Source organism: Podarcis vaucheri (assembly GCF_965113315.1).
Source record: "Podarcis vaucheri genome assembly, chromosome: 5".
Classification (NCBI taxonomy): Eukaryota; Metazoa; Chordata; class Lepidosauria; order Squamata; family Lacertidae; genus Podarcis; species Podarcis vaucheri.
Genome location: NC_138763.1, coordinates 71,091,621 through 71,379,978, shown reverse-complemented (window position 1 = coordinate 71,379,978; position 288,358 = coordinate 71,091,621). Strand labels below are relative to the sequence as shown.

The 288,358-nt window shown below is 44.0% G+C and overlaps 3 protein-coding genes and 2 long non-coding RNA genes across 7 annotated transcripts; 3 read left to right on the top strand and 2 right to left on the bottom strand.

Annotated features, from left to right (window-relative positions):
* Positions 1-8,510: 8,510 nt before the first annotated feature.
* On the top strand, positions 8,511-11,202 carry DDIT4 (DNA damage inducible transcript 4). Its single transcript, XM_082223528.1, has 3 exons — positions 8,511-8,666; positions 8,817-9,070; positions 9,741-11,202. Exons 2-3 carry the CDS (start codon positions 8,893-8,895, stop codon positions 10,232-10,234), a joined length of 672 nt encoding a protein of 223 aa, XP_082079654.1. The 5' UTR covers positions 8,511-8,666; positions 8,817-8,892; the 3' UTR covers positions 10,235-11,202.
* Positions 11,203-47,785: 36,583 nt separating this feature from the next.
* Positions 47,786-86,048, top strand: LOC309532198. Its single transcript, XR_014219641.1, has 4 exons — positions 47,786-47,981; positions 50,857-51,025; positions 82,062-82,181; positions 85,922-86,048. It is a non-coding gene; the product is annotated as an uncharacterized lncRNA (long non-coding RNA).
* On the bottom strand, positions 84,013-110,083 carry DNAJB12 (DnaJ heat shock protein family (Hsp40) member B12). 3 transcript variants are annotated; one of them, XM_082222126.1, is made up of 10 exons: positions 109,896-110,083; positions 104,133-104,307; positions 100,819-100,964; positions 98,730-98,915; positions 95,108-95,227; positions 94,291-94,370; positions 93,048-93,157; positions 89,043-89,215; positions 88,272-88,423; positions 84,013-86,271 (listed from the first exon to the last, which is right to left on the bottom strand). In XM_082222126.1, exons 1-9 carry the CDS (start codon positions 110,026-110,028, stop codon positions 88,302-88,304), a joined length of 1,245 nt encoding a protein of 414 aa, XP_082078252.1. In that variant the 5' UTR covers positions 110,029-110,083; the 3' UTR covers positions 84,013-86,271; positions 88,272-88,301. The 3 variants fall into 3 exon arrangements, with proteins under 3 accessions (XP_082078252.1, XP_082078254.1, XP_082078253.1); XM_082222128.1 differs by lacking the exon at positions 95,108-95,227 and having other exon boundaries at positions 109,896-110,081; XM_082222127.1 differs by lacking the exons at positions 95,108-95,227; positions 109,896-110,083 and adding an exon at positions 109,682-109,844.
* Positions 110,084-140,681: 30,598 nt separating this feature from the next.
* MICU1 (mitochondrial calcium uptake 1) lies at positions 140,682-285,910 on the bottom strand. Its single transcript, XM_082222101.1, has 12 exons — positions 285,791-285,910; positions 254,992-255,153; positions 238,672-238,858; positions 233,336-233,498; positions 227,060-227,103; positions 211,284-211,398; positions 194,918-195,000; positions 192,257-192,454; positions 174,841-174,978; positions 165,077-165,185; positions 148,355-148,444; positions 140,682-141,909 (listed from the first exon to the last, which is right to left on the bottom strand). The coding sequence occupies exons 2-12, from the start codon at positions 255,150-255,152 to the stop codon at positions 141,749-141,751; spliced, it is 1,449 nt and encodes a 482-aa protein (XP_082078227.1). The 5' UTR covers position 255,153; positions 285,791-285,910; the 3' UTR covers positions 140,682-141,748.
* On the top strand, positions 211,405-212,714 carry LOC309532199. The gene is made up of 2 exons (XR_014219642.1): positions 211,405-211,758; positions 211,930-212,714. It is a non-coding gene; the product is annotated as an uncharacterized lncRNA (long non-coding RNA).
* Positions 285,911-288,358: the final 2,448 nt, after the last annotated feature.

The following is a 288,358-nucleotide window of genomic DNA, read 5'->3' as shown; positions in this document are numbered from 1 at the left end:
CTCCATACTCACAGCCATGCAAGGGCATGTGCTTTTTCAAGAGGGGGGATTTGAAATGCTTTCCTTTCTAAGATTGCATTTTACCATCATTTTTTCTTCTTCTAAAAGCAATGGGTGGGGTTAACCTAATGAATCCCTCTCCTCCTCCTGTTTGCCCCCTGAACCCCACAAAATTAACTATGGCAGAACCCCCACAACAGCACACAGGGTTGAGGGGGGATTGTTCTGTCTGGCAAGCTAAGAAGTTTGTAGAGGTGGAACATTCAACACAGCATGACTTTGAATTCCAGCCAAGGGATGCGCTCATTTTTACTCATCTGCTGAAGTTAATGAATAGGACTTAAGTTAGCTTTATTCATTTCAACAGGTAAAACTTATTTGAGTACCACACACTATTTTGCAAGCTTCCACATATCAAGACAATAATGATTTTTAAACAAGGACTACGTGTATTTTAACACATGCAATGTAAATAGCTGTAATGTATTGCCAACATCACACACACACACACACACACACACCTTTCTCTGCAGTGTATATGTTTTTTTGGAGTGACTTTACAATCTATGAGTCACTATATATGGGGTTTGTAATGCATATCCTGCAGGTCCCATGAGACAGTCCGCAAAGCAGTTTTGTGTGTCCCACACACAGAACATTGTGAGAATGTATAAAACCTTTAATTTAGTTTCTTAGAAAAACAGATTTTGAGTCCTCATTATTGGAGGGATAATTTTGAAGTCATAGTAGTAAAAAAGCACTACAGGAGCGGTGAGCGGAAGGGCTTATAAAATTTTGTCGGATTCATTATTTTTCAAGTCTCATCATCATTGAAGGCTGGGCTGGGATGCTGCAAGGAGTCTTTTTCCTCAGTAGAAGCCACCATTTTAACATCCATCAGTCTAGTTTGTGACAGTGAAAGGCTAAGGAAGTGAATTCCCTGCTACTGAAAATACATTCTACTGAACAAATGAATCTGTGGGTTGTACTATTTTGTGTGTCCATGTTATCAGCAAAGATGCTACACATTGTCCACGCAGCCTTGGTTATACACCCTTACCGGTCAGTTTCACAACCCAGGGTGCCACGATATTCCCACACAAGGTCACATGACCACATAGAGAGAACCACATGGCTCTAAGTGTGGTCCGAGGGCTGCTACCTTTTGTTTTATGGCAGCTAATAAAAATACCTGTAAATTTCCATTGGAAGAGGCTTTCAATCATTTCCTTCAGAGTTGTCCAGGAAAGAAAGGCTGATTCACGAATCCACCTCCTCTCTCATTTGCTGTCCTAGGAACCCACCCTTCTCCATTGACATCAAGCCTCTGTAGCAATGCCAGTGTCTGCTCGCAGAGAGAAAAAACCGGGGGAATATCTTATTAGAAGGCAATTGCTTGCATACACAACCAGGATGTCGTGTTCAAACGAGAGAGGAAACAGTGTTGGGCAGATGAAGGGGATAATCTTCTATATTCAATGGTGCACTTTGTTGGTTTACAGTGCCTGATAAACATTGGCTTTATGAAGATAAAAGGAATCTGATCATTAAGTCATTGCCTACTTAATCCCTCCATCTTTCTGCTTTTAAATAATATTTTTTTTACATCAGTTTTTGGTTGAAGAGCTCCAGCACTAAACCCTATCATGCTGCAAAGGATTCTGGGACATTTTATGGAGGAACATGTTCAAGGCTAAACAGACACAACACAGGAGATCTGTAATCAAATTTCCTGACTTTCAACAACAACTGTTCTAAAGCAGACACGGGGCTCCAGTTTTGTTCAGGGGCAGTGGCACGGGGAGAAGCAGATGTTTAGCTCTTCCTTCCTGCCATTCTTCAGCTCAGAATTGCCCTGCAGAACTGTGGGAAAATACAGCCATGATACAGCTACCTATATGATGCACCCCTGGCCAAAATGCTTTGGACTACAACTCCCATCATCCCAAGACAGCCTGGCCGGTGGTCAGGGATGGAGGGAATGGTTAGGCCAACAACATCTAGAATGCACCACTGTGGGGAAGGATGAGCGAAGGCGAATGTCCTGACACAAGGCCAAGCAAGCTGGGATCTGAAGTTGCACACCCTCTGGAAAGCCACAGGTTCTCCACTTCTGACATATACAGCCACTGACATGGCAATGGTGGGGAGATCCTCCACTTCTGTACAGCTCTAGCCTGCTGAATTTTGCTGGAGGGTTTTAAGCACCTACCAGAGCTTTGTGTGCATGTTTATAAAGCTTAATACGGATTAAAGTGCTCTGTCATCCTACAAGTCCACTTCTGAAACTCAACCTTTTGATCTCTAGAAAGTGGCTGGGAAATGCACCAAAAAGTGGATCCGGGTGAATGGTGGATGAACGCTCCATCGCTCATGGTCATACAAACGACATTCTCATTGCCCTATTGTGGCGCCTATATCACTTGCACCTCTATTCTATGGCTTGATTTGGGTTAGACCACCAGACTTTTGACTTTGATTTAGCCGCAGTCACTTAATTTTTTCTTAATTTAAATTTAAATGGCATAGCAGTCCGGAAACTGGAATGGATGGGAGGTGGGGGTGGAGGAAAATTCTGGTCCCGCTAGCATAAAGCCATGCAAGGACTACCGCTAGCACAGTAGGGCGTCCTCTCTCCCCACCCTATGCACCACTAAATTGGCTGGGGAAGCAGGATCAAGAGAAGCTGCAGGACGTGTGTGTATGTGTGTCTGTGTGTGATTATTCCACTGGGCATGCAGAAATGCTAGTACTGATGCAACTTGAATTCTTCTGTGACTGCAATCCACAAACCACAGAATCTGGATTATCTTGGAATAGACGTGTGTGTGTGTGTGTGTGTGTGTGTGTGTGTGTGTGTGAAGGGGCGGGGCTTATCCACAAGAAGAAAACCCCCGCTCTTTAGCTCTGAATTGGAACAAACAAATTTGTGGAAAACAAAAATTGACTTTTGCTCTGAGTGCTAAAAAATGGGTTTTCATGGTGTGGGGGGGACTCTGGGGCAAAACAAACAAACAAAACCACTGGACACAGAGCTTTCAAGTACAGTGGTACCTCGGGTTAAGTACTTAATTCGTTCCGGAGGTCTGTTCTTAACCTGAAACTGTTCTTAACCTGAAGCACCACTTTAGCTAATGGGGCCTCCTGCTGCTGCTGCGCCGCCGGAGCCAGATTTCTGTTCTTATCCTGAAGCAAAGTTCTTAACCTGAAGCACTATTTCTGGGTTAGTGGAGTCTGTAACCTGAAGCGTATGTAACCCGAAGTACCACTGTACAGTCCAGTGCCTGGAAAGAGCGAGGCAAAAGGTAAGCATGAATAAATCCAGAGAGAGTTTTATAGGTTTGGGCTGTGTTTTATGGCTGCTTTCGTTACGTATACTGTACCTGAGCAATGTGTGATTGAGCAATCTAGAAAACTTTCTAAATAAATACATAAGGGCAAAACGAGATGCTGCTAGGAAAATAATTGAATGATGAGCAATTTGGGGTATCTTGCGAGGCAACAATGGGACCTGGCTGGTTTAAATCACGGGGGCCATTCTGGAGAAGGATGGAAGAAAACAGTAACTTGTTGAAATAAGGAACACACACTGCTTCTTTTTGTATTTTTTAAAAATAAAAATCTTAAATTACAGGTGGAAATCAGTTTGAATGTTGGAAAAGCAACATGTGAGCATTTAAATAAATGTGTCTGCCTTTGATGGGAGATCTAGTCCAGTGTTTCCCAAACGTTTTTGGGCAACGGCACACCTGTTTACCGGAAAAAAAAATCTCGCGGCACACCACCATTAAAGCCCCGCCCCGTGACGTCAGCGCGCAGCGTCACGCCGGGAGGGACACACAAAAGTGAACGTTTTTTCCCTTCCCCTTGCCGGGGTGGGAGGAGGCAGCAGAGCGAGGGACTGAGGGACGGCGGCAGCTGAGGCGGCGGCGGCTGTTGTGGTGGTGGTGGCGATAGCGGGCGGAGGAGGAGCCGTCACCGGGAGTTGCTGCTGCTGCTGTTGCTGCTGCTGCCCGGACATGCCGGCCTCCTCCTCCTCCGCTGTCTCGCGCTCCTCCCTTTTGCGCGCGCTGCCCCGCCGCTCGGCACCACCACCGCGGAGCCGCCCCCGGCTCGACGCGGATCCTCGCCGCCGCCGCCTCTCGCCCGCCTCCCTCCCACGGCACACCAGCCGGTGTCTCACGGCACACTAGTGTGCCGCGGAACACCGGTTGGGAAACACTGATCTAGTCACTTTGGGATAGGATGGACACGTCAAGGGCGGCAGAATGACTCAGGATGTGAGCTGGGAATTCCCCAGGTTCAAATCTCACCTCATCCCTGAACTCAGTAGATGCCCTTAGGCCAGCTGGGATCTTGAAGTCTGCCCCTCCTCCATTCTTCCCATTGGCATTATGAACGTAATAACACTGGCATGCCTACAGGGTTCTTTTAAGAACGATTGAGATAATGATATAGATTGAGTGCTCTGAGCAGTCTTCAAGCACTCTATAAAATGCTGAGTAGCATTATTACTATCAGGTTGAGAGACATTTTAATTAGGATTCTCTAGATTTCTTCTTCATCTCAGTCTCACTGTTTATGTGCATGTGGGGAACATAAGCAGAAATGCACAGGCTATGGCAGCCTGGTGCCTTGCAAATGCTCTGGACTATAACTACTATCACCCCAAAGCAGTATGACCAATGGTCAGGAATGATGGGAGTTGTAGTAACAATAAATAAATAAATAAATAAAATCTAGAGAGCACCAAGATGGGGGGAGACAAAACTAAGGCAAATCTCCTGACACATGGATTTGGATTGCCCCACTTTCCTAAAACTTGCCAGGGCATGGTGGATTTTTGTCTGGACATGTACCACAACACAGCCACTGATGTGCGTGAGTAGGATGGAAATAAACCTAAGTCAACTTCACACACATTTTAAATGGATTGCGGGGACCAGTTCTCAGGGGCGTCTTACCCATAGAAGCTAGTGGAGCCAGGGTGTCAAGTTCTGGGGGGGCGCCAGGGAACAGGCAGAGGCCTCTTCTGTATTCCTCCCTGCTCTATTGTTTTTCAATTTATGCAGCGCTGTGAACTGAAACCCAGGATAGGGCACACAGGTAGATTTTAAAAAGGGGGGTAAGGTAAAGGACCGCTGGATGGTTAAGTCCAGTCAAAGGCGACTATGGTGTATGGTACTCATCTTGCTTTTCAGGCTGAGGGAGCCGGCGTTTGTCCACAGACGGCTTTCTGGATCATGCGGCCAGCATGACTAAACCACTTCTGGTGCACGGAGGACTGTGACGAGTGCCAGAGCGCATGGAAACGCCATTTACCTTCCCGCCACAGCTGCACCTATTTATCTACTTGCACTGGTATGCTTTTGAACTGCTAAGCTGGGACAGAGCAACAGGAGCTCACTCCATTGTGCAGATTCGAACCACCAACCTTCCGATCGGCAAGCCCAAGAGGCTCAGTGGTTTAGACCACAGAACCACCCGCGTCCCATGGGGCACAGAACTCCCATACGTGCTCAAACTTCCTCTCCGTTTTGGCAAGCTTAATTTCACCCCCCGGTTATTTTCATTTAAAAATGTATCTGCTCTAACTGAATATTTTTATTTTGCCTATTTGAAAGCATTTATGATATAAAAGCAAATAAAAACAGGAGCCAAACTTATGGGCCAGAGAAAGCATAGCAAGGGTGGGGGAAGGGGGAGAAAATGAAAATATATGCAACTTGGCTAGCCATCTGCTAAGGCCTGCTGCCACCATCAGCAGATGGGAGAAAAAGTTTGGTGCGCCGGACAGAGAAGTTACCGTTTCCCAAGTTACCATTTCCCAGGACTGCCAGCTGTTTTAGTTTTAGTTTTGGTTTTGCTTGACTTAAGAAGAAAAGTTTTGGGGAAATTCGAACGCTGGCTCATTGCTCTTTCAACCTAATCAATAGCTTATTGCGACCCCAGGTCGATGGGCTTAGTATGTTCAGAATTCATTTATTCCCCCCCCCCACTCTAATTAATTTGTGAAGCTTGCGTTGGACTGGACCCATCTTTATCTAAACCGGGGTCAGCAAACTTTTTCAGCAGGGGGCCGGTCGGTCCACTGTCCCTCAGACCTTGTGGTGGGCTGGACTATATTTTGGAAAAATAATAATGAACGAATTCTTATGCCCCACAAATAACCCAGAGATGGATTTTAAATAAAAGCACACATTCTACTCATGTAAAAACACGCTGATTCCCGGACCATCCACGGGCCAGATTTATAAGTTGATTGGGCCGGATCCGGCCCCCGAGCTTTAGTTTGCCTACCCATGATCTAAACTCAGTGCCCTCTCTTCTAGAAACCTCGGGTGAGTCAGTCCGGCCTTAAGCCCTCTTAAAGGTCCTGCAGTTTATTATATGGAGTTTCCTTCTTTCTGATGAAACGATATGCTTTTTTGCAGCAGCTCCGGGTGCTTCCTCTCCCCTCCCTCCCCCCTCGCTCATGATGCAATTCCCGCAGCAATTTACACGGCTGGGAACCCGGGAGGCGCTAGGACCCAGCCGAGTTTACCGTGTGAGTTCTGGCTGCGGCTGGACTGCTCGGCTCCAGTTACGGAGCTCCCCGACGTGCCGAGCTCGCCGTCCGACCGGCCTCCTCCTCCTCTACCCGAGGAATTGCAACAAAACCCGCCCTTATCAGCTCCGCGGCGGTCAGTCGATAGCGCGGCCCTGCGCGCACCAGCGCCCAGACATGAGCTGACGTCAATGCAGGAGCAATAATAATAATAAAACCCGTGTTATTTTTTGGCGATCCAAAGTGCTGGCAGGGTGTCCAACACTTAACGTGTGAACCCGAGTCCGACATGGGCCCGACCCGCTTTTACATCACTCCTCTTGTTGTGCATTGCAAGGAAAAGCCCGATGAAAATGCGCATAATACCAAGTACTTTTGCGGGGAGTGGGGGTGTCCTGATCTTTGCAGCAACAAAACACGCTCACATCCCTCTACAGGCCGCTTTGTGGAAGATTCACTTCTTCGGCTGCTTGTCAAAATAATGTAACCTGACTGCTAATGCAACTGTTACTTTTCGTGGCCATATACCTACACGGTTAAAGTCTTTGGGAGAGCACCCTGTAAATAGGAAACGGATCCTTTAAGCTTTGGAAGTATCCCGAGGTATATTATAATTAAAGTTGGCAGACAGATGCCAAACCGTTTCTACGTGCGCATCATGTAGATACTGTATTCCCTTGAAATCCAAGATATTTCTCTGACCTAGGATCGGGGTGTGTGAGAGATACCGGTGTCCGTCCTTTTAACTACAGATCTATTGTGTGTCTGGGGAAAACAACATGCAAAAGGAGCCACAGCTTCATGAGAGAGAAAGAGCAGGCCGTGCGTAACACTGGGATTGAGAACAAAGCAGGTAGCTCAATCCGTAGAACTCAAGAGACTCTTAATCTCAGGGTCTCGGGTTCGAGTTCCACGTTGGGGGGGGGGAGAGATTCCAACATTGTAGGGGGGGGGGTTGAAATGGATGATCCTTGGGTTCCCTTGCAGTTCTTTGATTCTATGAAAACTACCTCGCCACTGACTCTAAGGCTGCGGTCCTAACCCACACTTACCTGGGTGTAAGCCGCACTTGAATACAATGGGACGGGCTTTTCAGTAGGCTTGCGCCGATCCTTTCCTCGTCCCCCCCCCCCCCGGTGCGCGACAGGCCCTACTGGTTTGCAGCGGAGCCTGCTCGCTACGTGATATGGGCGCCCAGAGAGGGATCCATCGCTTGCCTTCCCACTCTTAGAATCCCATGCACGTTGAAGGGCGTTTACTCAGAAGCAACCCCCTCCCTCCCCAGTTTGGAAGCTGCCTTATACCGAGACACACTATTGCTCCATCGAGCTTAGTGCTGCCTACACTGACTGGCAGCCGTAAGCCTTTCCCATCCCTAGCGGGAGTTATTTACATGGCTTTCTCTTTCTGTCACACACAACTGGGGGCTTGATTTCCAGGTAAACGCGTTCGCTAAGATGCATGCATGCACCTCGGGCTTACTTGGGAGCGATGCCCCGTTGAACTCTGCAGGCTTTGCACTCGGGTGCAATTGCAAACGCGCAATTTTGCAATCGGGCATCGAGGGGTGCGAAGTTTAGGGGTGGGTGCCACACACATTGTTATGCGCCCCTTTCCCCCCCCCTTCCCCCCACTTCCAACACCAGCCTATTGTTCTGGAGCCTGCGCCACCCCCTCGCCGCAGCCACAAGCCTCCCCCCGCCCCCATCCCCGTGCAGCCGCAGAACAAGAACAGCGCGGAGGAGGAGGAGAAGGTGGAGGGGGCGTGTCCCAGGCTGCTGTAACCGGGCAGGAGAGAACGTTGCGAACGTGCGCTCCCTCTCCATTGGAGCGGCCCAGCTCCCGCTCCCGGCCAATGAGCTGCGGCGGAGCAGGAGAGCCGAAGCGGCGAAGGCGGCGGAGGGAATGGGGCGGGGCTTCCAAGCGCGCACACCCCCTGACCCGACTATTTAAAGGCGGAGCGACGGGGGGGTGGAACCGCAGTGCCAACGAAAGGGCAGAGGAGGGAGGTTGGGTGGCAGTGGGGTCGCTCGGGCAGCTGCGCGCCTCTTACGGGTCCTACGGCTCAGCGCTGCTGCTTCTGCTTCCACTAGCTTCCTCGACGGGCGCCCTGAAGCCGGTAAGTACATGGGTTTTCCATTAGATGCGGGTTTTGCAAGGGTCCCGTTGTCTATTCTGCTGCCCTTTATCTTTTGGAGCTGGTCTTAAGACGTAGGGATCCGATCCACTCCAATCCTCACCTGCGTCCTCCTCTTCCCCTTTGCTGCAGAGCCGTCGATCCCAGTAGCGGATACCCGTCTAACGACCCCCGGTGTGGAAAAGCGGCCGTGGGAAGAAGGGCAGCGATGCCAGTCTCGTGGGACAGCTTCTCCTCCCCGCTGCCTCCCATCCCGGAGCAGAGGGAGAACCCGCCCGCCTTCGCCTGGGAGAAGGAGAGCGCCTACCAAGGGGCCGCCGGCCGCAGCGCCCGGCTGGAGAGCTCCGACTGCGAGTCCCTGGATAGCAGCTTGAGCTCCGAAGCGGGTAAGCGGGGTTTCTCCATCTCACCGGGGGTGTCTGTCTTAATGTCTGCAAAACGGGCTCCTAGGCCTTCATATGCCGGTCTGGGCTGGGAGAATTGGGGCCGGGGAGCTGCTTGTAATGGGTACCACGTCTAAGCAGATTGGGGGGAGGTGACTAGGGATGCTAATGTAGGGGGAGTTTTGGGGACCTGCATACATAGACGGGGCGGGGGTGGAGTTCTATCATGTTTACTTAATTCCGTTTAAAAACTCCCCTCCCCACCCCTTTAAAGCAGAAAAGGAGCTCTTCAGTGATTCCCATTTAAGTGCATGCAGAATTGGCCTACTTTAATGAAGCCTTGGAGAAGGATGGGGGGTGGGGGGAGATGGTGAGCATTATGGGCAACTACAGGTCAAAATAGGAATTTAAAGTGCTATGTATGTTTAATGGGCAAACCAGCAAGCAGCCACTGCCTTTGTTGCCTGCCTTCTCTAGCAGAGGGGTTGCTGAGAAGCGGCTGACTTAAGCTTATAATGTGATCTTTTTGTTGCCCAGAATGGCTTCTACCAATTAAAAACAACGAAATGCACAAAGCTGTTTTGATTTCTTGGCGGGGGGATGGCAATAAAGGTATCGAGGCAGCATTAGCAGCAGAGTAGTCACGGGGCTGTTGTCTCTCCTTCATTTGCAGATGCCCAGGAATATCTGGATGAAGTGTCCTTGCCAGACTTTGACTTGTTAAATGATCCGGAGGATGAGCTCCTGTGTGCCAATCTCATGAAGCTAATCCAAGTCAGTCTGAATAAAGCGAAGATCAACTCCAACCGCTCCTCCAGGCTCCTCATGCCAAGCCAGCTGATCGCCCAAGTTGGCAAGGAGCTCCTCCACTTGGCCTATAGGGAGCCCTGTGGCTTGAGGGGGGCCCTCATCGACTTGTGCGTGGAACAAGGGAAGGGTTGCCATAGTGTGGGGCAGATTGCTGTGGACCCCGGCCTGGTGCCTACCTTCCAGCTGACTCTCGTTCTAAGACTGGATTCCCGCCTCTGGCCTAAAATCCAGGGACTCTTTAGCTCCGGCTCTGCTTTTTCTCCAGGCTTCAGCCAATCGCTGAAGCTCAGCACTGGCTTCAGGGTCATTAAAAAGAAACTGTATAGCTCTGAGCAGTTGCTCATAGAAGAGTGCTGAGAAGTGTCTCCTGGTTGGAACTAAAACTGAGCATTTACTCTCTTAAAGATAATGGCCAGCACCGGTCCAAAGTGGGGAGGAGGCGTGTTTAAAGGGCTGTGGAACACAAGCCGTTTCCAAGACGCGGCTGTCCTCTTGATCCACTGTAGGTTAGATTTAGATGGAAGATTGACTTAACAAGTGATACTAGGCAGGTAGTCCAAGGAGGAGGAGGAGGAAGGCAAGGTTTGAAAATTAAAAACAACAACAACAGCACTCTGCTTTTTAGTAACTGACAAAAAAAGCCCCCTGGAAACAATGTGCTAGCTTTAAAAAAAAAAACCTTGTCTGACACGTGGGACAACTTTAGCAGTATTTTTTCCCCTGACAGCTGATGACATAACAGCAGGGCTGCCACTACGGATAGATGAAGGTTGCCTGCTTTTTTGTGTGATAAACTTTTCTTTTTTAGAAATCGGAAAGAAAAAAACTTAGATAGTAATCAATGGATATCTGGTGAGTGGTGAGGTGCATGGACAATTGTTTATATGTGTTTTAAGGTCTAAAGGGACCCAAGAATGTGTTGCATTGCTTTGAACAGAAGGGCATGAAGAAGCTCCACTACTGACACACTAGGGCAGCTAAATATAAGGACTTCTGAATGAATGGGGGCGTTAAATCCACCATGCATCATTTATGCAGCTCTGTTCATGTTTATTTTTTCCTGAATGAGACCAGTGTGGGAGGCACAGGGCACACTAGGTGGAGTGTGCTCTGTCATGGTTGGGTATCCTGGTGATGTGTGTTTGAGGGAGGTGTGAAGTGATGCTGGGCTGGGATTGGGTGGGGGGGGGCAGGAACCCTCGCAGTCGGTCTGTAGTGCTTCCATTGGTTACAGTTCACATGGAATACACTTGATGTTCAAGTTTTTGAAGACTCCTATGCAACTGTTGGTTTTTTTACTTTTCTAATAAAAACATTTCTAATAATCTGCTTCTCTCCTTCCTTTTCCTTGCCAGTGTTTTAACTGGGGCTGCAAAAAGGTGATGGGAGTTGGATGATTGACTTCTGAAATTGGAGGATTGATTTCTGAAATGGGCTTTGGGACACTGGAGGTTTCCTAGAAATCAGATTTGGCCTGCGGCCTCTATTTTCAAATACGGCTGAGTGAGGGAAAAACAATGCACTCGGTTGTTCCCACTGTGCCTCTCTCCACCCAAATCCCAATTTTCAAACATCTTCTGGACATACCTCCTTCCTTCAGATTGTACTGTCTTAAGAACCTGGAAGCTGGGAGCGAGCTGGAGAGAAAAGCCCCTTGCCTTGATGTAAGATTGGAATGGACACCTTGGTCAGACGTTCTGTGGTTGCCTCTTCAAATTTGCTAAGCCTAGAGTACAATTGACCTGTAGCCAAAAATGCCTGTTCATGACCAGGTTGTCAAATGGGGTTTAAACCAACTAGCCTATAGGCCTCAGAAGGATATGGGCATGTCTACCAGTACAATGGAGATCATTCCATCAAGGGCAGAAGGTCTTGTGTGTTGTACCTATCTGAATTACTTTACTTCCCTCCCCACAACTACTCCCAAAGCCACCACAGAAGGGGCCTTGCATCAGATGCTCTACTGGGGCCTGCTCCATTGTTAGCCATTCTCCTTGCAAGGGCTGGTGAATAGAACTCTTTTAAGTATCGTTATCAGTCCTTAGGGGCACTCCCTCTGCTGAAAACCAAGGGATTGGCTTTAAGTCTGCTGCAGGAAGGCAGCTACTGGTATTCCTCCAGTGGTGAATATGCATGAGAATTCTTCCCTAATGGGTGAAATCAGTGGTACAATAGAGGGTGTGTTTGCTCTAAGAAGGTTACTTGGGGAAACTAATCAAAAACCTCAACAAAAGTAACCAGTCCCGTGTGTAAGTCAGCCGTAGATTTTTTGTTTAAGTGGCAAGTTAAAGGCTAATACTGAGTAAAAGGTAAAAAAGAAATATTGAGCCATTGAGTGTGGCATAAGCTGCTGTAATGTAATCTTGTCAAGTTTCATGAGTTGTACTTTTGGCAGATAACACCTAGTACATACAGAATTTGGGGAAGTGTACTAAAGTCAGACCTGGAGTCCCCGCAACATAAGAGTAAAAAGGGAAAAAGCTGAGTGTGTAATCAGCTGAAGGGCCATCAATTTTGGTGGGAATGTTAGGCATAGGCAAACATAAGATCCCTGCTAGATGAGGCTAAAAGCCCACAATGTCCAATATCCTGTTTCAAGAATGGCCCGTCGGACAAAAAAGTCCACAGCAGAACATGAGCGCAATACCCCTCTTCCCACCAGCTGGTATTTTAAGACTTGGCTGAGTAATCCTTTACCTGTCTTTAAGTAGAATCTGGGACTGAAGGGGGGGAACCACAAAAGGCAATTATACCAACATGGTATGGGAAAGAGAGACACCCGCTGCATCCATGGAAACATTGCTACAGCCCACCAGGTAGGAACTGTGCTGCCAATAATGGCCCCATGCTACCCAAACATACGGCAGCCTCACTACCTCCAGCTCTACAGGCAGCAATGGCCATAACCGTCAGCAGACAAGTGTCTTCCCGATCATGTGTGTTGTGAAGATGACAGTGGCACACACTAACTCTCTGTTTTTGCTAAGGAACGCGATAGTTATATTTGATAGGTATAAATATACAGAATATGTGATGTGCAGAGCTGAATTCTACAAGGGGCCTCTCGACAAAAGTTTGTAGAATCGCCTAACAAGCCTAGCAGTGCATTCCGTGTCACAGTGCTGACCACGAATGTTTGACTTCAGCTCGATGTCAGCACATTGCGGAATGGGCAACAGGCTTCCGTTTCTCCATTATGCATTGCAGAAGCAGCATATGGTTGCTGCTAGACAAGCATATTTTCCCCAGGATGAGTCTATCTGCTCATGGACGATGTGAGGCCCTGACAGCTATCGTTTTACATATTTATGAGAGTGTAAGACCCCGTCATGACATAACCAGAAAAGGCACCTTGCTATTAGTGAAAGCACATGCACAAACTCATTCCTTCTAGTGAGTGGGGGAAGAATAGCTTAAGACTTACCGGTACTTTGGTGTTACTTATTCCAGGTAAGTGCATCGGATTGCATGGGGCTCAGTTACATTTTAAAGGAAGGATGAGAGCAATCTACAACCCAGGTATAATCCACATTCTTTCCTAGGGATGTCCCTGAAATACGACCAACTTCAACTGTGGTGGACCTGTGCCACCATCCTAAGCCATCTTTCTCTTAACTTAGACCATTGCCACTTTATTCAAGGAAAACTGCTGGAGATGGATAGAACAGAAACAAATGTTTAAAGAATCCCTCAAAAGCATTCTAGTACAGTCAAATGTTTAAAAACAACAATTGCTGTTTGGGACAGTGCATTTTGGAATGTTTGGGCAAATCAGGATTTAGGTGTTCCATTAAAACTGACTTAGTTTGAGATTCTTAAGCAGAACCTTGAGTGAAATTGTTTTAGAGCTTGCTGCAATCCAGCAGAGGATCCTTGCTGTTGATCCACTGCCTCGGGAGTATTGCATTTTCCATAGGAACCTAGGAAGCTGCCTTATGCCGAGACAGGCCATTGGCCCACGTAGCTAAGTGTTGCCTGTACTGACTGGACTGGGAACCTTCTTGTGCTGACCTGGAGATACTGGTGATTCAACCAGGGGGCTGTATGCAGGTCCTATGCCTGAGAGCTATGGCCTTTCATTGGTGCTGGAAAGTAGGGAAATATTGAACCATAGCCTTATAGAGTATTGGTCTATGCACCTTTAAGCAGGACATACCTGCCCCTGTCCAGACTTCCCTCTACCTTCATGACACATTCAGCACATGTATTTACCAGCCATTAAAAAGCTTGATTTCAATCACCTGTCTTGCTTACATCTCTTCCGGTGCTTAGATGCATTAAGTGACATTTATTCATTTAAAATTCAATTTGTAGCTTTATTTTTTGAGGAAAACAGATAAAAAGCACCCACTTAGAAACAGCTCTCTAGAGATTTGTGAGCAGTGGGGGGAAGAGATAGGTTTGTCACAACACAAATCCCAAGAGTTGATGCAGAAAACTGGCCAAACCGGTACCCCTAAGTTCAATCCTTGACAGAGAATTGTACATTGGTATTCAAGGTGATGTGTGTCCTACCACAGCAGCTGGGCCATTTGAACAAAGTCTGCCTGCATACTTCCTTGAAGCAAATCTCCGGGATGTGATTTTGGGTGCATCCACTGGAAAATGCCTATAATGACATAATTGTAGGCAGAATAATCCCTCTTCCCACATTATGATGCTAAACCTCAATGTTGATCCTGCAAAGTGTGTGTGTGGGGGGGGGGAGTCTTCTGTGGTCAAACTGTGAATTTGCTGACCAGTACTTCTGCACCCAACTCTGGGATGCGACACAAATCGTCCAAGAAGAAGTTCAGCCAAAAGACTTGAAGCACATAAAAAACAACACCTGGGTACAATGTACAAGCTTCATTCAGAGGCTCACAGAAAGGAGCTGAATGTAAAGCAAAGAATCCAAGGAGAGGCCAGTCCCGTCTCCTGAACCTTGTGCTTCGATTGTGAAGAATAAGGTTCAGGAATGGGTAATTCTCTAAATGTGCAATTATATCATAGATTTGTAGAGTTGGAAGGGACCCTGAGGATCATCTAGTCCAACCCCCTGAAATGCAGAACTATGAAGCTCTCCTATACAGGGATTGAACCTGCAACCCTGACCCTATCAGCACCACGCTCTAACCAACTGAGCTGTTTCATCAAAAACATCATTAAGCTGTTTGCAAATTAAAACTCAATAAGGTCAGCCAAGTAAGGGGCTGATAAGACAGCTCTCCTGTCTTCACATTTTAGCATGCAAGGACATGGAAGCATGTTGCACAATCAGCTGTTGTGCACATATAACCATGGGATTCCTCCGTCTATGGAAAAGGAAGTCCATTCCTTTTCCAAGTGGTTAAGAGTGACAGACTCGTAATCTGATGAACCGGGTTTGCTTCCCCGCTCCTCCACATGCAGCTGCTGGGTGACCTTGGGCCAGTCACACTTCTCTGAAGTCTCTCAGCCCCACTCACCTTACAGCGTGTTTGTTGTGGGGGAGGAAGGGAGAGGAGAATGTTAGCCGCTTTGAGACTCCTTAGAGTAGTGATAAAGCGGGATATCAAATCCAAACTCTTCTTCTTCTTCTTTTTCTTCATATTCACTGCCATTCCTTTTGCACACAGAAACCCGCCCAGAATCGAAGCAATTCCGTGCAAAAGAGCCTGCAAAAAACTGTTTCTGTATTTGGAAGGTGTTGCAAACGCAGAGCTGGGCACAATGTGTAGACAGCCAACTAATGTTCCTGTTGGACTATGAGCATCTTCATGCAGGGGTTGGTGCCTGGATCAAACCCCACCCATGGCAAAATGTGTGAATGTGGCCCATATTAGGCGGTAACAGTATCCCTGTGTAGGGGCAACTGCACACCAGCATCAAGGAAACATGCCCAACCTTAGTCCAATTCAGTACCCTATTGTGAGCTGGTACCTCTGGCACTGTGGGTTAAACAACAAAGCCTAGGGCTTGCAGATCAGAAGGTTGGTGGTTCAAATCCCTGAGACAGGGTGAGCTCCCGTTGCTCAGTCCCTGCTCCTGCCCACCTAGCAGTTTGAAAGCATGTTAAAGTGCAAGTAGATAAATAGGTACCGCTCCGGCGGGAAGGTAAATGGCATTTCCGTGCGTTGCTCTGGTTCGCCAGAAGCGGCTTAGTCATGCTGGCCACATGACCCAGAAGCTGTACGCCAGCTCCCTCGGCCAATAAAGCGAGATGAGCGCCACAACCCCAGATTCGTCCGCGACTGGACCTAATGGTCAGGGGTCCCTTTACCTTTACCTCTGAATCAAGCTTGCAGATTGCACTCAGGGAATTTAGCTTTCCATGCAGTTGACTGGCACACATATTACCACCAGTCATTTCTAAACGAATTAATTCCTCGCTGGGCTGCAGTTCAGTGTGAGGTGTGACAAATAAAAGAACCCAAATTACTTCAGTGGACAATCACAGCTGTTCAGGAGGACACCAAAATCCCATACGTAGATGAAAACAAAGCTCTTTCTCCCTTGCTATCCTGCTCTTCTTCTGGAGTCTCTGAAATGTCAAGAAACACATTCCGGTGTGTTTCTGAGAAAGAAAGAATCTGCTCTGCAGAATTCCGAGAACGCTGGCTTTGGAATGGGACTGGTAGGAGGAGAGCAGATGAGATGGCGATTGGCTGCAGAAGGCAAGTCAGGCTAACTGAGCACAAGGCAAGCATCACACGATCCTCACAGGCTGGTGGGAGTCTGCTGCACAATGTAATTCAAAACCCACAGTTATTGCTCTGGAGAAGAAAGTAGGTACAGGTAGTACCAGCCAAACATCCTTCGTCCCTCTGCCAGATACCAGCTGTTCCTTTTGGGCCAGCCAGATCAGAAGAACTCAACTCTGTAGGGTAACTCTTGAAATAAATCCATGGTGGTGTTTTCCAAGTTTTGTAACGTCAACGTAAACCCTTTCCAAAACAAAATTGAGGAATTCTCATGTCAGGGGTAGCGACTGTGCACCCTCCAGTTGTTGTACTACAACTTCCATAAGCTCCAAGCTGGTATGACTAATGGGGAGTTGTAGCTGGCAACATCAGGAGGGTGCCACAGTCGCTCTACCTGTCTTGTCTAGTTGTCATGGAATCCATGCATGTTGCAAAGGATTCTGGGGACCATTCTAAAGACACACTAAGTTCACACAGCCAGGCCTCTTAGGCTTCACCAGCATTCTCAGCCTAGAAGAAACCCAGTATGTCCTTGTAGCTGTAGGTTGCTGGGGATAGCAATGATACACACCCTCTGTCAATTTCAGTTCAACAACATTCCTAATTCTCCAGAACATGGTTCTGAAACCATGGCACAGAAATGCCTATATAAATAAATACAATAAATAAATACAAAATAGACAAGGATTGAGAGCATGTTGTCCTGATCTTCCTCATTTCCTTTGGTTTTCTCTTAGACTTGGAATGAGTGTCATGGGCATGGCTGAATGCCGAAATTGTCTTCTATGGGTGTTCCTGCTTTTGGAGGCAAGACAGGTGCTGCAAAGGCAAAGGACCTTCTTAGTGGTGGCTCCCTGTCTGTGGAATTCTCTCACCAGACAGATTCACCTATCATGTATTTCTTGTGCCAGGTAAACAAATTTTGTTGTTGTTTAGTTGTTTAGTCATGTCCGTCTCTTCGTGACCCCATGGACCAGAGCACTCCAGGCACTCCTATCTTCTACTGCCTCCCGCAGTTTGGTCAAACTCATGCTGGTAGCTTCGCGAACACTGTCCAACCATCTCGTCCTCTGTCGTCCCCTTCTCCTTGTGCCCTCCATCTTTCCCAGTCTTTTCTAGGGAGTCTTCTCTTCTCATGAGGTAGCCAAAGTATTGAAGCCTCAGCTTCAGGATCTGTCCTTCCAGTGAGCACTCAGGGCTGATTTCCTTCAGAATGGATAGGTTTGATCTTCTTGCAGTCCATGGGACTCTCAAACAAATATCCTATACCAACTTACCTGGAAGTATCATTCCTTCAATGGGGCTTACTTCTAAATAGATGTGCATAGGATTACACAGTTTCCTATGCATTTTTTTCAATCTGTTTCATGCTATTGATCCTTTCAGTCTGTACTGCTGCCTTGGCCATTGTTTTATAACTTTATTTTGATTGTTTTAACTATCTGTTTAATTCCATTGTAGGCCGTCCTGGAAGTTTGTGTTGGACAGAAGGGTGCTATATTAAAATAGGGGAAGATGAACCAAACAATGGATTGGCATGAGGAAGTTTCCTTATTTTGGAGTGGTCCATGATGCTAGCAACATAGTGGCCGATAATACGAAATATGAACAAATGTTTTGACTAATGAGTCAAGGTCCATAATAACCAGATCATGCGGAGGATTACTAATAGTGACATGTTGAAATTAGCTTGTTCAACTGAAAATACAGGTTTAGATACAAGGGGAGATGAGATGTAAAAAAACAAAACAAAAACCTCTTTAAAATTCGACAGGTAGGGGACTTAGCTTGGGAAGGGGTGCAGCCTGGGGTGAAGGGGTGTATAATCTGGGGAAGAGTCTCAAGATTAAAAGACAGAGGCCAGATCTAAAATTCCCTATCCCTACTATATAAATTTACCTGGGAGTAAGTCTCACTGAATTCAGAGGGACTTACTTCTGAGCAGACATGCACTAGATTCCAGTGTATGACACTGTCACTGACTATTAAGACTACCAAATGACACGGGTTGTGGGGGGGAGGGCTGCCCCCTATGTCAAAGGACAGCAGTTTGATGGGTAGAAATCATAGCATGGGGATAAACAAATTATTTACCTGCTCTGGATCCTGCCATTTTAAAATCCCCCAATGCCCTGTAGCCCTGTTAGGTTGGGTGCTGTGGGGCATTGTGGGAAATTTTAAATGGCGGCAGGGTGACTAGCGTAGGAAGAGACTCATGTTGCTGAGGCTCCTTCACTCCGAGAGCTGGCTTGCCACCACAGATTCCCTGGCTGGATACACACCAAACATTTAAAGCACACCCCTCCTGGGTCCTGGGAACCGTAGTTTACCCTTCACAAAGCTGTAATTCCCAGCTCTCTTTAAGAAATCTTAGTTCCCAGGGTCCTGGGGTGTGTGGTGTATTGCAGCCGCCACTTTCTTTCGCATGTTGTTTTACGTCCTGCCATTAACTTTACCTCAAATATATACAGAAAAGAGGGCCTGTAAACCTTTGTGAGAATCTTGCTTCTCTTCCCACACCCCAATATGTCTCCCCTTCCTCTGTGAAATGCTAAATGACACCCTTTGCTGAGGCTCTTGGTTTAAAGAGCCTGAATGTTGCTGCTTTTTTCCAGCCTCTCATTATGAAGAGCGTTTGAGAAAGCCACCCCCAAGGAACAGCGATGGCATTCTCACTCCTCTTGAGTCACGGCTTTAATTATACAGATGGGGCAAGTGTTCACTAGGCTCCTATTGATCACAGAAATAACTTGCCTTTTCCTTCTCCACCCGCCTCCCGCAACAAGGCTGGAGCAGTGGAGCAATCCTAATTGCTCACCGGAGAGGCGTTGCTAGAATGACACCAGCCATCACCTGAGGTGCTGTAATTACAGCTTGCAAACAGGAGTTGGAGACCGGTGAGCTGTCATCCTGGTCTTTGGTGACTGCCTTTTTTGGTTTCTCTGGCTGTAAAAGTGAGCCACTAACAGCTCTCTATTGCCCGGCCTGCTGCAGAGAAAAAGACACACAAAAAAAGACACAAAAAAGACCAAAAAAGATAGACGAAACACAATGTTCTGTGTTTTAGTGAGGCGGCACTCAGACTTTGGAACTCCTTGCCGCATTACCTTAGGCAGGTGCCTTGGCTGTATTCTTTCCAGCAGCTGATAAACATTTTTGTCTAGGCAAGCCTATCCAGATCCACATATGTTGACACATGTTTTAATCTGGTTTTAATTATTATGATTAGAATGTTTTAAATAGTTGTTTCAACTGGTGTTTTTTTGCTGGTAATTTTATTGTTTTGTTCTTTTTGTAGCCCGCTTTTCGTTGTTGTTGTTGTTTTTAAATACACTCAAGCATTTTGAGAAATAATAATAATAAAAACCCTGGTGCCACAAATCTTTCCCTAGTCCACAACCCTTTCATCTGGGCACTTCTTAATCATTTCTTATAATATGGAACACATACACTTTTACGAGTAACGCCGCCTGAGTCTTGTATCCAGACAGCCTTCTCTGAATAGTGTGTGACTTACGTAAGTATCAATTTGTTCACGCTCATTGGAATCACAGTTCTAGGGCAGGAGTAGCCAACGTGGTGCCCTCCATATGTGGACTACGACTCTCATAATCCCTGAGCATTGGCCATATTGGCTGAGGCTGATGGCAGCTGAGGGCACCACGTTGGCTACTGCAACTCTAGGGACAGATAGAGCTTGCAGGCTCAAAGACCTCCAATAGCGTCCCTAATCTTACATAGAGATGGGGATGTACTTGACATTGAGGGCTTTTAGAATCATGTTTACTTCATCTCTTGCAGACCTGCACCCTGGTATTGAAACAGAAGCAGAAGGCTGGGTTTTTTTGGGTTTTTTGAATAGCCAGGTTCAATCCCTGGAATCTCCATCGAAAGCCATGTTCAGAGCCAGTGTGGCATAATGGTTAGAGTATCGGACTGGGACCTGGGAGAGCAGGGTTCAAATCCCCACTCAGCCATGAAGCTTCTTGGGTGATCTTGGGCCAGTCACCATCTCTTAGCCTAACGCTACCTCAGAGGGTTGGCGTAAAGATTTAAACGGGGAGGAGGAGAACCATGCACATCACCTTAGGCTCCTTGGAAGATAAAGGTGGTCTAGAAATGTAAGAAAGGAAGAAATGAAACATTGAGGAACCTAGCTGCCCTCCAGATGTTGTTGGATTCCAACTCCCCTCAGCCAACATGGCTGATGGGCAGGGATGATGGGAAATGCAGTTTGGCAACATCTGGAGCAACACGTGTTCCCGACCCCTGATTTAAAGGCTCAGGTAGAAAGGGATGGGAAAGATATATTTTTGAAACTCCGAGTGCCACTCCCCAGTCAGAGTAGACAATACTAAACTAGATGTGCTCAGTCTGTCTTGGTTGGCCTCCAAATACCCCACAGCCCTAGTTTATCCTTTGCAGAGCTGCAATCGCCAGGACCCTTAACAAACTACAGTTCCCAGGATTCTTTGGGAGGGAGGTTGAAGCCGTGTTCTCCAAATGCATGGTGCATGAGCAGCCATGGTGTGTGAGAACCTCTGTCATATCATGTGCAGCCACCTGTGAACAAGACTCTGCCTGCTTTGCATGCTCATCGACATCCTGTGCTGTGCTAAATCTGGTGCAGAATGTGGCTTCCTGAGACACTCAGTGTTCTCTCCTTTAACAAAAATAATCATCTCAAAATAGTACATTACTAGCCCTCACGGTTGTGGGGGAAGAGTTTGAAAACGTGTGCCTGGCACATCGATAGACCTTGGAAAAAGAAAAGCCGGGGCAATGAAAAGTAATAATAGAGATGTTCATTCTATTGCATGCATAAGTGAAGAAACATTATTAAATAAAAAATCCTGCTGAAGGATTCTCACCAGGGAGGTGTTTTAGAGTGGACGGGTCTTCTGAGCTCAGGTTCCAGGCAAGAGTTGGCAACCTGTGGCCCCCAGCCTCATTTCAAGTGGCCCTCTGCAAGCATTCAGTACAGACCTCTGGCAAATGTGATTGGTGCTGCACCTGGCACAGCAATGAACAGAGCAGGGGGGAAGAGGAGGAGGGAAGAGAGTAAATTGGTGGCAGAAAAAGACAACGGAGGGAAGGAAGCAAAGAGCGAGAGAGAGCCCCTTTTGACTCTGGGGCTGCTGAATTAGGCCGCTCATCAACATGAGGCCCCCAGCTGATCACCCCAGAGGGACTATGGCCCTTGACACAAGTCTACCCCTTCTGTAGGTTGAAGGGAAGCAAATGGTAAGCTGATGCTCATGCCTAAATACCCACACACAGAAGCTTCCAGTTTTGACCAGTGTGGATCTTGTGTTTCCATCTTGTGCTCTGCTGTCCATGTTCCCTGGCAGAAGGTAGGCACCATTCAGTTTTGTCAGGTAGGAGATTGATAGGGTCATTTTGACCCCCCTGTGGTAGAGACCACCACCTCCCAATTGGGTCTCTCAGAGCACATGGTCACAACCACGTTGCTAGTAGACAAAGCCATGAAAAACGGAAAGGCTACATTCTGCACCGTCACTCACGCCTAGTAAGCTGGCAGAGTTCAAACGCTTTGCTGCAGCTGGGAAAAGTCAACCATCTCAGTTTAAGGCAGCCTTACCAGCTCGGTGCTTTGGGAACACAAAATCCAGCCAGATTACCTGTGCGTGGGCTGAGCTCAGAATCGCATTGGGAAAGTTTCATGAACACCATAAATTCACTCAGTTTCTACATGGCACATTTCAAATGTTTGTTATATAGCCCAGTTCAGGTGTTCAAAAACACTTCACCGGTTGCAGTTCCAGGGTAGGTTTTTAGAGGGAAGGGGAGGAACCGCTTGGCTAAGAAATCTTTGCAGGCTCTTCCTCCTCTCAATAGCCCCACATCACCATTTCCTTGTGATGGCTGCTGGTGTTTTGTTTGTCCTGTCCCTGAAGGCCAAAGCAACACCAGTGCCCAGGAGGAAAGGGCAAGATCTGGGCAGAGGCTGCACCTCTTCCTCCTTGCCCCTGTTAGCACTCACCTACCTGGAGAGGACAGGTGAACAGGGAAGGAAGTAGCCCAGTCACAAGCCTCTGGAGTTTTGCCCTGTGTTACCTGCTGGGCTGTGGGCCTCAGCAGATACCTGATCCTGCCAAAATGGCCCTGTATGTATGTATTTCTGTATGCATATACCGCCTGATCAGCAAAAGACCTCTAAGCAGCATAAAACAATACAATGGATAAGAAAATACTAATAAAGGCAAACTTTGCAAAACAAATAAAAATAATCAAAATAGAGTTACTGAGCAGTTTTGAAATAAATATACATCAGAAATGTATATTTATAATGTGTAAATTATAAATAATAATGTAAAATGTATATTTATAAATATACATTATATGGTCTGAAGCTCAACATCAAAAAAACGAAGATCATGGCCATTGGGCTCGTCACCTCCTGGCAAATAGAAGGGGAAGAAATGGAGGCAGTGAGAGATTTTACTTTCTTGGGCTCCATGATCACTGCAGATGGTGACAGCAGTCACGGAATTAAAAGACGCCTGCTTCTTGGGAGAAAAGCAATGACAAACCTAGACACCATCTTAAAAAGCAGAGACATCACCTTGCCAACAAAGGTCCGTATAGTTAAAGCTATGGTTTTCCCAGTAGTGGTGTATGGAAGTGAGAGCTGGACCATAAAGAAGGCTGCTCGCCAAAGAATTGATGCTTTTGAATTATGGTGCTGGAGGAGACTCTTGAGAGTCCCATGGACTGCAAGAAGATCAAACCTATCCATTCTGAAGGAAATCAGCCCTGAGTGCTCACTGGAAGGACAGTTCCTGAAGCTGAGGTTCCAATACTTTGGCTACCTCATGAGAAGAGAAGACTCCCTGCAAAAGACCCTGATGTTGGGAAAGATGGAGGGCACAAGGAGAAGGGGACGACAGAGGACGAGATGGTTGGACAGTGTTCTCGAAGCTACCAGCATGAGTTTGACCAAACTGCGGGAGGCAGTGGAAGACAGGAGAGCCTGGCGTGCTCTGGTCCATGGGGTCACGTAGAGTCGGACACGACTAAACTACTAAACAACATACATTATAAAAATTAGATATCTAGACAGGCTTGCTCCAACTGGAACATTTTTAGCACGCACCAAAAACCACACAGCGAAGGTTCCTCTATCTATCTATCTATCTATCTATCTATCTATCTATCTATCTATCTATCTATCATCTATCTATCATCTATCTATCTATCATCTATCTATCTGTCAACTATCTATCTATCTATTCAGTAATCTTATCACCTGACATGCCCTGTCAGGTAGGGAAGAAAGTCTCAGCAATCAGGTTGGATTCTTCTCACTGCTTGCCAGGGCAGCACAGACTATTGGCTCACCGAGTGGTGAGATGCAGCATGTGATAATTTACCACTTAAGAAATGTCTCTGTGTATTCACCCTGCATATTCATGTCACTGAGACTGTGTGGGTGCCTGAGGAGCTAAGGAAATGGTGACTTAGCTAAAGGCCACCCACTGCGTTTGCAGCTCAGGCAAGATTCGAAGCACAGCGCTTGCCAGCTTACAGTTCACACTCGGGTTACTTATGTTGCTACAGCTCTTGTTTCTTGATAAACACAGGAGGTCCCTGGTTAAAATCTTGCTATTTTTGCTATTGGGTGCTGCTTGTTGTTTAAGTACGTAATTATTATAATTGCTATTGTTTTGCAAAGTCATTAGGAAATTGTTATGCTATTGTTGTGCTATGTTTTTAGAAAAGTGTTTGTGTAGTGTTTGTTTGAGTATGATATTTTTGTGTGGGAAAGTAGCACACAAATAAAATGAATGAACGAATGAATGCAAATCTCTCCAGTTCTTATATTTACCCAGCTCCCCAGCTGCAATATAGGAACATAATTTTGGCCTCTTTGAGGTAGTTATGAGAAGCCCTTCTTTAAAATGTTGTATAAATACAACGATTCAATGTTGAATTACTCTGCACCAGTCATTCTCCATTAATCAAGTTACCTGGATGTAAAAATCAATTGTATGGTATACAGAAATAAACACACATCCCCAGGCACTGTCTCCTCTGAATCTTTTCTGCAAATTCCATTAAAGCTGGAGGCAGAGGTTACTCTGCTGAGAAAAGCCATTAGTAGTTCACCAGCATCAGATTGTTGCTTGGAAATCCAGAAGTTTATTGCTGCAAGATAAACCCCAGGCAGTTTTTAAACAAACCAATATTGCTTGTTTAAAAGGTCAGAGGGCGATGTGTGCGCTCGCTCAGGAAAATTATTTTTGTTATCAATGGATAGCCTGTTAGTTCTCAAGGTGAACCACACCATCCATAGCCCTGACCATCTTGGAAGATTGACAGGTGTGTTCATGACTATAATTATTTGTGTCAAAAGCTCTCAAAAATAATAATAATAATAATAATGCCTGAACCAAGGAAACATAAATTCCACTCCTCCAAAGCCAGGTTTTGCAGCCTGAATATAAGTTTGCATTGAGAGCTTTCCTGCTTCCTCCCACCTCATTCTCACCTTTCCCTCTCAACCACCTAACTTGTTTAACTGGCAGAAATGGTGCAGGGATGAAGGAGGCAAAGAAGTTCTCTCTGTGTGTGTGTGTGTGTGTGTGTGTGTGTGTGTGCGCGCGCGCTTTCCCCTTCCTTCTTTGGTGCCTAACATGAGGGGTGTTGGGAAATGTAGTTCACCCTGTGTTCCTAAAAGACACTTCTCCCTTACTCTGTTGGGTTGCCATTGGGGAAGCAAGGAAGGTTCCTGGCTCAGGATGAGTGAGGTAGACAAGTGGGTGGGAGAAGGAATAACTCATTCTTTTTTTGGTTTGGATTAAAATCCAAACTGGGGAATGACTTTTGAGGTGATTGTTAAGAGCTGACGAGATTTGGATTTCTGAGCTGGAAAATACTAAGCGTGGCACCATCTCTAATGTTCATGTCTTCTTTCTGTATAGAAGCATGGCACATTATCCTTGATGGTTTTGCCAGCACAGATTCCCTTAAATAACGACTTCCTCTGATCTCCAGTGAAACTGACCAAATCAAGGGCAGACAGTATTAATTTGGCTAGTGCCCATTTCCTTCATTGTCTCAGCTTCTTTGCTGTCTCATGAAAGCATCGTGAGGGCAGGCAACAAAGAAAATGGTTGTGGTGGAATATATCTTCCACAGTTTATTTCGAAATATACCTGTGGAATTTCCTCTGCATTAGTGCATCAGATCAACACCCAGGGTAGGTGAAGGAGGGAGTGTCTTCTTCTACATTAGCTGTGGTGACATGCAGTTTAACACGAGAACAGTGGTACTGTGTGATCACTTGAGTGGAGGAAGAGTCCCAAGCGATAAATTGTTTCAGCCAAATTTTGACTGGATCGAGGCCTTAAACTGGTTTAACAGTCTATCCCTGTCTTCAGGGAATCCCTGGAGGAGTTGTCCTAGGCATCTCTAAGAATATCTAACAGAGGATTCACAACATGCCTGGTTAAACTGCGGAAGTCACTGTCACAAGAGGCAGTGACAGCCACCATTTTGAATGGGCTTCAAAAGAGGATTAGACAAATTCATGTAGGATAAGGCAATCAATGGCTACTAGCCATGATGGCTGTGTTTTGCAGTAATTATCCAGGGGTCAGCAAACTTTTTCAGCAGGGGGCTGGTCCATTGTCCCTCAGAACTTGTGCGGGGCTGGACTATTTTTTTTGGGGGGGGAAATGAACGAATTCCTATGCCCCACAAATAACACAGAGATGCATTTTAAATAAAAGGACACATACTACCGGACTGTCCGCAGGCCGGATTTAGAAGGCAATTGGGCCGGATCTGACCCCCCAGGCCTTAGTTTGCCTACCCATGAATTATTTGGTTGCTAGATACCACAGGAAGGAGAGTCTCTTGTGCTCAAGCCCTGCTTGTGGGTTTCCCACAGGCCTCTCTGGCTGGCCGCTGTGAGAACAGGACTCTGGACTAGATGGGCCATTGGCCTGATCCTGCAGGCTCATCTTACGTTCTTAAAGTGCAGTTTTGCAGCATTTATTTTTTTTATTTTTGTGTGAAAGTGATGGCAGTTAAACTGAAATAAAGCTGATATACTGTAGATAAACCTATAGTGACCCGGGCATAGCCTATCAGCATGCTCTTCCTCATCAGGGCATCATTTAAAAATGCTTCACCTCCAATTTTCTGAATTGTTGTGCTGATAGCTCCTAGCTCCTTTGTTTTACCAAACCCACTGGAACATTAGGGCATATCACTTTAGGGTCCCGAAAGCTATACAGCTTTATCGCCTTTAATTGTTTGAAGGAAGATTGCCTGGGGGCCTTGATACCTTGTCAACAGTGTTGCTTACCCAGCTTGTCTTCTGTCAACTATCCTTTTCACAGGCAGATAAAAGACCTTGTATCTGGCTCTTGATAAGGGTTGGTTCAGCCTTTCCCCCTCCCCCCTCTTCTTAAGCACCCCTCTCCTCATGTTGAAGTTTCCCTCCTTAGTCAAACAGTCTCAGAAGCCGAGGTCTATGCACTGCTGAGTTTTAAAAATTGTGCTGACATCTTTTCTAATGTACCGTGTTGAAATGAGACCCCCAGATAAGACTGAGGCACAAAGATCAAATCTTAGTCCAAAAGCAAAAAAGAAAAAAATAAATAAAAATCTCTAGGTCAGAAGGCCATTTCAAACACAACTTTTTGTTTCATACTCAGAGATAACTTCTATGTAGAGGAAAAACAGATATGCCACCACAAAATGCTGAAACAAGCAAGCCTCTTACTTTACTTTCAAAACCCTTACTTTTTTAGTATTCATTGAATATAAACTTGTGTAAGAGAGTTTTGCTAGGATAAAAACCCAGGAAGTTATAGCATATACCAACTTCCCAATCCAGGAGTTTGTATTTTTTTTAAAAAAAATGTATATGTGTCACAATGCAGCAATGACAGCTTGCACTTCACTTTCTGCATGGAGTGCTTATTTATGTATGCATAGACATTATTTGTTTTTGCTATCGTTGTTTAATGTACATTTGATGGGCAGTTGCGCATGCAAACAGATTCCACTGAGAAGCACTTGGTATATTGGTTCCATCAGAGCCTTGCCAGCATATTCACAGATGCAAGTCAAGTCAATGTCTCTGGGCACTGAAGTCATCAAATAATTGTTCAGGCTTATGTGAACTAAACCACAGACAGAATATTCAGGTCAGTCACTTGAACCTGAAATTGGTTCACACACTCACAGGGAACTGTATGAGAAATCAAATTATGTGCACCCAGGTAAGAACCAGAGCTAAGATTGTCTCCAGCGTAGAAGAATAAACTGTTTAAAAAATTTGGAGAATAAGGCGAATGGCTTGCTTATTGCAGCATTTAGAAACGTGGAATTTTATTTAGTTAAATGATGCTTAGAACAGACATGCAGTGTAGGTGTTATTGACTAAAAACCTGGCATGTGGCCCCTTTAACAGAAGCAGCTAGCTCAGAGGGCTGCCTACTCTGTGTAGGTTTCGAGGCCTCATCAAGAATAAAGTTTTTTAGCCACTAACTCAGCTGATAGATACCCCAAAAGCTGAAGACAGTGCATCAACCCAAAGCATTTAAGTCAAAAAGCACTGTTGTCAATGGGTACTCATAGGATTACCTCAAACCATGTAGTTATACTTTCCCAATGAGTGTCTACAAATGGGCATTTCTACAACAGTTCTAAGCTATGCTAGCAATTGCAACAAAACTTTAAATGAATTAATTGGGAATTTTTTAAAAAATCATGGATTTCAGCAGGAGACTTGAGCACATACTTTGAGTCAGTGGGCCTTATAAACATGACTAACTTTTTTTTGTTGGCATGTAGACTTTTTTCCATATGAAAATTTGTCTACTAACAAATTCTCTGGAAAGAAAATGGTGGGGAAATGGTTAGGAAGCTGCCTCATACCCAGTCAGATCACGGGTCTATCTAGCTCACTATGATCTACATGGACTGGCAGCAATTCCCCGCAGGATTTCAGGCAGAGTTTTCTTTGAGCCCTATTAGGAAATGCTGGGGATTGAACATGTGACCTTCTGCATACAAAGCAGATGCTAAGCTATGGACCTTCTTCGCCAATTGAATGAATTGGTGCAAGTCTCCAAGGTCCAGCACACAGAGCACAATAAGCTGCTATGACAATCCTCGGCCTTCATGCTCCACGACAGCCAGTTGAAATAATAGAATCATAGAATTATAAAGCTGGGAGGGAGCACGGGGCTTCATCTAGTCCAATCCAGTTCCCCTGCAATGCAGGAAATCTTTTGCCCAACATGGGGCTCAAACCCACAACCCTGAGATTAAGAGTCTCACGCTCTACCAACTGAATCTGCAGACCTCTGCAAAGCCACATTTCCACCTCTTAATTTCTAAGAATATCCTATACATGAGGTATATCTGACCAGCCAAACCGGTTTTCAGACATTCCTTGTTTCGGCAAAATGAACCATCATTTTGAATTTCTCTCATTAATCTCCTTGGACAACTGCTAGCCCGGACCTAATTTTTGTTTGGAATGGGATTGGTTGATTTGAATGAAATTCACTTCCTCATAGGGAAGGTTAGTCTCCCACACACATCTGGGCAGATCTAGTTTGGCGTGTATTTATGCAAGCGTTGTGGTCCAGAGACTGCCCTGGAAGTGATTCCACAAGCTTTCAGAACACTGGACACTTACAAGTGAGACAGGGAAAGCCAGAATTAACCTAGCTGCCGCCTCCTCACTCTTCACATGGGAAGGTGAGAGTAAGAGCCTATCATATCTGAAGTAGCGTCTCCACACCCATCGTTCTACCCAGCGGCGTAGCGTGAGTTGTCAGCACCCGGGGCAACGCAAGTAATTTGCGCCCCCTAACCCGGGGCAAGGCAAGTAATTTGCGCCCCCCCGCTGCCGCCCAAACGACGCCGCTTGCCCGGAGGAGGAGGGGGGCAGAGAGGCGAGGAAAATGCAACGGCCCAGCAGCTGCAGCAGCACCGGCGGAGGCGGGGCTGTGAGGAGGGGCTGCCTGGCACGTCCTCCGCGGCGAGCGCTGAGAGCCGCTGCCTGCCGGGCGCCTTCAGCCCGGACGCGCGCACAGCTCGTCGGTTCCGCAAGACATGCGGCTCCGCTACAGCCTGCGCCCGAGGCTCTTCGGCGACTCCGGAGGCAGCGAGCGCGCCCCCCCCAATGTTGCGCCCGGTGCGGCCGGCCCCCCTGGCACCCCCCACGCTACGCCACTGGTTCTACCCGGACACTGAGGTCCAGCGCTGAGGGCCTTTTGGTGGTTCCCTCACTGCGAGAAGCCAAGTTACAGGGAACCAGGCAGAGGGCCTTCTCGGTAGTGGCACCCGCCCTGTGGAACGCCCTCCCACCAGATGTCAAAGAGAACAGCTACCAGACTTTTAGAAGACATCTGAAGGCAGCCCTGTTTGGGAAGCTTTTAATGTTTGATGCATTACTGTATTTTAATATTTTGTTGGAAGCCACCCAGAGTGGCTGGGGAAGCCCAGCCAGATGGGCGGGGTATAAATTATTATTATTATTATTATTATTATTATTATTATTATTATTATTATTATTATTTGGGGGTGGGCAACCTCTGTTCTAGGACCACATGTCTCTCTCAGTCTCATTTCATGCTGGTAACAAGGTAGAAAGTGATTGGCAGAGAGGGGAAAGGGAGCCATCTCTGGTTGTGGCTCCATCCATTGCCATCTTCTGCCCTGCTCACCGCTATTATGTGCCCACCTGACAGAGTTCCCTCAAGGGAATGTGACCCTTGATAACAATAACAAAACGTTCCTCACTTTTTGCTTTTGCTTCCGAGTTATCTTGCCAGTTCACCACAGTGTAAAGCATGTCCCCAATCTTTGTGGACGGCAAGTATTTTGAATAAAAAAAGAGCCAAAGTCTTATTACACCAAAACAAGGTTTTGCAAGAAAACACAACACACTCTTGGGCATGTAACCTATGTGTGTGCACGTATAATCTCCGAATAAAAACATTCTTAATAACTAATGCCCTTCTAAGGCGATAAACAGGAATTAGGGTCAATATCTTAAAGGTCTCAGGATCAAGATGTCAAAAAAGGCATTGTACAGTGGTACCTTGCAAGACGAATGCCTCGCAAGACGAAAAATGCGCAAGACGAAAGTTTTCCGTTTTTTGAGTCGTTCCGCAAGACGAATTTCCCTATGGGCTTGCTTCGCAAGACGAAACGGCTTGCGAGTTCTTGCGAGTTTGTTTCCTTTTTCTTAAAGCCGCTAAGCCGCTAATAGCCGCTAAGCCGCTAATAGGGTTGCTTCGCAAGACGAAAAAACCGCAAGACGAAGAGACTCGCGGAACGGATTAATTTCGTCTTGCGAGGCACCACTGTATCAGCTTTTGGCAGATACTGCTGAGCAGTGCGTGTCTATTCCAAGGAAAGTGATGAGTCAAGATCCTGACAACCTTGAGTCACATAGGATGTTCTCCTTGCGAAGGGAAGGCCACGACAATGCGTTGTCGGAAACAAGGAGCCCGATATTCGTTTGAAGTCCTTATGAACAATAGGTATTTACATATGGCTGAAACAACTGCATATGGCTGCCCAGGAAAGGGAAATCACATTGGGAAGAATCAGTTAACGTAATTAGGCAGTGTTGCCCTAATTATAGATGCAGAAGGTTCTCACAGGAAGCCTCAGACTACGGGGAAGCCAGAATTGCCACCACAGATATTCCAGACCAGAGTTTGTAAGGCAGAGCCTATGTAAGTTTTACAATCCAGAATCTGTTTTGAACAGCATATGGTGTATGTTGTGGTATGCATTAACAATCCCTCTTTTAAAAAAATAATATTCCTTGCCTGATCCTGGCAAGGAATATTGCTTACTTTTTGAGGAGGGGAGACAAATACTTTGCTAGTCTTCTGGAGGCTTGACACAAGCTAAGCAGTTGGGAGATTACAGAAATATTGCAGCAGAGTGCTTAGGGCAGCAATATATTAGGGTCAGCAAAATATATACTGACAATTTTTAAAGTGTGACATGCGGAGGCTGAGAGGAGCAACTATTTTCAGCCAGGATTGCTTAACAGGGAAAAGCTCTTGGAGGCAATGCTAGTTATGGGACTAAATACCTGCCATGATTCCTGGTTCCCATGATTTCATGTAAGACGTCTCAAAAGCCTTGTGGTGTCAGGCCATTCTCCAGGCAATCTCAGTGAGAGAAGACGATCATCAATCTCCCATCCAGGACACCTGAAAAGAAATAAACGTAAATTTGTTAAATTGAATTTTATGCATTGCCTATAAGGCCATTTTACTTATCTGATGCACCTCCATCATATGCCACATACCTGCCAGACGGTCACTGTCAACCCCACACATCCTAGAGATTCCTTGCCTCTTTTTCCTCAATGCTTTGTTAATCCTTTTGACTTTTCCCTTCTGGTTTTTATGTACAAGTATTATGTCTGCGTCCTGTTTTGTTCTTAATTTATTGTATTTGGAATGCCTTTCTGCACAGTAGGAAAGAAATTATAATGAAAGCTTGTTGAAAATTGAAAGAGAGAGAGAGAGAGAGGAACAAAATGGCGACCCCACTTTCCCCATACAGAATCAAACTGGAAAGAGGGCAGACAGTGCCCTTTATCATACCTACAGGCAGCAGACCAGCTAAGGGAATGCAGGGCAGGCTAGTTTAGGAGATGTGGCAGGAAGCCACCTCCAAGCACCCGCTGCCTGAAGCAGCCACTTCACTCTGCTTAATGGTAGGGCCGGCCCTGCATTTCAGCCTGCTTTTTTGCCTCTTCCGTGGGAGGCATATCGCCCCATGGAGTGTGGAAATGTTCCCCGGAAGCTTCATGTTTAGCTGGAGAGATGTGAATTTGCTGCTTGCAGCTGCTGGCCTGGAACATGCATCATATGCAATCTCTTACAACAATAGCTTCTGAAAAAGCAATGCTGAGGCTTTGTGCGAAGCTTTGGGAAACAAACATTCCCACTAGAAGCAAGCCCAGTTTTAATCCAGCCTTCTCACCACCTTCCCCCATCCCGTTTATTTTCCATATTGCCAAAGCCGCAGGTGGTCAGGTTCAGCCCACGAGCAGAAAAATTGCCAGTGAGTGGGTAGAGGCCGGGGAGAGGCAAAAGAATAAACAACTCACAAACACTGTCCCATCAGCAACCCCACCCCCAACCAACAAAAAAAGGAAGAAGAATCCATGGAGAAGAGAAGTGCCACAGTGATGCTTCAGCCACAATATTACATGAGATTTGACAAGTGTCTTCATCTTAATGCTTCGCCTGTCTTATTCATTGTTGTGTGGGGCAGAACACAGTATGAGACTTGCAGCTACTAAACTGGCATGGTGGCAGGATTTAATTTGATAGCGGGATCATGGGACTTAACCCTGGAATCTGCTTTCAGTGCCAAAGCTTTGGAGTATGTAATAATCAAGTACCGTATTTTTCGCTCCATAGGACGCACTTTTTCCCCTTCAAAAATGAAGGGGAAATGTGTGTGCGTCCTATGGAGCGAAGACGCCATAGCCCCGCTTACCCTCTCCCAGCTGGAGAGGTGATGCTCGACTATGGCAGCAGCCTCTCCGCTGCACCTTTCCGCTGCTCCCCGACCTGCTCTTTGGGGCTGGTGGTGGGCTTCCCCTGAAGCCTGGAGAGTGAGAGGGGTTGGTGCACACCGACCCCTCTCGCTCTCACGGCTTCCAAGGTAGCCACCTGAAGGCGATTGAACGCACCTTAAATGGCACCTTGTTTTAGAGTGGGAAAACAAGAGGGGGAAAATTCTCCCCCTCTCTGCGTAGTGCCTCCTGCCGCTTTGCTGAAGGGGCGCTGGGCAGAGAGGGGGAGAATATTTTTTCTTGTTCTCCCCCCTCTAAAACAAGGCGCGTCCTATTGTCCGGTGCGTCCTATGGTGCGAAAAATATGGTATATGTGTAGTGCAAGCAGGGCCGGGGAACTTGCAGCTCCCCAGATGTTGTTAGATTCCAACTCCCATCATTCTTGGCCATTGGCTCTGCTGGCTGGGGATGATGGGAGCTGGAGTCCCACAGCATTGGCATACCCTCTAAAATAAAAAAGGTAAAGGGATCCCTGACCATTAGATCCAGTCGTGACTGACTCTGGGGTTGTGGTGCTCATCTCGCTTTATTGGCCGAGGGAGCCGGCATACAGCTTCCGGGTCATGTGGCCAGCATGACTAAGCCGCTTCTGGCGAACCAGAGCAGCACATGGAAACGCCATTTACTTTCCTGCCGGAGCGGTACCTATTTATCTACTTGCACTTTGATGTGCTTTTGAACTGCTAGGTTGGCAGGAACCCTCTAAAATCCCTCTAGCCAAAATCGGGACACTCGGTTTTTTTTGGTTCTGAGTTCTTGCAGGAGCCAGCTGATTCATGCAAAAGTTCAAGACCATAAAATAAGTGTCTTTTGGTGACTCGCACCAGAGTGCTGGACCAAAAAAATGGGAAATTCCTGGATTCAATCAGAAGCTGGGATGGCTTCTGTAATTCCAGGATGTCCTACTTAAATCGAGACGGGTGAGCAATATGCATCTGTAAAGCTACAGTATCCTCATACCACCCACAGGCCCCTCCTGTGCTATATATTTAAATCATATAACTTTAAACAGTCAAGGCTTCCCCCAAAGTATCCTGGGAACCGTAGTTTGTTAAGGGTGCTGAAGACTGTTGGGAGACCTCTCTTCCCTTCACAGAGCTACAAATCTCAAAGCAGCTTAGCAATGAAAACTTCTTCCCAGGGAAATCTGGGAAATGTAGCATTCTGAAGAGAATAGGAGATCTCCTAACAAACTCTCAGCACACTTAACAAACTGAAGTTCCCAGGATTCTTTGGGGGAAGCCATGACTGTTTACCACTTTAAATGCAGAGTGCTGATGTGGCTCCAGAACAGCTTGCAAAAACCAGGAGTTAAGACAGTCCCTGCCTGCGGGCTTACAGTCGAAAAGGCGTGACACACATACGCCTCTCAGGAGCTGAAAAACAATATCAGGCATTAGTTCTTAAATTACAGTTCTTAGGAGAACCGGCCAGGAATGAAGCAGTTCAGATAGCCTGGAAGAGTGTAGGCAGGCACTGTGAATGTGCAGAGTGTCTTTCCTACACTACGAACTAATCCTAACTTTCTCCCGTGATATAGTAGAAAGACTTTCGGACCACAGAGTAGTATATCTAGGGAAACTTCCAGCCTAGCAACTTTGTTTTTAGTAATTAAACTCTGGGTTGGGGAAAGAAGAACAGAGAAGAACAGAGAAGCTTAATCTGAAAATAAAATTGCCTGAGTGCATCTTCCTAATAGTAATAACATAAAAAGGCTGGATTATTATTATTATTATTATTATTATTATTATTTATTGAATTTATATACTGCCCTATACCCGGAGCTCACTAGCCAACCAAATGCCTATTCAATGCCCACAAGCAGTACATGAGGGCAAGAATGAGCCCTGTTCGGAAACAGCATGCCTGAATACTGTACCATGGTACAGTATTCAGGCATGCTGTTTCCGATCCAAAACAGGCATCAGGACTGGTAGCCATTGGAAGTAAAATGGAAGGTTTACATTGGAAGTAAAATGTTTGGGAGCCCCTGATTTGGAGTAGTGCGCTTCTGATGCATGAAAGTCATTTTACAATGAAAGATTTGCTAGCAGGACCACATTCTCAGTGCACCCTCAGCTGCAGATTCCCAGAGCAGATTGGCCTGGCTGCTGAACTTTGGCTGGTTCTGTTTGCACGCATTTCAGTTGTTCATTTTAGCTACAGGCTCCTGATGTTTTCACACATGTGCCTTTTACTCTCAGGCCTGGTACACCATTGTTTTTCATTGTCTTAAGGCAATTTTTTTGAATGAATTGCCGAAAGTCAGATTTTTGCTGAAATTGTGACCCCGGGGCTTAGGGATTTTTTCAAAAAAGTCATGGTGATATCCCTCAGCCCTACACTCTGAGGCCAATAATACATACCTACCTTACAGGGCAGCTGTAAGGATACTTGTGATAACGGGTGTAAAGTACTTTGAACCCTTAAAAAGAAAAAAAGAAAAAACTACAAGTTATCATTCTGTTTGACATGAGCTAAAAGCTCTAGGTCCCTTGTTTGTTTTCCTGCAGGCAGGGCATTTTTGACAGGGGGGAGGGTCCTGAAAAAAACTGACCCCCTACCGGCAGCCTGAAGTGGTATTGCCCATTTGACCACTACCAGGACTTTACCACCATATTCTCTTGATGGGTAGACTAGATTGCTGGGAATATACATGGGAGCACTTTGGGTAGAATTCCAGAAAGAAAGGAAGACAGTCAGACTCCTACTTGTCCTTACCTGTTTGTACCTAAGCCCTAAATTTGGGGGAGCAGGGAGCTGTTTCCAAAAAAAGGAAGCTTTTCTGTGGCTTTTCTAGGAGCCACCAGCAGTTCTTTGTATCGACTAAGTTTTATTTAGCCAGCTCAGCAGTTGGAGAGGAGCCAGAAGCCGCACAAGGTTGTTTTCACGCTGCTGAGGAGCTGGGAGAGTTCAGCAGAGGCATTTGATTGGCCTGGTGGCAAGAACAGGCACTTGGCAAGGCTGACATCAGATTCTGGCCGAACACACAACGCAAGCGACGGGTGCCAAGATCTCCTTGGCTCGGCTTCTGCGAGGAAGGATTGCACACAGAGCCAAACGTGTTTACTACTTCAGGCCCGTAACATGAGACACGGCCCTGGCGAGGGTTGCGATTGCAGAGGAGGGAGCGGCCTGGAGACGGGCATTTTCTGGAGCGATCCGAGGAATTTAAGAGAGACGGGGATCTTGATCTCTCCAAAGTATCTGAGAAAGGGCCCTGCTGGTATGGAGTCCAGCTCCTCGTGTGGTTTTGAGCAGATGCCAAATTATTGTTCCTGAGCAAAGGGCTGGAGCGAGTACCAAGCTCTCTGCAGGGAAATGCTGGATCCTTTCCCCAAAGTCTGCTTTTGAGGAACTGACATTTACCCTGGCTTGGGTTTCCCGCAATGAGGACTGCACCCTTTAATGCAGTACATCACAGACTCTCTGCTTAAGGGATGATAGAAGACCCATCGCACGGGAGGCTTTTCTTTGTATTACTGGCCCCTTCTGCAATATACATGCGTTATAAGGAAAAAAACTGCTCCCTTTCCCTTATGGGGGATACATGCAAAACAGTATCATATCACTGTTTAGTCATGGGTTCTCCCAAAGGATCCTGGGAACTGCAGCTTGTTAAGGGTGCTGTTAGGAGACCCCTATTCCCCTGACAGAGCTACGATTCCCAGGGAACTGTGGGAACTGTAGCTCTGTGAGGGAGATAAGGGTCCCCTCACAACTGTCAGTTGCCTTAACAAAGCCATTACTCTTTAAAACGGTACAACGCGAGCTCCGTGCAATTGACTGTTCTGGCTTTCCCTCAGGGTTTTCTTTTTTAAAGTAGATTTTCCAAGTGCACAAACTCCCCATTGAAAGAGTGAAGCCCGGCACCTCTCATTTCAAAGATAAGATGGCAGCATGCTCCATCTTCCTGAGGTGTGGCACGTGCTGCTTTAACTGGTAGGCCGGTGAATTGCTCCATAAAAGCGACATATTGAGAGCCATTAACGTTATTGTTGGAACAATTGCAAGGCCTAGTAGATGAAGGAGATCTGGAATTAATTTTAAGTATTACAGTAAGGGCAGGAACAGAAGCAGTTGCGAGAAGACGGATTACTCCAGACATTCAGTAAAGTGGAAAAGGCTGTGAGAACCCTGGACCTCAGCAGAGTTGGTGACACTGACAAGTTCAATAAGCATTAGAAACCTAAGAGGTGCCATCAATAACATTGAAGCAGAGTGGACTCCCTTTGGAAACTTCTGGAATGCATATGTTAGAAAGAGGAACCTTTGAATAATTTTCTTATAGTTGTGCGAATTGCCGCGGATGGTTTGAAAAACATTTGACAAAAAGTGTACGAACCGTATAGCTAAAAATGTGTATGCGTACTGATTCTTATTTTATTTTTTTATAACAACAAATGATTGGTCGACTAAATCTGTGCCAGAATGCTATGCTAAGAAAGTCATAGGCGTAGCCGAGGTGGGGGCAGCTGCCCTCCCCCGCAGATCAAGTAAAATAATAGAAATACTTAACTAACAGACCAATCACGTCGGTTCTGCCCCCCCCCCCATTTCTGGCTACGCCCATGAAGATAATGTACTAGGGAGTAAGCCATATAAAACTTGGCGGGACTTTTCCCCTGAGCAAATATGTGTCCCTAGTTGACTATTCAATAGCAGTAAATTTTAATTGTGGTGGTTGTGATGGAAAGTTGCAATTGGGGGAGGAGGGTTATCCCCTTTTGGTTCTAGTAACTGTAATAGAGTTCAGAGACCTGTGGCTTTCGAAATGTTAGAATCACAGAATTGTAGAGTTATAAGTGACCCTGAGGATCATCTAGTCCGGGGGTTCTCAACCTGTAGGTCCCCAGATCATAGAATCATAGAGCTGGAAGAGACCACAAGGACCATCGAGTCCAACCCCCTGCCAAGCAGGAAACACCATCAGATGTTGTTGGATTACAACTCCCATCATTCCCTGAGCCTTGCTCACTAGAGGTGATGGGAGTTGTAGTTCAACAACATCTGGGGACCCACAGGTTGAGAAAGGCTGATCTAGTCCAACTCCCTGCAATGCAGGAATATACAGCTGTCCTATACAGGGATTGAACCTGCAACTTCTAACCAACTGAGCTACCCACTTGAGTTGTTCTCCAACTCCCATCACTCCCAGACAGTGTGGCCAGTGGTCAGGGATGATGGTAGTCGTAGTTCTGCAAGGGTAGCCCCAACTTAACTGTATATATACTTGATTATTACATGCTCCAAAAGCCTGGCACTGAAAGCGGATTCCAAGATTTAACCTTGGCAATCGTTTGGAGGGCTGCAGGTTCCCTACCCCCGCTGTAAATAAAACATTTATGAAAAATAAAACATTAAGGCAGACTTTCCTTCTAACAATGTGTGTGTGTGTGTGTGTGTGTGGTTTCTAAGATATTAAGTTATCTCGCAATATTGTCCAAAGCGAGCCGACAGTAAATCACACTGTGCAAGTTGAAGTTAACTCTTTATCCGCAAGAACACAATCTGCACACACTTGGGGGAGTGTTAAGTCTAATGAGCACAGAAGCTCATCCCTGGTACGTCTGACCCCATGGATCAGTCCCTGCCTCCCCACAGCCATCTAAGTTCCATCCTCTCCAGGGTTCCCCCCAAGCAATTGGAGACTGTGCCTACGTTAAGCCAACCCTCCCCTCTGCCCTTTTCATGCCTCTTCTGGTTCTTGGAGACCAGAATCTCCCAGCTCACCAAGCCTGTTGCCTCGTCAACTTCCAACATCTCTTCCTCCCAGTCTTCTCCCTCCTCTCTGACCACTCATTGTCATCCGACCACCACACCCCAGCTGGTTCTTCCCACCATTCCTCTGCATCCAACCAGCCCCTGACAAACATCTCCTTAAGGGCACTTGCCTAGATGGAGGTATTGGTGCTGTGCAAATTATATTCAATATACTCAATTAATTGGCAAATGAATCAATTTAACAGGGATTTGATTAAGCAGCTAAGTAATATTTCTGGGGCACATAGCACATCATCCACACTGACTGACAGCGTTTCTCTGGGATTGCAGACTAGGGTCCCTCCCAGCCCGAGCTGGAGGTGCCAGGAATTGAACTTGAGACCTTTTGCATGCAAGGCAGCTTGTTCTGCCCCAGAGCCACAGCCCTCCCCCCTGATATGAAGGGCCGTGGCTGTTACCACTCAATTCAGTCAGCTAAATGAAACCCAAAACCCCAAACTGCTGGCTTTGCACAGTCTCTCTTCCTCAAACCAGAGACACCCAGGCCTCTCTCCTGCCAACATTCATTGCTCTCTGTGTTGCCCCACCTTTCATGTCATGCTCTTGCCTCATTTTCACACATGGTAGTGATTACCTTTCTTCTGCTGCTTCACACACACACACACACAGCGCTGCAGGATTGCTCACCCCGCCATTCAGCAGTTTCTGTGCACGGATATATTTTCTTATTAAGTCAGAAAAGGGATGTGTGTGTGCCATCTCAAAGTTATCAGAGGAAATATGAAATCTCTGGAACCTGAGAATTTGTTATTAAACTATTAACAGCACGTTATATGGTACACTTTGTGAGAGAGTACCAACGGAGCAAATCTTGTCAAAATGTGAGCACACAAAACTCATCTATGTCCTTCTACAGGCCAAAGATGCCTTTGAGCATCAGCTGAACTCCTCGAAGCTGTCAAGATACATACAAACTCCACTGGCCCACCATGCTGTAATGTTTAAGGGAATCCATGTTTTATGCATTCCAGTTCCCTGGCCTCTAGAGTAGATACTGCCGGGTTCCACACAAAGCTCAGCAGCTCTAGAGACTAAGCCCTGAGGCAGTTGGCCAGAGAGAGAGAGAGAGATCTGGTGGCCTCTCCTCAGGCCTAGTCTGTGCTGAGTTTGTTTCTAAATCAGGGGCACCCCAATCCAGTGAGCCTCATTCAGGAGGTCTGTACAAATGCAATTAAAAATCATACCGCATCTAGCACAGCATGTGACAACTGCTGCAATAGACAGAAAAATCATTAAGTGATCCCCCAAGACCCTCAGTAATTTTCATGTGATGTGGTGGTGGTTGGGGTTTGGGAACCCCTGTTCTAAATAAAATGATTTGGTCATCACCATTCCTGTAAATAATACATCCGCTTTAACTTTTTTATATGTTTTTCCTGTATGTCTTTACGTATTTTGGATGTCAACCACTTTGATATTTTTTATGAAATAGAGGTTATAGTTTTTAATAAATGAATTTATGCATTTGTTTATTTATATACAGCTTAATGGCTTCTTAGCTGTTTCCAAGTATTAAAACTATATCAAACAAATATAAATCCATTTAATTAAAATTCAGAATAAAACAGTTGATGGTGCCAAGTTTAATTGCTTTTTCCAGTCACTACATGGTTGATATTCAACTTGTTTGTTTGTTTGTTTTTATGTGTATACCGCCCTTCACCTGAAGATCTTGGGGCGGTTCACAGAATAAAGATACAAAATGAAAACACAAAATACATAATAAGAACAAGAACTAAAACAAAAACCCAGGTGCAATGAGCATGGCTAAGAGAAGTCCATTAATTTCAATGGATCTGCCCTGAGGAAACTTTAGTAGAGCTGGACCCCATGATTCCAATTCCAGGAACCAATCAAAAGAGGACGTCAGTCAGCTCCTGTCAAGAACAGTGACATAGCTTAAGACTTAGACAGCACTTTATGAATGGCTTCTTCAGCACTCAGCATGTTGGGCAGCAGTCCAGGGCAGGTCAACTTGACCCGGGTTGGCACAGCTTTTCTAAAATACATTTGAAAGTACCCATAGGGATTTTCACATAACAGGCTGCAGGTCCCAGGATAGCCTGTTTCCATCACATGACAGCAGTGGCAGCATTTAGATTATCAGGTTTACCAGGCAACCAAACAATGGTAAATCACTCCATTGTGCTTCCTGTAACACCATCTGCTTATTGGTGATGGGTGGCATATGTGCCTGAGGACATCTATGCATGGGTTAAAAATAGGGCTGTCAACCAACTAAATAATTAGTATGTTAGCTGCCTTCTAATGGATGGGTGGATGGATCAATTGTTTGTGGTTATTACTATTCCTTTATGAATTAATCACCTTATAAAAGGTAAAAGGTAAAGGACACCTGGACGCTTAAGTCCAGTCAAAGGCGACTTTGGGGTTGTTGCACTCATCTCACTTTCAGGCCGAGGGAGCCAGCATTTGTTCACAGACAGCTTTCCGGGTCATGTGGCCATCATGACTAAACCGCTTCAGGTACAACAGAATGCCGTGACGGAAACTGGAGCGCACGGAAATGGCATTTACCATCCTGCCACAGCGGTAGCTATTTATCTACTCGCACTAGTGTGCTTTCAAACTGCTAGGTTGGCAGGAGTTGGGACAGAGCAATGGGAGCTCACTCCATCGTGGGGATTCGAACTGCCGACCTTCCGATCTTCAAGCCCAAGAGGCTCAGTGGTTTAGACTTACATCAAAGTAACTTACATCAAAGTAAAGATGTAAGTTACTTTGTAAAGAAAGTAAAGGAAGCCAAGTAGGAGTACCATACTTTTTTATCTGAACCCAACCATCCAAGCAGGACCAGAGCCACTGCAAACCAGCCCTGCTCATTCCCATCACAGACACTTGCACCAACAGGATACCATGGTTGATGGGAGCAAAAGCCGCTGAGAGATCAAGAAACAGCTGGCTCACATTCCCTCTGCCTTTCTCCTGACCAAGGGACAGGGTGGTCAAGGTGGTTTCAGTGCTAAAACCAGGACCCTGGACTGGGCCTAGGAAACAGTGCCTTGGTGGAGGGAAACAAACAAACAACGGAATGATAGAGTTCAATGGCAAAATAGTAAACATGGTGTCAAATCTGATAATGTTCAAAGTTCAGTTTTCTTTTTACCCATGTGCCTTGATGATATGCCTTCATTTGTGTACTTCTTTAAAAGGTTCAAAACATGGTGGAGGAAGACAATCTAATAACCTAGACGTGATTTCTTTTGTGAGAGTCAGCAGAGAAACGGTTAAGAACGCTGACATTTAATAGTCATCACATCTGATCCCACAGTTGACTGTGCAGGGGGAAGTTCGTACCTCTCTTGGCTTTTATTTTTATAGCCTCTCTGGAGACTCTCAAAGACAAGAAGTCCACAGTCACACTTTTGAAGGTTATCTGAGCCGAAAAAAGTGGCAGGTTTTTCCTTCCTTTGCTCTTTCCCTCAAATGAAAAAGCCTTGTAAGCCAGCAAAAACAACAAAACTTTTGAGGGAAAATGTGTGCTGCGATCCCAAATCACACCCACCGATTAATGCAAAGTCCGCTCAAAGGGCCAATTTGCCAGCGTCAATAATTTGTTCAGGGAATTTGAGCATTGAAATGCAAGGCAGGAGAAACTCAGCCTCGCCCTTTCCCCTCATTTTGAGAACTGATCAAAAAGAGGAAAAGGGACAAAAAATAATAATGTCACTTTCCTGGTCAGGGCCTGCCCAAGACATTATGCTGCCTGTAGGGGCAGGAAATGATTCTCCCCACCTTGCAAGGTCAAGGTGGCTTTGTGGTTGTAAAATGTTGCATTTGTTGCATAATTTTATTGTTGTAACCTGCCCTGTGACCTTGTGGCAAAGCTGCGTCACATCCACACTATACATTCTCCCAAAGAACCCTGGGAATTATAGTTTGTTAAGGGTGTTGGGGACTGAAGCTCTGTGAGGGGTAAATTATGGCTCCCAAGATTCTTTGCAGGAAGCCAGGGCTGTTAAAGTTGTGTGTGTGTGTGCTTTAAGTGTACAGTGTGGACTTCACTCAACAATTAAATAAAAGTGCATAGTACCCAAGTTGGTTAAGTCATTTTTGCACGTGTGGCAGAAAAGATCCTACAAACCTCCCTTTCCCTTTGGAAGTAGAAATATAATGATGTGTCTCTTCCCTTACTGCATATTTATGAGCAAAAACTCATTTTCTCTTTATTTGAACAGAGCTGAAAAGAGGAATGGATTTGAGACAAACGTTTGGCTTTTCCTTGATGCAACGTATCCTAAAATGTTGGATCAGCGGGGGGGAAAGTGTGTGTGGCCTGTCTTTTTGAGAGACATGCCTGACTGTCATGGAGACTGTGGGTGTGGTTCTCTCCGTAGCTCAGTGGCAACCGGTTGGAACCTTTGTTTTCTTCCCTATGGAATACGTCACAGTTGTTTTGCTGAGCTGTTTTTTCACAAATAAGTACAGCTATTGAAATTTCATTGACTCCTGGTATTAGGATAGACCCATTGCAAAGTTTGCCCACATACTGAGCACCCTTCACAAACCCACAGAATACCACAGAGGCAAGGTGCCACCTTGACTTTGAGGCAATGAGCAGCCATGAACCAGAAATCATTAAACCAAAGATTTTGGATTTAAGCCAACTTGCTTTCCAATCCTTTGTTATTTTTAAGATAGGTCGTTAGAAATTGAATGCTCAGAGTTAAATATTCTCCCTGAGTTAAGGAACACTGGGTTGCATCCAGCTAAGTTATATGCAGAGCAGATCCACTGAAATGTATAGACCCGAGTTCATGCCCATTCATTTCAGTGGGTCTACTTTGAGTAGGACTAATATTGGGCACAGCCCATCAATGGAGAGAGGGGTGATTATGCTACGTTCACTCTGATATATCTTAAGAGCAATAAATTAACACCAGTGTCAACTTTCCTCCCAAGGCAAATAACAACCACAAAGACACCAGATTAGAACTGTAGCAGGGACTAATGTTAAATTCTTCCGGACTGTGGTCCCAATCTGGAGCCTCCTCCAGCAACTGTTATTTAGTAAACGAAAAGCAAGCACACAAGGATCAGTCACATGATTGACATCACCATTTGACACCTCAAAAACCCCTTAGGCAGTTTGGATGAAAATCTACTACCTGTTCATGTTCAAGGTGCTGGTATTAACAACCCTTTTCAGCTGTGGGCTGGTCCACTGTCCCTCAGACCTTGTGGTGGGCTGGACTATATTTTGAAAAAAAAATATGAATGAATTCCTATGCCCCACAAATAACCCAGAGATGAAGTTTAAATAAAAGGACACATTCTACTCATGTAAAAACACGCTGGTTCCTGGACCGTCCGTGGGCTGGATTGAGAAGGCGATTGGGCAGCATCCGGCCCCCGGCCCTTAGGTTGCCTACCCCTGTATTAACATATAAAGCTCTATACAGCTCTGGGCCAGGCTATCTGAGAGACCATTCAATGAATTGCTGCAGAGAGGGTTTTTTGCTGCAAATCCTAGATATCTTAGAAGCCCACTCCGCAATAACTCAGAGCAGGGCTTTTAGTGTGGCTGCCCCTGTTCTGTGAAACAGCATTCCTTTTGAGATATGGCAGCCACCCACTGCCTGCAGTTTGTGGAAACAATGGAAGAGATTTTTGTTCCAACAGGCTTTTCCAGCCAGATAAATGGGCCATCGCTGAGTGCCTATTTTGTATGGTTTTAACATGTATTTGCTGTTTTAGAGTTTTTAATTATCTTTAGAGTAAATCACTTTAGGATGGTTGTTTAGAAGGCAACTGATAAACAGATGGAGAATATTTAGCTCAGTCGGTAGAGCATGGGACTCTTAATCTCAGAGTCGTGGGTCCGAGCCCCACGTTGGGCAAAAGATTCCTGCATTGCAGGGGGTTGGGCTAGATGACCCTGGGGGTCCCTTCCAACTCTAGAATTTTATGACTCTGTGATTATGATGTTAACAATAATAATGAGAGTTTAGTACAATCAAGGAAGTCACAGCAGCCGTTTAGCAGTTGTAGGTCAAGATGAACCAGGATTGCTAGGCAGGGTATTTAAGGCATCCATTGACTCATAACTCAGCTAGATCGGATGAGCTGTCAGCGGTGAGCAGAGCAACCCAGGAAAGGCCTCCTGTCTCTCATGGCACCAACAGTTGAAGTCATGTGGCGCTGGCATGCATGCTGCAATGCAAAGCAATTCCGTGCAACACAGGCCACCGCTTTTGCCGCAGCAGTTACATCATGAAGGCATGCTCAGTAAGCACTGACATGGGCAGTATCTGATTTTCAGAAGTGAAACGTCTTGACTCATCCCGCTTATTAAGAAAGTTCACGAGGAGAGGAGGGGTAAGTTCCTTATAAAGGCATTCACCCCATGCGCACCGAGGTTAGCTGTGGCTCATGTTAACGTTATCTTAGATCATGAGTAGGCAACCTAAGGCCCATGGGCCAGATGCGGCCCAATCGCCTTCTAAATCTGGCCTGCGGACGGTCCGGGAATCAATGTGTTTTTTCATGAGTAGAACGTTTCTTTAAAATTCTGTGAGGCCTGCCTGGTATTTTTACATGAGTAGAATGTGTGCTTTTACAGTGGTGCCCCACAAGATGAATGCCTCACAAGACGGAAAACTCGCTAGACGAAAGAGTTTTCCGTTTTGGAGGTGCTTCGCAAAACGACTCTCCTATGGGCTTGCTTCGCAAGACGAAAATGTCTTGCGAGTTCCTGCCGGTTTTTTCCCCTCCCCCCCTTTTTCTAAGCCGCTTATCAGCTGATCCGATAAGCTGATAAGCCGCTAAAAGCTGCCAAAAGCCGCTAATAGCGCTAATCCGCTAATCCGTCAATGGGCTTGCTTCGCAAGACGAAAAAACTGCTAGACGAAGAGAATCACAGAACGGATTCTTTTCGTCTTGCAAGGCACCACTGTATTTAAAATGCATCTCTGGGTTATTTGTGGGGCATAGGAATTCGTTCATTTTTTCTTCTTCAAAGTATAGTCCGGCCCCCCACAAGGTCTGAGGGACAGTGGACCGTCCCCCACCTGAATAAGTTTGCTGACCCCTGTCCTAGATGCTATGGATGAAAGGGGATCTTCCACGGGTAGTAACCGTAGCAGTGAAAGGCTGATAGGGCTAGGTTAGCTGCAATGCATCTTGGGAACCTCAAGATGATAAACAAGACCATCACTTTCCATAACGTTGTAGGGGACAGTATGGGATCCTTTTAAAGCAATGCCTTCAGCACCAGACTTTTTTACTGTTGTTACATTTTACTGAAAATTTTCAGTGAGAAAATAAAGTAAAAGAAAGAAAAAAACAAAACAAAAATAAAAGGGGAAAAATATTTGAAATTGCAATATGGAATATACGTATATAAGTAACACAGTTATTCCAAATAATGAAAAATTACTAACAAGATATTATAATTTCTATAAGTGCATTATAACCAGCATTAAGGCTGTTTTTCTCTGTGTGTTTACAGAGACAAGTAAAGACATGGAGTTTTAACCTACAAGGCTCGGAATGGCTTAAGCCCTGCAAACTTTAAAAATGACCATCTCCACATCTTCACATAATGTAAATGCAGTTTGCAGTTTATTGTGGCTAAACAGCCAGCATAGTAAAACCAAAATGTCAGCATAATTTTCACGTAAACATTAAAATGGTCAAAATGGAATTTAACAATCAATATACTAATTAAATAGATTTAAAATATGTATCCAGGGAAATATAAACTCCATTAAAAGTTTTTTTTTTTAAGTAGAAGAATTTGACTCTGAGTTGTGTCAATTTATGACTTTGTGGAGCTGTATAATCTTTTGTTTTCTTTGACTTATGGCTATCACATAATGCATATCTGCCTCTATGAGAGAGGAGTGTCTTGGGCTCAATTTTCTCATTGAGTGAAAGCACACAGTACAGCTGTTTTGGGCTTGAAACCCACTCTGGATACCCCCCCACTCCCTAAAAAAAATATGTTTAGGGGTACTCTCATTTTCCTACTCATATTGAAATATTGCCCGTCAATGAGGCAAAACTTAGATTCATAAAATGTTTAGGGGTATGTGTACCCCTGCATCCCCCCCAGACACCTGATATTTAGAGCCCATGGCTTCCTACCAAGGAATTCTGGGAATTGTAGTTCATTCCTCACAGAGCACTATTAACAATCTACAGCTCCCAGGATTCTCTGGGGAAAGCCATGTGCTTTAAATGTGCACTGAATGTGCTTTACAGTATGGATGTGACAAGTACTTGCTTTCTCACCTTGGTCAGTATTTTGTGGGATAAATTCAAGTACATACAGTGGTACCTCAGGTTACATATGCTTCAGGTTACATATGCTTCAGGTTACAGACTCCGCTAACCCAGAGATAGTACCTTGGGTTAAGAACTTTGCTTCAGGATGAGAACAGAAATTGCACGGCCCCATTAGCTAAAGTGGTGCTTCAGGTTAAGGACAGTTTCAGGTTAAGAACGGACCACTGGAACGAATTAAGTACATAACCAGAGGTACCACTGTACAGCAATTATAGATTTACGCAATTAAATTGGATGAAAGCGTTCTGTCACCCTAGTGCTTTGGAAAGTGATGGGAAAAGGTATTGAAAGGTGTTTATTGACAATTCATCCTGATTTCCTTACACAGAGTCTGACTACGTTCTGCTCTTTTATTGAGCATTCATTCTTTTATATTTGTGGGACAGTTATAGGACAAGGAACACTTATCCTGATTTGCTTGTGTGGGAGATTGCAGTCAAACATAACTATCCACAACTGCTAGTTAATGCATGAAGGGGTTAAGGACTACAGAGTAGTATTGCTAGATTGTCTCAGTTAAGTCACGCCCCCTCTTCTCCAGAGAGGAAGTGAAGCTCCCTTCCTCTTCCTTTCTTTCTCTTTCTGCAACATTTAACCAATGAAGGAGGACATGTGTAAGGTTGCTTCCAAGCTTACAACAAGAGTTTGGAACTATATTCTGTATTTTGTTATCTGACATATTTCCCCGGTATTATCCTTGCTGCTGCATGGAACAATGCATGACTGACACCTTAAATCTGTAAGTAAATCATTTTAACCTTACCTCATAGTGTGTGGCCAGCTGATTCCTAGAGGGGTAGAAAGAAGTCAGCTGTTGTGTGCTGCTGAACAGGATAAAAAAGGTTTAACAACCTTTATTCCTAACCCTATGCAGGCAACTCCCCATTTACAGGGGGGTTACGTTCTGAGGTGCTGCGTATTTATGTGAAATCACGTATATTTGAAACACCATTGGAAAAGCCTGCAAATACCCTCTAAACCTCCAGGAACCCTCAAATACCCCTTAAAAAACCAGCAGCACTTACTAGAGGAGTTGGAGAGCTGAAAATAATATCAATATATTTCACATCTGACAACCAATGCATCCCTTTGGTTTCAGATAGTATATGGGTAGATGAGTCTAAAAAGCCCGGAACACACATTTTCATGCCCCTCTAGCAGCTATGGTAGCTCATTTACCAGAGGTGTATACTCAATTCTGACCAAACTACAATACAGTGGTACCTCAGGTTACAGATGCTTCAGGTTAGAGACGCTTCAGGTTACAGACTCCACTAACCCAGAAATAGTACCTCAGGTTAAGAACTTTGCTTCAGGATGAGAACAGAAATCGGGCGGCAGCAGCGGCGGGAGGCCCCATTAACTAAAGTGGTGCTTCAGGTTAAGAACAGTTTCAGGTTAAGAACGGACCTCCAGAACGAATTAAGTTCTTTACCCGAGGTACCACTGTATACATAAGGAGGTTTAGTTTGGTCAGAATTGAATATACACTTCTAAAGTTAACACTAAATTAATTGCTTCCGTTGCTGGACTACAACTCCCATCATCCCTGACCACTGGTCATGCTGGCTAGGAATGATGGGAGTTGTAGTCCAACAACATCTGGGGACCCACAGGTTGAGAAACACTGTGCTAGAGGGCTGAGAAAATTTGCATCCCAGACTTTTAAGGATTCAGGTAGTTTTGAGCCAAGAACATTCAGCAAGTGAGGAATGCAGCGAGTACCTGGACTGCAGCTGGATGCACCAGTTTGCAGCTATCAAATTGCTCAAGCGTCCCTTTGCTACAGCAAAAAAAATATGCTGGACTAGACAGGCTAGTAGTGTGACTCAATGTAAGACAGTGTCATAAAGTCGTATAGTGCCGGGAAAGAAAAAGTGTGAGCGGATGATTACACAACACCAATTGAAACATTAAAAAAGGGGAAGAACTATAGCTCAGAGCCAGCATTTTCTAGGCTACATGCAAATGACGGTTTGCCTTATGTGAGGTCAGATTCCTTGTCCATCTAGCAAAGCACCATGTAGCCACGCCCCCACAGCCACACACCCTGATAGCCACGCCCCTTCTGCAAACTTCTAAGTTAAACCATAATCCTGTCATCATGCAATAATTATTATTAGGGATGTGTTGCAACAATTAGTACAGATTTCCATGTGTTCCCTTTCAGCGAGAGCTATTTTCTGTGCATATTTTATTTTGAAATCATTTTGGTTGTGTTTCCCTTTAAGTTCCATTGCACGTAACGAAACTTGCACGCTATTCTCTCGAAATGGAAGCCCCTTGTATTTTTAGTTCCTAAATGCTAAACTTTGGAGCATGTGGAACAGCTCCTCTGTGTTCTTCCCATGTACTTTCTCCAGAGTGACCCTAGGAACCAATTCTCCGTGACAGACACGCCTCCATTGACTGTCATTGGCTCCAATCAGCACAAAGGGGGATAAAATTGGTGTTTTTATACTGTTAAAAAACCCTGTGATCCTCAGATAAATGGTGGTATAATAGAAATAGTAGTAGTAGTAGTAGTAGTAGTAGTAGTAGTAATAATAATAATAATAATAATAATAATAATAATAATAATAATAACTCAGTTGGCAGCACGTGAGACTCTTAATCTCAGAGTTAAGGGTTCAAGCCCCACGTTGGGCAAAAGATTCCTGCATTGCATGGGGTTGGACTAGATGACCCTTGTGGTCCCTTCCGACCCTACAATTATATGATTCTAATGCTTATTGTAAGTGTCTAAAAAGCTCCCCTTTCATGACAATTGGGCAGTTCTAGGACAATGGAGACAGGGCCACTGCTGGGTACTGAAGAAATAATAATGGGTCTTTAACCCTCTACAACTTCAGACCACTTACACACCTTTGTTAAGGGATGAATCTGGGATCTTCTGAATGTGAAGCATGTGCTTGGAAAAGAACATTCTAGGCTTGTTGTTGTTTAGTCGTGTCCGACTCTTCGTGACCCCATGGACCAGAGCACGCCAGGCACTCCTGTCTTCCACTGCCTCCCGCAGTTTGGTCAAACTCATGCTGGTAGCTTCGAGAACACTGTCCAACCATCTCGTCCTCTGTCGTCCCCTTCTCCTTGTGCCCTCCATTTCCCCCAACATCAGGGTCTTTTCCTGGGAGTCTTCTCTTCTCATGAGGTGGCCAAAGTATTGGAGCCTCAGCTTCAGGAACTGTCCTTCCAGTGAGCACTCAGGGCTGATTTCCTTAAGAATGGATAAGGTTTGATCTTCTTGCAGTCCATGGGACTCTCAAGAGTCTCCTCCAGCACCATAATTCAAAAGCATCAATTCTTCAGCAATCAGCCTTCTTTATGGTCCAGCTCTCACTTAAGGCAGATTCCTATATTAACATTTTCCCCAAGGTAGTGTTTGTTTGCCTGTAGGCAAATTACCTGTGACATTCCAGGCAAGGTGCAGCCTTTTCCCCAACCTGCTTCCTCTCAGATGTTTTGGGCTACAACCTCCATCAGCTCCAGCCAGGATGGGCAACAGGCAGGGATGATGAGAACTGCAATCAATAATATCTGCCTCTTAAGGAAGGCTGTTTGTAGGACCACACACTGAGGCCTCATCTGCACTCTCTGTTTTTTCCTTGCACCAGTGTCCACTCATGAGGCGGACTGTAGAAGCACACTTGAATGGTTAAATCTTCTGGGGTGGCACCACCATGGGTGCCCACCCACCTCGGCGATGGCGTCTTCCAGTGAGGTCTCATGAGATCTCACAAGCTCTTGCGAGATTTTGTCAGAAGCTGCTGCTTCATGACCCTGGTAAGTGAGACTTGGGCAAAGCGGGCAGCAGGGGACAGCACGTTCCTGTTTTGCTTCAGGCGGCAAAATGGGGTGGGCCACCTGAGGCCTGCACCTATATTTAAAGAGGTATCACACAACTTTAAACAAGTCATGGTTTCTTCCAAAGAATCCTGGGAACTGTAGTTTGTGCAGAGTTATCTGGGAATTGTAGCTCTGTGAGGGGAATAGGGGTCTCCCTACAACTCTCAGCACCCTTAACAAACTACAGTTCCCAGGATTCTTTGGTGAGAAGCTATGACTTTTTAAAGTGTAATAAACAAAAATCTGCCCTTATTCCCTTATGGGGACACAAGAGCCCTTAAAGAGTCCTTTGTAGGTTCTTCATCGGTCGGAGAAAATAACAGAGGCCAACCAGAGAATATTGAGAAGCAAAGCAGCTCGTAAGCTTGATCTTTATTGAACTGTTGCAACAGGGTGCTCCCCTCACACGCAGGAAAGGAGGAGGACCCAGAACAAAGGTGTGCCCGCCCTTATATAGACATTTTAAATTGCCCGCCCTGGATTCCAAGACCACCCCCAGAAACATCATACCTACATCACAGAAGAGGCGGTCCATAGCAGAAAGCTGAGTGCTTTGTTTATCTCCTGTCTGGCAGGTTACCTATTAATGGCTACTTGATTGGATACCCTGGGGAACCTGGCCAGTCTTTTGTAATGATAAATACTTAGTTCCTGAGCCAGGTCACAGGCTCACCCTATTCATACACAGGCATACCCTTAAGACAGGATTTGTGAATGAAAAGACAATGGGGAGGCTTTTCCATTTTCCTTCGACCTTGCAGAGAAATATTTGAGGTCAATTTGGGAGTCAAAATGGTTTCAGGGTGGTTTTCCTGTGCTGTTTCAGACATGTGGTTTATATATTTATGTACGTGTTTGCCTGGTACATTTATGAACATTTATTATATATATAAGACCTTAATTTTTTTATTTCAGAAGTAATATGATCCTGCTTTAAAAGTTGGCTCTGGGATCCAACAGGAAGTATATGTAGAAAAGAGAGTGAAAGAGCGATGTTTTCCTGCTTTAGTTGTGTTGTTAGTTTTTATTGTCTTATATTGTATTTATTTTGCTTTGTGGCCCATCTAGAGGCAGCTATATGGATTCAGTTAATAAATAGCTAAGAGTTTAAGTCTTGTATGCAGGATCCAGGCACGTAGCTGCCAATTCCTATCATGTGTGAAATGGGTGTTGGTCAAGGGGTGTGTGTGGAGTGCCTTCTGTCTACGTGGAACAGCCTGGGATTTCCTTCTTTTTTTTACTGGACATTGGCTAATAGCATCTGAAGCAATTGTAAAAAGTGAATAATGAGGAGTCAGGGTTCTCTAAACACTCCCCAGGTGGCTCCATGAGTCACAAGAAGCCTGTGAATTGGCTTGTAACTGGCAGGAGCTTATGAAGCAACAGAGGCAAGAGGTGCAGTAAGAACTTTTTTTTTTTAACCCTCCTCTGAACAGAATGGTTAGTGTGACATTCATCACGTATTTTTACCCCAGGCCATTAAGGCTGACTCTCCTGCACTGTCTGGAACTTGCACCAACTGAAACCTTCCAATTCCAGTACATTGGTTATGATGTCCTTTTCAAAAAACAGACGCTTTACTTAATGCTCTTATATTTCTGATTTTTGTTCAACGTAGCTTATATGGTCTGCTAGGTAGAGCATTTAAAATAGGAGGGATTATTTATATAAAGGTCATTCTATGGGCGGACAATTTTGCTGCTAGATTCAGGGGACCCTCTTATCCTGGACAAGGGGGAAATAAATCAATAACATAGCTGTTTCTGACCTTACTTGGGTGTCTTGAGAACTGAGCTCTTTTCCCTTTTTTTTTTTTAAAAAGGTATTTATTTCCCAGCTTTCTTCCCTAGGAGCAATGGTACAACGGTAGGGATCATTCAGTCTCTAATGTAAAGGGTTGATTTTGTTCTCACTCAGTTACCTATGGGTGGTGATGGTGTCGCTTAGCAACCAGGCTGAGTAGCATGATCTGCACTGAGGTGACACATGCTCTGATTGGCCTGTAGTTCTGAGGGAGTTTTCCTGTGGTATGTTTTTGCTGAATGTCTTCCTGCTATGTACAAGGCCTGAACTAAGGAAGACTAATTTCTCCTTAAATTGTATATGGTTTTGTTCAGTTTCCTCAGTAAAGCATTATCAAGACTTTTATCTCTTGACTCCAGCTGTGTTGTTCATGGGACTTCACTTAACAAGGGGTTTTCAAGTGGCTTCCCAACTCCAGGATTTCAGATAGGGTTCTCTCCTGGTCTTACCTAGAGATGCAGGGAATTGAAACTGGGATCTTGCAGAAAGAAAATTATCTTAAAATGCAACATAGATGGTATTTAACACCTGAAAGAATAGCAAAAATGAATAAAAATTGTAGCGATGTCTACTAGCGATGCAACATGGGAAAAGGTACTATGATACATATATGGTGGAATTGTTTAAACATCAAACAATTTTGGGAAATAATATATAATGAAATGAAAAAATGTTTATATACTCATTTAGGAAAACACCAGAAGGTTTTCTATTGGGAATAGTACCAGGTAGCCTAAAGGAAGAAGATAAGACCTTATATTTATACGCAACAGTAGCAGCAAGGCTATTGATTGCGAAAAACTGGAAAAGTGGTATAATACCGACAAAAACAGAGTGGCTTGCCAAATTATTGGAGTATTACAATACATCCAAAACAATGGAAGAAATTGGAAGGATTTCAAAAGAAAAGATAGATAGGGACGGGAAGGTGTTTAAAAGATACTTGCAAAATCATATCGAAAAATCAGAACTCCTATTAGAATAAACAAGTTCTGTTTCAAATACTGAAATATCAAATAGGATGGATAACAATGTGTAATAGAAAAAGAAGTATGAAATTAGGCTAAAGGTGTGTGAAAGAAAGTACAGTGGTACCTCGCAAGACGAACGCCTCGCAAGACGGAAAACCCACTAGACGAAAGGGTTTTCCGTTTTGGAGGCGCTTCGCAAGACGACAGCCCATAGGGAAATATCTGGGACAGCGGAGAAGCGCAGCGCATCTTCCCCACTGTCCTCGGACCTCCTCCGAAGCCGGGCGGTGGGGCGGGAACACCTGCCCCAGCCGCCCCGCTTCGGAATGCTGCTCCGAAGCGGGGCGGGGGGGGGCGGGAACACCTGCCCCAGCCGCCCCGCTTCGGAACGCTGCTCCGAAGCCGGGCGGGGGGGCGGGAATTCCTCCGCTGTCCCGGGGTGATTTTAAAATGCCGCCCGCCAGCATTTTAAGATCGCCCGGACAGCGGAGAAGTCCTCCGCTGTCCCGGGGTTTTTTAAAATGCTGGGGGTGGGAAGAAAAGCCCTTGCCCCCCCCCCAGCCTTCAGAAGAGGTCCGGGGACAGACTGTCCCCGGACCTGGTCTGAAGGCGGTTTCCCTAGGAATGCATTAATTGATTTTCAATGCATTCCTATGGGAAACCGTGCATCGCAAGACGAAAAACTCGCAAGACGAAGAGACTTGCGGAATGAATTAATTTCGTCTTGCGAGGCACCACTGTAATAGAAGTGGAAAGAAATTGTAATTGAGTAGATTGGAAGTCAAACACAAAGGTAGGGTGAGGGGTGGTGGATGGTGATGTGGAAAGCAATTATTTGTGGGATTGAATGTAAGTATGTTTGAACACTTTTAAGGATTGTATGAAATGTATGTTTGTATGTTTGTATATGTGTATTAATGATGAACTATTTTAACAATAAAAACTTATTTATTTTTTTTTTTTAAAGTTTCCGGGTCATGTGGCCAGCACTTCTGGCAAACCAGAGCAGCGCACGGAAATGCCCTTTCCCAATAGTACTAGCATACAAATCCCTAAATGGCTTGGGACCCAAATACCTAAAGGAGCATCTTCCCTAGTATCAACCATCTTGGACCTTATGACTGCCAGGGGAGACCCTTTGGGTGCTTGTAGTGTTGGGTGCTGCCCAGTTAGTGTTAACCCACGTCAGGACTTTCTTGGTGATAATTCCCTGTTTGCGGAATACCCTCCCTGGTGTAGTGCAATTTGTTCCTTCTCTGTCGCTTCCCTTATTATTAACATTCAGGAAGAATTTTTTTAAAAACCATTCCTGTTCATCCAGTCGTTTGATGGCTGAAAGATATTGTTCCTGGCAACCTTGAAATTATTAGCTGTGTGGGTGTGTGACTGTTTTGAAATGTTTTTAGATGTTCTTAGCGTTTTGTTTTTTTATTTTAAAACATATCTTTATTTTATTTTTAAATGTACAGTATTGTTTTATTAGTTCGTTGTCTGCCCTGGGCTCTTTTAGGAGGAAAGGTGAGATAGGAATTTAACAAATAAATAAATAAATACATTTATAATATTTGGACTAATCCAACGGATGCGTCTCAAGGCTCCTACAGGTGACCTGTTCATCGTCCTGATCTTCTTGCCCAAAGCCTACATGGAGGTTATATGAAGTCCATTCTTTATTGTGCATTGTGATTAATTTGTGGAAGTTATACGACAATCAGCACCCGTCATAATTTATTTGTGTGGAGGCTATACATCGTCCTGCCAATCAGTTGTTTATCTCACACTTTTTAGTGCATTTCCTTGTCACTTTTCTGTTTTTCAGAAAGGGAGTCTGTTGCACCAGAGCACTTAAGTCCACTTTAATCCTTCAAACCTCATTTTCTAGTACGCAAATTCCGTATCCCACCCACAAAATGATGGAGGAGGCAGTAGTCATAGATACTCTGTGTCATTGTTTCAGCAATGTTTCGTGTTAGGTGCTAGCTCTTCTGGGGCGTTTTGGCTCTGGGGGCTGTGTGGTTTCACGAAAAAGTAAGATATCCTGCTGAGTCAGCCTTGCTTGAGTCTTCCAGCCTGTTCATGTCATCTGATGATTCAAAGTTAATTGCTGGTGTAACCCTGGAGGTGTAGCAGAGATGGGAGGGCTCAGCCCAGTCGCCTGATGTAGAGTTCCTCTTCATCTTGGAGAAGAGTGACTAGTGGGGTGCCACAGGGTTCTGTCTTGGGCCCGGTCTTATTCAACATCTTTATCAACGACTTGGATGATGGACTCAAGGGCATCCTGATCAAATTTGCAGATGACACCAAACTGGGAGGGGTGGCTAACACCCCAGAGGACAGGATCACACTTCAAAATGACCTTGACAGATTAGAGAACTGGGCAAAAATAAACAAGATGAATTTTAACAGGGAGAAATGTAAAGTATTGCACTTGGGCAAAAAAAATGAAAGGCACAAATACAAGATGGGTGACACCTGGCTTGAGAGCAGTACATGTGAAAAGGATCTAGGAGTCTTGGTTGACCACAAACTTGACATGAGCCAACAGTGTGACGCGGCAGCTAAAAAAGCCAATGCAATTCTGGGCTGCATCAATAGGAGTATAGCATCTAGATCAAGGGAAGTAATAGTGCCACTGTATTCTGCTCTGGTCAGACCACACCTGGAGTACTGTGTCCAGTTCTGGGCACCACAATTCAAGAAGGACACTGACAAACTGGAACGTGTCCAGAGGAGGGCAACCAAAATGGTCAAAGGCCTGGAAACGATGCCTTATGAGGAACGGCTAAGGGAGCTGGGCATGTTTAGCCTGGAGAAGAGGAGGTTAAGGGGTGATATGATAGCCATGTTCAAATATATAAAAGGATGTCACATAGAGGAGGGAGAAAGGTTGTTTTCTGCTGCTCCAGAGAAGCGGACACGGAGCAATGGAGCCAAACTACAAGAAAGAAGATTCCACCTAAACATTAGGAAGAACTTCCTGACAGTAAGAGCTGTTCGACGGTGGAATTTGCTGCCAAGGAGTGTGGTGGAGTCTCCTACTTTGGAGGTCTTTAAGCAGAGGCTTGACAACCATATGTCAGGAGTGCTCTGATGGTGTTTCCTGCTTGGCAGGGGGTTGGACTCGATGGCCCTTGTGGTCTCTTCCAACTCTATGATTCTATGATTCTATGATTCTATGATTCTAGTTCCACTGAAACACTCCTCTTCTGCCTGCAATATGGCAATCAGTGACATCACATCCTGGCCACACTGTCGCTTCCTGCTGAGAAGAGGCTCAGATCACAGCTTGCCTGAAGCCTTCCAAGCTCTTTGGCATCTCAGTTCCGTTCGGTGTAAATTGCACCCGTCCTATTCCTTCTGAGTTCAGCTTCTTGTCAGTTACAGACTGTCAAGACTAAGGGGCATACCCTTCAAAGTGAAAATAGGGACATTTCTCATTCCTGCCCCCCATCCCCAAGTGATGCTCCTCAACCCACTGTTTTTGTCGTAGAGTATTTCCTATCAGAAAGAGGACAAGTGTCACCACCCCTTCATCAGTGGGACTCAGCACACATGTTATTCACTGTCGTGAGAAAACCCCTTAATTCTTGTGTTATTTCATTTTATTCTTTGGGAGGTTTTCTTCTTGTAAACAGCAATAAATGAATTTTAGAAAGGGGCAATCAAGACTCCTTGTGCCCTGCTGCACTCCCCCTTTCCCCCCCCCCAGGGTGGCCCTGCCCTCTGCCTACCCCCCTGAGCCAGAATGTCATGTGGGGCTGGGCCTTGTTGGTGGCAGTCTCTCTTCTGCCTTCTTGCCTGCTTTCTCTGCTTTGAGCTGCCCAAGGGAGAAGGCCAGCAGCAGTGGCCTCGGAGAGAGCAATGGGATGTTCCCATTGCTGCTGCCCCTTAGGACAAACGCGGCCTCATCCTCCTCTCCGGGCTTGGTGGCAGTGGCGCTGGCGGGGAAAAAAGGGTTTTCCACTTACCCTGCCCTTTCTAGGCATGGGTTCAAGGACTTTTCCCTTTGCCTGGCACCGTCCCTCAGAAAACCTGCTCTTTTGCTGTAAATCAGAACAAACAGCAAACCCAGTTGCCATTTGTTTGCGGGTTTCCCTGCGGGAGGGGGGGCAGGAATTGGAGGTGTAGCTAAGCCCATAGTACAGTGGTACCTTGGTTTAAGAACAGCTTAGTTTATGAACAACTTAGATTAAGAACGCTGCAAACCCGGAAGTAGGTGTTTTGGTTTGTGAACTTTGCCTTGGAAGCAGAACATGTTCCGCTTCCAGTTGAGTGTGTTCCCTTTGTAAATTGAGTCCCACGCTGTTATGGGGAAGCACGTCTTGGTTTAAGAACGCTTTGGTTTAAGAACGGATTAAGTTCATAAACCAAGGTACCACTGTATCAGTGAACGTTGTGCACTGCCTTGAGGGTGAAGAGTCAGGCTGATATATCCCACCGGGTGCTGTCTTGGATCCTAAAATCTTTAACTAAAGGTAGTTTTGGAACACTGACTCCTTTGACAAACGCTAAATGCATATTGTCATTTTGATTTTTCTAAAAAAGAACAAGAAGGCTCCGAGCCGCGGGGCTTGTGTGTGTTTGCCTTGGATCGAAATGTAGCTCGGCCAGCCGAGAGTCATGCCACACTGCATCAGCCTATTTTGAGTCAAGGCATTGGCCACTTAGAATAAAACAAACAAACCCCTGCAAGGAAATTAGTCACCCGAAGTCTCAACAGGTGAGGAATGAATGAGTCCTATTCACGTGAGCCCTTCCCTTGCCATTCGCCAGGAAGGGTGTTTGTGATACCAGTCAGGCAACAATCCTGATTGTGATGACAGGCAAGCAACACATTTGGATTCATTTCCAGTTACTGCACCTGAAGAAACTGACCGTGTTTGTCCCTAGCATTTGTGCGGTGAGGCTCAGTGCTTTGAATATACAAAGTCTTGAGGGTCAGCCTTAAGTTAAAAGATCTCAGAGAGTGAGGCGAAAATAGACAATGGCGATAGGCTTGCCATACGTCATAAAAATCCAGACATATAAATTGTTTGTTTCACAGCAATTTTGCAAAAATAAAGCTCAACAAACTTTTCTGTCCGGATTTTGAAATATGACTGGAGATCTATGGCCACCTTTCTAGTCTAGGGTGACCTGTCATGCCCATCTCAGTGAGTCTACTTTGAGTATGACTAATGCCAAATACAACCTAGCTACTGTAATTGAAATTGAAATTCAGTACATCTAGGCAACATCAAAGCCTCTGCTATTCCTTTTTATGGTTCCTTTTCTTTAAAGCAGACTTGAACTGACCAGCCAAGACACTTTAATGATTATTTGTATTGTTTTTGGGGGGTGTTTTGCATTTTATTGCTGTAGAGGGCCCTAATATGGCAGGACAGAAATACTTTTAAAGGCATGAATGAAGGAATGAAGGACCCCTTCAAAACAGAGGACTCTCCTTTATAAAGTATATCTGCTTCACAGCACTCAGAATCCTGAATGCAGTGGGGTATTTCAGAGCAATCTGGCAATGCTAAAACGATGCCTGCGTGTAAGTGAGTTTCTTCTTGGGACTTTTCCACGTTTTTCAAGCCGCATGAGAGTGGCTCAGTTGTACCTGAGTGTTGCAATTTACAGAAACTTTTAAATGAGTGCAGGGTTTGCAAGTCCCCCACCCAAAAGTTGTTAAACATCGGTGTGCTTGTTGAGGCTCATTTAGCAAATTTGTGGGACTGAGGTAGGTTAACAATTGGGCAACTGTGGCTGCGCTTTTAATGATGGCTTGAAATGCAGACATGATTCATCTCAGTGCTGCGAAAAAAGTCATCTGCCCAGTTAAAAGCCCCGGAGCGAACTAGGCCCTTTATCTCTCATCAGTTGGCAACCCTAGAATTACAAAGGATAAGCAGGACAACTCACCACCACCAAACCTTCACTTGCAGGTGAAGTTGGCAGCAAAGTGCATAGGCACCAACTCCTGGGGAGGTACCATCACCCCCCCCAAAAAAAAAATATTTGAGAGGGCCAAGGGCCCCCAAAATTGATGGGCATTGCTGCTGCATCTTGTGATCAATTATGTGGGGCGGGGCTTACCTGTCCCCCCGCCCCTGCTCCAATATTTTATTCAAGTTGGCACCCTGGCAAAGTGTATGGGTGTGTGTTGCTGACAAGGCTTGCAACGTTCGCTTGCTTTGCTGGATATTTGTGCCTACTGGTTTACTCTCAAACCAGTGGACGATTGCGCCTGCACAGATCCACAGGTGATTTCAGCAGTGCAGGGGAAGAGCTTCAGCTCAGTGGTAGAACACACAGGCTTTCCATGCAGACAACATTGGGTTCATTCCCTGGCTTCTTGAGGGAAAGCTAGGCAACGTCCCTGCCTCAAACCCCAGAGAATGGCTACTGATTGGTAGACATGTAGGGCACTTCCAGATGACCTGTTCATTGAGCAGTCATCCTGATTGGATTATCTTACATCAAAGCAAGGGCTATCTCACACTTTCCAGGGCAATTCCCCATCACTTTCCTTGCCACAGATGGGTTTGTTCTGGATAACGGCCCAATCAGCTATAGTTGTGCAACCTGTATTTGCTGGCCTGTGATTGATTCCTGCCTGAAAATAGCAACAGTCTGGAAGCAACTACTTGTGTTCCTATGGATGGGCTTTATGTGGACTCCAAATCAATGCTGGCTTGCAAAAAGTAAGTAAAAATTAATTCTACTGTAACTGTATTCAAATCACCTGAAATAAGGGAGGGAGTGCCATTTCTACTGGCTTGTTTTCCTTTTCAGTGTAAAGAAGTAGAAAGGGTCCTTAAAAAACCATGGGAGTGGCTCTGAAGTTCCAAAAAGTTGTTCCCCCAACTTGGGGGTGAGGTGTATTGCAATTCCAGCATGCAAAAGTCAAAGTATTCCATTCATTGGGGATTGTGAGGCAGAATATACAAACTCAGGGCTATTTGCAGTTGCTCATCTTTCCAGCAGCAAGTGTATGTGAATGAATGTTACCAATTTTTTTCCAATGAATCCGGGGATACTATTCAACTTCCTACTAAATAGATGGATTTTGTCAGGGGACTGATTTGTAAATCCAGGGACTGTCCCCAGGAAACGGGGACCTCTGGTAACATTATTGTGAACGCTGGCTCTTGTGAGATGGAGGTTATTTCAGAGAGATTTTCTCAATATCCAGGAGGATGACTGGGGACCCTCGAGGGGTGAACCAAGGACATCATGTTGCTGCTTCTGCTGCTCTCCTTTACCCCAGTAGTCCAGGACCTCTTCAGCCAATGAGGCTCCCTGCCCCCTAGGAGCCAATGTTCCTGCTCCCACTTCTATAGTAGCTGGCATCAAAAGGGAGAACGTCTGTCCTCCATCCCCAGTTCCCATAACTTCTGTCTCGCTGTTTCTTCATTCTTCATCTCCATCTGAGCCTGCCAATCCATACCCAGTTCCCCATGGGTCATGGGACTCATGCTAGATTCCACCATAGCAATGCCATAACAGCACAGTCCTTGGGGAAATCAGTGGGACTAATAAGAAATTTTGTGTGTGTGTGTGTGTGTGTGTGTGTGTGTGTAGGTGTGTAGGCAGGCAGGCAGGCAAGGAGGTCAAGCCAGGCCTTTCCCAAAGCTTTCCATTTCTCCTGCCCTAGTTTGAACTCTTCTCATTCCAACCACCAGTGCTGCAATGGAAAGATGGAACTACATTACAGTCCCATAATAAAGGCTTTCTTTATTGGAGTCCCACAGAGAAGAAAGCAATTCTATGATTGTAGAGTTAACCCACTAGTGATGCTGATGAGTCAATGAGTTCAGAAGATGGAAGTTGCAGGTCTTCCTATTGCAACACTGGTGGATGAAATTAGTCAGGGAAGAGTGAGCTGAATGCTTTGGAAGAGATCTGGGCTGTCCCTAAGTATACACACGCATGGACACACACACAGAGAGACACACAGATAGACAGACATGACAGTGAAATCTGTTTCTTATTGGAGCAGGGGGTGGAAACTGCAACATACATATTAAATCCTTTGTACAGCGCATTCCATTAGAAATCCCAGAGTAGTTAAAAACAATCTAAAAAATCAATAACAATAAAACCAGAAAATAATAATAATAATAATAAATTTTATTTATATCCCGCCCTCCCCAGCCGAAGCCGGGCTCAGGGCGGCTAACAACACTAAAATAGTGCAACATTATAAAAACATCATAAGAATTAATTAAAATCAAAATTGATGGCAACCATAAACTAAAGTATTGTAAAGATTGCCAAAGGAGGGAGTCAGGCTGTGCCCTAACCAAAGGCCTGGTGGAACAGCTCTGTCTTGCAGGCCCTGCGGAAAGATGTCAAGTCCTGCAGGGCCCTTGTCTCTTGTGACAAAGCGTTCCACCAGGTTGGAGTCGCAGCCGAAAAAGCCCTGGCTCTAGTTGAGGCCAGCCTAACCTCTCTGTGGCCTGGGACCTTCAAGATGTTTTTATTTGAGGACCGTAAGTTCCTCTGTGGGGCATACCAGGAGAGGCGGTCCCGTAGATACGAGGGTCCACAGTAGATAACATACATACTAAAAGCTAGGCAGAACAAATGCTTACCCGTTTCAATATGTGAAAATGTAGAATTGCCCCATTAACAGCACTAAGGTTGATTTAAAGAGAACACTCTTCCAAGCTTGTTTGTTTCTATGGGGTGGGTGGAGGGGAATCGGGTACCAATAGTGGAGATAGAGTGTTGACCTGATGAGAAAGGGGGAGGACCAAACCTCCACTCAGAGCCACAGAGTTCCTTGGCTGGCTTTGGGCAAATCAAGCTCTCTCAGCATCACCACTTCCTAGGGTTGTTAACAAGGTAAAAAGCTAAACGGCTGCTTACCTAGGTCCTTGGGAGAAGGGTTGGATACAAATGAGTTCAATTTATAAGCTGTACTTCCAACTTCTAGTTCAGAAGCTAGAAGCAGAGGGGAAAATAGGAAGCTTCATCTCGTATCCAGACATGGAAGCTAGATGGAGCCTCCTAGAGGCAGGATACCTCTAGGCATGCCAGATGCTAGGGAGGGACAAACCTCTAGCGAAGACCATCTCCTTCATGCCCTGCTTGTGAGGACTTAGAGGCCACTTGATGGGAAGAGCGTGGGTGAAATAGGGGCTCCCCACAGATCAAGCAGAGACTTCTTTGACATTGACCATGGAGCACTGATTGCATGCTCTCAGGCTTGTATGGGAGAAATTGTCTCTTGCTGAAGTGATAGGGAACCAGTATGGTCCTCTAGGTGCCAGTGGACCACATCTCCTTGACCACTGACCCTGCTGTCTGGGGCTGATGGGAACCAGAGTCCCACAGTGTCTGGATGGTCACAGATTCACCATCCCTGGGATGAACGAACCACTGGTCTAAGCTGGTCTAAGAGATCTACTGGCTGTGCTGCCTAGGGCCGATGGGAGTTGTAGCAGAAAACCTATGGTCGGCAAAGGCTGCCTTATAACAAGGCCACTGCTGGCTTTAAAAAGTAGCGAGTGCTTGCTGTTCCAGAATAACCAAGAAGACACGGCCATACCATGCTGATTCTTCCAAAAATACTACAGACTCCAGGCTGTAGAAATGTGAGGAACTCTTCTGACACACATTTTTCTCCAGTGATGCTTCGAGTTCCTTTTAGTCTGCAATAGAGGACGTTTTAATATGTTAAGAGTCTGATAAGCCGTAGAAGAGAGCCTTTTGAAACAACTGAATGTGTTTTCCAGCCAAAGAAGTGCAGATCTGGAAAGCGCAAAATCCAATTTACCATATTTACTCGAGTCTAATGCGCCATTGAACCTAATGCATTGAACCTCAATTTCCAGAACCTTGAAACCAAAAAAAGTATTTGCTGGCAAATGTAAATGTGCCATCGAATCTAATGCACACCTTAATTTTTGCAACATAATTTGGTCGAAAAAGGTGAGCAAAAGAGTAAATACGGTAAGCACCACTCGTAAAAAAACATGCTGCAAGTATAATTGTTGGGGTTTGGGTTTTTTTATGGCGATGATGATAATGAAGGAGAAAGGACAAGCGATACGTAGATGGAAAGGGAAATGGATTTTCCAAGTCAATCACAGGATGGATTTTAGTACTTTAATGAGAAATGTGGTGTTAGCCCGGATTGCTAAATGGAGTCTCCACATACAGAGACCAGGGACAAATAAGAAGGGGAGCCGGTCGCCTTCAGGCCCTGCTTCTGCGCTTCCCTATCAGACGAGAGATAAAAGTTGGACTGCTAGTTGGACCATGGCTAGGCAATTCATATTCTTGTGGAATCTCAAAGTGCAATGCTAAAGAGGCGCAATCTGATGACTGATCATGCTCTGGGCTGCACCCCACCCCAGCAGCAGACTCAAGAAGAAGAAGAAGAGTTTGGATTTGATATCCCGCCTTTCACTCCCCTTCAGGAGTCTCAAAGCGGCTCACATTCTCCTTTCCCTTCCTCCCCCACAACAAACACTCTGCTAGGTGAGTGGGGCTGAGAGACTTCACAGAAGTGTGACTGGCCCAAGGTCACCCAGCAGCTGCATGTGGAGGAGCGGAGACACGAACCTGGTTTCCCAGATTACGTGACTACCGCTCTTAACCACTACACCACACTGGCTCTCAAATGCTTTATGTGCTGGGCCCCTGCAGCAACGATCGCAGATTGCAGACCAGCCCTGTGCAGGTGCTCAGAGGTAAGTTGCAGGTGAATTCAGTGGGGCTGACTCCCCAGCAGGACTGCTGGGAATTGAAAGAGGGATGGAGGCCAAATGCAGCCCGCTCTGGCCCTCCAGGCCACACCCTCTCTCACAGGCCACACCCACCTTGAGGTGTTTTCTCCTAGCTGGAACGTGGTGTTGAACTCTGACACTGATTCTTGCATGCCTGGATGAACAATGGAGAATGGTGCCTAGGTCAAAATCAGCTGTGCATAGGTAATATTTGCATTCCTTGACCCACCCACGCAGGTCTCTGGCCCTGCCCACCACAGGCTTGTAGTCCTCAGGAGGTTCAGTTGCCCGAAGGGAATGTGGGCCTGGGGTTGGAAATGGTTCCCATCTCCCCCGAATGAGATGAGCACACCTCAGCAAATTGAGTAGAATCATAGAATTGGAAGGATATGCAGCTGCCCTTTAAGGGAATTGAACCCGTGACCTTGGGGTTATCAGCACCACGCTCTAACCAGCTGAGCTATCCACAAGTAGCATCCATAACTGTGCCTGATCCTCTCCTCCTATCACTGAATTTGTCTCTCCTGGCTCCCACACTGGAAACTGCTTCAGCAGGACTGCCTTTCACATTTGGCTTTATCAGCGGAGCTTTGTGCCGTTTCCCGGGCAACAGCGTGCAAAGGGAACACCAGGAATGCGCAGGCGGCAGGCCTGAAGCCGTCTCCTGACCTGCTCCCTGCAGGCCCCAACGCAACCGCTGCTCCAAATGGAATTTGTTCCCGCGGCACTTTATAGACAGAGTGTTCCCCTCCCGGCAGCTCTTGCATGGCACAGAGGCAGCGTGACGACAATGGCAGCTGAGCCGGCTGCCCATTTATAACAAGGGCTTGTTTATTTCTCGACTGGGGACACATGAGCGGAGCAGGGAACAAGGGTGGGGCTGTTCCCACAGCTTTCTGAGAAAAGGGTGAGCTAATGTGTCCCCGCCAGAGAGAGGCACAAAACAAAAACAGCAGCAGCAGCAGCAGCGCATGCAGCAATGAAGATTAGCAAGGAGAGAAGCGGAGCCCAGAGCTGTTAGGGAAACAGCAGCAGAGAAAGAAATGCAGGGACCAAGAACAGAAATGGAGAAGGGAGGCACAAGCCCATTTATTGGGGAGGTAGACCAAACTGAGCTAATGCAGCTCCTGTTTGTCGATTGATCCGACTCTCATCCGGGAGTTGGAAGGTACCTCAAGGGTCATTATTCCGATCCCCTGCAATGCAGGTATCTCAGCTAAAGCATCCATGGCAGATGTCCCTCCAACCTTTGCTTTAAAAAACCCTCTTTCCGAAGAAGACCATTCCACTGCTGAACAGCTTTTGCCACCAGGAAGTTATTCCTGAGGTTTAGTTGGCATTCTTGTAACTTGAAGCCTCCAGGGCAGCAGAAAACAATTGGTTTATGCAACTGGGATCTAGATCATTGTGTGTGATGATTGCACATGTTGTTGTTGTTCAGTAGAGTAGTTGTGTCCGACTCTTTGTGACCCCATGGGCCAGATCACGCCAGGCACTCCTGTCTTTCACTGCCTCCCGCAGTTTCGTCAAATTCATGTTGGTCGCTTCTGTAACACTGTCCAGCCATCTCGTCCTCTGTCGTCCCCTTCTCCTTGTGCCTGCCATCTTACCCAACATCGGAGTTTTTCCCCAGAGAGTCTTCTCAAAGTATTTGAGCCTCAGCTTCAGGATCTGTCCTGATGATTGCACATATGTGTGACAATTCTGACACATGCATGACCATTACTTGATGGTGTGTTTGTGTTAATGAACATCCTAGGTGTAATGCCATGGGTAGAACTTTTATTATTACTGTATTATTATTGGAATCAATTCATACATGCGGACAACAGTCATCAGACACTGGGTCACAGCCAATCACACTGCAGCATCATGGTGTTTTACATCAGTGAATTTAAAATCACACAAAGAACTTAAGCATTGCCTCAAATGAAATGCTCTTTAGTGGATGTTCATACATTCAGCTGCTACAATACAATTTTCCAGTACAGGGGAGAGCAGTTATATCTGTGCAATGCCTGAATCAACCTTCTGTAATTTCTACATAAATAACAGTCAAGATTTATAACAATGGTAGGACATATTCAGGAAATCTGGCAGGCCATGTCAGCAATATACTGATGACACACAGCTCTGCTAAAGGTGTGGCAGTGGATTGCTGGTGGACCGTTGTCTTGCCTTGATAATGGACTAGATGAGAGCCAACAAACTGCAGCTCAATCCAGATTAAGATTGAGGCACTGTTAGTGGGCGGCTCCCAGGAGGGAGACTGTCTGCTTTTAAAGGGGTTACACCCCCTCTTAAGGAGCAGGTGTGTAGCTTGGGGATGCTCCCAGATCCATTGCTGTCACTTGAGGCCCAGGTGGCCTCGGTGGCATGGAATGCCTTCTGTCAGCTTCAGTTGGTGGCCCAGATGCACTCCTATCTGGACAGGGGTAGCCTAACTTCTGTGGCCTATGCTCTGGTAACCTCTAGGTTAGATTACTGCAATGTGTGAGACGTGGGGCTGCCTTGGAAGATGGCTGAGAAACTTCATCCGGTGCAAAATTGAACATCCAGGTTGTTCACAAGGTCAAGAAGAGTGGAGCATATAATACCAATCTTGGACCGACCGCACTGGCTGCCGATTAGTTTCCAGGTCCAAATCAGAGTGCTGGTGATGACCTGTAAAGCCTTACGTGGCTCAGGGTCACCTCCCGACCTTAAGGATCCTCTCTTCCCATACGAACCAACCCAGACTCTGTGCTTGTCATCCGAAGCCCTTCTCTGTGTCCCCCCTCCCAAGGAGGTATGGAGGGCGGGAACATGAGAACGGGACTTTTCTGTGGTGGCTCCCTGTTCGTGGAATGCTGGCTCGCTTGATGCAATCATTACATGTCTTTAGATTCAAGGGGAAAATATTTCTCTTTACCTATGGCCTTTGGCCATAAAACAATCTATGGGCTTTAAATAGGGTGGGGACTGTTATTATGATACTTCTCTGTGAGTCTTTTATTTTTATTATTATGCTTTGTAAATTGTTTTATAATGTTGTGCACCACCCTTCCTTGATTTGCGAGCTATCAGGGAGTAAATTTTTTCACAGGGCAGCCTGGCAACCAGAGAATCTTGCGGCAGCTTAACGATTAATACATTTATTGGAGAATAAGCTTTCATATCCACATTGTCTGATGCATGAAGTGAAATCTTAATAGGCAGGTCTATGAGGAGGAAATTGGAAGGTGGAAGTTAAATGGCAATGATACGCAAAAATCTCTGATAATTAGAGCTTAATTATATGCTAAATAGGCATGCCTTTAACCTTTTGCAGCAGCAGGTGATTGTTAAAACGATAATAGAGTCATCACCTCTAATGGGACAGGAAACCGTGCCCAAGCAACAGTCATAAGATATCCTGGGTAAGCCATCACATGTGTAGTGCCGTGGCATTAAACTTCAGCTGTTTCCCTTCTATTTTCCCTTTGAAGTTATTTTGTTACTGAACGGTCAGTTACAGGACATCCTAGGAGGTTAAAATGTCCGCTCACTGGTTTATGAATATTGCTGTTTCTGACGTCAGATGTATTCTTTTGCATGGAACTCCCCTGCCTATCCTTTGTAGAAGGCAGAAGAGCATCTTTGGCAGATCACTTTGGAAGAGGGTTAGGTGAACATTGTTGCAGATGACATTACTGGGTCCTGTTAGAGGAAGGCTTTTTCATGTGGCATCTCCTCCCCCCCAAAGCATTTCTGGACATAACATTCAGTTCACATAAAAATCACTGCTGGTGGTGACTGCACACATGTGCGATTCATTGCAAGCGCCCACACTGAGAAGTTACAATCAACCGCCGCAACTTCCCAGTCAATGAATTGCAACTCTTGATGCCCATCATAATCTACATGCCTTCTCCACCACTGCGGGGTTTTCTGATACAACAAAGCATAATTCGTGGAGTAGTCCTATCTCTTAATTATATAATGAGTAATAAATATTAAGGAAGTTTGCTGGGCATGCCTTTGTTAGATCCGCTACTAGTCTGGTGATGATGCATAGCAGCCCATTTTTCTGTGGTGCAGCCACATTTATGGAACACCACGTTTATGGAATTCCTTCTTGGAAGAAGCCCTCTGGGCTTAGAAAGTTTAGTTAATTAAATGCTGCATTTCTTCCAAGCCAGCTTAATACTATGGGTGGGGGAAGACTCAGAGGGTTTTGGTTGCCTTTGCAAAGAAGGAAAGCTCTTCTGGGAGAACTTTTTTCCTGGTGCAAAAAGCAGACACAGGATGCCCCACCCCCCAATACTGACTAGGATCACAGCAGGGGGCAAATGGTACAAGCTTGGGAGCCCAGGGCCTCGTTTTAAAAAGTACACATATTCACGTAGCTGCTAATCGCTTGAATAGGGATCATGTCTCATTTGGCCCAGAGACCTTGGCGAACTGCGCCGGTTTGAGGAGACAAGCGTGTTTTGGATACACACCATATGTCTGACTCTGTATAAGGCAGATTCATCCATTCAGATTATATAGGTGCAATGCCCCACTGTGCTCCTTAGTAAATGAATTCGCTTGGCACAATAGTAAACCCTCAAAATGGCACCGCGGGATAAATGAGATCGCCACCCCAATCTTTAATGCATCACATGGACCGAATCTTAAGAATACTAATGTAGTTTGGAGGAAAGCTGGAAAATGCTAGGGGGAGGGGGGGAGAGACTAATATCCAGTTACATCCTTTGCCTCTTTCCAAGCCTAACACATCCTTTCTCTTCTCATTGGAAAATACAGTTCTTAGAAATATAAAGGGTGGCCTTTGGCCCACAGTCCTAAATCAACATCTCCCCTCTCCACCCCCAAATTCCTATTGTACTTCACTTTCAGTCCAAGGGCAATTCTACATATTGCCCCTCTCATAGGGAGGAAGCTGGATTTAGCTTCTTGGTGCTCAGGTTTCATGAGCTGCCCTAGTAATGAGGGACGATCAAGAGTTTCAGGACTCGCCCTCTGCATGCATCAGAAGCGATGCATGAAAGTTATCTGAACTGGGGCAGAAGAAACACAGAACCGGCCAGGCTACATGGAGAACCCCCCCCCCCGGCCATTGACAGATTTCTCAAGCTAGCATGGAGCCTGGCCATCAGTTTTCCTTTTGATTGCAATGTTTTGGCCGCCTCCACCCCTCCTGTCAAGATATATTGGGGATCCAAGGCAAGGCATAAATCATTTGTATTTTGCAAAGTGGTGCGCTGAGAATTTCCTAGAAAGACCCTGTTGTCAGCCTCCTGATATTTCCACCAACGCCTAGTTGTTGTTGTTTTCTTTCTGGAACAGCCCTCCCTAGTACAAATGGAAACATACCATCGAGAATGCCAAGAGTTCCCCGAATGATTTCACAGCCCCGTTTGTGATTCTCAGAATCTGGATAATAAGAAGACCTAGGGCATGTAATACAATCGCAGTGCCAGCAGAACGACCTTTGGCTGAGCTGCTGGAGACAGCTATTGGAACATTTGCCACTTAATGGCTTCCTGCAAGATCAGGGAGGTGGCCCACATTCCCAGCTCTCTGTGGGAAAGCAAAGAGACAGAAGTTCACTTTCAAACATGTGAAAGTGCCTGCATGGAAAGCGCTTGCCGATTGGGTATCATGCCGAATCCACACGTAGGATTGAACTTGGGGCTTTCTGCATGCAAGGCAGATGTTCTGCCGACTGAGCAATCGATGTCCCGACTCCCCTAGTGGTGCAGCAATAAAACTGCAAGAACATTTGCAAAGCTCAGCAGGGTCTGGTACGGTTTCAAATTGGATGGGAGACTGTTGAGATTCCTGCATTCAAGAGGGTTGGGCTAGAACTAGATGAACCCCCAGGATCTCTTCCAGCTCTACAATTCTTCGATTCACTGGCATTGCGTGACATTTGCACATGCACATTTCATCCTATATGGAATAGTTTTTCAGGTTAGGAATTACTTGATGTTTGCGGTGGTCCTAAGATTCCAGATGCATGCCCAAATGACACTGATGGGATTCAACTCCTGTGTTATTATTTAAAAGATTTATAGCTTGTCCTTCCATTGTAAAAGTTGGTCTGAAGCACCGGTAATACAACAATAGGCAATCCAGACCAAAAAAGAGTTGAAAGTTCTTAATTACCTACTTCATTGTATCTTTGTCATGGGAGAGGAAAGGGGGAGCCACAGGGGCACCACAATTGATCTTGAATCTGGGCATCCCTGCAGGCAGAACAGATAAAGAATTAACCTCTCTTCATCATCTCTCCTTCTTGCAATCTTCCCCATATTCCACACTTCCAAGCTAGATCCAGGCAATGGGGAAGAAAATAGGTTTTGGAGAGAAATCTTAAGGTGGATTCTATATGGATGGACCCTAAATGCATAGAATTTGCAGCACATTATGTGCACAATTATCCATGACTGGGTAAGGTGGCCAGATGGCAACTCAAAAGACTCCACTGGTTCCTTTCAATTCCCTGCTGACTCGGGAGCTGCAGCTGTGGTAATTGCTCCTTCCACCTCTTTTCTCTCTCTAGGTCATTTCATCGGCCACCATTCCCCGCCTGCTGTTCAACCTACCTTCTGCAACAGGAGGGAGAGGGGCAGAAGGAGGAGGGGAGGAATGAGAGGGAGAAGCCACTGATTCCTTGTTTATCGATTCAAGTGGGGATTTAAAAGAACACTGAGTGTGTGTCTGTGCACGTTGTGCCAAGAGAGAAATTTCGAGTCTGCAATCTGCCAACCCTGAGCTTTCTTTCTGTATGGGAATTTTGTCACACATGAAACAGCCCGTTTTCTTTTGGATTGGATCCCATCTGCGATTTTATAGCAGGAAGATGGGATTCTGTAGTAGAAGGAACTGCTGAGGCGATCAAACCAGTCTCATTGTTAAGCTAACGGGCCTAGCAAGCCTCCTAAGCACCCCTTTCACATGACTAAAGAGTTGGCTGCGTTGTCATAGAAACAACTAGCCGGTGCTGCTGCCAGATGGACAGGGCAGGCCTTCACCCCCTCACCTGGCTGGGGCCCCCACCTGAACAACCCTTTACAAAATTAAGCCTCCATCTGAAAGCACTCATAGTGGGAGCACTCGATGCGCTGTCTCAGGTGCTCAGGCTGAAAGGCTCTCCAACGAGTCCCCCAGCCTTGCTGTCTCTAAGGCTGCCAGGCAATGCACAATTAATTACCTGGGAGCAAGCCCAGGTAATTGAGAGACTCAGGTCTGAGGAAACATGCATGGGATTTTAGCCCACAGGGTAGTGCCACATGTGAATCCATGGCTTCACAGTCATGTGGTGTGTGTCAGCTCGAGTGAGGGGTTACTTAAAATCCTGATGTGCACACTCACTTACTCACTTACACATGCATGTGGAAGGCAAACAAGCCGTGGAGATGCATTGGAATGCTTTATTTAAACAGATCCCAATATAGATCTGCGGCTTATGCCAGCACACAGGACGTTCTCTTAAAATACACATTGATTTTTAGATGTAGCTTTTGATAGCAATGAAGTTCAGAATGATTATTTACTAGTAAAGCTTCCATTTATCATATCCGGTGCAGTGTGGCTTCATAGTTATGCCGAGTTTGTCAGCGTTGTGTACTGATCTATTCGAAGCTTAAATCTGGTCGCAAAGAGTCGAGGGAGAAAGAGCCCCCTTATATTTTGTGATTAGAAAGGTCTGGAGTGGGGTGGCAGTATGGTTTGCCTAAAATTTGGTGGGAGTCGGGTTGGAGCTTGTGGATTTCATAAAACCCACTCTTAAATTTGACTCCATAATCAGAGGTGTCACCCATACATCTGATGGAATGGTGATGGAAGTTCAGGAGCAGACTTAAAGGCTGGTGTCTCTTTGTGACGGGCCATTTCAGGTTGCAGAAGAGAAGGCGGCGTTGTCCTCCCCGATTAGGAAGCACGTTGGTTCCTACCGACCTAGAATGCCTTCAAATGCTTCCGGGTGCAACTAGATATTTGTGTGGGCGTGAGCCAGACGCTAGTCTCCTTGGTCTTGCTCTGGGTGGCTGCCTGTCAACTTGCTTGTTCCTGTTCTCTCCCTCCCTTTCTTCCTGTCAGTCTGCCAGCTTCCCTAACCATTCCTTGTTCCATCCTTGCTCCATCCTACTTTGGGTGGACTTCTTGGCTTGGAAGCAGTAGACTTTGCCTTCTGATTGACCCTCCTATAGACCTGCCCCAAGAAACCCATCCATTGCTGGTCCCTATCCTGCTGGGATTCATTCTTTCAGCTCCCTGACACCACCCAGTGCTGACACAGGCAAATTATTTCTTCACAGTTCCTATCTGTTGCAATCACCCGCAGCACCACTTGGACAGAAGGCTTGTCCCGTGTTAAGGAAACAGTCCTATCAATTAAACGATCCTGTTCACTGCACCAAAAACATAAAAGGAAGTACTGTTAAATCCACACTTTGCTTTTTTTATAGGCCATTTTCACATGCATATTAAATAATTTCCCCTTTTTAAATACAGTGATTAAGAATGGCCATGTGATTCGCCGATGAAATAGTGTGGGAATTCAGGAAACACCTGAATTACACTTTTCTGTGGGGTGCTGACATCTCCCCCACCCGGCTTGGTGGATGACATCCAGCTTTTAGATCACTGGTTGCTTATCTATCCCTGATATGAATGGTTATTGCTAGAACTGCGTCCTGTTTTGAAGGGGTCATTGTTTGGGAGTGGAAGCTATTCAGGCAGAAATTTAATTGATCAAAAGTTTTACCCATTATTCCAATTCCATGCTACAAATTCTACAAGAAAAATTTGATTGGTGGCTGGCCAGACAGCCACAGACAGATGGCAATCTGGCTGCTAATTATATACAGTGAGCAAAAATAATAGCAGGTATTCCTCACTAACGTTTCCCCCCCCCCCTACGCAACCTTCCATTAAGCCAAACTTCTCCTGCCTTTTCCTTGTTAGCAGAGATGTCAGAGTTAAAAAAAGCTGCTCTGGCGAACCTGTTCTGCAGATGGGAAGTATGAGGTTCTGTCTGATAGGTCGTTCAGTGCTAGATAACAATGGTTTACAGCCACCCTCAGTTCCGGGACATTTAAAATGTGGGTTGCGCAACACGCTACGCCAGTTGCAATGTTAATCTCTGCTGGTTGTTTTCCTGCCTCTCCAGCACCTGTAGCAATAACCCTGAGGTTGTAATTAACTCATCGTAGTGGTACCACTTTTAAGAGGAGAGATGGAGAAATTGAGAGTGTGGAGAGTTGCAGTGTTGCAGTGTTGATCTTTTATGGTAGGAATGCCCATTTCTGTGTTTTCATGGGAAACACAGACAATGAGAATCATAGAATCTGAGAACCATAGAATTGTAGACTTGGAATATGCAGGAACATGCAGTTATCCCATATGGGATTGAACCTGCAACCTTAGTGTTATCAGCACCATGCTGTAACCGCCATGCTCTAACTAATGCCAAGTCTGTGAGCATCGTGTACTGTTCTATTCAAAGCTTAAATCTGGTCGCAAAGAGTCAAGGGAGAAAGAGCCCCCTTATATTTTGTGATTAGAAAGGTCTGGAGTGGGGCAGCAGCATGGTTTGCCTAAAATTTGGTGGGAGTCAGGGGTTGGAGCTTGTGGATTTCATAAAATCCACTCTTAAATTTGACTCCATAATCAGAGGTGTCACCCGTACATCGGATGGAATGGTGATGAAAGTTCAGGAGCAGACTTAAAGGCCACCCTAGAGGCCATAGAACTTAAAATGTATTTTTTTAAAATAACCCCCCCCCCGGCCATTTTTCATGTTCTTAAATACCTAGGGTTGCCATATCTCCAACAGAGCTCTTTTTTTTAGTAAAAGCTACAAGAATTTTTGAGTTTTGGAGGTTTTTAAAGGCATTTTTAGCACAATTTAACTCCCATTGCCAGTTTTCCAGGACATTTGCCTGTATTTCTGAAAATAATCCAGGATGCCATTTTCAGACGCAAATTCCAGGACACGGCCTGGAAAATCAGGATGCATGGCCAGCCTTATGTAATCAGAGATCAATAAGACTTACCAGGGGAGGGGGTGGGGAAATCAGAATTGCAGCAGCAATTTTAGAAGCTATGCATAGAAGAACAGGTCTCAAGCAACAGGGACTACCACTGTAATGTGGCGTTATAATAGAGCTCTGAAATCTCATGAGGTTTCCTAACCATGGAAAAGCCTTGCTAGTCGTACTACAGGCAATGGCTTGGACCCCAAGATGCCGTGAATGAATGAAAAGGTACTTCTGCTCAATTCCTCCTTACTGCTGCGGGACATTTGCTGTACCAGGTAGTGTCTGGAGCCTGACAGCTGCTGTGTTGTATGGCAATAGGGTTCATTGGCATCCATTTGTCTTGGGAGAAAATGGAAGAGTGGGAGGTTGCAGCGCTTGCTGTGGCTCTAGAGACCGATATGGGAGAGACATGTTTTGTTGCGGCTGAGGCACATGAAGGTCTCCAGTGGTTCTGCTGCAGATGCACCATGGTGTTTCTTTTCTCTGCGCTCCTCCCAGCAGTCATTCCTCCTCTGGCCACTGCTATGGATTCACAACCTGTCTGTCTCCAGGCACTTCAGTTGCCTGCAAGGAATTCCCACATGGCGGCGTTGATGCTGCCAGCCTTCATGTGACACTTGCAGACAACTTTGTAATGCAGAATTGGTCTGCCTACAGGCTTGGTGCCTGAAGCCAGCTCCCTGTAGAGCATGTCCTTGGGAGATCCTGCCAATATGCCTTATGGTAGAACCTCATAACGGGCAAAAGCTTAGGGCTAAAAAGACAACAGAGACCCGAGCTATAGGCTTACTGGAGGGGTTGCCATCCTGGCACTTGTTGGTGCCTGCAGAGGTCTTCCCTGGCACCCTCTGGGTCCCTTCTGCCTGCTGAAATAAGGCTTCAAAGCCCATATAATAGGCTGTGGGTGGGCAAACTAAGGCCCGGGGGGCAGGATCCAGCCCAATCGCCTTCTAAATCTGGCCCATGGACAATCCAGGAATCAGCATGTTTTTACATGAGTAGATTGTGTCCATTTATTTAAAATACATCTCTGGGTTATTTGTGGGGCATAGGGATTTGTTCAATCCCCCCCAAATAGTCTGTCCCCCCACAAAGTCTGAGGAACAGTGTACCGGCTCTCTGCTGAAAAAGTTTGCTGACCCCTGTAATAGGCTGTCATCTGTGCTTGGTTGTGGGGTGTGTGTGGTACACACAACAATTTGCAAATGTGCTCATGGACCCCAAATGATTGGTGACCCCTGGGCTTAAGGGCCATAGCTTGATGGGAGGTCAGTGTGGGCTATGCTGTTTGCCTTTTGGCCTGTGGCTCCTCAATGAGGCAATATGAGTATCGCCTTTAGCTCATCTGCCACTCCTAGGCAGCTGAGCTTGCTCCTGATCTAGCAAGGACATGTGCGGCCACAAGCCTTCCGAGTGGCGCACCAACTGGGAAATGTGCCAGGGAGTTTGTTCGGATCCATTTTGGGACATGGTCAGATCACTGAACATGCACGCGTGGGGGACATGGGAGGTCAGCTCCAAAGAAAATAAGGGACATAGTGAACAGGCAGAAGAGGATAAGTTGCTTGCCAGAAAGGCTTGGTTGCACCACTAGCAGGCATCAAAAAACGAGCCCATCAGCCACACAGGCTGGCCTAAGCTAGGGGCTCAGTGTCTGGGTTTAGTTGTTTTATTGTTTTCGGAAAGTGAAACGTAGCTCATAAATAACTTAGACCATTTGCCAGAAATCAGGAGATCCCAGAAATCACGCATTCCTAAGGGAAAGAAGTCATACCTAAAATACATTTATAAAGGCTGCATCAGAGCATAATTCCAGTTCTGAACTGGTGGAGGACAGCGACTAGAGGACTGCTTGTTTACGTGAGTGATAAAAGGAGGTATCATGCTGCAACAAATAAATCTTGCTACCTTAATCAGTAAACCTTCCTGAGGGTGCCAAGTACCTTAGCAGACGTGGTTTGCGGACTGTAGATCACCGGTTATGACGACAATCTTATCTCTGTTTCTCAATGGATTGTATTTTATTTTACGACATCACTGCCCCATGTTCCATACTATCTTTTTCTTCTTTCCCCACTTTATTCTATGTCAGTCAGTACAACTCCTCCAAGGTGTAGCTTTTTATTTTCTTACTTCCTTTAGACTTTTGTTGATTTGGGCACCTGAAAATTCTAACTGGGGTTCATATGAAATAAGAAAAGAAGAAGAAGAAATTTGGGGATTCCCACTAGAGCAAAATAATTTTACTGGGTGGGGTGACACAAGCATAGTCCCGTCTGCGTAGGCCAGATGGCAAGAAAGGGAATGTGGTTTGGCTGTGTGCTTGGGGGAAAAAATATATTTGGGGAAACAGGAGGGGACAGATGGAGTGTTCTTCCAGAAAAACAATCAACACTTTTGATTGCAGCTTCCCTGTGTCTTTTGACAGCTGCACAACAGGAAGAAATGCATGTGTTGCAGCTTCTCTGACATTGCAGCATCTGAGTCCTTGAAGAAGCAGCACCAGATGAGTTTCTGCCTGTCACACACAAGCCCTGGCCTGGTAAGTGGGTGAGAACACCCCTGTTTGATGACAACCCCACTTCACTGATTCTGATATCACCCTGTCGTTATTTTAAATGAAAACACCCATGGAAACTCATTTTGCAACGCTCTCGCATCTCCTGGATTTTCTTTGTATTGTCACACCTTAAAATCATCGGCTGCGAAGTAGAATTCAAGAATAAATTGACATTCCCAGTTTGGGGGAGGGGGAGGACAGGATAGAAATAAATATAACAATAATTATTATTATTATTACTACTACTCCTCCTCCTCCTCCTCCTATTACCCACAACTGATATTTATGCTTTGTTCTGCTCTGTAACCTTATAACTAGCAGTTTCATTTATCTTAAGGGGTTTTAAAACAACATAAGCCTCTTAAGACACTCTATCACTTAAAGCAGAACATAATCACATCACCACATTTTGTTTGGCAAACCGCACACACACACGGACAGAGACAGGGGACAGGGACACACCAGGAAAAGGAAAAGGACGCAAAAAGCCCAGATGGTTCAGGTCAAGGCAGAGTGGATTTTCCACATGCTAAAATAAAACGCAAAACTGTTGCATCAGGGCTTTGATGAGCAGAGGTCCCTGGGCAGGCATCTGCAACAGGAGCTGGCGCTGTTATGCCTTCTCCCTGGGACCTTAGAGGCATGGAGTTTATGGTGGGAAGAACAGCTGTGGAAGGAGGGGGGTTGAAGAGACCCCTTCAGGATTTCAGAGAGGGCACGTAGCTCATGTCCCACATGGCGAAGATAAGAAATGTTGGGGGCGGGGCGGAGGGGGTTGTAGGAAATGGCTTAGGAAAACCCAGCAGCACAAGCTAAACTGCAGCTGCAGCAACAGGGTGGCTGGGGGGGGGGGGAGAGAGAGGAAAACTGCACACAGTCAGCAGATTCAGCTCCTCTCCAGTGAGAAAAGCAAAGGGCTGCCAAACAAATTCCTGCCTGGAGGGAGAGGGGGGGGGGCTCCTCGCAGCTGCGCTCCGAGCTGCCTCCAGCTCTCCAAGAAGTTGGCTCCGTGCGGGAAGGGCAGAGTTAACTCCGCAAGGCCTTACATGTGGTTCATATCAACAGAAGGGAACCTGGCACCAGGAGAACACGGGCTATCAATTTACTCCAGTCTGGATGACGTTTCCTCCTCTCTCTGCTTTTCTGAGTGTTTGCAAACTCAACACACAGGAATCAATACATTGGCTATAGGCGGGTTTCTTTTTTTCTGGGCAGCAATGTTGTTTAAGGAAGTTTGGAGAGTGTTTTCTAAAGTCACCGTTCCACTTCAAAGTGGTCAAGGTGCTATAAATAAGCATGTTAACTGTATTAAAAACACACAGAAGAGTAAAAAACTGAATACAACGCTTCAAACAGCAGATCAAATGTCAGGGATCTACTACACCAAAAAAATGCCTTTGGAAAACCCAAATATTCAGCCAGTTGGATATTCCATTGGAAGGATTCCACAATGTAGATGTTGACAGAATAATCATCATCATAATTTTATTTATGCCTTGCCCATCTGGCTGTGTTGCCCCAGCCACTCTGGGCGGCTTCCAACACATATAAAAACATAATAAAATGTCAAACATTAATAATAACAATTTGATCCAATACAAAAAAGTCACAATAACTTTAAAATAAACCACTTATATTGAAACAACAATCCATTATAATGAGAAGGACGCGGGTGGTGCTGTGGTCTAAACCACTGAGCCTCTTGGGCTTGCTGATCAGAAGGTCGGTGATTCTTATCTGCACGACAGGGTGAGCTCCCGTTGCTCTGTCCCAGCTCCTGCCAACCTAGCAGTTTGAAAGCACACTAGTGCAAGTAGATAAATAGGTACTGCCGAGGCGGGAAGGTAAATGGTGTTTTCGTGGCTCTCTGGTTTCTCTTACGGTGTTCCATTGCACCAGAAGCGGTTTAGTCATGCTGGCCACAAGACCCAGAAAGCTTTCTGTGGACAAATGCCGGCTTCCTCGGTCTTTGTCGCCTTTGACTGGACTTAACTGTCCAGGGGTCCTTTACCTTTTACCTTTTTACCATTATAATCTAATAGTAAGCAGTAAAATTAAATATCAGCGTATAATAATTAAAGCATTTACACTTATAACAATAATCAGTTGTTAAACTATAATCAATAAAAATAATGGCAAGTCGCACTGCACAAAATACCACAAAAATCACAAGGACATCATCCTGCCAGTGGCCAAACCATTTTTTAGCCAACAGGAACACCCTCACAGGCGGATGTGGTCCTCTTGCTCCTGGTCTCATTCTCTAGTCTGAACGCGAGCTATGGTTTGCGGTTCAGTCATCATAATAAACCATAGTTTTTGCTGTGGGGAAAAATATGAGTTGTTTGGGGCAGGAGATACAGGGTGTTTTTCTCATTGCTATTCCTACACTTCCCAGTACGCCCAGCAAACTACAGTTCCCAGCATTCTCTGGTGTCTCGGGATGTGCTTTAAATGGATGGCATGTAAGTAGCCCAAACATCTCGTGGTCTAGAGGGAACTTCTGAGTTTGCCCTGAATGCTAAGGCAGACACTCTCCTTTAACCGAGTGTGCATGGGCAGAAATGGCAACATTGATACCCAGTCACACCAAGCTAGATTGATTCCTGCATTGCAGGGGGTTGGACTAGATGACCCGTGGAGCCCCTTCTAACTCTACAATTCTATGATTCTTTGTTGTTTTCACTGGGTAGGTCTCATGCCCAGCTCTCCTCCCTGCTATAATGCAATAAAAGGTTTGGGCAATCCTAGGCCCTTTAGCACCATATAATACTGTGCTAAACATTTGGGGAGGGTAAAAAAAAAAAAGGTGACCAGTATGAACACCCCAGACATAACTCTTGTTCCAGGCTGAATAGCAGCACTCCTGTTTGGGGCTGGAGATACGCTGCAACAATTTGTTGTGGGTCCCCGCTCCCCGTATCACCACTAGCCAATTATATTCTATGTCGGATTTTAATCATAGCCAGATTATGCCTGCGCTGTGGCCTTTCTCCACACCAGGTCAGGTTTAGATTATTTCATGGAGCTCTCTACCCCAGGCCTCGCCTGCTTTCTTCCTCTCTGCTCCTATCTTAATACATCTCCCGCTGAGTTTCAGCCAACAAGGAAGTTGCATCTTACTTCAAGGCAGCTATATTTCCTCTCTTAACAAAGGCAGGCTAGAAGTCTGCTTCTCCTCCACCCATCCAGGCCCAGGCAAAGCGAGGGACGGGGTCCCAAGGCAATTTCCTGATGAGTGTCAGCTGTCACACTCTGTCGCACATTCAGTAAAGATCTGAAGGGCCTGGTGATGAGTGACTGGCCGTAATAACGCCACACGGAAGAGAGAGAGAGATTTGGGGCTGGCCCAAGACGTCGGGCGGAAATCGAAATGGCACACCTTGTCACAAATTAAAATTGTGGTGCCAGGCCCTCAGAAAGTTGTTTGGTTTTTTTGTATATAATTTTTATTAATTTTCCAATAAAAACAAATTTATAACACAATTAAACATTCAGAATTCATCACACGTCTTTTTTCTTTTAGACTTCCATCAGCAAGTCTGATAATTTTCCATAATTATTACATATCTTCACATTTCTTCATTTATATTGCACTATGTATATCTTATCTTACCATGTTATTTAAACAATATTTCTACAAAACCTTCTTACAGAGCTTCTTGGAAACTTACAAACGTTATATCATTATCACAAATATTTTTAATATATTCTGTAAATTTATTCCAGTCCTCAGTGAATCTTTAGTCCCGTCGGTTGCGAATCCTCCCTGTTAATCTGTCCAGTTCTGCATAATCCATTAATTTCGTTCTCCATTCTTCAATCGTGGGCATTTCTTCTTGTTTCCATTTCTGGGCCACAAGAGTTCTAGCTGCTGTTACTGCATACAAAAATACTTTCTGATCCTTCCTTTTTATCTCACCACCTAAAATTCCTAATAAGAATGCTTCTGGTTTTTTAACAAATGTATATTTCAACATTTTCTTTATCTCATTATATATCATTTCCCAGAAGCACTTCATTTTCTTACATTCCCACCACATATGATAAAATGTCCCTTCTTTCTCCTTACATTTCCAACATTTATTACTCACTTTATACATCTTACTTAATTTGACTGGTGTTATATACCATCGATATAGAAAGTTTTTTGTTTTTTTTAACTGAACTCACTGCTGGAAGGAGGTGAGGATTTTTCAAAAGAAGGCTGTGAGCCAGTGTTGGTTAAAATGGGGGCAAACCACTTTATTTGTACTCATCTTCCTTTAAAATGGGTTCCCAAGACCTTAATCAGACATTATTTATTATTTTATATTGCTTTCATATCCCACCTTTCATTGAAGAAGCTCAAGGTGACATACAGAGTTGTCCTCCTCCCCATTTTATCCTCACAAGAACCCTGTGCTCCTGTGCTGCTGCTGTTGCGCGTCTGTGCATGATTTTCTTGGGTTGCAAAAATATGTGCATTGACTCTACTTTCAGGTCGTAAAGTCTCTTCTACAAATCATTAATACTGTGCACAGTAGAAGGCTGAGGAGCATCGTAGGCAGAAAATTAAATAAGGGAGCTTGCCACCCACTCACTGCACACCTTAATGTGGAGCATCACCTGATGAATTTCTGCCTGGCACATGCCAGTTAAAGGCACAGCAACCCTGCCAGCAAAGAAAGTGGCAACTCTATCAGCTTGAAAGCATACTTCCCTGTCAGCAAAACTGGTGCAAAAAAGGATAATCTGAACGACCTTCCTTTTTGGGGAGAAGGGAGAACTTAATACCAGCCACCCTTGTAACAACTGTAGGTAGAATTGCTGTTTTCGATTCTAATTTTCCATCCCTTAATTGAATGGATTGCTGCCAAGGACACCCACTCTGTTTACATTCCATCTGCTTCTCCTGTTTTTCAGTAACAGCTTGGTGCAGCAGCCTGCAGCTTCAGCTCCAGGCAGCTGGGGAATAGACACTCTCACTCTTTCTCAGCATCCCATCGCTTGTACTTAAACATCTTTATTAATGGCTTGAAGGAGGTGAGTAAACAGCACATGATGTTCTCAGCGCCAGGTAAAGGCCAATATATTTTACTTCCAGCTGTCTATCAGCTACATATTACAGATGCAAGTTGCAGACCAAGGGAAATCTGTAAATCACCCAGGAGAGGCAGTTTCAGGAGATGCTCAAACCAGGGGCAGATTTTGGCAATATGGCACCCTGCGCAAGGGCAAAAATCCCACCCGCCCCCAATTTCACAATAATTCCTTTTGGTACAGCTGCTTTTTTATGGATCTTCTCTGCAAGTACCCATATAAATATAGGTATTGTTGTTTTTACTAATACAGTGGTGCCCCGCAAGACGAATGCCTCGCAAGACGGAAAACCCGCTAGACGAAAGGGTTTTCCGTTTTTGAGCTGCTTCGCAAGACGATTTTCCCTATGGGCTTGCTTTGCAAGACGAAAGCGTCTTGTGAGTGTTCCAATTTTTTTCCACTCCCCCCCCTTTTTCTAAGCCGCTAAGCCACTAATAGCCTTTTAGCCGCTAATCCGCTAAGCCTTTAATAGCCGCTAAACCGCTAATAGCGCTAAGCCGCTAATAGGGTTGCTTCGCAAGACGAAAAAACCGCTAGACGAAGAGACTCGCGGAACGGATTAATTTCGTCTTGTGAGGCACCACTGTACTCCCTGGGCTCTGCGCCCTGTGCGGGGACGGGGTGGGGGGGTGGGGATGACCCACACTGCCCTAAATCGGGCACTGCTGATACAAGTAAATTTGCATGGGCTTGTGTTTTTGCGAGGAAAGGCCTGCCAAACTTGGGGTATCCTCCTTCAAGCATATTTTTCCAAATAATTTTCAGATTCCACCCCAGGCGACTTCCTTTCCCACAGGTGCTACTTATCACTGTGTGGACATTCTCTTTGAATATTATCGCTAACTTTGGGCCAAAGCTGTCCTCTCAAAGGTTTAGCATGAGCTGCGCCCCAGACGAATATGCAGCAGCATGCGTCAAAAGTTAACAGACTGTGTGGCCCCACAGCCACCTCCGTGTCTCAGTAGAAAGTCCCCAAACATCACCACCACCCTTCTCTTCAGTGGTTGAGTCCCTGAAGGGTTGAGAGCCTTCTTTATGGTATTCCATACCATACAATGTGCTCTGTGTGTTAAGTACATGCTGGACCTCTGCCATAGCAGGGCCTGTGTTGGTCAAAGCCAATCCACCCAGCTTTGGGGAAAGTGGGCAGGTTCCAGACCCTTTACAACACTGTCATCAAATGCAGTTATCCCCCCAGAATAGCAAATTATTGCTCTTCATAATATTTCTTACCCACCTTTCACCCGGGGTCAGTTACAACATTATAGAAATACAGTATTAAAGGCAGCTGAAACGCTAGGCATTCACTTATACCAAAGTAAACAAGGCTCCACTTTGGGGTTTTGTCTTCCTGCAAGCTTTAGCCAAAAATGTCAGCTAGCCAGTGCTTAGGCCTGAGTTTTGATTCTTGGTCTTGCTAGAGTATGACAGAATATCAGGAACAGCACAGGCTGAAAGTTGCTGCAGCTGAAAATGTGTTCTTCGTTAGATAGCCTGACAAAAATGCTCAGCCTACAGCAGCTTTTCACTCAGAACTAGAAAACTCTCTGGCTTATGTTGTTTGTACCAGCAGGACACTTAATCCCTTCTGCTGCTAACAACTGGGCTTTGCCAGTCTTGAAGGGCAGAAGTATGTGTTCAGCACTAAAAACAAGTATCAGCTCAGCATAGTTCATTGTAAGGGCACTTGGCCCAGGAGTGCGCATTGGGGCAGTGGTAGCATTGCACCCCCTTTTTGAGTGGACCCTTGCATGACATAAATGCTGGCAGAGAGTTTCCATGTTATAAATCTTTATTTATAGATGTACAATTGTATAATTCTAAATTAACAAACACAGCCTTTGCAAGTATCTCTCAGGATCTATGCTTTTTTATTGCACATCGCTCATAACATCCATGGCTATCTATCTACTTAAGAAATCAAAAGGTTTGTGGACAGGTAGGCACTGGGATTGCCAATGCCGTTTTCCGAGACGTCGGCAACTTCATGCTGAATGGGGTGACCCTCCAAACACGGTTGGAGCTCAAGGGATCACTGCAGGTTAGTTAACAGGACTGAGGTTTAAGACAAAGATGTGGCCCAGGTCTTCCATCACAAAACAACATGGGGCAGGGCGGTCTTCTTGTGGCTTTAAGTACACACTGAGCGAATCCGTCCTTCAGTGTGGGCAAATGTATGGCAGGTATCAAGACTGATTAAAAGGCAAACTCAGTGGCTTATTTTAAATGAATATCCAGTTTGTCGGCTCCAAAGGACCAGGATAAGTTAAAAGGATATTTTACCAGTTACACCTAACCTATCATTTGGTACCTGGTATTCTATTTTGAACAAGTGAATTTCCAGAAGGAATTCTGAATGCTCTGCATAGAAAATGCCAATGGATGAAAGGAAGAGCGAAACAGAGAGGAATCCAGCCAGTGTGGTCAGTGGTAACTCAGCGTAACTAAGTCTTCTCTTAACAGGACACATTTGCCTTGGTCAAGAGCACCTATCTAGTTCCACGCAAGAGGAATGAATGCAGGCTAACCTTCCTCCTTAGATGACAATGGAGGATCCAGCACAGAGACAGGAGGAGCACACAACTAGATTCGTCAGAACTGTGAGCATTAACCTTTACTCAGCTGCATGTAGTCATGTTAAAAGCACAGTATCTGCTTCTAAAAACACAAAACAAAACAAAAAACAGGATGGGCATCACTAAGGGAAATGGGTTACTGGTTTTTTAAAAATCCAATGGAAAACAGACTATACTGTCCGGTCAAGTAAAAGGAATAGTACCAGTCCCTTCTTTTAACTTGCTCAAGCAAACAGAGACTGTAGCAAAACCTCTTCTGGCAAAAAGACCCTGTTCTCTTACAGAAACCGATAAAGGGCAAAAGCCAGCAAACAAGGCTGCCATGCCTTGGACTTCCCTTCCTTGGGCTACCAAAGCCCCACCAGTGTGAATGGAGGATGTGTAGTGGGGGCGACCCACTTTGCTGACAGACACCAGGTTCCTGGAATGAAATCAGCAGTCGCTCTTTGCCAAAGAAAAGGAGGCAGCTTTGCTTACAACTTTATAGCACTGCAAGATGGAAATCATTGGGGGGGGGGGAGGGATGGCCAGGAGGAGGTTTCCACGAAGAACGTCCATGTACCAGAATGAACACTGATTAAAAGGCAGAGAACACAGGGACTGCAAAACATAAAAATAAGAAGTTCCACGCGAAAAGCACAAGCAACCTCAATGAAGTAAAGGGACAAATCTCTCTCCTCGCTCTATGAGCATCAAGCCCTCTGTTGAAAGGTCACGGATTTAGACCACAAATCCAAAACTGGGCCGAAAATTGTGTGTAGAAAAAACCTCCCTAGCAATTTTAGTGATTCTCTTATACAAAAAAAGGGGGAACGATTTCTCCAGTAAAACCAAGCTATTAAAAAATACAAAACTTGTGTGTCATCAGACAAGGTTGCTTTATGTAGGAAAGTTTTCACGGGGTCAAACAGAGAGAGAGGGAGAGAGGGGAAAAAGGCTAAAATTCACACATCTTGGGTTATGAAGTTCGGCAAAATAATGAAATAATTTAATTCTATCCCTGCATAGTTTAGAAGTACAACATATTTACAGCTATAAGTTAATTCTAAATAATTTATCTTGCTTTTTAAAATTGATTTTTTTTCTTTTTCTTTTTTACTCCTACAGATCTTCCAATATCTCCCACTCTCTTCGAAGTGACCAGTGCAATTTCAAAAGCATTCTGATTTTCTCCAGGCTTTAAACGAAAAACAACTCAACGCTTGCTCTCAGAGACATATGACAGTTGATAGTGAAGGAAGCAGAAAAAAGACATGGTCTTCCCCCCCTGTTCTAAGAGATGTCCGAGTCTTAACGCTGGACAGAGACACACAGAGAGAAAGAGAGAGAGAGAGAGGAGAGGGCAGTTGTGCGTTGCTAATTCTCCAATTCCATTTTAATTTAAGGTCTGATTCTTTAAATATAAAGTCTCCTTGGCTCAGTGCACTTCCCCCAAAGTCTTGAGGCATCTGAAGAGTCTGAGAATAAAAGCAGTAACAGTATTAGAAGTATAATGACAACCCCAGAGAGCATGTTCCACAGTTTCTCCCACCCCTATAAACTGGACTAACTGGAAATGCTAATCTGCACATTTAAATATATATAGTCTTGCCATTTGACAACTTGGTACATGGGGAAATTCCCATAACAGTCCACAATGAGGCCTTGCCACTTTCTAGGTAGAGGAGATATCAAAACAGCATGAAGCACCAGAAGAAAGAAAAACCAAAACATGTCCATAGCTTCCGAAACAACAGGTGTAGCCATGCAGTCCAAGGCCTCCTTCAAATTTGTGTGGGTTCACCCAAGCAGATGTCTGCATGCATGCCTCAAAATACAGAAGAGGGTTTGGTGGGGGTGGACAGGTTTGAGAAAAGCAATTGTGCATTTTAATTACCCCAGGAAAACCAGTGTGCCTTCACTACGTTCTGTTAAACAGAGTTGTCTCACTTCCGAAACCCTGACCAAAACTGAGGTAATTCATTTGTGGTTGCACTGAACTACTTCAGACTGGAGTTGTAACCTAGCCATAGCTGCCAACGTTTCCCTTTTTTTTAAGGGAAATTCCCTTATTCCGAATAGGATTCCTCACAAGAAAAGGGGAAAGCTGACAGCTATGAACCTAGCCTACTCCCATAAATGCTAGCTTTCTGTATGGAGATGCATTCAGTCATGGGAACCCCCATCTGCATTCTGAAGTGGTACAGCCCAGGAACAGGTTTACCACCCCGCTGGGTCAAATTACAGACTGTCCTCCTGACCTCCTTGCCATTGCTTCAATTGAAATGCAGCTGCGGGGCATCGGAATGGGATTGGGTGTTGTGTTGTCTGAGGAGGGGGCGGGGTGTTAACCATTTCTGATGTCAACCCCCCCCCCCAAAAGCTACTATTAGCCTGCCTGGAGAAACATGGCAGGTGCCTGCCTTTTTTCCTAACAGATTCCAGGGCTGAGCAATTTTGATTGGACAAACGGCTTGGGGAGAAAAGGTTCCCACAGCATCATAGCCCTGATCCACTCGGTCCCCCTACTGGCACAGCTGCTTTTAAATTTTGCAAGGTTTTTGAAACTGGAAATTTCAATCACAGCGCTTGGGAGTATTATGCAGTTTGACCCTAAGCACTAGGCCTTAACGGGGAAGGAGAAGATACACTCCTCACTGGCATATTTCCATACAGATCTTTTTTGAACTTTGCGCTGGTTTTGTATTGTTTTAATTTCCTCTGCGTCTCTCTATTCCAATATTTACAGGGAAATCTCACCACAAAGTGACAAAATCCTTGCCATTCTCTGCAACCTCATTTGCACACATTGTATGCCAAGCAGCTCCTCAAATGGTTCCGGAGATGTCACCATGCTGCTGCAAAACCTGCTTTTTTTGGTTGTTTGCAACGACACAATGAAAATCGCAATTCCTCTTTAAAGAGACACCCCCCCCCCAATTTCCTTGTTCTGTGCTGGTACCATAGAACCGTTTTTCCCATTCAAGAGGCAGCAGGCAGTACAAACGGGCTTATCACAGGTGAGCAAAGTGGCCCAGTTGCTCGGAGCAGCTTCAGATGTCAGAGAAGCACCTTCAACGGAATGAGAAGTTACTAAACTGCTCATTCCGCTTACGGCGCTTCCATGGTAGTAGCTGGAACCACTTTCTTTTCAGTTAAGTTCTGAAATTCTCAGCTAGATGAGAAAGTAGGAGGATGCTCTCAAATAAACATGTGACAGGCCAATCAGCTGCAAGGTCATTTTGTTTTGATCCCAAATGCTATGGAGGAGAAGCTGAAAGGACCCCAAAAGGCCAAAGTACAAACCAAGCCTAATGTCCTGGCGTTACGTGTGACTTCTTGATTAAGGGATGTCTGTGCGTGGAAAAGAAGACTTACATCTATAAGTTAGACTAAGCCAGCAAATAAGGACTATGGTGCCGTGCTTGAGAATCATGGGGTGGGGGGGTGGGGAGAGGCATTAATCACCAGCTCTTACTTAGCTCTCTATGGACTGTTTCCGTAATAGTTATCCATGCATAGATGCCTGAACTTCAGACAGCCTGCTGCAGCTTGGCGTGCCCATCTTCTGTGCTCTCTGATACAGATCTGAATCTCCAAAGTAACGTGCCCGGTACAGCAAGCCTTCCTCTGCAAAAGAAAGCCATTACCATTGAAGCAATTGTCACAAAGGCTGGCAAGCATAATTATTCACTTGGGCCTGTATAATACTTGTTCCCAGGGACTGCCCACTGGAGAGATGGTTTGCTTCCTAGTTGCTTCTGGAAAGAGGACATTTCCCATCACGTATCCCATTTTGTCACGAGTCCCTTTGAGCGGAGAGCTGTAAGGGAGTCAACAAAAACATTCATCTACTGCTATGCACCTGCCTCAGACATTGCAACTACAGCTTATTTTAGGGTTGGAACAGGGCAGACACCTTGGTCACTACTGAAAGCACATCAGAACCTGTCTTTGTCTCTACCTTTTGGAGGATTATATCAGCAAAGTTATTGTGCTGACCATAGGTGATCAGCTTTGTCTAAAGCAAGATTTAGCTGTAGCATCTGAATACACTGGACCGAGGTCCTTCCGTGAACCAGACTTGTAAATATGTCAAACTTGTCTTTTCTTTAGATCAGAACCTTCCAACACCTTTGTCAAGCTCTAGGGATGGAAAAGTCAACTTGGAGAGACAGCTTTCTCTAAGGGATGGCCCAATAGCCAGCCTGAAAACCAGATCTAGCTCCACAAAGGTTGGGACACTCACTCTGTTGTTTTTCCTTCCAACAGTTATTTCGGAGATTTGCAATATAGTCATCTTCCACGCTCCTCTCCACGTTTTTCAGATTTGTCCCAGTGTATTCTTCTGCAAAGTTGTCAGCTACAAAGTAAGATACTTTCAAGTGTTCGGTCGTTCTCTTGTATATATGGCCGACCGACCTGGGAAAGGGGAAGAAAAAGAAAGATCTAAACCAACAACACAAATTAGTTTGAATAAGGAGATAATAAGCCATAGATCAGTCTTGCTAAAATGTGAGGCCCACCCAAACCAAATGCAGGACCCTCGGCCATGTAGGGTGGCCTATAAGGTGGAAAAAACAACAACCTCTGTTCCCCCCTGTCTAGCAAAACCAAAGTGGTTGTGAAGTACCTTGCTCAATGGGACACAAACTGCAAGGGCAGAATGGACTAGGGACACGGGAGGCATTCCCAGCAGGATAATACTAAATCTATTAAGCAACTACAATTTCCCTTACTGCACTAAAGTACTTTGAACAGTGAATAATAGTACACGTGTTTTGGAGCAGAAAAAGTGTCATTGACTTCATCAGTCTCTCCTCAGATCCAGCAGCATGCTCTTGCACCTTCGTTTGCCATTTCCTCCCCACACATTTATCATCCTATGCCCCAAAGATGTTGGGCAGCATTTATCAGCTTGGGACCTCTGGGCTGCCAACTGAGGCAGGCACGCCATCTTCAAGAAAACCTCTTCGCTCTGCAAGCGAACTCCCGATATAGGTTCCAAGCAGAAGAGGCGTGTGCCCATTAGCTCACATTCACTTAATATGGCTGATGGCAAGAGGAACATGGGGGGGGGGGCGCGTTCACCCTTCCTGATGGCAACCAACCCTAAAAACACCAGCTTGTGCTAACAACAAATGACTTTCAAGTCCCATTATTCACCTGGAAAGAGAAAAGATCTGCTCTTCCCCTAAAGCAATGGGAGGCCAGACTAAAATAGGCTGCTGGCCAGATTGATATGCTTGCCTGAAAATATTCCCTAACATTGTCTCTAATAAGCTGTTGCCATTTTTCGTCTTCTAGGGAACAGAGTATAATTTCACAGTCTTTTAAACAAAATCAAAATACATTCAATTTTCTTTTTTTAAAAAAATGCTGCCTTTTATCTCCAATGCAAGAAATCTGCCCATGGCAAAATTTACAGGAGCTTGTACTCCTGGAAGAGGAATTTTGAGTGATCATCTGTGGAGTGACTCCATCTCTCCGACTGACCCCCAACAGACACACTAGGATGAAGAGCATGAGGTCACTTGGCCTTGCATCAAAATCCAGCAACAGGCCAAGGGAAATGCAAAAAGCAAGACTACCTGTAGCCAGAGCATAGGGTAGTCGCAAATATTAAGGGGGGACTTTCAAAAAAAACATGCTAGAGGTTCTTCTCAAGGGTTTATTTACACAGGTGACGATTTACAAAGAGTATTAAACTGATCATTCGGAAGCATTTAGATGGCTTCTGAACTTTTCAGCAGCAATGCACTTCCTTTTACCAGCCAAGACAGATGGTGAGCTCAGCTTACCAGGTTTCCCCAAGAGCAGCAGGGTCTAGAGCAAAGCAGTAGCTGGCGAGTCAGCATCGCCCCCTGCTGGCTGAGACTGCACATTTGTCAGTCATAACTGCTGCGGCTGCAATGACGGAACGCTAGCAGAATGCGTTTATATTATATTCAGTTGCTCAGACAGGGGATGGGATCGCTGCCAAGATGTTTGCCACTTGGATGAGGCAGCTAATTTGCTTGTGATGAGCCAACAGTGGAATTGATGCATTTGGCTTTCCATCCAAATCTCTATGGGGGAAGGATATGCAGTTTGATAAAAGGAGTCTGAGAAAGGAGGCAGCTCAAGGGCCCTAAACACAAAGGGGAAATCACAGGCTTAAGGGTTCGGACCCTTTTCCTGGCCTTTTCCAGACTACTAAATATACAAAGGGACCCGGAACAAAGTATCAAACCTTAGCAACGAAGCCAATGTAAGGACCACCAAAATGAATTAATCCAATCCTTACCATTGATGGAGTGGAAGCAGTTGAGCGACATCACCCAAAAAGCCTTTATTTAATAAATATACACAAGGAAAAGCCCACAGGCTACTAGCTTCCTCCTGTTTGATGCTACTTTGGTAACTGCTTTCGACATGATGCTGCAGCAAATGCACGTTTGCTGCTCAGGGAAGCAAATAGTGCAGATGTGGATTTTCATTCAAAATCTACCCCTGCCCCACGGCTTGTATCAAGCGGAAGACATGCACTCAGTACTGTGGGCCCAATTCTGCAGAACTCCCTCCTCAGATCAGACCAGTTCCCTCCCTGTTGAACTCCTGATTCTGGGTGAAGACATTTTCCTTTTTTAAAAAAAACAAGCCAACACACCAGCATGTATTTTAAGTAAGTCCCCCCCCCCCTGATTTTATAGCTGACTTCAGCTGTAAATCTATTATGTCTATTGTATCTCTTTTGCAACCTTATTATGCACTGCTCAAAAATTAGTGTTACATCTATGTAGCATACCATCCATGTTGCAGTTTGTAAAATGGGATGGTAGTATTTTAAATCTAATCATCCTCCTTGTGTTACATATTTGGGCTCCTGTACATATTCCAAATCATTCAGATGGCTCCCTTCTGTCAGGGGAATATCTTCCAAGAAATAACAGCACACCCCTGGGGTTTTCCAACCTACTTAATAAGGGTGGAGACAGATTTCACTTGGGCATACAGAACCTGAGCTACCTGCTGATCCCCTTCGCAGTAAGCTACCCTTGCCTACTCAGCCTAATCCTCAAACATCCCATCTCACAGATAAGCGCCACAGCTTCCTATCACGGGTACATTCCCAGTGAGCCACTCCAAGTGGAGTTTAGGCCAGAAACGCGCATTGCAAAGGACAAGCCCAAATGGAGCACTCTTCTCCGTCCGTGGCATCTCGTTCTCCTTGCCATCCCTCCCTTCCTGGAAGGCAGAATGGAAGGGAAAGACCAAAACAGATCAGTAAAAGAAGGACACCTCCTCTTTCTCATGGGCTCAGGTGTCCAGATGCCCATTCCCTCTAGAAGTGGAAGTAGCAGATGAGAGAGGAGACACATTCATCACAGTATCAGATCCAGCCTGTGGCTTGCAGAGAAAGCACGGGGGGGGGGGGGGAGTCCATCGACTAAACATTCAGAAATGTTCTCCTTGCAGTATATCTAGTTCTTTCCCAGATAGCACCATCATCAGCCTTAATCAGCTGGTCAACTTGGTCACTGCACCATGAGAGCTGAGCTGAGCTTATAGTCTCAAGCACGTTACAACCACTGAAACCTTTCACATGGCAGAGAAGATGCCAATTATTACGGAGGATACAGGTTTTGTCCCCCACCCCACCCCCCAGATTTGATAAGCAGCTTACAGGAATCAAGAACCTCAACTTGACACCACAGGGGAAAGCCTGCAGGAAGAGGTGAAGGGTTCTCTTCACTCCTGCAAAACCTTTTTTCCAGAATAGTTTTTTCTTAACCCCTGCATAACTTGGAATGCCACCTGGGACTGACCCATGCAAACCATGTTGGATCCTAGAAGCTTGTGCCAATGTCACTTGGAAAATTTATAAAATGAATGCATGAAAAATTCCAAACCAAAGATCTGCCGATGTGGAAAGCAACACAAGGGATTTGTTAAGTAACACATTCATTTGGGCAATGACCACAGAATGTCTCTTTCTGAAACAGCAACCGTTTTCATGATAACAGATATAGTCGGGTTTCTACAGAAGACATGTGCAGACAGATTCTGATCTAGGGGAAGTTTCACACAAGTGAGTCCTGCCCCCCATGCCTCCTGAAGTATTCTGACCACGTGCAGATCTAAAGAGTTTAATCAGCATGAGAGAAAGAGACGGAAAGGAAAAGAAGCAACACAGGGGAAAGAATGCATCAAACAAAAACAGCAATTGGCAAAAGACTTAAGCCAACTGTGTAGAAGAGTAAAGGGAACTAACGGTCTGTGGCTCAAACTGTAAGGTGGACTGGAGACCATCATCTGGCTGAGAGCAGAAACGATGATGAGGATGAGAATAGGCATCAGCTGGACAAACAGCCCAAGGCCACCCTAGGGAGGAAGAAGGGAATGTCATCAGTGCATTTGCATTCATAGAAGGGCCTCATCATTCTTGCTCAGACCAAGCCCCGGGTGAGGGGAGGAAAGGAGGGACTTGATGTTGAAAGACCAGCCATCGCAACGGTAGTAACACCAAGCACTTTCACAGCACATTAAGAGTACTCAAAAGTTATTTTGAAGGCATTGTCTCAGCCATAATTGTAACGGAGATGTGGCCCTCCTGATGTTGTTGGAGCTACAATCATAAGGACACAAGGAAAGCTCTGATGCCAGCGGTTCTCAAGGCCAGAGCTCAGGGATGATGGGAGCTGTAGTCCAACAACATCTGGGGACCCACAGGTTGAGAAAGACTGGGTGAAACCAAGGAATTCTTCAGTCCAGCATTCTCTTTCCACAGCAGACAACCAGATTCCACTGGCAAACCCACAAGCAACATGTGAGTGCAGCCACGCTTTCCCACTTGCACTCCCTAGCTACTGCTATTCCGGAGCACGCTGCTTCCAATACTACAGGAAATATACAGCCATCATAACTAGTAGCCACTGGTAAGTCTCACTGGACAGCCATCCACAACGGTTGGGGTGGCAGGCATTCTGAGCCCAACACCATTCGGTGGCCCACAGGGCCCCCAAACCTGCCTTTTAACATGGCTGTAAGGTAGGCCAGTGTCATCATTATACCTGGACCCCAGATGGGGGCAGGGACTGAGAAAAGTGTCTCTCTTGCCTAATGCCCCAAGCAAGTTCAGAGGCAAGAGGTGAACTTCCTAGTTCACAGCCTGGCACTACTTGGCTTTTCTGCATTTGAGTTATGAAACTTTAAAAAGGTACTCAGTGCAGTGCATCAGAGGATGCAATTGTACTGGCAGTTAAACACAATTGAAGACAAGTAGTCACTCGTCCTCTATTTGGCAACTCAGTCCTAAGGGCGAAAGCTGCATCCTGGGGGGGAAAATCGCAATCAAATATAAAAACAAAAACCCAATGGGGTTGCTTTAGCTTTCGGTTAATTAACAGTTAACAAACCAGCTGGGACAGAGGAGTACGGAGAAGCAATGTTTTACTGGAACAGGTCAGTATGTTTTGAAGCATTTTTACTTTCTCTTCCTTCTGTCCGCAACTTACATCGCCTTGATGCTCCCGCCTGTCTTGCCTCTGGTGGTAGGTATATCGCATCCTGCCGTTGCTGTATACGTGAACGTTACCTGTGGGTGAAAGCGGGAGTTGTTAAGAGCAACTAATAATACGGTGTCAGCAAACTGAGACAGCGTATGGCCGAGGTCACAGCAAAATTTGGAATATTTCACTGCTGGAATGGAATTTAACCAGGCGCTAACAAGTGCAGCAACAGGTTAGAAGGTGATAGTAAGAGCCCCATGACAGGACAAACTCCATAATGGGAGAGATGACAGGCTGGGTTGTTCCAAAGGCTGCAACAGAGAAACCAGCTTAACCAAGACTTTATACTGAGTTACGCTCATGTGTGGAAGATGCGTTCCACTGCACTAATAGGGTTCTAATCCTTTAGCAACTAACCCCTTGGTGCATCAAAGGAAATATGCATGGAAGAACAATGCAACTTTAAAGGCTTTCTCAAAAAGTAAGCGGCAGAACTGCTCAAGTCACAACTGCAAAAGTAGCCTAGGCTATTGACATAGGTGCAGTTCGGCTCGAGAGAATGACAAAACCTTGTCTTATTTGCAACTCTTACTTTTATCGCAGAGTTGTGAGTCTCTCGCTCAGGAAAGATGGGCAGTGGTCATAGAAATGGACCTTCACAGTCCCCTGGCGTTACTTTTACAGGCCTGCTCCCCTCATTCCTGCATGTCCCACTTTGTGGCTCTTAAGACAAAGGCTCGCTCCCCAGGCGGTTGCTATTCAGCCACCCCACTCCCTGAGCCGGGGGGGCGGGCTCTGGTTCCCAGGAGGATCATCATCTCACGTGGCTCTCCCCGACGTTCCCTCCAGGCAGATTCCACCACTCTCGGAGGCTTCCTGCTGCAGGCAGAGACGGTGCACTCCCTGGTTCGTCTTCCTTTGGGCTCTCTATTAAGGGTGGGGCCTGCCAGGGAGACTCAGATAAGTACAACCCCCCTCCTCTCCTCTCCTCAAAAGCCCTTCCTCAGTCCTTGAGAGCCCTACAGGTCACTCCGCCTCCGTCTCATCTGTTCCCCCTTGTTTCTTCCCCCCCTTTCCTGCTCTGGCTACCTGTTCACAATATCGTCTCCTAGACGTAGTCAGGAGCTGGCACCAAACTGACACCGACACGCCGGTCAGAAATTACTCCTTAGAAAGAGGAGGGAGAGGACATGGGTTTTCTTAAGATTGGTGCAGGCAATGACACCTTTGCTCCTGGAAATCTGCCTCCTGATTTCTTGGCTAGGCTCCCTTGCATCCGTCACACATCTGCCACTACGGAGCTTTCCAATCTTTAAGGGACGTTTAGTGCTTTCGATAGCCAGGCACTAAGGCATGCTAAAATCCCCCCAAAAGCTTATGATAGAGAACAGCAACCTGCTGGGGATCACAATAGGTTAGCGAGCCAAAAGCTTTGGGAAAGTGGAGGGCAAGGAGTACATGCATCAGTCTGGTCCCTAATTTTTGTTTCTTAAGTGCCTTTAATGCTCAGAATTCCAACATGCATATCAGGCATAAGACACACTGGAGAGATGGAGAGTGAACAGTGCATGTTCATGGATGTTTTGGAAACTGAACATGTGCTTGCCCCCTTTGGATCTGACATTACTGCTCAAGGAGTACTTTTTGGCGAGGATCTGTGCTGTGGAAACATTGAAAACAAATGTAATTTGGCCAACGTGTGTTTTTCTTGAAAAGCACCCTAATATTGCACCTGTACATCATCTAGGAGTCTTTATCAACACATAAATGTGCATAATTAACACACTGGCTTTGATGCTATATAAATATTTTTAAAGATTTTTTTAAAGCTGTAATTTTCCATTTGCTTTTTCCATTTGTTATTTCCATTCAGCTGCAAGCTGTAATATTAGAAACACGCTTATTGTTTTTACGCCCTGAAGATTTGCGAATTCCTACAATGGGCATCTCATCAATGGGCCGCTATCCATTTCTCTCATCTACCTGAAGGGCTTTTTCCATTGAAACATGCACTTCTTTTATAACACACAGCTATGGAACTAATAAAGCTTTTTGCAAAGGTCTGGGATTTTCTGCCTTTAGGATACAGTACAGCAGACTTATATTTCACACGAGTAACGATAGGAGCGGAGATATGTTAGCAGTGACTATTGTCCAGGCAGCACAAAAGCACCAGCAACTTGCGTTTTTAAACTAGAGCAAGATATGGTGGTTTAATCCAATCCCTGGACCGCAAAGCCTTTCTTTGGGGCATGCAAAACATTTAGAAAGCCACAGAGTCTTGTTTCAACGCCAAGCTTCGTTGAACACAAACACCAGCGAAGTGACCAGGGGAAGAAATCAAAAAACCACAACGGCCAGGGACCATAGAGAAAAAATGGGGTGCTCTTTCCCCATGTGTAATCACATCATAGTGCATGTTTTAGGCGAGTCGGCTGTCAAATGGGAGCTGAGTAAATATTGTTTCATGGCATCAGTTTGGATCCAAGTGCTAGTACAGAACTGAAGGTAGCAGGTCATAGGAAGCGCATATATATACAGGGCGAGTCTTTTAAAAGAGGCCCCATGGAACATGTGTACTCTGTATCCACGGGGCCTCTTTTAAAGGAGTGTGTGTGTGTGTGTGTGTGTGTGTGTGTGTATAGGCTAGAATTCAAGGCTAGAACTCCTCTCTCTGATATGTCCGCTTTCCATGTGACAAGATCTTTTTTTATTCAAGGATCATTCAATCAAACAACCCCCCATCTGTACTTTGAAGTGGTACAGTTCAGGAACAGTTTTGCCAGCTCATCTGCTGTTTATGTGAACCCAAGAGTGACTTTAGAACTGGTTAATGTGTTGGGAGGCCTACGGCACCATTTCCTATATAACCTGCTACCCTTGAGAGGTTGAAATTTAGCTAGATGATGCAGATCAGATCCATTCCTGCTGGCAAACGGCAGAGCCTCCGAATTATCTAGTGCGGAAGGAAGAACGGGAAGGAGCTCTTACGAGGGCAAATGGCCGCGGACTAAGCAATCTGTCACCAGCAGCTCTACCAATTATTGAAACCACAAACAGTGTACGCTGCGGAAAAGGAACCGGGACGGCAACTAATTCCAAAGGATTCAAGCAAGGGAGCCAAGGCACATGCTGCAGGGAACACAACCTCTCCCAAACACTCCATCCTTCACCTCTCTAGTCAATTTCGACCCAAAGGAAAAGGCCTTCCTAGTTCCAAGTATGGGGATCATATTGGGCCTCAGACACAGCACCTCTCTATGTTGTGAGTTCTGCAGGATGAGAGGGGGAGGTCCGCAGCACCTCCACTCAGCTGGCCGAATGATCTGTCCGGTAGGCAGCAATGATTTTCCTTTCCTTACCCCTGGGATGGGGACCCTGTTGCCCCCCTGATGTTGGTGGACCTCAGCTCCCTTCATCCCTGACCCCTGGCCATGCTGAGCAGGGATGATGGAAGTCCAACCACACCTGGAGGGCAACAGGTCCTGTCTGCCGGTAGGCAGCAATGATTTTCCTTTCCTTACCCCTGGGATGGGGACCCTGTTGCCCCCCTGATGTTGGTGGACCTCAGCTCCCTTCATCCCTGACCCCTGGCCATGCTGAGCAGGGATGATGGAAGTCCAACCACACCTGGAGGGCAACAGGTCCTGTCTTCTACCTACAGGGAGGGAAAGCGTACTTCAAGCACAACACAGCCCCTGAGGGAATCTTTCTCATCAAGAGCTCCATTTTCGGTTGCACAGCCCAAGCAGGCCACCACATCGGTGCTGGGCTGGAGTTGTGCAGCGCTCAGGAATTTGGGTGCCTTCAGCAAAGGACAAGATGGCGTCCCCTCTCCATTTCATGTGCAGAAGCCAACTGGGCTGGCAGGTGACTCTTGTGCCAATGCCAGTGACAGGATCGTGTCCTCCACCATACCTAAGGCAGCAGGTCAGATCAGGCCTTGTAGCAACAGAGAGGAATGGCTGAGGAGGAACCGCTAGGGAATGCTGCTGCCCACCAATGTCCTCTGCCTGAGGCAGTTGCCTAACAGTAGGGCCGGTTCTGGTTGCACCAATAAGGAAACCCAGGAGGGTGTATTGGGTCAGAATAGTTTTCATTTTCATGCAAGGTTAGACAGGAGAGAAAGGAAGCTTCCTTCAAACAGTAGTCTCTTTCCAACTCAACTTTAAAGGGAACTGCCACCAAATACCTTGCGGAAGGGTCTTTCACACTGCTTGCTAGAAAGTCGAGTGTTGCTCTAGCATCTGGATTCTATTAGCACATCCAACAAGCTTTGTTTCGATCAGTCCTGGTCAACTGGGGGGGAAAGGGTTACCTTGCCTTATCTAGGGCCTGCTTTGGTTCTGGTAAGTGACTGTGGAGGGAAGCCAGCTGAGTGGGTGACTCCTCATTTCCCCAACCTTCTCTCCCCCCCCCCACCGGATTTAAAACAAAAGGCTTACTAGAAGGAAAACCACCACCAAAGAACATATTGAAGAGGTCTTCAGGTGAGATGTCGGCCTCAAACCCTCGGTTGAAGTCCGTAGGGCTATGCCCGTGCCGTGTGGGACTGACTTTTGCATCTCCAAACTGGTCGTACTGCTTCCTCTTCTCTGGATTACTCAATACTGCGTATGCATTACCAATAGCTGAAATGTAAGAAAGAAGAAAGGATTCGTATTTTTGCCTCCAGCGACAGCAAATGTCAGCCAGTGGCCTAAAGCCAGCAAACTGGAAAAGTCCCCAGTTCGTATCTCATATCAGGCAGGAAGTAAGTGGGTGGTCTCGTTCAGCCCACCTGTAGAATGGGGATAGTGAATGCAGATATACCCTACGTATTCATTATGAAATGCCTCAAGCATTTAAAAGAATGTGTTTTCGATACTTGTCATAACAGCAGCCTCTCTTCTGACTGCTTTCCATCCTTCTCTAGTTGATTTTAAAGCCCTTACTAAATCTCCATTTTAAAAAGGCATCTAAAGGATAAATGTACATGAAAGAAAAATCTGGCCTACTGATGCAATGGGTGCAACCAGTTTGCTAAGTTCATGGAATCATAGACTTGTAGAGTTGGAAGGGACCCCAAGAGCCAACTAGTCCAACTGAGTAACTATAATAAGTTTTTGTTTTAATGGTCTGCCTTTTCATAATGGTTCTGCTTTTATTGGAAAGGGAGTTCATAAATGATGAACGAAGTCCAAGCGTTCCAAACAGGGTATGCCAAGAATTTGATAAGCTATTAGGCCCCATCCTGATCACCTTTATGACTTGACATATTCTTATGTCCTGGTTCAATTTTATTGAGGATATATCTGTCGGTGGCTCTACATTCTGATGCAGCAAAGCAGTTATTTTGTTCTTGCAAGCACACTCCTAAGAAAGAAGAGGACCATAAACAAGGTCCGAAGGCAAAAAATGTCACACTTATCAGAGATCACTGGGGAAAAGGAACACTAAAGCACCAGCTAACATCTGAAAAAATATTAACCAAGAGATTTCCAGAAAGGAGTGCATGCCTCTTTCTATTCCCCAAAGGTAAAGAGGTGAACTTTAGTGGGCACGTGGGTGCTAACACAGAGAGGGTAAAAGGAGCAATGAAATGGGCTTTGGTAAAGATAACCTCCTGGAAAATGGCCCTGTCAGGGAGGATAAAGCATTATCTTGCTTCATGCCCGAGTTGTGACATGCAACTCTTAGTAAAGCCTTCAGTAAACATAATAACAAAGTCTACAGGTGAAGAAACCTGCCTTTCGCCACCCTGAAGAACACACTATTGAAGAGCTTTTTTTGTGCCAGATGCTAGACAGATGTCTAGACAAGTGCAGTTTTAATATAACCTGAGCACACAAAGGGTCGATTAGACCCTTTTCCTGTCAAATGAAACTGGCCTAGATTTGGGATCCCAAAAGTGACTGAACACTTACTTTCTGTTTTCTAATAACATATGGGAACACCTTTTGTATTCTGTATAATTACTCCTCCGTTATTTTACTCAAATGAGAGCTCTGATCCAGTTCCAATTCTGAAAATCAGGAGGGACCCCTCAACCAGAACCTTTTGATTTTAAAGCTGTGTTTGGACTCGGTTTGAACATGATGATTTCCAATTACAATTAGGAGTAATATAGAAGCTATTAAGAACCTAGAGAGGTAGTTTAACCCCCCCTTAGTGCAAGGGTAACTTTCTCCCACTGAAATCAAGGGGACTTGCAGGACAATCTTAGATGCTGCAATTTTAAGATGTGGTAGAAAAGTCTCAGCGTCAGATCCACGAATGGGACAAATAAGCTGGCCTCTCCTATTACACACACACACACACACACACACACACACACACACACACACTCCTAGATTTTTCAAGGTGTTTACTGTGGCAACAAGCAATACACTAAACCCCCGATATCCAAGACTTAAATGCAAAGACATCAACAACAAACCCACTAATTCTAACCAACAAAAACGACTAACCCTCATCTCTTGGCCTCTGCCACCCCAAGGTACTAACTTCCATGGTCCTGAGAGACGGCGCACAAAAGAGAGACCTACGTTTTACCTTTAAAGGCTTCCGTTGCACCAGGCGCATGATTCTTGTCGGGGTGAAATTTCAGGGCTAATTTCCGGTACGCCTTTTTCAGATCCTCCTCGGAGGAGTCTCTGCTTACACCCAGAATTTCATAATAGTCTTTACATTGTTTTACCCTAAAAAGGAAAGAGAAGAGCACATAGCAGCTGTTAATAAGAGGCAGAAAACCTACTTTACAAAATAGTTTAACTTTCCATTTCCCCCAAATTACAATTCAGAGTAATACTGCCCTCTAGTTTTATTTCCCCAGCTGGTTCAAAAGCATTCATTGATGCTACACCATTAACTGGGACATCGATTCACCCTTTCCCCATCAGAGGTTCAGCTACCCAGCTTAACCATTTGCTACTCACCTGCAGCAAGCAACACCTGACCCCTTGCAAATCCTAAGTTGCCAGCTGCACCTGCCTTACACACCAGGATTTCTCTCTTCTAGCCTTCAAGCTCTACTGTCCCTTTAAGGCCAGAAGAGAGAGAAGCAGAGCTGGGTGTGCCTCAGCCCTGACCTGCGTTTAAGGGATGCAAGCAGGGTTTCTCAAACATTTCTGATTTTGACCTTTTAAACTCTTCTGTGTCAGCTCACTGACGACTACTTCTTTAGCAGGAAGGGGCACAGATTCCTTACACAGAGCTGCATGGATGCAGTCTGCTGCTATGCATGTAAAAAGATCTGTGGGCTTGGACACTAATCCAACGCCAGCTTTCAAAGAGGAGCAGGGCATCCCCGTCTCTCTCCCAAAAGCAGCCAACCAGGGAAGAAGTTCTGCCGCCACCCTAAACGGCCATATGTTCCCTATGCCTTTACGAGGTGTCTGGAGGCTGCAAAGCTCAATGTCTGTTGTCAGGAGCAATGCTTCTTTTACTCTCCAAGATGCAGGATAGTCAGGCTTCATGTCATGGAAATCACTTTGGGGAAGAAGGGCCTTTGCTACAGCAATTTCACTCTCCAGACTCTGCACTGCTTCCAGTCATCTGGTGCTGCCACCGTGGCATAGCGTATCAGCTCCATTTCTGTCTTTTCTAGATCTAAAGCAGCAGCTCTCAGATGGCAGGACAAATTCTCCCTCTAATGCAGTAATGCAGGCAGAAGTTGCCTACGTTATGTCCATAGCAGATACATTTGAAGTCTACATTAAAATAGATTTCTATGGTCACAAAAGCTTTGGAGATGCCGCTACCCACAATGGCTTCCCTATTCATCCCCAAGGAATCAACAGGTCTACATGCACAGTCATTGGTGCAGGAAGATGTCTGCTCCCTATACTGAAAGGAATGAGGAAGTCTGTACGCACAGGAACATCATGTTCACACATTATGCACATGATGAACTGGTTTCCTACAATACAGGTGAGAATCCAAAGCTTGGCTACAAAAATAAATAAATCAAATATACAAAGTGCAAGAAAGCAACTTACGAATGAACATTTGTATGTGACTTATATGTGACTTGTGGGTTCAGTTCTACAGAACTGGCCCTCAAAGATCAGATGCAATGCAGTGAAAATGCTGCCCCCAAGTGACACAACTGTGCATTACGCTAAAGAAAAAAAACTCGGAAACAGCTTGCCTTTATCCTGACCCAAACTTTAGGCATGTTCTGTTAGCTTTAAAATTCGAGGCTTCAAGACAAACTTCCTTCATTTTAGGCAAAAAGCATAAAAGACTAAATGGTCTTGTATAAAGAAATACCCTTCCTTGCTGAAGGGCAATGACCAAACAGACAACTGGTTTCGTATATAAGAAACCAAAAGTTAACCGAGACTCACAGTGCAATCCTATACATGTCTACTCAGCAGTAAGCCCTACTGATTTCAGCTGGACTTACTCTCAGGTAACTGTGTAAAGGATTACCTCCCAAGTCTGAAGTCACATGATGCAGTTCTATTCCTGAAGCTAAAGCGATCTGTCTCTAATGAGAGATCATCTAGGAATCACATGTAAGCCATAGAGTTCTCTGGAGGAAGAGTGGATTGCAAGTGTAATTTAGAAACCATACACAATGCCCAGCAAGTAATTAACCCCCATAATAAAAGACAAAAAAGCACAGGGCTCTAGCCCTTAGAACACAGCTTGCTTAAATTCTAGTTGTAAGGCTAATGGGTGTGCAATCTCTGATGCTGAAAGGTGTGCATGGACTCCTCCCAAGAATAAGGGAGTGGTCCTGCCACCCGCTGTGGCTCACCTCTTCCCGTTTCAGCCTCCCCAGGTGCTAAGGTCATCAAATGAGGCCCTAGTCCACCTGCTAATACTATATATATGTCTCAGCTTGTCTGGCTCAAGCGGTGACACTTTGTCAGTGTTAGTATCCTTGCTACACAACTCCTTCTCCAGAGAAGCTTGGCGGGTTTACTTGAATTGATTCTTAGAAGCCAGCAAAAGACTATTCTGTTTTGGAAAACTTTGAGAGAAATTACCCGTTGCCCACGTTGCTTTGGGGGACTTTAATGGGAATATTAAATTGTTTTGATGGACTTTGACTGCCTTTTTTATGGCTTTATGGTGTTGTTCTACTTCATCCAGCTTTTACAGCCTGCTTTTAAAACACATTTTTAGTTGTTTTTCTTGTAAATCACATTAAGACTTTTGAGAGAAGCAATAAATGTAAGAATAATAATGCTTTTAATGTACTGTATTTTAGTACATGTTTTATTCACTGAGGCAGCACTGGGGGCTCATCTGAGCTATTCAGAAGGGTATAAAGTTCAAAAGTAACACAAGAACAAAAGGAAGCTGCTTTAATCAAACCGCTGGTTCATCTAGCTCTGTATTGTCTACCCCAGTATTGTGATCCATGAGCTTCATTCAGGTAGTCCGCAGCCTGCCTGTGGATTTTCGGTTGAAGGTGGGAGACACAGCCATCATGCTAAATAGTCATGTTTCTTTTTAACTGCATTTTTATTGTGTCTTATATTTCTTCTGTTGTAATTTATTGCATTACAATCATAACCAGTAAGTTATACAAGACACACACTCCCAGCAATTTTCAAGTGGTCTGTGGGAGGGGAAGTTTGGGAACCAAGTAAAATAATACGTCCTTATTGTGGAATTTCAGCATCTTCAGCAAAAGCCACCCAGCTGCTCTTTGGTGAATGAAAAGAAGCAATTTCTAAGGTAAACAGACCTGTCTTACCGTAAATGTTGCTCTCCATGACTACGTTGCCATAATTCATTGTAAGTCAGCACCTGCACCCTGAACGTACCTCCCAAATGTGACTGAAAAATGACTCTGTGATAGCAAGCCAGGGCCCTCCAATACACAAACAAAATCTGATGTGTACACTCACCTCTTAACTGCATCTACCTGATCTTGAGTGTAACCTTTACTGATATCCCCACCTGCCTCTCCATTGGCTGCAGGGATGTCCCCACTCATTTTTCTAAGGTGGGGGTTTGTGGATTCCTTGGTTTGCGAATGGCCATTTGATGATTTTTCACTCCTGGTGAGAGAATCGAGCAGCACTGCAAAGAAGAAAACACAGCAATGGGTCAAATTTCTTCCGCTCTTTCAATATTTTCATTTCTTTCATAGTTACTACCAAATGTTCTCATATTTCCCCCCCCCCCTTTGCTGGTCCTCTTCCAAAAAGCTTCAGTACTTTCATCCAATTTTATTTTATTTTTAATAAATCTAGGCAGCTGAGATGTTCACTCTTTTACATCCAGACAGAAAGAACACCATTTGATGCAAATCATTTGTTGTCTTATCTACTTATGCCAACAAATCAATAACCCCTTAAGCTTTGAATGTATCTGTGGGTTCATGTTCAATCAGAGGGCACAAGACAAGAGGAAAATTAGAAAAAAAACAACCTGGTGATTAAAATCAAATATATAAAGTGATTATAATAGTTAAAAGAAAGCATCAAACTAGACAATGTTCAATAATAAGCAGAACAACCACCCTGAATTGATACTGTTAGCAAGATCCACATGTCAGCAAGATCCTTCTGCTAATAATAACAATAATAATAATAATAATAATAATTTATACCCCGCCCATCTGGCTGGGTTTCCCCAGCCACTCTGGGCGGCTTCCAACAAAAGATTAAAAATACATTAAAAATCAGTTATTAAAAACTTCCCTAAACAGGGCTGCCTTCAGATGCTTTCTAAACATCAGTTGTTTATTTCCTTGACATCTGGTGGGAGGGCGTTCCACAGAGAGGATGCCACTACCAAGAAAGCCCTCTGCCTGGTTCCCTGTAACTTCGCTTCTCACAGTGAGGGAACTGCCAGAAGGCCCTCAGAGGTGGACCTCAGTGTCTGGGCTGAACAATGGAGGTGGAGACGCTCCTTCAGGTATACAAGGCCAAGGCCATTTAGGGCTTTAAAGGTCAGTACCAACACCTTGAATTGTGCTCGGAAACATACTGGGAGCCAACGTAGATCTTTCGGGACCAGTGTTAGGTGGTCCTGGCGGCTGCTCCCAGTCACCAGTCCACCTGCCGCATTCTGGATTAGTTGTAATATTGTTTGTACTATCACTCATCCTACGGTATTGTATCCTTGACCTGCTTTTACTATCACAGAATCATAGAGTTGGAAGGGGCCCTGAGGATCATCTAGTCCAACTCTCTGCAATGAGAGTATCCAGCTCTCCCATATGGGGATCAAACCTGCAATCTTGGCGTTATCAGCACCACACTCCAACCAGCAAGCCATACTATGGTTGGAGTGAACAAATCTGAGGTAGCTATCAAGTTCACAGGGTACTCTTAGGCCAGTCCCTCTTTCACAGCGTTGTTTTGAGAATGAAATGGATGGTGGAGGGGGCCGGGGGACGACGACTACAAATGTTACCTTGAGCTCCTTGAGGAAAAGGTGGGGTACAAATGTAAAATATAATAATTAAAAATAATTTGCTAGCCTCTGACAGTGAGTAGTAGTTACCCACATGGGGTAATGAAATACCATAAGCTAAGTGGTTGTTCATTTTCTCTCTTTTAGGCTAGCAGCCTTTAAGGCTGCAACAACAAGAAGCGCAGCCATGTGGCTAGATGACTACTCTCTCCACTGCTCAACACAGGACAGCACTGAACTCCTACTGGGAGGAAAGAAAGAACAAAGGGATCAGTATCCATCACCAATTCCCCCAAGTTCTTGGGCCCAAGAAGCTAAGGTTGCCAGCTATAGATCTGACCCGGCCTGGGCTGTGTCTTTTATAGCTAAATATGCAGACATCAGCAAGTGGAAATATTTACCTCCATGCTATGAAACATTTTCAATACCAAACTGCTGTTCGAGGTGCAAGAGCAGACCAGGCTGCATTTTTGCCCTGGTCAGTTGGCAGCCCAATAGCACTGTTCAAACAGATGTGTCTATTTCCCCAGTTTTAGAGGAAATAAAGCAAATAAAGGCTTGCCATAGTGGCACTGCCAAAAGCCAGTCAAAAGATCACCATTAAATCCAGTCACAATTATTTTATGCAACTTCTTAAACACAGTCATGTTGCCTCCCTTCAGATTAGTACTGCTGTATGCTTTACCCTTGGCCAGGGAAAAATCATCTCTCTATGTCGTAGTGGTTGGAATGTTGCACTAGGACCTGGGAAACCAGGGTTTGAATCCCCACTTGGGGTCATGAAGCTCACCTGGTGCCCATGGGCCAGTCACTGCCTCTCAGCCTAACCTACCCCACAGAGTTGTTGTGGGGACAAACTGAGGAGGGGGAGAGTCATCCATGCACCATGAGCTCCTTGGAAGAAAAGGTGGGTTATAAATGCCATAAATAAAGGAAGTATTTCTAGATAAGTGCAAATAGGTTTTGTATCAAATCTAATGTAAGCTTCTATATTTTGCAAAGGGATGCGGGTGGCGCTGTGGGTTAAACCACAGAGCCTAGGACTTGCCAATCAGAAGGTCGGCAGTTCGAATCCCCACGACGGGGTGAGCTCCCATTGCTCGGTCCCAACTCCTGCCAACCTAGCAGTTCGAAAGCACGTCAAAGTGCAAGTAGATAAATAGGTGCCGCTCCGACGGGTAAACGGCATTTCCGTGCGCTGCTCTGGTTCGCCAGAAGCGGCTTAGTCCTGCTGGCCACATAACCTGGAAGCTGTACGCCGGCTCCCTCGGCCAATAAAGCAAGATGAGCGCTGCAACCCCAGAGTCGGCCACGACTGGACCTAATGGTCAGGGGTCTCCTTTACCCTTATCTTGCAAAACAAAACAATAACCAAGCACCAAATCTGGAGAGCGGATACAATAATTTGTTCTGTCAACATTTATAGGCAAGCCAAAGTGGTCACAAAGTGGTCACTGGCACTATGCACACCCCTTCTCCCCAGTTGAAACACCAGATCATCCATTGACGTAATGGCTGTAGGGAAGGCACTGCCTCCTTGCCTGAGTTCCCTATCAGCAAATAGGATTTTTAAAACGACCCATTTCACAGGGTAGATCTGATGATGAAAAATAAATTGTAAGGGATTATAAACCTAAAGAGTTGATTCACAATTGGGTGGTGGCGGCAGTGGGGAAATAAGCACTTATTGCAAGCCTACATTATTGCAAGCAATTGCGTAGATTGATCTATAGTTCCCATAGGCATTGGTTGGCGAGAACAGGATACTGGACTAAATGGGCCACTGAAGTGATCTAGTAAGTTCCTCTTAGGTACTTAATTATACATTTAAACTACAGAAGACGTAAGTGACACCTTATCAAAAGCCTTCATTTTTTTGGTTCTTGTCCAGCCCTAACGAGGCATTTTTAATTAAGGAAAAATAGGTTTAAAAAAAACTTTTAAAAATGTTCTAACCCAAGGAACTATGACAGAAACAAAAAAGGAAGGGAACATATCTACAAGCAGGACTATGGGATTCAACTGCTTATGACTCTCAAGAAAGTTCAGGTAAAAACGAAGTGATTTCAGAAGGACATTGCCGTTCGTTATATTTTCCCTGAATGCCACAAAAATCTTAAAAAGAAAGGACTTCTTCATAGGAATAAGCATAGCATCCACATGTGGATTACCACATCAATCCTAAGTGTGTACATGCCAAAAACTGAAGCCGAGCAGGTCTTCCCAGTCACACACACCAAAATCTGTGAACACTATCCCCACACAGGCATTCTTGTATAAAGTTAAGCTGAAATATAGAAAGGGCCATCTGCAAAAACAAACCTCCTCTTTTGCTTATTGTTTGTATTATCCTGCAACACAGGATAAAGCATTTCCTCATTCAAAGTGAAAACAGGAAGAACATCACGACATCACTGTGTAACCAAATCTGATTGGCTATGAGATAGGCTGACTACCTGATTCCCAATTGGCTGGGATCACTTTCCATGAATCAGCTGCTCTAGTTTTCTTAAAGCAAGATTGAGGGCCAAGCCCCCACAGCAATATTTTAAGGCCAAAATAATAATAATTTCACATTTGAATATTCAATACATCCTTATTCTGTAACTATTTTATTTCTGTCTTTCTTGGTAAGGCTTTTAAAGATTGGTCTCTTAATATTCATTTCCTTTCTCTCAAAGTTGTAAATTATTCCTGTTCCATGTCTGAGGGCTAAGGTGAAATAAATAGATGTTAGAAAACACTATGTGAAATTTTCTCTGCTCCACATCACAAAATTGACAGCAGCTGAGCAAGAGGTTGCAATATTTTCTTTTTAACAGTTGTATGACAAACAGAAATTCAATACGTGTATCTATCCCTAGAGATGAAGCAACTAGAAAGTGAACTTGTTTACTCAACTTTCAAAGACAGAAAAAGCAGCAACTCTAATTCTGTATTACTAGATTGCATCTGTTTGGCTCCCCACAAAAACGTGTATTGTAGGAATGGGAAATTAGACAGTGGGGGGGGGGAGCTGAGTGCAAGACAGAGGAACCCCATATTTCTGTAAAGTGTAGAGGGGCTTCTGTGCTGTAACTAAGAATATAGAGCAATGCTGTAAGTTAAGGGGCTGAAAAGTTGTAATGGTGGCAAAGTTGGGTGGGAAAGTGCAAAGCAAGAACAGATGAGATGACCACTCTACCCGGGGGAAAAGAGAGGAAGCTGAGAAAACAGAACCACAAAAAGCAAAGATTCTGTGCTGCCATCTTAGCTTAAAGCTGGACAAGTTGCATAAGAGCTGAAGGGTCAACCGGAGACCAGGAGATTGGGGGGCAAGCAGTGGGCGAGGATGTGTGTAACCATTTCAGAGAGGATAAAGAGCCTCTCTCTGAGGATCAGCCCAAGCAACCCGTACAGCAGTAGCCCAACGTCCTGCTTCCACCCCAGTGACCAGCAAAACGACTCTCGATGAAGCCCACGATCAGGGAGGGCATGAAGGCAGCAGCCACCAATAACAACCTAGTATACTTGAGACACACGCGATCTCCAGCGATATACTGGGGGCCAACGGTGGCAGCTTTCTGCTTTCCGTATGGATTTGGCGTCGTTTCTAAAAAGGAGGTGGCTAAACAGGGGACGGGGGAAGATGCTCAATTGTGGGGCTGAAGGAAGCCAGCTGCTACGGATACAAGAGCGAACGGGGGGCTTCGGGGAAGGGCTGGGGGACCACGATGAAGGGGGTTGGGGGGGGCGAAACCCCAAACTAAGGCCTAGGGGAAAGCTATAGCGAGCCACTGATTTGGGTGCGGGGGAGCCTAAGCGTGTCATATCTAACACGAGGAAGCAGCAGAGAAAGGGGGCGCTGGGGGCTGAGGGGGGCATACAAGGGAGCTATTCCGCTCCCTCTATTGATGTGGTGTTGCCCCCCCTCACACGCGGCGCAGTGGCTTCTGGGAATTGTAGTCTCCCCAGCCCAGCTTCGCAAGGACCAGCGGCTGATTCTCCCTGCTCAGGACTACCAGGCGACTCTCCCAGCCAGGTCTCCCCTTACCCCCCGCGCCCGCCGGGAAGTCTCCCTCCAAGACTCGCTTCGCGGCCCGTATCCCGCTCGCGGCACAGACCCGCCAGGGACTCCAACTCCCAAGGTGCCCCGCGGCGTCGCAGCTCACTGCGCACGCGCAGTGCGGGTGAGAGGTCATTTCCCCAGCTTCCACAGGCCCCGCCGGCCTCCCCAGCCCTTCCCGCCCCTCTCCGCCCCCGCTCACCGCGGACCCGCTGAGACGGGTAGAGGCGCTGCGCCTTCTCCAAGAAGCGACGCGCCTTCTCGACCTGGCCGGCCTTGATGGCGCCCACCGCGATAGCGATACAACGCTCCGCCTCGTCCCTGTTGGATTCCATGGTGGCGGCGGCAGCGGCGGAGGAAAGCGCCGGCGCGCGGTGATGTCGTCACGCGCCGATGGCGCAGCGGCCCCTGCTGGAATCTCCCTAATTGCGCCCGCTAGAGGCTCTACCGAACTCTTTGGGGTAGCCGCGTTGTTTGGTGCCGTATTGACCAGAATAGCCGGGCAATAAGCGGATAGGGAACCTGTGGCGGTTGCGCAGAAAACCAGCCAGAGTACGTGGAAATCTGCTCTTGAGGGTTCGCGCCGGGTCGGAGAAAAGGATCCCGCTGAGAAAAGCTTTGTTAGCACTGAGCTCGCGATTCTATGGCCAATACAAGGGGACTTCTAAGGAAACCCGCCTAAGATTGTGCTGCAAACTGCGTAATACGCTCTTCGTGTGTGCATTGCTCAGTTATCCCTGCATTGCGGATGCTGTGTTGTGTCAGATTTTATGGCAACAACGAAGGGATACTTTCATGCTGGATGTTTTATTTTGTCCAAATTCCAGCTTTCATGATCCTTTTAAACAGCAAACAACCAGAGTTGCACAATTCCAGTGTTTACAATTGTTACCAAATATCATTTAGCTTCCTGGGACGCTTCTCTACTCAACTCTACAGAAGAGAGACCTTTTGTATAATGGAAGTCTGCAAAAAAAATTTTTTTTTAAAGTTTTTAGCACTGTTATATGCGGTTGTATGAGGAAAAGTGCAGGCAAGCTTCTACCCAAACTTATTTCATCATCTAGTGCTCTCACCAATGAGTGCAAAGTCACTGGAATGATTGACAAGCACTGGGCCTTGAGTGTCAAATCTTAACTAAAATTTAAAACTAGCTCCCCAATTTGATATTCACAGAATGCATGCTTGCTCAGGAAATGTAACTAGTTGCTTTAACATTTGACAATTTCATAAACACAGTAGCTCTTTCTGTGTATGTTTTTCTGGCACTAATTTTCCAGCACATTAAGCGCTCTAAATCTCTAGCTATGGGCTTTCTCTCCATTCTTTATAATTCATGAGATGATCATTCAGAATCAGAAGCTTAGCTGAAAATTAAAACTGCAGTTCCATGATAATTGGGGACTGGGATATATGCGTCTGTGATGATATACCACCTTCAGAAAGTACCAGTTTCATTATGTTACGCATTTGATAAGATGAGCTATTGCATATGAAAACCCATGCCATAGTCAATTTGTCTCCAAGATAGCAAACTGTCTTAAATCAGGTCAGACTATTGGTCTGACTCTGTTTAGCTCAGTGCACTGACTGGCAGTCGCTCTGCAGAATTTCAGGGCGGCGAATTTTCCTTGCTTCCACCCTTGCTGAAGATGGCCAGGGACTGAACCTGAAACTCTTTGCAAAACATGTGCGCCCACCACTAAGCTATGACCTTTCCCAGTACCAGCACTTTCTATGACCTTTCCCAGTACCAGCACTTTCTGGCTTCTTAGACAGGCACGTAAACACTCCTAGACACATGGCACACATATGCAAGAAAGGAGAGTCCAACTAAACATTGGGAAGAACTTCTTGACAGCAAGAGCTTCTTTGACAGTGGAATGGACTCCCTCAGAAGGTGGTGGACTCTCCTTCCTTGGAGGTTTTTAAGCAGAGGTTGGATGCCCATCTGTCATGGATGTTCTAGTTTAGATTCCTACATTGCAGGGGGTTGGACTAGATGACCCTCAGGGTCTCTTCCAATTCTACAATTATTTGATTATTTCATGGGCTATTAAGAGATTCTCTCCACAGTTCTCTTTACAATAAAAAGCAGCCTTCTGAAAGTTTAGAAGATAATCCTAAATTCAGTTTTAGGAGATAATAAGTTTGCATTAAATTCAGACTTCATATCTAACCAGCATTATTTTTAAATGAAAATGTTTATATAAGTGAAGCTTTCTATTTTTTTTTTAATCAGTTTTGATCCAGCACACCCACCCAGAGGAAGGAAAGCCGAAAACAAACAGTGAGCATTAAAGTATGATAACTTGGCATACACAGTATTGGTCCCTTGATCTCCTGTTACAGAACTAATATCTGATTTCTTCCAGCTTGGATACTTTTCTCAAGTGTGAGATTAATGTGCCCAATAAAATAAAAGCAATTTTGACACACAAGTATCTAACCCCTTGTAGGAATTCAAGTAATTTTGAGTTCTCTCTCATTTCTTTTTGTTAGTGATCACTGGACAAAATGATAGTTCTACCACACAGTTTTCCAGTACCGGTACTTGATTTTATTTCCTTTACAATCCACAAAGATGGTCCAAATTATTACCTTGCATCTGACGGAAAAGAACAAATGCTGTGGCAATTAAGATGGCTCCCAAACAGTTTCAGACACTAAATTCCCATGGCGTGTTCTGACAACACATTATATATAACAAGGTTGCTGAAGCTAAGCAGGTGTGTCTCTGGACCTTTGAGTGAATGGGAGACTGCTCAAAACCTCTTGTAGGCTCCTCTTTGAAATCTCTGGATGGCAGGAACCAGGCAGAGGGCCTTCTCAGTAGTGGCGCCTGCCCTGTGGAACACCCTCCCATCAGATGTCAAGGAAATAAACAACTATCTGACTTTTAGAAGACATCTGAAGGCAGCCCTGTTTTTAATGGGGAAGTTTTTAATGTTTGATGTTTTATCGCATTATTATTATTATTATTATTATTATTATTATTCTGTTGGAAGCCTCCCAGAGTGAATGGGGAAACCCAGCCAGATGGGCGGGGGTATAAATAATAACTACTACTTCTTCTTGTTGTTGTTAGGTTGTGTATGGCTGTAACAACTTCTTATGTTTGATCTTGCTCTAGTATTACACTTTTCTGGAGTTATAATTTTAGAGAGGTTCAAGAGGTTCACTGGGATAATGTTTGTATGGGGAAAAAGATCCTATCAGAGGAGGCTTTTGAATGCACAGGTTCTAAAGCCCTCCAATTCCCTTAAAAAAAAATTTTTTTTTATTGGTTTTCAACAACAACAACAACAACACAAATTGACTTCCCTCTAGTCCCTTCCCTGGTTCCATTATTTGTCAACATGCTGCATATCCACTATTAAATTTATAACATATTCAAATCACTATTATCCATTCATTGTAAAATTACAAGTACTTTTAAAACCCTGCTAATGTGTACAATGCTTCTGTATACATACTGTGTATAATGCTTCTGTATACATGTAATAAACATCTTCCATTCTTCCTTAAATTCATTGTTGTCTCTGCTTCTTAATTTCATTGTCACAAAGCCATCCCATTCCCAGCACAAACACCCTTGACAAAATAGACAACTACACCACCAAGCAGTTGTAGTTAATTTCCACCTCAACAGAAACAAATGGGATCTTGTTTTTATTTTTCCAACGGGGCTTTGGAAGTAGTTCTTCCTCTACCACGGACTCCGTCTCCTCTCCAACAGCTGTAGGATTGCTCTGTTAGTTGCCTGGAAACTAGGTTTGTTGCACACCTACAACCATTTACTTTTAAAAGCCTGCCTTTTATCTAAAATTAAGGCCCAGTTCTGATGGTCAGGGTCAAGCCTTATTAAGTGTGCCTGTGGTGAAAGGGGAAAAGAAGCGGAAAGAAGAGACAGACAACATAAGGGAGGTCTGCCAAATGTTCTATGCACATTCATCGCTGAGTTTACAACAGTGGTGAAACATGATGACCCACTCCAGCCCTACACATTGCAGAACTCAGCAGATGGCGTCCGACTGCTTTAGTGTTTGCATATGAACTCAGGCCTGTGAGGAGCTCCAAATGCATGTGCTCAAGCTGTGCGTATTCTAGGCAAATATGGTAATAAATATTTCAAAAATCATATTATTTGCCAATATTGGCCCAGATTATATTGGGGCGGAGTAGAGGTCAGATTCTGTGCCCTGCTGCAGTTTTGCAACTCTGCGTCCTTTTGCTTATTTTGAATAATGTATTCCATTTCTGGTCATCATGGAAAGAGTGCTACTGTATAAGTTACACTCTATGCATTGGCAGCTAAGAAGGTCAGGAGGAAAGAACTTGATAAAATAGCAGTCAACTGCAAAGGGGATTCGGATATTTAATTTGGCACATTTTACTAGAGAACCTTCTGCTATTCTATTTTATGCAACAAGCAATCTTAGTAGTTGTGACCGTGGTTTATATTGTATGTGTGGTGCCCGATGATTTTTATGGTTATTGCTGTTTTTCCTTTTGTTATTTTTCTGAATGATGCCATGGCTTATGGCTAGCGCAATAAAAGTCTATGATGATGATGATGATGGAAAGAGGCAAGGAGATATGCAGATTACTGCATATCATCCATTTCTTACTGGATTCTGCCTTGTATTTTATTGTATTGGTTTTATATTTTTAGTGATGTAAATCAATAAGCTGTGAAGGGGTGGTCTATAACTGATAACCACATAAATTCAAATTAATCCATATAAAGATTACATTTACGAAGTGGGAAATGTTACACTAGCAAATAAATAAAAAGTATTTACCGTATTTTTCACTCTATAACACGCTCCCAGCCATAACACGCACATAGTTTTTAGAGGAGGATAACAAGAAAAAAAATATTCTAAATGAAACAATGGATGTATGATTTTTGTGGTTCATGCTGTGGCCACAGACATGTGATCTGACGGTGAGTTTGGGGTAGCCCAATGCAAAAATCCTGAGGATCCATGTGGATCCATGCTTTGTAACCACGTTTTTGCACCACTGCGGCCCCAGGCAACAGTGGGTGCGTGATTTTTTGGGTGCAAGCTGTAGCCATGGACATGCTATGTGATCTGATGGTGAATTTGGGGTGACCCAGTGCAAAAATCCTGAGGATCCATGTGGATCCGTGCTTTATAACCATGTTTTAAGTGGGGAGGGAAGGAAAAGCACTCAAGGGACAAGGAACACGCGTGGGGTGGGTGGAGAAGGATGCTGTTAATAATGCAGAAGAGGGGTATAAGAGGAGAAGGCTCTTATAAGAGGAGTGGGGAGGAGAGAGAGACAGAGAGCCTGCTTGAAAAAACGTTGCTGCTATTTAGCAAGTGGGGAGGAGAGAGAGACAGAGAGCCTGCTTGCTTTAAAGGAGCCAACCGGACAGGAGCCGCTTACACTCGTGTAAGCGGCTCCTCTCCTCTCCTCTCCCGCTTTACTCCTTTAAAGCAAGCAGGCTCTCTGTCTCTCTCTCTCTCTCTCTCCTCCCCACTCAGCGGCTCTTCTCCCGCTTTGCTGTTTCAAAGTGAGCCACGGAGGAGGGAAGGAAGGGGAACCATGGATCCTCTGCTTACGACTGCAGCAGATCCCCCCCGCCATCCGTAGGCATTTCCTCCATAACACGCACAGACATTTCCCCTTACTTTCTAGGAGGAAAAAAGTGAGTGTTATGGTGCGAAAAATACGGTAAGCTCCCAACTCCTTGCATTTATTTTGTTCCCATGATGCAACAGATAATATTGGCTCAGCCTGTCTAATATGCCAAAAATAGTAATACCCAGTTTTGTTTTCCAAAACCTAAGAAGGGTGTGGGTTTCAATTTGTCCCTTCTTGCTGAGTGGAGGCTTGTTTACTTCAGGCATAGACAAACTCGGTCTTCCAGATGTTTTGGGACTACAATTCCCATCATCCCTAACCACTGGTTCTGTTAGCTAGGGATCATGGGAGTTGTAGTCCCAAAACATCTGGAGGGCCGACTTTGCCTATGCCTGGTTTACTTCTGTCCATAAGCTTGAACAGCCTTTGAAAGGGGAGATCACCTGAATCTATCTGGCCTGCCAAGCAGATGGGGCGGTATGTGAGAGTCACTCACTCTCATCAGGTTGAGGTTTTTTGGGTTTTCCCCTCTGCTGAAAGGTCACCCATTAGACATGCTGAATCAACTGCCCAAGACATTCCTGTTTGCAACAGGCCAAAATTTAATTATGCACCTGCATTCTGTAGCTATTGTATCAGAGAGGTTAATTAATTCCAAAGCTGACGAAGCTTGGAACCTATTAGACTGAATTCAATAGAGGCCAAATGGCAAATGAGAAGGGAGAGAGTGTGAGGCCCTTGTGTCCTAGAGATTAATTAGGACTTGGCCACTCTTAATGCAATGAGGCAATAAGCTGGATTTTTGCCGGCTCATCTTGTAGCCAGGATAACACAAGGTTGTTGCCCCAGAACAACTCACAAGAGTTTCCAGAGGGGCAAGAGATCTGTAAAAGAAATTATTATTTGAACCAGGAGCGGGGGAAATCCACCCATGAATGTTTCCAAGGCAAATTGCAGAAGTCTAGAACACTAGATCTCAAGGTCACCCAACAAAATATATTGGTAATTGATTCAGGACAGACACAACATGATAGTTTATATAACACACCATTAGCTTGTGAAACTTATAGCCCCAAGACGTGGTGATGGGCACTAGTTTAAGTGGCTTTAAATATAATTAAACAAGTTCATGGTGAACAGGTTTATCAGGGCTATTAACCATGATAGCTAAAATTGGAAATATGCCTCTGAGGAAATATGCCTCTGAGGACCGGTTGTGGAACGCAAACTGGGGGAGATTTTGCAGTCAAGCCTAACAATGTATATCTATGCTGGTTAGTAAATGGAGGGGTTAAGGATCAGAGAGCTATAAATTGCTAGAGAAGTCTCGGCTAGGTCATGCTTCACTTGAGGGAGGGAGGACGTAAGTTTCCTGTTCCCTTCTCTCTCTCTCTCTCTCTCTCTCTCTCTCTCTCTCTCTCTCTCTCTCGTCTTTGAACCATGTAACTAACCAGGCATCTGAGGCTGGGACTCCGGACTCAGACTACATGTCTGAGACTAACATCTGTATTTTGTAACCAAGACTACCTTGCCTGTATTGTTTCTCCTATAGCATTTAATGATGTATGAATGAGACATCCAGTTACTGTAAGTAAAGCATTTAAACTTACTTAAGAGTGTGTTCTATTCAATCCGAGAGGGGTAGGGTAGGGGTACACAATTGTGAACCCTTAATACCAGGACATTTAAAGGACTAACAACACATATTTCCCATGCTTTGCAAACATTGCATGTATTTCTGTTTTAAACTCTACCAGGGCCTCTTTTGACTAGAAAGTGAGTCAAGCCCCGGGCTTTTTGATTTTCTTCTGTAGTTTCACACACAGAAATTCAGGATTAATTGTTATCAGGGCTATTTTTCTAGAAAAAGATGTGCCAGAAATAACCATGAAAGCCTCCCTTGTTCTCTTAGAATGGCAATGGTGCCCACCAGAGAGGTTATGGAACTGAGTTCTGGTGAGTTCCTGCTGAAAGAAAACTCTGATTGGTATTCCCCAGTTATTTCCCAACACAAACAATAACAGAACACTATTGCTTGTATGTCCTTTTCAGGCTGGCCTGTCAGATAGAGCATCACCAAAATGGATTATAGGGATTGCAGTAATTTAGAAACATTAAAAAAAAGAAACAAGAAACATGGAGATGGGAGTTTAGAGATGACCTCTGGAGAATTGTGTGTGGAGCCTGACTGGCTGAAAAAGCTTGAGCAGAAACTACAGTGGTGCCTCGGGTTACATATACTTCAGGTTACAGACGCTTCTGGTTACAGACTCCGCTAACCCAGAAATAGAACCTCAGGTTAAGAACTTTGCTTCAGGATGAGAACAGAAATCGCGCGGCGGCAGCAGCGAGATGCCCCATTAGCTAAAGTGGTGCTTCAGGTTAAGAACAGTTTCAGGTTAATAACGGACCTCCGGAACGAATTAAGTACGTAAGCAGAGGTACCACTGTAATTGCTGCTGTGCTTAATGTTTTTAAATTGTTGGAAGTCGCCCAGAGTGGCTGGGGCAACCCATATACAACATATACAACAACAACAACAACAATAATTACTACTATTACTACTACTGCTAATTAATATAACCACTATGTTAACTCTTGTGTGAATACAGTGGTACCTTGATTCTCAAACAACTTGGAACCCAAACACTGCAAACCTGGAAGTAATATTCCAGTTTGTGAACTTTTTTTGGAAGCTGAACATGCTCTATTTTGAGTGTTACGCTTCCATTTTGAGTGCCACACTTCCGTTTTGAGTGTTACGCTGGCAACTTGAATGCCACACTGAGGTCTGTCTGTTTTTGCTATTTATTTTGCGTTTTTGTTTTTGCATCTGTTTTTGTTTTTGCGACTGTGTGGAACCCAGTTCAGCTACTGATTGATTGATTGATTGATTGAGTGACTGCAGTACATGGTTTATTGCTTTCATTTTTATGGATCATTAGATAGTAATAGTTATTCAGCAATTCAAGTTAAATTGCTGTTTTAGGGGTTTGCTTTTAAAAGTCTGGAACGGATTAATCCATTTTGCATTACTTTCTATGGGAAAGTGTGCCTTGGTTTTGGAACGCTTTGGTTTTGGAATGGACTTCTGTAACGGATTAAGTTTGAGAACCAAGGTACCATATGGAACCCAAACTTATTACATGGATGTATTTTTCCAATAAAGCCCCATCATGCTAATTGAGGAGGATCACAAGAACTGGTGTGGCCAAGCAGTGCCATCAGCAGATAACTTATAGTCCAACCAGAACAGGTCACTTCCAAGAACAGAGGAAAGAGAACAGTTTGTTAATGGCACTACAAGCACTTAGCAGCAGATTTTTCAAGCTTTGATGGATTTGTTAGCTTTATCATCTGTAATAAGGAAATAATCAGCTGCCCCACCACCTTGCCCTGAAGTGCTGATTACCAAACGCCTCTGACAAGACACACAGCTCTGATGAGCCTATCTGGAGTCATGTCTGAGTGAGAGCCACTTAAAAAGCCATCAAGGATACAGAGTGGGCATGCCATATTAATAATAGACAAAGCCCAAAAGGAAATTAATGTTGGAAATTATTAAGACGGGAATTAAATAATAATATGCAGCATCTGTATAGCGGTTTCAAGTGTTCAAAGCACTTCACATGCATTTTTCAGCTGTAACACTTTCTACACTCTTGTAGGGCAGGGTTAGCCAAGGGGGAAAATGTTCTTGGACTCCCAACTCCCAGCCAGCATGGTCATTGGTCAGGGAGGATACTCCAACATCTGTGGGGAATCACATTGCCCTTAAGTCAGCACTATTATCTTCCATACTGCAGGTGGGCAAGTATATGAGGACATTGTTCTAAACCTGTCAGAAGACTGTGTGCATTTCTCAGATGGTGCCGTCCCAAAAAGGATATTGGTGGGAAATGAAAACGATTCAAAGAGTTGGAGCATCCATCATATGAGAAATGTTCAGAGCTTTATAGTTTGAGGGGGAAAGATGACTAAGGGAGGCCATGAAAGAGATTTATAACATTATCAACTATGTGGAGAGAGGAAGAGAGAGAAATTGATTTTCAAGTAGTTGTGGGACTAACAAAAAAAGAAAGTACATCTTCACACAAGTTATGGAGTCAGTTACGGAATTCACAAATATATTGTTGCATATATTGGCATCCGTCTGTCTCATGAGACAATGGAGGAGAGCACCTTTGGGGGTGAAGTCAAACTGTTGGAAGGTTACAGTGCCTGCTGCGGCTGTGGAGATAGATACAGGAGAGACATGTTTTGTTGCAGCTGGGGCAGATGAAGGCCGTAGTGCTCCAAAAGGGGAAAGCTCCTGTCTCATAACATCTTTCTATGTGAATCTTGGAAGACATTTTCCCCTCCTACTGTAAAACTGCAACCCTACACAGAGTTATCAGGAAACGCACCTCACTCAACACAGTGGATTTATTTTCAAATAAACATGCATAGGATTGTGCTGCATTTAACCTTACTGGTAGGATTCTTCTTCCCATTGCTCACCTCTTCTTTTCTACTTCCTTTCAGCATCACTTTGGGTTGGAGAGGCAGGTCTCTCTAATACAGGGGTTGCCAATGGGGCAGCCATGGGAAATTAGGCTTGACATAAGCATTCCGTTGTAGCCCATAAAATACTTGGTTGTGGGGTGTGTGGAGTGCTCACAACAGTTTCTCTGGTTTGCAAATGTGCCCAAAAAAAGGTTGGCAAGCCCTGCTTTAAAGATATTGGGGAGAGGGGGCAAATCTCTGAAAGATGTGCCATGGTTCACAGGATGCTCTTAAAGTGAAAAAAGGATGTCCTTTCTAGTCTAGACTAAAGTCTAGACTAAAGTCTAGAAACCACCTATATGCTGGGGTATGGGGTATGAGGGAGATAAAGAGGAGAACAAAATATAGCAGCCGTGAGATCACACACAAAGCTGTTTAGTGTTTTTTTTAAATGGTCAGTGTCCTGGACAAATAATGACAAAGAGTGATTTTATGGAGAAAATGGCAGACTTGTTGTTGTCAGAGTTTCTCTTCATTGCCATTATTGTGGAGGAAATATGGAAGCATGGCTATTTTAGTGTTTTCCACAGTGGAAGAAATTAACAATTTGTTTTGGAATTCCCTGCTGGGCCATCTCTGCTAATGAACACATGTGATAGCAGTGATGAGTGCCATGACAGAACACTGATAAGATGAGGCAATTTCACACAGTAATGAGATAAGCTCTTAAAGTCACCTTATAGTTACTATGGCTTTTTTTATTATCCAGCATTCTGTGGAGGAAATAGGAAATTTCCAAAGCAGTTAATTTGTGTAAGAATTCAGCTGCAGGGCTTGGTGCCAGGGGCTGAAGTATGGGTTTTCATAAGGCACTTAAATAATTTCAGGGTGAAGTGAAGCTCTTAAGTCTGTGAGAGACCAACACTGTTGGAGGAATATTCTTAACAGAAGTGTGAGGCGAATGCTGAGAAGAAGAAAGGAGGGAGGGGCAAAGCAGGGATAATCTGTATTCAAGCATGCCAGCTTATTCTAAAAAAAGTGTGCTTTGCAACACAATGTTGAGAGATAACACTTTGTGAAAGGAACTGTTACCCTCAACACCGCTTCTGACATGAAAGACAACATGGGGAAAATATGTCAGTCAGAGGGAGCAAACTATAGACATTGTCTTCCTGCAAAAGCCAAATGAACTTTTTGTTCCAATTTTACCTCAGGTTTGTCACTTCATACACTTGCATGCCTCTCCCTGCAAGATTCCTGGGAACTGTAGTTTGTTAAGAATGCTGGGATTGCAGCTATATGGAGGATAAATGACAGTTTCCAGGGTTCTTTGGGGGAGAGGTTGTGCTGTAAATGTATGGTGTATATGCTCAACCTAAATTTTCCATTGGGAGGGGAAAACAAAATGGTTTGCATCCAGCAAAGTTGTCCTGTCAGTGCAAGGACTTCTCCCTGCACAATAGGACTTTCTCTTTTCACTTTGTCCTCCCAACCCAATCTGCTCCAGAGGGTTAGAGGAAAACCCAGTACAGTTTGGGGAGAACACAGGGGACAGGAAGTCCTGTTGTTCAGGTGAAAGTCCTTTGTGTCAACAGGACAACTTATCTGGATCCAACCCAATAGGGCCCCAAGTCAATGACCTCCAAGAAGTCACTCTTGCAGTTCCTTTTCCCACACCACAAACCCACCTATTAAAAAATAACAATAACATAGGAGAGAAAAATAACTTCTGTTCTCTGTTAAAAAGCTTCCCGATTCTGCAAGTGACTGCTGTTTATCGGATATGTACAGAAGCACATTGTCCTCCTGACTCTCAGTCGTTCCTTATCAGGCACAAAACTGTTTGACAGCTTAAAATATCAAGTTTCATTTGCATTTGGACAGAGAATGTACAAATAACTGAGACAGCGAGGCACTGAATTGCCTCATTTAGATTACCCTTGAAATCATCCAGGCACCTTCAATCGGATGCTTTTTTGGGTCTACATAACTATTGACCATATATAATGAGTAACTGAGCGATGTGGAGCTCAGTGGAGTGTAAACAGCTTCTCCTGCTCATTGCTGGAGCTATGGGGAAAGTTACACTCATCATCTCCATGATGTATGTGGGGTTGCTACCCTATTTACCCAGTCGTCAGCTCTGAATGTTCAAAATGCTGGAGGCATTTTCTGTGTTGACATTCATACCTACTGTACACATGGATTTATGCCTCAGAAAATGCTTGTGCCTTCTGCGTTGAAAAAAAAATGAGCTCTGTCACATGCTAGATTCTGTAAATGAGTCCTTATATCAAATGTCACAGCATTTATTGTAAGAAAACTGGTTTCCCCAGCATGAAGCCTTGGCTTGAATTCATCCTCTGCTCCAGTTATTCAGTCTACCGTAACTAACATGGCAGTATTGGACTCCCCACTCTCTTATCTCCTTGGTCAAAATCCTGGTCCATACTCTGATTGACCTCTATGGCCTTGGCAAATGCAGTTGCCATTTCTTACTGCATCTCGTTGCTTTCTCCCTTATACCCAAACACCCCACTGCCAAAATCATGTGCCTTTATCCCTGCCCCTTCTCAAACCCATAAACTGGCTCTCCTTCCCTTTCTCTTCCTAACACTAACACATTCTCTCTCTCTCTCTCTCTCACTCTCTCTCTCTCTCTCTCTCTCTCTCTCACACACACACACACACACACACGCACACTGCTCTTTGTGACTCTCTCCAGCTTGCTGCTTTTCTTCTCAGTCACATCACTGCCATGCCCTACTCAAAATTCTGGCTTTGTCTTCTAACCAGCCATGAGGTGGGGCCCATTTTCCATCTCACACAGAAGCCCCTGTCCTTTGTTTCCCTTAATGGCCCGTCGCCCAGGCTATTACCTCAACACAGGAAGCTAGACTAGCTTATATTTCAACACTTGCTGGATCCAAGGGTTAGAAGGGTCTCTTATACAGCCAACTTCCTCCCCTCCAACTCATAGACAATATCCTTGCCACCTTCAGCTACCAGAATGATCAACCTCCCTCAGATTACTGCCCCCCTTTTACTACACCGTCCCCTTATTCCTGGGAACTTTTCCCCAAGAGTCCTTCATTTTGTTACTGCCAAACTTCCTTCACGTGGCTCCTCAAAATCTGCAAACCTTTACGTCATAAGCATTTTGGCCTACTCTTTAGTCCTGATGTCCAATTAAAATGAAGTCTAAATACATGTAAAATGTAAATCTGGATGGCTAACCTTTTGGGCTCCAACTCCTATGAGCCTCAGCTGTTGCTTGCTCTCTATACCTCCTCAAACTGCAGTCCTCTTAGGTGAGGTTCTTTAAATAGCATCAAGACAAAGTGAGCTTTTGTGTCTACAATCCATGGTTCTGACAATGGCATCTGAGCTCAGCCAGGTGTAGGTCACTTCCAGCTTTTGACACACAAAAACAAGGTAAGGCACCAAAAAAGAAAAAAGAAAAAAAGTGAGCGATTTATTTCTATAATAAGCTGATCTGAGTTCATCAAGATCTAATCTTGTTTACCTGTATACCTGAAGGTCCTGTATACCTGAAGGAGCATCTCCACCCTCATCGTTCAGCCTGGACACTGATATCCAGCGCCGAGGGCCTTCTGGAGGTTCCCTCATTGCAAAAAGTGAGGCTACAGGGAACCAGACAAAGGGCCTTCTTGGTAGTGGCGCCCGCCCTGTGGAACACCCTCCCATCAGGTGTCAAAGAGATAAACAACTACCTGACATTCAGAAGACATCTTAAGGGAAGTTTTTAATATTTAATGCTGTACTGTTTTTAACACTTGATTGGGAGCGGCCCAGAGTGGCTGGGGAAACTCAGCCAGATGGGCGGGGTATAAATAACAAATGATGATGATGATGATGATGCCATCAGAACTGGCATTTTTAAAATTAATATTTATAAATATTTTTAACCATTAAAATGATAAAATGCATATCAGTTAACGGGGGGGGGGGGGTGTATTTTACCAAAACACATTTCTCAGTTTTGCAGCTCTAAGCTGAGAGTGTGTGCATGTCACATTTTGGTCTGATGCACATAAAACCAGTTGAGAGACTTATCAAGTGCAAAAATAAAAATGACCAAGTGTCTAAATCAGACACCATTTGAGCCTGAAGCTCAGGTCACATGGCCTTCCTGGCCCCACCTCTGACCCCCCCCCCACAAGGAAAGGTGCTTGCACCTCCCAGCAAAGCAAGCTGTATGATGAGCCCTGTAGAACTGGGTCCCAGGGACTCAGCCGCTGCCCCATTACAATTACACCTATATCACCTTCACACACAGCCATACATCAGCCTGCTTGTCAAGAGCTCCCTTCTCTGTAGGAAATAAAGCCCTTCATGGGAATGATGAATTACCATATATTTCCCATCATCCAAGCGTTATCTGTACAGGTCCCATTACTGTGGTGCACGTCACAGAGGCATTGGTATTATGGAAGCAAAATTGGTTTCCTTTCTTTGGGATTTGGATAACCTTTATATCCTGATAACGAGGGAGCAGCAGCCCATTAACCTGCAATATGCCACTGAAATCATAACCCTTTCCCTGGCTTTTGTCTCCGCTGCTATCAGATGCCTGTCATTTGTGGATAATACGGCATTCTATTAAAACCTGGGGGCTTGGTATGCAGAGGAGGTTTCCATACATTTGGAAGGGGGGCGTACTCTCAGACTGTTTAGCCCTGTCTTGTCTACTCGGACTGGAAGCAGCTCCTCAGGGTCTCAAGCCAATCTTTCTCCTTACCTGCCACCATGAGGTACCAAGAGCTTGAATCCGGGACCTTCTTCATACCTGTGCTCTGCCACAGCCCCTCCTTAGAGGCCTCTGCTGACAGAATGGGAACATGATGTGCTGACATCCGTATTGCTTTATTTCTTTATCTGAAATATTACTAAGCCACTCTTCACCCAGCAGTTTTGTTTTAATGCCTTTCCTAGGTGGCGCTGTGGGTTAAACCACAGAGCCTAGGACTTGCCGATCAGAAGGTCGGCGGTTCGAATCCCCGCGACGGGGTGAGCTCCTGTTGCTCGGTCCCTGCTCCTGCCAACCTAGCAGTTCGAAAGCACGGCAAAGTACAAGTGAGATAAATAGGTGCCGCTCCGGTGGGAAGGTAAACTGTGTGCTGCTCTGGTTCTCCAGAAGCGGCTTAGTCATGCTGGCCACATGACCCAGAAGCTGTATGCTGGCTTCCTCAGCCAATAAAGTGAGATGAGCGCTGCAACCCCAGAGTCGGTCACGACTGGACCTAATGGTCAGGGGTCCCTTTACCTTTACCTTTAGAGAGCCCTAGCAGGGAATCTTGTTTTTCCACAGCTGCCACACCCTGGGTCGGCATCTTCATTGATCTATTATGAACCCAAGGTCTTGTTCCTGGTCTGTCACCACCAGGGCTTTTTTTCCAGCCAGAACTTGCCGGAACTCAGTTCCGTCTCCTCTCAGGTGTGCACCATTGCCATCTAAGAACAAGAAAAGAGAACATTCTAAGAGATTCTAGAAAAATAGCACTGGTCACTGTCAGTTCAGAGAACTGGCCCCACGCTGACATGAGCCCAGTATAATCCAGCCATGCTCCCATCTAGGCACCAATCAGGCCAAGGTGGCTGCAGCATGTGCATTATTTTATGTTCACACCATGTTCCTTGTGCCTGAGTGACAAAGAGTCTTGGATCTCCAAAGCAGGCTTTTTGTTTTAGATATTCTTTCAGCTTGCAGCACTACTGGCTCTCTTTTGACCCATTTACCTGCCCAGATATTTTTTATTTCCACAATGCCTGACCTATAAAGCTATAAAGCTGTATACCTCTTCCCATATTCACATCCCTGTGCCCTAAGATCCTTAATGGACGCTCTTCTCTGAGTGCCACCTCAGTATAAAGGCTATAAAGGAGGAGGCCCCTCATGGGGATTATCTGGCACCCACATTAATAACCTTATTGTGTCAGGTAAAATGTCTTCTATTCTCCCAGGCCATTGAACATCACTGAGTATCATTTTAACATTAGTCTCTGCTGATTGATGGTGGTTGGCTGGCTTTAGCTCCTATAAAAGGTGGCATTTAGCTCTTCTCTGATGTGCTACATTTCTGTTGCTGTGGCTGGCCTTTGTTCTATTCTTTTCATTCTGGGCTTAGATTCACTGCTGAACTGATTGCACTTCTGTTGCGTTCTGTTTTCGATCTGATGCATTGTATGTCGCTTAGAGGAAATTGTTTTATGAGGTAATTAATAAATAGAATAGAATAGGAATAGAGTAGAAATATGAATAGATAAATGGATGATGATGTAGGAGGTACAGGAAGGGGCCTGCAGCGCCCACCATTTTAAAAATACTGAGCTCCTTTCTCATTGGATTCAAACCTTATTTTTTAAAACTGCCACACAGTTCTATATCACACCCTGCTCACTACTCACACCTCTGCCATGGCTCAAATTCACACTTTTCTCATTTCCTTTATCCAAGCCTCTGCCTTATTCTAACCTCTAAAAGGTAAAGGACCCATGACAGTTAAGTCCAGTCGCGAACAACTCTGGGGTTGCGGCACTCATCTCACTTTACTGGCCGAGGGAGCCAACATTTGTCCACAGACAGTTTTTCCAGGTCATATAGCCAGCATGACTAAGCCACTTCTGGCGAAACCAGAGCAGCACACGGAAACACCGTTTACCTTCCCACCAGAGTGGTACCTATTTATCTACTTGCACTTTGATGTGCTTTCAAACTGCTAGGTTGGGAGGAGCAGGGACTGAGTAACGGGAGCTCACCCCATTGCAGGGATTCGAACTGCCGACCTTCTGATCGGCAAGCCCTAGGCTCAGTGGTTTAGACCACAGCGCCACCCATGTCCCATTCTAACCTCTGCTGTTGTCTTAAACCGCCATTCAAAAGCCAGCCTTCTGCGTTGCTCTCTTCCCTGACCTGACTTCATGCAAATCCTGCAACCAAGTGTGTGTGATGACAGCCTTACATGTTTATGTATATAGGATATGTATATGTCCTATATTTAGCAGCTGGCTTAGGTTTTATGGAAAGTTATCCTAAGTTCCAAAGTATGTGAAGCTCTGGGCTCCTCCACACTTCTGCTCGTCCCGCTGTCTTACCCCAGGGAAAACCTGCTCTTTGCCGCTGAATCGGGCTCTCCCTAATTTAATATTTGCTCTGATTCAGTAGTAAAGAGTATGTTTTCCTGGGGAAAGCAGTGAGGCAAACAGAAAACTGCTTGGATCCATGCCTTAGAAATCACAGGGCAAGCAGAAATCCCATCAGACCTGTGCTTTCTAGGCACAGGACTAGCAGAAGCGTGGATGAGCCCTCTCATTCTACAGTGCATTCTGGTTTTGCCAGAGCTATCCCTTCTGGGGCTTTCTCTTCAGCAACACCAGTGTAATTACTAAATACATGAGCATGTAACAGATTAAGCTGAGGTGGTGGTGGGAGGGAGAGAAGTAGGCAAGACTGGGGCGAGAGACAAGTTTACATCTTGAGGCACCTTACACCTGCTTCAGCTCATTCCAATTTATTGGCAATATCTTCTTTTTCAGAGCTAACTGTGTTTAATCAACAACCTTAAATTGCCTTTTCACATCCAAGGGAGACTTTGGGGAGCACTGCTTGTAAAAACAATAATATGGGGAGAATGTGGGATGAAGAAAAAGGCCTGTGTCTGTTTACGGATGTAGGCCAGAATCCTGCTTTGAAGAGAGCCTAGGGAAGCAAGCAAGTTACAGAACTGAATCCGTGTGAGGGAGATTTATGCCCTGCTGTACAGTCTAGAGTATTTCACAATTACCTAAACAATCAAGTTCTGGCCTCCAGTATTTCAGAAGTACAGCACATTAGATGAGCCTGCAGCCAGCCTGGATGGTTTTCCATGTAGATGCAGTGTAATTTCTTGCAGTCTTCCGGGCCTGATTCTGTACCTCAGCACTTTGCTACTGGAGAATGAATGGGACAAATATTTCAACATCCATATTCTGAACTAGGGATGTGAATAGTACCCTGGCCCAGGAGCCTGGCTCCTACTATCAGTTTTGCTGTGCCACTGTGTCCCCACCCCAAAACATAGCACCTGGTCTGTGGTAGACACCATTTACTGTTGCCAGAAAAGCAAAGAGTAAACCCAGTTCCCCCTCCTCCCTCCATTGGTTCTCTTTAAAACAAATAAATTTGTTTCATACCCTGCCCTTCTTCCCAAAGGAGTCCAGGGCAGCAAACCACAAGTGATAAAACAACAACAGAACCATCATAAGAGCAATTCCAATGCAGATGCAGACTAGGAAAGGTCTGAGCTTAAAAGGCTTGTTGAACAAGGAAGGAGTGCTGAAAAGACAGCAGAGATGGTGCCTGACTAATATTCAAGGGGAAGGGATTCCAAAGGGTAGGTGCTTCCGTACTAAAGCCCCAATTCCTACGTTGTGCAGAAGGAAGCTCCTGGTAAGAGGGCCTTCTTGGTAGTGGCACCCATCCTGTGGAACTCCCTCCCATCAAATGTCAAGGAAATGAATAACTTTCTTTTAGAAGACACCTGAAGGCAACTCTGTATGGGGAAATTTCTAATGTCTAATGTTTTATCATTTTTAATGTTATGTAAGCCCCTCAGAGTGGCTGGGGAACCCAGCCAGATGGGCGGGGTATAAATAAAACAACAACTACAACTACTACTACAACAACAATAAATGCTGGGTATCTTTGCCTGCAAAGCCCACAGGTCAACTGGGTATATAAGGGGTGAGATGATATTTCAGGTATACTGGTCCCAAACTGCATGGGGCTATAGAAACCAAACCAAAACCAGCACAGCACCAGATTTTTTTCTCTCTCCTGCTATAGATAGATAATTTATTGTCATTGTCCGTATATACACAGTATGCACAGCAACGAAAATCAAACACCCACCCAAAGACCGGATACACATATACATTTGCACGTATCTCCGAGCTCTCATCCTATTTGGTCATAATCTATAAATCTATAAAACATACATAGTCTAGAATATAGCATGACCTATTAAAAGCATAACATAACCTAAAACCTATCTCATTCCTTCCTCTCCCTACTTACTAAACCTTGCAACTGGCCCTGAGATCATTATTTAGTGCAATCAGAGCTCTTGGATAGAAACTATTCAGAAGGCGTGTGGTTCGTGTTTTCATTGTCCTATATCTTCTGCCCGAAGGCAATAGTTCAAAGAAGTTGTGAGCAGGGTGGGTGGGATCTCTCAGAATGTTATGTGACTTCTTTAAGATGCGAGACGTGAAGATCTCATCCAGGGTTGGTAGTCGGAGCCCAATAACGTTCTGGGCAATTTTAATTGTTCGCTGTAAAGCTTTTTTATCCGTTTCAGAGCTGCTCCCATACCACGATAATATACTATAGGTTAAGACACTCTCGACGGTACTATGATAATAGGACAGGAGTAGGTGCTGGGATAGATTCAGTCCCCTGAGCATTCTCAGGAAATACAACCTCCCCTGCACCTTCCTCACAACCATATTAATATTTGCAGTCCATGAGAGGTCTTCCGAGATATAAATGCCCAGGTATTTAAAACTACCAACCCTCTCCACTTCCTCGCCATTTATGTGCAATGGTAACAATACACTTTTCTTTCTCCTAAAGTCAATTATGAGTTCTTTGGTTTTTTTGGTGTTAAGCATAAGATTATTTTCTTTACACCATTGAATTAACCCCTGTACTTCTTTCCTATAAGCAGTCTCATCGTTTCCACTGATGAGCCCCACCACTGTTGTATCATCCGCAAATTTGATGATTGTGTTGGACTTATACAGTGGGGTGCAATCAAATGTGTACAGAGAATAGAGAAAGGGACTTAGCACGCATCCCTGAGGGGCTCCTGTGCTTAATACTAGAGTAGAAGAATAGTAAGGTCCCATTCTCACTGTCTGCGGCCTATCAGTCAGGAAATTCCTTACCCACAGACAGATCTTCTGATGTATACCCAAGTTGGTCATTTTAAGAAATAACCTGTCTGGCAGAATTGTATTAAAGGCAGAACTGTAGTCCACAAACAACAGCCTTGCGTAGGTTCCCTGTCGTTCTAGATGACTCAATACAGTATGGACGGTGATGGAAATAGCATCATCAGTAGATCTGTTTCTTCTGTATGCAAACTGGAACGGGTCCAAAGTGGATGGAAGACTAGCCTTAATATAATCTAGCACCAATCTCTCAAAACATTTCATAACAACAGATGTTAAGGCTATTGGTCTATAATCATTGAGAGATACCACCACTGACTGCTTAGGGACTGGCACTATAATCGATGTCTTTAGGCAGGTAGGGACAGAACCCTGCAACAGGGATAGGTTGAAAATGTCCGTAAATACGCCGGCCAATTCTGCAGCGCAGTCCCTAATAGCCCGTCCCATGATTCCATCCGGTCCAGCTGCCTTCCTGATGTTAATGCTCCGAAAGGCACGTTGTACGTCACAGGACTGTAATACAAGTGGTTGTCTATCAATAGTAGTTTCTGATGATATGCTGGTGGCCAATGCTGTAGTGACGGTAGTTCCAGTTCCCTCCTCAAAGCGGCTAAAAAATAGAGGGGAGGGGAGGGCCAAGCCAAGGAGGCTAAAATTCAGAAGATCCATTTGAGGGTGCCAAATTTTGGGCTTGCTTGGGGCGCCAGATGACCAAAGTCTGCCCGACCAGCACCTCAAACTTAGCCCAGTAACTAAAGATTTACATATTATATTGATAAATAAACCTTTTGTGCTGGTTCTGCCCAGCCACTAGATTTTTCAAGAGTTGACAAGTCAAGCTTCACTAAAAAACAAGGTTATTAGCTTCATGAAAGCCATTACAAATCCATGTGTGGATTTCTGTAAAAATAAAGGGAAAGTGGGGGGGGGAGGGAGTTCCTTGACTGAAGGCTGCTGTGTTAGAGCTCTGAGTGTTTGTGAGGTATCAGTTTAGTTGTGGAAGCAAGCATTTGTGTTGCCATAGCTATGACAGATGAGGGTCTGATGTCGTTGGGCTTTAACTTCCACCAACTTGATCCCTGACCATGTTGCTGCAGCCGGTAGGAGTTTGAGATTCTCTTAACATCTAGAGGGCACCACCTGGCTTAAATTTGGATCAGATCACTCGCCTTTAAATAGCAATGTGTAGATTTCAAAATAAAAATGGTGGACTATCTGAAACATATCTGTATAGTTTGTTCCAGACAGAACACACTTGCTCCAGAAGGATCTTGTGGTACCTTCATGGTGACTTGAGGGATTTTCCCTTCTCTTACTGTATGTGCCATAGACCCTGGCATAGAGGGCCCAGCTTTTGGATCTCAGCAAAGCTATAATTTATACCTGTATGACATTTCCACTGCTAAATATGAATGTATTGACAATTTAAAAATCGCTTGAGGCCTTCTTCTTCAGTTCAGTGTTAAATCGTTGCTTCTGCTTTGGGAGTAGTGGCATTAAACAGTTGCCAAGTTGCCTGCAACTTCTTTCTTCCCCTCACATTGTCACACAGTGTGACTCCATTCCAACAGCCACAAATTCCCATCCTCTCAGAAATCTCATAAATGAGCTGCAAGTTCATTTGGCCGGCAGATGGCAGAGTTGTTCCTTCAGCTTGGAGAGCTTTGATCATTCCAGCCACTGTATTGTCCTGGCAGCCTCAGGGAGGAAGAAGGTCTTTAGCTGCAGTGCAGGCAGCTCCACTATGAAAATATGCTTCTTATTTATTTGTTGTCCGGACTTTGGCTTCTTATGTAATGCGCTCCTGGCACCGCACACACCATTTGTCATAGCAGCTGGGGCTTATGGTCAAGGAAGTGTGTTGACGTAAAGTGAAGCTGCTCAGTCTGCAAAATGTGCAGGTGTCTAGAGGGAATCACATATACATGCTACATGGGGGCACACGGCAGAAGACAAATTTGCATACAAAAATTTGCTGCAATCAGCAGGGCAGCAAAACACTGCAGTGTGGAGTGCTTCTGTTTAACATCCTAGTCATTCCACCCCATCCTTAAAACCTGTTTTCCAGTTGCTCTCCTGCTGTCAGTGTTCCATTACCACTGAGCATGCCTTTTAAAAAAATACTAATTTTTTATTAATTTTCCAATATTTACGCAATATTCCCACAGTTTTGCCAATTATACAGATTCCAATTAACATCAAAATAATTCCAATTATTTCCAATTTTATACAATTTAATCAAAGCGGTTTCTTGTGCTCCTTGATCATTGTTTTTTGTCCAGTTCTTATATTGCTGTGGGTCATATTTTTTATTAACATCTAATTACATTTTAGTTGGTATATTAATCATTAAGATAACAGCTGCATTTTTAGCAATTACTATTCATGTTAATACCTTATCTAACTCTCCATAGGATTTCAAATGAGGTGCTCTAATTATTTTCCTTTTCTCTGCATGTGTCAGTCAGGGAGCAGGTGGCGCTGTGGTCTAAACCACCGAGCCTCTTCAGCTTGCTGATTAGAAGGTTGGCGGTTATGGGGTGAGCTCCCATTGCTCTGTCCCAGCTTCTGCCAACCTAGCAGTTCAAAAGCATGCCAGTGCAAGAAGATAAACAGGTAAATGGTGTTTTCATGTGCTCGTTTCCGTCACGGTGTTCTGTTGTGCCAGAAGTGGTTTAGTCATGCTGGCCACATGACCCGGAAAGCTGTATGTGGACAAACACCTGTGGAGGAGCCTGTTGAGGTCTTCTTGGGTTTGGGTGGTGCCTTTTGGGGTTCCCTAAACCATAGCACTCAACAGTCTTAGTATGAGTAACAGAGGGAATCATAATGTATTTTTAATCTCTGTTGGAAGCTGCCCAGAGTGGCTTGGGAAATCCAGCCAGATGGGTAGGGTACAAATAATAGATGATGATGATGATGATGATGATGATGAAAAGGAACCCCCAAGACCCTTGGAAACTCTCTCTTCAAACTTGTTTGAAAACTATTTTGTTGGCTGCAACCTCTCTCTCAAGGAAAGCAATCAGCCTTGGACCAGCACTGAACACCATTAAGTTTCAGCTCACTTATTCTGAGCAGTTGCTCTTTCATGCCAAATAACGGTTTCAGGACAAATCTATATATACAGATAATCATGCAGTTGCCAGCTCCTAGGAATGTATCATTTTAGACGGCAGGTGCGGGAACCAAATGTTCATGTTCCCTCGCCTCAAAATCTCTCTGCTCTTCCTCCTTATCAAATGCTATTTTTCCATCACAAATAGTGTCTTCTTGTCTTAAGGTGGGGAGAATTTAAACATATGTTGCCCTGTCTGCTGGAACCTAATGAGATTGGCTCTTGTCAAGTTCATTCACAGTTCCTGACATTACTGCAGGGGTGATTTAGCAGAATTGAACCTTTTCCTTTTTATCTTTAACCAACAGAATTCCAACAGTCCAGTGATGCATTGAATCTATAAAGGAAGAGTGTTTTTGTGGGTTTGGAAAACACATTTGAGATTTCCCCAATTTTGCATACAGTTTCACTGTGTTTGTAGAATTAAAGATTGCTTCTCTGTTTAGGGCATCATATTCTGAATGCTATATCTGCTCCTTTTGGGGTAATGAAAAGTAGTATTCCTGATACTTGTAAGTTGGGGCTAAGGAAGAGCATATCCTTGCCCCTCCCCCTTAACCCAATTTTCATAACCAACTATAACTATCTCTGAATATAAAAGGAGCTAACTATATTTCATTGCTTTGACTGGGGAAAAAGAAATTGTCAATTTTATAATGGGATGGCATTTTTTGCTAAATGTTTTCATATCCACAGATGGGCCTGTAACAGCCACTTCCCTAAGCAGTTAATGTCTGCAGATCCAAACAGCTCTGTGTTCATTACAATGAAACTAATGAGGGTGTATTTTTCACAGAAAAACATCTATTCACATCTGGCATATTTCATGGTGATATTGTTGAACAGGTCCAATCATAGTTATCTTTGGGCAATTTTTTCAACACAGGGCAGCTGGGAAAGAACATTTTAGCTTTTAGACTGAAAGATGAGTAATTTGTCCAGAATGTTATCTGATTTTGGAGATGCAGCCAATGAAATGTGTGCTTTCTATCAGTGAAACCCAAATTATATTCTTGAATACAATATGGGCCCCCATCTGCACCACACATTTAAAGCATGATTGTCATTTTAGACACCATGGCTCCCCTCACTAAATCCTTGGAGCTGTGAGAACTCAGCTCCTCTCACAAAGCTACAATTCCCAGATCTCTCTGGTAAGAGGGATTATTAAGCCACTCTGGGAATTGTAGTTCTGTGAGGCGTCTCCACACTTCTCTCAGCACCCTTAACAAACTACAGTCCCCATGATTCCTTGGAGGAAGCCATGACTGTTCAAAGTGGCATGATAATGCTTTAAATGTCTAGCACAGTTAGGGGCCTGGGTCTTAAATATGGGGAGCACAACAGCACTTGTAATCTGGAATTCAAAACCTAGTACAGAAAACTGTTTTGGATCATCTGAAAGTACTTCCCTGCCAACCTATGCTGGAAGTAGTAACACAAGCACATTTGCATACTTTAAATTCCTGCCTCATGATCCAAGCTATCAGGGAGGATATATTGCTCAAGTTGTGCATTAACAAACAAATTTCAATTGTGGTAGTGAAAAGGAGGGGCACGAAATAGAATAGAGGAAGGCAAAAGTAACATGAGCTACGTGTTCCTGAGTTTACTACCTTGATGGAACAGACCAGGGCTTCCCAAACTTGGGTCTCCAGCTGTTTTGGGAACTACAATTCCCATCAACCCTGACCACTGGTCCTGCTAGCTTCGGATGATGGGAGTTGTAGGCCAAAAACAGCTGGGAAGCCCTGGATCAGACCAAGGATACACAATTTCACTTCAGCACTGAGTCAACCGTATATCACAAGCTCTAATATACTCAAAACAAAAGTTGCTTTGGCAGAAGTTTGGGGTGGAAAGCATCTGTGAAAGAGAGAGGACGTAGCTGGATACCTAGTCTCATTACTGGCATGAAGTGTTTTTGTATGACAGTTCAAGCAGAGCAACTGTCACCAGTCCTAGCTGAATCCCAGCCCATCGGGGGCTCCACAGCAAGAAACAGAATTATTCCTAGGAGAGTAAGCTGTCTTTGCAACAGTGACAATCAAGACTTGCAAGGAATGTTACTTGCTCATGACAAAAACGTTGTTTCTTGCAGAGGGGGCATTAACTGTAATTCTGCTGTGATGTTTTCATATTGCAGATTTTCCCCTGCACCCGAAACACTGTTGTTTCAGTCACCAATGGCTGAAATGATAGAATGTATCAGTTTGTGGCTTGTCTCAAACCGTAGAGGTGAGAATTCCCCATGGAGGCACAAACTGTTGCTAGGGAAAGCTGGTTCCATGCATAAGCGTTGTTTGGTACTTTGTTGTTCTATATAAGAAAATAACTTCACATTTATGAAAATGTAATAAAGAAGTACAGTTCCCAATACAAAAGCAGGATCAACCATATCAAAAACTGAAAATGATTCAATTTAGTAAGAATTCATAAATTGTACCCTAGCAGAAGACAAGCAATCTGCAAGAGTGCTTTGCAAACTTTTAAGTCTTCAGCAAACTCTTTCCACAGTTAATTTGTCTGCCAAGCCAGTACTATGTAGCAGTCCTTGAAACCCTGGGCACTGCAGATTCTTGGAAGAGGAATGGTCTTGGGCACACACTTAATTCACAAGAAGGGCGACGTCTCTTGTGCCTCATTGTCTTTATATGTATACTGAAATTGTGCCCCATAGCAGGGGTGTGCAAAAGGTAGATCTTTGGGAGATCTGTGGGGACTTCACAGTATATCAGTCAAGGATTCCGACATCCAATTGCATAACAAAAGCTGCAAAAAAATGACCCTCCCCATAAATTGTACTAGTGAAATGGAAAACCATGGGGCCACCAGGAATTCTATTTCATGTGGAAGGACTGTGTGAGCTCCCTGCTCTGGAACACAGTTTGCCAATCTCCTAGGTCTGCACTTGGCAGAAGATGGGTGCTGGTGAACAAGCCGTCTTTCATCTCAGATGCTGGCTTGCCATTTCTAATCTTCTAAGACTGAGAGCCTTCTCTCGTGTTTGACAACTGTTCCTTTCTTTTGCTTGCAGTATCTTCCAATGGAACCATGTCCCATCCTTGGAAGTTGAACGGAATCCGTTCTGGAAGTCCGTTCAGCTTGCAAAACGTTCAAAAACCAGTGTGGCTTGTGATTGGCTGCAGGAAGCTACGGAAGCCCTGCGAGATGTTTGGCTTCCAAAAATGGTTCAAAAACCGGAACACTCACTTCCGGGTTTCAATCATTCAGGAGCCAATTTGTTCAGGAGCCAAGGCATTCGAGATCCAAGGTACAACTGTATATAATTGCTAGAATGACACTCCCCTGTTGCACCTTCTCCCGTGTTTTTTCCTAAGGAGTTCACACACACAGTTCATACACTAGCCTCCACAATCCTGTGGCAAGCCTCCCCAGCTCAGAAGAAATGGAATCAATTAGCCGTACAAGGATCTCATTAGAGACGAGCTTTTTTGAAGCAGGGACACAAAAGCTACGGTCTGTGTCAACTGTAGTAAGACTGCCATCAAAGCACAGACAAAACGAGCGTTATCAAAAGAGTTTCAGCACCCTGTTGGCTCAAAGAGGCATTTGGCTGCAGAAATCTGTCTGCTTTTCCATAGGGTTTGGCTGCAAAGGTCAGCTCTGCTGGGTGGATAGCTGCCAACAATTTGCTGTAGGCAAATCAACTCACCTTGCAGGAATGTGTGGGCCATCTTTGTAACCAGGGAGAAAATTAAAAAAACACGCACCATGTTTAAAGACACACAGCAGTTTATTTCCTGCATCTGCTCCAAGTTTCTATCTTGGGGTGGAAATACTGTCAGAGGAAGAATGCTTAGATGTCTCACTGACCTGATTCACTAAAGGCTGTTGCCATGTTCCAATGCAGTGGCAACTCCAGCAGCTGATAAGGTTACACCTGTGTGATTGGAGTCTCCTCTCTTTCTCAGCCAGTGTGAGATTTCAATGCATACCAAAAGGGAAGCCTGAAAACCAGAGATACTCTGACCTGCAGAAGCAGGATTACTGCTAGCACATATGGAGCTATTTAGAAACAAGTCGCTCAGTCTAAAAGATCATTGTTGAAAAGTAAGCAAATTAAAATGCAACCCTCTGCATGAGGGATGGGGGACATTTTCCAGCACAAGGTCTAATGCATTTCCTTCTAGGCAGCCTTTCAGGAGCCACAACTTTGTGGAGCAACTCATATAAATGCTACTTTCGCACAGCAGGCTTGTTTCTATATGCAAAGGCACACTTCCATCTCGAGCTTCTAGCCACCCGGGGAAGCAGGAGGCATTAGCAGACCTCAAGGACACGTTTCAGCCAAGGAAAAACATTCAAGGAGGGTGTGAAGCCAGGCCAGGAGGGGGTATGGTTGGGGAGTCCCAGGGGCTTGGAGTATCACATCCAGACCCCCCCAACCTAAGGTTCTCCACCCTGCCTCCACAGTAGCATGACCCACTGCGTTGGACTGAAGCCTGAATCCATTAATTTGAAGGTCCATTTTCACCTTAATGAAATAAGCTGGCAAAAGTATATCCAGGATTATTATTTATTAAATTTGTATACGGCCCTATACCCGCAGATCTCAGGGCAGTTCACAGCATAAAACCACAACATAAAAACTCATAGCTGAATGTGCTCCAGACTCCAGAGGCAGCCAACGGAGATGGACTCTCCACCTCAAAGGATCCTGTGGTAGACCCAAACCAAGATGTAGCCTAAGGAAGAATTATTTGCAGACCACCCAAATGAATGCTGCAACAGACTCCGATTTTTGTGAGTGACCTGGGCAAAGGGCCCTTTTGGTGGTGCCAGTGGGCCTGGCTGAACATACCTGCCAAGGGTGGTAGCACTCTGAGCAGTGCTAGGTGGCTGGGTCTAGTCATTTCCAACAATCCTCAGGAGTAATGCCAGATTGGGTCATTGTGGGATATTAAAATGGTGGCTAGATATGGCAGCCTGTCACTGCTTAGAATTCTGGGCCAGAAAAAACAACAGGGAAGTCCTAGACATGGGTCATCAGCAGTGGTCCCTGCAATGGTCCTGGCAGATGTCTGATGCTGACGCCAGCCTTTGAAATCTGGCTGTTTCTCTGAGGTTGGGAGTTTCAATGAGGAACCAGAATCCATAGCTTCATCATGTCTCCAATGGTCCAAGACTCTTCAGTCCTTTGTCAGTTCTCAGCAGAAGAGGCAGAGGAGCAGGTGGGGACTAATCAGTGATGCTACAGTTCTAGGCAGAGTGCTGCCTCTTCAAATTCTTGGATTTGTGACATGAAAAGCCCCAATACTGTGGCAAAGTCTCCCGGACAGGGAGAGCTACATCTGTATACCAACATGGTGGACATCCTTCCAAAACAGCTCAACCAAACATCTGCTCGTTGACCTACCTGGGTATCTGCTGCTGGACTTGTGCTATAGACCAGCCTCTTCCACTTTGCAAAGTCACTTTGCTGCAGCAGGAGAGGGTGGAGGGATCCTGCTACACAACCATCACCCAACGGCTAGGGGATTTCTCTGGGTTACTGCCATCCTCTCGGCATGTTAGTGACGTCACCACTGCCTTAGTTACAAATGAATAAGTGTGCCTGAGGAGGATGTGTGCATGAGAGAGAACGCGAGGACAGAAACAGACAGAATCTCTCTGAATTCTAGAGTTGTAAGCCCAGGCCCACGGCATCTGTTTTGTTTTGCTTTGCAATGGGATACAGAACAGTTTTCCACCTTTTACCTTCTTTTATCTCTCCCACCCTCCGCCTTTCTCATCCTATCACAGCAGATGCAACAAACAGCTTCTTCTGTTTCCATGGGTCTTCCCAATGCCATTCGTGGAAAAGCACACATCCTGAATATAGGGAGTTACCTCTGTAGGAGACCCATTGCAGGTCCTCTGCTCAAACCAGAAACCACCTGGTTTGAGTGGAGGGACTGATGCGTTGGTGATGGCAGCAGTCCAACTTGTGCAGAAGAGGTTCAGAGGGTGGTTCCTTAAGCTTGGCCTCCATGGAGCCAGCTGCCAACACAGCCACTCTGTGCTAAAAATGAGCAGCAGTCAGCTTGAGTGGCGGGGCTAGTATAGGTCACGTAAGCAGAGAAGACATGCCCCTCCCAAGCCTTGTCCCACTTCCCTTAAACTGTAAGTGGCCTTTTATTCTCACAGTTTAAATGATCTAATGTGGAGAGATGAGATCATGGAGGGACGTGTGTCTGAGGAGGCACATACTCAGGGAGACTCATCCCATCCCTGCTTGAAACTGAAGGAAAGCAGGCAGCAGATCTCAAGTTTCCTTCCTTCCAGCCTAATTCTCAAGCCCAGCTGGTGAAGGAGTTCGGAGATGCACAGTTCACTAGTCTCTGCCAAAGGCAAGAAGCACACACAACCCTCATTCCCCATCATATTTCATTTGTCGGGAGATGCGTTTATATTTTGGGGCTTTAAAAAAAAGTATTTTGAGTTTTTTCTTTCTCTGCACCCCGTCTCCATGCCTGCGACAACACTCAATTTTCAGAATGCAGTGAACGATGGAGAACACTGACGCAGGGGAAGCAAGGATTTCCCAACGCCAATCTAAGCCACGGAGGATGTTGAGAGCAGCCGTGCCAGATTAAGAAACATGCGCTGGCCTGTCAGCTTGCTCAGCTGAACTGGAAATCAGGCCACTATAGAGCATTGCACAGCAGGTTCCCTCCCTCAGTCATGACAGCTGGACTGTGCAACGTGTGGGTAAGGACCAGATCCAAATGGCTGTGCATCTGATTGCATGCAGAAGCTCCTGGGTTCAATCCTTGGCATCTCCAGGAAGGGCTGAGAGAGAGCTGTGTCTGAAAGCCCGATGACTAAGTTTTACCACTAGCCCCATTGAAATCTATGAGCATGACTAAGTGAGGTCCATTCCTTTCAGTTGCTCTATCCGGAGTGCCACCCTACTGTATGTTCTCGCTGACTATGTGCTGCTATGAGGGACACAGCTCGGAGGCTGGCTTTACTCTTGAGATATCTCTGCAATCAACAAGGGTGTCCGAATTTAAACAAACAGCAAAAATAATACAGGCAATTTTCTCCGGTAATGAAACTGAAGACCCCACCTGCCCGGCTTTCAGACAAACGGGCTATTTTCTCAAGGACAGCTTTCTTGCAGCACTTACCAGTGCCCTGGCAATGGGTTCCAAGAGCTTCTTAGCAAAGCTTGATAGCAACGTGTGAGTTTATACAGGCTGAAACACCTTTTTTCACACAGCTAAATAGGCAATCATGGAGCAGGCCTTTGAGCCTTGCCAGCCTTTCAAATAAGTGGAAGAGTGACAGACAAGTTAATACAGTGGGCAGGAAGGCGTAGATCACAAAGACGAATGAAAGCCTTGAGATCACCGACTAGTATTCAATGTTAAATTGATAGTATGAACTGCTGCTTTAAATTAAGGAGACAAGTTCTGCCTATAAAGGAAGAAGCAAACCAACCAATGCAGAAACGGCTTCTGAGTTTATAAGCCCATTCCACCAGCAATTCTGGCTGGATCTTCAGTTCTGCAAATTTTTGATGAGTGGTGATACAAAGGCTAAATGCGGAAACAGGAGGCAAGGCTTTTAGTATTCCAGGGTTCCTCGCATAGGAAAGCTCATCATCTTCCATCTTGCTCATGAAAATAGGGCTGTTGGCTGATGAGCCCAGAGAGCCGCCAGCTGCCTGAAATAGCCCTCCTCTCTTTTTGCATCTGGCAGCAAGGCAACTGTATTTTATAGATTGGCTGCTGATGGAAAGTCAAACCTGGTTAAATTCACAAAGCTTCCCGGAAAGAGAAAGATGACATAGGAAAGCCTGGCTGTTTGTTGGGAACCATTATAATTAAAGTAATATTTTACAAGCATTCGAGAACTCTGTAAAAAAGCAGCTTTAAAACTATATGGGGGGGGGAACAATTCACGATGAGCAAACGCTCTCATTTTAAAAGTGGGGGGGGGAGATTATAAAGTGAGGCTTATACATTGGAGTGCATGTACAAGTCGGGACGAAAGGATTGTGAAGAAGCCATAAATGCTTAGCCAAGCCTTTGAGCATTTAAAAGAAAATTGAACAAGGGCTGTCCTACTCTTGAGCTTCCATACTCTTCTCCTGTAGAGGATGCTGACAAAAGGCAAATATGGATGCAGAAACAGGCCTACCGTAGCAATCCCTCCCCTTCTCCACCCTTCCCTGGGCACATTTTGCCTTGGAACTCATGGGCACCGAAAATAATAGTGCCAGCTTTGACATTTATCATATATGTCAGGTTATAGTCCCCTTCCTCCACGTTCTCTTTAATAAAAAGCCCCACAATTTCAAAACAGCTTCAGGATCAGGACAAGATGAAGTGTTGAGTCAATCTGATGGGCATTTCTTGCCCCAGCAGTACTTAAAATTCTAGCCGCTGCTGATGCAAGCAGTATTGTTGCTGCTGCTTTGAAGCATCCTTGCTAAGCTGTTTTGCTGGAATGCAGGAGTTTGTTCGGGAAAGAGAGAAAGAAGCTGCAATATCCAAAGCTAATTTTTCCGGTGGTCTGCTTAGTTTCCGTCCTGAGAGATTAAAATGAAAAGGAAAATATGGAAACTGTGCGGATGCATGGTGGGAGAGGGTGGGGAGGGGGCAAAGCGGTCGAGATAAACGCTGAAGGCAGAGTGCGCTCGCATTTCTGCTTAGGTCTTTTTAAAGGAAAAGTTGCCGTTGTTAACAGTCTTTGCCAGAGTTTGTTTTTCAGTGCAGCAACGGAAGGAATGCTGTCATTCCATGGGAGGAGGCCTTTGTCCACAGAACACCGAATGTGACGACGCCACTTATCCGGCAGAGGCAGCACAGCAGCATTCGTGATCCTCACATCTGTGTTGCATCTGGACCATTTCTCCTGGTCCGTGGCTACTGCTTGGGCATGGCGAAATCCCACGCCGTCTCCTGAGCACATTTCCACATGGCCCTCATGAGACGTGTAAACCCCATGTCTTTGGGCTTCTCCAAGCCCCTCATAAGTCTCTGCTTCATAATGGCAACAAACTCCTTGTTGCTTAGCTCTCCATTCCCTGTTAGAAGAGGGGTGGGGAAAATCAGTTAAGACAATTTTTAAAAATGCTCCAAAAACCTCAGAAGGCACCAGGTGTTATGTACTGGGTTGAATAGGATCCAAACTGCTGCAATTTGGATCCTATTGTTCTAGGACCAATCAGACTGCTGCAGTTTGGATCCTAAGAGCTCTGAGAGTAGAATTACTTTACGGCTCACCTACATTGGTTGGCTCCAGACTGTGAGACGGATTCAAGCACACATACTGGAAAATTTAGGTTTGCAGAACTGAAGTGGATTAAAGCGCTCTCTCACCTTAGTGCAATAAATCCACTTTAAGAACAACAACATGAATTTATTTATTTATTTATTTGTTTGTTTATTTATTTTGCAGTTAGGAAAGCGAGAGGCAAATGCATGATTAGCAGGAGAAGTATAAACACAGCGCAAACAAATGAGGACAAATGGTCATATGGTCTCCCTGCAACTGAATCAGAATGAATACTCTTGTTGGATTCAACTGTGATGCAACTCAGCTTGCTTTATGGCTGATGGGGTTTGCATGGAGAAAAGGTAGACAGAGAGAGGGGAACCTCCAAGCTTCCTAGACTCTCTTTGACCTAACCTGTGATGAACTTCCTTCTGATGTTGATGCCTCTTAGGTTTGCTGACCTCACTTCCTGCTCCTCTCCTCTCCTTCTTCTTCATCCCACCATGAGAAAGGAGACACCTTGTCTCTCTCTGCTGAGATCAATGACCAAGCACGGTTGCTTTGCACCTCCAACTTAGTTAAACAGAACTAGGAACTCTTTTACTTGTATATCCCGTAATTAACTTAGCTTTCCTATTTTCCATGCTAAAAGTCTCAATGTGATTGTTTTGAAAGGTTAAGCATGCTCCTCTAAGGCATTCCAGATTTCTGCTGATGCATATAAATAGTGTATGTTTTCAGGTTTTAGGCCCAGGGTGTAAGCAGCTTCCCTAAGCATTGCACAAACGAGATGAAGATAGGAAAAGATAAGAAAGGGAGAACAAGTGCTTGACAGAGAATGGACATGATATTCTCTGTGTGTGCTTTGTTTAAGGAAATCAGGATGAATGCTCAATAAAGAGGTTGTCTGAAGGAGCCCACTGACACTCATTAGTACCAGCCATTTATCACACTTTAACATGAATTTAATTGCACATCTTATTTGTGATGTTTGAACAAGCCACAGGGTGGGTGTAGCCCGTTCAAGCCTTCCTGGATTACAATGGAGGTTAAATGTGCACTGAAAGATTTGAACACTAGCAGAAATTTCATTTTGACTCAGGAAAGCTGCCTGTGCTGTCTTCACCTTGTTGCCTTGACCTTCTGGGCTAAAAAGATGGATTTTCCTGTTAGTTTGTGTCTTTATTCTCTTAGATGACACTTTTCGGCTGTTGTGTAAATGTGCCGTTCTTGTAAACCACAGGCGAAAGAGAGAGAAAAAGGAGGGAATGTCTATTTAGAAGAGCAACAGAAGAAAACTCCAATTCTCTTATCTCAAGCCGTAGCCCAGAGACCATGATATAGGTAGACGTATGAGATACAGGTGTCACAAGGTGATTCAAGGAGACTCCAACCCTTTAAAAACTACAAAGAATTCAGATTTCACAGGCACTTTAATCAAGGCAATTCCCTATAGACATGGAAAAGATGTTATTCCACACAGCAGTTAAGGTGGAATGAAGTTTTTGAAAGCTTATATAGCTCACTGCCCCTACTGCAGGCAATTAAGCAGGTAATTACTGTATCAGAAGCCATGGCCAATTTACTCTCCTCTTCCTCATTTTCTAACTCCATTCAGAAGTGAAGATGTCATTTCTGACTAGGCTGAACTTGCCAGTAACTTAACTCACCTATGTCTCCATCTTAACTCTCCACAGAGCAAGGGATTACCCCCAAACACTCACAACATAAGCCTTTTTCACGTATTATGAAAAGGAGTTGCCACATGAAAGGTGCGGGGAAATGGGAATGAGTTTTGCTAGCTCTGTGCTCCTCTCTCTGTGTGTCCAATAACAAGTTTGAAAATAACTTCTACTCTTGTACGAGTATGATTCAGTTTATGGCTTTTCAAAAGACAGCATGCTGGGCCACACATTGGCACATCTATTGTAGCATTTACTGCCCACCAGAAGTTAACAGTTTCTGCAGCCTTTTTGGACAAGTCCAGTTATTTGTTTTTACAGACAGACCTGGTTCACTGAGCCTGTAACTTAGTGCTGCTCTGCTATCTTAGCCAGATATAAACTCTGTTAGCAGTGCAGATCAATGTATATCCTCAGGTAAGCATCTTTCCATTGCCAGTCTGGTGCTTATGTCCTTTTAAATGTGTTTGTGGAAGGTTTGTTATTGTTTTTATTATATATTGCGTATTCTCATTTTGTATTTTTTTGTTGAGAGCTGCCCTGTGATCTTTGGATGAAGGGTGGTATACAAATTTAATAAATAATAATAAAGTAACAATGATAATTTCAGCAGAATGAATCAGTAAACCAAATCCCACACACCTTGATTGGAGGGTTTGGCAGACCTGCTATCGAGACCATTGGGCCATGCTCTGACAGTTTCCCCAAGACGTGTGTACTCACAGTACAAAGGAAAAGGTACACCCTTATTTCGGGTGCAGCATGGGAGCAGAAAAACCTTTCCTATGGTATTATGGCCCAGGTGGGTTTCTACACAGCCAGTATCAGGCAAGTTTTTATATCTGAAATTCCTTTTGTGTAAGCAGGTGGCACTGTGGTCTAAATCACAGAGCCTAGGGCTTACAGATCAGGAGGTCGGCGGTTTGAATCCCTGTGACGGGGTGAGCTTCCACTGCTCGGTCCCTGCTCCTGCCAACCTAGCAGTTCAAAAGCACATCAAAGTGCAAGTAGATAAATAGGTACTGCTCCGGCGGGAAGGTAAACTGTGTTTCCATGTGCTGCTCTGGTTTGCCAGAAGCGGCTTAGTCATGCTGGCCCCATGACCCGGAAGCTGTATGCCGTCTCCCTCGGCCAATAAAGCGAGATGAGCGCTGCAACCCCAGAGTTGGTCACGACTGGACCTAATGGTCAGGGGTGCCTTTACCTTTCAGTTCTTCCTAGGCTTTTATTTGAACACTGGAATGGCTGGAAATAATGTTCTTCCACCTTAAGACCAAAATGTGACTGGGAAGGCAGTCTAAAATTAAGTTAAGGGGTGTTATTTCCAAAGCTTGGGGAAGAGGAGAGAAAGATGAAAGAAGAGTGAGAGAAGATGATCTTTGAGTTCTTTAGCCTTCCAAACATTGCAAGCAGAAACACAGAAAAGGATGCTAAGCCAAGGAAAGGTGTTGGAGGTGATTAAACCAGGCACAGTAATACGAGGAAGCATCATCTTGCATGTATATTACATTACACTTGACCTGTTTGAACAAGGCTAGAATTCTTGTCTTGGACAGAGTTCCGCAGATTGTTAATGCCTTGTTTGTAAGTTGATTGCCTGCTTAGATCTAGGCAGCATTTCCCTAGTCCTCAACCACAATGGGAACGCTGCCTGCTTCAGAACAGGGCAAGGCTAATATACAAGGGTATTTTGGGAGGGAATGATAATTCTTAACATACAAAACAGGCATCCCTATTGCCATTCCTTTCTGAAAATCCCTGCCTCTATAGAACTCCTTAAAGCTGAACTTTCTAAACAAAAACAATTATTTAGTTCAGTGCAAGCAGTCCTTTTCATAACTGAGATAAAACCTTTAAAAAGCAATTACTGGGAGTTGGGATTAAAGGCAACACACACACAATGAAACCGTGGGCTCTTTATGAAATTGTAATTTTCTTCTTCCTACAGCACCTATGTAAATGCATGCTATGCAGCGCTGCCTCTTGGACATGCAAGAACAAACAAGTTGAAAACAGGAGTCTGCAGGAGAGCTTTCAAATGAAAAGTGCCAACACAACAATGGTGACAGTTTATTAAAATGGAAGATGGGAAAGTGCAGAAGCTTTAGCAGGAGGGATACAACGGGCAGCATGTGTTAATTTCAGTCATCTCCAGGGCTGGGAATTTAAGGTTTACTTGCTGAAGATTGTAATGGGGAAGAGTCAATATTTCTCATTCTGAGAAGGGAATGTCACCAACAAGACAAGACACATTATGCATTGCCTTTGACTGCTCCACTGCCTTTGAAATCCCACTCCAATTTCCTATCACTTTTGCAGGCATGTTTGCTTCCCCCAGATCTCTTGACAAGGAAAGAAGAGACAATTTGTGCCAGCTCTAATCCTGGTGCCTTTTGCTTATCACCTGGAGTCTCACCTAAGAGAGTTTCTGTCTCTTCCAAATTATTTCTTAGCAGCAAACGGTCCCCTTGCTCACTCTGCACATAAGTCAAGGAAGGCATGATGGAAAGGAGCATTTTGGAGACCATTCAAAGAAGCTCAGCCCTTTAGGATCAACTTTCAAATCACCTTCTGCAGCATCTCTTAAAACCTTTACTGCTCACTCAGTCCTCCTCTCAAGCTAGTTTCAACATAATCCGTTTATTCTATTTGTACTGGGAATCCCAGACCTTTCTTGATGATTTCAGCTTCTGTCACAGGGAAGCTAAGGCTACATCTCTCTTTCAAAGGATGATCCTCTCAAAAGGATCTTCCACCCCCTTGCCCTCAGCATACCTTCTCCGGCTTACAAACAGAAGTAAGAAATAGCTCCGGATTCAGAAGCCAAAGAAAAATATAAAAACTGTCATTGCTGGATCAGGTTAAAGGTACATCGCCTAACCCAACATGGTCAGACGAGTGATCCCTGGCAAACTCTCAAACTAAGCAAGATGGCTGCAGCCACCTCATTTGTCCCGGTCCATAGTATACTACCTTTTGGCATTGTCAACTATTATGCCTAATGGACACTGATGGACCTAGGCAAACATATGTCCCGACTTCTAATAAGCTATAGGAAATTGCCCAGAACCTCCTGGATATCTTCCTCGAAGGTCCCATAAGCCTCCTTTTTAGTAATGGCTAGTGCATACAGGGACTGATGGAGAAGGCAGAGGGACCAACAGTAGAAAGCTCCTTCTAGTTTTGCTCCCATTCTCCTCCCTGCTGAGTTTTACAAGGATGTCAGGGACTGGCAGGACATTGATGAGTGCGCACCGGGGGAAGGGAGTCTGGAGTCTGACTTGGGAGAGGGGGCCAGTGATTTGTGGGGAACTGTACCAGCCAGGAGGCAAGAGTCGGAGGCAGGGGAAGCTTCAAAGCTGGAGGAAGAGGCAGGCCATGGAAGTGAAGGCCAGATGCTTCCCCGTTCTCCCATGCACCACTGTCTTCCTGAAGTAGGAAGAACAGAGGCAAGCTTCCATGCAGCTGCAGCTTCCAGCTATGTGTGCGCAGCCTGTTGGGGGAAGGTACATAAACTGGTGGAGGGGGAGTGGCCCCCAGCTGCTGCAGCTGCTCCATAGAGAGTGCACTGGGAAGAGCTGCCTAGATGCTAGATTAGTGAGTGTAGGTCTCCAGAGCTGTAGAAATGACTGTGTTATTTTGGACAATAGAGAGTTAGCTCCCTGCTGTGTGCATTCCTTGGAAGGAAAGCACCCCTGACAAAGGGCAACATGGAGACTGAGAAACCTGACAGCCAGCGTCACCCTCTGGACTAATTGTAAGGAAGGAAGGAAGGAAGGAAGGAAGGAAGGAAGGAAGGAGGCAGGTGGGGGTTGGCTGAGGGCGGGATAAGGTTGGTGGGGCAGAGTCCCATTCGCCCTAATGAAGAAGCCTCTACGGCTCCTTTGTGAGTGAGCATCCATTGCTTAAGAACGCACCTACTGTAGGAGTGAAACACCTGGTGGGACCTGGGGCACCACTCAGCCACGAAGTTTACTGGGTGACCTTGGACCAGTCACAGCAACTCAGCCTAAGCTGCCTCACAGGGATGCTGTGAGGACAAAATGGGAGGGGGGGGGAGTGTGGATGCCACCTTGAGCTCCTTGGAGGGAAGGTAGGATATAAATATGATAAATAAATAAATATTAAGTGAATAAATAATAAAACTTAGTCTTGCCTGTTAATTTTTATAGGTCAACTATGAGCAAATCATAGAGTTGGAAGGGACTCCAAGAGGCCAACACCCCGCAATGAAGGAATTTCAACCAAAGCATCCATGACTGCCCCCTGTGTTTTTACAATTGAAAACAAAAGCTACCAAAATATTACTATTTATTATAATTCTATCCCATCTTTTCCCCCAGGGAGCTCAAGGCAGCATACATGGCTCTCTCCTGTCACACCCATTTTCTCTTCCCGACCTCCTTGTGACACCTTTCAGAAGAGGGTGAAAGATGACGACTGCCCTTAAGCCACCTGCCTGTGAGCTTTATGGCTGAGCTTGGGTCTTAGACCAAGAGGACTAACTGCTAGCCCCCAACGTGAAAGAAAGAGAAGGGGAAGGGGCTGCGTTTAAAATTCAAAAGCACTCACCGTCACAGTCAAAGAGGGCAAACACCACATCGCACACGTGGTCTGACAGCTCCACTTTCGCCACAGTCTTGGCTACCTGCTGCATAGTGTCTGAAAGATTAATGAGAACAAAATGAAAATCAGATGGCAATAAGGCAGAGGCGATGGGAGGAACGCCACCTGACCCTATTGATGTCTCTAGTTGTCTTACTGCTAATGACAGCGGACAGGATTTTCTGTCCCCCAACCCCGACTTTGCCTGAAGGGACGAGTCCTCTTCATACCCAATACAATTGGTAGTTGGAAAATGTGTTGAAACCAGCATGTAATTTCTCATCTAACTGCAGTGCTGAAGTCAATCACAGCAGAGGCAGCCTGCCTGTCCTGCTGATGGGCATTTCATTACAATCCATTGGACACGGCAGTGGAGAAATCAGAAGAGCGCTAGGAGGGTCCAGCAAAGGCAATGCATAGAGCTTCGAAATCTCAGAAATATGCAGGCAATCCACTCCCCGGCTGCCAACATGTTCAGCAGAGCATTGACAGCTTGCTCCCAGAAGCACAAAGCTCGCTGGGAATCTTTGCCCTGTCAGGTAGCCTAACTGAATGGGTGGGAATGGTCCCCGCACAAGAGGAAATCTTGGTGGGCTGCACCCTGTGTTAACACATTCACAGCCCAGACCCTGCCCCTAACAACTTTTTAAACATGTAGTGACCATAGGTAAAGGTAAAGGGACCCCTGACCATTAGGTCCAGTCGTGACCAACTCTGGGGTTGCAGCGCTCATCTCGCTTTATTGGCCGAGGGAGCCGGCGTACAGCTTCCAGGTCATGTGGCCAGCATGACTAAGCTGCTTCTGGTGAACCGGAGCAGCGCACGGAAACGCCGTTTACCTTCCTGCCAGAGCGGTACCTATTTATCTACTTGCACTTTGACGTGCTTTTGAACTGCTAGGTTGGCAGGAGCAGGGAGTGAGTAACGGGAGCTCACCCCGTCGTGGGGATTCGAACTGCCGACCTTCTGATCGGCAAGTCCTAGGCTCAGTGGTTTAACCCAAAGTGCCACCCGCGCCCGTAGTGACCATAGATTAAGCAATATACCATAATCAAGACAAGCTAGATGAAACTATGGGTCAAGGAGAGGGAGAAAATGAAAAATCCTAATTAATGATCAGTGAATATACGCCTCTCAAAGGGTTTTGTCCAATGTTACTTCTACTCAGAGTAGACCTACTGAAATTACATTCATTTCAACAGGCTTGAGTTGAACTTAGTCATACTCTAGTATTTATTGTTCACACACACACAAACCCATCTGAAGTTGGGTTGCCTGGCTTCCTCTTTGAAATTCTAGCGGAGAGAATTCTGCCCCAAAACATCCATGGGATGCTAAAGAAAACGAGAAATGAGAAGTGAAGCCCACTCAGTTCTTACTGGACCCCATTCAGGGAAAACAGAAGTGATCCCCAAGGAAATGAGAGCACGCAACAAACAGGTTTCATAATGTTTGCTATGTGAAGCATTAGTGATAACTGGAGAGCCAAGATGCCCAAAGACATGTTGACAAACAAATTTGCCCGCAATAAATGGAATGCATTTATGACAAATATTGAGATTCATTAAAGATTTCACATGTCACTGATTAAAAACAGGCATCCAAAAAAGCAAGATAGCATATCTAGGATGAAACTTGCCTCTTCAACCACTCCGGCAGCTACTTGTTATCCACACTGCTGTCATCTATATAGCCCTATTCAGGCATTATTCTCTCATATGATTAATATCAAGTGAGGAGCCTGCAGCTGTTGGCCCCAGCCCTGCTGTCACATCTCTTCACCCTTGTTGCCCAGGGGAAGGAATGGAGAGGGGAGACTGAGCCAGGCATATTTAAAATCCTGGGCAGTGATGACTGATGAAGATTGGGACTGGTAAGGCAGAAAAAGCAGGGATACCTGCAGTAGGCACAGCCAGAACTAACGAAAGGCAGAGCCAACTAAGTTTATTTTTGTTCCCTTCCCCATCCCTGTTGATTCCTACAAGGAGGCCATGGAGAGAGAGGAGGAGGAAGTACCACGCCATGGACTGGCTGTATATGGGGCAGCTCAGTTGGAAAGCTCAACCCCAAGTTGATTACAGAAACTAAAACTAGTTTCTTATAACAATGGAAAAGATCCACTGTCACATAATCTCTAGGACAATCTCTTCAGAAATGCCAATTCTCTCCCTTCGCCCTTTTCTACCCACCTTCTCCTTTTGCTCTCCTATCTATGATTGCTCTCATTAGTTTCCTTCGACCCACACCTGTGCTAAGGAGGACGTGAGGCCAGCAGCAGAAATGCTGTTTCTCAGCAGATTTCATCACGACGAAAAGCAAAACCCTGCAGTGCCAGCCATGACCTAGCCCCCTTTGGTTTCTTCATCTTCAGTGGAGGAAAGCAGGCCAATTTCTTCCATGAGCTTAATAACCTGAAGAAGGGCTCCCTTGGTTGGCAACTTGCTGATTAGCATAATGGAAACTCCAGAGCTGCCAAGAGCATCAACACTCATGCTTAAAAGCACAGCCGCCGAAGAAAAATAACTCGTCTCACAGGCACATTGGTGGTTTTATCTGCGTCCCGTTTTCAGGGTCAATGAGCTAATTCATTTGCAATTCCTCTCCTGCTGCGTCCTCCAGGTAAGCCACTCAGCATCGCAGGGTTTCTAACTTTTATTGCAGGGTTGGGAAATCTGTGGTCCTCCAAATGTTCGTAGGACTACAACTCCCACGACCACTGGCCATGCTGAATGGGGGTGATGGGAGTTGTAGTCCACCAGTATCTGGAGCCCCAAAGGTTAGCCATCCCTGCTTGTTTGTTTACATCTGGTCTAGATTCACATTCACTGGAATCATATACGTAGCGAGACTAGACATGTAGAATCGACAAAATTATACAACCATTGCCAACTGGAGATAGAGAGTTTGGTCTCATCTACATATAGATGGAGCCTCACCCAAATTGCAGCAAAACATGCAGAGTGAGCATACTGAATTGCAACTTCCTTTTAAAATGTTTAATAGCACTTTTACCTTTCTCAGCAAAAGCAATTAAAACACAGACACATGAAAAAACTGAACATCATGCTTTACTACCACAGCCACCCAACCCTTTGGTCCTTTTCAAAACCAAGGCAGTTGTATAACCAGTGTGTGTGACCCTGGGGGTCTGTGCCCCTCTTTTACACCCACAAATGTACCACCATTACATCACAGCCCTGTTTAAAGGTAAAACAAGATGCAACCTCTATGGCACACCTTTTCTACTTTGTACAGGTAAGAGATGGAGGGACACAAAACTCTGGAGGTTGCAGCTTCTTCTTCAACATGTGCTGCACACTTAACACACTACTTTCTCAAACATCTTTAGGGCACGTGTCTGCGTATTTCAAAGACAAGGCAAGATGCAGTCCTGATTAAAAAAACAACTTTACACGATCCTCTGAACATTAACGTGACTCAGAAAATGGCAAGCCAGGTGGCACTTCTGTTGGGAGCAATGAAAGGAAAAACAACTTGGTGGCAGATCACACCCTTTGTGTAATAAAGGTCTCAGGTTCAAGCCCTGTTATCCTCTAGCTGTGAAAAGGCCTGTTCATCAAATGATGGGAAAGACTTCTGCCACTCCGAATGGGAAAATTAGACTAGATGCGTTGCCGCCTGCCTGGGCATGGCCCACAGCCAATGCCCAGTCAGGCGGCAAGGTACTGCCCCTGCAGTGGGGCCTCTGATTGGCCCATTTAATTTTGACTTTCTGGTGGGGAATCCCACCCCATATTTCTGCTCCCCAAACGGCTGGCAAACATGTAGGCTTCTGTTGGTGAGGACGGTGGAGAGGGCCAAGGTCAGCAACCGGGGCTCACCTGAGAAGGGTGAGCGGCCATTCTGGGATAAAAACAGCTTCCTATGGTTTTTATTCCCTACATAAAAAGCAGTAAAACCCAAGAGGCATTCATAACTGTGCTTTACTTGCTGCACTGTGATCTGTTTGTTTTTGACCTTCAGAGAAATAAGAGTATTCCTGCTTTAAATCTTCCACCCCTTAGGCCCCTTTATGTACAATCGCAGACAAAGAAGAAACTCCATTGGGTGCTTCTTGCATTTTACAGGCTCTGTATCATGCACTGATGTATTTGTGAATGCTCAGGAGTGGGCAGGGTGTATGACAAAACATATTCTGTGAAGGAGGAAGGAGGGGGGAGCTTAATTTCCAAGCAATTTCTGCAGAAATTCTAGCTCAATTGGGCTAAACAATTCTGAATCAGTCTTTTGCCAAGTGAACAGCAGGGAAACCTCATTATGTGTAACCAACACTCACAAGGAGACACATGGTAAATTATGCTGCATCACTCGAGCTTTCAAGGCAAAAACAAGTATAGATACGTCAAGAGGAAACGCCAAGTCCATTTACAGCTTGCCAGTGTTTTAAGCTATTAAAAATTATAAAGCATGCACACTTGACCTATCTGAAAACATGTCTTTCATTCCAATGCTCCCCTAGGCACAAACCACACTTGGGTAGATGCAAGGCATTTGACTTTATAATGAACTGTAATTCAAGCTAATGGATGCACCGGATGAAGGCAATTCAGCCCTAGAAAGAGGGCTCCGCAATTGCCTATTGTGACACAGAACATTTGTACGCACCTTAAACACCCATGAATCATAAATTAGGGCAGCCAAGTTGGTTTCTCCTCCCTACATTTATAAGGTAGTCAGAGCAGATTAATCCCAGGGTTTCTGCATATATTGCCTCATAGTCCTGAGTGTTAGTCAGGTTTCACCTTCCCATTTAAGTTGATAAGGACATGCCAACAACAGACAGAAACAGTGAAGGTGTTGGTGTTCTTTATGCTCCGATCCTCCTTTCCAAAGTGCCTCTGGAGTAATGAACAAAAGCAGTTTGTTACTGTCCTGAAGCCTAATGAATCTGAGACCCAAGATGACACAAAACAGATGGGGCAAGCACACCTCTGCATAATGTTGTTGATGATCCTCTATTCACAGATAATCACTTTGCCAGAGACTTGTGACCACTCCTCTTGGGATGGCTTTCAAGCTCCACATTTTGCAAGTATCCTCTGTACCAGCTAGCGATGTCTAGGACATGCATTTTGGGTTACTGATGTGTTATTTAAAGCAGCCCATATGCATACCAGTCAATTTGTGATCTAGCGTCAGGAAGCAATAAATTAACTGGTACATTTTGGCCATGATCTAAAGAGCGATGGGCTTTTACTGCCATATAGGACTGACCTTTTTCTTTGAGCAGCTGACTTCCATGTCACGAAAACAAAGATCACCACAGCCAATCACAAACAAACAACCACACCCTAGGCCAACCCCAACCTCTCTCACCACCAAAGGAACACAAGTGAACAGCACAAGCAACGCTGACACCAAACCCTACATAAATTAAGCATAATAGAAACATCGCCACCCAACCCCACTCCCACCCAACTTCCCTCCCTCCCCCCTTTTTTTCCTTCTTCTTCTCCCCCTAATGTCTCAACTAATGAAACGGATTTGTAAAAATGTTACATGGAAAAAATACGAGGCATTACACTTACTTCTGTAAAACAAGAAAATCTTTAATAAAATTTTAAAAAAACAAACTGTACTCAAAACTCCTCAGTTTTGAAGGGGTTTGTCATGTAGCATAAATAAGGCAGAAAAACAAGCCTGAACCCTGCTGGGCTCACAGAATGAAACTCGTGGTTTTGGGGATCCTATCAAATCTACAATATAGCTCAATCTATAAAATGCAATGTGCATTTATACCCATGTACACAACAGTGCTAGTGCGGTGTAGTAGCTAAGAGTGCCAGACTAGGGGCAGGAAGAAGATCAAGGTTCAAATTCCACTTAGCCATGAGGCTCACTAGGTGACCCTGGACCAGCCACTCACTCTCAGCCTACTCCACAAGGTACTGTATTTTTCGCTCTATAACACGCACCCAACCATAACACGCACATAGTTTTTAGAGGAGGAAAATCCGTAGGCATGCCACCCGTAGGCATTTCCTCCATAACACACACAGACATTTCCCCTTACTTTCTAGGAGGAAAAAAGTGAGTGTTATGGTGCAAAAAATACGGTAGTTGCTAGCCTAAAATCGATGAAGGGCAACTGGCGATTATACTGCCTTTACCTCCTTAAAGGAAAGGTAGGATATAAATGGAGTAAATAAACAAGTAGGCCTTATCCATCACCTAAAGCACTTCACAATCCTTCCTCAGCTATTGTAAACTTTTCCTTTGAAACTAGGGCTGGGCGATATCTGGTTTTCAACATTGTGATATATCAGTAGCTAAATACAGCGATATGCTGCTATATCACAACTTCTGACGCTGGAATGTATCTTGGCTGCTGCTTATTTCCCCCCTTAGGGGGGGCGTCGTTCAACTGCTCAGCTGGGGGTGGGAAACCTTCTGCCTCTCATCTGAGCAAGCTCCCATACCCTTCTGGCTCATTCAAGCTGGAGGAGCATGGGGCTTCCTCAAAGGTGCAGGCAGGCATCTGAAGGCAATTTGAGCTTGTGCAATTTATAGCCAGCTAAAATGGTCTGAAACCGGTATCACAATCTGAACGTCATACTGGTTTCAGATATTTTATCAATATATTGCCCAGTTCTATTTAGCACAGCATTTTGTTCTGTCTGCATAACTACAGACAAAAAGCAGCATAAGTGGCCTTTTCCTCTTGGCCTGGGGGGTCAGCCTTGCTCCTGCTGATCCTTCCTTCCTCGTCCTTTCCCACACTCTTCCAAAGTGATTTAAATTCACACTCCTGCGGAGTTACAACCAGGTCAGCAGCAAATAGAAAAACCGTATGTGCTCTGGCTACTGCAGATTTTGCAGAAGGTTAATAAAAATTACAAGAGAGTCCTGCAAACTGGGTCACTGTGTTCGCTGAATGCTCTTGCTAGGCTGCCCTGGGAAGAGCTATTAAGCTTTTGTTCACATGAAGGCTTTTATAATTAATTAAAAGCTAACATGTTTTCAACTAACCCATGCTAATGAGCTTTCTTCGAGATCTTCAAACAGAAGCCAGCATTCCAGGTGAGCCAATCTGGGGCACGTCCTCAAAGGCATTAACAAGCATGGAGCTTGCTGTTCGCTAGGCCAAGTGTTTGCAGTTTACAGCTTTCCTTTGCTTGTGGCAAAGGCAGCATCAGCATTGATATGGCTACAGTAACTGCAGAACGTTTTCAGATCTGCCGACTGCAAAACGCCAAAGCAGGAGACTTGGGGCTAAATTGGGCACGTGCAATTTTGCCTACAAAGAGATTCTGGTACCATCTATCACACAATGATCTAAGGACCTCACTGCCCTGGCTACACTGACCATATTTCATGTAGACATCAATTTTGCCTGGATACCTATTTGGACATTTGGAGGGCTTATATGAACATATGCTTAACTTAAGATATCCGGATGGTTATTGCATCCTTAACGTGAGCTGGTGGCAGTAACTTCTGATCTATCTAGGTATTTATTGCGGAGCTTGTAAAAAAAGAAAAGATGGCCAGGATCTGTTGGAAAGGATCTAGATATCTGTGGGAAAATTCAGAACCAAGCTTAGGTTTAGCAAAATTATCCTAGCTGCAAATGAACACAGGCGTTGCAAGAGTTGCAGAGGACCTAAACTGATATTGTATATTACCAGACCCTCAAAGTGTCCCTCTTTTCCAGGGACGTCCCTGGAAAATATCTGAAGTATAATCTGATATCTGATTTGATATCGGAATGTCCCATTTTTCCTTATAATGTCCCCATTTTCATTGGAGAAACATTGGAGGGTATGGAGTCATCCAACCCCCGAGCCATCTGAAGGCAATCCTGTATAGGGAAGTTTTGTTGTTGTTTTTTTAAAAAAAGTTTGATGTTTTAATATATGTTGGAAGCTGCCCAGAGTGGCTGGAGCAACCCAGAAAGATGTGTGGGGTATCCAATCCTTTGCCAATTAAGTGTGTTCCATTATGAGGGTGGGGAGGTGTGGTGGAGAGAGATGGAAATGAGAAACCATCTGCAAAAGCACCCAGGGCCTGAGGAATTATGAAGGATGTTTTAGTAGGCCCAGTTTTCTGCTGGTCAAAAAACAAACACATTCTAAGGTCTCTAGTGGACAAACAAAACCAGCAACGAAATTTAATGTTGAAATAAAGAGTGGAGGCAGCAGCCCTTGGAGCATTTCCATGTTATTGCTTTTGAAGCAAAACCCTTTCTAGTTATGTCAAAGGTGATATATTCTGGACCATTTTTCTTTACAGACAGACACACACCCAAAGGGAGGAGGTGTGTGTTGAAACTGATTGAAATAACTCCAAAAAGCCTGAATGATGATTTCAGCCTACTCTAAAAAGAGGTTAATGAATCTCCTGGCCACAAAAAGCTATTTGGGTGGTTAAAAGGGACATTTGTATAACAGAAAACAATCAGTTACCCAATGCATTTTGTGCAGTTCTGTATAACATTTCTGAATGCTTGAACAGAATTTCATATCCTCTCCCTCGTCCCCTGAGACTGCTCACTTTATTCAAACATTTTACGAAGCATGACTTACATACAGAGGGAAGAGATTAGCCCAGATATTCTGGGTGCAAACATCTTTAATCAACTATTCTGTCTGAACTCTTATTATCAAGTAAGATACAAAACAAAGCTCAACTAAGCAAGTGGCGGTGGGACATATCAGTGCCTACAATACCTGAGAAAGGCCTCAACAAAAGTATGTTCAGACTTCATTCAGAAACAGATTATACTTCAAACAACCCAAAGATCAACAGAGTGAAAATTCAGATGTTAAACTGTATACTTCTGTCAACATATGTGATATAATATACCACATTAAAATCACTTTTGGATAACTTTAGGTCAGGAGTTAGGGAAATTGTGGGCCTTCAGATGTTGTTGGATTCCCATGAGCCGCAGCCAGCCTTAGCTAATGGTGAGGGATGGTGGGAGTTGTAGGCCAACAACATTTGGAGGAGCACAGCTTTCCCACTGCCACTTTAGCTCTTCTTCATCACCAGACACAGGATGGTTCATAAAACTTAGGCGTCAACCACCTCAGCTCAGCAGGACTTCAGCCCAAGAAGTCCTGGAGGACAGAACAATGGCTCTTGCTATATAATATACGTTTTCCTTTGACCCATCGCTTGCTGCTTATTACCCAGTGTAGTTGCCTGAGTTAAGACACCAACTTAGTGAAAAGCAAGTGCAAACTTATCTCTAATTTGGTCGTCCTTCATAGCGTCTCCCCCATTAATATGATCGGCTCCGTCCTCTGCCTGAGGAGCCAAGCTTGTGTTGCTGAGCTGGAGCATCATCATTAGGGCTGCTCTGCCAATATTCAGGGAGTACAATTATATAGGACAAGAGTTTTGGAAGGGCACAGAGGGAGAACCCAATGGGCCACATCCTAAGACATCAAAGTGCCACGGCTGCCTCAGTGCTCGTGCAATGCTGAGACAGCAAAACACTTCTATTCAGAGGTCAGGAGAACTTTTAGGACTCTGAACCATTCTTTCCCATTTCCCAAGGACAGAAGGTCACTTGGGCTACCATGACTTGCCCACATTTGTGCCATGCAATGTTAAGTTAACTCAATACCATACAATCAAGCTGTACATTATTTGGTATAGAAATAAAATTTCAGTAATTATTACCCACACTTGTTCTGCTGCGGTTTCATTTTCCCTCCTCAAATGTTGTATATGCTGCCTGATTTATCCTTGCCTTTAGCCAATGTGAGCCTATTTGCTTTTCACGGTCATAGTTTTTATAGCTTTAATTAGAACTCTTACCTTAGTCAATTATAACTGCCTGTCTTCCTAATCCAACAACAGAGTATTACCTTTGCTTGCTTTTGATATTTATTAATTGATGCACTTCTCAGCTTAGCTCTAAGGCTCATATAAATCCTTCCAGCCTTTCCCAAGTTTCATTCAAATGCAGATATATATTTTTTTGCCCATTTTCTTACCCAGTCTATTTATGCTCTTCTGAAAGATTTGTTATTTTATTTTTTCCTGAACAGCAATAATGAATCCCTCAGCAATTTGATTCTTCTCTTTGTGCATGCTCACTAAATCATGCAACGTTCTTGATGGCAAAGATAACATTCAAGGGAGACAGACAGATGGGCTTTCAGGATTTATGAAACAAAATCAAGTTTCTCTAGAGGAGGTTCCCTCATAAAACAAACATGTTCACATTCAAGGTTTCCTAAGTACAGCATCGATCTTTTAATATCAAAGCCAGCTTGAATCTTAAGCTATTTCTAAAGCCTGTATTTTTAGAACTTACCTTCCATCACTGACTAAAACATTTGTCAACATGTGTAGCAGCTTATTTTACATCAGCAAGCGCTGAGAATCGACACACACTGCCTTCAAATTCTTATTGTCTCTTTGAAGCTAGTGCTTCAAATCCACTGTATGCACAGTTCTCCACATATCAAAGGGCCCTAGAAGATTCTAGTTAGATCTTATGCTTTTATCATCAAAAACTGCAAAATGTAAAAGCTGCTGATCACATTTAGGCTTTATCGCTCAGGGTCAGGGAGTAGTAGTGGCATGCCCTGGGAATGAATTGGCAATGCTATTACTTTCTCCAGCCCAGTAACATATAGTCATCCTTCCTGTGTGACATTTTCAGATCTAAGAGTGGCTTACAGTACCATTCCCACCAGTGAGGCTTGCTTGTCACCTTGCAAGCAGAGAGACTAAGGAGGCAGAGAAACTGCTTTAGCCATGATTTGCAAACCTGCTCCAAACTATGGGTTAACATTCTGGTTTGCAACCCATCCCTAACAATGATTTAGGAATTCAAAATATTTCATAAAAAACCCTATTGTTAAGTAATGCATCTATATAGGTCCTAGACAGCCTTGGGCAAATAATCCCTTCTTACACTAACAAAGATATTTATTATGAGGATAAAAAGTCCTTGAGTCGAATTTATGTTCAATTTTGTGCAATTTCCATATCAAATGCTGCTTTTTTTGATAAGGCAGGACTGAAAATATTATCTGCCAAAAAGAAGCAAAAAAAACAGGAACACCTTACTTTCACTCTCTGCCAAAAGTGGTTCCAGTAGTTTTGGCTGAGCCATAGCATGTGATTGTGCAAAGTTAACATAAATGTATTCCGCCCTGTGGAATACCCTCCCATCAGATGTCAAGGTAATAATCAACTATCTGACTTTTAGAAGACATCTGAAGATAGCACTGTTTCAGGAAGTTTTTAATGTTTGATGTTTTGTTGCATTATTATTATTATTATTATTATTATTATTATTATTATTTTGGGAGCCACCCAGAGTGGCTGGGGAAACCCAACCAGATGGGCAGGGTATAAATACATTATTATTATTATTATTATTATTATTATTATTATTAGAAAGTTACAGCTGATCTTTTTTCAAAAGACCTGAGGTAAATATAGCTTTGTCCTCCTCTTTTTCAACCATGCTAATTGACTCCAGGGTGGGGAACAAAATGAGGAATTCTTACCAGCAGAGATAATTTTCAGTTTCCCAAGAAAAAAATTAATTAGCAAGAAGCTCCTTCAAGGTCACTGATTAGTATGTTAAACGCATTACTGACAAGGGTTTTGCCCATCAATCTCTCCATATTGCCAGCATTCCTTGATTTCCCCCTGAAGCTTCAATCCAAACCTTACATTTTCCTCTCTAAAAGAACTGTGAGAACATGAGTTATGACTAGAATTGCATTAATGTTTTCCAGCAGACTTGTTAAATTGTCCTGTCAGCTCTTGATGGGTCATGACTATAATTCTATGTTCACTAGAGCTAAAGACAAAAGAGATCTCACTATGCGCTGCCTGTATCCTGCAATTGTGGCAAAAATATTCCTCCACAGGGTGCCGCCAGCCTCCCCCCAAGAAGAAAAGCATCAATCAATGCCAATTATGAGACGGGCTTCTCCAAAGAGCTAAGCACAACAAGATAGATGGCAACAATAATTGGTCTCCACTGAGCGCTGCATTTATGAACAGAGACAACAGTGGGCTATGTTCTAGAATACATTTGTGCACACCGTGTGCAGTCGTGGACTTGGAAGAACCCTAATTTCAGTTATTCTGCCCCCCCCCCCAATTCTGGTCAAGAGGACAGAAACAGCAGGAATGTGACATTGAACCCAGGGTGTTTCTCCTTGTGGCTTGGAGTATAATGGCTGCACAGAGCCCAAAGAGCTCCGTAACTGACTGAACACTTAACTAGATATTGTGCTTCTGAATGCAGTCGTCTTCCCAAGAGTCAAAGCTTTGCAGTGCTTTGGCCAGCTGGTTCTCATCACATATTTCTCTTCCTCAGACTTTGCTTACTGTTGGGTCAAATGGCTGCTGGAGACTATTGCAGGGTCTGCTGGAAACTGAAGGACCTTCAAGGCTTCTCCTGACATATCCATGCAGATCAACAATCCCACAAAGAACAGAGACATCTCCATTTAAAGGTCCTGGAGCTGGACTAGAAAAGGCTAAGAACTGAGACTTCCGAGAGCTACTGCTAGTTCTGGTTAGATGGGTCTAGTCCAGGGATGGGGAACAGCCACTACAACCCTATCCCCTCTGCCCAGAGGCCATGATGGCTGGGGCTGATGGGGGTTGGAGTACCACAACCCCCAGAGGGCTGCAGGTCCCACACCTCCACCCTAACCTGATTCAATACAATGCACTTTCATATAGAGTGGTGCCCCGCAAGACGAATGCCTCGCAAGACGAAAAACCCGCTAGACGAAAGGGTTTTCCGTTTTTTGATGCGCTTCACAAGACGAATTTCCCTATGGGCTTGCTTCGCAAGACGAAAACGTCTTGCAAGTCCTGCAATTTTTTTTGCTCCCCCCTTTTTCTAAGCCGCTAAGCCGCTAATAGCCTTTTAGCCACTAAGCCTTTAATAGCCGCTAAACCGCTAATAGCGCTAATCCGCTAAGCCGCTAATAGGGTTGCTTCGCAAGATGAAAAAACCGCTAGACGAAGAGACTTGCAGAACGGATTATTTTCGTCTTGCGAGGCACCACTGTAATTTGCCAGGAACCAAAATACAGCAGCAGTGAATGTTACGATTTCCAGGTTCCCCTTCCCTTGCTGAGTTCATTCCTAATAGCCCTTCCTTGAAATAGCAGTCTTCCCAGTTGGAACTATTTCTCAACTTCCACATAGGAGGCTGCACTTTAGCACAACGGAATCAACTCTCAGTGGGTCTTGGGTGCAATGAATCAATGCAGCATCATTAAAAACGCAAAGCATAATACCGACACAGAATGGGAAACTGGCTGGATACCTGCTTTCCTTAGACTTGTGCACCATAGCATTTGTTTTCAAAGCAGAGTCACAATTTATATATATATATATTTGGGGGGATTTGCTTACTAACAATGCTTATATTACAATTCTAACGCACAAAACATTTTTAAAGGGCTAAATCAAGCTAGAGATCCCAGCAACCAACACTTTTTTTTTAATTTCTGAGGATCGTTCATCCAGCTTGTTGGGTGTTCTCTCAAATAAAGTGGGGTGGATAGCTTAATGTAAGAAAAAGAGAAATAGATTGCAAGGCATAATTCAAAAAATTTTTTTTTAATGTGCATATATTTTACATAAAAATGGGTTGCATTTAAGATGGGCCCTCCCATAAAGCATATCATAGCAAAAAAATATTAAAAAAATAAATAAAAATAAAAAGGCTACAGGCAAGCAGCAGCATTTGAATTTTGCTGGGAAGCTCAGCACCTGAGTTTCATTCTGGACAGCTGCTTCCATAGAAACCCCATGCTGCTTCTTAAACAAAAAACAAAAACAGGGAAAATCTGTTCTGTATGGGTAGTTTGAGGGGTGAAAAAAAGCATGTATGTTGGCAGCCTTCCCCCTTTATACAAACCCGTGCTTTTGCTGAAAGGAGGTGGGTGGTAGAATTTAACGAGCAGTTTGGTGGTTTTGCAATAGGAAAGAATCTCTCAAAATAATTTAGGTATGTTTCACCCTTCAACATGTGACCCTTTTATTCAGAACTGTAGGTCTTGGAAGAAAAGGTCGTTCCATAGATTTAGTACTGTACTTGCCAAACCCCATGGATTACCAAAAGTATTTTGATGGATGAAGCTTTCTGAATGGTTGCTATTCCGCTGATAGAAATTATACCTTGAAGGTTTAAAAAACTAGACTCACACATCATCCCATTCCTACAGTACCCCCCCCCCCCAATGGTGGTGGCAAATGTCAGTTATGGTTCAAGGACGGAAATGGGGAGCAGGCAATAGCACTTTATACTACTCACTTCCCACCCACGCATTTTGATTTATAACATTTCTACATCATTACAGAGTATGCTACCTCAGGGGCTGGGTGGGAGAATGATTTATATGACACACATAGATTGTGTTTAATGATCAAATAAAAGGTACTGTTTCAATAATCAGAAAATCTATTTCTAATTGAGCACATTACTGGGGGGTGGGATATTAGCTTCTTTTGTTATTTAGGTATTTGTGCGAGAAACAGCAAGCATAGCCGTTCCTTAATTTATTGGAACTACTGACTTGTTTGGGAGATCCCATTTAGAACCTTAGGTAAATGTACCATGTCATCAAACTGAGAAGATCTTGCCTGTATAATGATATTATTAATCACCATCAGAGGTTAACTGTCCTGAATCCTGAATATCAAACATTAATATTGCCTTTGCAAAATTGCACCCAAATCCAACTTCCTTCTTCACAAGCTTCAGTTTTTCTCTGTTACGCCCACATCCACTGACAATATGGAACACTCACACGGAATTGGGACAGTGTAAAATATTGATGTTTTACATCAGCATGAAGTATGCAAATACTGTTGTTTTTTTTATATTATTTATATCCACTCCGTTTCTAGTTCTCTCTCTCACACAGTCTGAAAATCTTGTAGCAACTTTTGGAAAGTTTAGGACAATCCGCTGCAGCATAATTTAGCGCAGAGAACAAAATTGTGCAGTGAAATTTAAGTTGATCTGCTGCAAATGAAATCACTTATTCATGAACTCCGTTGCAGACATTGTCTGTATTTGCTATGCTAATATGTTCTGGATGGGAAATCAGGACGCTCTACGTTTTGTAACCAGTGCTGCAACAAAAATGGCACCTCCTCTGCAAATGGGAATCCAGCAAATCCAAGTGATGACCACACAGAGCACTGGGAGAGAAGCATGTGAGCAAGGGACTCCCCAAGTCATAACAAGCTCATAACCTCCAGGTATAGGGTGGTATATAAGCTAGTCACAAATATTTAAAAGGTAAAGGTACCCCTGCCCGTACGGGCCAGTCGTGTCCGACTCTAGGGTTGTGTGCCCATCTCACTTAAGAGGCCAGGGGCCAGCGCTGTCCGGAGACACTTCCGGGTCACGTGGCCAGCATGACGAAGCTGCTCTGGCGAGCCAGCACCAATGCAGCACACGGAAACGCCATTTACCTTCCCACTAGAAAGCGGTACCTATTTATCTATTTGCACTTAAGGGTGCTTTCGAACTGCTAGGTGGGCAGGAGCTGGGACCGAAGACGGGAGCTCACCCCACCGCGGGGATTTGAAGCGCCGACCATGCGATCGGCAAGCCCTAGGTGCTGAGGTTTTACCCACAGCGCCACCCGTGTCCCTACAAATATTTAAGAGGTTACAAATTACGGTGAGTGTCAACATGCTTTGTCAAAACATCCCTAACTTGGACTGCAATATAACAAACTGTGCAAACATGCAGCTCACTACACAATTCATGTGGTACAGACCTTCCTAGAGTGTACCACTTTCGACTGCAGTGGCTGTCTCCAACATCCTCTGTCCATGAACAAAGCTTAGAGAGGGGAGTTTCAATTAATGCTGCACAACAGAGGAATCCAATACAGTCACACCTTGGATCTTGAATGACTTGCAAGACTTTTTGGGTCCCAAACGCTGCAAACCCAGAAGTGATTGTTCTGGTTTGTGAACGTTCTTTGGAACCCGAATGTCCGTTGTGACTTCCGGAGCTTCCAATTGGCTGCAGGAGCTTCCTGCAGCCAATCGGAAGCTGCGCCTTGGTTTCCGAACCGTTTTGGAAATCAAACAGACTTCTGGAACAGATTCCATTCGACTTCCAAGATACCACTATTCAGCCGTTGTGCTAGTTGAATCTCATTGTGCAACACACTCTTGCACATCAACATCCTGCTGGCACAAAACATTATGTCAGCAGAATAAGTAACTTTAGTGCTACACTGGATGCAACCCAATCCGGGAAAACCTTTTTAAAAATCAGCATTTTGTACTGGTACAATAAAATACCTTGAATTCCAAAAGAAGAGCTCATTTTTCACCCCAATTCTTCTTTGAATGTTACCCTGCCTAAAAGAGAGCTCCTGGCATGTACAAACTAGCACAGCAACAAGATGGTTTGCATATAAATTCTTTCCCTGATGTGAGGTTTTTCTACAAGCAAGGAACATCAGTGCTATGTCACCTCCAGTTGGCAGAGCTGGTAGATCAGACTAGGTGGCCTGCAAGGGCTAATGTTCTGCCAGCCCTTGAAAAATATGTATCTAATAATGATTTCATGAGTTTTCCGTACACTAAATATCCCAAACATTGTAATTTAAGGAAGGTGCGGTGATGTGAACATGTATACCTGGCCTACCTCTTAAAGAAAATACAACATCAGGGGCCTAAAATGTTCCATACCTTTATCAAGAGATGCTCCAGCCATGTGATAAAAGCTTAAAGCTGTATCCACATCATTTATGTTTTTCAGGAAAGTGAAGAAGCTCTCAACCTCCTCAAACGTCAGGCCCTGCAATGGGAATGAATTTGCTTTCAGTCTAGGACTTGAACAAAGACGAAAAGGATAATGAAAATGCAAGGTGTTTTAATTATCACCATACCCCCCCTTTTTGGGGGGGGGGGCCCAGGGGCCTGTGAGAACCTTGAGAAAACATGGAGGCTCAATGCAATGCGTACTTACTTGTAAATCAGTCCTGCTTCCTTTAATGGCTTGTACCTTAAAAATTGCAGATCGGAAGATGGGACTTGTGAACACCAAAAGCAACAGAAATATGAGATGTTTGGACCCTCACTGAACTCGAAGCATGGGAACCCCCAACAAAAATTTAAAATTTGGCAAAATATCTGGACTTAATGATATGTATTGGTATAATTTGGAATAATTAATATGATTGGATTGGATTGTTAAATGGAAAATGTAATAAAAATTATTTTTTTAAAAAAATTGCAGCCTTAAATATGCGTGGAATGATGATTCCTGTGGAAAATTTCATCACAACCAGCACAAAACAATCAGGCTAAATGCCGTGTTCAGGCTCCCCCCAAACTTTGCCTGCTCCAAAGGAGGAAAAAAATAAGGCATTCTCTAGCAGCACAAAATGAAAACAACTTTGATTACTTTTGCTTCTCTTAAGATGAAGTGTTGCTGTAACCTTCCTCATGTGGAAAGCAAGGCTTCCCTGACAGAGGTACGTAGGCTTATAGCTCCACAAGAACTCAATGGGATACTTCTATTGCCCTTTTGACAAAGTGTGGCCTCAATTGCACAGGCTCCCTCTGCGAGGGCAGTGAAGAGGATGGTTTTCTCTTAGCATTTGATGGCGGGGAAGACTAGATGGGTCCTTCCAGCTCCACGATTCTAGCAGGCGTAACTGAATTAGGGGGAATAAATGGCTTGGATGACAGGAGGTGCTACCATAAAAATAAATCTAGTGAGCCGTGGAAGGGAGAGGATGAACTTCCAACATTTCTCCCAAAATGTTCTCACTGTCACTTTCTCTCGCAGGTAACACAAAATTCAGTCACATCAATTGGCTGGAATATACGAGGTGAGATGGATGAGTGGTTTTGGCAGCGTTTCCTGGGACCCAGGAGATCAACAGAAGGGAGTGCTGGCCAATCTTTGCTGCTTTAAACTGTAACACTGGGTCTTGAATCAAGTTTAGAAAGGGAGCTTTTTTATTCTCTCCTTCAAACGTGTTCAGATACAGAGCAAGAACAGGATGCTACAGGGCAAGTTTAGGGAACCAATGAGGAGAGAAAAGGCTTTTGCCAGGAACTTTACCCCTGCCTCCATGCCTGATACCAAAGTGTGAAGCCTGAAAAGCAGCATAATGCTGCTAAGGGATCATAAATAGAACTCGGCCAACTGATGAACTTGTCTGAAATGCTTTTTAACTGAATAGAATGCCAATGAGAATTGTAAAGGACACCACAGGTTTAAATGTGTTTTCCTAGTAAAACCTTTTTACTGTAAGGTATCATGCACCTTCTACTTTTGAACTCTTCAATATCAATTTTAGCAGTGTCAATTGCTTCGCCCATTTATGAGATTTAAGTTTTGTTTTTACTTCATTGTAAAGAGCTTTGATGGGGTGATAAATAATATCGTAATTTCCTAGACGTGGGCCTCAGAAACAGAAGCAATAAATGCTTTTTTCAAGCTGGTCCCACCGCTACTATATTACTTCAGAAGAGTGAATTTGATGGTCTAAAACAGCAAACACAAAAAACATAATTAAGATACAAACTGGTAGGAGGAGGAAAGGCTTCCAACCCCAACTGGCCTAAGGAGAACTAAATAAAAAACAGATGCTTAATAGTAAAGGTGGCTTTCTCAACAGGACTTCCCATGGGAACCAAAATCTGCTCAGGAGGTTTCCCCAACCATTTCAAGCAATTTTGAAGGTTGGGGGTGGCAGGGGAAAGGAGAAGAGTGGTGGTGCATGAGTGGAGCTACAACACTGGATACAACTAGTAAAAGCAATTTATGTTTGCCACCAACTGTTTAGTTCTGTCTATGGGTAGCTTTCAGGACTGAAACAACACAGCCCCAGCCAATGGAGTGTATTCTGCCTGCACCTTTTAGTGGAGAAATCTTCTTGCACAAAATAATAAAAAAGCCACAATTCCCAATCATCTGATGGATGTACCGGCTTCCATGCTGGTAAACAAACTCTCCAATTCATGGCACCAATGTGCCTGGTGTCCATGGCTGCCATTTTATGCTGCTGACACATCACTGTGCAATTGCTCTTGTGAGATAAAAGAAAGGTAAAGCAGTCTTTCTTTATTGACTTTTTTTTTCTTAAATGAAGGATCTGAACCAAAGATGACTTATCCTGGCTACAAACAAGCATTTTGTACACACGGACATCCAGGGCAGGCAGATAACAAAAGTAATTTTTGCAAGGGCAACCAAATCCAGACAATGAGCTGGAAAGACGAGAACTGAATGTGAGCAAGCACTATCTGTGATGCATGGCAGCTCTAATTTAATTAGTTACTGCATAACTCTGCAAAAAAGCTGTCAAATGTTTGCTGTGTGATGGTAAACACAATTGGCTACACTTGCAACTCCTGTATCCGCTCTAAAGTCCTTCCTAAAGAACAATTTGCTCCAGGGGTTACTAATAAAGTGGCCTTCCAGGCCTTGAGCATTTAATATCTGTTCTTCAGTCTCAGATGCTATGCAATTTATAAAGAGCTTTCTTGTTAAAACAGCACATTTTGATCATTGCACAACTGACGCTTGGGGACAACAAAGAGGTTGCAGTGTACCTGTGCATTAAGATCAATTGTGCTAAACGCATGGATAGTGTGGCCATCTCTCCGATGCCAAGCGAATTCCCCCCCCTTCTTCTTAAAGTCATGTTGCTTTCTCTCTCCTTTAATGAGAAAAGGGATTCGACCACTTACTGGAGGTCATACACTTACTTCCCCAGCCCTACACCTTCATGTGTCAATTCCACCTATTCCTCACATACACAATTCAATGTTACCGTACTTTTCAGTCTATAAGACGCCCCCTATTTTGGGGGGCTCAAACTTAAGAAAATGGGGGAGGGCTGCCCAGAGTTCTTGAGCTTTTTTGGGGGGGAGTTGACCAATTTTTTTTTGGGGGGGGGAATGCCGAACCAAATATCACTCACCCAACTTGCAAATGCTAACAATAGCAAGCGATACAAGCCAAAATACCGAAGCAGCAGCCAACCCAAACCAGCCCTTGCCGCATCCGCTAATAACCCACCCATTTCACAAAGCAGCAGCCAATACAAAGCAGCCCCTGCAGCAGACACCATTCACCCACCCAATCGCTAGATCCTGCTCATGGATGCAACCAATTACCCGTCCCCCCTCTGCACTACCCATGTATAAGATGACCCCCCTTTTTTTTACTTTATTGTGGAGTAAAAAACCCTCGTCTAATATACGGAAAAGTATGGTATATCAACATTAATCAAACATACCTCAAAGCCCAGGAACACGGAAAGGAAGCCATGGTTAACATCAGTCAGATATTAATACCCAACTATGATAAAGAGGTAGAGGAAATGTAGATTCAAGAAGGGAGAGGTCCTCTTAGCTAGGGTTGGAAAACCTGTGGCCCTCCAAATGTTGTCCCTGGCTATTGATCGTGCCAGCTGGGGCCCTTGGGCATCCTTACTCTTAATGGCCAAAGTAGCATCATGATTGCAATGGTCCTGCAGGCACTAACATAGTCACATATGTTACAAAAATATCCCATAAGAAAGAAGCAGGAAAAAAACTAAAAAAACTGGAAGAAAGCGAGAAATGGATGTTGGTGATCTGACACTAACTAAAAGGGAAACAAAAGTGGTGCCATGGTCAGATCACTTCCTGGTGCAACTGGACTTCTCCGCAACCCTTCCCCTCTGCAGGGAGGTGGGACCGATTCGGATGGTCCGCCCACGCCACTTAATGGATCCAATTGGCTTCCAGAGAGTGGTAGGGGATGCTTTATCCCAAGTTGATGGCCTTTCAGCTGATTCCCTGGTGGCCCGCTGGAATGCGGAGTTAACCAGGGCTATTGACTGTTTGGCTCCGAAGCGCCCTCTCCGATTGCATGGAGCCCGGACAGCCCCGTGGTTTCCCCCGGAGCTGAGGGTGATGAAACAATCGTTGAGACGGCTAGAGTGCCGGTGGCGGAAAACTCATTCTGAATCAGACCGGACACGGGTTAGAGCTCAACGTCGAGCCTACCAAGTGGCAATGGCGATGACGAAGAGGGCCTTTTTCGCCGCCTCCACTGCATCTGCAGAAAACAGCAGCAGGAGACTTTTTCAGGTGGTTCGCAATCTATCGGAACCACCTGTACCACCGGGGCCTGGTAGGGACCCCAAGATCTCCTGCAATGCTTTTGCAAAGTTTTTTGCAGATAAAATCGCTCAGATTCAGAAGGAGGTAGACTCCACCGTGGGAGCAGGGCCAGGGCGGGAGAGTGCTAGAGTTGTGTCTGGTCCTGTTACATGGGATCAATTCCAATCTGTTACCTCCGAGGATGAGGACAGGCTGCTTGCACAAGTGAAACCGACCACCTGTCTCCTTGATCCTTGCCCATCCTGGCTGATAAAAGCGAGCTGGGAAGGGCTGGGCAATGGGCTCTGCTTCCCTCCGTGAGGGAGCCTTCCCAGACCCGCTGAAAGAGGCGGTCATTAAACCGCTTCTTAAAAAAACATCTTTAGACCCGGCCAATTTGGCCAACTATCGCCCAGTCTCTAATCTGCCATTCTTGGGCAAGGTGATTGAGCGGGTGGTTGCTGAACAACTCCAAGCATGCCTGGAGGAAACAGACCATTTGGATCCCTTCCAATCGGGATTCAGGCCTCACCATGGGACTGAAACTGCCTTGGTCGCGCTGGTTGATGATCTCCGGCGGGCTAGGGACAAAGGTGAGAGCTGTTTCCTAGTTCTGCTGGATCTCTCAGCGGCGTTCGATACCATCGACCATAGCATCCTTCTGGACCGTCTTGAGGGGCTGGGAGCTGGGGGCACTGTTATACAGTGGTTCCGCTCCTTCCTCCTGGGCCGTGTTCAGAAAGTGGTGGTGGGGGATGAGTGTTCAGACCCCTGGGCTCTCACTTGTGGGGTGCCTCAGGGTTCTGTCCTCTCCCCCATGCTTTTCAACATCTACATGCGGCCGCTGGGAGAGATCATCAGGAGGTTTGGGCTGGGTGTTCATCAGTATGCGGATGATACCCAGCTCTACCTCTCTTTTAAATCAGAACCAGTGAAGGCGGTGAAGGTCCTGTGTGAGTGTCTGGAGGCGGTTGGAGGATGGATGGCGGCTAACAGATTGAGGTTGAATCCTGACAAGACAGAAGTACTGTTCTTGGGGGACAGAAGGCGGGCAGGTGTGGAGGATTCCCTGGTCCTGAATGGGGTAACTGTGCCCCTGAAGGACCAGGTGCGCAGCCTGGGAGTCATTTTGGACTCACAGCTGTCCATGGAGGTGCAGGTTAACTCTGTGTCCAGGGCAGCTGTCTACCAGCTCCACCTGGTACGCAGGCTAAGACCCTACCTGCCCGCGAACTGTCTCGCCAGAGTGGTGCATGCTCTAGTTATCTCACGCTTGGACTACTGCAACGCGCTCTACGTGGGGCTACCTTTGAAGGTGACCTGGAAACTGCAATTAATCCAGAATGCGGCAGCTAGACTGGTGACTGGGAGTGGCCGCCGGGACCACATAACACCGGTTCTGAGAGATCTGCATTGGCTCCCAGTACGTTTCCGAGCACGATTCAAAGTGTTGGTGCTGACCTTTAAAGCCCTAAACAGCCTCGGTCCTGTATACCTGAAGGAGCGTCTCCACCCCCATCATTCAGCCCGGACACTGAGATCCAGCGCCAAGGGCCTTCTGGCGGTTCCCTCATTGCGAGAAGTGAGGCTACAGGGAACCAGACAGAGGGCCTTCTCGGTAGTGGCGCCCGCCCATCAGATGTCAAAGAGATAAATAATTACCTGACATTCAGAAGACATCTTAAGGCAGCCCTGTTCAGGGAAGTTTTTAATATGTAACTGTTTTTAACACTGATTTGGAGCCGCTCAGAGTGGCTGGGGAAACTCAGCCAGATGGGCGGGGTATAAATAATAAATTATTATTATTATTATTATTATTATTATTATTATTATTATTATTCTTAGAAATGTATTTCCAACATTGCAAACATTGCAATTGCCCCAATGACTGAAGTATTATTTAGGGAGAAGAGGAGTTATATACAAAGAGAGGAGAGCATTTCCTCACACAAAGCAAGCAAAGGAAAAGACACGTTAAGTGACTTTAAGGCTCTGGCTAATCCAGAGACAGAAACATTAATAGCAGGGATGACTTCCAGGTCTTAGCTGATAATGAATGAAATGACACATGTCTTCATCGTTAAAAGCAGACGGGACCTCTTGACAGTCCTGAAAAAAACATGCAATAGTTGCTCCAAAGGACACAGTCCTTCCTACAAACTATTAATGAACCACTGTTCCAGACAAGTGCCCGGAATTGGAGTATTACTGGAGCAATATTTTATTGACGCTATAAAGCTAAATGGACCTTCTGAAGAACTGAAGTCATCACTGACACCGAGACTCTACCAAACAGTCAGGATGGTTAGCCCCAGTTTAGAGAGGCACATTTTGTCTTGGAGGCTCCCTTGCAAAAACCATTCAGGCTTAGAGATGCCGGGAAGAATATATTTCAGGCATCATTAGCCTCCACTAGTTTTACAGGATGATCCCCAGGCGACTTTGCTAGTATCTGACTCAGTTTAGTAAAATGCAGCTTGCACTGGCAGAATCTTTTAGGCAACGGAGTCATAGCCCAAGTTATTTTAACGAGGCCCCAATAAAAGCCTGTTTTGCAAAAGGCTTTGGCATGCTTGCTTATGTCATGTTTTCCCACAAACAACTTTGATGTGAAACTCTGTATGTTATGATTAGAAGATGTAGGTTAATCTACAGGGGAGTGCATTAATGTGCAGAGTAGGTGTGCCTTTGTGTGCAGTTAGCTAACACATGTCCTGCTGCGATCTCCCTGCAGCCCCTTGCTGCAAAAGACGTCGGGGGGCAGCGGGAAAGAAGCGCTTAACGCTTCCCGCTGCCCCCGGACCTCTTTTGAAGCAAGGGGCTGCGGGGAGATAGCGATCTCCCTGCAGCCCCTTGCTTCAAAAGAGAAGACCCGCTGTCCCCGGGGCAAGCTTCGTCTTGCGAAGCAAGCCCATAGGGAAATTCGTCTTGCGAGGCAACTCGAAAACGAAAAAACCTTTCGTTTTGCGAGTTTTTCGTCTCGCGAGGCGTTCGTCTTGCGGGGTACCACTGTATTCTGAGTGCTCTCAGTGGATGATAATAAGACCCAATACAGTGGACGCTCGGGTTGCGAACGTGATCCTTGCGGGAGGCACGTTTGCAACCCGCAGCATTCACAACCCACAGCGCTGTGTCTGCGCGGGTCGCGATTCGGCGCTTCTGCACATGCACAAAGCGCGATTTAGCACTTCTGCGCATGTGCAAGCACCGAAACCCGGAAGTAACCCGAAAACACACAACCTGAAGCATCTGTAACCCAAGGTATGACTATATAAACTTGAGTTGAGACTTAGACTATACCCCGATTCCTTTGCAGCATGCTAAAATTCATTGGAATAAACTCCGGGTATCCTCAGCAGAAATGCTGATGTAGAAAGGATAGCCTGCAACAAAGAAGTTCGAAAACCTTTGTCTTGGACTACATCCCAACCTTCTGTTTCTCTCTCATAGGCTGCTTTTTTTTTTTTTTTTTGCTTTTTTCTGGGAGTGAGCCCCACTGAAAACAGGGTGACTTACTCTTGAACGAACAGGAAAAGATTAGCTCTGTTAACAAATTAAGTATTTATGTCAATGACTTCATCGATTCAGCTGCTTTCGAGCTTCTCTCCCTAATCTCTTTGGCTTGAAACCTGCACCAAGTCTCTCGCTCCTTGCCGTGGTTATTCTCTTCATCTTGTCTCCAGGAACTGCTTAGACTTTCCACTAAAGAAATTCCCCTTATTGACCATTAGTTTGTCACTTTCAGTACTGCACACTCTCCGTCTTCCCCTCACACCAACTCTACCTTTTGCTCCTTCTATGACCTGCAGTCTATCATTGCAATGGCTTTCTTTGAAACACTGTTCCTTTTTTAATGGCCATTTTCAACTATGTATTCTCAACTCTGATTTGTTTGTCCCACAGTCCCATTCAACTGTTTGCTCCATAATCTCCAGCCCCAGCTTCCCTCTGAACTCACTATCTCTGTTCACACTCTTGAGTTGCTGAGCCCCTTCGGAGGAAGTAAGCATATCAGTCAAACTTCATTCCATTTAAAAAGTCCATTATCTCTTCTCCTCTGGCCAAGCACCATCACTACACCTCCTCCTAGGCCAACCCATTCATTCCAATAATCCTCAGAGCCTTTTCTCTACCTTTTATACCCTACCAAAACCTATTCCTTCCTCTCCCCCATCCTTGGACCAAGACCTCATCACTCCTCCAATTCAAAAAAATGAAAGCTCTCTATAGTTCTCTTGCCTCTGCCACAATTTTTTGAGGTGCCTTAGGGTAAACCTACTATTGCAAGGCCTCAAACCTGACCCCTTGAATCTTCAGCATGGGAATAATTTTGACTTGGTTTGAAGGCACACTAAGCCAAACCATGGTCATGTTGTTGTCATGCCAGGTTTAACTACCCTAGGGCTTGGACTCAGGATTGTCAGTCGTCCAAATCCAGTCTCATGGTTCAGCTCTCTCCAGACTACTCATGAGATGTAAATAAGGTTTGTTCTTCATTTATGGGTTGCGGTTTGTTTGGGAGAAGCTAAGCTAGGTTCAGACGAGGGGACCTCAGTGTGGCACAGCAGAAAAACCACTGGGGAGCAGCGCAGCAGCTACAATCTGCTCCCTCAGGGGGGATGGTTGCACTGGCCAGCTCTGGACCCCACCATTTTGATATATTCTCTACTTGGAATTGGATTACAGCAATGGAAAAACAAGAAATGGCTTTTCAATGCAGAAACAGAGGTTCTTAATCAGTTCTCATTTTGGTTTAATTGTTACGTGCAGATAATAGTTAATCAGAAAAGGAGCGCTACAGGTCTCCTAAGGAACTGTCAAGCTATTCTTGTGCTGCCATAACTGAGTACTTTCATTAGCAGATTAAAATATGTCCTTTCACTTTTAAGTGTTTTTATTCAAGGTCTCTCAGCGTGCATTTAACTTCCGCAACAGCTCCAACCTCGTTCCCCCCTCAAAATTATGAGCCTACTTTCCATAATTTATTTTCCCCACATAAGTTCATAATATATAAATGACAAATTACCCAGTCAAAATGGATAATTAATTCAAGGTCACGTCAGTGGTTATGCATCTTTCCCCAGTTAACTCGGGCAAAAAAAAGAACACGGGGCCTAGCGCTATGCAGAAGTGTGAGCTTTGAAAGCCAACATGTTTGTAACCCCTCCGTATATTCCCCCACCCCAACTGTATGGCCACATTTTCTTCTTGCCACGTACGACCAAACGGTGGTGATCCATATGATTATCCCTGTCAGACATGCCAGCCCACAATCCAGCCAAACATTATTTGTGTTCACAGTAAGTCACAGCCTATCTCCTTTCCACTGCCCAAAGGCTACTCACTTCTCCATCCTGGAAATGCTTCTTGAGTTGTTTCAGCATGAGAGTGAGCTTTTTCGATTGCACTCCGCTGTAAGCCAGAAGCATGCTGCCAAACTGGCGCTCCGTGATCCGGCCATTTACTGGATCGTGCCTTTCAAACTGGAACAGAAAAGGAACAACACCGATTTGTCAGTTTCATGCATCAATAAACCACAACTTTTTGTGTCCTTTCATGATTAAAAAAAAAAGGGCATTAATTTTTGCTGCAGCAGTAGCGGAGATAAATCTTGGCCTTTCACTACATTTCTCAATTATCCCTGGAAAGGAATAATTCCCTTCACAATTCCCAGTAGCCATGTTAAAATGCTGATTTCCATTTTATAGCCAGGTTTTCCTAATGGGGGGTCCTCCATTAGGTCTCGATTAGCCTGGCATATACAAGTAATTGTTTTCTTCTAGCGTCTTGTATTTTTCAGGACGTAAGGCATTATCTTATTAGATACCACCACAATGGTCTTCAAAGACGGTTTGCTTGCCTTCTAATGGATATACATGGTTTTATAATAGGTTTTGGTTTCTAAATGAATCCAATATTTTCATTCATGCTAAAAATGTGAAGAGTATTTTTCCTTCGCCATTAAATACATTATGCATAACAAGCCTGAAAAACATGGCATTCTACACATTGATGTGTACGGGGTAGTCAGACTGCTTTGAACTAGAAGTGCTAGGATAAAGAGATGGCAGTTCCTTCGAGGCATCTTTCTTCAGAAGGAATAAGTCAGAATTTCTGACGAAGACTTGGTCACATTTTTCAGATGTCACAGCCAAACATGCTGTGAGCTCCTCAGTATTCCATTTTGAGCATTCAACCAGCACACTGATTTCCTTTTTGACTTCCTGGCCCGTGGCAAACATAGTTTGCTGTGAGATCTGAAGCAGGTAAACAATGGGTGTTATTAACCACAATTTCTTTCCAAACCGGAATTTTGGGGGTGTATTCTTTTTTGTATATTCTGTTGTTGTAAATCACCTTGTGTATAGTAATATAGAAAGGCGGTATACATAGTAAAAGTGAAATGAAATAAAATGAAATGAAATGAAGACTCTAAAACCTATTTAAAACTGGCCTCCCAAGCATTGTTAATATAGTATAATACGGTATAGTTTGCCTGATCTGGTTGTCCTATTTGCTGCAGCTCAGGAAGTGGAGAAGGGAACGTGCACTTGTTCAATGCTTCCAATATTCAAATATTTTGGCTATGACACCTGAACGTGAACCTCAGGATAAATAGAGGCATTTACTTCTAAACACTCTATTGTAGGGACCAAGTGTTTCACATTGATTCAGATAAGTGCAATGATAGGTGCATGTTTTTGTGGGAATGCTGGAGGAAGAATGCAAGGAATGTATAGAGGACAAAGCTCACATCTGTTCAAGCTGTTTTCTACCACATGCATCAGGTGAATGAGCCCCAGGTTCACATGTATTCTTAATCCCAGCCTAATAAATTTGTATTTACTTGGACAGCTCACTGAACACACATACTTCGACTGAAAGTGGAATACAGAAAGCAGACCTTGGGAAATCCCAAGTACAGATGAACTGGGCACTGTGTGATTTCCAGTCATATGGAGACAGACAGGTAAGAATTCCTATTAGGCCAAGACTTGTTTCCCTCCAAGGCTGGGTCAGGGCTAGTGCAAGTGCAAGACATTTTGCTGCCTGAGGCAGAACAGCAAATCCCCAGGTCAGGCTGCATAGTACAGTACTCATGGCTGCCCAGATTATTTCGGCACTTGAGACAGAAAAGTCCTCAGGTGCCTCTCCATGGGAGCTAAAATAGAACTATCATAAATTAAGGAACTTGTTAAGAAATAATTTGTTGCCCTTTTCATGACATCCTAAATCAACTGCCTCACTCTGTTAAATGGTAGGAAGGCAGAAACAGGAGTGGGTACAGTCTCCTTGTACTGTAATGTCTAGAGTTACCCTAGATATTTTTCTAATCCATTGTCATTAAGGAACAAATATATACAATGAGTGGCTGTGTGGTATGTTAGGGTTGCCATATTTCAAAACGTGAAAATGTGGACACAAAAGTCGTTAAGCTTCCTTTTTTTGCAAAGTTGTTGCTGTTATTATTAACCAAAAAAGAAGAAGTTTTTGAGCTTTTTTAAAAAGGAAAATTACCAAAATCTACACTTCTGACATTGGTTGCCATATATCCGGATTTTCCCAGACTTTTCAGCAATTTCTGCCCGGACACTGTTTCTGACGACCAAATCCCGGCTATGTCTAGGAAACTCTGGATGTATGGCAACCCTATTGTATGTTGACATTTTCACACAAATTATGAAATAACCTGTTACTATCCAGCACCTTTCCCCAATAACAAGAGCACCTTGCTCAGAGGTTACCTGTTTTCATGTACTTGACACAGAAACTCATTCTGTCTTAAGTATCCAGTGCCACTCATTTTAAAGCGCAGCTCTTGAATGCTATACAGATGAAAGATTAAGAGATACTCGAGGACTGCTTCCTCCCATGCCATCCTGCCCGCTCTCTAAGATTAGGAGAAGAAGCCCTTCTGAAAAGGATGCTTGACAATGGTAACAAGAGATAGGGCCTTCTCAGTGGTTGTGCATCAATACTATGAAATATCTTGCCTCTCAAAGTGACCATGGCACTCTCTCTGGCTGTCCCCCCCCCCCCCCGCTGGCTGGTAAAGACACTTTTATTCCAGAAGGATTTTGCATGCTAAGGCTTATCTGTGAAGATTATTACTATCTGTAGTCTCTGCCACTGTTGCTCTGAAATGCATTTTTAATGTGCATTTTCTGTACCCTTGTTCACACACTTTTTTGTTTTCTTAAATCATATTTGTTGTATGCTACCCTGAGCGCATGCATGGGCGGTAGAAGGGTGGAATAGAAATTTTTACATAAATATTTTCAAAGCAATCTATTGGGGCCACTCACCCTCCCCAATTTACAATATGAACAGACCTAGTGCATATCCGCTTATTCCCCTTAACATTGAGGCAGCAAAACATCTATCAGAACTCATAAATTTACACAAAGTAACACAGCCTTTTAAATCATTTTCATAGGTGTATTTAAACACAAACATCAAGCGTTGGTTTATTACATTTAAATCACACAGCCACATGGGAGCAATTAAACCAAAACTGCTCCCAGAGTTGTTGTTTTTAAAAAATAACTTTTTTAAAAAAGAGAGAAGGACATCCATCACAACCATCTGCAGTCACAATAAGCTGCAAGATAATGTGACCATTAGTGCCTGAAGAGCAATAACGGTGTCCTAGACTAGCCTATAAAAGAAGTCACAATAACTCTAAGTAAGTCTTAAAGTAAACTATAAAACAAAATAATATAATCCAAAGCATAAAGTTTTCGCCATTGGTATTCACGCAGTCCCTTCAGAAAACTCGCCAATGGAGACACAAGCCACCGAAATATAACAAGCCCAGTGCTAACCTGACAAACTGCTCTTCAAAAAGATCCCTGCCTTCATGCTGTTAGAACCTCTCTGGAATACTGCTGTATCATTTAGACAGAACTGCGTAATAACCCAAACTCGCTCAAGCAGATGCCATTTGTCACTCGCATCTGACAGCATTTAAGGTTTTCCCAATTTCACAGAGGTTCACCAGAAACTCGAGAGCAAGTGCCCGCTGTGCTCATCAAAACAGAAGAAGGCTGCAGTAAGCATGCTACATTTATGGCTTCCGTAACCGGCAACCCCAATGCACTCTGTTTTGGTATAAAAATACATCAACTGTTCTCCATACTTGACAGGAGAAAGCCAGAAAATCCCTTGGCGGTCGCCATGGATCAGAATTCTCTGGATGTGTACATGCCTACAGCTTGATAGGGGAGGTTAAGTACTGATGTTTCAAGAGAGAAATCTGGGATTTAAGAGCTCACCTGAGCCACCTTCTGCTGCATGAAGAAAAGCAATGCTTTGGAGTTACCCCCAAGTGAATAAAGAGGCCTGACTTCTAAAATAAATAAATAAACCAGTATTCCTCAGCACTCCTAACTGAGCTCTGTTGCAGGGGCAAAAGAACCGCCTCAGGCTGTGTCTGCCTGAACTCTCCACTCCTGCCATTCTGCTCCAGCACAGAGAGCTCCTTCAGAAGATGTGTTTATTCAACATCCATCCAGATTTGCTTTCACAAAGCTCACAAAGCACTGCCTATATGGAATGTTGTTCAGATCTGTTTATACTGCAACAAGCCTGCATTCTGATTTGCTAGCAGTGTGTTCACACATCTTCCCATTAATCATTTGTTCATCCCACACTTTTCAACGCAGTTCCCCATCACTTCCCAAGCCTCAAAATGCCTGATTTATTTTTTTTAAATGCTAGGGCAAAATAGCAATTAAATTTGATTTATTTATAAAAGTATCTCTATGCCATCATAACATAAAATATCAGAGTGGTGGCGTACAACATATATATATATATATATATAAAACACCCCATTAATCCACTTTAAATGTTCAAACTTAAAAGTTTTGGGGGTGTTTAATCCCTTCTGCAAAATACTGAGTCTTAGATTCACACCGTGTGAGGCATGACTCTGGTGTGAAGCGGTCCCTAAGGTTTCAATCTTAAGCTTACTAGGGATGGAGATCTATTGGACTCAGTGGAGGTGATCTATTTCTGAGTAAATAGGCTTAGGATCATGGCGCAAACAGAGCACTAGAAATTTGTGCCAAGGAGAAGCCATGAAATAAAGAGGAGTAGCACATAATCGGTTTCACACACACAAACATTTTTAAAATACTGATTGAAAGGAGAGCTATTTGAAGTTCAAAATTAATCTAGCGGAACACAATGCTTCAATACACTGAATGCAAATACTTCATAAAAGCACTTAAATATGTAATAAAAATGGCTAGTTATATAGTTTCCCCAAGGAAAGTACTCCTCTGTGAATAATCAAACCCAATTTATTTTCTGAGGTAGTATTTCTTTTTTCAGTTATCTTCTTTCTTTTTAGAAGCGCCCTTGTAGGCAGTTAAAACACACACACATACTTGCCCTGAGATCAAACCTCCATTGAGACTTTAAAGAATAAAATGTAGAGACCAGGGACAATCTCTTTTCACTAAAAGTCCCCCCACCACTACTGAATAAGAAACATTAAGGGGCTTTCCAATTTTGCACAAGATAATGGTGATGAGCCAAGGCTACATATAGTAAAACAATATCATAGTAAAATAATGATTTTTCAATGTAGCTTTTGTCCTTTTCTCAAATGCTTATCAGCCAATGGGCAAGGACACTTAAGAAGAGAGGGGGGAAATGACAAGCTGGAACTCAATGCCTCCTCTTTTTATACACCAACATACTTTCTCTTCAAACTTCTGATTAGTGAGGAAACTTTCCCTGAATTAAATCTGAAAGCACGCTGAACTGTAAGAGTCATTGCTTAGACTGGAAGGAGGCAACCCCACAGAATCAACTCATGCAGAGACACAACAGGCAGCTTTCTCCAAAGACAGGACATTCCATTTTAATCACTCCTGGTGAAGAAATGTGTGACCCAACCATACCCAACATAGGGGTGCAATGGAAAGGCCCAACCTCAACAGGTGGTTGATTGCAAGGAGGCAAGGTCGGAAGAATGAATCGATTAAATAGGCATGGCTTTCAAGATATCAAATGGCGGCCCCGTTACCTACTGCACCCCATGAACCATACTGCTGGAGATGACCTGCATATACACAAGTACAAACCTGCCTCAAAGTAACTATAGGTCAGAGATTCTGGTTGCCTAAATGTGTGTGTGTGTGTGTGTGTGTGTGTGTGTGTGTGTCTTTTTGCTGCTGCTTTAGTTGAACAACTGGGAATACACTGTTCAACACAACCTTGAAAATATTAGCTCTGAGGTTATGTGATGGTTTATTATTATTATTATTATTATTTTTAAAAACACCTGTATTACTTTGTTGTTTGCCACATTAGGATCCCTTGGGAGGGCAGAATAGATATCAAACAACACTGAAAACCATTCACCAATCTGTCTTCTGCCCCCCACCTGCTGAAAAGGTACAGCAAGCTGCCCGGGAGCAAGCAATTATTTAAATTTCTTGTAACATTCTTCCAATTCCAGCACTGAGCTGGGGAATGGCTGAACCAGGCCTGCAAAACCCCACAAAGACTGTCAGCAAACCCAAGGAAAAGGATTTATTATTTGTCCTTTGCTCCTGTCGTCTATCTCCAAGGAACTGAGACTGGCATCCATTTAGAGCCCCGCTTGCAAACACATGTTGCTTAAGAAAACATAAGCTATTTCACTGTAAAGACATGTTCAAAATAATAATCCTGGAAGCTTGCTCGTGTCAGAGGAAGTGGGCCTTGAAGAGGTGGAAAAACAGTACAGGCAAAAACACTGAGGATGATGGATTCGATTTAGATGTACGAGCATCAGCATTTCTGAACATCTCCTGCCTGCTCTAATCATTATAAAACAGCAAAATCAGGGAAAGCTCTTCATAGCTGGGACCAGAACTACCCTATAAAGCAAAATAGTTCTGCCCCAATAGCTCCTGTTTCAATTGAGAACAACAGAATTTCCAGGAGACTGGCTGCAGTGAGAAGATGAAACCCAGCATAGCACTGTGGGAATGACATTTAATTTACTTTATACTCCGTAATGTCAATAAAAAGCAAGGGGGAGAAGTGGGGGTGGGCAAGACACCATCTTGAGCAAAGCAACGCAGCCTGGAAAGGCATTAAGCTGGCAGTTGCAATTCTGGGCTTTGCAGAGTTCAAAAAGCAGATGAAAATTCTGGAGCCAGGCAATGCAAAGCAACAAGATATCCCAAGGATGCTCGTGGCAGGCATTGCAAAGCAATCAGTTTGCCCCTTCTTACGCTGTGCAACGGTGGCAGAAGGGGAAAGCCTCAAAGCGATTGTCTAAGACAGACAGGTGAAAAAAATGTTTTCATTATTTCTAGCTGGACAGTGATGCCAGAGAGCAAAGATTAAGAAAGAATTTCCTGATAAAGCCACCGCTTGGTATTTCACAGGCATTCATGGCTATAGGAAAAGGTTGCATTGGACGTGACAGGAGATGGGAACAATAAATCAATGTTTGTTGCATGAAGACAAAGAGCCGGAAATGCAAAAGGTTGCATCCAACCAACTTTTCCTGTTTGTGCTTCTGCAATGGAACTTCCCCTCCCTCCCCTGGGTGTCCTCTTAACCCTCTGGAGCAGATTTGCTGCTGGGGTGAGGGGAGAGGAGAGGAGAGGGGAATCAGTTGTGCAAGCCCTTGCACACATGGGACATCTTGGTTGGGTGCAACGCAAACAGGTTTGCAGCTTACCATCTGGGGAAGTGATAATATGAGTGTGATGTGAACCCCTTGAGAGGGACTGCCGTGGCCCTGAACGGAAGAATAACATTACTTCTTCTTGTTGTTGTTGTTTAGTCGTGTCCGACTCTTCATGACCCCATGGACCAGAGCACGCCAGGCACTCCTGTCTTCCACTGCCTCCTGCAGTTTGGTCAAACTCATGCTGGTAGCTTCAAGAACACCATCCAACCATCTCATTCTCTGTCGTCCCCTTCTCCTTGTGCCCTCAATCTTTCCCAACATCAGGGTCTTTTCCAGGAAGTCTTCTCTTCTCATGAGGTGGCCAAATTATTGGAGTCTCAGCTTCAGGATCTGTCCTTCCAGTGAGCACTCAGGGCTGATTACCTTAAGAATGGATAGGTTTGATCTTCTTGCAGTCCATGGGACTCTCAAGAGTGTCCTCCAGCACCATAATTCAAAAGCATCAATTCTTCGGTGATCAGCCTTCTTTATGGTCCAGCTCTCACTTCCATACATCACTACTGGGAAAACCATAGCTTTAACTATACGGACCTTTGTTGGCAAGGTGATGTCTCTGCTTTTTAAGATGCTGTCACTAAATATAAAACACAAGTTCCACCATGCTCCCTATATGCTACTTTGTACACCTCTCCCACTTCCCCATACGCCAAGAACCTTTCACAGCATAGGCAAATTCATTGCCACCCATCCCTCCCTCCCTCTCAAACCAATGTTTGAGATGATGTCATTGGCCTGAAGCATGAGATGCCGAGACACAGAGTGCCTTTGAACAGTGCAGCCACCTGCCCTCCCACCCCACTTTCCAATCAGAAAGTTGCAGAAGCCCGCAAATGAACATATGAACTTCCCCTATCTAACCCTAGTCACAACACTGCTCTATCTCAGTGCTGTTTCCTTTGATTGACAGCAACTCAAGTCTTGTGCAAAGGTATGTTCATGCCCTGCTACCCAAGATTCTTTAACGGAACACTGCAGAATGAACAAGGGGTGTTGAGTTCTTGTGCTGAGGGAAGGCTTCCAGGAGAAATATGCTTGGCCACTGTGGCAAACCGGATCCTTGGTATGATCCAGCAAGGCTCTTAACATGGGATGTTAAGGCTCTTAACATGGGATGTTATGTTTACCACTAAGCTACAGCTCCTGGCCAACATTTTCTAACTTGCAGACCTGCTGTGCTCAACTCCTGCTGCTGCCAATTGCATGTGCTTTTGGACAGTTCCCAGTTTTGACTGCATCGGAAGGGGAATGGCTTTTGACAGTAGAAGACTGTTTAGATGCTTTCGAAAAATAAAAGATGTCAGTGCAAAGCATTAACAAATCTGCGTAGAGACACAGATTTCTCTTTTTAAAGAAGCTAATATTTAAGTTTATTCAATAAACAAGTACAGTGGTACCTCGGGTTACATACGCTTCAGGTTACATACGCTTCAGGTTACAGACTCAGAAATAGTACCTCGGGTTAAGAACTTTGCTTCAGGATGAGAACAGAAATCGTGCTCCGGCGACGCAGCGGCAGCAGGAGGCTCCATTAGCTAAAGTGTTGCTTCAGGTTAAGAACGGTTTCAGGTTAAGAACGGACCTCCGGAACGAATTAAGTACTTAACCCGAGGTACCACTGTAATTATTTAAAATTTAATTTAAATATTTTTATTTTAGTAAAATTTAAATAAAAATAAAAATAGTTATTTAACATCCATTTTGCTTCAATCATGTGCAATTTACCATACAGAACATCTACAAGGTGTAAAAACAGAACTATGAGCTGAATAAGAAGCAGTGAGGACAAGAGAAGAGAGCTAACTGGTAGCAAAGGTGGTGAAGCTGGGTGGAGATCCAGTGAAGGGTTTGCTCAAAAAGAAAAGAAAAAAAGTTTTGAAGAGGGCAAGGTAAATAACTTGTCATAAATCCTTGGGCTACCGCCAACGTTTCCATCTCTTTTCCTAACTCCTAAAGACCCCTTTAAAAATAATAATGGGCAGTAATAGGGTTAGAAATTATGTCTCCTGAAGATAGCAAGATCTTCATGGATGCCAGGTGTTTGAGGGATATTTCTGACCTGCTACTGACCTTGCAAATATGCTGCAGTCTGGAACGGAATGATAGAATTAATAGCAGCCTCTGGCAGTTTCTAGCACCTTAATGAGCAATTAAAAAGGTTATGTAAAGAAGCACTGCACCTTTAGCTTTCAAGTCATGCATGAAAGTAACTTAGTCTGCAAGAAGTAATCTGGGGCCACCCCCCTTTTTTATCTGCAGGCTTCTTCTCCTGCAACCCTGGTTAGAGAAGGAGGGCAAGAAGTTTATGGGAATGGGAAGTAGCAGTAAGTGAAGATTATAAAGAAAGATGAGACAGAAAACAGAGTACTTCTGAAACTGCAATTCATAAACTTAGCAGCACATATGAGACCATCAGAAACAAGATCTAGAAGTGATTCATGACTTAACCTTACTTTCTATTACTGCTACACAGGGATAAGTGACCAGAAGCCTTATAGGTATTCCTTCAGCTGCCCAATTGGATATAAGAAAAGTTTGTTAAGGGAATTGTGGCTGTGGCAACTGTTGGTTTTGGAGATGGGTTTAAGCTGTGATCATCCAAATTGAACAAATGTATCTCTGCTTATTAAGCCAAGATATGAAAGGGTCTTTTGCTCAAATACACAGCTTCTTCATTCCTTCTTTAGTGGCACAAGCAATCAAACCAGGAAGTCTCTAATCAGCCATAGTTTCCTGTGTCCTCCGAACCAGGAAGTGATGGTTACCAGTTTCAGACCAGGCAAGGATACTAAACCAATTTAAAACTGTGGATTAATATGCTGTCTTTTTCTGAAACTGGTAATCATAGTTTTCTGGTTCAGGGAAAACTATGACATGCCAGCTTAACTGCTTGTGCTACAAAAGGAGTGAAAGGGCTATGTACAAGAGCAAAAGACTCTTTCATATATCGGCTTAATAAGTAAAGAATCAGGCCAATGTATCTTAATTCTTTCTCTCCATCACACATTATTCATTGCCAAAAAATATGCCAATATACACCAAATTGATGGTTTTAAGAAATGCATCTACAGAAGGAAAATGTCACATGGGAACAGACTGCATCGTTGTTTCTTAGAATATATGTGTCTGGTAAAACCAGAGAGGATGCTCAGAACACCTGTCTGCTGTGATCTACTGTGAAATGACCATCGAAAATGGAAATCGGCTACTTAGCTCTACTTGTCTACATAAATTTCTGCTTTTTTAACCTACAGAACAACTGTAAAATGCAACATGGTCATTATTATTTAAATTTGTATCCTTCCTTTCATCCTAAGATCCCAGGGCCGTTCACAACAGAAATATTCACAACTGCCTGGCAGTTCAAGTGATCAATAAAAGTTGTTGGCTCTACATGAATCCACTTGGACAGCTAGCATGACGGAGGCACACTGAAAAACAATCACCATCCAGCCTAAACCCACCTTGGGTTTAGACTTTTCCATTTTGCAGAGCAGAAAGATGTATGTTGGCTCAACAAAACAACAAAACAAAACAAAAACACAGAAAAGAATCAATGAATCTGCATGCATCATATCACTGCAGGTACATTCCTCCGTTATCTTTTCTTTCAGTTGCAAACACTAAGCTCTTTTGTGAGGATAGAAATTGAATGAATAAATAAAAAAAATAAAAAATGGCATCTAAGGTCAGTTTTCTAACATATTCACTGAATTGTTATTCACTGAAACAATGCCACACACACATTAAATGCTGTTCATGTGTATAGTAACTTGAGATTTATTGTGGCTTTCATTGCAACACTTGGGCCATTTCACTATTCTCTCATTTCTCTTGTGATGGGGACACGGTCAAGATTTATACGCTTTAATTATTGATGCATCCAGGCATCTCATCCAACAACAAGTTCAACTTTCCAGGCTCAAAGCTTGCATAGTTCAATTATGATTTGCTCAAACATCAATCCATACTAATTGATAATGACACATAAACAGAGGGCAGCTCCAGTTTCATGCAGCCCAAGACTTCCTAGAATGAAATAAAACATAAATTCACCTGGCAGAGAGAGATAAAGACTTTGGTCAACAGGTGTGTCTGTATTTATACCTATGGGGAGAATGCAAACAAACCAATGCAGCTTTAAAGTCAATCTAAATCACTTAGAGGAGAGCGAATTAGTTGACACAAACACTTTCAAATGGACTGGGCTTAGTCAGCAATCTGCTTGCCTGCAGTGGGGACCGACACACCCTATGCAACCAAATGACATTCTGACATACTGACCTAAAGTTTGAGGAATGCTAAGTTTCAGTTTCCTGGTCTGCATCTTGTAACTTGGTTATCAGAAAGTTGCATTTGCTAGATTGTTGCTATGCTTTACTCAGACTTTATACCATTTTAGATTTGGAAAACCTGTACCTTCTCTTAAAAAAAACTCCCCCAAACATATCCCTTCCTGACTTGCTTGGTTGGGTCTACATTTTTAAAAGCCTTGTGCGCCAAATATGGATGGGGGGGGCTCTTAAAATGAAGAGAAAGATACACTGAAGGTGACTGGATTATCCATATTTCTTACACAGGCCGTTACTCACACATTCTCCTCCTCATCCCCAGTTGTGGTATCTTTGCGAGACTCCTGATACCATTCCAGCCACAACTGGGTTTTTTAAAAATTTCTCCACGAGAAGCAAAACCTGAACACAGGGCTCCAATGAAAACCCACTAAGGACAGCATAATTACTGCATCAAACCATTTGGATAACTTCTGGTAGCATATGGGTACAATGTATGGCAATATAATCTTCTTTACACATTATCTAGAGCTGAGCTAGTATATACTTGATTACATTTCTCGAAGAAGCAGGATTAATTTCAGACAATTATGAGCTAAGTTGTTCATGAAAACGCATTCTAATTAACAAATGTAGTACTAAATCACAACGATCATATATAGCTCGAAATCTGATTAGAATATGCTTTTTTGGCCCTGTGAGACTTATGTGAATATTGATTTAGACATAAACCAGACACCACACATAATATAGATTTCTGTAAAAACCCGCTCAGCCACGTTCAACTTGACACATCCCTTTCTTCATAACACTGAGCAAAAGAAATCCATGCAGCTTTTGAGATCACAAGCAAAAAAAAAAAAAAAAAAAAGAACTATTGTCAGACACCACTGAGATTGGGGGTCAGGTGGGGCAACTAAAAAAAACCCAAGACAATCCAGAACAAGACCTCATTAATACAAATACAATATTCATATCTTATGATGCAACTCCACCCTACTTTGTTTGAATTCATCCCATGCCATCCCCCCCCCCCCAAATCTACGGCCTTGGTCCAGTATATCTGAAGGAGCGTCTCCACCCCCATCATTCTACCCGGACACTGAGGTCCAGCACCGAGGGCCTTCTGGCGGTTCCCTCACTGCGAGAAGCCAAGTTACAGGGAACCAGGCAGAGGGCCTTCTCGGTAGTGGCGCCTTCCCTGTGGAACACCCTCCCACCAGATGTCAAAGAGAACAACAACTACCAGGCTTTTAGAAGACATCTGAAGGCAGCCCTGTTTCGGGAAGCTTTTAATGTTTGATGTATTATAGTATTTTAATATTCTTTTGGAAGCCGCCCAGAGTGGCTGGGGAGGCCCAGCCAGATGGGCGGGGTATAAATAATAAATTATTATTATTATTATTATTACCACTCAAACTATAGGCATTTCCAACACTTGGCCCATAACAGAATGGGTGGAGGGAAAAAGAGGAAATATATGAAAGATATGCAAAAGCTAACTTGTCAGGCATTTAAAAATGAAACAGATGGCGGGGAATGCTAGGAATGCACCTGTCACTGATGTCACGAGCGCTACCCAATAGGTGCTGACTGGCTAGATCCAATCCCCCCCCCCTCAGCTCTGCTCTACAGCCTGTTTAGAAGGTGCTGTCCAGAAAGAAACTCTGAGTACAACATAATAGAATATTGTTGTAATACATGCAAAATAAGCACATGCAACACATTGCCCCATTCCATCTAAGCACTTATGTCACTATGTCATAATACAAAGAAAGAGGTGAGCTTATTAATCCATTAAACTGATGGCTTTAACGAAAGTAAGCTTTGTGTATGTGGGGAGCAGGAGAGTTAGTGTTCACAGATTGTGTTTCAAGTTGAAGCCAGAGCTCAGAGCTAGTTTGACCAATGCAAGGCTTTGGCTGTGGGACATGTGCAGTAATAATAATGTCTGTGCATGTGCACAATATCCCTCCTTAGTGAATAAATCAGTCAGCTACACACGTTGTTGCTTTTTTTTGTTTTGTTTTTAAATTTATATCCCGCCCATCAGGCTGGGTTTCCCCAGCCACCCTGGGTCACTTACATATAAAAAAGCAACAAAACATCAAACATTAAAAATCAAAATATCCTATAATAGGATACCCTATAATAGCAACAAATAAACCAATAAATCAATAGAAATCAATAATAACTAAAATTACAACAACAACAAACAGTTTAGAGTTGTTGTTTTGTTGTTTAGTCGTTTAGTCGTGTCCGACTCTTCGTGACCCCATGGACCAGAGCACGCCAGGCACTTCTGTCCTCCACTGCCTCCCGCAGTTTGATCAAACTCATGCTAGTAGCTTCAAGAACACCATCCAACCATCTCATTCTCTGTCGTCCCCTTCTCCTTGTGCCCCCCATCTTTCCCAACATCAGGGTCTTTTCCAGGGAGTCCTCTCTTCTCATGAGGTGGCCAAAGTATTGGAGCCTCAGCTTCACGATCTGTCCTTCCAGTGAGCACTCAGGGCTGATTTCCTTCAGAATGGAGAGGTTTGATCTTCTTGCAGTCCATGGGACTCTCAAGAGTCTCCTCCAGCACCATAATTCAAAAGCATCAATTCTTCGGCGATCAGCCTTCTTTATGGTCCAGCTCTCACTTCCATACATCACTACTGGGAAAACCATGGCTTTTACTATACGGACCTTTGTTGGCAAGGTGATGTCTCTGCTTTTTAAGATGTTGTCTAGGTTTGCCATCGCCTTTCTCCCAAGGAGCAGGCGTCTTTTAATTTCGTGACTGCTGTCACCATCTGCAGTGATCATGGAGCCCAAGAAAGTAAAATCTCTCACTGCCTCCATTTCTTCCCCATCTATTTGCCAGGAGGTGATGGGCCCAGTGGCCATGATCTTCGTTTTTTTGATGTTGAGCTTCAGACCATATTTTGCGCTTTCCTCTTTCACCCTCATTAAAAGGTTCTTTAATTCCTCTTCACTTTCTGCCATCAAGGTTGTGTCATCTGCATATCTGAGGTTGTTGATATTTCTTCCGGCAATCTTAATTCCGGCTTGGGATTCATCCAGCCCAGCCTTTCGCATGATGAATTCTGCATATAAGTTAAATAAGCAGGGAGACAATATACAGCCTTGCCGTACTCCTTTCCCAATTTGGAACCAATCAGTTGTTCCATATCCAGTTCTAACTGTAGCTTCTTGTCCCACATAGAGATTTCGCAGGAGACAGATGAGGTGATCAGGCACTCCCATTTCTTTAAGAACTTGCCATAGTTTGCTGTGGTCAACACAGTCAAAGGCTTTTGCATAGTCAATGAAGCAGAAGTAGATGTCTTTCTGGAACTCTCTGGCTTTCTCCATAATCCAGCGCATGTTTGCAATTTGGTCTCTGGTTCCTCTGCCTCTTCTAAATCCAGCTTGCACTTCTGGGAGTTCTCGGTCCACATACTGCTTGAGCCTTCCTTGTAGAATTTTAAGCATAACCTTGCTAGCATGTGAAATGAGTGAAATTGTGCGGTAGTTGGAGCATTCTTTGGCACTGCCTTTCTTTGGGATTGGAATGTAGACTGATCTTCTCCAATCCTCTGGCCACTGCTGAGTTTTCCAAACTTGCTGGCATATTGAGTGTAGCACCTTAACAGCATCATCTTTTAAAATTTTAAACAGTTCAGCTGGAATACCATCACTTCCACTGGCCTTGTTATTTGCAGTGCTTTCTAAGGCCCATTTGACTTCACTCTCCAGGATGTCTGGCTCAAGGTCAGCAACCACACTACCTGGGGTGTACGAGACATCCATATCTTTCTGGTATAATTCCTCTGTGTATTCTTGCCACCTCTTCTTGATGTCTTCTGCTTCAGTTAGATCTTTACCACTTTTGTCCTTTATTATGGTAATCTTTGTACGAAATGTTCCTTTCATATTTCCGATTTTCTTGAACAGATCTCTGGTTCTTCCCATTCTGTTGCTTTCCTCTATTTCTTTGCATTGCTCGTTTAAGAAGGCCTTCTTGTCTCTCCTTGCTGTTCTTTGGAAATCTGCATTCAATTTCCTGTATCTTTCACTATCTCCCTTGCATTTTGCTTGCCTTCTCTCCTCCGCTATTTGTAAGGCCTCGTTGGACAGCCACTTTGCTTTCTTGCATTTCTTTTTCATTGGGATGGTTTTAGTTGCTGCCTCCTGTATAATGTTGCGAGCCTCCATCCATAGTTCTTCAGGCACTCTGTCCAGCAAATCTAAATCCTTAAACCTGTTCCTCACTTCCACTGTGTATTCATAAGGGATTTGGTTTAGATTGTATCTTACCTGTCCAGTGGTTTTTCCTACTTTCTTCAGTTTAAGCTTGAATTTTGCTATAAGGAGCTGATGATCTGAGCCACAGTCAGCTCCAGGTCTTGTTTTTGCTGACTGTATAGAGCTTCTCCATCTTTGGCTGCAGAGAATATAATCAATCTGATTTCGATGTTGCCCATCTGGGGATGTCCATGTGTAGAGTCGTCTCTTGTGTTGTTGGAAAAGCGTGTTTGTGATGACCAGCTTGTTCTCTTGACAGAACTCTATTAGCCTTTGCCCTGCTTCGTTTTGATCTCCAAGGCCAAACTTGCCAGTTGTTCCTTTTATCTCTTGATTCCCTACTTTAGCATTCCAATCCCCTATAATGAGCAGAACATCCTTCTTTGGTGTCACTTCGATAAGGTTTTGTAAGTCTTCATAGAACTGGTCAATTTCAGTTTCTTCAGCACCAGTAGTTGGTGCATAAACTTGGATTACTGTGATGTTAAAAGGTCTGCCTTGGATTCGTATCGAGATCATTCTATCATTTTTGAGACTGCATCCCAGTACAGCTTTCGCTACTCTTTTGTTGACTATGAGGGCCACTCCATTTCTCTTACGGGTTTCTTGCCCACAGTAGTAGATATGGTAGTCATCCGAACTGAATTCGCCCATTCCCGTCCATTTTAGCTCACTGATGCCCAGGATGTCAATATTTATTCTTGCCATCTCATTTTTGACCACATCTCCACTATGACCTGTTCATCTTGTGTGCCCTGCTCGGCGTAGATCATAGCTTCTCTGAGTTCTTCAAGCCCCTTCGCCACGGCAAGGCAGTGATCCATGAAGGGGATCACTTTAGAGTTAGACCCAAATTAAAATAGCTGCCAGCTCCAACTAAACATTTAACCAACACCAACCCAACAAAAACAAAATAGAGGAACCAAAATGAGAACCGTTTAAAACATTTTAGCCTGTTGCCGCAAACTAAGAGTTGTTCCAGCAATGTCCCAGTGGCCTCCCAGGAGCCTCTTTTAGCTGTTCAGGGTGAGTCTGGGCTCCATCCCCTAAGCCAGGTGGAAATGGGCCTTGCAGCAGGGAGCGGTCTTCCTCATGGCGGAAGCAATGTCCCACATGTGGGACTGAGGTTTCCTGATTATAGAGCATGAGTAAACAGGGCTGGTGCCAGTAGTTTACCTGGTAGTAGCCACAGTTTCAGAGTTTTGAAGCCACCATTTTTGTTTCTCCACATAGCCCCTGATGTAGCATCACTCTGGGGAATTATGGGAAATGTAAATGGCAACTCCAGGACTCTGTCACTTTTTGAAAAGGGGACACCATTGATGTGCTCTGCTGGGGTACTGGGGACATTGCAGCTGCCTGAAGATGACGTGTGCTGACACTGGCCAGCAACTAAAGAACTATAGCTTCTTTCCCAAAGCAAACTCTAACAGTATAGTAAGTGAACAGAATTATGTGTGCGGATCAGACACTAACCTCAAGCTTCAGAATGTCATGCTGAAGTTTGCGCTGGAAGTCCAAGAAGTGAGAGATGGTCAGTTTCCCCTTCAAATCAGCCCCAAAGAAGTAGGTGGTCAATGCAGAGTTGAAGCCCGTCTTCAAGGTGTTCCCTGTAGTTGAGCGGTCTCTATGACGCATGCCCATGCTAGTTTGGGAGCGAATGATGCTCTGAACCTAAGGGGTTTCCAAAGTTAAACACACAGCTATAACAAGGCAGGCTGCATCACATTTCCCTAAAATCTAGGTCCTCCACAGATACACACCTTTGAATTCCACACAACAATATGTGTAGTTACATTATTAAACACATGGTAGGTTTCAAAACCCAGAAGTTTTCAGAAGTATGGAGTATCCCCCATTATGTTTCCAAGCACAATTCAAATTGTTGGTGCTGACCTTTAAAGCCCTAAACGGCCTCGTCCCAGTGTACCTGAAGGGGCATCTCCACCCCCATTGTTCCGCCCGGACACTGAGGTCCAGTGCTGCGGGCCTTCTGACGGTTCCCTCACAGCGAGAAGCAAAGCTACAGGGAACCAGGCAGAGGGCCTTCTTGGTAGTGGCACCCGCCCTGTGGAACGCCCTCCCACCAGATGTCAAAGAGAAGAACAACTACCAGACTTTTAGAAGACATCTGAAGGCAGCCCTGTTTAGGGAAGCTTTTAATGTTTAACAGACCACTGTATTTTAATATTTTGTTGGAAGCCACCCAGAGTGGCTGGGGAAGCCCAGCCAGATGGGCGGGGTATAAATAATAAATAATCATCATCATCACCTACAATTTGAAAGCATTGTTATGTTCCCTGTGAGTGAGACGGTGGGCCATACTTTTTACCATGCCTTCATTAAAATTTGGAAGGGTTAGTAAGGCCCAGATGGCCACCCGCTGCTCCAATGCTGGAGGGCTGAAAATTTATCCCAGGAACCCCACCTCAAAGGGGGAAACCTGTCCAGAGTTAAAGATGACAAAGTAAAAATAGCTCAAACCTGTCTGCTGTGTGACCTGAGCAGATTTCAGAAGGACACAAAAGGACGGAAATGCACAAGATCACACCAGTGTGCAATATGCCTTCATGAGGAAGGGCCGTGGAGAACCTAAAACCTTGTTAAAATACACACCCACAAAATGAAGCATGTCCCTCTGGCTCAGAGCAGTGGTTAACACATAGTGGCTCAAGGACTATTCAAGGCATATAGAAAACCTGGACAGGCAAACTGGAGTTTGAAAAGGAAGGGTTCCTTTCTCCCATAGCAAGTGTGTGCAGCTTCCTTAAGAGCTCTCTTATAAGGAAATCAGAGCATATAGGAATATAAAATCACACACAGAAGCAATGGCTAAGAGACTGCATAGAATTCTATGATTGTCAGCAACACAAAGGCAGGGAAATGAGCAAGCAAATGCTTAAAATTATTCTTCTCCTCGGATTGCAGATTTCAAAACAGATAATAGGTCCAAGAAGACATGAATTGCCAGTTCACTGTCAATCTTTAGATTACTTTCAGACAACCAAAAAGCTAGAGTCAAATCCTGGCATCTGGAAAACTGTAGACTCTTTTGACACCAGCAGCAATAATGTTCAATCCTCAGGATTAGGAAATGCAGCCTGACAACAGCAAGCCTCTGTGCCTCCACATATGCAGTGACTGGTTATTCGGCACTTCAGATGTAGAGAAAAGAGGGATAAACAGGTGGGCTGAAAATCAACCAAAGTAATCAACACAAAGGCATAGCAGGGCTAAGGCAGCAGAGTTCTGGCAGCATTCCTGGCCAGGTTTATTAAGGGATTCAATGATGAATTATTTTTGTGATGTGTTGCATCTTTATTCTGTGACACACAAATGCTACCTATCCTGTAGCAAAAAGGAAAGGCTACAACTCTAAGATAGAAACATATCTGCTGCTGCACTGGCTGCTGTCTCGGTGCACCAGGGAGAAGACAACTTTCCATACCGATCAGAGGTCCATCAATTTTTAAACGCTCAAATGCCATGGAGATCATAGGTAGCTGCAGTATGCGACATTTCCCCCGTGAGGCAGGAGAGATGATGCGCCTCTGAAGGGCATATTGTTACAGCTAATGTCACTAAATCATCTGAGTAGGAGGACTGGGATAATGTGCAGAAGATGGGGCCAATAAAAGCACAGGCCTGCCTCCTGGTTTTCAGACACAAGCTGCCTTATTTGCATTTTTCATCTCTTTTTTAAAAAATCACCTCTAGAAGGGACAGCTGAACTTCTCCCCACTCAAGGGCAGAAATTAAGAATTAATTACATGCACACATGCAAACCATACTGACATCATCAACAAGATGAGCCCCATCTACAACTGTACAGCTGTGAAACAGCTGTGCATTAGAGAATGGAGGAAGTCTTGTTTTTCAGGCAAATTATGAACAAAGGCTGTGTCAAAAAGGACAAGTATAAGAATGAGCAGCACACAAGTCCCCAGCTATAGGACACCCCACCAAAGTGTGAGGCATGCGTCTTGAGGACACTTTGCAGAGAGTCCATGGTTTTGCAGGTGATATATGTGCTCTTAGATAACGAAAGAGAGCCACACATACCAACAGAAGAGGAGAAAGTGAGATTATTTGCATAATAATTTACATAGTAATGTTTTGGAGGTGGAGAGAACTTGCCTGTTCGAATTCTTCCATATCCACTTCCCCGTCACCATTCAGATCAAACATCTTGAAGGCAATTTCAAAGTTCCTTTGAGGAGCTGGGGGGTGGGGAGAAATACATTATATTTCAAGTGTTATAAAGAAACAAGGCTGCAGGGGGGAAAATGATGTAAGAGTTGTATGTGTTCTAACAGTACATCCCAGGAACAATCTTCCCAAACACGCTTCCCCTCTGAAATTATGATATCTCTCTCTCTCTCTCTCTCTCTCTCTATATATATATATATATATATTCTCCTCCTAAACTGAAGTCTTTTTGCATTTGCACAACTACTTGTTTATCCATGCACAAAACATTTGATGCAATCTCCTCCCAATAAGGAAGCAGATAAAGGGGGGGGGGGAGATGTGACGAAGCTTCTGTACCTGAACAAAATGAATTGAATGGGAGAATGATCAAAAATTGCAAATGGGCAACAGGCACAATGATATATAATAAAACAAAAAAGGGGGATTTTTAAATATGATACAAGCTCACGGGTTAAAAAACAACAACCAACAGCTTAAATATAGAAATAGAAATACTTTATTGTCAGTGCACCACTTGTTTACAGTGAGATTAAACGACCCCCCCTTCCGCCCACAATCTCTCAGTCCTTGTTACACTCTGTGTGCTGTCGTACGACCACCAACCCCGAACGTCAGCTGCAATGTTGCTGTCTTCCATTCAGCAGCCTCATGGCCCAGGGGTAGAAACTGTTCTTTAACCTGTTGGTGCGGCTTATCATGGTTCTATATCTCTTGCATGAGGGCAGGAGATTAAAAAGGTGCTGGCCAGGGTGTGAGTCATCCCTGAGAATGTTCCTTGCTCTTCTGAGGCAACGGTCTCCTGCGATGATATCTAGCGGACTCAGGGGACAGCCCATGATATCGTGTGCTGTCTTCACCACCCTCTGTAGGGACTTTCTGTCCATGGTTGTCAAACCAGCGTACCACACCGTAATACAGTATCAGAGAACACTTTCTATCGTGGACCGATAGAAGGAAATCATCAGTTGCTGTCTAACATTGTTCTTTTGCAAGACCCTAAGGAAATGAAGTCTCTGTTGGGCCTTCCTAACCACCTGGGCTGTACTGACCTTCCAAATAAGGTCTTCACTAAGATGGACTCCCAGGAATTTAAAGGAAGAGACTCTCTCCACACAGCCCTCCCTGATACACAATGGGGCTAGCTCCCGTGTCTTCCTCCGAAAGTCCAACACTATCTCCTTTGTCTTGCCAATGTTTAGGTGCAGATTGTTCTCTGAACACCATGTGGATACCTTTTGAACCTCCCCCCTGTACACAGATTTGTCTCTGCCTGTAATTAAACCCATTATGGTGGTGACATCAGCAAACTTAATAATTGCAGTAGATGGGTCAGATGAAATGCAATCATATGTATACAACGAATACAGGTATGGACTTAGGACGCATCCCTATGAAGTGCCAGTGCTGAGCTTCAGGGAGGTAGATGTAACAGGCCCAATCCTCACTATTTGTGTCTAATCTCTCAGCAAGTCTTTAATCCAATCACAGATGTTAGAAGAAAGGTCCAGGTCCCTTAACTTTCCGATGACAATGTCTGGAAGGATGGTATTGAAAGCCGAGCTATAATCCATAAACAGCATTCTGACATAATTCCCTGGTCTCTCCAGATGACTCGCTGCAAGGTGAAAAGCTGTAGCAATGGCATCATCTGTTGACCTATTTCTCCTATAGGCAAACTGGTGTTTATCAAAGTCCGGTGGAAAACATGTTCTAAGATGTTGAAGGACCAATCTCTCAAAGCATTTCATCACTACAGATGTTAATGCAATGGGTTTATAGTCATTTAGGCAGTTAATTGCTGTTTTCTTTGGGACTGGGATAATGGTGGCCGCTTTCAAACATGATGGAACACAAGTGGTTTGTAGAGAGATGTTAAAAATCCTCGTCAAAACCCCTGCTAATTGATTGGCGCAATTTTTTACCACTATTCCCAGCACCACATCTGGACCAGCAGCTTTGCTGGGATTCACCACCCACAATGTAGCTTTCACTTGATGGTCATATAAAACAAGTGGCTGTGAGTTTGTAGGCGGGCAGACAGGAGCCAAGATATCTGCTCTTTTTGCCTCATAGTGGGCGAAATAGAGGTTCAGCTCCTCTGCCAACATATCATTGGCTGTGACCATGTTTGCCATATTGCCTTTATAGTTGGTTAGGTGCTGCAATCCTTGCCACACTTGTTTCGTATTGTTCTCAGCTAAGCAGTTCTCAACCTTGAGCTCATATTGTTGCTTTGCTGCCTTGTTGCCTTTCCTAAGCTTTATTCTTGCCTCTCTATATGTCTTCATGCTCCCTGCCTTAAAGGCAGTATCCCGGGCTTTCAAGAGTGACCTAAATTCAGCAGTCATCCTGGGTTTGCTGTTTGCATCTAAGTACTGAAAGTTAAGTCCTACTGAGTACACTGGGACTTACCCACAGCTAAGTACTGTAAGGCTGATCGCCGAAGAATTGATGCTTTTGAATTATGGTGTTGGAGGAGACTCTTGAGAGTCCCATGGACTGCAAGAAGATCAAACCTATCCATTCTTAAGGAAATCAGCCCTGAGTGCTCACTGGAAGGACAGATCGTGAAGCTGAGGCTCCAATACTTTGGCCACCTTATGAGAAGAGAAGACTCCCTGGAAAAGACCCTGATGTTGGGAAAGATGGAGGGCACAAGGAGAAGGGGATGACAGAGGACGAGATGGTTGGATAGTGTTCTCGGAGCTAGCAGCATGCGTTTGACCAAACTGCAGGAGGCAATGGAAGACAGGAGGGCCTGGCGTGCTCTGGTCCATGGGGTCACAAAGAGTTGGACACGACTAAACGACTAAATAACAACAAGTACTGTAACTTACGACACCACTGAAAAGTGACAAATGAGATGCAGCACAGACTAGGTCACTCCTTCCACTCACATCTTTAGTGTACCAACAAAAAACCCTGCCAGTTTTGTACCTACAAGAACATAAAGGCCCTTTCTCAAGTTGTCTATATATCTATGCAACACTCCAAAGGAGGAAAGTATGGGGAATTCCCTGAAGTGACAAGTCCATTATAGAAGGTTGCTACATTATTATTATTATTATTATTATTATTATTATTATTATTATTATTATTAATAGTAGTAGTAGTAGTAGTAGTATTTTATGGAGGCAAAGTCTCCCTACCACCTGCACCATGATTCTCCTTGGCAATGAATTTCTTGGAGGAGGAAGAAGTGATGCCCACTAACATTCTGCTGACTGAAAAATCTTGCAGAGATGCTGTTATTTGTAATCCTACACTGATCATATTTCACAGTCCCAGAGAAGAATCTTTGCCTTAGGGTTACCATCTGGATGCTTTCGAACCAGCTCAATGTGGGAGTTTCTCAGTTCCCACTCTTGTTTATAACCAGGCATTTTTTGAGCCTGTTCAAGTCTGTCCACCCACCACTTCTAGAAAAAATGGCAAGCCTAGTTTGCCTCCAGCACCATCGGCTTTGCTGGAGAAAGTAATTCATGTTGTTCATTTGCCAAGCGAGAATTCCTGATCCTGTCAGTTGGTCTCTCTCAAACAAATCACACATTATTGAATTACAGTAATATAGAGTTATGCAATCAAATACAGCTTATAAGCACTGAAACACACATACACTAAAAAGCCCATGTGGTCTGTCTACCACTTTATTTTCTATTTCCCTTGTTCAACTTGGCAGTTTTAAGCAACAGTACTTCCAAGTCCCCTGTGCAGTGTTAAAATTTATTCCTACTTTTAAATGAAACGTGAAAGCAGCCAAAAGAGCAAGTATAATACACTTCTGAAGTCAACAACCACCCGTGACTATTAGCAATAGCAATATTGTGTTATTTCCCCCTTTGAGATTAAATGCCCTCCGTTTCAGCAAGTACTTCAAATTCTCTGCATTATAAGAACTGTCTAGATTGTAGAGTCTAGACACATTGCCCCTGAGCCACATTACATTTTCCAATGTTAATTGGAAAAAGGCTAAGCAGAATTTGATCAAGTATGCACAGTTCTGAAACGGAGAATTAAAGGAATGTTGATTCTTCAGTTTAAATGGCTTCATAGACATCACAACAACATTCTCCTGTGCAATACAGAAAAAAACACATTCAGAATGCCAAATCCTAACGGAGAGTGAAAGGGGATGTTTTGCTTAAATATTCTGCACTATACTATTAAGGCTGGTATTTTTTTGGCAGGCAGCTTCCTACAAAAATAGTCATTTAATTATTTGGAAACCCAAGCAACCTATCTCAGCTAATTTTTTTTGCACTCCAAGTCACACTACTAAGTTCCCACAATGGAAATACAAAGTACATGTGCAGATCTGAAATCCAATAGAAGGTAAAATAGAAGTTACTGCACATCTTGGCGTTTCCTTCCTCATGGCTATGAAACAGCAGGATATATGCCAGCCTCAGAATCAAACTACTTCTTAGAAATAAGATACAGCAGAGTGTTCTTTCACACACAGTGGGAGGAAATAAGCGAGATACAGAAACTGTACTTGTCTTCTGTGCGACTCTGTCCATAAAACCATGCTAGATGTCTCCGTTATATAAACTTAGACCAGTGTTTGTAACGACCATGGATTCCCCCGAAGAATCCTGGGAATTGCAGTGTGAGACCTCGCTGCAAATTCTCTGAGAACTCTACTGCTCACAAAACTAGTTTCCAGGGTTTGGTTGGGCAGCTAACCAAGTTGAGAGGTGTGAACAGGACCCAAGAGAGAAGTACCGTATTTTTTGTGTATAAGACAATCCCCCCCCCAAGAACTAATAGGCAGAAATTGTGGGTCATCTTATACACAGAAAGCAGAGGGGTGACAGGCGATTGGTGGCAGCAGGAGATTGGCAGTGGCGATTTGGCATGTGTTTGGTTGGATGTGCAATCTGCTGTGGTTGCATCGAATGGGCAGGTGGGCTTTTGGTGACCGTGGTGATGTGTTCAGTTTTTAGTTGTGGGCAGCCTGTAGAGCACTTGGAAAGCTCAACAACTCTGGGCAATCTCCCCCCCCCAGCTAAAAAAAAGGGGGTCGTTTTATACATGGGGGCATGTTATACACGGAAAAGTATGGTACTCTTGGTTGCCTAAAACCCAAACTGTCTCCCCCTTCCCCCCTTCTTTCAGGCCTGCATGAAAACACCCCCACCAGAAAAGTGGTTTTCCTGTTCGGTAAGACTATATAAATCAAAGAACATAACCCATTAGAAGTGAATAGTTTTGACAATACAGGTTATTGTATGTCTATATACTGTATGTCAGTGTTTCCCAACCGGTGTTCCGCGGCACACTAGTGTGCCGTGAGACACCAGCTGGTGTGCCGTGGGAGGGAGGCGGGCGAGTCGGGCGGCGAGAGGCGGCGGCGAGGATCCGCGTCGAGCTGGGGGCGGCTCCGCGGTGGTGGTGCCGAGCGGCGGGGCAGTGCGCGCAAAAGGGAGGAGCGCGAGACAGCAGAGGAGGAGGAGGCCGGCATGTCCGGGCAGCAGCAGCAACAGCAGCAGCAGCAACTCCCGGCGACGGCTCCTCCTCCGCCCGCTATCGCCGCCACCACCACAACAGCCGCCGCCGCCTCAGCTGCCGCCGTCCCTCAGTCCCTCGCTCTGCTGCCTCCTCCCACCCCGGCAAGGGGAAGGGAAAAAACGTTCACTTTTGTGCGTCCCTCCCGGCGTGACGCTGCGCGCTGACGTCACGGGGCGGGGCTTTAATGGTGGTGTGCCGCGAGATTTTTTTCCGGTAAACAGGTGTGCCGTTGCCCAAAAACGTTTGGGAAACACTGCTGTATGTTAAGAGACTCTTAAGAGGGGTTGTGTATAGAAGAAACAGAAGACACTTACAACTGGTATTACCACCTGCTTATTTAGACATCTGATATCGAGGAAGAGGCTGAACAACAAAATACAATGGAATCTGAGTTAAGATGTTTCACATTGCTTTACAGTAACACCAAAATGGCTGAACATGATGCATGAAATACCTATTTTAAATAGGTAGCTTGAGATATAATAGTAATGTTTTTGAAACCTGAGCTGGGTGAAAAAAGGGGAGATGCGATGATATAGGTTACTGTAACTCTGGACTTCTCAGTTCCAACTTGCAACCCTAGGTTCCCAAAATGATTCCATAATTACTATTTATCTTATATTTTTAATAATACTAATAACCTTCAGTGTGCCTGTTCTAAAAATCCTGTGAAATGCATCACTGTCATTCTTCTGTTAAAGATGGGAAGCTGATGTTCAAAAAGTTCAGAATATAGTCTGGAACCTGTTTATGGTAGCCACTGGGAGAAGTAAAGTACCGTATTTTTCGCTCTATAACACGCACCTGACCATAACACGCACATCGTTTTTAGAGGAGGAAAACAAGGGAAAAAATATTCTGAATGAAACAGTGGACGTATCATTTTTGTGCTTCATGCTGTGGCCACAGACATGTGATCTGATGGTGAATTTGGGGTGACCCAATGAAAAAATCCTGAGAATCCCTGTGGATCCATGCTTTGTAACCACGTTTTTGCACCATTGCAGCCCCAGGCAACAGTGGGTGCGTGATTTTTTTTTGGGGGGGACAGGCTGTAGCCATGGACATGCTATGTGCTCTGATGGTGAATTTTGGCTGACCCAATGCAAAGATCCTGAGGATCCATGTGGATCCATACTTTTTAACCACGTTTTTGCACCATTGCAGCCCCAGGCAACAGTGGGTGTGTGATTTTTTTGGGGGAGACAGGCTGTAGCCATGGACATGCTGTGTGCTCTGATGGTGAATTTGGGGTGACCCAATGCAAAGATCCTGAGGATCCATGTGGATCCATGCTTTGTAACCACATTTTAAGTGGGGAGGGAAGGAAAAACACAGAAGGCTAAGAATGCAGGAGAGGGCTATAACGTGAGGAAAGGAAGGCAAAAGTTTCCCCCCACCCACCCACACAAGCCAGCCACTGTTTAAGGATTTCATCCTTTTAAATGGAAGAAAGCATATTTGAATGCTGTGTGTCTCCAAAAACAAAAAGCAGGAAGTCAAATCAGAATTTTAAGCCGAACCTGTAATCTCTCTTCCCTTCACATACATTGTTCCTCCGGAGCAGGGAGAGGATAGAGCGACGCTCTGCTTTCCTCTCTACTTGCCTGGAGGGGAGGGGCTTTCCCTGCTCTTTGTTCCGTTTGAGCAAACACAGCAACGAAACAGAGCAGGGAGGGCAGTAAGACCCTGAGGCAGAATGCAGGAAAGCAGCAACTTCCTGTCTCACGGAGCTCCCTTCTCCCTGAAGCGCGGTTTGATTTTTGCCTTATTTTTCGGCTCCAGCGACCACACATTCGCTGCATAACACGCACAGACATTTCCCCTTCCTTTTTAGGAGAAAAAATCTGCGTGTTATAGAGCGAAAAATACGGTACTATGCAGGGAAGCAAAACCAAACCTTCTGTCCAATGAGAAACCTATTTGGGGACTGGTGGTGGGTTGTTGTTAATTAACTTGTCTAAAAACATTTTAGAGTTGGGGAACCATTATTATTTGTTCTAGGGACACAAAATAAGTCCATTACAGAGACAGAACCTGATCCAACAATCCATCAATTGGATTGTTGGTATTGGAGGTCAATATTAACACTTACCTGCAGAGCAGGTAGTACATTATCATTCCAGTGTTCAAGGGAAATCTATATTATTTGAGATTTATGCAACAGGCAGCTGCAGGAAAGTATGTTCTCAAAGGGAGTTAACAAGTTACCTTAGAATAAAGCAGAGGTGTATTCTGTGCCCTTTCAACAACTGAAGAACAGTAAACAGCTGCTCTTCCATCTGGTGATACTACTAACAGGCTAATGGTATTTCCACTACAAAACAAAGGACACAGCCATGATCAAAGCCACCAGCAAGCATCTCAGGAAGAAGCAGGACAGTCAGAACAAGAAATATCCAAAGAGGATTTCGTTCCAAGCAGAGTTAATATTATTCTACAACACTCCTCATAGTGAAGGTAAAGGGATGATTTTCTTATTATGCCAGTACAATATTAAGCCATGAAATTTCTTGCTTGAACAGGATTAGCTGCATACCTTTATGGCAGAGCTAGGTTAATGCTCAAAAGAATGCATTCATTTTCAGTGGAAATTCATAGTGCTGAAGATTTATCCTTCCCTCAAATGTTTGCATAACATGAAGATTAGCTGAATAAATGTGTGAATATTTCTCCCCTGGGACCTCCACAAGGACACATCTAAAATGTATGCTACTAAAAGGGAAAAGGTGGCTTGACATCTTGCCAACAGGGTGAACCACACATCCAATATTCCATCTTGTAATTTGGCCGTGTGTTAGCAACCTAGTTGGATTTTAAAGACAGCATAATAGCATTTTCAACACCAACTAAGAAGGCAGGTTAAAGATCATCTCACAGAGAACATATAATCACCCAGATAATATGTTATTTGGCAATTAATAAATAAAATATAAATCTACAAATAAGGTGGCATTCATACAGAAAACCTGCCTCTAAGGGGGTAAGCGGGGTAATATGTACACTGCCACTGGTTCAGTGCAAGTGCTTATTGTAAGCAATTACAAGGGCTGGGAAAAACAAACGGGGGAAATAATCAAAAACCCATGGTGCCTCTAGAGTTTGCAGTGAAGACAAGAGAAGTTTACAGTTTGTCTGAAGCAGAGGGGCTGTACTCCAAGCTTTACGTATTTGGTGCCATTTACACACCTTAGCTGTTTTTACAACAGACTTGTAAATTGGCTTGGGATAAAAGCAGGAGGAGATTCATAAAACACCACCACCATTGCAGGGGCATGGTTGCCACTCCCTGGTGGGTTGAGTGAACTGGGTTGGAAATGCGTGAGAAGAGGTCATCACAATGTGGGTTGCCTGGTCAAGTGGGCAATTCTCAACCCAGCCCTTCCCCTCTATCAGGGCTGCTACAATTTCTGTGGGAAGAACTGCCTTCTCAGTGGGGAACCCCAAACAGCGTTGAAAAAAGTCAGGGCTGATGGGAGCCATGGTACATGGTGCAACACAGTCTAGAAGGCCACAGCTTCCAAGCTTTGCTATAAATCTTCAAAATGAATATATTTGACGGGGTAATTAATTTCCAAATATTTAATGTCCAAATATGCAGATTATGTGTGGATTTTATGTTATTCAAAATGATACTGATCTTTGGGAGAATGAGATTCAGATAAGACTATAAAGTCCTAGATGCCTGCATGCTATTCCTTGCTCCTTCTAAAATTTAACAGAGGGTAGCAATACGTTACTAGTGAACATTACTACTGGATTTACAAAGCAATCCTGTCCATGTTTACTCAGAAGCAAGTCCCATCAAATTTGAGGAGGGAGACTCTCCACCACTAAGTCTGTTTAGGACTGCAATCTAAGTCAAGATTTTCCAGCAGAGGCTCAGCACTTCAACAAAACATTAACTCCAGTCAGCAAAATTAAATCAACACTCGGCTGGCACTAAAAATCGGAACACTACAAACAATTTATACCCGTGCATAATGTTGGATTGTAATTTAAGCAGACAAAAAGGGGGAAAAGGAAAGGACAAAATTGTTTCTTTACAACTCATCTTTACAACTTAATGAGATGGAAAAATTCCATTAAAAGGAACTTTAAACATATTATACTCCCCATCTCCGTATTCAGAAAATAAAATGTCATATCCTAGCTAATATGAATTGAATGGTATTATCCGTCTGATTTGGGTTTATATGAAAAATGTCCTTTATAGGAAAGGGAAGAACAAAGCACCTTGAATTATCACACTGAAATTTGAGAAGAGAATATGGGTTAACTTGGCAGTAGCAAGGGGGGAGGGGAACGCTGCTAGGACTCTTTATAGTCCAAGGCACAGGCATGTGCCACAGTTTGCAAAAAGTCAAAACCAAATATTATATAGTGCCCACTGTCGGTGCACATGCATTCAATGTGCCTCATTTGTTTTCCCTTAAGTTTGCAAAAATGCTGGATTTTCTAACATGGTAAGCAGATGCCAGGAGCTGCCCTGACGGTCTAATCAATTCAACCAAAATCCCAGACTGTATGAGAAATTCTGCTTTAGAACTGAATGCAGTTTGGCCTATAATCCACTGAAGCATTTATGGTTAGCTGAAGTGGACTCCTCGATCCAAAATAGATCCAAACTAGGTCCAAACTAGATCCAATGCCATTCATGCAACCGGAACAAGTGGAAGGTTTAGATCAGGTCCACAGTGTGAGGCAAAGTGCAAAATCCCCCTAGCCTGCACATCAAAGCCTCTGTCCATATCAGGGTGCCCACAACTGCAATTTATTTTCTAGAAAGCCACTGCTAATTGCATGAATAACGTCATATACCTGGTAAAGTCCTCAGAAGAATCTCCAGTGGCTACCAGCCAGCTATGGGGTTGCCATCTCCTGGCAACCATGTTGGCCATTTCACACTTGACCAAAGCCAAAACTCTATATGGACGCAACATAAAACACACATTTAGTGGCAAATGGCATTAGGCTTCTTTTAGGGTTTTTGTTTTTTAAAGCTTTAGTATACAAATATATTAAATAAATGGCAATATGTGATTTTTTTAAAGCACCAATGATGAATACAGTTTAACTTATCTCTCCTTTGCAGTTTGAAGAGATAAGACACAATGTTTAGATGAGAGTACAAGCCTTATCTTTTAGCAACATTACATCAGTTATTGGCTGACCTTCAAAGGACAAAAACAAATGCAAAGACAAAGCCTTCCATAGTAAATTCATGCCCAAGCCCTGGCCCAATGCTATATAAATGGCTATTCTAAACCTGCCTTGCTAGGAGGCTAGAATCCATCAGGTTGGCATGATGAAAATTGCATTATAAAGGGTTCACCTTATATAGAATCATTGCCACTAACCCACAATTACTTTCTGTCCTGGATCTACAACTACCATTGCCAGTGATCTGGGAGACCACAACTTCTGCAGCACAAAGCATTCCGCTCATGGGTGGTAACCAGCATATGGACCAAAATTCTCAACGGGGATGTCTTTGAGATATTGAAATAGTGAGAGTGAGCGTCCAATTTAGCAAAAGCTACTGTTCCCCTTAAAAGAACGAATACAACATTTTAGCGTTTTCTTTTTCGTTCTCCACTGCAGAGTCCTCTAAGGTAGGGTGCTGGGGGAGTGCAGGTTAACCCTTTCCTTCTGCAGTACAAATCCCCCAAAGCTGCTATTTGTTCCAATATAGATCTCTGTATGTCTCCTCACAGAATTAAAAATTGGGGGTGGAAAATTGGCTTTGATGGGTCACATATCCAACAAGTGTGCTCTCCCTTGCAGCTGCTCCAAGAAACTCCAGCAGATTACCAGTGAATCAGGTTAAAATTTACAAGTGTTTTTTTTTCATTTCTCTGGTTACAAATAGAAGTTGTAGCTATAGGGCCAGAATCCTAAATATCCTTCCTTATGAGCTATTTTGAATTAGATAAGTGGGATTTACATCTGTGCAAATATAGCCTATTAAAAATTGTTTATTAAAAATACAGTTATTTCACATGGGAGCTCACAACATTTTAACATAATTCAAAACCATTAGGATTGGGCTGAAAAAGCACTAGACCTATCTTTTCTCCTGCTGGTCTTGTTAGTGTCACATTTTCATTATCTCTGTCCTATAACTGCTGTACCAGAAAGTATATCCACCAGTCCAAATGTCTTTTCACCCAATTCAATTCTAAAGAAGATAAAAAGGAAGTTCCACCTCTTTTTGTGTAAGCAGAGACATCACCTTGTCAACAAAGGTCCGTATAGTTAAAGCTATGGTTTTCCCAGTAGTGATGTATGGAAGTGAGAGCTGGACTATAAAGAAGGCTGATCGCCGAAGAATTGATGCTTTTGAATTATGGTGCTGGAGGAGACTCTTGAGAGTCCCATGGACTGCAAGAAGATCAAACCTATCCATTCTTAAGGAAATCAATCCTGAGTGCTCACTGGAAGGACAGATCCTGAAGCTGAGGCTCCAATACTTTGGCAACCTCATGAGAAGAGAAGACTCCCTGGAAAAGACCCTGATGCTGGGAAAGATTGAGGGCACAAGGAGAAGGGGACGACAGAGGACGAGATGGTTGGATAGTGTTCTCGAAGCTACCAGCATGAGTTTGACCAAACTGCGGGAGGCAGTGGAAGACAGGAGTGCCTGGCGTGCTCTGGTCCATGGGGTCACGAAGAGTCAGACAGGACTAAACAACAACAAGAAGTATCTCATAACTAAGGAAATTTGAACGGTGCTAATAAAAATAAAAACTGGAGAGTAGCTAAAGCAATGAAACTGGTGCAGTATCCTCCATGCTTTTTTTTTGCTATAGCATTCATTTAACAGAAGACCAGAAGTTATCAGCACATTTCTAAATGTTATTTTATTATCTTTTTGGGAAATTGGGGGGGGGGGGATCATACAGCAGACTAGGAAACAGACTGCATGAGAGCAGTAAATTACTTATAAATAAAATATGGTGACAGACTTCATCTTCTATGCAGTAGGCAAACAGCTCTCTGCTTGTAAAATGCAAATGAGCTGTATTTAAGGTCTGGCCAGCTGATGAGCACTGCGGTAAGAAAAAAAACCAACCCCCAAAATGAGACCCATTTTCTAGGGCTTAATGGATTAATGCTTCCTAACTTTATTCATTGGATTGCTAGGGATATCCACTTAAGAGAGGACCCATATGATTTTTGTAAAAAGTCATCACAATGGGTCGACAAAAGAAGGAGATCGACTAATATTTTGAAACAGAAAGGAGGGTAACTGGCAGAATAAAAACTGCAGATACCATCAAATCTCTTAATTTTGGCATTTAATTTTCCCTGCTTGTAATTAGGCTTTCAAAGGCTAGCACAGATGCGCTGAGTGGTGCCAAAATCAATGCCACATCGCTGATTAAATCTGAATTAAAATAAACCCGAGATAAGCCCAATTTTTCACACCATCTATGTAGAAGAAGTTTATGATGCTGTTCCACTAGTTAGGATTACATATATTATCACTCTACAGAGGTTTCTATTAGATAACTTCAAATAAGCCATTTATGGTGCAAGCTTATTCATGTTTACTCAAAAGAAAGCTCCACTGACCTAAGTGGATCTTACTCCCAGGTAAGTGCACAAAGAATTACAGCCATCTTCCAAGCATATTCTTTTCTATCTTACCCTAAAACATTTATAGGCCACCTTTAAGAGTAAAACCTCTCCCAAGGCTGCTTCCACCATAAAATATTAAATACAATCAACATTATCACGCACTAATAAAACCAGCAGAAAAGCAAATACATCTCACCCAGAACACAGCTGAAGCCAAAGTCAATCATAGCTACAGCCAGAGACTATTTGTTTTTGAACTAATTTGTGCTCTTTAAAAACAACGAAGCATCCTGCAATTATAATTACACATAAGTAGTTTGTTAACATTCTGTTACTTAATAATGTATTAACATTCAGTTTTCCTCCTTCTTAATGGTTTGTTTTATTTACACGCATTAACTAATTATTTTATTAGAGGCGTAAACTAATTAGGTTTAAAACAAATTAACAGGAGCTATGGAACAAAGGGAATGGCTCGATTCGGAATCAAGGCAAACCACAGTGAAGGAAGCTTAAGGAATCAGTCATGATTGCGCCAGCCCCAGATCAAGAGCCAAACATGTTAAATGCAACTGGGTGACTTAGCGTTGCTGAAGCAATAACCACAGATGACAGCGACATGAAAGGGCAGACCAAAGCTGAATGCAGAAAGGGCAGTAAAAGGATATGAAGTTCCTCAAGTTTAGAAGGTAATTCAGTAGCATCACAGAACTCAAATCAGGATGAGAACGACATCTGAGTTAATGGAAAATAAAACTTCCTGGGTTGGATCAAACTAACACAGAAACTAAAAAAAACGAACAGGGTATGGACAGTGCAAATTACACCCAATAAAGAAGAATGGATTAAGCAAAGTGATGGAATATGCTGAATCAGCAAAGTTAACAGCTAAAATAAGATAACTTAATGATGATTGCTTTATTGAAGAATGGAAGCCTTTTCCGGATTACGTAAAGAAATATTATAACGTGATGAAACCGTGAGCAGGATTTGAACTATAAACAACAGAGAGAATTAGGGATTACTGTGTTAGGGTGCAGCAAAGGGATAGAAAAGAAGAACATCATGGGAAATGGGATGGGAAGTCGATAATATGAAAGGAAAATTCATTATGTATTGGAACTTTATGTGCAATATGTGGAAATTTTAAAAAAGAAACAAATTAGACCCTTGACTTGAACAGAAGAAAACATGTTCTCTTGCAGTTCCATCTGCCCTGACTGGGGTATCTTAAGATTAGAAGCCGAGGGTGCCGCCAATAACAGCATTTCTCCTTAGGTGCAATTTAGAGAGATTGGTTGCCTTAGGTCACATCTATGTACTGTTCATTCACATTATTTTGTACGTTTGAGTTACATCCAAGAGATCACGGAGGGCAACTGAAATATCTGGTGGATCATCATGGAGCATCAAAAAAAGTATCCAGGGGAAAAAAACACAATATGAAAAAGATAAAATAGCCCTTCCTAGGGTATAAAGCAGCTATATATAAAAGAAATGTGTGTGTTGTAATCCAAAAACTCATTTTCATTGAATTTTGCAGGAAGTCCTTGCTCATTTCGCTGGACAAACAACATTTTTTCCTCTCTGCACTTTTCTGGGCAAGAATAAAGCTAATGTGGAATTGCTGTTTTGATGCCTCAGCACTTCTCAGTGCTACTCTGAAAGTACGAACGACTAATATATGTGCACAATGCGCACCAGAGAACAGGAACAAATATTCATATTTATGATTTGGCTTTTTCTTGCCAACAGGCTGTAAAGCTTGGTTGCTTTGAAACGAGAGAAATTTCCTAACACACATTATTAGTGCAAACTGTATTTGTGTGCAGGTGGGGAGATTCAGGCAAACCTCTGCCAACTACTTATGCATTGCTCTTCTACTGTGAACATCCCAGTGGAAAGTGGAAAGGCAAGCATATAGGTAAGCATTTTCATAAGAACCTCTATAGCACAGTGAAAGCCAGGTGCTGGTGTCCCATAGCTCTGTGGCAGAGCACATGTCTGTAGGTAGGCAGTCCTGTGTTCTATCCTTGCTATCTCTAGATAAAACTCAGAAAGAGTACTGTCTGAAACCTTGTAGTCACTGCCAGCAAGTGTTGTTGCAGGAAACAACCCCCCCAATCATTCAGTTTGTACAAACACGACACATACACACTCACACACGACATATGCGACGCTTCATTTAATGAAACGTCCCTGAACGTATCAACACACCAACACGTCCGCAGTGAGCCCTACCCAGTTGGCATGCCAACCTTGATGGTCCTAGACAGAAGATCATTACACTCACAAAGGACCTGCATATGGAAGTGGATTCAATATGGACTGAAACAAAGGACAGTGACCAGCCCTTCCCTCTGGGGGCAGGAAACAGTGAACTCCTCTTTATCTTCAGGAATGTAATCATGGGGAGGGGAGAAGGAGGAACCCGACAGATGACAAGACACTCAGGTTACCGCCACAACTCCTCCCTGAACCCCTTCTCTTTGTGATGTGTCCATGATGTAGTCATGATGTAGTCTTAGGGATGTAGCATGGGGGATTAGTAGCTAATAAAAGTTGGGGTCTTCTTTTGTTCAGGGCTTCCATCTTGTTTCACCTGGTGGCAGGTGGGAGTCCTGTCGCGACAGTCTTCAATAAAGACCAAGCCTACTGGCTGCTGTTTTGCTCTGGTATTCCTGGCTGGTGTCCTTGTTTTTTGTCCAAGGGAGCCCTCAGATTTCTCCGTTAACAGTGTAAACACTACTGATCTAGATGTTCCAATGGTCTGACTAGGTATACGACAACTATGGTAATTACATTCCTAGAAGGGCTCTAAAGATGCTTTGCTATTTCTATTGTGGAACCATAGAGTTGGAAGGGACCACAAGGGTCACCTAGTTCAACCCCTTGCAATGCAGGAATCTTTTTGCCCAATGTGGGGCTCAAACTCATGACTCTTGAGATTAAGAGTCACATGCTCTACTGGCTGCAGGGCTTGGTAGAGTATAGAGCTGCTCTTTAATATAAAGAAACTTACTAAAATGCCCTTATCAAATAGTTTTGATGCAAAATAAGCTAAGCACCTCTAGTTTAAAGATAGGCAAACTGTAAGGGAAAAAATACCCCATATTGCCATCATTTAAGGATTTGTTATTATTTTTTTAAACACCCTCAGTGTTAATAAAATGATAAGGACAAAACATGTACTTACTGGAAAGAACTGTAGTGAGGAAGATATAGTCAGAAAAGGAGATCAAACCGCATTCTCCAAGTGCATAAAAGATGCTGTCTTCATCTGCAAACTTTTCACGTTCCTGGGAGATTCTCTATTTTAAGCAATCAAAAGCACGGTGTTCCCAAGAGAAGAAAAATAAACTCAGTTTAAAAAGCCAGGAGTTAAAACAAGACCACATCTTTTACACTTTTAATATTGTTGCCTCTACCCATCCCTTTCCCTCAATAAACCCCCTCCTATTGTCATTCTAGATAACTTTTCCAGCCTTTAAATTTGTCAGTTGTTTCTTGAAGATTAAGATAAGAATCAAGCTTTATTCTCTATCTTACAACACACATTTCAACCCAGAAGAGTCAACTCAAAAGGTGCCTCACTGTTCCCTCCCACCAGCCTAATTGTTTGCAAAATGCCAAGGTATTCTAAGGGCTCTTTATTGCCATTTTTATATACTGTATTTTCCACCCTATAGGACGCACCCGACCATAGGATGCACCTTGTTTTAGAGGGGGAGAACAAGAAGAAGAAAAAAAATCCCCCCCTCTCTGCTCATAGGACGCACACACATTTCCCCTTAATTTTTGGAGGGGGAAAAGTGCATCCTATAGAGCGAAAAATACGGTAGTAGGCACAAGGAGTTTCACTGTCAGTTTCGTGTTTCTGTTTGTTTGTTTTTTAAAGTAACATATTAGTACTTGGGGTTGAGGGTCCCTGCTTTGAATAAGCAAAACAACAACCCTTTCAGCAAAGTTTCTTACAGCAACTACTTCAGTTGCAATGCAGGTCTGATACAGACCCAAGGATGCCCCTCTCTGAACCATGGTAATGAAATTGGGAGCAGGCTACAGGAGTTATGGTAAACAAGGGTTTTGCATTGAATGTGCAATGATGCAAGCCATGGTTAATGCTAACCATGGTTCCCCTGAAACTAGAAATGGTAACGATGGCTTGAAGTAGGTTTGCAGAACATAGCTTCATGAGTTAGTCTCAACTGTTGTTTGCATCATTGCACATTCACTGCAAAACCCTTGTTAACCCTAGAAATGGAAAGGAGAGGAAAAGTTGCTACAAGGAGAGAAAGAAGTAGGATACACCTATGCTTCACTCCTGATCTCCGCACCATGGTTAAGGTATCAACAACATCGCATCTGCACTCGACTGTGGTGAAATAAACCACACTTATGGTCTCTGTACTGCAGAGATGACCACACAAGTGTTCTCCCTTTACCCTACCACACACACAAGATAAATTGCTGAACTCAAGAGCGCTAAACCATTTTGACAACTGAAGATTTAAAGGCTGAAAAGTATGCACAGAGTGGGTTAGAGGTTGGGTTCTAAATTTACTAGTTCAGAAGTATTAAAAGACATCTCATACACACACACACACACACACAGAGAGAGAGAGAGAGAGAGAGAGAGGAAAGAAAAATATTAAAGGACGGAGTGGAGTTGTGGTTAATGTGTATGAAAACATGCAGGCACAGAAGCACAGAAATAGCAAGCTTAAGTTTAGGAACAATACTAGGGAACAAAGAGAGACACCACCAACAGCACACCAGGGGGCAGTTATACAACTGTCCCCTATCTGTTACCTCTGTCTAGCGAGGATCCCATCATATACAAGATAAAGGAAAGACAATTTGTTAAGCAATGACACTTAAAGCACATCGAAAGCACATCAAAAACATTGCAGCATCTTTTGATCTGTTAGTTTTGAAGACCTAAGGAAAATTTGGAGCAATTAACCAGTCCTGGTTACTGTATGTTCTTAATTAAGAAATGTAGACAAGAACCCCAGGAGACACCGTCTCTTGAGGTTCAGATGCCTATGAAGGTTTTCATTCCAGTTCTGTCTTGCAAAGCTCATTGTATTTAAATTGGAAACAGTCCATTGAATTTAGATAAAAGTTAGGCATTATCTGGTCCGCAAAGTTACAGCGGAAAACAGTAATCACACTGATTAAAAACTGCAAGTTCTAATTAAAGCCAAAATCTACCAGGCTTACACAAATGTGCACACAGTTCTTATTTTGTCAATGAGAGACTGCAAAAATGTCAAATGAGAAATCTGAAACATTTAACAATAATCTGAAACATTTAACAGTGCAAACACTTTTAGGGAATATCAGAATGCATCCTAATGCTAAGGGTACATTTTCAATAAACAAATGGTTTTTGCCTTACCAATACCATTTTGATACTGCTTCGAAAACAAGTAACATTGCGGAAAAAGTTTTACACGGGCTCATACTTAATTTATTGATTATGTTAATGCTGTATATTTACCTCTTTACCTGAGATAGTTTGCAGATTTTGCATCTTTTATAGCATGTATTTAAGTAACCAATGCAGTATTTATGATCCAAGTAACTCCCTTTTTAACACCAAACGTTAGATGAAGACTATGTGCTATCAATGATATATGGGAATATAATCACAGTACCACACATTTGGACGAGAATTTCAGGACCCTGATGTTTATCTTAAGATTAAAGTTCTGGATACATGCATTTATGAACAAATTCCATAGTTCTATTTTTTTGGGGGGGGGTCTGGGATCTATTTAGATAAACACAAATGCATGGCCACATCAAGAAATCGCTGACGCCCCCCCCCCCCCGGATGGCAGACCCTGTGCCATTTCACAAATGCAGAATGGAAGGCTGAAATTCAAGAAACTCTTGTAAGGCCCCTTGGACACATGGAACTAGTCCCAAGGTTCCTAGGATCCAAGCCAATAATTTGACCCATCTATATTGATTAGCCATTGCTACTGCAATTCACCTTAAAGAAGGATCACGGCTGTGATTGGTTGGACCTCACATTCTTAGATGAGGCTCTGGGCAGATTTCCCACAATGCAATTAGCTTGACATTCCCCCTCTATTTTATTATGTATCTTAAAGACTTAAGGATTTAGACAGTTATGATCCTAAATAGACTTAACTTACCAGTCTCCTTACCAAAAGGATTTTCCCATAAAGTGTATTTGCTGATTTAGCAATACCATTGTGTTGTTTTTGTTTTTAAAGGGGGTGTAGCTTGAAAATTAAAGCATTCGAAACACTTTCAACTTCCATGTTGCACTTCTAGAAAGTTTACATGTGAATGAAACTTAAGGGGGAACCACCTCAATAATTATACTACACTTTCCTGTTCTGGATAACTTTTAAAATATACATAGTGAATGGGGGGGGGGGGCTTGGTTACAATGGGTTAAATCTATTTTACGAAACCATTAGACTAGGAAAAGAACCATATTCACCCAAAACTATTGAGAATTTTTTTAATGTCAGATTTCCACTGGAATTCATTATAGAATTTTCCCCTGTACTGAGAGCAATAGCTATTGATAGATAATTAGTATTTAAACATGGTCTGAATGCAAGATGCACATTTGTGTTATAGTCCTGAATACCACGGAGTGAGCTTCCTATTCCCTCTGCAATTCTGTATATTAATTCTACAGGCATAAAATCAATCGCTCAAGCGCACTCCATTAAAATGCATTTTCTCTTGTGTATAAAACTGAGTTCTATGAAGCTCAACACTGCCCTCCCCCAATGATATTTGCTGCTGCTCTTTCTTGCTGCACAATGCGTTATTACATTTGAAAGAATCCAATGCAAGGTATTTAAAAAGCAAACTCAACATGCAAATGGAGATAGGGGGAAAAGCAGTAAGTGGTATCTTGTTAGTGTTAATATACCAGCCTCCTCTCCTTATCACCAGTATGAATAATATTAAAATAACTTCAGCACAACCCTCACATTGCATGCCCTTTTTGCAACTGGATGCTAAATTAATTTCCAGCATCCAAAGCTAATTTAGTTTATTTGTCAAAATTAAGAAAGGAGTAAACACTTTATTATATGAAGCTCCCACTTGCTTTGGATATATTGCTCCAAAAGACCCTGGGCTAGGAAAGGCAGTTTAGCCTACTGAAAAATGATGAATTAATCAAATCAATAGGGCTTGTTCAGAGTGTTGATCGAAGTTCACAACACAGATAAGGTGGGGAAAATGCACAATTCATTAGGACAGAGATTATTTACAATAACATTTCTGGAGTTGAGACATCCTGTTAGCCACAAGCATACAAGGCAAACATACAGACTTAGGCATACTTCAGTTAAATATATATATATCACCACAAGCAAGAATATGCATATACAGAAGAAGTGAACCATTCAGTTTCCACCAAATAGATTTAGACCATCGGCTAAGTGAACAATCAAAGCAATGCTTCTTGCAGATGTTGCTGTACATGAAGCATGCAGGAGAAGTGAATAACTATGACAAAACAGAACAGCCCATCTGTCAAAAGGACAGCAAGGAAGACTGTGAATACCCATTTTGCCCAATGGGTTGAATCATGGAAGGCAATACTTCTACGTATTTATCTTCCGGAGTACTATGATAATGTTGCATCTAATAAAACAGAAAAGAAATCCACATGTATGCTATTGAATTCATTTCAGAAAGTCATGATATGAGGGGAAATGTTGCTAGGACTGGCCCTCTTTGAGAAATGAGGTAGGGCAAATGTTTTTCTTTCCATCCCTAAGAACTTGGAAGTACAGGAGTTCCTCTAGCTTCCTGCTGATGTTGGAAAAAAGAAATAGCAAATGCATTGTCACAATAGCAGAAACCTGAGGGTAGTTCTACACTGGGCATATTTCACAATCATAGGATCAGGCTTACTGTCTGGACCAGGGGTAGGCAAACTAAGGCCTGGGGGCCAGATGTGGCCCAATCGCCTTCTCGATCCGGCCCGCGGATGGTCCAGTAATCAGTGTGTTTTTACATGAGTACAAAGTGTCCTTTTATTTAAAATGCATCTCTGGGTTATTTGTGGGGCATAGGAATTCATTCATTTCCCCGCCAAAAAAATATAGTCCAGCCCACCACATGGTCTGAGGGATGGTGGACTGGCCCCCACTGAAAAAGTTTGCTGACCCCTGGTCTGGCCCATTCAAGTCAAAAGGAGTTAAGATGTTTACAGAAGGGGAAATGGATCCACCCACTCACGTACTGTATATATGGGACATTCTGTTTTACTTCCTGTATCCCTATAAATAGGATTAAGGGGCATTAGACCATGTCAAACCATGAGTCCATCTTGCCTTGTCTTGTCTAGCGATACAGACTAGCAGGGGCAACCCAGGGTTTCACTACTTATATTGTCAGAACAGATATAACATGGTGTTATGGGCTGGATTCAACTAAACAGTGGTGCTAGTGAGAGCAAGAGCAAGTCCTGTTAGTGCAACAGGGCTTCATCCCCACACTGTGCACCCCCCAATCAGCTTGACAAGGGCTGTGGGGGGTGGGGTGGGGATACCTCCAGAAATTGTTCCTTCTGAAAAGCAAAAAATGTTTGCACTGATAGAACACATGAATCTCCACAGCACTGTCCAATCAATAATGTACTCTGATTTATTAGTTTGTTTTTAACACACACTTGGCAGAACACGTATTTGAAGTGGAAGGCAAGACAGGCAATAGTTCTGGGGTGGGAATATTTGGCCTTCTGAGAAAACGTGAGTCAAACTCTGCCCTTAATATGCTTTCAACTCATAGTTCCCCAACTATGAACACACTAAAATTATGAGCAGGTGGCAATCTTAGTTCAAAAGTCACTAGCATGAATTTCAAAGAGCTTGGCTAAACCCAGAATAGTACTTTGCTCAGTAGCATTTGTGCACCCCAGTTAGACAATTATTTCTCTGTTAAGTCATGTAAAACTGACCATTGGTATTGCGACATGAAAGAAGGGGGTGAATGTTCAGTGATGCTATCCATGCCACTAATGCTTATGCTTCAATACCATTTTTCTGTGTGTGTAAATATGTGATAATCTTAAGCAATCATTGCATAGCTTCCTTCTCCAAATTTAAACAATATATGCTACATATAGTTAAGAGGTACAATTATATGCTGGTGTTTCGATTAATTTAATAGAACAGCAGTTTCCCCTCAGTCCTTAATAATTTGGATCTTATTGTGCATTCTTTCAGATTAAAGAAGCTGTATAATTCCCCCCCCCCGGGAGATGAATGCTTAAGATTCTGCGTGTTTTGAGTTTGCTGTAATGCCATTCTCTTTCAGTCCCCGTTGACCACATCCAGTTTTGCTACACAATACTACAGAATTCGATGTTCTTTCCATTTCATTGGCAGCTCAGGCAGCTAAGCACATATTTGGGAATAGTTTGTATTCAACTTAATGTGAATTGTTCCTGAGTAAATATGCATAGGAGTAGGCTGAAAAGATCTGGGAGAAAATAACGTATTTTAAAACATTAGGTCTTCACTAGTTCAGCTCAGCGAAGACTTGCCAGGAAAGAAGGACCCCAAGTTTCCATAAACGTGTTTAAGAAGAGACTGCATCTTTACCTGTAACGTCTTAATAAAGCGTGAACATCCATTTCTGCTTGCTACTTGACTAAACACTAAATCCAGGCAAGGAAAGCAGTTATCCTTTCCCAAGAAGATGCATAACACCTTTTCAATTAATACCCTGTATCATTTAGTAATTCATACAGAGAGACACCTTAAATGTTCCTCTGGCTCCTTAGTTCTGTGATGTGATGTTTTAATGGGTGTTAATTAAAATGTGTGAGCTAAATATTTTTTTTAAATATCACCTTTTTTTGGACTAGACTTTGCCTGTGCAAGTACACTTCATGGCCACAATAACTATGTTTATTGTGAAAGGAATGAGTCCAAGCAAACCTCAGGCTCAGGCCTCACGCCCATCCAGTGTGGCCAAAGGGACACGACTGGAAAACTTTGTTTCCAGTTTCATTTAATCATGGTTTAGTGCATATGCTTTGAGCCTCCATTTCCACCAGCCAGCATGGCCAATGTTCAGGAAAGATACGAGATGTAGTCCAAAACATCTGAAAGACATTATATCTTATTGATCTTATTGCAAAAAACAAACAAACAAAACAAAAAAACACAACCAAGTTTCAAAACCCAGTTTGGACCTGGTTTGTTTGGACCTAGGTTTGTCCTTATCACAGTTTGCAGCCATTACATATCATGGTCTGCTTGGGTGGTTTTAACTCTTTTAATTTAAAGAGTTTTTAATTAATTTAACTCATTTAATTAGACAAACTTATGTTTAGACAATGGTATGTTAAGATAATCATATCAGTTTAACAAGTCAAGATGCAAGCAAACATTTTTGCCCATGTGGCACAAACAATCGCAACCAACAAGAATAATAATAATAATAATAATTCATTATTTGTACCCCTCCCATTTGACTGGGTTTCCCCAGCCACCCTGGGCAGCTTCCAGCATATGTAAAAACACAGCAAAACATTAAACCTTCAAATGCTTCCCTATACAGGGCTGCCCTAAATGTTATATAATGACTCATCTCCTTAACATCTGATGGGAGGGCGTTCCACAGGGCAGGTGCCACTACTGAGATGGCCCTCTGCCTGGCTCCCTGTAGCTTCACTTCTCGCAGTGAGGGAACCCCCAGAAGGCCCTCATTGCTTGCTCTCAGGGTTCAATTTATCTCCTTCTCATTTTGTCAGAAACAGGAAACTACAGTTCAGAACAAGTCAGACAATTAAGGCAACTTAATCTGAACAGGGAAATTCTCTATTCATAGTAATCTATGTGTATTTAAAGTTGTTTCAAATGTGTTAAAAACAGCTGGAGGCCCCAGGGTTATTTTAAGAAGTTACTTAAGGAGCTTGTTGGTTTTTCAAAAATGCAAGCAGACACTGCATATTCTGGTAGCATTTGGGTTTAGCTTAATGTATACATGCTTCTTTTGTAGAAGTTTTTAATTCTAAAAGAGAACTTGTATCAGATTGTTGCTGTTATTTTTCTAAGATTGCATTTGCTGTTTTATGGTGTAATTTTGAGGTTTTAATTAGTGAACTCAGCCTTGATGTTTTTTGGGCAAGCAGGATTAAAAAAGTAGACCAAATAAGTAAATTCACACTCATTTAAAAATACTACTCAGATATAGGACAGCTCTTACTAAAAGCAGCTCTTAAGGAATTCCTATGTAATTACACAACATTTTTTTAAAAAGAAAGAATTCCAATGATCCGTGACCAAGATATTTAATTTGGAGAGATCCACAGCCGACTCACCACATCAGGCAATGGATCCTTGCATCTAATTTTAAGAAATAAGAAATCCCAAGGCAGAGTCTCTGCTGCTAAATACAGCTAGAGAGGAGCATGACGCAGTAACTGAATCTCTAGTGAATCTCAGATGCCAAGGTCAGATGACATCTTCCCTATCCCAAATTTCTACCCATAGCAACAATAAGTCCAAACTAAAAAAATATTGAGCAGGGTGGGAGCACATGGTATTTGGATCAAGTTGTGCTTTACTTTAGCTGTAAAATTATTTAGGAGAGACAAACCTTCATATGAAGTATCACAGCTTTTGAAGCCCTTTCTTCACTGATAAAAATTACTAGTAAAGCAACGGCCCAATGCAAGTCAAAAAACTGGAACAATCCCCCCAAAATGTGAATATTGATCATTTTAAGCCAGAGGGATTTGCTTATCCCACTGGAACAACAAAACTATTTCTAAAGGTATCAGAACCCTAATCTACCTTTCCCTTTAAAAATTGAGTTCGTTAAAGGGTTAAAGCAGAACTTTAACTGGTGGTCTTCAGAGGCTAGAAAGAGAAATGGACATGTACCCACCCTTACAGCAACAGAATAAATATCCATCACCATTATTCTTATTTTTAAAAAAGCTGCACCTGAAATGCAAGACTAGCATTCTACAGTCAAGAGGAAAAACAAAACAAGACACCAATGTCCCAAGACCCCTTTCACAGGCAGCAGGAACCGAGCATGCAAGGGCAGAACCCTTGCAAAGAAAGCGAGAAGAGCCTCTTTAAAAAGGACAGAATCTATTTTGCATTCCCCATTACCGGTCTCTCTGAGCATTCGCAAATGGTTCTTGCACTTCCGTTCAAACAAACTATTTCTCACACCATCATATCGCCATAGTTCATTCTTTCATAATATATCTGCTCACAATGCTGGATACAGTTGTAAATCTAAAGTGCTTGTAAAACAAAAATCCATGCGGAAAAAAGACATTTGGTTTCTTAACGTATTTTTACGTGTCAGAGACTGGAAGGTGAATGGCAGAAGTGTCACTGAGCTTTGAGCATTCTCAGCAAAATTATAATTTAATCAATACAGTGATACCTTGGTTTGCATACGTCTTGGTTTGCGTACATTTTGGATTACAAACACGTCAAACCCGGAAGTGCGTGTCCCGGTTTGCAGCCTTTTTCAGGATTACAACCCCCTCTTTGGGGGGGGGGGATTACAAAAAAATTTTTTTTGAGGCCCCATTGACAAAAGCGCGCCTTGGGTTACAACCTGTTTGGGTTTACAAACGGACCTCCGGAATGGATTATGGTTGTAAACCAAGGTACCACTGAATAGGTAAGCAAACTAGCCGCCTTCAGTGCTTCATTCCAACGTGGAAGATAGCCCTGTACCATTTCACTGGAGAGGCTACCAAATTTATCATGTCAGGCTGCCACAGCTGCTGTGCTTTGGTGTGCATTCTCTATTTGCCTAGGGGGCCATGGCTGGACCAGATCGCCAGCAAACTGAGTGCAGTGTGATAGAACTCACCCTTGCAGAAGCCAAACTAGTTCTACTTCAACAAGACTTGTTCTTCTAGACACTTGGTACTCCACTCTTTAATAATGTTTTTCCTAAACTTCCCTGGAACAGATGCTACGCTAACCAGCCTGTAATCTCCTGGGTGCCTATTTAAAAATCAATATTACATCGACTAGTTTCCAGTCTTCAGGGACTGATCTTAGGGGGATGTGACATAGTTTTGTTAGAGGACTGGCCATTTCACACTTGAAGAACTCTTTTAAGAACTCTTGAGTAGAATCCACTCAGACCCAGATTTGCCAGCTTTTTATTTTGTCAGTAAGGCAAGCTTAGTTCCTTGTCATCACTATTTGCCTCAGTTCCTCAGAAGCCCTTCCTGGGGAAGTTAGTTTAGACACAGAGATATGCCTTATATCTTCCGCTGTGATGGAAGATGCAGATAATTCATTCAGCTTCTCTGCTATCTCCTCATCTTCCTTTAGCATACCTTTGACTTCCTTGTCATCCAAACACCCAATTACCTTCCTAGCTGGTCTCCTGCTAATAACGCATATTAAAATAAATGTTGTTGGCCTTTATGTTTTTAGCAAGGTGAACAGCCTTACAGCCTTTCTGTCAAAGTTTGCTTTCCTTTTTGTTCTCATTTGGACCAAACTTTCACTTTCTGATTGCATTTCTAATTGCAATTCAGCGCTTGTCAGTACAGATGTTCAGATGTCAGTGAGCGAAAGAGCCTCTCATAACAGACTTCCAAAAGTCTTCAAGTGCTGCGGAGGTAATGCCCTATTTGCTTAGAGCATAATCCTTCATATTAAAGAAAGAAGTTCCTCAGGGGAATGTTCTGTCACAGCTTCCTCAAGAATACACATGCTTGTCAAGAGAGGCAACTCAACACAGTTCTGCTTCAATTTGAATCTGTGCAGCCTTATTTAAGAGAATTCATCAGCATGCCGGACACTTCTCACTTGAAAAATCCCCCAAGGCATTAGAAGTGCATTCCAGGCATAAACATCAGCAAATGTAAGAGTTGGAAAGCTTTATAAAATGATCACTACATTTAATTAGAAGCATATTTTTGTCATTATCCTGCTTTTTTCCTCAGTTCCCTCAGTACCTTTCAGTTAAAATCATGAGGTGAGAAGCACAGGGAATGCATTTTAATAAGCTGAAGTATTAACTGCAGCCAGACAGGCTTTAACACTCTATTTACCTAAGGGAGACCCGTCCTTGAAAAGTTTCTACACTATTGATTACACGGAATAAGTTATACAAAATAGGTAAATCAATATATCTGATTAGCTCACTCCTCATTCATGCAGTGCGCTACCTTTCAGAATGCACATAGCTCAGTCTCTCTTGATCACCACCTAGCCAGGAGGGAAAGGGCCCCACTATCAGCCTCATCCATGTGATTCCACGGCTGCTAGCGTTAGTGAAATTGTGTGGGTGTGATTCCTGAGATGACGTGGGAACACAGGACTTTGGGATCCTACCATGGGATAAAAGAAGAGCAAATTTAGGGTTATACTGAATGCATCCTTGCATTTATTTGCAGGTTGTTTTTAAAAATGCAAATTGTATAAATTGGGAGGGCTGGTTGTTTTTGAGATCACAGGCAAACAGAATTTATCTGCAATGGGAGAAAGTCCCCCATTGGCACTAGTTCAATACCAGCTTCAGAAGGGATTTTCTGCAGGACCACAGCAGAGGAAGAAAGCATAAAATTCCCCTTCCCAATTTGCTCTGCATTATGACACACATAATTTTGTGGTTTTTTTAAACAAAAAACTGCACATTAAATTTCTAAGATGTATTTGACACTTTTGCATGTAACATTGACCACAAATTAGCCTTCCTCAAACATCAATTTTGGACCATCATTAGCCCCAGCTAATGACCATGCTGACTGGGGTGGATGGTAGTTGTAATCCTACACAACCAGAGAGCACTAGATTGGTAAAGCCTGGTATAAACCAATATGCAATATGTGGGTTTGCGAGAAATGTGAATCCCTTCCCTGCCCTAGGAGGGGAGGAACAAAATGGGAGAGTGCTTGAACTGTGTACTTCTCATACAGAAGCTAATTTTCCTAATCATAGTTATGGCTACCGATGCATGCTAACAAAGTGATTATCATGTCTAGCTCAGCCCAAACACACCTCGTTTTGGAAGGCATGGTTGACTCTCTCGTGACACAAATCAGAGGTAGCTATCTCAAGGAAACTGATAATGTAAGCTGATCCTCTATCACTCAGTTATGTTGAAAGGAATTCAGCCACCTGTTCCATCTTCAAGTAGTTTGTGGCAGATAGATTAAGATAGCTTCAAAGTACAGGGATATGTGGTGAGAATTAGTTTACGCATAAAATTTGGAATTTTAAAGTAAATATGCCCATAGGCCAATATCTCCCATTCACACAAAATATAAATTAAATATTTGTGAAAAGCAGATTTGCCTCACTCTTATGAATAGAAAGATAATTGTTTGATTTTATTAAACCAAAATGGAAAAATCAACCATTGCTGCTCAGTAAAAAATGATCACAAAAAGGAGAAGAAATTTAATGTAGCATCTAGTTGGTTTAACAAACGTTAAGTAATTCTGCGTTGAAATGACTCAATACTGAACTCTTGCGACAACTTTTGTTGGGAAAAGTTAAGTCTCCACATTTAAAAATACAAAGCCTTTTTAGATTTCAAATTATGAAAGCCAAGAGTCTTTTTAAGGTAATGGGGGAAATAAGAAATATATACTGTCCCTTTTAAAAGGAGGTGCACATATGAGATCTGAAGCACAAATTGGTTGAAGCACATGCTGACAAGTCAGTACCTGCCAAAAATCCTGATGAGAGGGGGAAAGGTTAGGAAGAAAGGGAAGAAAATGAGCAAAGGTTTGGTTACAGAAACAAAAACAAAAAACAAAAACAAAATAATTACAAACTGTACATCGTTAGAGGAACCACAGAATAAAACAAATAAAGAAAAAAACCCAATTCATGTCTCAGGAACAAGATACTGCTGCACACCTTAGAACCAAGAAATAAAAGGAGGCACAAAAGGTCAGTGAGATTTAGGAGTTACCTGCCAAAACATAATAAAAATTAAAATTAGTAGTTACTAAAATAAAGGGAAAGAGAAAGAAAGACTTCCATAATTCCATCAGTTTATGCCAACAAAAGCAATATGCCACAAAGAGCTGGGAAGTGGTAGAAGGGAGGCTGCTCACAGATATAAAACAATGTTTGGAAGAGCCCACAGCATCCTCATATTGCAAGCACAAACCCTTAACAATATATTTTCTTATGCTTAAAAAGAGATGAGTCTTCCCTGATGGGTAACATCTGTATTAGGCCGGAGGCACAAACCAATTAACCGCTGCAGTTAAAAATTAATGGCTAACCCCAGGTTAAAATCTGAGATCCAAATATATCACAGGCAGCTGTCCACGTCCTCCTGTAGGAATGAGCGCTAACAGCTGAACTTGAAGTGGACTGTAAAGGGCACAGGCACATTTTTTGTCAATCGATACTTCTTCCTGGAAGATAGAATGTCCTAGTTCACATATAAGCCAAACCATGAGCGTGCAGGGTTCCCGGACAGATTGCAGGTGCTTTGCTCCTCCTCAATCCTGGCGCTCCACTGAAGTGAGCTAAGCCATGGTGTGCCTCAGTGTGTTGTCCATGCTTGAGGTTCATCTCCTTCCAAACAAGCCACCAACTGTAAGCACGGTTTATTCTTGGGTTACAGCTGGTGCCTTGTTTGGAGTAAGGCAAACCGTAAGTCTGGGTTTAGGAGACATGCTGAAGTCAAACCATGCCTTAGCTCACAAAAGCAGCAGCAAGAACTGAGAAGGAATGAAGTGCCCACGATCTCTTCTCTAAGAGCCAGCACACTCATGCTCAGCGTTTCATGTACACTGAGCTATGGAAGCAGTATGTCGACTGCTGGTCCTTTTCAAGCTGCTGTATATTGTAAAGGCAAAAGCAGCAGTTTCGTACATATTGACATGCACGGCTCGCAACTAATGCATTCCGGATTTGGGTTTTCCATGCCCAAGAAGCCACCCTAAATCAATCAGGACAATTTGCTGAAGCAAACAGCAGACAAAGACGTCTGGAACTTGACTGAGAGAGGGAGAGCAAATGCCCACTGTATATTCCATTATGGAAAAATATGTTCTTTTAAGCAGCCCAATGAAATTTCTCACAGATTACGTCCTTAACAGTTCAAATTTTCTGTCAACGGTGTGGTAAATAAATATGCAAAGAACCACCTGACAGAGCACACTTGTCACAAAAAAAGGTCATCAAAAAGAGCTGAAACAATTATGCAGCACAAATTCAGATTATCTGGATAGATTCAGTAGGATTGGCGGCATTATATATATGCACATAAATAAAAACAGATCTGTAGCAAGATCTGAAATTTCAGAACAGCCAGTCCACAGGGGCAAGAAAATATGCTTAGTGTATATTATTGCAATGTCAATTAGCCAACTTGCCTTCAGGCATATCCTTGTCCGCAACACTATAAGCAGCAGGGTAGACTATTGCATTCAATAGTCATAAACAAAGTCTTGATCACATTCCAGGACAACCAAGAAATAGAAGGCTATACAAATTAAGGTGTATGGCCATGCAGAGAGGATTAATGCCCTATTCTCCAGGCCCACCCATATTCCTGCCATCACTGCTGTGCCCGACAGCAGCTTAAACTGAGAGCAGCTCAGTCCAAGCCACAGTTACTATTGCCAAGTCAAAAAGAGTCCATCCTCCCCTTCAGCTGGCCAGGAGCAGAGGCAGATGGTGACACCATCCCATGTGTGCAATGAGCAGAGTGGGACGGGAAGGAAGAGACCAGTTCCACACCCTACGGCTGCACAGCTTGGCGGAGAAAGATGGTTCCCCTCCCCTCCGGAGGCAGGCTGGTGGGAATGGCACTCCACCTCCAGACTGAGCAGAGCGGGCCTGCCTCCGAAGAAAGGAAGGGGGAGCGGCCAAAGCTGTATTCTGGATGTCAGCTCTTATAAGCACAGCAGCAACTGTGCACTTCATTATAGGTCAGCCCAGGAATGAGACAAAGCAGGAAAGCAGTAAGCAAATTTGTCTTTGCCTGAGAGTGCTGCTCAATGAACTAAAGGGCAGGAGGGACAAGGAGGCAAATGCAGCTTTGGAATTCTGCATCTCTTTCTTATATATACAGTGAAAGAAGTTAAAAAGAACTCGGGGAGGGGAATTCCACCTTCCCATTGATGGTATTTGGAGTTTAAAAGTTCAATTTAACACGGAATCACTGTGGGAGGAACATGTTTTACCTTAGATATAACAGTGCGAACAAAGCTATGTTTCCTGCAGGAAATACATGATTTGAGAGGAAAGATCCTAGTTCTAACTAAGATGGAGAATGCAACAAGCTGTGCTTGCTCTTGTGTGTCAGCAGTGGAGACACAAAGGATGTCTGCTCTCCCAAGGTGAGGAGGAAGGGGAAAATGAGGTCAGCAACTGCAAGAGTATCCGTCTAGCCTGAAGGAAGGGCAGCACAGGTAAAAGGGCAGTCTAAGAAGCTTGGAGGTTCCTTTCTCTTTCCCCATGTAGATGCATCAACCTCCAGCGCAAGCTGACTTGCATCCAACACCCATTTTGATTTTTATGAGACATAAGGATTTCACACACTGAATTTCTATCACAGGTGAAAAGAACACCACTCAGGTGAAATTATCCCGAATGAGAAAGGAAAGGCCACAACTATACTTTGGAAGCTGCAGCTAAGTATTAAAATTAACCGTGCTAAATCAGATCAAAGATCCACCTAGACCAGCGTTTTGTTCCCACAGCATCCAGCTAGATGCCTATGGGAAGAGCTCTGTTTTTTATTGTTACATATGGTTCTACATTCTTGGTGCTGCGCAAGCCGGGCCAAGAGAGGCTGTTTCGAATCTCAAATTTAGTCCCCTTCTCCGTGGTGGCCCATAAAAATTCCCTGCTATAATCACCTCCAAAATTAACACAGCTTTGCTTACTGCTAGACAGTTTCACAGGCAGAGAGGAGAAAACAAACATTTCCTTAGTAGCTAAAATGGTAATTAGCATGCACCCACAAGTTTAAGAATCTCACCTTCCCATCATAGCGTTTCACCACATACTGATCAAGTCCGAGGTCTAAAAGAAACAAGAGAAAAGCAAAGGTTTTATGTAGCGTGGATTGAATGTTATGAAATATATTCACATGGTTCAAACACATTAAGCTCTAACCAACCAAAACATAGAAAGTACAGGAAAGCTCAGCTTAATAGTAGCTTCATTTTATATCTTATGAAATGTGTACAGATCTGGGGAATAGTAGCTATAGCTATATCAAGACATAATGGTGGTGCCACACCTTGCTTCTCTTAGAACAGAATACACAAGTTATTTCTCTACCCTTCTCTACTACCTTATACATTAACCTCTGTCCTTCAATATTTATACTGCCTTAAGCAACAGATGCCATTAACAGATTTCAAAATTGCCATCAAACTTTAAGTAACATTCATTTCATACAAGCTGAAAGCAAACGATGGTCTATGAGCTCCAAACTAAGTGGGTAGAAAAGGTAAATTTGAAAGATGCTGAAGGGAGAAGACAGTAATCAATAGTTAATCTTACAGAAGGAGATGAAACTAAGGAGCAGGTGCAGCAGTAGATAAAGGTACTAGAAATGTTGCAGTAACCTGCCATTTGCCACCATGAAATACAGCGCACACAAAATGGTGTGCTGTGGGGGCGCAAGACCAAATGGGTTATATTCACCATTTGCAGCTTTGAAGCTTCCAGCACGGACTCAATCCATTATACCAGCGTTCTACTTGCGGTAGCTAAATTGAGGAAGAAGCCAGGCACGCCATTTCCTCCATCACTGCAATCAAGATGCAATGAACTGGAACCTCAGAACCAGGAAGAAAAATAGCAGCCGGAACTATTTTGTAAATGCTGGCAAAAGAGCTTTTGCATGTGTTTAAGCAGTGCTGTAATATGTAGGCAATATAAGCCACTCTCGTGCTTTTGCTTGAAGCTGTTCTGCTTGCGCAAGAGGGTCCACATCATCTTAGGATGTAATTTTACCTTTTCCAATCAACAGTCGAGCGTCAGATGTAAAAGAGCCTTCCATAAGCAGAGTAAACTCTGCAATGGATTGTCAGTGGTTCCAGGTGTTTTGTTACGCAGAAGGGTGGGCAAATGACTTCATCCGTCAGATTTAAGGGTGAAAAACTTGCTTAAACACATACAAATTTCAGCTGAATCCCAGAATGAATCAATTGTTTCTATTACGGTTCAACCCTAATTAAAGCTAGAAGCCAGGACAGAAAGCTTTGAACAACAAAATATGATGAGGTATTTGAGAATCTCTCATACTAGAAAATCACAGGTAGTTATTAACATTGAATTATGAACCAGTAATCAGAGGAAGAGAGATGAAAGACTTTAAATGATTGGAAAGTTTGACATTGCCTTTGTTTGTTTGTTTGTTTGATGAAATTTATACACTGCTTGATTGGGGAAAAAATGCCTCAAAGCAGTTTACAAAAAGATAAAACTATACAAAAGTTAAAATATTAAAATAGATTAAAATTACTTCAACTTTCTAAGCATCTGCGTAGGCTTGCCTAGACAGAATACAGTGAAGGCGCCTGCTGGATCTCAATAGGCAGTGAGTTCCAAAGGGCACAGAGCACTGTTAAGAAACTGACGGCTCCTAAATTGCTATTCCTCTTTACTATATTACATCGTGTTTAGTACAACCCTAAATGTTAGCAGATTTTGTATGGGAGGAAGAAGCAGCAAGGATTGATTCTGAGATACTGTGGAAGAAGTAGTTTATGAATAAGTTATATTACTATAAACTTAACTCACATAAATAGTTATTGACTGATTTAAGACTTGATATGGTATAAACAGCATGGGACCTCTGCAACATTGGAAACTTTAATAAGGTCCAGGAAGGGAAGAGAGAAAACAATTCAGTGAGGATAAACTAATCCACTGAGCAAATACACTCCAACTGAGAAAAACAGAATGTAGAACCAGCTATGTTTGAGACAAAAATGCATGTTAAGAATTTCAATTCAAACCAACAACCTGGTCTGTTTGTTATGTGGGAAGAATATGATCTGTATACTTAGAATAATTTGATTCTCAGCATATGAGAAGATAGATTACCACCCTGCATATTTTGTTCTGTGTTATCACCATTGCCTACAAAATCAGACATTTCATTATTCATAGCTAAGAGAGAAGATAGGACTCATATGGAACAGCCATATTTGGCAAGATGCTTGCTAATGCCCAATTAAGCACTAAAATGTCTAAAATGCAATCTACTACACTATTAGAAAGACAAGGGATGCCAATTAAGTTTTTTGATGGCCAACTTTTACACATTTAAACAAAAAAATGGGAATATATTCTTGAAATATAGAATGATTTTCATGAAGTTTAAATTCAAACACATGGCAGTATAAGATGATTAATCATAGCCATTAAATCATAAAAAGACCTCAGAATGATACCTACAGAATGGCTATGGAGGACTCTTACATTCATGGTGGATATGTCTTCCAGTTGAAAGATCTTGGTAGATGTTTTAGAAATAATACACCAGATCTTAAGGCAGCAGAACCCAGTGGTAGTTTTGCTGAAATGGTTGAACAAATAACGGCTGGGGGAAACCCAGCCAGATGGGTGGGGTATAAATAATAAAATTATTATTATTATTATTATTATGCTCCACCACCATGCATGAGCCATGTGTGTATGCAGCACCAATTCGGTGCTAACTCAATCATTTCTCCATTATGTGTTTAGCTTCCAAACTGGCATATTATGGTAACATCTAGGGCTGCAATCTTAACACCTGGGAGTAAGCACTATTGAATTCAACTGGACTACTTTTGAATAGACATGGTGAAGATTACCACCCAAGCCAGAACTGGTAACCAACCACAGGCATGCATATTCAGTCTATTTGTATTTTATTTCTTTTATTTCTATATACATATATACAAAAAGAATTCCAGATGGAATTTTAAATAATGACATTGTCGTCTTATTACTCAAGACTGGCAAGATGTGGGGAACAGGGAGAGAAGGGGAAACCAGCAGCCGTTGATCAGCAAGGCAGATATATATCACTGCCACATGTTTATGAGTAAACATGATAAAATGCTTCCCATATATTCTGAAGTTCATAATGGTCATAGTGCAGGAAACAGAGTTATTAATCAACTCAGAAGATCTCTGAGACTCTCCTAAGCCAAGGCAATAAAATCTCCACTGTCATCAGCTTCATAAGCTGAGGAAAAAAGTTATAAGACTGTCAAGCAGTACATTCGATTTGTGGATGCTGTGCTGAAGAACGATCCCAAAGCACACTCCTTTAATGGTAATTTAAGTTGAATGGGAGAGTTAAGCACCTGCTTGAATCTCTCCCACTGAAATCAATGGGTTATGGCTTGATAGGGTCTAAAGAATTTGTGCTAAGTTTATTGCTATTTTATACAATGCACTCTATGCATTTTGCAAAGAAGAACAAGTTTCTATCCCAAGCAGCTTATAATTAAAAAAACCCAGACAAAATGGAGACAAAAGAAGGAGAGGGAAACTGAGAAGAATTTGTGGTTATTTCAGTCACACATGCTTAGGCTTAGTAGGATATTGGAATTTGGGGTTTGTTCCAAAAGCATCATGGAAAATAAGGTTTGTTTGATGATGCTCTTGTGAGCACATGAGTCACCGATAAACTAGGCCCACGTAGTCCTGAATTTTGTTTTAACAGTGGTCCACCTCACGTGGTACTCACGTGGTATGGCAAAAGACTTTCCCAGATGTCATGTTCCCAGCATCTGGTATTCATAAATATATTCCCTCTGTACAGCAAAATGCCATTTACCTATTATGAATAATTGCTGCTGATAGTCCTGCCCTACCACTAGATTTGTCTAAATCTTTTAACAGAAAAACAAATTTTAATATGGAATGCTTTTTATAGCACATGAGGGACAAAAAGTGCCCTCTTGTCATTTTAAGCAGCAATGCCATTTCTTAAAACCCTTAGCTTGGCTTCATGTATGTGCCCAGAACCTACATGAGCTTCTTCTCCTTACCTTCAACCCCTTCCATGGCCTCATAACTCACCGCCTAGGGACCAAGACACCCCTAAATTTGACTTTTGCTTGTCCAGTCCACATTTGTGCAAAGGTCTCTTGCGCCCTCAAATGACTTATCTGCCGCTTTTAAAATTATATTTATATCCCAGTTTCTTTGAGATGGTACACATGGTTCACCCCATGTTCTATTTTAACTTTCCAACAACTCTGTCAGGTAGGTTTGGCTGAGAGACGGTAACTTGCCCAAGGTCACCCCAGTCAGCTGCAATACCGAGTAGGATTTGAACCTTGGCCTCCCAGGTTCAACACTCTAGCAGCTATACCAAACTGGCTTCATATCTACATAGGACTGCCTCTGCACAAGGCCACGGGTCTTGCTTTACTCCTGAAACCCACCTTTACAGGACAATCCTACACATATCTACATGGAAGACAGATCCATTATGTCTCATAAGCCTTCCTTCCAGGTAAGAGTGGATAGCACTGCAGCCTAAAGGCATTTGTTTGGATATTGTAGGGTCTTCGATATGACACTTAACCAACAGGGTAATTAGAAGGATGAATAACTGAGTATCATAAAATACTTCATATACCTAGTACCACGGAAATTAAATTTCTGTATTCTGCCATCAAACAAGTTCTAAAGAATGTTTATTTTTAAAACAGTTACTTCTGCCCAAGATATATAGTCTTTAGGGAATGTGCATAGTTCACATAAAGAATACTAAACAAAACTACTGTAGTCTACAGTGAATCAAAATGCATTACTAACACACTGCACTTTCATAAGCTTAAAAAAATATGACAGCAGTTGGGTCAGATATTTCAATTTACTGGCTTCTCCTTAGGAATGCTTAAGTAGAGATCAAGAGGTATACAGGAGGTTTCAGAGAAACTACTTGGCAATGATCCTTTCACAAGAGTTATTCAAAATCCATCAGACAGTAACCCCAGGTCACTAACAACCTGTGTTTTACATAGTAAAGAGCCCCTCTCAGATCTTAATTACTTCCCATAAGCATCCCTTCCCTCCTAATACCTGCTCCCTCACATTTTCTCTCAGTAAAGCCTGTCGTTATTCTGTAATAACTTAGCTCTAACCATATGTCTGGAGCAATTGCACTGTCTCGAAACAAAACGGCTAATGTCTGTACATTTCAATATGGGTTGCACCAGCAAAGTATTTCAAGGGCCAATTAGCTCCACACAAGCAAAGCCAAGAATCTCACAAACCTCATTTAACCATCCTGATTTGGGAGAGAGAGAGAACTTCTCAGCTGAGAGAAATTGTCAGCACTTGAAGTCTGAGCAAAATGTAGACGGGGGGGGGGGGGTTCCTGGAGTGCACCTCCATGTTATCCATGTGGAGCAGATATAATGTAGTGGCTAAGGGACTTGAACTATACTGTATAGAAGTTCCTGAGTGCAACCTCCAGTGGGTCTTATGTAAGTCCACCCCTTTCAGCCTCTGCTCTCTCCCCATCTGCCATTTGAGGATAACATTACTGGCCTAGCTTACAGGGATGCTGGTATGTGTTTTAAAAACCCCCAGATAAAATATGTGAAGCTCTTTGAAGATTTGCATCTTTTAGGTCTACATAAAACTGTATGAAGAGTCTCAAAATACTTTTCTCTTTGCAACACGATCTCATGAACTTGTTCTATAATAGCCACTGGAGAATGCTTCTTGTTTTTTCCTTTAATTTGTTTTTGGAAGGGCAAATTCTAAGATGTTTTTGTCACCTGCGCAGCCTAGAGATTAGTGATGTGCCACAGTTTTCATAAATTTAGATTTCCCCCTCCCAACAACTTCCTCTATGACAGGGAAGCATCCACTTATATTTCATGGTAGCCTTAAGCTAAAAGCAAAATTATGAGTTGAAAGGCTGCATAATTAGCTTCTATTTCCATCTACTCCAAGCTCTGTCTTCAGGGGAGAAATTTGTTTCTGCTACTGCAACTTTTCAGTATTCCCTGCAATTAAGTTGCCCCCTCAACGGCACCCAACACTGGGGGGAGGCCCTACCGTACCTAAGAGGCAACCAAAGAAGTTGAAAATTAAATCATCATCCCTGAGCCTCATTTCAGAAAGAAATAGCCAGAGCCAATATCTCTACATAGGAATTTATAGCTATTGATAGTTGACAAATTAAATAAGCCAATCAACCTTTTAAACAGATTACAATAACAAAGAATTCACTTCTGCATAATCACATATACTTGCTATCATAATATACAAGATCACTTACTTTCTGGTTGCTTTTCATTTGGAGTTATAGATCTCACAAAATCTTGTGGGGTCATAAATACTTCTGATTCTCCATGTTCACTTATTACTTTCAAGGTTGCAAAATATCGAAAGATTTTATCTGGAGTTGAGTACGCTCGGATCCTGTTTTCATACTCCATTACCTAAAAATATCGAGAAAGAGAACATCAGATCCCCCCCATTCAAACAGCACAAATATTTTCTTTGACAAGTGTAGGTAATTCCATGTACAACCCCTGCAAAATGCTAACTAATAAAACAACTTACTGTGCTACATATAGAAAAGGGAATGATTTCGTGATGGGCAGAGTTATTGTTAAATATCAACCCAACCAAACACTTTGGTTCTTCACTTTTCTTTGGGTCCTTTATCACTATAGTCTATTCTAAGCCCTCAAGCATGATAATTTCAACAAGTCTGTATTGGTCTGTGACCAAAATCATTCATTCAACAAGTCCATATAGTGTACATCAGTAAAAAGTATTTGCAGCTGTTCCAGTAGTGTGGCATTTAATAATAACTAGCAAAACTGCCATTGTGACAGGCAAGGGGTGTTGAGAAGGCTGTGCATGTCTAAATAATGGGGACACATGGCACATATACATGATATGGAAATCATCCACTTATATGGGAAACATATTGGGGGCTAAACTTGCTCCCTCTTCCTGATGACCACAATGTCTGGGACAGGTTGCAGGTTCACACCCATGCTAGAGTGTGACTGAACGGTCAGAACTAGTTATTAAAATGTTGCATTTTGAACATTAAATGTTGTGGTCCTTGCACACACACACCCTTTATAACTCATTTAATTCCATTTATGAATGGCTTCCCAGCAAATATTCTGAATCAATATAATAATAAAAATCACCAGCAATATAAGAAACAATGTCAAATATTTTTAAAAAATCAAATCCAATTCAGGTACACAGCCTGGGATAAAAACTTTATAACTATTGTTGGGGAAAAAATAAAAAAGGTGACTGTCTGATATATAACAGAACAGATTTTGTTACCCAGTTCCTATACTGAGTCAAACAGCTTTCCCTAAGGCCATTTATCAAATTCATGGCATATGTGAAAGGGGTACATCCCCCACGCAGACACATGATTACTTTGCCACATTAGGCCTTTAATCAACCAAATGGCCATTTTTCAAAATGCTCTCACTTTCAAATGTCCACCTCCACCAGAATTTGCACATTAGCTTTAAGAACTCTGGTTAGGAGCAGAATGAAAGTGCTTGACTGTTTCATAGAAAGTGGGGAGGAGGGGAGTGACTATGCAAACAGGTCATCAGAAAACTACCTTCAATCAATACTCTACAGTATATTTTAAAGAAATTCAATTCAAGGCACATAGCAGCAGAGCAAAACCACCTGAAGTTCAGCTTACATCAGCTTCCCATCTTTTGCATTCTTAATAAACTGCAGCTTAAGGTCAGACAAACCAACTGAAAAAGGAAGCAAGTGCTAACAACTCTTCCAGCTGTTTATCTTAATTTAGCATGGATCTAAGCCTGGCTAAATTTTGAAAAATAGGACAGGGAAAAGGACATTGTGGCAGAGCAGGACCTTCATCCCAGATCCTTGCAGTCTAAGTGTGACACACTATTGTCTACAATGGCTTCTTGTATACCAGAAGGAGTGTCTCCACCTCCATCGTTCAGCCTGGACACTGAGATCCAGCACCAAGGGCCTTCTGGTGGTTTCCTCACAGCAAGAAGTGAAGCTACAGGGAACCAGGCAGAGGGCCTTCTTGGTAGTGGCACCTACCCTGTGGAACACCCTCCCATCAGATGTCAAGGAGATTATATAACCTTTAGAAGACACCTGAAGGCAGCCCTGTATAGAGATGCTTCCTATTTTTTTATTGGTTTAATGTTTTATTATGTTTTTATATACAGTGGTACCTTGGGTTACATACGCTTCAGGTTACAGACTCTGCTAACCCAGAAATATTACATTGGGTTAAGAACTTTGCTTCAGGATGAAAACAGAAATTGTGCTCTGGTGGCACGGCAGCAGCAGGAGGCCCCATTAGCTAAAGTGGTGCTTCAGGTTAAGAACAGTTTCAGGTTAAGAACGGACCTCCAGAACGAATTAGGTTCTTAACCTGAGGTACCACTGTATGTTGGAGGCTGCCCAGAGTGGCAGTCAGAAGGGTGGGGTACAAGCAATAAATTATAATAATCATCATAAATATGAAAAATTCCCGAGAGCTAAGAGGACAGCAGAAACCCATCCAATGTGTTTCCTGAATATTACTTAACTGATATCTTTGTCAATTACCTAAATGAGAAGGAAAGCAATGAGTATGCAGCATACATTTTACTGGAAAAGCAACCATAGATGTTGCTGAACTAAAACTCCCGTCAGTTCTAGCAAGCATGGCCAGGGATGATGAAAGTCATAGTTTACCAATATCTAGAGAACCAACGGTTCTCCACATCTGCCTTTAGTGCAACTGTGTGCCCTAGAATCCACTGGAGTTCCATAGCAGACCATGCGGAAAAGGCTTCTGAAAGGCTGAGGAGCTTGAAGAGAAAAATGGCTGCTAACTTAAAACCCACACAGCTTGTCCCATTTAAAAATGTTTCATTTGGCTCACAGAATCTTTAGGAAGACCATGCGCAAAGCCAAGAGAGGGGTGCCAGCAATCTGAAGTTCCACGCTGCACGGTAATGGCAGAGATAAGTTGACATTTATTTTCATTTGGCAGCTTCCTGCAGTGCTCTAATGGGTAACGGGGTTAAAGAAAGATGCTCTAACATCTCACCTTTTGGCAGTGCTCTGAGAGCACAACTGTTACTTCAAAATAAAGGGACCGTGGGCTACTCCGCTGGACCACGGAGGCCAACAGAAGGGGCACAATGCACAGCCACCATCTGTTGTGCTATTTTAACACTTGAAAAATAAACCTGAAACAAGATCAAACTCATAAGGGATATTTCAGTCTACAAAAAGGGACAGAAACTTGGCTTTGGGTATTTGTACCTTCCGCATCTGCAGCTCTTTCAGACAATCCAAAAAGGTTAACGTACAATCAGTTGCTTAATCAACAGAAGCCACCAGAGGCACAAGCAGACCTTGTTAAAATATATTCATGCTACAATTTTAATATCAAAACAAGAGTAATAGTTTATCACAGAATCACAGAGAAGAAAGGGTAGCTTAAAAAATAAGCACGATCAAGAGAAAAACATGACAGACTATAGACTCCTTGACTTCCAACATCAATGGAACAGTTAGATCAGCACCATTTGTACCACCCAGACCAGAAATATTCCTCATTTTCAGACTCAAGGCTTACTTTAATCCTAACTTACAACACTGGAACCATTTTATTTATTTGACTGTATATACTGCTCTTTCTCTGACTGTCAGTTGATACTGGTAAAATGAATATTATGCGATGTACTGCTCCCATTTAGTATACTGTATATAATGGATCAAGACAGCTGTCTGCATTTTTGAGCTCTCCTTTTGTTGTGGCTACGGATTATTTGGGGGTGTTCCCTATAAGACTGCCATGATGAACTCCTCCACTTCAAAATTTACTACAGCCTCACCAGCTACAAGTTTATTAGTTCCTTTTACCATACTAATGATTTTAGTAATATGTTGTAGACAGCTCCATGGTCATTCAGGGCAGTCCAACTAAAGAAAAACTTCCCTCCCTACTGCAGTTTTATTGACTTTATCCTGGGAATTGTGGAGAGAGAGGGAGAAAGAGAGATATGTTTAACATATCAAACCAATTTGGTATAGTTTCTTGAGATTTCCTTTCTTCATGCAGAATTTTTAACCAAAATGCAGTCATTCCAATAAATCAGGTATCAACAATTCACCTCCAAAATTTATTAAGAGAGAAGACTCCCCCAGCTAATTCTAGCTACTCAGATTTACTGGCTAGGAAGGTTGCTCTTCTGGCAAATAAAAACAGAGAAACATGGATGTTTCAAAAGTGTTTTTGATTTTTAAGTATTTGTAAAAACCCAGCCATTTCTGATCACTGTATTTCAGCAAAATGGAAATCAAAAGTCCGGCAACTGTCAAAACAGAATAAAATAAAGGATTCCTCAGAGACAAATTCCCTTAACTAAAAAAGAGAAGTCTCATCATATTAAAACCCATAGGGCAGTAACACTTGGAGGAGCTAATAACTTTCCCCAGACACTACAGAAAAGTCCTACTGCTGTATAGAACTATTTTCCCCCAAATGAATTACTACCCCTCACACCATTCATATTTCTTTTTACTGGTCATTAACCCTCATTCACATCTGCACCTTTCCCTTCTCCTGGTGTTCCGAAGACTCAAAAAACGTGGTTCACAACAAGTTGTCAGTCCCTGAGTTATTCGTACATGAGCAAGTCGCAAGGATTTATTAGACAAAAGAACTATTATATTCTCACTTCCTTCACTACCGAGTCGCACTCCAACATGCCTTGCGTGTCAGCTTTGATTTACTCAGCCATTTTTAATTGCCTTCTTTAATGGTATCAAGACAGAAATGTTTCCAAGTCCTAAGGCTTAAAACAGATTTTATCTCCCCGCAACCCTCCTTTTTAGGTATATCACAATCATAAAACAGTTTGCTGTCGATTGCTCCACATATAAATTCATTAGCCTACCAAGAATGCCAGGACACCCGAGAAGCTCTTCTGCATAGATAAAAGCACACATCCAAAGCACACATTCTCCCCTAGGATGAAATGAAAGAGCAAAGAGCCTTTGGATGTGTATCTCAAACAGCAACACACCACACAGAACCTAACTGCAGTTTATTTACAATTGGGCAGAAGTATGTTCCGTTCAAAGACAAACACACCCATTAGTTCTTGGCCAATGGAACACCAGCTCACACCCGAGCTCTGGTTCAGACAAAAATGCTAAACTAATTAGAATTACACCCAAACAAGGTCCGAAAGAAGCTCTTTGAATCCCAGCCATCATTTTCTATTGATCCAGAATCGTATAAACCACCAACAAATTGGTAGTGAGACAAATGGGACATAAAGCTTTCTATTAATGACTGCCTAAGAATGTCGCAAGAAGAGACATGCAGAACAGACGCAGACCCGTGTCATTCCAGATGTGGTTGGTTTCTAACCTGCTATCAGTCCCAGCCAGTATGACCAGCGTGAAATGAGCTGTGGTGTACCCTATCTGTAGGGCCACAGATCTCCTATCCCTGCTTTGCATTTCTACACACACCTCAGCAACTGAAGGCCGCAACAATTTTCACACCTCTTGATGGTATAACTGACTGCAGTTTAATGCAGAATATTCCAGTGCAACAAGAATACATACCTTACGGTCCCGAAATCCAGACCTCTGCTTCTTCTTCTTCTCTTCGACTGGAGCATCTTCATCGCTTGACTCAACAGCTTTCCCATCATCACTTCCTTCATTCACTACTTCTTCTCTGTTCTTCATCTTCTCACCAGGCTCTGCCCTTATGTCATGTTTCACAGATGATGGTGCTTCTGCATGGGCTCTGAGAGAAAACAAGAAGGAAATGTGAAGCAGGAACGTCTGATCTTTTAAAATGCCTGTCAGATTGTATTTTTGAAAAGCTACAAATTCAACATGAACTTTGCAATTAGATCCTTCCGCAGAGAAAACCTTGTTCTAGGTACCCAACAAACATCTTCTGCATTTAAGGATTATTAGCCCGACATGCAACCCTTAAATAGGATTTCTTAGTGCAAGGTGGACCTAAAAGATCATAACCTGATCAGTGCCAGTACTAAAGGATTGCATTCAGACAATAGTCTATGGCTTCAAAAACCATGATTTTTAAAGCTAAAGCTAAGTATTACAGCTATGCGCTCCTCAGACCACCACTCTTCCCATGCCAGCTTTGGCCTAGATCTCCATGCCAAAGTAGGTACACGGTGGGAGAACGGAGAAGCATGGCATTCAACTAAGGCTTTACAAATCATGGCTTATGAAGCAGTGGCTCAGCGTCCAATGTAGCAACTGAATAAAATCACTGGAAAGTCACTTCTTAACGAGCAACCTAATGATTTCCCCCCAAAACAACAGCACCCAATGCCAAGATTTTACACCCAATATCCACTCACCACGTATACCTTAAATGGCAGATACAAAACTTCCAAGGTCAGAAGTAATAAATAAACCTCACTATAAGTTTAAAACTCCCTGGCACGATGATTGAAAAAACACAATTCTACTGACCCCAGTGAACGGGGACTATTATACTGGTGCATAATCTCAACAGCATCCAACAGTCTCACTGAATGTCTTCAAAAGTGGTGGAATAAGTTTCAGAGCAGTTCTTTCATTCAACTGAAACAATATTTTATAACTGCCTACAAAATGGGCATTTTCCAGACTGTGACTTCCATGGGAATGATGGAATTAGGTTGCTAGATGTAATAAACTTTCTCTTGCCTCCTTTTCTTGGAGTTTCCAAATACCATACCCTTTGCTAGGGGAAAAGCAGACAGTGTATATTGTACAATAAATAGATGAATGCTGTATATTGTACAAGTCAAGATTTTTCAAAAATCATTTTTTTAAAGGGAAATGCAGCGCAGTGTCTCTCTTTCTCGACTCCACTGAACCCAAGTAACTAAACTGTACTAAAATTACTTTATTCTGTTTTTTCCAGAATATTGACAGAGTCCACATTGTTAAGTGAATTTCATACTTCCTCATCTGCTCTACTGTATGATGAAAGGGAGAGGGCACTAGTGCTTTCTCCCCAGAAAAATATTGATCAGAAAATGCTTCTCACACAAGCCCGAAAATTCTTTTAACTTCTCTGCCCCAAAATAAACAAGCAGTTAAAGCAATAAAGGAAGGATCATAAAAATTGGTTTTGCCTTCAGAACTGCAGCGTTCACAACAAACAACCTGCTCAGCCTCCGCTCTGTTGATTTATTTTTGATCCCCAACAAGTGATGAACTGGGCTGCATTCCTTTCCTTTATGAAGCCGCAGAACTTGTAGTGCAAAGGATTGATCATAATGGTAACTGAAGCTCCTTGGCCATAAGCTATGAGACTGGAACCCAGATGCATGGCACAGGGAGTCTCTACTTTGCAAACGCAATTCCTGATACCATCAGGAGGAGGAAAGTTAAGCGCTCAAAGTTATTTCGCAGCACAATCCTATGGATGTCTATGCTGAAGAGTATGCCTGTGAAACTCCAACTTTCTATATTTTGGGGGAGCAAACAAGGACATTTATTACACTAAATAAACATGGCACTTTGTAGAGTAAGAAGAGCAAGAAAGAAAATCCCTGTCCAGAAGCGCTTGCAATCTAAATTTCAACAGAAAGTAGGATGGGGCGGAGAAGAGGAGAAGAAAAAATAAAGGAGCAAAAATTTGTGAATTCAAGTTTAGTTTTGGGGAGAGGGGGCTTAAAGCCTTAAAGCCAAACCTTCATGGGAAGAGCGAGTCTTTTGGTACCACACTGGTGTTCTCGAAGGAAGCTCTATAGACAACCAATAGCAAGGGAATACAGTCATACCTTGGGTTAAAGTAGCTTTGGGTTGAGCGTTTTCGGGTTGCGCTCCGCGGAGACCCAGAAGTAACGGAACATGTTACTTCGGGGTTTCATAGCTCGCGCATGTGTAGACGCTCAAAATGACATCATGTGCATGTGCAGATGTGGCGAATCGCAACCCGTGAAAGTGCAGGCGCGGGTTGCGTTCGCTTCAGGATGCGAACGGGGCTCCGGAACGGATCCCGTTCACATCCAGAGGCACCACTGTATGGGTAGAGTCATTTATGGGTGCAGAATACAGGGCTAGGTAAGAAATGGGCATAGGGATTTTAAATAGGAGAGACATTCCTCAATATACTGTGCTATTTTCACAAATATTTGCGAGTTGCTAGATTTTCAAGTCTGACCTAGAATCAACTCCGATTTTTAGGGTATAGATGTACACATATCCACACACACACACACAGTTTCCATTAAAATGCAACAGAGGGATCATGCGCTCTCAGTCTGAGAAATCACAAGGAAGCCATGAAGAACAAGACTGTCTCCCAGGAGTGATGGCCTCTCAAGTCCAGCTCTTCACACATATTTCCTCATTGCAAATATATGAATTTTAAACAGATTTAAGACCGGGGGGAAACTAGGACATCTGCTTCAGGAGAGGAAAAACCCACACACCCATTTCTCTTCATGCTAGCTGCTGATCAACCTCTGACACGTAGTGTATGTGACAGACTTGAAAGCAGTAATAAATTAAAGCACTCTGCAGAACACTAGGGAAGTATTAAATCGTAGAGAAATGCTGCCAGCGTCCTTTAAACAAAGTCACCATTATGAATGCAAATTAACATACGCCTAGGTTATAATGATAAAACAGCAAAGCATCTACAATAATGTAAATCATAAAAATTTATGAAGCTTCTGCTGAGAAGTAGTGTTATTGGCTCATAAGGTGCTGGGCAAAGCGATATAGGAAAACCAGATTTACAGTGAAATCCTATTCATATCTCCTTGGAAGTACATTCCAACATGTTCCGAATGTGCAGCCTAAGTCTGCAATCCCATACCCAGTTTCCTGGGAGTAAGACCTACTGAACAGGACCTCAGTGCAAACATATGCAGCATAATGCAGTCAATCGCCTGCATGAATTTGTCCACACATCTGTTAGTACCAAAAAGAGAGAACCTTTATTTTAAGAAAATTAATTATTTAGGAATCTAGGCAATTATATGAGTGTCGGGGATGGGGAGGGAAGCTTATCTGAATGAGTTTGTTAAAAGAGTAATTCCACATATGTGGCTATCTCTACATTTTTAACACTCTTATAAAACCAACAAACTTGTAATTGAAAACATTGGGAACATTATGCAGTTAATAATCAATCTTCGATCTGCTTTACAATACATCTCACATTATTGACTACCTACAAAATATGATTTATGCAGCCATATTGTCACTTCAGCAAACATGACCCAGAGCACTTGTTCTGGACTCCAACTTCACTACTGGGCATCGTTAATAATGACATGAAGACTTGCTATTGCACAGTTTTGGTCAGGGTATTCCAGTGTTTGGCTCGTTATCACATCAGCAGAAACACAGAGAGACTCTATAATAGTACTTTCTACAGTCTCTATTTTTATCAGTCTTTTCCACTGGTGACAATAATAATGGAAGGTAAAGTACTGCAACCAGATCATAAAGCTTATGCATCAGAAATTATGGCAATTACTGTCCCTGTATTGAAGTGGGAGGCCAAGAGATATTTGCTTATCTAAGGACAATTTCACTCAGGCTCAGGCAGAGGTGAGATGCAAATGGGGGCCTATCTGGTTCGCAACCAACTCTCTTAACCACATCTTCCTATCAGCCCCAAGGTAAGTTCATTAATAGGTATCCCCATAAAACGGAACAAGAACAATGAGCGTTCAGTCACCAGCCAGACCTCTGTACTCTTTTTTAATGAGGCTTTAATTTAATTTAATTCTCAAAAAGATCTACAGAAAAGGGTGAGGTGATCATGGAGGCTCATAGGAACCGTGCCAGGAGTTTTAAATAGGAATACGGTGCAGTTTCTGACTGATAGAGGATGTAAATTCTTCCTTGCACCAAAGTGATAAAAGCCCATTAGTGCATTAAAACATGAAAACTCTGGGTCCAAGAGGAAAGTGCTCAGTCTTCAAATCCAAACGGAGCTGCACTTGCCAGGACAGTTTCAAAAGCCGCACAAGGGGCCCAATTGCCTTGCAAATAGGCAAAACACAAGGGGAACTCACTGCTTCTCAATTGGGCTCATAAAAAGGACAAGTTGCTATTCAATTGTGTTTTGTTTTCTGCAGAATGCTATACTCAGGCTGGCATGGAGGAAAAAAATCTAATATGTATTCTTGGGAGATATTCCACATGTCAAATCCACAACTGGGCAATATCTGTTTTAGCACTAAAGTGTCACAGTATTGTGAGAATCTACAATTCGCTCTGAGAAATGAGAGCTGGCTGTGTAGCTCCTCTGGAGAACATTTACCACCACTGGGGAATGCTTTAAAATACAAATAGTATATAGTGTGCACCATGATTTCCTCTCCAGGTTTACTCTGTAGGACAACTTTTTCCACCCAGTGATATGTGTTTTTAGTTTAGCTCCTAAGTCCAATAGGAGAATGAGAAAACAGTATTTTGAATCTGGAAATTGAAAAAGAGGGCAACCCACTACCACAATCTGTTTTCCTATCCTTTATTGCCTTTGAAAATAGTTGGATCAGCCATCAGCAAGCCCTCTGCATACTGACTTCTCTGATGTTGTACAAATCTAGGAACCTCTGAATATCAGCTTGATGGGAAAGAACAGTTGCTGGGCTATTGTGCTCTTGAGGTTCCCAGAGGCATCTGGCTGGTCACTGCAGGAAACAGAATCTGGACTACACAAACCTTTGTTCTAATCTAGCAGATCTCTGATGTTCTTGTACGACAGAAACCCTGCAAGATGCCATATATGCAAGGGCATATCAGAATTTCTACTCACATACAATCTCACCTAGTTCATTTGGGACACTGTGGGGCTCCCATTTGATCTTTCTCTTGCCCCACAATAACTAAAAGGGAAGTTCAAACCATTACTACAATCATTTTGGGGATCTAATTTGGTCCATATCCACTCATTGCTTCATACTCTGCCTGAGGTTCTACTATTCTACTTCTCTCAGTGTGTTGCTTTGCGAGGATTTGGCCCCGAAAAGAGATCAATAAGAAACAGGAATGAATTGATCTCCTTACTGATGCTTCCAAGAGACCACAGAGTTTCCCTGAACACAAAAGTCTACAGTATTAAATAAGACCCTTGAATTCTGAAACTCTCTTCCCAAGAGCACTTTCCAAATAGAGACCACAGGCATTCCTTAGCATTCATCTTTCCACCACCAGTCCCTTGTCCAGGCCCACTCACTGGTGTCAAGAGATTTGGAGGACATCTCTGAGTAGCCCCCACCTGCTCCTCACTGGGATTGCCCATTCACTTGAGGTGGGAACTGGAATATATTTCTAATCTACTCCTAGTAGAGACAACTATGTAGGGGATAGGGATGAAGTAATTGAATTCCTGCCTGTGTGCATAGAAGATGACTGAAACATGATTTATATGAAATGGGGATGGCAAGGCCACTTTGCCAAGTATGCTGGATTTTCAGAGATATATGCTCAGACTAAGGCATTTCCCAAAAGATTAGTATCTGTATCATATTACTGTACACTGTACCTTATAAAACTGTCAAATGTTCAGTAGCCCTTCTGCTCATTAGGCATTTTTAAACTGTTTCCTGCTGACGAAGACATGCTAATACAGAGCTAGCTGATGATGGGTCTAAAGTACATATACCAGGAAGTTAAAAGCTTAGCTAGTTAATTTGAGCAATAAAATCATCCTTTACTCACTTTGAACCACAATATTATCCCCAGAAAACAGTCATTATGCTGTTACCTCTGCTCTGCTGTCCCCAGTTTGCAAACATACATTTTTCAAAGCTCATCAGCTACCATTGGTATTGAGTTTTTATGAGGTACATGTTTGGACTATGAGCACTAACATAGCATTACAGAATTATATAGAACAGATTTCATTAGCAATTGTGGAATTAGAATTGCAAACTGGTGTGCCACCTAGTAACTTTAAAACCTGTACTTTGAGGGTGAAGATGAGAACCACCTATTCTCCATTAATATTTTTATGTTGTTTTTAGTTTGTGGATTTAAGTGCATACAGCAACTAACTACTTTAAATTATGAGTTTCAGTCCCTAATTTCTTCTGTGAGGTACCAAAAACTTGCTGTGCAAATTTTTCCATCCAAGGGATATCACAGCGTACCTTCCTATGAGATCTGGAGCTGATACAGAATTCTATTATAAGGACTCTTTTCCATGCGCAAAGCAAACAAGTGGAAATTGGGGCAGCATTCTTGCTCCATCAGCACAAGGACTTATGCTTGTACAAGAAAACTCCCCCCCTCCCCTCTGCACCCCCTAAACATGTTCTAGGGTTCCAACAGCCCTCCAGAACAGTTTTAGGAAGAACTCAGGCCCGCACAGCGAGAGGAGGAAAAGAAAAGTTCTGTTGTGCAAGTGGAAATCCTTGTGGTGACAGAACAGGTTAGCTGGTTAAGTCCAGTCCTTCTAAGCAACTTTAACCTATGTTGCCCAGAATCAACACTTATCATACAGGATTAAAACATGTTCTGAACCTGAAAACCTGTTTTACCCACCTGCCTGTATAACTGGGTTGGTACACATACATGGAAAACCAAGGTTTACTCTTACCTGAGTAAGCCTTTGGCTTGTATGCTCTGTTGTTCCCTAAATGCTGCACCTATCCTGCTCAAACCAAAAGGTGACACTACATCTGACAAAATCTGGTTTGCTCTTGTCCACCCAAAACAGAATAGGAAACCACATTCAAATCATGGTTTCCAAGTCTGGCCCGGAAGGCGAGTGCAAGCCATTGTTTGCCCACTAAGATGTAGCACAAACAAACAAAAATAAAAGAATAAGACCACAGGAGGAATGGGACCACATGCGCCCAAGGTCCACACAAGTAACACCAAATTCACAGTGAACCAGTTATATATATGTGACAGCTCTGACCAGTGAATCAATCTGCAGGATTTCAAAGTAAAGGAGTTAAAACTTAGGACAGTAAACAAGAAGAGGAAGAGTGTGCCTTGCCTATAGGAACACACTTCCTAAAGTAAGGCAGAAACAGCAGAACCCCAGTTGACTTTCAAGTACTATAGCAGGATTTTCTGTTTCTTCCCAATCTAGATTCATCTCCTACTTGCAAATGTACAACAGTGCCACACAGCTCATTAGTCACCACCTGGATGCACAAAAACAACCTTGCTTTTAACACGGCATGTTAAATTATGCAATTATGCCACTGCCTTAAATGCCTCTGCAGTTACACTGAAGAGCCTTGCTCACACACCTACACAATAATTAGTGATGTCAGAGCAAGACCGTAAACAAATTTGCCCAAATCTGTTTGACTGAAAGCCACAGGCAGCCTAGGGATTTCCTCCTTGCCTCTCTCAAAGTACATTCGGATTTTCAAGGGGAGAGCCTAGGTCACAAGAGTACCCAACAGTGTGTTGGGAAACACACACACATTTTTCTGTATGGGCCACATTCCCCTAAGGGTAATCTGTTGGGAGCCCCATGTTTCTTTCTATCACTTCCTTCTCTCCCTCCTTCCCTCCTTCTCTCTTCCTTCTCACTTAGTTGCAGGAGAGGTGGCTCAGTCTGAACTGATCCCTGTTGAAATTAGGCAGAGGGTTGCATATGTGCCTAGGGCCATATTTTGCCCAACTCTACAATAGTGGGATTAATGCAATGTAACAGTGCGATTACTATAATGAAGGTGTGGGGAACTTTTTCCAGCCCGAGGTCTTCACTCTCTTGCGGGCAACTTTCCAGGAGCTGTGTGTCAGTGATGGGCAGGGCCAGGATGAGCAAAACAACTGCTAGGACTCCTACCTTTGTATGCTTAGCTACATTCCAGTCGCACCAAAGCCGGAGGCCACACACACCAGGCACACCCTCTTCTATCCAGGAAAGTAAGACACATGTCAGGCAGGCAAAAACATGTGAGGAGGGTGAAGAAATATATATATATATAAAGGGCTAAACAGGAAGGCTTGGAAAGCTGCATTTCACCTATGGAGCAGTGGTTCCTCATCAGTCCACTTTCTGTATATAAAAGAGAGTAAGTCCTAGCTAAGATGGAGATTCTGAAACACAGAACAATATCTAATAATAATAAAAAGATCTGAGCTTGTGGGGTGAAGGAGAAAGAATAGCAGAGTTCATCACCTGGTCGTTATGTGCAGGCAGAAGATTTCAGGTTCAATCCATGGCATTGCCAATGAAAAGGATCCCTGGTAGCAAGGCAGGGTAAGACTTCCACTGATATCTTATAAAACTTCTACCAGTTGGAATATACAGTACTCCATCCACAAGGAAGGGCTAAATTTCAGTAACAGAGCATCTGCTTTTGATACAGCCTTCTGGATCAATAACCAGCAACTCCAGGTATGACTGGGTGGAAATCCTGTATGAAATCTGGGAGAGCTGCTGCCAGACAATACTCAGTTTGGACCACTAGACAGACCCAGGGTCTCAAGTAATCATGCAACAACTTCACAGAATGCCATGCAAAATTTATATAAATATTAGCCAAGCATTTCAACATGCACACAAAACTGCCATCCTGTAAGAACTCTATAAAAGTGAAAATTTGGGGGAGTAAATTTTCACAAATCCTGGAGAACTGAAGTATGTAAACTACCCAAGTATAATAATAATAATAATAATAATAATAATAATAATAATAATAATTTTTATTTATATCCCGCCCTCCCCAGCCAAAGCCGGGCTCAGGGCGGCTAACAACAATAAAACAGTACAACAGTACAACACAACACAACACTCTAAAATCATTCATTATAAAATTAATTCAAATCAAACCAATGGCAATGGCAACCATTGGGCCAGCATAACAACATATTTGCTTTGACAAAGACAGAAAGAGGAACAGTCCTGCAATGAATGGTAAGCAAAGCATTATCTAATATCATGTTATTCAAATCAGCAGCTTCTCCCAGCAATAGTAAATGGTAGAGAATTGTAGGAACTGCTTGCCCAGCCCTCACACTCACTCAAATTGTGACATATACCAACACAGAAGGACTGGATTTAAACATCTACACTATGCAAATCACAATACTTTAAAATATGATGGTGACGGAACCTTTCCCTGCCTCCCAAACAGGAAAAAAATGCAAGAAATATTGTGGGGAGGAAAACCCATCTGCCATAAATCTGGCATAAACTGATGGGCTCTTTGTAGCAGAAACTGAGATGGAAAATGCCTCAGTTAAAGAGGAAGGACAGTGGTATTTTCTAGGAGGAGGAATGGAGGTGGAGAAGAGTCAGATTTTCCAAACAGAGAGAATATTTACTAAACCTTCTGCTCTACTATGAAAATCATTCAGACCAAGACCCAGTCAGATGTAACAGTCACCATCTCTTAACCAGAACCAGGAGAGAGTTCCTTTCTTTCCTCCAACAGATAGATTATCTTCTTCTTTTACTCCCCTCAACATAGGAATTTTCTTCCTGTCTCCCTCTTGACACTAAATCATAGTATATATGTACTGATGTTAATTCTACTCATAGGTAACCACAGTTTGAAGGAGGTTTTCACATTTTGCTTAGTGCAGGTGCCCCCTTAAAACCAAAAACAAAAAAGGAGGGGAGAAGCCATGCATTAGAGGAGAAGAGGGGGAGAATCTCATCATACCCTGTTCTCCTAGCTACACAGTTCAAAGAGCAGGCGCACTGCACCCACACCAAACCAATGTCATTGATAACTTTTCACTACAAGTTTATCACTGGCCTCGCTGTACATTATCCTCACACACAGCCAGGCAAGGAAAGTGTCTGCAAAAGCCGTGCAGTTACTCATGATATAGTTATAGGTTATTTCCTGGATTATTCTGGACAAATACAATTAACCTCACACGGCCAGATACACAAGCCACAGGACAACACAATTAAATGCAGGCAGCGGTAGATAGCCAATTGTTTTGGAAAAACAGATGCTACTGATGCCCGCTAGTGGACCAGATGTAAATCATGCTATGCTTGCGCATGTGTTGCAAGCAGACGTTATAATTTTAAGAACTGTACAGATAAGAGCAATATAGGGATCCTTACTTTGAAAAAGCCTATAAATTCAACTCCCCAGTTGCGTAATAAAAATCTAATAAAGCCACCAAAGGAACAAATTAGCCAGTTTCCTGGAGGCTGCATGCAGATGTTCGGAGGCAACGCATCTGAGATAGATGCCAGCCATCTGCAGAATGCACAACGATTGGATGCCAATGCTAAAATGAGTTGCAAATACTCAAGATTTACTGAAATCAATGCATCGTAGGGGTGTGCAACTGTTTGATTGCAGCTCTCGCATATTTGTTATGCTTTGATCAATCTGGAGTTTTTGTTTACGAGCCTTTCAATCATTCTGCTTCCAGCTTCCCTTGGCAACTGGCAGCAGCGTACTGTTTACTTTTAATAGGCAGAAGACGTATTTGCCACACAGGCTTCAAAGGGACACAGTGCCAGCCGATTCATAGTGGAATGTCTTTAGCAAGCCAAGATCATAAGCAAATTTTCCGACAGGTCAGAGTGCAACATGCTTGATTTTATCCTCACAATTCACAACAGCAAAAGCAGCAGGCTGAATTGAGGCAAGAGGAAAACTCCTCTGGTTTGGAAGATACAGGTAAGGAAGGAGGTCAAAGAGGAAAATAGGGATTAATTGATTTCATGAGCAAATCTCCAGGTTTGATGCATTATGTAGCATTAAGCCTTCTGGAGGGATCAGCATTTAGTACCACTGAGTTTCTTAGCATGATTGTGGTTCCCTAAACAGGATTTACCAACAGCCACCAGTTTAGAAGTTGTTTCCCATGTTATCCACCAGAGGGTGCCCATGCTGCTCTAGAAAAACCAACCGACAGAATTAAAAACGATGTTTAAGTTCCTGAGTTTGTAGTTCAAAGAAAATTCATTTGCCACTAATACATGGGGCATGGACATTTTCATCTTAGAATTACTTGCAGCAGTTTCCTTGCTTCAGGTGAAGAAACTGGCGTGGCACAATTACTACACCTCAAAGCATACTTCATTCTAATAATAAAACACCAATTATGCTACTGATATCCGAATGAGTCATTAAAGCATGCACAGCCATAAATATTCAAATGTGCCTAATAAAATCCCTCTGCCTGACAAGCAATTCCTATCTGTTGAGTTGGATGCAATTGTGCCACACAGTGAGAGGACTTATTTTACTGTGGCAATGTGTGAGTAAGTCTCTTGCCCTCAGCTATTCAACAGAAATAAGGGAAACTAAGTTACTAACATGACTTTAGGACTTTAGACTTTAGGATGTCCTCCAATCCTCTTTGAACCCAGAGCTCCAGGAAGAACCTATACACCAACACTTGAACCACCTATACAGATTCTTTAGTCTTATCAGCTTTCTATTTAATTTGGGGGAAGAGAAAGAATATTTACTCAAAGTTTACACTTGCAGCAACTCTGAGGAAGCTCCACATTACTAGCTCAGGGCAAGTAAATTGGACAGGATTCTGCAGGTGCAGAATAATATTACTAAACTAGAGACAACCATCAACTGTATCTGGAAAATAACCATACGAGGGACCAGCTCACACACATCAGCTTTTGAAGGGAAGATAAGTGCCTATGACCCAGGCTTGCAAATAGCCACTGGCCTGGGTCACTTGTGATGAGCAGGACTCACTTCCAGGGTGCTCTCAGGTCATCTACACACCCCAAGTGTACACATGGCTGGGAAAGTCAGAAATGTTTGTGGGCTATTGAAAATGGCTTTAAAAGGCTACTAATAAAGTGTATGGTGGACATATTCTGAGCAGTAACGATCAACTACAACATCCAACTATATGTCCACCAAATGCCTCCCTATGCCTCCCCCATGCTGTTCACTAAGAAGAACACAACTCTCAGGCAGATGCCTACCAGGCAGGCAACATATGCATTAATATTCAAAACAAGGCTTGGAGGAGTGAATGAGTGTGTTACAGAATATCTAGCCCAGAGAGAACAGAGAACAAGCCTTCCTTAGTCACTGCTTGAAAATCTCAAGAAGCCCTAACACTTAATGAAGCCTTCTTCCAGCCCAGTAGTATTGGAGATGGGGAGAGGCTAGGGAATTGAAGAAAAACTGCAGCCGTAGACATGGAACTGAGGCAAGCATGTGCCTTCTAGCAATGAGCAAGCTAGATGCAAGATTAGTATGCCTGTCAATGTTCAAGAGCCTTAATTTCCATTTATAGAAAAAATTGCCCTCCACTGTAAAGTTTAATTGCTCTCACCTCAGCCTCATATAGCAGAGATAATAACCGGCTTTCATTCTTATAAAAGTAGATCTCTCAATATCCATGTTCCTAGGTTACTTCTATTGCCATTATGAAACCTTAAGGGTGGGTGGGGGGAGTCCGCTCTGAAACTGCATCATGTAACCTCTACAGATGTATTTCCATTCGTGAAAGACAACTCGCATTTCAGCCAACCAGAATGCTAGAAATGTTTTCCCTAGATGGGTTAAGAACTGCAAGTGTCATTTTGTCAGCAACTTCTATTGCCCATCAACAGACTCTGTATTTGCAGCTAGTAATGACTAGGCACCTTTACCACAGATATGACAATTGTCTAGGCAGAAAGCTGTCTGGGAAGAACTTCTAAAAGCATCACATCTTAACTTTAGCCTTGCCAAGCTCCTGTCCCACAGCTTCCCCTCCTAGAAAACCTTGTTAAACTACAACTGGGAAAACATTATTGTTTAGCCTGGTGCAGAAAAGACTTTTGACTCAAGCACTGCATAGAAAACCATGCCCAATCTTTCTATGCCAGGGGAAAGGAATGTTTTTCAGCCGCAGGGCTACATTTCTTTCTGGGCAACCTTCCAAGGGCCACATGCCAGGAGAGGGTGAGGCTAAAAGCAAAAATGGGGCAACAAATGTAAGTTTTACCTTTGTATAGTAGGCTTGTTTTAATGTGCGCGCGCGCACACACACACACACACACACACACACACACACAGAGCTTTCCACCCTCCAACCATACAAAAAAAGGCATTATCTGACTCCAAGGACACAGTCCACCCAGGAGAAAGCATTCACTGTGTGAAGCAGGGCCAATGAAGGATGCAGCCTAGGAAGAGTTCTAGGAAGATAGACAGAGAGGCATTCGACCCCCAGGCCTGAAGTTCCCCACCACTGCTCTGTGTGATCTGGACACAGAGTCAAGGGCTGCAGAGGCCCCAGGTGGGGAGCTGGGTCTGGGTCAGAGCAAAGAGCTGACTGTGGAAGATAGCGGGACCATTGCACCTGAGGCAGTTGGATAGGAACCTACCAGACCACCTGGGCTCATAGGGCCAGAACCTGGATTCTCACAGGTCAGAAGGACCAGATAACTCCCAAAACGCACCACCACTCTGGCAGCACTGGAAGCTGTGGAAAAAAGGAGGAGTGCCCATCTTCAGGGCCAGAGGGCTGGCCCTCTGAGGCTCTGAAGTTCTCTCAACGGGAAGCAGGCTGGAGACAGAGGTATAAAAGGCCTCAGCCCGGTCTCAAGCTTTGTTGCAGCCAGCGGCTCACTCGGAGCTGTCCGTGGTCCAGCACCCTTCCTGCTTTCTCCTATGGGTTCCAGCACAGGACCAGAATCCAACACTGCTGGAAGATCACGGCCTGACCTAAGGTGAATTGCAACAGTAACACTACAACCAGCATACAGTAGCAAAGAGAATGTGTTCCACCTTGGAGAAAGTCCCTGGCTCAAGTCTCACTTGTGCTATGTGCTTACGGAAGACCACTGCACTCTAAGCCTCAGCCTGCGTGCCCCACCATAAGAACACAGAGTTCATAATAGTGGCCTAGCTTCTAAGGTAGCAGTAAAGACTATTGAGAATGATTGGGTAGCATGTTGAGGATTTGGGGGAAAAGGACTAGATGTAGTATTTCTTGAGCTGCCATGCAGTCAGCTCATGCAGATTTTAAAAGCTGAATCCATGTATCTTTACAGCAGATCCATGGCACAGTTGATTTGCAAAAGGGTGTTTGGCAACAAGTTTTGAAATCACAAAGTCAGGCACCTATACTGTGCTTTATCCTCGGGATTAGTTAGAGAGCACAAATGTTGATGCATGAGGATGCCCATGCAGCTGAAGTTAATTTCTATTGCGAACACACTTTCTGATCCAGATTCACAAGCAATACTAATCCCTGGGAAACCAAGAGGAAGGAAGAAATACACACCACACCAAGGTAGTTAAAAGAAGTGTTTCCCCCAAGAAGCCATTAGAGTTGCTGTAGAAAAGCCCACAGAGCCAATTCATCTTCAGGCACAAACGGAGGGCCCCCCTGCAGTGGACAAGGATTACTATAATGGGCCTTCTCATTGAACTCTTGATTAAGTGCCACAGCTCTAGAAATAGACTACTCAAGGTTAACTGGAATATTGGAAGCCACACACTCCTTATTAGTGTCACATATCATCACAGTCTGTGCAATGCAAGGGATGTTTTGGGGGGAAAAGAAGCAAAACTACTATCCTCCCACCCCTGAGGAGGTTGCAGTTTTGCAGCACAGCAAGGATTCATATACCAATGAAAGCATATTTGCTTAACTAATTGAAGGAAAACAAGCACTGTGTTATATTGCCTCTGCAGCGGGTGAACTTCCCTGATAGAATATTTATACAAAGCCTCACTTTGAATTAGTTACTGTTCCCAATTAGAAGGATCCCCCTCCGGAAGTTTACATAACCTTGAGAGGCTTCTGACTTTACCTTCAGGTGTTTAAACAAGTGCTTGAGAATTCCTTTTCTTTATTCCCATTTCTATTAGATCTGCCTCTGTCCTATCATGACCCCTAACATAGACAAGGAAGGTCCTTTTAATGTTAACATGAATCAGGACCACAAGAGATTTCGTATAGGCTGCTCAACTGTGGAATTCCCTTCCCTTAGAGTCAAAATCCAAGGTCCCTGAGGCTGCAATCCTAAGCATAGTTAGGAAATCCCAGTGAACAGAGCAAGGCTTGCTTCTGTGTATACAGTAGTACCTCGGGTTACAGACGCTTCAGGTTACAAACTCCACTAACCCAGAAATAGTACCTTGGGTTAAGAACTTTGCTTCAGGATGAGAACAGAAATTGTGCAGCGGTGGCAAAGCGGCAGCGGGAGGCCCCATTAGCTAAAATGGTACCTCAGGTTAAGAACAGTTTCAGGTTAAGAACAGACCTCCAGAACAAATTAAGTTCTTAACCAGAGGTACCACTGTACGTGCTTAGGATTGAACCCAGAGTCTTCCAAAATAATGAAATGAAACTGGCTTTTTTGACCAGGGTAAGAGGTGTGTTTAAATATGATAAATATGATAAATTCCAAGTGGATTACAGCAAAGAGAAAGTGAGGGGCAGTGAAAAAGCACCTTAGTCCTTTCCAAACCTCAAATAAAGGGCCACATATTCCCCTACCACTGCCAGAAACATCATTTTCTCCACAACTCTTCTCTAAGTTGGAAACTGGGACTAGGTAGCATCTCTGCAGGCAGGGAAGCATATTTGGCTTGAAGATGTCTCTGTGGCATTAACAATAAGCAAATTGTTTCCCAGTCAAGTTGCAGAAGGAGCTATTTCCAAGAAAAACCAGCAAGTGTACTTAGTCACTATGCAGGTCAGAGCCAACATGCTGCTTCAAGTGGTTTCAGAATACTATACAACAGGATAAGAAAATGCCCTTAAAACCATTCAAGCATATTTGATGAGAGCTTCCTTTGGCTTGCCCAACTCATTGACGAAAATACACTGGACATAAAGTGGTTGAAAGATGAGCACTTCAGGTATGTAGCCCGTATTATCAGTGCCGTTCTGCACATGGGACAAGATTTGTTCAAAATCAGCTTAATGGCCACTACAAACAGTAATTTGTTATCAAAGCAACAGCCTGAAGTTTAGTTTTGAAAGTCAAAGAGAGCTGCAATGGCAGTTCAAAGCACTTACCTTTTCCAAAGAAGTCCAGTGCTTGCCGTTACAGCTGTTGTCCCTACAAAAGCCACCATCATGAGCCTACGCCGGCCATGGAGGGAATGCGCTGTTCCATAGTGACGTCTAGAAATGGCAGCTAAACCTGCTGCGGCAGGGAGAAGGCGGAAGCGCAACATCCTGGGGAGAAAAGCAAAGAGTGCGATGAGGAGGGCACCACGGTGAGAGCGGAATATTTGCCTTATAATTGTCCAATCGGGTGTCCTTCGGGGGACAGGGAAGCACATGCACGTGCAGCCACTAAGTTCAGGAGTGGGGAACCTGTAATCCTCTAGATATTTCTTCGTTTCAACTTCCATCAGCCCAGCCAGCATGGCCAAATGTCAGGGATGATGGGTGTTGTAGTCCAACAGCATGTGGCGGGCCACCACCTGCGCTAGGTCGTAAACAGGCCAAAATGTGGAAGCTGAACTGCAAGTCATAACAGCAGAAGGCAAGGGTTGGATGGAAAACTGGGGGAGATCCAGAAGAGGAGGGAATCCTGCAGCAAAACCAGTCAGAGACTGAGGTCTGGGACACAGATCCCATCTAAAAGATGGGGGCTTGATTGAGGATGTAGGCAATGCTGCTCCAAAGGATAATGCTGACAAGCAAGGAGAGGAGGAGTAGGAAGGTAGACTGACAAGCATCTCCACATGGGGCAAGGCCAAGAAGCCACAGAAAGGCTAGATCCTACTAACACAGAACCTGGACCTGGAAGCATGAATGGGCAGGCAGGACAGCACGGCTTCTATAGCCTCTATAGCCTCAGAGAGGGGAAGCCAGTGGTTCACAGCCTAAGAGGATCCCAGCTTGAATCCTAGCATTGTGAATTCTTAGCCTACATTGCACAGGTGCTGGCTGCAGCATCTGCTGTGAAGTCAGAAAGTCTGACCCTAATCTAGTGGCACACATTTCTGTCTAGCACTCGTGTCAGGACCCTGCTATTACAATGGTGAATCATCAAGCACTTCACAAGGCAGGCAGAGGTACTATTCAAACAGTTCTATCTCCCAAGATGGAGAGACAAGACCCCAGTGTGCAATTATCAAGTCTTTGTTAAGCCTCCAGGCCTCAGGAGCTCACAGCCTCAACAAATGATGACTTTTGAAAATTCCACGGTGCATGTTTTGACTCTCAAAGCACACTTATTTTCATATTGCGTATTACATCTTTTCAAAGCATAAAAGCAGATCATTTTGCCTAAGTTTCAGTTCTAGGTAAGGTGTGTGGGGAAGAGGACAGCAGTTCAGTTGAGGCGGCCTGTCTAAAGAGTGTAAAAACCTAAATTTGGCTACTACTCTCTATTGGGATTCAACTGTAATTAAGACTTTCCTTTTAGAAAAGCTCATCTTTTATAACCAACAAAAATTAACCCAATGGCCAGATGCACTGGAAAGCTGGCTATTGACCTAAGTGGTATTTAAACATGAAATCTTTAAAGTGGAAACATCGCGTCCAAGCACAATCAACAATCTATTTAAGAGGCACCTGTGGGAACTGCAAAAATGGAAACAGTTGAAATAATAATGACTCCGGTATGTAAGTACCTTTACTATGAGGCATGGTGTTTCCATCTTGCTGAATACCCATAGGTGCCAGACTTTTAAATAGCAAACCCACCATCCTAATGGACATGGTTTACTGAAATTCTTTATGTGGTGTCAGGGAACTGACATCAGAGGAAAGGGAGGTGGTAGGGCTCCCAAAGACTGGGAGAGAGTCAGCAGCTAAAGCAGGGACAAGGAGGGGGAGCGAGGGGTCTCGGGAGGAGGATCTCAGTAATGCTGAGAGAGACGCAGCAGCCCAGGCAGGAAACAGCAGGGGAGAGAAAGGGGTGAGAGACACTTCCAGCGAAAATAGCGGGGAGGTGTCAGAAGCAACTTCAGGGAGACCCATGCTTCGCCGGAAGCTGCCACGTCGTGAGTCCAGGAGACGCGTTTCCGTTAAGGAACTTCTTTGCTGGAAGCGCTTCCGCAGGCAGCCACTGTCAGACTCTACTAGTGACTAGAGCAGACATGTCTGAGGAGCTCTGTCACACACAGAGGTTTGTGGGGCCGCACAAACTCTGAAGGGGCACTATTTTAAGCACAAGCAGCTAATCATCCCCTGACAGCAGTCTGACAGTCTCTGTACGCTGCCTGTGCAGGAGAAAGCATCATGAGCGACCCAGCCGGAACCGGAGGAGCAGGGGTTGGAGCTGGTCCAAGCTTGGAAGAAAGGTACCGAGCGTTGGAAGTCCAACTTGCGCTGCAGACGGCGAGGCTTGAGGAAAGAAGGGCTCAGGATGCAGACAAGAAGGGGAGAACCACTCAGTTCCCCAGAAAGGTACCAGGATTGGTGAAGAAGTTTGGGGGGGACCCCAAGGATTACCATGCCTTTAGGACTGAGATGCAATATGCCCTGAATGTGCAGTTTGATGAGTTCCCTGATGAGGAATCGCGAGTTGCTTTCGTAATTGGGCATCTTGAGAAGGGGGCGCGGGACTGGGTTCGACCCCTGATGGCAACGCACAACGATATCCTAAAGGACACTATGAAATTCTTTCGTGCAATGGATATCATGTTTTCCAGCGATATTGAGGAAGGGGTGGTGCGCAGACAGCTAATGGCTTGCAAGCAGGGAAGCAGATCTGTCCGTGAGTACTGGACTGAATTTACCATGCTGATTCACAGATTGGGGTGGGATTTATCGGCAGCACCCATTCAGATGCTATTTGAAGAAGGTCTTTCTTCAGCTGTGAAGGACGAGCTGGCCAGGAGCCCCAGGGCGGTGTCTATGGATCAGCTGACCAAATCTGCGCTGACCATTGGAGCGCGCCAGGAGGCAAGAGCCTTGGAGAGGCGGGAAGGGAGAGGGGAACGTTGGAAGGAGTTACGCATTCCAGACATTCCTGAGCCAGCTTTCCCGCCGGCAGAGCCGATGGAAATCGGAACAGCCCGCGCGCGCGCAGTTTCAAAGCCCAGTGAGGGGGCGAAGAAGGAGGGAAAGGGAGCCCGGAAATGCTATCTCTGCCAACAGCCAGGCCACTTTGCCAGAGTCTGCCCCCAGAGGAAGGAATGGCAAGGGATGGTGGGAGCAGTTGAGGGGGAAGAGCAGGGAGAAACGGAGCAGGTAAAAGCCAACGCCTGGTTGCCAACGTCAGGGCACTGCAGCCAGGCCAAAGAGCAGTGAAAGTGCCCGTGCCAGAAGCTCCTCGACCTGCTCTAGTGATTGAAGTGTCGCTAGAGCTGCAAAATGGACACCCCCTAAAAATAAAGGCGCTGTTGGACTCAGGCAGCTCCTGCAATTTTATGAGCAAGGAGTTTGCTGCTGAACATCAGATACAGACTATCCCTTTAAGCAACCCCCTGCAGGTGACCACGATCGATGGCAGGGAACTGTTGGGAGGAGGAGTTAGCTTGCAGACCGTCCCAATGATAATGAGGGTGGCAAGGCACACAGAACTGATAGCGTTTAATGTGGCCACCTTGGGAGGCGCTCCCATTATTTTGGGAATGAGCTGGCTAGCCTTACATGATCCGCTGGTGGGCTGGCATCAAAGAGTGGTTTCCTTCGGTTCAGCACATTGCTTAGAACACTGCAGGGGGGAAAAGGGGTCAGCAGGGGCCCAAGCCACCCTAGCAGGGACTGAAGTAATGGAGAAGGGGAAGGTGCCACCACAGTATGCTGATCTCAGCGACGTGTTCAGCGAGAAGGAAGCTGACCAACTACCCCCGCATAGGCCCTTTGATTGCCAGATCAATTTACTCCCTGGAGCACAGCTTCCTGTAGGCAAGTTGTATGCCATGTCAGACAGGGAAATGCAGGAGTTGCGAGCGTTCATTGACAAGAACCTGAAGAGAGGCTTCATCAGGGAGTCCAAGGCAGCGGGGGGTAGCCCAGTGTTTTTTGTGGATAAAAAAAACACGGACAAGCCGAGGCTGGTATGTGACTTTCGGCGCCTAAATGCAGTGACAGAGCCAGCGGCTTTTCCTATGCCCAGGATTGATGATATTTGGACCAGGGTGCGAAAAGGAAAGATTTTTACAAAGCTGGACCTAAGGGGGGCGTACAACCTGATACGTATAAGGAAAGGGGATGAATGGAAGACCACCCTGTTCACCCCTTTGGGGGCATTTGAATACCTCGTTATGCCTTTTGGATTACAAACAGGCTCCGCGTGTTTTCAAGCCTTCATGAACCACGTACTGGGGCCTTTGCTCTACAAGAATTGCGTGGCCTTCTTAGATGACGTGTTGGTGTATTCGGAGAATGAGGAGCAACATGTGAGAGACGTCAGAGAAGTGTTGAGCAGGCTGCAAGCCAACAGACTGTGGGTGAAACTGGAGAAGTGTCAGTTTCATACCAAGGAGGTGGAATTCCTGGGGTACCGCTTGTCAGACAAGGGGTTGGCCATGGACCCCGGCAAGGTTCAAGCGGTGCTGGAATGGAAAACACCCAAGACCAAGAAGGATGTGCAGAGGTTCCTAGGGTTTGGAAACTTTTATCGTAAGTTCATCCGAAACTTCGCCCACCTGACGGCGCCCATCACGGACTGTCTCAGCAGTAAAAAGAAGTTTGTTTGGACGGGGGAGGCGGAGCGAGCGTTTGAGGAACTGAAAAGGGCCTTCGCCTCTGATGAACAACTTCTACATGTGGATTTACAAAAAAAGCTGAGGGTCGAAACAGACGCTTCTGACAGAGCCATAGGGGCGGTGCTTCTTCTGCAGCCGGGGAAGGAGGGGTCAGAGTGGCGACCGTGTGCCTTCTTTTCGCGAAAGCTGAACAAATCTGAGAGGAACTACACGGTGTACGACCGGGAACTTCTTGCGATTCATGAGGCCTTCCGGAGATGGAGGCACCTGCTAATTGGTGCACAACAGAAGGTGCAAGTGTGCACGGACCATAAGAATCTAGAGTATTGGAGAACTGCGCGAGTGCTCAACCAACGGCAGTTGAGATGGGCCCAGGAGTTCTCCAAATTTAACTTTGAGATTTGTTACGTACCAGGCCCGGAGAACGTTAGGGCGGACGCTCTCTCACGCAAACCTGAATATTTGGAGGGAGAGGGTGCACCCGAAGAGACCCATGTCATTCCCGAGGACCGCTGGGTGTGTGGGGCGGCATTGGTGGGGCAAAGGGAACTGGTAGAGGGAACGGTGCAGGATGAATACGCCCAGGACAAACTCAGGGGTCTCAGGAGGGAGGGAGACAAACCCGGGGGTTTTGAGGAGAGAGATGGGGCGTTGTACTACAAGGGAGCGTTATACATACCTGAAGGGGAATTGAGGGAAAAGGTACTCAAGCAACTGCACGATAGCCCCACAGCAGGGCATTTTGGGCAACACAAAACCATGTGGCTGGTTACCAGGGAATTCTGGTGGCCCAAGGTCAGGGAAGATGTGCGGGAATATGTGAGAGGGTGTGACCGATGCCAACGAGCCAAGGGGGAGAGGCGGGCACCGGCAGGTTTATTAGAACCACTACCCACGCCGGAAAGGCCATGGGAGGCAGTGGCAATAGATTTCATGACTGATCTGCCCAGGTCCAAAGGGAAAACAGCCATCATGGTTGTGGTAGACCTGTTAACCAAGATGGCCCACTTTATAGCCTGCTCACATGCGGTCACAGCGGAAGAAACCGCTAAATTGTTTGTGGAAAATGTGTTTAGGCTGCATGGCGCCCCCTTGAGGGTGGTTTCTGACCGAGGGAAACAATTTACTTCCAGGTTCTGGAGGAAGCTCATGAGCTTATTGCATGTAGAGGTGAATTTCTCTACTGCCCGTCATCCAGAAACCAACGGGCAGGCGGAAAGAGCTAATGGTGTCCTCCAGCAATATTTGAGGTGTTATGTGAATGACAGAGAGAATGATTGGGTGGAGAAGCTGGCGTTGGCAGAATTTGCCTACAACAATGCAGAGAACGTGTCCACGGGGATGAGCCCTTTTTTGGCTAATCACGGGTGTCATCCCCGAGCCTTCCCAGGGGGGGAAGGGGAGAACTGGAGCGTTCCAGCCGCAGAACAGTTCGTTGAAGAAATGGAAGCGATCCATCGCCAGCTCCAACTTAATTTAAACAGGGCGAAGGAGGAATATAAGAGGCAGGCAGACAAAACCAGAAGGGAAGGGGAAAGCATTAGGGTGGGGGACCAGGTGTGGCTGTCCACCCAAGGGTTACCATTTAAAGGAGGTTGTAAGAAGTTAAGACCCAAAAGACTGGGCCCATTTGAAGTCACGCAACAGGTCAACCCAGTGGCTTTCAGACTCCGGTTACCGAACCACATGAAGTTGCACCCAGTGTTCCACAGGTCGTTGCTGTCACCGTATATAGGGGACAGAGAGGGGAGGGTCAATAGGGGACCAGCTATGGAGGAAAAAGAACACAGCTACCATGTAGCGGAGATTCTCGATTCCAGGTGGAAGGGAGAGCAAGTAGAGTATTTGGTAATGTGGGAAGGGGAGCCGGAGTCGGAAAACACCTGGGTCAGGGCAGAGGATGTAGATGACGAGGTTTTGATTGAAACTTTTCATCAGAGATTCCCTCGTAAACCCCAGCCAGTGGCGAGGTTCCGGAGGGAATACTTCGCCACCACCGACGAAGAAGAAGAGTTGGAGGGGTTCTCTGATTCCGAGGTGGAGGAGGATTCAGCGAGTCGGAACGAAGACCGATGGAGGGAAATGTTCGAGACGTCTGAAGATGAAGAGGATTCTTTTCGGGGTTTCAGCTCCTCACCGCCCAGAGGAGAGAGTAGGGGCGGGGGAGAAGGGGGCCCTGGAGGGGAGGTGGATGTCAGGGAACTGACATCAGAGGAAAGGGAGGTGGTAGGGCTCCCAAAGACTGGGAGAGAGTCAGCAGCTAAAGCAGGGACAAGGAGGGGGAGCGAGGGGTCTCGGGAGGAGGATCTCAGTAATGCTGAGAGAGAGACGCAGCAGCCCAGGCAGGAAACAGCAGGGGAGAGAAAGGGGTGAGAGACACTTCCAGCGAAAATAGCGGGGAGGTGTCAGAAGCAACTGCAGGGAGACCCATGCTTCGCCGGAAGCTGCCACGTCGTGAGTCCAGGAGACGCGTTTCCGTTAAGGAACTTCTTTGCTGGAAGCGCTTCCGCAGGCAGCCACTGTCAGACTCTACTAGTGACTAGAGCAGACATGTCTGAGGAGCTCTGTCACACACAGAGGTTTGTGGGGCCGCACAAACTCTGAAGGGGCACTATTTTAAGCACAAGCAGCTAATCATCCCCTGACATGTGGGAAATACACAAGTGAATTTGCTGCCTTTTCCGAAATACGCCTCTTTTTACTGAACAGAAACTTTGCCAATATTTCCAATATAAAAATGAAGCCACTGTCACACCCTCAGGCCCAAGGTACACAAAAAGTTTACTAGCATCTTAACCATGGTTAGGACTGTAACTGTGAGTGTGCAACAAAGCACTGCCTTCTTGTCCAAATTCCCTCCTCTCTCCTGGAGAGCCAGTGTGCTGTTGTGGTGTAGTGGTTAAAAGCGGTAGACTCGTAATCTGGTGAACGGGTTCGCATCCCTGCTCCTCCACATACAGCTGCTGGGTGACCTTGGGCTAGTCACACTTCTCTGAAGTCTCTCAGCCTCATTCACCTCACAGAGTGTTTGTTGTGGGGGAGGAAGGGAAAGGAGATTGTTAGCCACTTCGAGACTCCTTTGATAAAGCGGGATATCAAATCCAAACTCTTCTTCTTCTTCTTTTCATCATCACTAACCATAATGAGTATTAGCATCACCAGCATCAAAGTCAACACTGCCTTCATCCCAATTTCACAGGCCAGTTTACAATATAAAAACACAAAAATACGTATCATAATGACGAACATAAACAATAGCCCCACAGACAGTTGAAAGGCCATAGACTTAATTAGCCAAAAGCTTGGTTAAAGAAGAAGGTTTTTGCCTGGTGATTAAAGATATATAATGAAAGCATCTAGTGAACCTTCCTAGGAAGAGCATTCTACAAATGGAGAGCCACTGCAGAAAAGGCCTGTTCCCCTGTTGCCACCCTCTGGACCTCTCACAGAGAAAGCACACAATTAAGGGCCTTGGATCGGTGTATTTTGTGTCTGTGACATGCAGAACTAAAAGACTATTATCCAGTAGTTAAACAGATTACTTCAATTGCATCTGTCCTGAAAGCACTGGTGCAAACTAGACGGACCACTTTAACTATGTCTCCACTACTCAACCACCTATGGAGAAAGTCAAGGAAGAGTTATGATCAAGGAAATTACCCGACTAAAATGGAGACATACAGCTGTCTCCCATCATAAAAGGCCTTGAGAATGAGAGAAATTGTGAGAGCTAAGCGAAGGTACTTCAAGCAAAGGGAAAAGCCACACAATTCCACAAGCTAAATGGACACCTGGCAGAAGAAAACAAGTTGCTAGATGAGAGAAAAGAGGAGGCGAAAGTGAAAAAACACAGCTGCTCACAGCTCTCAAATTGTTCATGTTTCCATCTGGAACATGAAACGTCCCCTTTATTCACCAAATGTCTCCTTCATTCTGTCCCCTCAAACCTCAATGTTTGCTCCTAACGTGTGTGTTTCAAGGGACTGCAAAGTACTGGAGGAGACCTACATTGCTGAACTTCCATCAGCCCCAGCCAGCATGGCCAATGGCCAGGGATGAGCAAGATTCAGAGGGCCACAGGTTCCCTATTCCTGCAGCAGAGCCTTGAAGATCAAGTTCTTGTGTTGAATGAAACCTATGCCAGATGAATTTTAATTATGATATGAAGGAAACAGAATTTAAAAGGCTCCACCGTTTTGCGAGGGATATATATATATATATATATATATGCAGGTTTTGGTGTCTTCGGGTGTCTTCCCGTGTAAGAGTCGGGGTGTCTGTGCGACGTTTCGACGAGGTCTCACTCGTCATCTTCAGGCTGGTGCTTTCGGCTTCTTGTTACTGGAACAGAGCAGAGTCTGGTGTTTGAGTTCCTATAAATACTGTTGAGGGGTGTGGTGTATAGCCTCCAACGTTCTGGGCAGAGAGGAAGTTCCTAGATTAGTGTGCCTTTTCTTCTTTTGTTCCTTAATTACTTGAGGGATATCTTGGGTGATTTCATGAGTGATATTCTGAATATCACTGGGTGGGTCATTAATTACTTGAGGGATATCTTGGGTGATTTCATGAGTGATATTCTGAATGTCACTGGGTGGGTCATTAAGTGTAGATTAGTTGCTAAAGCTCTCGTGTCTTGACCTCTTGAGCTTGTGAAGAGTTTTTCTGAGAAGATGGCTGTGCTGCATTTAGTTGTGCTCTGGCTTGGCTTCGTGTATAGGGGCGAGCTATGGTTTTGTGCCTTGTGTCAGCCAGATCTGTGTAGGGATTGCAGGGGGGTGCAGCATCCGGAGGTGACACTATAGTTTGGTTGCTGGATGGAGTCTGTAATATGTCTGTGGAGAGGGTCTGGGTTTGGGTCTGGTGTGGTTGATTGGTGACGGCGTTCTGTGTGCCTCTGGTTCTGGTGTCGGTTTTTGTGGGGAGGGCTAATTTCCAGATGTCTGGCAGGCGGGACGTGTCGTCACGCTTGTTCATGTTGTGAGGGTGTTTCTCTATCTCGATGGCTTCCATGATTATTCTCTTGTGGTGATGTTCCATGTTAAAGAGCAATTTGGAATCTGCAAAATTAATTTCGTGTCCTGTTTCTTTCATGTGTTGGAAAAGAGAGGAAGTTTTTTCTTCTTTTTTGACGGCATTCTTGTGTTCTGCGATACGTGCATTTATTCGTCTGTTTGTTTGTCCAATGTACGTGGCTGGGCAGACTTTGCAGGGTATTTCATAGACCCCTTGGTTTTCCAGCTGGATTTTGTCTTTTGGGTTTCTGAGGATATTGGCTATTTTTTGGTTGGTGCAGAAGGCTGTTTTGATATTGTGTTTATGGAGGATTTTGCTGATTTTGTCTGTAGTGCCCTTGATATAAGGAAGGAGGGCCATGCCATTGTTTTCTTCTGTGTCTTGGTTTTTTGGGGGTGTTTCTTTTTGGATTAGCTTCGTAACCCTGTTTTTCTGGTATCCATTGGCGATTAACACATTTGAGAGATTCTGTAACTCAGTTGTCAAGTGGTCTTTGTCAGCCAGGCGTTTGGTTCTGGAGATGAGAGTCTTGGCTACGGAGTTTATTTGTGCAGGGTGGTGGTGTGATTGTGCATGTAAGTAGCGGTTGGTGTGTGTTTTTTTCCGGTAGATAGTGTGTCCTAGGGAGCCATCAGGTTTTTTGTAGATTAATCTACAAAAAACCTGATGGCTCCCTAGGACACACTATCTACCGGAAAAAAACACACACCAACCGCTACTTACATGCACAATCACACCACCACCCTGCACAAATAAACTCCGTAGCCAAGACTCTCATCTCCAGAACCAAACGCCTGGCTGACAAAGACCACTTGACAACTGAGTTACAGAATCTCTCAAATGTGTTAATCGCCAATGGATACCAGAAAAACAGGGTTACGAAGCTAATCCAAAAAGAAACACCCCCAAAAAACCAAGACACAGAAGAAAACAATGGCATGGCCCTCCTTCCTTATATCAAGGGCACTACAGACAAAATCAGCAAAATCCTCCATAAACACAATATCAAAACAGCCTTCTGCACCAACCAAAAAATAGCCAATATCCTCAGAAACCCAAAAGACAAAATCCAGCTGGAAAACCAAGGGGTCTATGAAATACCCTGCAAAGTCTGCCCAGCCACGTACATTGGACAAACAAACAGACGAATAAATGCACGTATCGCAGAACACAAGAATGCCGTCAAAAAAGAAGAAAAAACTTCCTCTCTTTTCCAACACATGAAAGAAACAGGACACGAAATTAATTTTGCAGATTCCAAATTGCTCTTTAACATGGAACATCACCACAAGAGAATAATCATGGAAGCCATCGAGATAGAGAAACACCCTCACAACATGAACAAGCGTGACGACACGTCCCGCCTGCCAGACATCTGGAAATTAGCCCTCCCCACAAAAACCGACACCAGAACCAGAGGCACACAGAACGCCGTCACCAATCAACCACACCAGACCCAAACCCAGACCCTCTCCACAGACATATTACAGACTCCATCCAGCAACCAAACTATAGTGTCACCTCCGGATGCTGCACCCCCCTGCAATCCCTACACAGATCTGGCTGACACAAGGCACAAAACCATAGCTCGCCCCTATACACGAAGCCAAGCCAGAGCACAACTAAATGCAGCACAGCCATCTTCTCAGAAAAACTCTTCACAAGCTCAAGAGGTCAAGACACGAGAGCTTTAGCAACTAATCTACACTTAATGACCCACCCAGTGACATTCAGAATATCACTCATGAAATCACCCAAGATATCCCTCAAGTAATTAATGACCCACCCAGTGATATTCAGAATATCACTCATGAAATCACCCAAGATATCCCTCAAGTAATTAAGGAACAAAAGAAGAAAAGGCACACTAATCTAGGAACTTCCTCTCTGCCCAGAACGTTGGAGGCTATACACCACACCCCTCAACAGTATTTATAGGAACTCAAACACCAGACTCTGCTCTGTTCCAGTAACAAGAAGCCGAAAGCACCAGCCTGAAGATGACGAGTGAGACCTCGTCGAAACGTCGCACAGACACCCCGACTCTTACACGGGAAGACACCCGAAGACACCAAAACCTGCATTCCTATACCCGTGAAAATCTACGAAAGCATATATATATATATATATATATATATATATATATGCTTTCGTAGATTTTCACGGGTACAGGAATGCAGGTTTTGGTGTCTTCGGGTGTCTTCCCGTGTAAGAGTCGGGGTGTCTGTGCGACGTTTCGACGAGGTCTCACTCGTCATCTTCAGGCTGGTGCTTTCGGCTTCTGTTCCAGTAACAAGAAGCCGAAAGCACCAGCCTGAAGATGACGAGTGAGACCTCGTCGAAACGTCGCACAGACACCCCGACTCTTACACGGGAAGACACCCGAAGACACCAAAACCTGCATATATATATATATATACGAAAGCAAATATATATATATATATATATATATATATATATTTAAGGCAAGCGTCTTAATCAGACAGTGAGCTGAGTCAGTAGCATGCTATTTTTAAAATCAGTTTTATGCACAAAATTTTATTCACATGCAGCATTTTTCAGTAGGCTTCTGTCTCTCTCCAATTTGTTCATTCTTCATCATAGGCCTGACAATATATTATGCACTCTTGGCCTCTTTAGCACAGCTACTTGGCAGGCAGATCTGCACTTTATAAGATTACTTTTTAAGACTTACAATAATACCAAAGCCCCTATTGCCTTTGAAGTCAACACTGGCAAGCTAAGTTAACACAAGACCATTGCCCACGTCTGCTTTTTATCTGACAGCTGCAGACTCGATTTCCCTTCTTTAAAAATATGCTTGTAATATGCTTGTATACGCTTGTGCTCATGCATGTACGCAAGGGAGTAATAAGGTAAGCATTGCTGACAATTGTCCAAAATGTTCATAGTACATAATGTCTGGAGAGTGTTAGCAGTCTTAACCAACCTGGTGCTCTCCAAATTTCTTTTCAAACTACTCCCTTCATCCCTCACCACTGGCTACCACTCGGTCACAGCGCTAAAAACTCAGATATATAAGCTAGGCGCAATAGGGCTCCTTAAACCAGGGTTACAGTCGCCAAAATAGAATGTCTAGTTGCCATTTTCGGGCCAGAGAGCTCGAAAGTTGTATTTTTCAGTGTGACTTTGGGGTGCCTGAAATTCATTCTGATTGTGCAGATAAAATATAGCAGAAAGAATTCTACAGGCTGTGTTGCTAGTGTGTGAAAACAGTCAAGATCCAAGGATCCCTAGACACACACCTCCAGATGGTGAAGATATCACACGCCATCCTGGGACCTGAGCATCTTCACTTGGTTGCAAGTGGCCAATAGCCAAGTGCAAAATGTGCTGGGCGCCTGGCAAATTTTGAATGCTTATGGGTCACAAGATGTAGCCAGTTCACCAAAGCTATGGGGAATCTGGATCTAGTCAGTGCCTGGATGGGAAATGACACAGGAATTCTATGTATGCCACCTTGAATTCCATGCTGGAAGAAAAGAGGGATGCAAATGTCCTAAATATAGCAATAAAAAATCTTGCCAATCTGCTTAGCCAGGGTGAAAAAGCAGAAGCAGGCTGCAGGATTGCTTGATCCTTCTCCCCCTTTGGCAGAACTCATTTACTCTTGCAGAGTCTGACCATGCTTAGATAGAGCTGGGTTCTCTCTTAAGCTAGCATCTGAAACCAACCATGGTGTCAGATCATCGGATAAGCAGAACTCTGGTTAATTAACTACAGTTCACACCGATGTCATGTAACAGCTAGTCAGTAATGGCCTGAAGGGGGAATTTGCACTCCAGATGATGTAAGGAAGGAGCATGTTATCTTGCAGCCTGCACCCAATTACCGGTACTTAACCATGATTAAGCAATTGGGCAGCATTACATCTGAACTGGCCCAGACAGTTTATTGCCAGAGATACAGATACCCTAGGAAGTCATAACGAACACCCACCACAAGTAAAATTATCATAAGTAGACCATGAAAAAACTGAACAAGCTTAGCGCAAGTGATCTTCCCCATGCAGGAAGGCAGGAAAGAAAGAACACAGCAGCAGAAATAATAAATAATAATAATAAATTTTATTTATATCCCGCCCTCCCCAGCCGAAGCCGGGCTCAGGGCGGCTAACAACAATAAAACAGTACAAAGGTACAACATAAACAACATTCTAAAATCATTCATTATAAAAATTAATTAATTCAAGCCACTAGCAACCATTGGGCCAGAGCTCTGCGAAGATTGCCGAGGGAGGGAGTCAGGCTGTGCCCTGGCCAAAGGCCTGGTGGAACAGCTCTGTCTTGCAGGCCCTGCGGAAGGATGTCAAGTCCCGCAGGGCCCTGGTCTCTTGTGACAGAGTGTTCCACCAGATCGGAGCCACAGCCGAAAAAGCCCTGGCTCTAGTTGAGGCCAGCCTAACTTCTCTGTGGCCTGGGACCTTCAAGATGTTTTTATTTGAAGACCGTAGGTTTCTCTGTGGGGCATACCAGGAGAGGCGGTCCCGTAGGTACGAGGGTCCTAGGCCATATAGGGCTTTAAAGGTTAAAACCAGCACCTTAAACCTGATCCTGTACTCCACCGGGAGCCAGTGCAGCTGGTATAGCACCGGGTGAATGTGATCTCGCAGCGAAGACCTCGTAAGGAGTCTCGCTGCAGCATTCTGCACCCGCTGGAGTTTCTGGGTCAGTCTCAAGGGCAGCCCCACGTAGAGCGAGTTACAATAATCCAGTCTGGAGGTGACCGTCGCGTGGATCACAGTGGCTAGGTCAGGGCGAGAGAGGTAAGGAGCCAACTGCTTAGCTTGGCGGAGATGGAAAAATGCCGCCTTTGTTATAGCTGCAATCTGCGCCTCCATGGAAAGGGAGGTGTCGAAGATTACACCCAAACTCTTAATGGACGGTGCTGGCACTAATTGCGCCCCCGCAAGAGATGGGAGTTGCCCCCCCAATCCCATATCGCCCCGTCCCAGCCACAGGACCTCTGTCTTCGAAGGATTTAGCTTCAACCGGCTCCCACGTAACCATCCAGCCACAGCTTCCAAACATCTGGTCAGTGTGTCTGGGGCCGAGTCAGGATGGCCATCCATCAACAGATAGAGTTGGGTGTCATCGGCATACTGATGACAACCCAGCCCAAAACTCCGAACAAGCTGGGCGAGGGGGCGCATAAAGATGTTGAAAAGCATCGGGGAGAGTATCGCGCCCTGAGGTACTCCACACACCAAGGAGTGGCGCGATGACAATTCCCCCCCAAGCGCCACCCTCTGTCCCCGACCAGAGAGAAACGAGCGCAGCCATTGAAGGACTGTGCCCTGGATCCCCACGTCGGTAAGGCGGTGGTCCAAAAGTTCGTGATCGACCATGTCGAAAGCTGCTGATAGATCTAAAAGAATCAGCAGCCCTGACCCGCCTCGATCCAGCTGTCTACGAAGGTCATCTGTTAGGGCGACCAGAGCCGTCTCGGTCCCATGACCAGCGCGGAAGCCAGACTGGAATGGATCCAGAGCCAATGTTTCATCCAGAAACCCACCAAGCTGTTCAGCAACCGCTCTCTCAATCACCTTACCCAGGAACGGAAGATTCGAAACCGGGCGGTAATTGGATAGATCTAAAGGATCTAATGATGTTTTCTTTAAGAGCGGGCGCACCACTGCCTCCTTCAGTTCCCCTGGGAATGTCCCCGTGCCAAGGGACAAATTGATGATATTCCCCAGGAGGGCCCGCACCTCGTCTGGACACGCTCTAATCAGCCAAGACGGGCACGGGTCGAGAGGACAAGTGGTGGGCTTTCCAGCTCGGAGGAGTCTGTCCACATCGGCTGGGGATATCTGGTCGAAGTGGTCCAATACTGGACCCGAGGACAGTCGAGGGGCCTCCAGTTCCTTTATTGTATCCAAATTGGCAGGGAGGTCATGGCGGAGCGACAAGACCTTCTCCGCAAAAAAGCTCGCAAATGCCTCACAGCCGTGTGTCAATTTGTTATTTAAATTTGGCTGTCCCTCAAGGGACGTTAAAGACCTGATTATGCTAAATAATTGCGCTGGGCGAGAGCTAGCGGATGCAATGGAGGCCGAGAAGTATGACTTCTTAGCAGCCTTCACCGCCATCTCGTAGGTTTTCATAAAAGCCCTATAAGATGTTCTTGAGGCTCCGTCACGGGCACCCCGCCATACTCGCTCTAGCCGTCTGAGGTCCCGCTTCATTTTCCGAAGCTCCTCGGTAAACCAGGGAGCCCGGTTTCTGCGGGGTCGCAGAGGGCGCTTAGGTGCGATCTCATCGATGGCTGCCTGGAGCTGGGCATTCCAGCCCTCAACAAGCTCAGTCAATGAGTCGCCAGGGGGAGCAAGGTCCCGCAAGGCTTGGCGGAATCTCTCGGGGTCCATCAGCCTCTGCGGGCGAGCCCAAATTGGCTCGCCACCTAAGCAGGGTGGGGGTGGAAAGTCAATCCTGGCTTTCAGAGCGTAGTGATCAGACCATGGCACCTTCGTCGGAGGAGACATGATCACATCTATACCGACGCCAAAGATCAAATCCAGCGTGTGGCCTGCTTGATGTGTGGGGCCCGAAACAAACTGGGAGAGCCCTAGTGTCGCCATGGAAGACACCAGGTCCAGAGCCTGTGAGGAGGGAGTGGCATCGGCATGGATGTTGAAGTCCCCCAATACCAATAGGTTAGGGAACTCCAAGGCCCAGCCGGCCACCGCCTCCAGCAGGCCTGACAGGGTGGCTGCTGGTGCGCTAGGTGGCCGGTACACCAGCCAGACAGCCAAGCTCTCCTCGGAGCCCCACACTAGGCCAACACATTCAATGCCGGGGATCGATGGCGATGGTAGAGCCCTGAAAGGACAATCTTCCCGGATTAATAATGCCACCCCTCCCCCCCGGCCCACAGTCCGCGACTGGTGGAGGACAGAGAAACCCGGGGGCGCCATCTCTCGTAAGGTAACTGTTGCCCCTTCGCGCACCCAGGTCTCCGTCACACAAGCCAGGTCGACCCCCTGCGAGATAAAGAAATCTCGCAGGGTGGCGGTTTTATTGCCTATAGACCTGGCATTGCACAGCACCAGTGACGGAGGTGAGTAATCCTTGCTCACCCTACCCTCGTCCCTCGGGATGGGGCGCAGATTGGAAAGGGTACGAGCGTATCCATATCTCGATCCCCTTCTCCTGTAACATCTGCCCCCACCGCCATACCTCCCTCGCCCCTCCACGGTAGCAATCCCAGGCCTCATAGTGGCCTCCATTGATGGCAATTAATATTATTCTTTCGCAGCCTAGAACAATAAAACCTTAAAACAGTAAAAACAAAAAACAAAAACAACCCAGAAAACAATACAACAATACAAACAAAAACTGCTAAAATTACAAATTCATCAAAATCTAACAAATTCCCCAGCCCACCCAAACATCCATCCCACCCCATATATAGAATCGAAAAGGAAAGGAAATATTAAAAAACAAAAACAAAACAAAACATGTTAAAAAGGGCTCTGCACTCCTCCGGGTCCTCCTGGGCAGTAGCAGCATCAATGGCAACAACCATCCTTGTGAGGCCCCACCCTGGGCCAGATAGTAAGTGGCAGGAGCAGTCCTTGTGAGGCCTGTCAGGCCCTCCCTAGGCCAGGTGGTAAGTGGCAAGAAGGAGCAGGGCCCTCAGGCACTCACGCAGGAGAGTCTTCCTGGGCAGCAGAGCAGTCCTTGTGAGGCCCCAGGCCCCGCCCCAAGCCAGATGGTAAGTGGCAAGAGCAGGGCCCTCAGGCACTCACCACAGGGGAGTCTTCCTGGGCAGCAGAGCAGTCCTTGTGAGGCCTGTCAGGCCCTCCCTAGGCCAGGTGGTAAGTGGCAAGAAGGAGCAGGGCCCTCAGGCACTCACGCAGGAGAGTCTTCCTGGGCAGCAGAGCAGTCCTTGTGAGGCCCCAGGCCCCGCCCCAAGCCAGATGGTAAGTGGCAAGAGCAGGGCCCTCAGGCACTCACCACAGGGGAGTCTTCCTGGGCAGCAGAGCAGTCCTTGTGAGGCCCCAGGCCCCGCCCCAAGCCAGATGGTAAGTGGCAAGAGCAGGGCCCTCAGGCACTCACGCAGGAGAGTCTTCCTGGGCAGCAGAGCAGTCCTTGTGAGGCCCCAGGCCCCGCCCCAAGCCAGATGGTAAGCGGCAAGAGCAGGGCCCTCAGGCACTCACCACAGGGGCTAACTGCGGGGAAAGTCAAGAATTTGTGAATGGAACAGCCCCCAGAGATGCTGCGTTAGACCCATTACTAAACTAGGTCCTTTGAATCGAAAAATGCAAGAGCCCCTGAGCAGCAGCTGGTGCGCTGTTTTCTAAAGAGGCAAAGCTCGTCCCTGCCCATAGAGAAGCTGTTGCATTCTTTTCTAGCAAGGCTCATGCCCCTGCACTGCAGTTTTTGCAGGCAGCCTTGTTTGGTCAGCATCAGAGATCAGAATCAAAAAACGCATTACAGTGGAGCAAATCAAAGCAGCTTCTCTGAAGGGAGGGAAGGGCAGGTACAAAATAAAGGGGGATAGCATTCTCGTCTTCAGCAACCTCCTCAAACCTGGTGTGTACAGGGTGCCACCAGGAGCAGCTTCCAATGGAAAAGAGGTGGGGACAGATACAGAAAGGAGTAACTTTTGCATGGGGCTTAATTCTTGAAGAAGTAGAGACGCAGGACTCAGGACACACCGGCTGACCAACTGGGAGGGGGTATCTTTCTCTGGGACCATTGTAGCAAGGTATACCCACAGAAACCCTATAAAGTAGATAATGCAGAAATGGAATGTCAACCAGTGAGTTTAGTGTCTGAATGAGGACCTAAACTCACGTCTCTCCAGTCCAAGCACAACACTCCATTTATTTACTGTTATTCAAATTTTTATATCCCTTCTTTCTAATGTGTTTGTATTAGTGTAACTTATAAGCATCAAAATGCTAAAATCCAAAGCACACACAAACACAATATAACAACCAAACCACATTAAAACCAAGCTTAGCAAATTAAAAGCCCTGAACAAGGTTCACCACATAAAACTGACCAGCATGCCAAAAGCCGGTTGACCAAGAACATTTCCAGCAAATAGTGGAAAGTGGTGAGGAAAAAGTTAAGTATCCTCTAAACTGTACATTTCTAAGTACTGGGAACACAGTAGTGATGGTGGATAGTAGCAGAGGGAAACCAACAAGGCTGGTTAAGAATCAATATAAAGAGCCAATTTTAAAAAGTCAAGGAATACTTGTGCTTTCCAAGCAGTATTTAGCCTCAGTGTATAAACTGCCTGAGATCAATAGTCAACTTCTAGGCAGCTCAAAACAGGTCGAGAGAGGCATGCCCTTCGTTCTTTCTTCCACCTGTGCTTCATCCCTGCTGAGATTTGGGGATTTGCAGAGCAGGGAGAAGAAGTTAGTTTTAATCAGAATAACTGGGCTAAAAAATCCAGGTTTTGAAGAACAGAAACAAAAATTAAAATCAAACTTGTCCTCTTCTAGGATTTCAAGAAATGGTAGCATTTGAATGGCTTCTGCTTGTAAAAGAAAGAGCAGGTGCTTTAGAGAAGGCTCTAAGCATGCAAGCCTACATACAGTGGGGGATAGAATCACATTCCACACACCCGCTCTTCCTTGCCCCATCTCTGGACCCACTAGATGTCCAATGCATTAGAAGTTATCATTGTTAGGCCGAATTGCTGTGATAAAAATGAATGTGTTGCCAAGGATGTTGTTTTTGTTTCAAACATTGCAAATTTTGGATAAGATGGATTGTTTCAAGAAATGGCAGAAAGATATTTCCAGATTTGTTTGGCAGGGCAAGAAGCCTCGAATAAAATTTAAGATATTAACTGATGCCAAAGAAAGAGGTGGATTTGCCCTGCCAGACCTTAAACTTTATTATGAATCAGCTGCTTTTTGCTGACTGAGAGAATAGCTGCTTCTTGAAAACACTGAAGTGTTGGATCTAGAAGGCTTTAATAATGCATTTGGTTGGCATGCATATTTGTGGTACGATAAGGTAAAAGCACATAAAGCGTTTAAAAATCATATTGTTAGAAAAGCATTGTTTAATGTTTGGATAAGATATAAGGATTTGTTAGAAAAGAAAACCCCAAGATGGCTGTCACCAACGGAAGCGAAGGCACAGAAAAAACTCCATATGGAGGCCAAATGGCCGAAATATTGGGAAATTCTGGAACAAGATGGAGACAGAATAAATTTGCAGAGCTTTGAAAAATTGAAAAACAAAGTGCGAGATTGGCTCCATTATTACCAAATAATGGAGGCATACAATTTGGACAAAAAAGTTGGCTTCCAGGTGGAAAAATCAAAATTGGAAACAGAATTGTTAGACCCAAAAATCAAGAATTTGTCAAGAATGTATAACTTGCTGTTGAAATGGAACACTCAGGATGAAACGGTGAAATCAGCTATGATTAAATGGGCACAAGATGTTGGACATAACATAATGATGGCTGACTGGGAACAGTTATGGACCACAGGTATGAAATTCACGGCATGTAATGCCCTAAGAGAAAATTTAATGAAAATGATTTATAGGTGGTACATGACACCAGTCAAGCTTGAAAAAAAATTACCATTTGCCTGACAACAAATGTTGGAAATGTAATGAGACTGAAGGTACATTCTTTCACCTTTGGTGGACATGCCCAAGGATTAAGAGATTCTGGGAGATGATTTATAACGAAATGAAAAAGGTATTTAAATATACCTTCTTGAAGAAACCAGAGGCCTTTCTCCTGGGCATGGTCGGCCAATTGGTGTTAAAGAAGGATAGAACTTTCTTTATGTATGCAACAACAGCAGCAAGAATACTCATCGCGAAGTATTGGAAGACACAAGATTTACCCACCCGGGAAGAATGGCAGATGAAGTTGATGGACTATATGGAACTGGCGGAAATGACTGGCAGAATCCGAGACCAGGGAGAAGAGTCGGTGGAAGAAGACTGGAAAAAGTTTAAAGATTATTTACTGAAATACTGTAAAATTAATGAATGTTAGAAGAATGTTGGAATGAAGTTACATGGCTTTAGTAGAAATGCTATAAGGAATTAAGTATAAACAGATTAATAGAATATTAAAGGAAAAAATAAGGTTAGAATGTGTTAAGATAATTATAGGATAGAAAACAGAGGAAGATGGAGAGGAATTGCTGAAACAATTAACAGAAGTGGAAAGGGAGGTGTGAGGAGGTCGCTGAAATAAGTGAATGAAAGATAAGATATTGAAATTGTTTGATGTGTTTTAAACTGTTTTTGTTTTGTTTTGTTAGTTTAATGTGTTAGTGTTATGTAGTGTTTTTATATTGTATTGTATTGTTCTTTTTTCCCCTTTCTTCTTTTGTTCTTTTTTGTAGTGTTTAAATTGTTGGAAAAGTAATAAATATTATTTTTTTAAAAAATATACTATACTATACTATACTATACTATACTATACTATACTATACTATACTATACTATACTATACTATACTATACACATGGATATTCAAGTTGCAAAAAAAATGTAGGTGGCTATTGTGAAGTTTGGGGAAAGACAAATAGAGAGGAATGAACTTGCTCAGTGTCCCACAAAAAGCTCAATAATTTTTGTCCTGGTTTTGCACGGCACCAACAGTCCATCTAGCCCAGTATTTTCAGGCACAGGTTTTCCCCATCCCTACTTCCAGGGATCTCAACACTACATCTCTCTTTTAATCTATTCAAAATTCAGAATAGCATTGCCCGCTAGCTTTAATAAAGCATTAAATATTCTCCTCATTTTAAAGCTCATAACCAGTGACAGATCAGAGAAGATGATCACTGTATGATAGGTGCCCCCAAGGGAGCTAATCAGCAATACTAGACACTGTGTGCAATATACACTTTCGGAAAACCACATTCTCATCCCAGTTAGAATTCACAAGCCAATTAGTGTCAGCAGGGAGAAAAAGCAAAATGTATGCAATGCTGTTAAAAAGAATGTTAACGCCATTAAAAAACAACAACCCAAATACTGCATTTAACAAAATGTTCTGTGTTTCTCGCCAATTTTAATTGCTTTGCAGCCATATGCAAGTTTCCTTCTGAAATGCAAGCTTACAAAGTTTCTAGCCCTCACAGCTAGGGAAAAGTGGGCAAGCGCGACGGCGGTCTGAAAAAGTAATCAGAGGATAAGAAGAAGATCTATACTGTATAGTTTAAGTTCCAGTCAGGTCTCTTCATTAGACCTCACATGCACTTTTGAGGCCTTAGGCCAGAGCTTTCTAAACTTTTCATGTTGGTGACACTTTTTAGACATGCATCATTTTGCAACACAGTAATTCGGTTTAACTAGCAAACCGGAGGTTAAAAACTAACCCCTTTCCAGCCCTGGGAGGAGTGTGGTGATCATCCGTGTGACACATTTACACTCTGCAGCTGGCAACACTAACAGGTTGTGACAGACAGTTTGGAAAGCTCTGCCTTGTGCACTTCCAGACTGTTATTTTGTGGACAGAATTTAGCTGCATACCAGCAAATGCAAGCTGTGCATTTAAAGTGCATTTGATGATCTTGCCCAAGAAACTTGCTTCCAAAAACAGCCTCTGGACTTTTTGAGATAAGGAAAGTGATGGGAAAATGTGCTGGAAACTGTGGGGTAACAATGCAATGTCTTTAAACATCTCCGCAAATCAGGATGAATGCTCAATAAACAGGTAATCTGGAAGTGACCTTCATACGGCAGGATATGCACAATTTATTTTATTGTGAGTGCTGAAAATAGTGTGTTTGTGTCTTCCCAGGTTTCTGGTTCTAACCTTGTGCAGAGGTTCTAATCTCTACCTATTTCTGCCAGGCAAAATAGCCTGTCCCCAAACAATACAAGGGTGGAATAGTTGAAAAAGAGCACAGCTTTGTGGATTCTTCTGCCCTGCTCTTATGCCAGTTGCACAATCTACCATTCTGCCTGCTAGAAAGACACAACTCCACCAACCCCAAAGCAAATGGGGTAGGATCAGGGTAGGAAAATCCATGGTTGTGTTAACTTTCATAGCTGACCTAGATGGCACAAAGCTGGAGTAGCTGCAAATGAGACAACATGACTCTCAAACAAAGGAAACAGAATCTGTGACCCAACTGAAGACAGGTGATCATGCACAGGTGCACAGCCTTTTGATTTATGGTGGAGTATTTTCAAAGAAAAGGCAGGGGAGGGGGGAAAGCAGGATAACAGGCAAGGAAAGCAAACAACACAGCATCTGCTGTATCCTGTTCAACCACCACAATGGTCAAGCCTTTCAAGATTTACATGTGGCGTTTCCGTGAAGCAATCCAAGTTTTAATATCTTTTTCAGTATTGGTCAGTTTCAAGTGGAGCAAGTCAAACCTGCACCCAAACTCCATTGTGCAGGTACCACAAATGAGAATTAACTGCATATTCACATGAAATGGGGCAGCAGCATAGAGGCGCTGATATAATGTATTTGTAGAAGGCAGCAGCAGCAACAACAGAAACCAACTGCAGGAGAGCTAATTTAGCTATGATGTGGACATCCAACACTTGCAATTCACAGATCTCAACCTTCAGCACAGCAATTCATGTGTCTGAGTGGGCAGCAGTGAGCAAGACAGATTGTCGCTGCTGGTTAAGTTGCCCAGAGCTGTCTTTCCCAGGACTGCTTCACTGCCGCCTTCACTCACCTTGACATTTTTTTTCAGCATCACTAGGTAAAAGATTGCCCACAGTGCTTGCATTATTAATCTGAATTACATTTCTGAAGATGATGAAATTTTGTACCAGCATAATTTCTTTGATGGTGCGCAAGCTAATATTTCATCATACTAATTCCAACCAAGGGGGAAAGCCTGAAAGACGTCACTCCACCTAAGTCACTGCCTGATCCCCATCAGAAACCCACACCGCTACCACCCCACAACTGATTTCCCCCCCAGCTATTATATGCATAGCCTTGCCTCCTGTCATCAGCCTCTGCCCCAGGCATGAGATCTAAAATGACAGATGCCAAGATTTTATACATCCTTTCACCTAGGACAACTTATTATCTCCTTGGGTCCAGCAGATTCTGCTATGGCCTTGAGGGGACACCTTTCCTAGAGAACACCTGCTCTGAAAACCAGCAGCTCCAAATGCATAATGCAATTAAACCTAAAATTACATAAGAAGACAAACAGGCTCAAGATCCCTAGTGCTATTTCCATCTCTCTCAGTAAAGCACTGCATCAGTCAGCCAACAAAACTCGGATTGATTGACATAAGTGAGAACACAAGTATGCTACCCACTTTTTTTTGGCTAAAACGTATTAAGGATCAGGTTATCTAAACTCAAGTCACATGGATGTAGCACCAATTAGAAAGGCAAGACCTTCAAGGCACTATGTAATTAACATTGCTGATAACCATTCAAATCAAAGTAGTATGCAGCTACTTCTTACAATGCCCACCTGAAATTTATTAGATGTAATTAGGGATGCTAGAGGATTCTGACAAAAACACAAACAGAAGCGAAAATTGCTGGCATTTGCTAATTCATCCTATGCCTGAAATGGAAATTGATCAAGCAAATACCAAATGGAAATTGCTGTTGTTTTCAGTCCACAAACAATATGTAATTCATGACTCCCCATCTCCATTTGAATCATGTTTCCTTTGCATTGAAAAGAATGCTACGGAAACAATTGCATCATTAATATCTTTAAATTTTAACGAACATAAATGACATAAATAAGAACAAGGTACATTAAATAGAGGACAGTGAGACAAAAAAAATGTAGCATTTGGGGGGAAACGAACTGCAGCAGAACAGAAACAGCACTGATTGTGACAAAGACCAGTCAGATTGGAAACTGTTGCATTCTTACACCCACAGCTTATTTCCCACAGTCCACCACTCTATTTAAAACACAGTCACAGAGACCATTACTGCCAATAAGGTTGCAGCCACATTGGTGTACTCTAAGTTAAGTCCATCATTGCCTACTCAAACAGTCCACTCTTCAAATGCTCCCCAATATGGGGGATAATAAATGTTGGCTGATCTGGCCAGGTTGCTAGGGATTACAACTAGACAATGCATGTGAACTGAACACTTGAAAGCACTATACAAATGCTAAGTAGCATTGCATTATTATGATGATTAAGATTAATCACAAAGCTAAATCCAACTCTCAATAAAAATAAAAATGCATTTCCATGTACCTGCCTTACAACTCAACCTTCCTTTTCCATGTTAAAGAACGGAGACGCAGAAGAAGAGTAAATGTGTTCCATGTTTAAAAACAAGTTTGAGTTCCACAACTGCTTCAGTATTTACCAGTATTACTGTTAATCGGGATAAGACAATGGGCCAAGTCTTCACAGCAAGCCCCAACTCTGTTCACTGCCTCAGAACCCTGTTGAACCCAAGTGTCATTTCCATGCAGCACTTTAAGCAGAGGTTGTTCGTCCTTGCTGGAGGTGCAATTCAAGCATACAACAGTTTTCCAGCATAGCTAAAATCACTTCCAAATTAAACAGCCTAATCTCATACACATTTCTACTGAGAAGCAGAGTCCTACTGAGTTTTATGGGACTTATTCCCAAGTTTAGGGGCTACAGGATTGCAGCCTAAACCTCAATTTCTTTCATCTTGCAGGGCCAGGCATAAGACAGGATTAGTTTTGTATTATACCTTGTGATCCTTTGCTTCTGTGAGAAAAGCTAAGTCAACAAGAGATGTCTGCCTTACCACTAACTTTTTTTTTGTATTTATGGAGTGTAATTCATTATGTTTACTAAATAGCAACCCTGCAAATTCTACTATTGAAGGAGCTAATTTACTATTAAACTGAGCCATGTGGCACCAAGACAATTAGCATGACTATAGAGTGGCAATGCTATATTAAAGACAAAACAGTAAAGAATATCTGAATAAACCTTTGCATATGCTTTCTTCCATAAGTAACAGGTGTTTTATTATTTCTAATTAAACCTTTTACGCTTATATGATTTTTAAAATGATGAATTTTTACACATGACTCATTCTTCTCATCCAAACAGCTAAGCACTTATTTATAATTTCTTGAAGACAAACCCAGCCAACATGATGAAAATCAAATTATCGATCAAGAAAAAAAGTAATTAATGTACAAAATCTATATCCCATTTTCTGACTAAGCCTCGCAAATAATGGATTCAAGCTCACTCAGTAAATCATCTTATCCACAAAGCAATTTTCAACCCAGAGGAAGCAAGGTTTCCTCTGCAATCCTAAGCACAGACCAAAAAGCAGGCAATGTCCAGTGATCTCTACCTCTGTAAAATGGTGCAGAATTGAATTGGAAGCTGGAATCGTGCAAAAAAACCCCAAAAACCTTCATTAGCAATGCAACCACTTCAGACACTCTTGTGAACAATGGGCATGCTGTTAAGAGTTAAATACAGATCAAAGAAGCAGAATTTATGTCTTTAAATTGCTGTCTTGAGTAGGCTTGAAAAGTTGCTGTAGCTAGCAAGTGCTATGAGTGTATGTCTGAGTTGGAAAGAAAGAGAAGAGGAAAAATGAAAGACGTTTAATATACCATTGATTTCATGAAGAGTGAATGTATTGATGGTGCTGTGAATAGATGTGTGTCGATCTGAACTTTTTCTATGATTTATTACTGTAGGTCATGGCATGAGGTTGGCATAACTTAATATGACAAGAGAACCTTCGTTGTTAACTTTATTGACCCTGGTACTACCAGTCTGACCTCAAAACGTGTCCTGGAAGGCACTCAGAAGACAATCATCATATGTAAAGATCATCATATGTAAACCTATCTCCCATTAAAACCTACTTAACATCTGAATGGATGTCATTATTCTTATTTATTAAATTTATATACCACCCTTTATCTGCAGATCTCAAGATAATGTCAGGACCTAATTCTGGGTAAATTAGGAGAGCAACTACCACTACTGTATTTCTCTTATTATTAATGGCAGCAATATTTTCTTTAATCAAAACAAAACAGCTCCAGCAGGCCTCCTGTGTCCCAGCATGCCAGATAATGGGCAATCTACAAAAGCGTGCCATCATAAGGCTTACATTTGCTTGACACATGAAGGAGACTGAGGTGATAGTCTCCTGGACCATACTGCTTCAGACTGCAAGTGGGGGTGAATGATTTCTGAAAGTCCTTCACATGCAACCATTTTCCTGCAAAGAGCAGCTCAGAACCTGCCTGGCCCACTTCCTTCTCTGCTAGTTCTCCATTTCTAGCAATGTGATATTTGTCTTTTAAACGTAGGGAGATATTTATAGAAAATTATTGTGGTGCTTGTACTCTGAAGCAGGACACCCCAGAACTCCATTATAGTCTCACGACTCGGTCGCCTCATTTCACATGTATAGTCCAGGCCTTAATGCTTGCTTCAAAGACAGAGCTGCACTGTGTCACGTTTTAATGATGGAGAGCTGTGCCAAGCACAAATCTGTTACAGTGGTACCTCGGGTTAAGAACTTAATTAGTTCTGGAGGTCTGTTCTTAACCTGAAACTGTTCTTAACCTGAGGTACCACTTTAGCTAACGGGGCCTCCTGCTGCTACTGCGCCACAATTTCTGTTCTCATCCTGAAGCAAAGTTCTTAACCCGAGGTACTATTTCTGGGTTAGCGGAGTCTGTAACATGAAGCGTCTGTAACCCGAGGTACCACTGTTTTTTTCATTTAAAAATATCTAAGGATCCTCCCCTGTAAAAATTTAGCCAATCCATCCCAAAATAACCCTTACAAGTTCACTACTATTGATGCCCCCCATAAAATTCTCTCTCTCTCTCTCTCTCTCTCTCTCTGCAAATCACAGAAGGAAGAAGCAGGAGCTGCAGAAAAGCCACAAGGGACTTTCTTACTAAACCTGGCAAATAATACATTCCATTTTTTAAATCTTTGGTCAGGAAGAAGGAGGACCTTCATTCTCTCTACAAAATATTGATAGCGATGGATTCTGGTCTGGGGAAGAATCTGCCCACTTGACTCCCCAAGGAGCTGAAGAAGAAATGTATTAGTCTACATTTATTTATTTCTCTTAGTCACTTACTACAAAAGGCCTGGAAGCAACTATTGTTTTAATATTGTGTTACCTACCTTGCATTTATTTATTTTATTTCTATAGCGCCCTTCATAAGGATCACGAGGTGGTTTACAATATAAAAACCACAAAAATATGTAACATAGTAACAAACAAAAACAATATAGTTTAAAAGGTCGTAAACTGTTTAATTAGCCAAAGGCCTGAGAGAAGAGGAATGTTTTTGCCTGGCGCCTAAATATATGTAAATGTTTAATAAAAAGTTACATATGTTAACTATTTATAGTAGTTAAAAGTTAACTATAAGATATTAAAAATAAAAAAATTCCTTCCAGTAGCACCTTAAAGATCAACTAAGTTAGTTCTTGGTATGAGCTTTCGTGTGCATGCACACTTCTTCAGATACACTGAAACTGAAACTGTTTCAGTGTATCTGAAGAAGTGTGCATGCACACGAAAGCTCATACCAAGAACTAACTTAGTTGATCTTTAAGGTGCTACTGGAAGGAATTTTTTTATTTTGACTATGGCAGACCAACACGGCTACCTATCTGTAACTATAAAATATTAAAATAAGTAATAGCATCTGGCCTTCTTGCTAAATGGAAGGGCCTTCTTGATTTAAGGTGGTTCTAACAACACACACACACACACAGTTTTCTAATAGAACAGAGCAGCCAGTCTGAGTGGGTACCACATGTGGCTGAGGGCAATGACTTTGGCATCAGGCTCATGCACTGCCCTGTGCAGATGTACCAGCCATAAGTTCTTTTTCAAAGGGCTGTGGAGTCGCCTCCTAACCAGATGCGCTACTTGTGTTGAGCCAGCATTGGCGTCAGGAGCAAGGTGGGAGAGAGCGGTTGCCACTGAGGAAGGGGCAGTGCTGCTGCCCGTGGAAGCTGACCACTGTAGAAGAGGAGGAGAGAGCCTGGGGTTTCTTTTCCAGAAAAAATGGTGTTGGTACTGCACATACCGCCAGAATAAAGCCCTGGTTAAAAGTGAGAGTGCATGAGTGCAGAGACCTACATTCAAACCCACACATAGCCAGGAAGCTCCCTAGATTACCTTGAGCTATTTACTATCTCTTTAATTTGCTACATGGCATTGTAAGTACAGTACTGTATAAAAGTAAGAAATGATGCACACCACCCTGAGCTACTTGGAGAAAAAGTGGAACCTGAACATGATGTAAGGTGATAGTTGCTTGTATGCTATTATTAACCTGGTCTATCAAGGGTTAAGATAATAACAATAATAATAATAATAATAATAATAATAATAATAATTGTTTATTTATTTATTTATACCCTGCCCATCTGGCTGGGCTTCCCCAGCCACTCTGGGTGGCTTCCAAAAAAATATTAAAATACTGTAATACATCAAACATTAAAAGTTTCCCTAAACAGGGCTGCCTTCAGATGTCTTCTAAAAATCTGGTAGTTGTTGTTCTCTTTGACATCTGGTGGGAGGGTGTTCCACAGGGAGGGCGCCACTACCAAGAAGGCCCTCTGCCTGGTTCCCTGTCTTCTCAGTCCATTTTCATTTACCTATGAAAACTCATCCCACTATGGTCCATACCTCCCCTGCTGTTACAAACTGTTCAATCTCCCTTGCATATTTTATAGAAAGATGGGGTATAAAGATCGAAGACTGTGGAGTGTGGAACTAGGGGAAACCTGAGTTCAAATCCCCATTCACTTACAAGGCTTACTGGGTGATCTTGGTCTAATAGCCAGCTCCGCACGTAAACACACAAGGGTTCTTGTGAGGATAAAGTGCAGATGTAGGTTACTGTAAAATCCTTGGGGAAAGTGTGGTATAAAAAATAAATGTGAAATAAAATAAATACTGTGGCATTTGCAATCCTGATTTAATATACAGAGACAAAACACAATATTACAGGAGCATAAGCTGGAAAGCATTGTCTCTTAGCTGCAGGCTTCCCAAACCAGGTGCCTTCTAGACGTTCTGCAATACATTTCCCATCATCTCCAGCCAACATGGCCAATGGTCAGGGATTATGGGAGTTGTGGTTTAAAAAAACTGGAGGGCACCAGGTCAGGGAAAGCTCACTGGAGCTCATCTGAAGTAAACACAAATGGAACTAGGCAGTAAGCATTTTTCCTTAAGCCATAAGAACAGATGATTGGCTTAAATGGGCTTTCTAGGATGCAGGGGTGTGTGGCGACTTCACCCATTTAAAGTAGTTCTGGGTCAATTGAGAATAGATCATTCGGTCTCTTTCTGATGAAGCAAGAATATACAGTTTCTAGGCAGAGTTGCATCGCTAAGTTAAACGTGCACAGCCACTACTACGAAATAACCCCAACTTTTAAATATGTTGTAATACAACCAAAGGGGAGGGGGTAATATGAATAAAGAAACCACCTTCTGCTTATGTGATTCTTGTTTTCCTCATGTCACTTAAACCCACTTACAGAATATACAACAGATTATATAGATCCAGGAAGCAGGATAAGGGACACTATGCTACCAGGCAGGTAATTTCATGGATGCACCACATAAAACATATTCCTGCATCATACTCATAGCTCAGTACTTCTATAGAACCCAGAGTGCAAGTTGCTTTACGGAGCTGTTCTTTTTATTCCGAATTAGGAACTTATCGCCTACCACAGGTTCCACACACACAGGCATCAGCAGCCGTCCATAAAATACTGTATGTCAAACAACAAGGGGGTGGGGTCAGAGTACCAAAATCACGAAAAAAGGGGTTTCTTCTCTCCTTATAAATGTGATATAAAGAGAAAGCTTGAGGGGAAATCCCTTAATACATTAGAAGATGAAAAAACCTAGCCTGTCCCTGAATATGCAGCGGGGAGGGACAGCGCCAGGGGGAGCAAACATGGTTGTTCAAGGCTTGACAAGCTTGGGATTGAAACCACTTCCCGTGCTAGGATGTAAACAAGGCAGGGAAATCTTCCTGAGCATGTGCAGAGTGGCTTGCGTTTCTCAACACCGAACAGCTCCTAAACACCCGGGGGGCGGGGCTTCCAGACGAGACTTCCAGCCCCGTTTGAGACTCGACGCCAGCATCTGCTGCCGGGAATACGGTGCCAGCCCGGAGCTCCCTCCCTCCCTCCCTCCCTCCCGCCGCTGTCTCCATCGGTTTCTTGCCGCTCGAGCCTTACCTGGGCAGCAGCAGCAGCCTCTGGGCTGAGGGGTCGCGGCTAAGGCGACTCCGCGTCGAGCGCGACCAAGACACACAGGCAGCAGCGGAGCAATAAGAGGCCAGCTCCGCTCTGCCAGGCAAGGATGGGAAGCCAGGCCGCGGCGACCTCGACCACGCCCCCGCCTCCAGGCCCCGCCTCCGACCCCGCCTTTCTGTCAGCGGGCGCGGCGCGATGGCATCACCAGGGCCGTCACTCCCGCCCCGCCCCCGCGCTTTGCCCCGCCCACTCCCTCCCTCCCTCCCTCCCTCCCTCTGGAAGAGTTACTTCTTGTCGTGTTGGCGACACTGCGGCGTCTCGGTTGTTCTGCGTCGCCTTAAAGGCTGCTCAATATGTTGTGGGCATGAGGTCTCATGGGCTTCATTGCAATGGGAGTAAGCCCCATTGAATCCAAGAGGGCTAACTTCTGACATGGCTAGGCTTGCGCTGTTAGCCATTATTTATGTATTTGTGTTATTTATTTATTTCATGGAATTTGTATGCCACTTGATTGTGGGGGTGAAAAAACCTCAAAGCTGATTACAAATATATGTACACACCCACATACTGTATATATAAACAATAAAATCATCACTAATGACAACCATGAATTAAAACGTACAGACAGTTAAAAGCACAATAAAGGTGAAGGTGCCCCTGACCATTCGGTCCAGTTGCGGACGACTCGGGTTGTGGCACTCATCTCACTTTACTGGCCAAGGGAGCCGGCGTTTGTCCGCAGACAGCTCATCCGGGTCATGGGACCAGCATGACTAAGCCGCTTCTGGCGAACCAGAGCAGCGCACAGAAACGCCGTTTACCTTCCTGCTGGAGCAGTACCTATTTATCTGCTTGCACTTTGACGTGCTTTTGAACTGCTAGGTGGGCAGGAGCAGGGACCGAGCAACGGGAGCTCACCCCGTCGCGGGGATTCGAACCGCCAACCTTCTGATTGGCAAGTCCTAGGCTCTGTGATTTAACCCACAGCGCCACCCATGTCCCTAAAAGTATGCATACTTTTCAGAATTTTTTTTTTGTTTCTGCTGAAATAAATTGAAATCAAACTAAAACAATAAAACAAAATTAATTAGGGGGGTGTTAAGTATTATCCTAAGGTGACAGGTAGGTAGATGATACATCCATATATATGGATATATATGCACCTGCCAACTTATCCATGCACCTGATGAAATAGATGGTTAGGCCACAAAAGGTTATGCCATAACAGATGTGATAGTCTTCAAGATTTATTGGTTTTGTCCTAAGGTATTTTGTAAATGCCCGCCTTGTAGCCTTTGTGTATTGTAGTCTAAAGCGCAAGATGATGTACAGGTTGTTGAGTTTTTTCATAGGCTGAAGCTGCAGTTTTAAAGAAACATTCTGAGGAAGAAGGAATGCCTTTCAAATCAACAGATCCAGTCAAAGCCGTAATAACAAGACCTGGATTTAACAAAGAAATCAAGCCCGTTCCTTTTCCTTTTCTTTTATAACACTCGGCAATCAGTTGTTTTCACAAGAGATATCGTGAGATTGCTCTCAGCCGAGATTGTGTATCTTTGCTCTAAATAAAGTGCAACCATGGAATGTTTTCCCATGTGCATGTGATTGCAGTATGGTTTTTTTAAGTAACCTTCCTCCCCATGATCTTCACTGTGGGACAGAAAGTATAAGAGCAACTTCAAAGTCAGATTTTAGCTTATTCGTATTCAATTAATTTAGTGGGTAGCCTCAATGATTTCAGAACCTTATATGCAGTGGCTGCATTAAGGTCCAGTTTTGGAGAGATTAAAAAGAGGGGAGGAGAAAGCTGAGGGAAAACTAGAGAGGGTGGCACAAGAGGAGAGAGAAAGAGACGAAAGAGTAGAAACATTTTAAAGTGGATTCCACTTTTGGAACCTGGGGTAAAAGGTGGTTCAGTTCAGGTATGGAAATGATGAAGGGCCCTGTTATTGTCTGTCTAGGTTTGCCTTCACATTTCAGACTCTGTAAATGCAAACAGAGCTTTTTGTGCAATGTGAACATATCCTTCCTGTTTAGCAATCTCCACAGTCAAACTTCAACTTACTTAATGGTAGCACCCCCCTCACGCACACACACACAGAGCTAACTTCTGAAACATTCCCATTACCGTCTCTTTTATCAGTGATTGAATCATCAGCAATTGGCAGAGGATAACAACCTCACCTGCTGATTTCTATAGATCAGTCCTCTCTTGAAAGCACAGAAGCTGGCCAGTTGGTGATGATTTTCCTGGTCAGTGGACAACCCAGAATTGAACTGTTCTTAAAATATAGTAATTGTTCTGTCTCATTTTAATATTATTAGTTGCCTTGGAGGACTTTTGACACATTGGGGGGAAATAAAAAATAAAAGCCCTAGCCTTGGCAGAACTCCTTTGCCTTAAACTGCTTATCAGCCAGAAACTGTACATTAAACTTTTCCATTACTGCTATACCCATGCCAAAAAACAGCAACTGGTTTTATGTCTGGCATACAGGTGTTTTATATTTTTGTAAACCACTTAGATGTTTTCTTACAACAGGTGGTATA

What these genes read in the sequence shown, in the direction of transcription:
- DDIT4 (XM_082223528.1), top strand. Translation starts at nt 8,893, where the DNA reads ATGCCAGTCTCGTGGGACAGCTTCTCCTCCCCGCTGCCTCCCATCCCG. An exon ending in CAGCTTGAGCTCCGAAGCGG is followed by an intron (nt 9,071 to 9,740) that starts GTAAGCGGGGTT and finishes CTTCATTTGCAG; the next exon opens with ATGCCCAGGAATATCTGGAT.
- DNAJB12 (XM_082222126.1), bottom strand. Translation starts at nt 110,028, where the DNA reads ATGGAATCCAACAGGGACGAGGCGGAGCGTTGTATCGCTATCGCGGTG. An exon ending in CCCGTCTCAGCGGGTCCGCG is followed by an intron (nt 104,308 to 109,895) that starts GTGAGCGGGGGC and finishes TCTTCTTTGCAG; the next exon opens with TGCTGCTCGATTCTCTCACC. An exon ending in TACAGTTTGAGCCACAGACC is followed by an intron (nt 89,216 to 93,047) that starts GTTAGTTCCCTT and finishes CCCCTTTCCCAG; the next exon opens with GTCGGTCGGCCATATATACA.
- MICU1 (XM_082222101.1), bottom strand. Translation starts at nt 255,152, where the DNA reads ATGTTGCGCTTCCGCCTTCTCCCTGCCGCAGCAGGTTTAGCTGCCATT. An exon ending in TGAAACGCTATGATGGGAAG is followed by an intron (nt 211,399 to 227,059) that starts GTGAGATTCTTA and finishes TGCTTAAAATAG; the next exon opens with AGAATCTCCCAGGAACGTGA. An exon ending in AGCATTTCCAGGATGGAGAA is followed by an intron (nt 165,186 to 174,840) that starts GTGAGTAGCCTT and finishes TTCCCATTGCAG; the next exon opens with GGCCTGACGTTTGAGGAGGT.